Genomic DNA, 288,358 nt, shown 5'->3' on the forward strand with positions numbered 1-288,358 from the left:
TGAGGCTATTCGGATATAATCTGAGATCAAAAACCACAGGTCTATATCTTGTTACGGCGGTAGACCCATCGGCCGTAACTCCCGGGATCTTACAAAAGACCTATCACATCAGCAGACTAGCCCCAGAACCTCCCTGAGGCTATCCGGATATGATCTGAGGTCAAAAACCTCCGACCTCTATCTTGTTACGGTGGTAGACCCAACGGCCGTAGCTCCCGAAATCTTACAAAACACCCAGAACATCACCACATATCGGTAGACTAGCCCCTGAACTCCTTGAGGCTATCTGGATATAATATGAGGTCAAAAACCACCGACCTCTGCCTTGTTACGGCGGTAGACCAATCGGCCGTAACTCCCGGGACTCTACAGAAGACCCAGAATATTACCACACATCGGTAGACTAGTCCCTGAACCTCCCTGAGGCTATCTGGATATTATCTAAGGTCAAAAACCATCGACCTCTGCTTTGTTACGGCGGTAGACCCGTCGGTCGTAACTCCCGGGGCTCTATAGAAGACCCAGAACATCTCCACATATCGGTAGACTAGTCCCTAAACCTCCCTGAGGCTATCTGGATATGATCTGAGGTCAAAAACCACCGACCTCTGCCGTGTTACGTCGGTAGACCCATCGGACGTAGCTCCCGGGACTCTACAGAAGACCCAGAATATCACCACATATTGTTGGACTAGTCCCTGAACCTCCCTGAGGCTATCTGGATATTATCTAAGGTCAAAAACCATCGACCTCTGCTTTGTTACGGCGGTAGACCCGTCGGTCGTAACTCCCGGGGCTCTATAGAAGACCCAGAACATCTCCACATATCGGTAGACTAGTCCCTAAACCTCCCTGAGGCTATCTGGATATGATCTGAGGTCAAAAACCACCGACCTCTGCCGTGTTACGTCGGTAGACCCATCGGACGTACCTCCCGGGACTCTACAGAAGACCCAGAACATCACCCCATATCGGTAGACTAGTCCCTGAACCTCCCTGAGGCTATCCGGATATGATCTGTGGTCAAAAACCACAGTCAAATCGCCTACCTCATACTTGTACGGCGTTGAACACATAGGCCTTAACTTGACGAAGTTTCGGATGATCTAAAACATCGTAAACCATGTAAATTTGGTGTAGCTGTATAGCTGACTTCATAACGATTCCAAAACACTATAAATTTGTATAGTTTAGTTGATTTTTTATAAAAATATAGCCCATGTCTCCCATATAGCCAAAATCCCATAAGCCCTGAAACTCGCATATGCAACTCTTGCGACAAAACCGAATCAGGTGGAATGACTCGTATATGCAAAGTTGCATATGCGAGGCGCTCTTATACGAGGTTTAACTGTACATTTATAATTTGCAATAGGGGTGTTAAACCATTAAAAAAAATCATATTTTAACTGTTTTAGAGTTTTTAAAATACATGCAATATTTCAAAACGTTTGATACCCATATTGCGAATTACAAAACGTTGAGTATTTTCGAGAAAATATGGTATTTTGTGAAAATTTTAGTATTTCATTCAAGAAACTCTAAAACAGTTAAAATACATGCAAAATTTCGAATCGTTCGAAAACCATATTGCGAATTAATAAAATTTGAATATTTAGTGAAAAAATAGTATTTCACTCAAAAAATAAAAAAATAGTGAAAATACATGCAAAATTTCGACTCGTTTGATACCCATCTTGCAAATAATAAAAAATTTAATACTTTCAAAAAATAGTTTATCGTTATCGTCCCGACAATAACTATAGAATTCGATAATTATATCGTTAAAAACCTTGGATTTTACATCGAAAAATGAAGCTAAAAAAATATTGCGATCAGTATTTCGATTTTTTGAACAAAAAAATAGTAGAGCAGTTCTCTCAGATTTCGGTCATTCGTTTTTTTTGTATTTTTAATTCGACTGAAACTTTTTTGGTGTCTTCGGTTTTCCCAAAGAAGCCATTTTGCATCATTATTTTGTCCATATAATTTTCCATACAAATTTAACAGCTGTCCATACAAAACGATGTATGAAAATTCAAAAATCTGTATCTTTTGAAGGAATTTTTTGACCGATTTGGTGTCTTCGGCAAAGTTGTAGGTATGGTTATAGACTACACTGAAAAAAAATTATACACGAAAAAATTTTTTGGGTGATTTTTTATTTAACTTTTTGTCACAAAAACTTGATTTGCAAGAAAACACTATTTTAATTTTTTTATATGTTTTAGGGAACATAAAATGCCAACTTTTAGGAAATTTCCAAGTTGTGTAAAAAACCATTAACCGAGTTATGAATTTTTGAATCAATACTGATTTTTTCAAAAAATCGAAATATTGGTCGCAAGAATTTTTCAACCTCATTTTTCGATGTAAAATCCAATTTTCAATCAAAACGTACTTAAGTGAAATTTTGATAAAGTGCACCGTTTTCAAGTTATGGCCATTTTTATGTAACTTTTTTGAATATAGTCTCACTTTTTATTTTTTCCAAATTAGTGCTCATGTTTGCCCTCTCTTGAAAAAAATATTTTAGGAAAGCTGAGAAAATTCTCTACATTTTGCTTTTCTGAACTTTGTTGATACGACCCTTATTTGCTGAGATATTGCCATGCAAAGATTTCAAAACAGGAAAATTGATGTTTTCTAAGTCTCACCCAAACAACCCACCATTTTTTAACGTCGATATCTCAGCAACTAATGGTCCGCTTTACAATGTTAAAATATGAAACATTCTTAAAATTTTTCGATCTCTTCGAAAAAAATATTTAAAAAATTTAAACCGAGACTTACATTTTAAAATGGCGTAATCTTGAATATTTGGCCCTCTTAAACATATCAAAAAATTAAAAAAATTAAAAATAGTGTTTTTTTGCAAATCATGTTTTAGTGACAAAAAGTTAAATAAAACATCACGAAAAATGTTTTTACCGTGTATCACTTTTTTTCAGTGTAGTCTATAACCATACCTACAACTTTGATCAAAAAATTCCTTCTAAAGATACCGATTTTTGAATTTTTAAAAATCATTTTTGTATGGACCGCTGCCAAATTTGTATGGAAAATTATATGGACAAACTAATGATGCGAAATTGCTTCTTTGGGCATATCGAAGGCACCAAAAAAGTTTTAGCTGAATCAAAAAATACAAAAATTTAAATTAAGAAAAAAGACCGTTTTTATTGAATTGTGGTTGTTATCATGTTGTTTAGTCTTATAGAATTCAAATATTTTTCAAACTTTTATACGTATTTTTAATGTGATCGGTTAACATTCAGAATTAATTCCAGTACAATTTTGATCAATTTAGCATTGAATATTTTTGAATGAAAATATTTGTTTCGTTTAGCAAAATTATGAGCATACAGTCAAACAGGAACAGTTCATTTTATTTTATATTCAATTTATTTCAGATTCTGGCAATTTTTGTTTTTTTTTTAATATTTTTTTTTCTTTTCAATGATAACTTGATCTTATGGTAAACACCGAACCTAAGATTATAATATTTGATTGTTTTATACTCAAGGGGGGGAATGAAGATCTTGTAAATAAGTATGGAATGATAAAGGTCGAGAACCACTGCATTAAATAAACAATTTTGAACACAATTCGTACTGTTAACTTCTCATACTTCAATGAGTCCAACCCTGTCAGGACTTGCCACGGTGTGAAATTATTTATGTCCGTTGATTTACGGCCCAGGGCACATTTGCATAAAGGTGCAACAAATTACGGAGCCCCGGGCTTTAATTGGCCAAACATGGCCATTTTGGGAAATCCTGATTATTCCATCATCAGCGTTCGAGGCGTTCGACATTCCACCGCGAAGAAAATGGCGATGATGATTTGGTGTGGGCGCTGCAACGTTTTGAATGGCAATCCTTTGGCAGTGCGTTGATTTACGAGCCGGCTCCTCCCACCCCCAACCTCAGGTACAAACACAATGCAGTCCTGGGGGCAGAACCTTCGGAAGCTGCTTAGCATGGAGATTTATGGGCCCAAGTGCAAGTGATTTAATGGCAGCTGAATAAAGAACGAAATCGGCCCATTATTCACGCCGGGACACGCTGGGCATGAGTTTGAAGAATTGGCTGCGGGGGGAAAGCCTTTAAACAAGCCCCGTTTGATGGCGTGAAATGTGCGCTGAACGCGTTTCATCAAAGCTGCTGATGCTAATGAAACGATAACAGCGTTACTAATTTAATCAGCACGCTGTAATTATGCTGCGACGGACGAAAAAACGGTGCGGCAACTGTTGCTGAGAATCGGAGCGTTGAAAACTAACTGAAAACTGAAAACTGAAACTTTAAACCAAAAAACTCACACTCACTCGCCATTTTCTTCCTCATTATCCCGCCAACTTTAATCCTAATTAGGCCTTAAAAACGCGACTCAGACACAAAAAAAAGCCCAAGATAATCCCTCATCGGGATTCCTAGCCAGTGGCCACACGATAATCCCCTTGCCCTCGCAGAATCTGCCTTCTTGCGGGCCCGCATCCTTGACCTGCTTTTGCGATATTTTTTGCTATTTATTTTTCCGACTTGCAGCAACAAAACATTAACAACAACAAGAAACAAAAAAAAAACGGGGGCAGGATTTCAGGAAAAATTATAATTAATTCTCGTTTCGCGCGCGGGTAGTTCAAGTCGGGGAGTGTTGGGTTGTCGTCGTTTTGCTTGCTTCTTGTTTTTCTTCCCTTTTTCCCCGGGTGCGATTTCCGCTGGTCGGTGGTTTTTCCGGGTCTCTTCTTGTGTTTTTTTTTTCTTTCGCCAGGGTGGAAAATGGAGTGTTCTGGGAGGGTCGTTAGGCGTTGTTAAATTTATTTCATATTTAATCATTTTGACTCGTTTTTTGTTGTTGTTTACCACGAAGACTTGGTGTTCAGTTTGTGTTTTGTGTTCAAGTTTGTGGTTAACATCGCTTGAAAGTGTTTCTTCCGTTGGGGATCATTTGTCTGTAGAAGGGGTTTCTGTTAAAGTTACAGGCTCGACAGTCAAAAATAAGACATCGAAAAAAGTAGAGCAGTTTTTAGACATAGTCAATAACATGTCCCGGTTTTACACGGGAAAAAAATCGGATTATTTTACATGAGAAACTTGAAATTTGGAAAAAAAACCCTTAAAAAAAGTTGGTACTCGTAAACCGGGTCACATTGATAAAATTTATATTAAATGTTGTTGATGGTAAGGCTTGATGCTAAAGTTAAAAACATGTTCTTGGCTACACCACGCAATGTCCAAGTACGTTTTGACGAATCATCACATAAAATTCCTTTAAAAAATTATGAGTTGAAAATTCGAACTGAAAATGATGTCACTGGGTTTCTTACCAAATTATAGATAAAAATTGTTCAAATTTCATTGATAACGTCAAGAAGAACATAAGCGGGTAATTCTCTACCAACTCACACGAAATCGGGAAAAGTTGCCCAGACCCCTCTTCGATTTGCGTGAAACTATGTCCTAAGGGGTAACTTTTGTCCCTGATCACGATTCCGAGGTCCGTTTTTTGATATCTCGTGACGGAGGGGCGGTACGACCCCTTCCATTTTTGAACATGTGAAAAAATAGGTGTTTTTCAATAATTTGCAGCCTGAAACGGTGATGAGATAGAAATTTGGTGTCAAAGGGACTTTTATGTAAAATTATACGCCCAATTTGATGGCGTACTCAGAATTCTGAAAAAAACGTATTTTTCATCGAAAAAAACACAAAAAACGTTTTAAAAATTCTTCCATTTTCCGTTACTCGACTGTAAAAAATTTTGGAACATGTAATTTTATGAGAAATTTAATGTACTTTTCGAATCAACATTGACCCAAGGGGGTCATTTTTTCATTTAGAACAAAATTTTTCATTTTAAAATTTCGTGTTTTTTCTTTTTTTAGAGTGTAACAATGTTCTACAAAGTTGTACAACAGACAATTACAAAAATTTTGATATAGAGACATAAGGGGTTTGCTTATAAACATCACGAGTTATCGCGATTTTACGAAAAAAAAAGTTTTGAAAAAGTTACTTTATGCGTTTCTCTTTGTTTCGTCGTCCGTGTCTGTCGCGGGTGACCATGAACGGCCATGATCGATGACGACCAACTTTTTCAAAACTTTTTTTCGTAAAATCGCGATAACTCGTGATGTTTATAAGCAAACCCCTTATGTCTATATATCAAATTTTTTGTAATTGTCTGTTCTACAACTTTGTAGAACATTGTTACACTCTAAAAAATAACCCTGCAAAGTTAGAAAAAACACGACATTTTAAAATGAAAAATTTTGTTCTAAATGAAAAAATGACCCTTCTGGGTCAATGTAGATTCGAAAAGTACATTAAATTTCCCATAAAATGACATGTTCCAAAAAATTTTACAGTCAAGTAACGGAAAATGGGAGAATTTTTAAAACTTTTTTAGTGTTTTTTTCGATGAAAAATACGTTTTTTCGGAATTCTGAGTACGCCATCAAATCGGGCGTCTAATTTTACACAAAAGTCCCTTTGACACCAAATTTCTATCTCATCACCGTTTCAGGCTGCAAATTATTGAAAAACACCTCTTTTTTCGCATGTTCAAAAATGGAAGGGGTCGTACCGCCCCTCCGTCACGAGATATCAAAAAATGGACCTCAGATTCGTGATCAGGGACAAAAGTTACCCCTTAGGACAAAGTTTCATGCAAATCGAAGAGGGGTCGGGGCAACTGCTGTGTGAGTTGGCGGAGAATTACCCAAGTAAGAATGCTTTTAATGTTTTATTCGAGATTCGTTCAATATTTTTTTTTAATTAATTTTACATTTTAAAATTTTGTTAAAAGCTGATAAGAAAAAGATATTTCATAAAAAATATCAATTTGAAGACACATTGTTACCAATTTTGAAGCAAGATTTTTTAAAAAGCGTCATTTAAAAAAAATATTTAAATTTTCATTGCAAAAAATTTTTGACTTTCACAGCCCCGTAATTTTTTTGTGTTACACTGGACTTTAAGTTCTAACATATGATCAAAAGTTTTTTTTTTCAGACGAATTGTTGCTATAAATTTTCGAAATTGAGATTATTTAAAACTGCCAAAAATCCAGTAAAGATTTTCAAAATCCTTTTTATATACGACACATTCCGCCGTGACGTTGCAACGCTTTGACTTTTCTTTTTTCAGTATTTTGGCTCTAACTCAAAAATTACAATGAAAAGGTACATATTTTTATACAGATTCGGAAAGTACATTAAATTTCCTATAAGAAACAATGTTGAAACATTATTTTAGCGAATATTCTATTATTGAGAGGGGGATATGTAGCGTGACGTTGCAACGCGTGACTTTTTCTCAATCCTGACCCAATTCATGTTTCGCCATTAACTCTGCTCTGTTAAACGGCAAATTTGGAGTTCTTCTTCCATTTTTAGTGTAAAATTGGCCAACAAATCGAATGCAATCATTAGTTTTTCGAAAAAATTAAACCTCGATTTTTGAAGACCGCTTACATTTCGTGACGTTGCAACGCTCTGTTTTTGAAAACAGGGTTTTTCGTTGCGTTGCAACGTCACGAAATTATAGTTAACTATATTTTTGTGAAAATTTCATGTAATTCTAATTGCAATGGATAACTAACATCATCCTGATTCTAAAACACTATTATTTTGAACATAGTCAAAACACCATAAGATCTGGCATCAGTTATGCACACCTCAGTTTTGCATACCTCTTATTTGATGCTAAACCATGAATTTAGTTTAAAGTACATTATTTTTTTTTTGTTCTTCGCTGTGCTTTAGATTTTAAAAGATCGACAATGTTCGGTAAATTTGATTCAAATTTAATAAGTTTCCTATTAATAAACTTCATTATTTTATATAACATGAATTCAAATCCTTTAAAAATGTCTTTGAAACTGTCTAAAAAACAAGAAACGAAAATCATATAAAATCATACCAGAAAATGTTTTTATTTTAATATGATTTGAAGTTCATGTTTTAAAATAAAACATATTTTACAAATTATCTTTAAGTAACTATCGCCAACTGGAGAAAATCGGGACTACAATCTGAATAGTAGCAGGAGATTTTAGAGCAATATATTTGGAAGTTGCTGTTCTAAATGTTTTGTTCTGTTCCTTTTGTTTCCGAAATCAATCAAAAAACAAAACATGCAAACACATTTGCTTGAACAATTGTCTTAATTTGTTCTTTGATCCTGAATTGCTTCAGGTGTTACAATTACGAATATGATACCAAGTCTCAAAAAATAAAACTTATTAGAATATATTCAAAGCGCTGGGCATTTTGCGGATCTTGAAACAAAATTTTTAACAATTTTCTCCTAATAAGCCTTTAAAATACCTAATTTTAAATTTTAAATTTCGGGAACTCCCGGAACATCGTTTTGAAAAATCCGTAAATAAAAATGGGGAGTGCCTGATTTTGTAAAAATCCCGGGAATGTTGTCACGGGCATTCCTGGGATGAACGCACAACTATTATTTAAGGTTTTGTAAAATTCAGGAATCAAATTGGAAAATGAAATTTCAAAAAAGTGGTTTGTGTGAGTAGAATTTATATTGCTGTCTTTTGGTCCCCTACAAACAAAGTGAACGAATCCAACGTTTTTTCCTCAAATGTTTTTTTTTGTTCTAATAAAGTTGATGCAAATATTTTAACTTTTTATCACGACTTCGAGAACTAGAGGGGGGTCAACAAGAACAGTATCAGTAGTTGTATTTGAATCCTAAGGATGTAAAACTTGAAAAAAAAATTTAGAGAAAAAAAAACTATTTGCGCTAATAAACATTAAATTTCTAAATTTCAAAATATTTTTGATAAATCACATGCTTTAAATGAATCTGAAACAGAGAAATGCATTTCACAAAGATTTCAACTGATTGCAGTTGAATTTCCGCTGAAACTTTGCAGTTTTTTGATAAAAAGAGTGAGTGACAAAAAACATTGCAATGTTTTAGAATACCTAAATAAATAAGAAGTTTATAGAATTTCCGGTTTTTATTCTTAATCTTACCATCAAACATATTTAAATTGACTTGTAAAGTTGGTCCATTTTACCAGTTTTTAAGGTAAGTTTGCACTTTGCTGCACTGTCACGCTCGTTCCAGCAAGGTCACTAGTGGCAGTGTTGCCAGCAAATTTATATGTATTTTGGGAAATTTTGCAACTTTGCACCACACTCGCACCAGCTTCCGGAATTAATTAATTAAACATTTTCACAACGAACGTCGAGGACGACAACCATGCAAAAGCTCCACGTTCTCTACCAAATATTTACTCGCTCTGTGGAGTTTAATGAATCCTAAAATTAGGTTCACGTCCCGTGCGACCAACTGTCACCAAGAGTGAGAGACACTGGCTTTAGATAGCGAGAAGTGTAGACTTCGTTGTAATTTATCCACAAACACACACACACAGCTGCTAATTGAAGCAATTTACAGCAAAATCAGAACTCATTCCGAGCGAAAATGACAGCAATATAAATTCTACTCACATCCGATTCACAATTCCCCCCCCCCCTCTCCCGTTCAACTCCACCAAACTCGCTCCAGTTTCTGGGACAACTCTCCCTCGTTCGGTTTAGCTTTTTCCGGAAGGGAGGGGGCAGTGGGGTGGAAAAGCTTTTCCGTTTCGTTGGAGACACGACGACCATCACGAGCTTTGATTCAAATTTATGCTTGCGTCGTAAAACATTCGCATGCTTCCGGGGTGGTGGTGCGGCCAGGGGGGGGAAGGTTGAGTCTGGTTTTGGTGTCCCATTTCCTCGAAAAACCTCCGATTTTAGCTGGGAATACAGTGTTGGTGGAAATCAGGCTTTAACCTTTAAACTATTTTTTCAATATTTGAAGCAACAAATTTTTAAATTGTATTTTGCCTAGTTTTTTTTTTAAGTTTTCAAATTGTGTACTAATTATGTCTTCAACTTTTTCCCAGCCCTGCTATCCAGAAGAAAGTTCCAACCTAAGCAAAATCATCTAATGAAAAACTCGACTTTATCTGGTTCACCATCACCCTTTCTCCACTCTGTTTTTCAGATCACCCACAATCCCCCCTTCCCTACTCTACCACCACAAACTGATTAACACCCGTTTTTCCCATCGAAACCCCTCATTGTAGCTGGGTAAAACTTTTCCAATCCCTTCACGTTCCAACCTCCAGCCTTCCGACCCCTTCTTCCGGAAACTGGCCATAAGCGATTGTATTTGCTATTCCGGTCCAGCAGCAGCTTCCAGTCAGGAAGGGCGCGGGGGAGAGGGGGTGCCTTGGACGCAAGGACGCGTGTCATTTCGTTTGCAAAAAGGACCCTCACCTCAAACCACCACCCACCCACTTGGCACAGCCGAGATTGTGTGCTGCACTTTTCCCAAGACAGTGCCGCTGTGTATCATTTCCAGTGTTGCCACTGCTTGGGAGTCCGTCCCTTTCAGAATGGCTTGTGGGCAAATTCTGCGATAAAAGTCATCCCTTCTGCTCTCTCTCTTGGGACGCTTATGCGGTGATTGTCGTTGGGAATTTTCTTTCTCTCTCTGTCTGTCTCTCTTGGGAGTAACCAAGGCGAGAGTGGCACTTGAATGTCCGGATAGAGTTGAAAAGTTCAAAAGCAATAAATTTTTAATTAATTAAATTCTACAAATTTTACAAATTTTACAAATTTTACAAATTTAACAAATTTAACAAATTTTAAAAAATTTACAAATTTTACAAACTTTACAAATTTTACATATTTTACATATTTTACAAATTTTACAAATTTTACAAATTTTACAAATTTTACAAATTTTACAAATTTTACAAATTTTACAAATTTTACAAATTTTACAAATTTTACAAATTTTACAAATTTTACAAATTTTACAAATTTTACAAATTTTACAAATTTTACAAATTTTACAAATTTTACAAATTTTACAAATTTTACAAATTTTACAAATTTTACAAATTTTACAAATTTTACAAATTTTACAAATTTTACAAATTTTACAAATTTTACAAATTTTACAAATTTTACAAATTTTACAAATTTTACAAATTTTACAAATTTTACAAATTTTACAAATTTTACAAATTTTACAAATTTTACAAATTTTACAAATTTTACAAATTTTACAAATTTTTCAAATTTTACAAATTTTACAAATTTTACAAATTTTACAAATTTTACAAATTTTACAAATTTTACAAATTTTACAAATTTTACAAATTTTACAAATTTTACAAATTTTACAAATTTTACAAATTTTACAAATTTTACAAATTTTACAAATTTTACAAATTTTACAAATTTTACAAATTTTACAAATTTTACAAATTTTACAAATTTTACAAATTTTACAAATTTTACAAATTTTACAAATTTTACAAATTTTACAAATTTTACAAATTTTACAAATTTTACAAATTTTACAAATTTTACAAATTTTACAAATTTTACAAATTTTACAAATTTTACAAATTTTACAAATTTTACAAATTTTACAAATTTTACAAATTTTACAAATTTTACAAATTTTACAAATTTTACAAATTTTACAAATTTTACAAATTTTACAAATTTTACAAATTTTACAAATTTTACAAATTTTACAAATTTTACAAATTTTACAAATTTTACAAATTTTACAAATTTTACAAATTTTACAAATTTTACAAATTTTACAAATTTTACAAATTTTACAAATTTTGCTTAAGCAAATTCAACAAATTTAACAAATATTACAAATTTAACAAATTAAGCAAATTCAACAAATTTAGCAAATTTGAAATATTTAATGAAATGGATAACTTTAACATACAGTCATGCCTAGGTTTAGCACAGCAACAAAAAATTTTATCCATTGCAATCGTAATAACATGAAAATTTGCACAAAAATACGTATATTTCCTGCATTTTGAAAAAGAAATCGTTTACTTAAAAAAAACTCTAAATAATTGTTTTTTGTATTATGGCTATTAATTGATTGGGTTGTTTTTCATATATTTTGAAAGTAGTATAATTTTTTTGGAAATTCTTAAAGACAACTATAAAACTACGTTTTTTTTTTGAAAAAAAACTCAAAATTTTAGTTTTTAAGAAAATAGTTATCAAACGATCAGGATTTTTCATACTTTCCGAAAGTTATATTATTTTTTGTATGTTCAAAAATTTCCCAAAACTGCTTATTTTTGAAAAAAAAAAAAACTTTTTACAGTATGGGTAATACCATTGGGTATCAAACGATCGGGATTTTTTCAAACATTATAATAAATTATAAACAGTACATACTTTTATAATAAAGTTTTTTGAAAATTCTATTTTTTTTTTTACAAAACTAAGCATTTTCGAAAAAAAACATAAAATTTCAGTTTTTCACTATTTGGGTATCAAAAATTTTTAATTATTGCATACATTTGGAATGTTTCAATTTTTAAATTTTGATTATTTTTTTTGGAAATACATATTTAAGTGAAAATTTTGAGTATTTTCAATAAATGTTGATATTACTTTGGAAATGTATGAAAAAATTACGAGCGTTTGAAACCCATATTATAAAAAAAAAATAATTAAGAATTTATTTTTTCCGAAAATAAGACCGTTGCTAATATTTTTGAAGTTAACGTCGCAACCCTCTTCAAAATTGGTCAGGGGGGCAAAAAAATATTTGTTTTTTCAGAAGACTTCAAAATTTTCATGCGAAATCAAGTCTTGTGATTTGAAAAAAATTTCAAACGCATTTTCCTGCGTCCTCATATTTATCATATCGATCAACAATTTTTTTTGTGAAATTCCGTTATAGTATAATTTTAAAATACTCAAAAAAATCACACAAAGTTTATTGAAAACACTCAATTTTTTTACAAAACTACTAAGGCCGTTGCAAATATTTTTCAAAATTAATGAAAAATCAGGGGGCAGAAAAAAAAATTCCTAAAAAATTCAAAATTTCCATAAAAATAGAAGTCTAATCAACTGAAAACATCCTAAAATGCATTTTTCTGCATTGATTTTCATATTTAGCATGTTTGGGCTTGTTTGAAATTGATTTGAATTTTTATGAAATTCCTATGTACAGCACCGCAAAAAAATGTTTTTTCGCGAAAAATAAAATTTTCGTCAATACTTAGATATTTTGGAAACTAATGATGGCAAATCAACTGGACATGTGTAATAAACATTATGTATAATGCATTTTAAAACACTTTGTTTTTATTAAAATGTTGAAACCATGGCTCGTAATTTCAATTTTTATACTTTTTTATTCCCCCCCCCCCCCTCGACATTGGTCAGAGTCGAGAGACATAAACTTCAAAAAATATTTGCAACGGGCTTATTTTCGGAAAAAATACTCAAAATTTATTTTTTTCACAATATGGGTATCAAATGATTCGATTTTTTCAAACATTTAGAATGTAATACCTTCTGAAATTTGGAGTAGTTTTTCGGAAATACGTAGTTTTGTGAGAATGTTGAGTATTTTCAATAAATATTTTACTGCGTTTAAAATCATATTTATATCAACTATATTTTTTTTGTGAAATTCCGTTGTAGAGTACTACAAAAAGTGTTTTTTTTGACAAAAAAAAATTCGCCAATACTTTGATATTTTGAAAACTAAAGATTGCAAAACATCTGAGCAGGTGTAAAATGCATTTTTAAACCTATTTTCATTCAAATGTAATTATAAGTGCAATGGATAGCTGACATCATCCCGATTCCAAAACACTATAATTTTTGATGGTTTCATGATTTCTGGAAACCCCTTATAAGACCTAAATAGGCCTTATGGCCTTCTTAAAACCTAAAATGTTACTAAGTAGCCGAAATATCATAAGCTCTGTGCTTCAATTCAGAGGCAGCTGAACGAATCAAAAAAGGTAAAAAGTTGAAAAATTGAAAAGAATTTCATCAAAATAACTCATTTCGTCCACTCAAGTGCCACCTCAACAATGCAGTTTCTATCCCGCTGGGGTGGGCGGTTCCCGCACCGAAGGCGACCATAGTGTCCAACACATAAAAATGCACCCAACTTTGGGCCTCAATTTTCCCCTCTCCCCCAGAGGAACGACAGCCCTGGCGACGGCGGGTCTCGCTGGGAAAGCGCGCTGGGAAAATGCGAATAAAATTCCAATCACGTTTTTATTGTCTTTTGCATTTATTTATACATTTTTTCCTCCTCCTCCTCCTTCAGATTTACTTGGACTTGGAAGAAGAAAGTTGGCTGTGTGTGTGTGTGTGGTCCATACTGTGCGAGATTTTCTGCTGGGATAAGGGGCGTAGCAGCCGGACTTCCTGTGGCTTTCGTATTATTGTTGGAATTCGTCCAGTGGGCGCCACCACCCAGGGGACGGATTGGCCGTGCAAAAGCGATGCCCGGAAGCTGTACTTCCGGCGGGCGGGAAGTAATGGTTTAACGACTTCCATGCTGATGCCATGCTGATTTGATGGTTGCGAATAAGGTCATCGATACGGTGGTGGTAACGTTCTTTGTGCGGTAATGATTCGAGATTTTGGTCATGTGAGGTCTTGGAGTTCAAAAAAAGAGAATTGGAACTTCAACTTAAATTCCAAATTTACTTTGTAAAGTAAGACAACTGAGCTTCTTTACTTCTTTTTAAAGCATCTCATTTTCCAATCTTCCTCCGCAACCTCCAAATCCAAACACAACACTCACCACACATAATCTTCAAACCACCAATCACAGCCTACATCGAGGCGCACTCTTTTGAAATTTCTCACAAACTTCACAGCAAGAGTGTGAGCGTACTCTTCCTGCATGCCAAAATTTTCCGCACCTTCACTGCAGAGCTGGCAACACTGCTCTCCCACCCGCCCCCGAGGGAGACCGTATTCAATGAAAGTAAAATTATAAATGACGTTAATTCACTTCATTAAAATTCATTAGAGAGCGGGGGTGGCCGGGGTAGCTGCCGGTCCTCCCGATGTTGTTGCCAAGCACGCCAAGACGACATCCAAGACACGAGGAATGTCGGGCATGCCGCCAGCTTTTTCTTGAAGTGTATTGAATTTCTTGTCTTCTGGCGCTAGAGGAGACTACGTGTCTCTGTGGAGTATATCGGAAGGAAAATATGCCAAATATGTCACTCGAGAGTGCGCCGATGTCACCTCCTGTTGAGCCAGCCACGTGGAAAGTGACGGCAGCGGAGAAGTGGTCCCCTGGTGGGGGGAAAATGTAGAATTTTCCAATTACTGGATCACGTTTTCCTGTTGATGGATTTCCGGTTCGATATCGTGTTTCGAAGCATTTTTTATCTTGTTACGTAGTCAGCCTTTTAAATGTTGGCATATTTCAAATTTGTTCAAACAGTTTGTATATTCAAATAACTCTGGAAAATCAAGAGTTGATTCTCGTTGGTTAAACATAATGATCAAAATTAATTTTTAATCAGAACTCAAGTACATTTTTGAACAGTTCTCCATTTGAAAAAAATATTGTATCTAAAGAGGCAGCTTTTGTAGATTTTGCTCGGTTTGTTATAGAGGTCGTTTTGAAGAGTTCCGATGAATGAAACTGCCATAAACATTCAGGATTGGTTTGACTTTTTCCCATAGCTTTTTGCTACTGCTACTGTTCAAAATTGATATTTTTGAAACCCCAATATATTTTTGCAGCAACCTCAAACACTCATCTGTCAAAGGTTAAAATTTAGGAAATTTTGGTCAACCGCAGTTTTATTTTTCATAGTTTTACGACAACAACATTTGCTCTTTTTTATCTCAATTTTGACGCATTCAAAATCCTCGGGAATTCTCCATAAGATTAATTTATCGGAATTTTAAAATTATTTGAAAAAAAGCCATATAAAAAAATAAAATATTTTTCAACGATTTGTCGGAACTGTTGGAAGTGTGAGTGGCGATAACTTTCAGATTTTGTGTTGAAAACAACACAAAAAAATTAATTAATGCACATTTCTCGGGTGAGTTTTCAAAAAGCCGTAAGAGCCACCGTGACCTCCGACACTAATTTTCGTTTTTCTTCAAAATGAAACAATATTTCATTTGTTTTTAATTTAGGACACTTGAAGGACGTGTAGATGAACAATCTCAAGCATTTTTGTAATTGGTTTATTGTAAGTAGGTCGAATATCGATGCAAAAAGGGCTTTGTTTACCAATGGCTCTTACGTAAGGCTACCAACTCTTGCTGAGCAAAAATCCGTACACTTTGCCGATATGACACCATGGTGTAACAAAAACTGTCAATGAATTATTTAGATAAATTAAATTTAATATATTTGAGAATTAAAAATATAAAACTGTGTCGTTTTTACAGCAAAATGCTATCAGAGTGCTTATGACTTGCACGTTTAAAAGTATTCATAAAATAAACCGTGATTTAAATCAAATCATTATGTTCATCTTTTTTTTTTTTTGTTAAACGTTTAAAAGTTTACGAACTGTCAAGTTTGCTTATCGTTCTTATTTTTTTTTACGAACAATTTTCCATAGTTTTTTTTTATTGAAAAGGTCTTAAAACATGTAAAACACAACATTTTATAGGACCTTTAAAAAAACTCTAGATTTGTTAATTCAAATGTTCAAATGTTTTCACAAGTTTTAGAAAGCCTTTGGAAATGGATAAATATATTTAGTAAGGAATTTCTAAAAGAACAATTCTAGAGTTTTTTTTAAGGTCCTATCAACATATGAAAGACAATAGTTCAAAAACTCTAAAATTATTGATAATCAAGTTTTAATTGAGGAAACCCCAGAAAACTCTCCCTTTTTAAATCAAACTCACTGAAAAATAAAAATTTCTAGTTAACAAAAGCTTCGACCAAATCGAAAAAGCAATTCAATGATTAAAAAGTTGTTAAAATTCCGTAAAAATCCGTATTATGCGTAAAATTCCCTACAAAAATTCCGGCCTGTTCAAAATCCGCGAAAGGTTCGAAAATCCGTATGGTAAGGAAAAAATCCGTACAGTTGGTAGCCTTACTCTTACGGCTTTTTGAAAACTCACCCGAGATTTAAAAAAATCAAATTACTGTTTTTCAAACGTTATGCCTATTTTTTATGATTGTGAAATTTGTTCTCAAACGCTTGAGCTATTTTGCAAGTTTTTTGTTTGCTTTAGGGGGCGAAGCAATTTTTTCATAAAAATTTCAATGTAAATTTAAGTGCAATCAGCTGAAATCAATTCATAATGCATTCCCAAGCGTTTAGAATTTTTTTTCTTCAGGACTGCGGAGACGGGTCATAGTTTTATGTCTCTGACTCCAGCTTTCTGAGTTTAGCCAACTCCGACTCCGACTCCAGTTTTCATCAAACACCGGACTCTAGGCCAAATCACGACAAATGTAACGCATTAAGACAGTAAATTTTTGCATCGTGTTTTGAACAACTTCGGTTTCAACAGGAACAGAACAAAACAATTAGTACCGTCATCTGGGGCAAAGCGGGACACAAGGAGCTAATTGGTACAGCTGTTTTAGCCTTGTTTCTGTACAATATTTGGATATTTTTTTATTCGTTTTGGATAATCTAAAATAGTGCATCGTTTTCCAAATTTCAAGCTTTTAAGTTCTCTGTCCCTATTCAGACTGTAGTCCCGATTTGCCCCAGATGACGGTAAATCGATTTCCAAATTTATTGTTCTGAAATCTCTTGTACCTAATCAGGCTATTTGTAAAATATGTTGAATTTTGGAATGTTGAAAATTTTGTAGGTCAAATATTCACCTTGTTCACATTTTACACATTTTCAATGTAAAATTACTCCAAAAGAGGTAATTTTTTAAGTAATTTTACCTAAAAATGTGTAAAAAAATGTGAACCAGATGAATAATCGTTCGAAATTCATCAATTTCCTGATTTTTTCCTGATAAATATTGCGATAATTTGGCAACGATAATAAGACATTCGCAATCAGGAAAAAAAAAGACTTTTTGTGTCTTTTTTCAGAAAGAACTGGATTGAATTTGATCAAAATTGAACTGAAAGAGTACCTTAATATTGGAAAAAGGAAGCAGTCAAGAACCAATTGAACATCTCTGACTAAAAAACACATGAAGTTTGTTATTTTTTGAGATATGAAGTTATGATACTCATTACAGTGTAACAAAATTGACTTTTTGGCGGGCATTCAAGGGTTTGTTCCGGTGGGCATTCTGAGCCCAAATCCCAAATATGAGCTTGATTGGACGTGACAGGAGCTGGCGCTCCGCCCTTCAATTTTAAATGAGATTTAAGACGTAAAAATACTTTTTTTTTCAAAAATGTCTATTTTTGAGGCACTTTGGCCATTCTATCCATCTAGCCATCTATCATTTTTTGAATACTAATAATTGCAAAACATCTTAACTAGTATGAAATGCATTTTCAATCTATTTTACCAAGCAAATGTTGAAACTATGGCTTGTTATTTCAATTTTTTTTTAATTTAAAGATAGTTCCTGTAGTTTTGAAAAAAGTAAAATATTATTTGCAAAAATTGTATGAAACAAGAATCGTAGTACAAAATCTTATTGTGCACCTTTATATATATTTTATGTGTTCCGGTGGCTCCCCACCGGTGAATTGGCAACCCTGCTCAACTGTCAAATCATGCTTGCGATGACAAGCAGAAGAGGAAACATGCTTTGTTGTCATTCTTCTTTCACCACTCGACGCGATCAGAAGCAAATACACGTTTAGTTTAGTACGCGGTCGTCTTTTATTCTCCTCCGGTCTCGTGTCCCGTCGGCCCAGTCCAAGGTCCACTCAAACATTGGTCCTTCGTCGTCGGATGGTTATCGCGGAATCGGTCACCATGGAGAAACTGGAGCACCTTCGAACGGTGCATTTACTGCGGCAGCCGGGAAACTCGCCGAGCGGAAGGCTTCCCACAGCGAGGCAACAGAAAGGCTCGACCAACTCCACGGACTTGCTGGAGACTTCCGGCGGACACAGCAGCGGATAGAGGAGATTCTGGACGATCCGGAAGCAATCGCCACAGCGCGGTTCAAAGCGGAAGAATTCAAGGCGGCTTACCAAGGAGCCAAGGAACTGCTCGAAAAACACATTTCGAGCACCAAACCGATTCGAGCAGTTCCACGGAACGGTAGCACCGGAAGCCTGCTGGAGGAAATCCGGAAGTTCAGCATCGAGGTGAAGGAATGGAACGCAACGTGCGTCGGCCAGTTCGGAGCCGTTCGTGAAGGCAACGATGATTCGAATGGCAGCAAATCGGTGTCGAATCGTGCACCCTCCTCGGGTCCTTCGACAACAACAAATAACAATGGTGCGAAGAAGATCAACGGCCAGTCTGGAGCTGTGGGATGCGGCGATCCAGATGGCAAACAGCTGCCAAGTTGCGCGCCCGTTTTGGGTCCAACGGCGGCACCGGTGGTGGATTCTACACTGGAAGATGTCAACATCGAACAAACGGAAGGAATCCAGATATCGAACTGGTTACCCCAATCGGAGAAGCTTATTTCCCCAATCGAGGTGTCGACATTCCACCTTGGTTGTACGAGCTGGAATCGGAGCAAGGATGGTCCGGAGACGTTCCCAGGGGACGTAGAGAAGGCATCCGTCAGAGAAAACAACGCGAAGATGGTGGCACGAGATTCAAGGGGAGCACAGCGGAAGGCTCACATTCTGCCAACTGAAGCTGTCAGTGTTCGGGGAATCGACGCGGCTCTTCCCCAAGCATCGCTGGGTTCCAAGGTCCGTGCCAGACTCGGTCTGCCGCATTCGAGCGAGAAGGTGGTGGCCACCGGGCAGCAACTGCAAACAACAAGCGCTCATGTGAGCCAGAGGGAAGCCGGGCGCCTGATCAAGCGGAAACAGGAGGATTATGGTTCAGCGCGACAACGGCCGGAACAGCAGGACCTCTCACGGTCGTTTGGTGTCTTTCTTGCTTCAGGGCAGTCGGAGCAAGTCAAGGACAACGATGGTGTTCCGTCAGCACAGATAGCGTCATCCGCATCAACTGTGCAGAGGAATCAATCCGTCAACTCAACGGGAGAACAAGCAAACTTGGACAAGATCACTTTTACGCAGAACGGAACAGGAAGTCACATCGGACGGACGTCGAGGAAGCTGACTCTCAGCCGAGCGCTGCTGGAGAACACAGATCGGAAATCCACATTACAACAAGGAACAACAACTCGGATCACCTGGTCGAATCATTCTCAGTTCGACGATCAACGCATCATCGTACGACTGCTGCTCTACGATTCGGTGCCACCCCCAGAAAGCGGAAACGTCACGGACAGGAACAACGCAGTACCGTCAAGAGAGATGTCACGTTCGAGAATCGCCGAGGAAACGATTGAGGCTAAGGTGCCTCAAGGCGGGGGAGAATGTTCCGGTGGCTCCCCACCGGTGAATTGGCAACCCTGCTCAACTGTCAAATCATGCTTGCGATGACAAGCAGAAGAGAACACATGCTTTGTTGTCATTCTTCTACCACCACTCGACGCGATCAGAAGCAAATACACCCCAGACGGCAGAACATCTTGCGTCTGGCGGCGGCGGACGTTTGTCGGGGGTAATTCAAGACACTATTTATTTATGTTGGGTTCGTGTCCTTGGTTGGTTTGGGACCTGGGTGTATTTTTGCGGTTTTCTCAGAAAAATATCGGCGAAAATTCGCTTCACACACACTAGTGTATTTCGCAACTGTCATTTGTCATTTTTCATTCTTTCTTTGTGCTCGTCGCGTCCGCGTGGAATTTTCGGTCCGGAAAAGACGGACTTAATTCCGTTCCGTGCGTCGTGTCCGCTTGTTGTTGGTAACCGGTCCGACCGTTCTTGCCCTCCAAACGTGCCCGTGCCCAGTTGAAACGATCCGTACCCCGCATAAGTGTGCCTTGTCCGTGAGTGAACCGTGCCGGAAATCGTACTATTCGTGGCAAGCCACGCATTTTTCTTTTGCTAATGATGGGGCACTTGCCCAGCTTGCATCGCGGGCCGCGGCGGAAAACGGTAAGTGAACCGTAATTCTGCGGAATCCTACATACGGTTTCCGCCGAATCGATTTTTGGGTTAGGTCAGGCTGGTGTTTTTCTTGCGTGCGAAGCGGTCCACCCATAGGCGTGCTCGAGGCGAACGCTGACGGCCCACGGGAGCTGGCCACATTGATCGTGCACCGGAATGCCGCTGGTGTGAGTTTGGATCGAGCTGATTGATCGTTTTCTGCTCTGGCATGTTGTCCTCGCCTTGAGTGCCACACTTTTGTCGGATTGTCCGGAATCTCCAACCGTACGCCATCCGATGCTCAATCTAACCCATCGCTCTTGTTGCTTGGCCACCTCTCCAAGCCCGTCAAGTACCAAATCGTTACCCCGATCACATCCTCCGAGTAGCTCCTCCCCCGCCATCCCGTCGTTATGGCCACATCTTTGTTAACCACGACAGGTTCCTTTCGTCCATTTGGAGGAGCAGCAGATTCCACTACCTCGAACGAAATATAGAATTCATGAAATTTAGAATCAAAGAATTTTGAAATTTTTCCATTAAATTTTTTTAATTTTATTTCAGAATTTTAGAATTTTTATTTTTTTTTAATTCATAATTTTCCTTAACAAAAAATATTTTTTTTATATTTTATAATATTTTGAATTATTATACTCCATTCTTTAAAGATACAAAATCCTAAAAAAATGAAAATTTTCGTTTTTGAATTTTTGTTTTTCTGAATTTTGAAATTTCAGGATTCTGTCAGTTTAGAATTTAAGATATTTTGAATTTATGCATTTGATTATTTTATTTATTTCATCTAAGAATTTTAGAATTAAACAAAAAAATATTTTTTTGTATTTTAAAATTTCAGAACAATAAAATTAAAGTTTATGTATTTTAGATTTTTTATGTTTTTGAATGTCCAAATTTAAGAAAAAAAAATGAATTTTAAATAAACTTTAATTTTACTGTTCTGAAATTATTTTTTAATTCAATTTAAAAAAAATTGACTTCGCGGCTCTTCATGACAGAAAAGGTCCTGCCTGACAGCTCGTTCCATCCAGCTGATCCATCGAAAAAATGTTGTCTTGTCAATTTATTTCAATGCATTTTTAAATGAAAAAAGTATTAAGAATCATATGATTTTTGATTTTTCGTATTTCAGAATTTTAAAATTTCTGAAAATAAAAATAAATAATTTAATAAACTTTAGAAGTTGGACATTTTGTATATTGGAATTTGTGACTTCTGTAATTTTCATTTTTAAATTTTAGGATGCTAGATGAAATTTTAAAATTTCAAATTATAAGATTTAAGAATTTTGGAACTTCAGAATTTTAGATTTCTTAGGATTTAAGAATTTTAGGACATGAGAATGTTAGAATTTAAAAAATCTGGAATTTAAGAGTATTTTGAAAATGTTTTTGACAGATTTTTATTTTATTTTAGAGTTTTTTGTATTTTTATATTTAAGGATTTTTGAATTCCAGAATCAATAAAATAATCTTGTATAAAAGCATTTTTTAATTTTTGTCTTCTACAGTTTTTAAATTTTAGGATTTTAAATTTCAGAATTAAATAATTTTTGAATTTTAGAATTTTTTAAATTTGTATCTCTGATTTTTTTATTTGTTTATGAATGAAGGTTTTTTTATTTTTGTATTTAAGAATTCTGGAATTTTTGGGATTCTGCAATTTTTATTTTCGAATCAGGGATTTTATAATTGAAGAATTGTAAGATTTAAACAAGTTAGAATATTTGAATTTTCGTATTTTGAAATTTTAGAATTTTTGTATTTAAAAAAATTTTTTTAGTTTTTATATTTCAGGATTCTTGAATTCTTTAATTTGAAATTTACATAAATTTTTTTTTGTTTATATTTGAAATTCCACACGAAAACAGCATGATTGAAAAAAAGTTGTCATAAAATTTCAGAATTTTTGTATCCAGATTTTTAAGCGAAGATGGCGTTCGAATGGTGAACGCCCGAAATGTCAAAATCACGCAGTGGTACCAACATTACGAAAAAAGTGTGCCATGGCATGACAGCCATACTTTTTTTTTTCTAATGTTGGTGCTACTGCGCGATTTTGACATTTCGGGCGTTCACAATTCGAACGCCATCTTTGCTTAAAAACCTGGATTAAGTTTTTTTAATTTAAGAATTATATTTGTAAAACTCTAGATTTATTTCCAAATTTAATATTTTAGAATTCAACAATTATAAAATTTTAGATCTTTTTAAATTTCAGAATTTTAAAATGTTTCGAATATTGATATTCTAGAATTTATAGAATTGAACAATGTTTTGAATATTGATATTCTAGAATTTTAAAATTTGAAGAATTTTGATTTTTTAGAATTTCAAAATACTAGAATTCAAGATATTTTAGAGTATTTGTATTAAAAAATATTAGATTTGTAAAGTTTTTGAATAAGAATTCTTTAATGTATATACATTTCTAGAATTTTTAAAGTATAAAAAGTCTTTAAATACTAGAATTTAAGATTTTTGGAACATCAGAATTTTACCGTTTTGGTATAAAAGAATTTAATAATTTAAGAATAATAGAATTCAAGAATTTTTAAATTCTAAAATCTTAGAATTTTTTAAATTTAGAAATAAAGAATTTGAGTATTTTTTAATTTTATTGTTTAAGAATTACAGCATTTTAGAATTTTAGAACCTAATAATTTTAGAATTTTAGAAATTAAGAATAAAAGAATTTGAGTTCTTCTGAATTCAACATTTTTTTAAAAATATTTTAATTTTTAGAATTTTGGGTTTTTTTTAAATATTGTGTTTTAATATCTAAGAATTTAAGATTTTTTTTTTATTTTGATATATTTAAAAATTTGAAAGATTTTAGAGTTTTGGTAATTAAGAATTTAAAAATTGTAGAGTTTAAGAAATACACAATATTTTTTTAGAATTCTTGAATTTGATGTTTGAGTATTTCAGAATTCTCAAATTTTAGAATTATAGTATTTAAGAATGTTAGAAATTTAGAAACATGAAGTTTTATAATATTGCATTTTGGGTTTTTTTGAACTTTTGTTTTAATAAATTCAACATTTAGCAATTTGAATGTTAGAAATTTTTTGTTATTTTGTTTTTTAGAGTTTTATAATTTTTTGAGTTCTATTCGAGCTGTCACCGTCGACGTGTAAACATCGTCGTCAAATTCTAGCTCTCGCGAAAAGTTAATTTATTGGTGCTCCCGGTGTGTCCACCAGCACCCTGGGGAAACGAAAGCAGCCCAAGCCGCCGCCGCTGCCCGGCGAAGGCGATTCCGGCCGGGACAGTGCATCGCAGATCCTGCAGCGGGTGGACTACAAGAAGGCCCGCAAACAGCAGAAGGAAAAGGTGATGACGCCGCCATCTTCGAGACGCCGCCGAAGAAATTCGACCGGCGGTATCTCATCGATTTCGGACCAGCTGAACGATCATCGGCCACTGACCCAACCCGGGGGGTCCTCCGGGGGTTTCCCGACGGCGAATCAGTTCGAGATGCTGGACTTCGACATCTCCGGCGACGAGCAGGAGGATGTCAACAATGGCGGCGGTGGTGATATTTTGCCCGCTGGTGATGGTGCTGCTAGTGGTAATGCCACCGGTAAAGTTGTGAAAAACGTGCCTCCCGCGCCCGCCAAGGTGAGATGTCCGCCAATCTTCGTCCACGGTTCCAGTGTCCCAGCGCTTAACCGACTGATGTCAACAACCCAGCTGGGCGCCGACGATTACCACCTGCGGGTAAACAAAGGGTACATCCAGATCAGGGTGTCGACTAAATCCCACTTTACTTCTGTGGTGAGTACTTTGAAGCAGGGAAATGTCCAGTTTTACACCCACGGGACCAGTGATGAAACCCCGGTGAAAATCGTCCTTTCCGGATTACCAGTGTTTCCGGTAGAAGACGTCAGGCGGGAACTCGAAGATGTGTTTCTTCGTCCCACAAGTGTGCGCCAGTTGGGGAAATCGAAGCACGGCGATTACGCGCTGTACTTGCTGCAGTTTGAGAAGGGAACCGTGAAACTTCAGGAGCTGCAACAAATCAAGGCGCTGTTCAACGTGATCGTCCGTTGGAGGCACTACTCCAAGAAGAAGGCGGACGTCGTCCAATGTTTCCGGTGCCAGCAATACGGCCACGGGATGAGAAACTGCCATCTGGAGGCCAAGTGCGTGAAGTGTGGTGAGCGCCACCAGACGACCGCATGCGCACTCCCCGCGCGTGCCGACGTTGTGGTCAACGACGACCGTTCGCAAATCCGTTGTGCTAACTGCAACCAAAACCACACAGCGAACTACAAGGGTTGCCCCACCCGCCTCAAGTACCTGCAGGACTTGAAGGCCAAGAAGAAGACGAGTCCCGCCGGCAGAAGCAACCTTCCGAAGGTGTCTGCAGTTCCTGCGCCTGTTCCCAGGCCACCGGGTGGTGACTTGAGCCAGCTGCTCGGCAGCATCGCGAATCCTGGGCTCTCGTATTCGCAAGCCGTGCAGGGCCAGCCCGAGTCGTCAACCTTGTTCACCGTCGAGGAGTTCATGTGCCTAGCCAGTGAACTCTTCACTAGGCTTTCGAAGTGCCAATCGAAGGCCATGCAATTCCTCGCCCTCAGCGAGCTCATCATCAAATATGTTTATAATGGCCAACCTTAGCTCGCTGAAGGTGATGAATTGGAACTGCCGTTCCATCCGCAACAAGGTTGTGGAATTTTTCCACTTCCTTGAAACTCACCAGATTGATATCGCTGCAATCACAGAGACCTGGCTGCAGCTCAACAACTCGATGTATCATGAGCACTACACTATCGTGCGTGCGGATCGCGAATCGCCGGAGGCCACCCGGGGGGGAGGAGTGGCACTTCTGGTGCGAAACGGCATCGACTTCTCCAAGCTGGAAACCTCGACCCGTGCAATCGAGTCTGTTGGGATCACAGTCAAGACGGACCCGGCACCAGTTAACATCTTTGCCGTCTACTACCCTGGTTCTCCTCGCAGGGCAACGCTCAGCCAGCTTCGACGCGATATCCGCCAGCTCAGCAGTATCGTTGGGCCATTCTTCCTGGTGGGTGACCTGAACGCGCGACATAGGATGTGGAACTGTGCCAGGGCCAACAAAGCAGGGCAAATCCTGCACCAAGAGTACGAGTCTAAGGACATCTACATACACGCTCCGGATACTCCCACCCGCTGCCCCGCTGGACGAGGGAGGCCTTCCACGTTGGACCTGGTCATCTCAAACAACCAGGTGCAGATGTCGAAGCCGATAACGCACGTTGAACTGTCGTCGGACCATCTGCCGGTCACCTTTACGATCGACGTTGATGTTCCGGGTCGCCCCGGCTGGAAGACTCGTCCGATGCTTCGACAGAGCGAACTGGAGCACTTTTGCTCGCTCGATCGAGCGGGAGGTTGACCTTAACGCTAGCTGGATCAACACTCTAGATCGCTCGGAGAAAATCGACGACGCCATCGACAAGTTCACCGCCATCCTCAAAGCAGCTGTGGAAGCCGCTGTCCCTTCGTGTAGGATCCTGCCTCAGAAGAAGGACATCCCCGACGAGCTGAAGCTGCTAATCCGGCTGAGGAACGTGCGGCGTAGACAGTTCATCCGAAGACGGGACCCGCTCATCGGAGCGGTGGTGACCCACCTGAACAACGTCATCAGCACCAAAAGCGCCGAACACCGCTACAAAAACTTCGGCTCCTTGCTAAGGACGCTGGACAACGGCAGCAACAAGTTCTGGAAGCTTACCCGCAACCTCCGGAACACGGTCAAGTACAGCCCCCCGCTGAACGTCAACGGAGACCTCGTAGTGAGCCCTTCAGCGAAAGCCGAAGCGCTCGCGAGTGCGTTCGCCGCTGCCCACAACAACGAGCAACCAGGTGATCCCGAAACATCGGCCGCTGTGGAGAACGCGCTTGGCCACATCCGAGCGACAACTCCTCCCGTGCCTCCGGCCGCCCTTGTTAAGCCGAAAGAGGTCAAGGCGATCATCCGCACGCTCAAAAACCGGAAGTCTCCTGGGCAAGACGGAATCCGGAATACGTGCCTCAAGCAGCTGCCAAGAAAAGGGTTGGTCGTCCTGACCAAAATCTTCAACGCTTGCCTGGCCTTGGGCTACTTTCCGGCTCGTTGGAAGCACGCAAACGTGATCGCCATCCCAAAGGCGAACAAGGACATAACCAATCCAGGTAACTACCGCCCGATCAGCCTTTTGAGCAGCCTGAGCAAACTCCTGGAACGGGTGATCCTCGCCCGGATAAACCGTCACCTGGAGACGGAGCAACTCATCCCACACGAGCAGTTCGGCTTCAAGCCGGGGCACTCAACGGTGCACCAACTCGCCCGTATCTCGGAGATGGTGAAGCGCGGCTTCCTGGCGGGGAAATCGACCGGCATGATCCTTCTCGACGTCGAAAAGGCCTACGACTCCGTGTGGCAGGACGCCGTGGTCTACAAGCTCTTCCGCTCGAACCTCCAGCCGTTCCTGGTCAAGATCGTCGAGTCGTTCCTGACGAATCGGTCGTTTACGGTGACGGTGAATGGCGAGCGTTCCTCCGTCCACAACATCCCCTTCGGCGTGCCCCAAGGATCAGTGCTGAGCCCGACTCTCTACAACATCCTCACCTCCGACGTGCCGATGATCGATGGAGTGTCGTACGCATTCTTTGCGGATGACACTGCATACTTGGCATCGGATAAGGACCCGAAGATCGTCGTCACCCACCTACAAGCGGCACAGAACAACCTCGAGGAGTTTCAGCGGAAGTGGCGCATCAAGCTGAACGCTGGGAAAACCCAGTCCATCTTCTTCACCAGGAGGCGTGCTGCTCGGCACCTTCCCCGCAGATCGATCAGCGTCAACGGCCAGCCTGCGACGTGGGACGACGAGGTCAGGTACCTGGGTGTGGTGCATGACAAGAAGCTGAAGTACGACAAGCACGTGAACAACATCATCGAGAAGGTGGATCGTTCCACCAAGGCGCTCTACTCCCTGCTGAATCGGCGGTCGAAGCTGAGCATCAAGAACAAGTCGCTCGTGGTCAAGTGCATCATCCGTCCAATGCTGACCTACGCTGCTGCGGTCTGGGGCAACTGCGCCAAATCGCACCGTAAGCGACTCCAGGTGAAGCAGAACAAGCTGCTCAAGATGGTGCACAACCTGGACCCGTGGTACCCGACCGACGATCTACACGAGCTGGCCGGCGTCGACACCATCGACGCAAGCATCGAAAAGGCAACGAGAACCTTCAGGACTTCCTGTGGGATGTCAACGAATCCGCTCATCGAAGCACTCCTCCGTCAACAACTGTGATATTAGTTTTTAAGCCAAACATAGATCTAGGGTTTTTTCTCAAAATTTATTTTCCCTAAAAGAGCACGCAGCTAGCAAAATCTAAACTTAGAAACATGTACCCTCCCTGTAAAGGCTTATGAATTGATCTCAGTTGAAAGGTTCTCCAAATCTCTGAATTGCAAATGTAACATCCTGGAGCAGAACTGTTAAATTCTAATAAACACCAATTGAATTGAATTGAAAAATAATTTTTTGAGTTTGGGTATAAAAATTGAAGATTTTTTGAATTACAGAACTTTATAAATTTATAATTTATATTTTTTTTCAATGTTTGCATTTTTTAAATTTGGATACTTTTAAGTTTTAGAATTGTTGAATATCACAATTTTTAAATTTGATAATGTTAGAATGTTGGGGTTTTATAATTTTAAAATTATAACATTTTAAAAGTTTAGAATGATGAATTAAAAAGAATTAAAAATAAAAAAGAATTTTCAGCTTTTTAATTAGTTTCCTTTTCCAGATCCGGAATTCGGAGGCCGACTTGGAGCTCAACCCGGGATGCTACTGAATCCGTTGAAAAGCGTGACCGATTTCTAGAACATCTCTTTGGCCCCCTTTGAAAAGCTTAAGATTCCGCCGGCGACGGTCGACCACCTCGACCAGCCGGAATAGATGAAGATGGAGATGATCCGCAACGCCGGGACCGTGGCCGTTATTAAGAAAAGCTTATGCAAAATGACGGTGACGGTCAGCCACCTCAGGCTGCGACTGAACCTTCCGGAAGAGGTTACAAAAGAAATGGTCCGCACAGCAGGGATCGTGGCCGAGTTCGAGAAAAGCTGAAGAATCCACCAGCGACGGTCAATCACCTCGGGCTGCTGCTGAACCTGCTAGAAGAGGGGAGGAGGAGGACTGGTCGCTCAGCCGATACCGTGGCCGATTTCAAGAACCTGTGAGTATAATGCATCATTTGTAACTAATCTATACATTTTTATTAATCAGTTCCCTTTTCGCAGATCCAGAAGTAGAAACCGTTTCAAAGCGTGGCCGATTTCAAGAACATGGCTGAACTGAACCTGCTGGAAGAAGATGGTCCACACAGCCGGGACCGAGACCGATTTCAAGAATATGTCTTTTGCCCCTCGAAAAGCTCAAGAATCCGCCGGCAACGGTCGACCACCTCCGGCTGCTGCTGAACCTGCCGGAAGAGGAGATTAAGAAGATGGTCCGCAAAACCGGGACCGTGGCCGCTTTCAAGAACCTGTGAGTACAATGCGTTATTCCAAACTAATCTAACTAAAAGTTTAATTAATCCGTAACCTTTTCGCAGATCCAGAATCCGATTTCAAGAACGTCCTCCTCCCTCGAAAAGCTGAACTTGTCGGAAGAGGCGAGGAGGAGGACGGTCCGCACATCCGGGACCTTGGACGAGTTCGTGAAATGCTAGAGAGTCCACCGGCGACGGTCCCCCACCTCTGACTGCTACTGAACCTGTCGGAAGAGGCAAGGCGGAGGACGGTCCGCACATCCGGGACCTTGGACGAGTTCACGGAATACTGGAGAGTCCACCGGTGACGGACGACCACCTCGGGCTGCTGCTGAACCTGCGGGAAGAGGCGAGGAGGAGGACGGTCCGCACATCCGGGACCTTGGACGAGTTCACGGAATACTGGAGAGTCCACCGGTGACGGACGACCACCTCGGGCTGCTGCTGAACCTGCGGGAAGAGGCATGGAGGAGGACGGTCCGCACATCCGGGACCTTGGACGAGTTCGTGAAATGCTAGAGAGTCCACCGGCGACGGTCCCCCACCTCTGACTGCTACTGAACCTGTCGGAAGAGGCAAGGCGGAGGACGGTCCGCACATCCGGGACCTTGGACGAGTTCACGGAATACTGGAGAGTCCACCGGTGACGGACGACCACCTCGGGCTGCTGCTGAACCTGCGGGAAGAGGCAAGGAGGAGGACGGTCCGCACATCCGGGACCTTGGACGAGTTCGTGAAATGCAAGAGAGTCCACCGGTGACGGACGACCACCTCGGGCTGCTGCTGAACCTGCGGGAAGAGGCATGGAGGAGGACGGTCCGCACATCCGGGACCTTGGACGAGTTCGCGAAATGCTAGAGAGTCCACCGGCGACGGTCCCCCACCTCGGAATGCTACTGAACCTGTCGGAAGAGGCAAGGCGGAGGACGGTCCGCACATCCGGGACCTTGGACGAGTTCACGGAATACTGGAGAGTCCACCGGTGACGGACGACCACCTCGGGCTGCTGCTGAACCTGCGGGAAGAGGCGAGGAGGAAGACGATCCAAAAGCCGTGACCGTGGCCGAGTTCAAGAACCTGTGAGTATAATGCGTCAAAGTAATTGAACTAGAATTTTTATAAATCCGTTCCTTTTTTGCAGATCCTGAATCCGATTTCAAGAACATCTCCTTGCCCCCCTCGGAAAGCTGAACCTGCCGGAAGAGGCGAGGAGAAGGACGGTCCGCACATCCGGGACTTTCGAGCTGGAGTGTCCGCCCACTTAGGAGTGCTGCTGAACCTGCCGGAAGACGCGAGGAGGAGGACGGTCCGCACATCCGGGATTGACAAACTTAAGACTCCGCCTCCGGCTTATTTGTTAACCCTAACGTAATATTTTGAAATTAATAAAGTTTAATTGTTACGCTGAGAGTATCTAAATTTATTTTATTTTGTAGAAACTTGTTTATTACAGAAAATAGTTTTAAAAAGAAGAAAACCAAGAAGAAAATCAATCCACGAAATACGTCCGATTTTTTGCCAGATTTGTGCTGCTCTATTGCCCGCAGTCGTGCGAAAATCTGGCGCAAAATCTGGCGTGTGTCTGGCAAAACCCATCTGTCAAAACGCATAACCGATTGAATCGGTTGAAACGGTTCGTTCGCCTCAATCGTGCACGACCGGTTTGTTGCATATTCGCCAGAATTCTGGCGAAATTCTTGGGCCAGTCGGGGGGAAAATCTGCCAGACGTCTTGCGCAGCGCCCAAGACAAAACGCCCGCCAGGCGCCCCCCGTTTCCGTCTGGGACGTTTAGTTTAGTACGCGGTCGTCTTTAATTCACCTCCGGTCTCGAGTCCCGTCGGCCCAGTCCAAGGTCCACTCAAACATTATGTTTTTTTTCAAATTAAGGTTTTTAGAGTTACTATATATTTGTCAGATTTTTAGTAGAATTTTGAAGTTATTTATAAAATAATATAGCTTTCGCTATTCAGTTGTTTCAAAAATGGAAGAGCTTGATGCATTTTAAACGATATCACATAAGAAATGGCATATCGAGCAAAGAATTGAAGAAATTAGGCATGCTTGCATGCTGCCTTAAAGCTTGTTTTGAGTTTTTATACGTCTGAATTTGTTGTTTTTTTTTCGTTTAGGTACCACCAAAATTGAAATGTTGTTTGTTCCTCGGTTCTGGTTGAACTTGAATGAATGAACGATTACACTTTTTTTTTAAATGCAAACAGTTTTTTTTTTAATATCAATAGACTAAAGTAAAAAGTTTCCAAAAAATCTAAGTTTTAACTACAAAAAATTCAGCAAAACAAACTTCAATTAGTTTCGTTTAGTTCTTCGATTTTCGTGAATCTTTGTCCTAAGGGGTAACTTTTGTCCCTGATCGCGAATTTGAGGTCCGTTTTGTGATATCTCGTGACGGAGGGGCAGTATGTCTGGCCATTTTGAAATGTTAGTCTTGATAAAAAATGAAAAAAATGTTTCCGGTTAGATCGGAAAATTTCTCTACTGTTTCATGTTTTAGCATTGAAAATCGTACCATAAAAAGACAATGTAGAAAATTTTCTCAGGTTTTCAAATCTTTTTTGTTCAAAAGTGAGCAAACATGGGCAGTTATTCTTAAAAAAAATCTGCAACTGCAACTATTTTCGCAAAAGTTACTTAAAAAATGGCAATAACTTGAAAACGGTGCACTTTTTCAAAATTTCACTGAAGTACTTTTTGATTGCAAATTTGATTTTAAATCGAAAAATGAAGTTGAAAAATTTTTGCGTCCTATATTTCAGTTTTTTAAAAAAATCTGTTTTGATTAAGAAATTCATATTTTTTTGCATATTCTGGAAATTTCTGAAAAGTCTTCTTAAACATCTCAAAAATATAAAATTTAGAGTTTTTTTGCTAATAAAGTTTTAGTGACAAAAAATGAAATCAAAATCACCAAAAAAATTTTTACCGTGCATCATTTTTTTAATTGTAGTCCTTATCCATACCTACAACTTTGCCGAAGACTTCAAATCGATCTAAAAATTCCTTCAAAAGATACAATTTTTTTTAATTTTCATGCATATTTTTTGTATGAACAGTTGCCAAATTTGTATGGAAAATTTTATGGACAAACTAATGATGCAAAATGGTCTCCTTGCGCATACCGAAGGTACCAGACAAGTTTCTGTTAAAAAAATACAAAAATTTAAATTAAAAAAAAATACCGCTTCCGTAGAGAATTGCTCACTAGTTTTGATCACGCTGTATCTTTTGATAGAAGCAAGATAGCAATAGGGGCAAGTTTAGAGAACTTTCTTAATGTTTGCGCAATTTTATTCGTTTGAAAAATTTAAATCTAAACAAAAAATCCTCATATAAACGACGACACCATTCAGTTCAACATTTTAATGAGTTTTTTGGAGGCCCAAAAGGCATCAAAAAATAGATTTTCAAATACTCACATGTTCATTTCGTTATGACTAGCTCGGAAAAAAAAATAATTAAAATTCAAATAAATGGTTTAGAACTTCAATGAGGTATTTTTAGACTGTTTCTGGGAGATACATAAAAAGATCGAACCCTCAACTCGTACCATTATAAAGAAAACATCACAAAATAAACAAGCTAACCAAGTCAAACATTTCTAAATAAACTTTTGCCAAACCATCCTTACAAAGTCAAATCATTTCCCGTTTGCAAAAACTCGACAGATAAATACCAGATCGTTCTCGTTTCCCAGATTTGGGGCGGGGCCCCCCCCCCCCCCCCCCTCCTCAAAACACATCATCTCCAGCTCTCTCTCATCATGCACTTTTCCCGGAAAGTGTCTATCAAGTCGTTCCGAAATGCTCGCTCCGCCCAGAGCTAGGAAATTTCCTCCTCAGATGCACCGGAACGATTTCAATTAAAATTAATTAAATCCAAACATCGAGAAACCGACTTTTCCTTTGCCCATTAAACGTTTTCGGCAGAAGTAGTTTGGATTTCCACAAGTTTTCACTCAAAACTATCCGGAACCAATGCCGGAGGAACCTTCCATGACCAAGACAGGACCGGGGAGGTCGGCAAGGGGGAAGGTAAACGTTGTGCACCCTCCCCCTCTCGCGTGGGTATTCCCATCGTAATTCGGTCTTTTCTGAACCGATTCCAAAACGGGACTAGAAAGGGTTCGCTTCCGGTGAAAAGGGTGTTTGCACATTTAAAGTTCGTTATTTTCCCATTACCGGGAGACGGCTTCCAAACTGGGAACGGGGACCATTTCCGGCTGTGTTAATTTGGGTCATCCCACCCGAAATGACTTTCTTCGTGTTGTGTGACTTTGGAGTTTTGGCTCGAAATGATGATTAAATTGCTGCAAGTTGTCCTCTGGTTATTGTCGCCAGTAACACAAAGTATACATCATAGTTAGAACTTGGTGTCGCAACTGTTTGTGTCCGCGAGGTCTAATTAATATTAATACAGCCATCGTCACCGAGGGAAAGCCAAAGTTATAATTAAAATGAATGACTTTGGGAAAAGTCAAAGCTCGCTTGCTCCCTGGCTCATCGTCACTGGTGACAAAAGTGTGTGTGTTCCCATAAGATTGATTAATGACTGAGGGGTGGTGGTCACAAAAAGGACATCTTTTTCGCACACATGTCTAGTTTTGCTGACAAAAGAACCCTCTGCAGCCCAAAACAATTATTTTCTTAGAAATCATCAAAAATACTTTCTGTTGAATTCAGTTTAGAAGTATTCCACAGATGAGTTACAAAAACCTTAAATTTGTTCATAAAATGAATAATCTTGTCAAAAAAGAACAAACGAGTCCAAATTTTCGACTGAAAGCTCATTTTAATTTCTGCAATGTCACACACCGTGGGCTAGGCCAGAAACCACTCTCGTGAATTACGATGCACTCCCACAAAAAAAAGGGACACCAGAACTGAAAGGAAGCCGACATGGTTGCATACATGGCGTTGCATTATCTCTTCGGCACACACAAAAAAAGCTTCCAGGACCGGGCGCTATGGGCGTGAGTGAACTCTCCATTCAACCATTATGAACACATGTGGCCTGTTTGCTCTTCTTTTTTTCCCAAGATTTTTTATTTTATTTTAGAAAAAGATACATTTTGTACATGGTCACATGTAGTTGTGATGAGCACTGTTAAAATTAACAGAAAATTGAACATCCCTCAGAACTTGCTCTATCAGGCATCGTGACTTTTATCATGAAATTATTTTACTTGGTTTATGCATCTAAGAGTTGATATCAATATATACATATTTTTGACATTATTTCAATTTCTATATTTTCATATTTTCAAATAAAAACTAACCTAATCCACCCATGAGGTTGATGCTTTCCTCACTTTTTACCAACAATGTGTTTAAGGTCTTCAGCAATCCAGTGCATGTTTTTATTCAGAATACCTCTAAAATTTTAAAATTTAAGAAGTGAAATTAAAAAAAAAAACGTTGAAATTACCGTTCCATACCAGCTTTTCAATATTTGTGTATTAAGGCTCACATCAAAAGTTTTGTTTTGTATTTTTTTTTAATTCGACCTTTTGTCCTTCGACGTTTTGTCCATTCGACCTTTTGGCACTCGACCTTTTGTCCATTCGACCTTATGTCTTTCGACCTTTTGTGTGGGATTTTGGCTATATGGGAGACATTGGGTCTCGTGGCGCAGGGGTAGCGGCTTCGGCTGCCGATCCCGATGATGCTATGAGACGCGGGTTCGATTCCCGCCTTATCCACTGAGCTTCTATCGGATGGTGAAGTAAAACGTCGGTCCCGGTTTCTCCTGTCTCGTCAGAGGCGCTGGAGCAGAAATCCCACGTTAGAGAAAGGCCATGCCCCGGGGAGCGTAGTGCCAATAGTTTCGTTCGGGAGACATTGGCTATAATCGTTTGAAAAATCATGCAAACATCATTTTTTAGTGTTTTGGAGTTGGGATGATGACTATCCATTACAAAAATTATTGCATGATTTTTTTTTTTTGAAAATACTGAAATAAAAAACAAAACTACGTATTTTTGCAAAAAAAAAACTCATAATTTCATTTAAAACTCATTTAAAACGATTGAGATTTTTCAAACATTTCGAAAGTTTTAAAACTATTTTTTAAATAACACAAAAAATCACAAAACTACGTATTTTCGAAAAAAAAATACTCAAATTTTTAGTTTTTTAGAATATGGGTATCGAAAAATCAGGATTTTTTCATACATTATAATAAATTATAACCAGCACATATTTTTTTTAAATACTCATTTTTTTATAATACTTCGTATTTTCGAAAAAGATACTCCAAATTTAACCTTCTACAACCTGGCGGGGTTAGGTCTGGACGGAATTCGATGTAAAAAATCGCAAAAAATCATGTTTCCACCAATTTTTGATCTTTGAAAAGCATTAGAAAGAAGAACTACTAAAATTAAAAAAAAAAGTTGGAATTTTTGCTTGTTTTATATGACCTTTCCAAAGTTGTTAAAAATGTATTTTTTAAGGGTGTGTATGTTACAATCATTTCTTATATTTTAAGTAAAATAAGTATGCAGTTATTTTTGTAGTGTCCTAGACTATGCCTATTCGCAATTTTTACAATTTAAATGATAATGGTGCCATTCTATAGGAGGAAATGAGAAAAACAAACAAAAAATTTAAAAAGTGACTGTAAAAACGTGAAACAATTACATAGGCAAAATGTTATTATATTAGGTGGTAGAAAAGGCCAGATACTTCCAAAAACAAACATAAACCAAACAAGATAAATGAAAATTTAAAAAAAAATTTAAAAATAAAACAAGAGAAGTAAAGTTTTTGAGAACAAAAGTTGCTCAAAAAACCTCCTTAACACGGGAAAAATAAAATATTTCGAAAAAAAAAAATTGGCAGTAAGGGGTTAAGTTTTTTACAATATGGGTATCAATTTGATACTATCAGATGATTGGATTTTTTTTCGAATATTCAAGATGTAACAAATTTTGAAATCTGGAATATTTTTTTTTCAAAAATACGTAGATTTGTGAAAATTATGAGTATTTGCAAAAAAATGGTTATTACATTCGAAATGATTGAAAAATCCAACCGTTTGATATCCATATTGCAAAATAAATTAAAATTTGATTTTTTTTCCGAAAATACGTTGTTTTGTAAAAAATTTGAGTATTTTCGAAAAAAAAAATTTATGACTTTTGGAATGCATAAAAAATTGGATACTAATATTGTAAAAAACTGCAATTTTGAGTATTTTTTTCGAAAAAAAGTAGCTTTGTGGAAATTTTGAGTATTTTCAAAAATTGTTGTTCTTACCTTCGAAATATATGAAAATATCCTGATCATTTGAAACCCATATTGTACAAAACAGAAATTTTGAGTACTTTTTGAGTGTTTTCAAAAAAAAAATTACATTTGAAATGCATGAAAAATACCCGATCATTGGATACCCATTCTGAAAAAAAACTGACATCATGAGTTTTTTTTTTCAAAAATTCGTAGTTTTGTGAAAATTTTGAGTATTTTCAATAAATATTGGCATAACATTCGAAATGCATGAAAAATTGCGATCATTTGATACCCATATTGTAAAAAACTGAAATTTTGAGTTTTGTTTTTCGAAAATACGTAATTTTGTGAATATTGTGAAAATTTTCAAAAAATGTTGTCATCTCATTCGAAATGTTTGAAAAAATTGCGATCATTTGAAACCCATATTGCAATAATAATAATTTTGTGTTTATTTTTTCGAGAAACATTTCATTTTATAAATACAGGAAAAATACGTTTTTTATAATTTTTTGATGTTTGCATTTTTTTCATACGATTATAGCCAATGCCCTTAAGCTCAATGCTTCAGTTATGCTCTGGGCTGTGCAAAACCGGGGCATGAGTAACATTTTAGGCATTATCAAAGGTGTCACAACGGCTATAAAACCTATCAGCCAAAATCAACATTAAAACCACCTAGTCGTGACAGCCTCCCCAGAACCAGTATATACCTTTCTTAAAACCCAAAAGGACCGCCGCAAAATGTTGTCTCGGCATATTTATAAAACCTACCTAGGAGTTCAAGGCTTTACAACGGAATTCTAACAACCTCCTCAAAGCCTTAATAAAACCTATGTTACTGGGTTAGTCAGGAGTTATGAAAAAATGACATTTCAAACGTCTTCAAACGTCTTATACCGGACAGGTTTTTATTCTGGCACAAAATAAGTCTTCGTCTTAACTAATGAGGTTATTTAAATAATTTGAAAATTTCAAATTTTTTTTTTGCGGTTTTTTGAAAAAAAAAGTTTAACATAAAAATTAGGGGGCAAAACAAACTTTTTTCAAAACAGTTCAAATTTTTAATTGAAGTTTTAGTGAAGTTATCTGAAATTAATTAAAAATGCATTCCGCTGTGTTTAAAGCAGTTTTAGCATGTTTAGCTTAAAATCTTTAGAATGTTAAATAATTTACAATGTACTTAATCGTTAGAAGTTATTTTTTTTTCACAAAAAAAAACGTTTTTGCGTCAGATTATGCCATCTTCATATTTTGTTACCTAAACCAGGATAATGCAATATTCCAAGGACACCCTTTTCCCTTCAAGCTGAGTACACTCCCAGTTTTCCGCCGAGTCATTTAAGAGCAACAATGGCACTTTTGTAGGGCATAGGGTAGGGACGAATCAACCACCCACCCACCACCACCACTACCCTGCTGTCAGGGTCCCAACAACACTATTGCTCCACAATAAAAAGCAACAAAAAAAAACAACAAACACACAATGGAGGGTACTTTTGGAATAATGAAACATTAATGTTTGGTTGATTAATGGTTGTTACAGTTTGCTGCTGGGGCTTTTCCTAGTCAATGTAGCTGCTCCTACTAACTAACTAACTATACAGGCAAGCATGGACTTGCCGCCACAGAGTGCCAGAGATATTAATGGGAGGGCTTTATGCTTGGCCAAGTTCTGCTGCTGCGAGAACGCAGCCTTGCAGAAGGTACTGGCTGTTGAGTTTTGTAATTTGCTTGTGGAAGTATAAATTGCTTTCAGTTTTCCTGGCTTCCAGTGAAAGCACGAGTTTTGGGGGTGGGGATGCTTTATTTATTAATTTGAAGTCTGTCAGGATTCTGTCGGCTTTTGTGGACTTTTCCACTTCCGCTGGTTTGAACTTGAATGCCTATTTTGTGAGCTGAAAGTTGTTTGTGAGGTAGTTTGAAACCAAACCTTTTGCTCTAGCGATGCAAATACTGCTTTTGCTGGTAACAACTGTTGCCTACATTTGGGCGTTTCTACGTTTTTTACCCTTTCCTAGAATCCAATTGATAGAGCAATCTTACAATGTCATCATCCTTCAAAACAGTACATTTGCAGCAGCAGTAGCTGCACTCCCAAAAGTGACGCAAATTTCCCGCTGCCATTTCCTTCCCCCCCCCGCCCCCCAATTCCATCTTGGCGAAAATCGGATCCCATTGTGAAAATGGAACGGCAGCTGCAATGCAATGAAATAATTTTCCATTTTCGACATGTCATCCAGGCGAAGCTGGAGTGCACAAAAGTGTACCATTCGTAAACAAATACAATGGATTGGAACCGGAAATGGGGGGGGGTCTGCACACATACACAGCACACACACACATTCAAACATTGTTTCTTTGGGGCGAATTTTGCACAAGCTTTTGTTTCTGATCGTGTGAGAAGAAGTGGAAGTCATGTTTTATCGTGACACGTACTTTTCGATTCGTTATTCGGCACTGTGAGATACAAATAGGGGAACAGCATCTAATTCCAGCGTGCCTCTAATGTTGGCAGGTCAGAACTTTGACATTCAATTAAAGCTAATTAAAAGCGTTTTCAGCTGAACTCGAGTGATAAATAGCTCAATAAGAAGTGAGCAAGCAAGTTTCTATCAAAAGTTTTGCAAAATTAGTTGTTTAAATAGTGAAAATCTCCAAATTGGATGGAGTTACGAGCGAGGGCTTAACCTGCCAAACATACGAGAATTTCCCCTAGTTTCAAAATTGTCAACTTTTTATTTGTTTCGTTCTTTAGTTCTTTAGTTCTTTAGTTATTTTGTTATTTTGTTATTTTGTTATTTTGTTATTTTGTTATTTTGTTATTTTGTTATTTTGTTATTTTGTTATTTTGTTATTTTGTTATTTTGTTATTTTGTTATTTTGTTATTTTGTTATTTTGTTATTTTGTTATTTTGTTATTTTGTTATTTTGTTATTTTGTTATTTTGTTATTTTGTTATTTTGTTATTTTGTTATTTTGTTATTTTGTTATTTTGTTATTTTGTTATTTTGTTATTTTGTTATTTTGTTATTTTGTTATTTTGTTATTTTGTTATTTTGTTATTTTGTTATTTTGTTATTTTGTTATTTTGTTATTTTGTTATTTTGTTATTTTGTTATTTTGTTTTTTTTTGTTTTGTTATTTTGTTATTTTGTTATTTTGTTATTTTGTTATTTTGTTATTTTGTTATTTTGTTATTTTGTTATTTTGTTATTTTGTTATTTTGTTATTTTGTTATTTTGTTATTTTGTTATTTTGTTATTTTGTTATTTTGTTATTTTGTTATTTTGTTATTTTGTTATTTTGTTATTTTGTTATTTTGTTATTTTGTTATTTTGTTATTTTGTTATTTTATTTTTTTTGTTATTTTGTTATTTTGTTATTTTGTTATTTTATTTTTTTTGTTATTTTGTTATTTTGTTATTTTGTTATTTTGTTATTTTGTTATTTTGTTATTTTGTTATTTTGTTATTTTGTTATTTTGTTATTTTGTTATTTTGTTATTTTGTTATTTTTTTTATTTTGTTATTTTGTTATTTTGTTATTTTGTTATTTTGTTATTTTGTTATTTTGTTATTTTGTTATTTTGTTATTTTGTTATTTTGTTATTTTGTTATTTTGTTATTTTGTTATTTTGTTATTTTGTTATTTTGTTATTTTGTTATTTTGTTATTTTGTTATTTTGTTATTTTGTTATTTTGTTATTTTGTTATTTTGTTATTTTGTTATTTTGTTATTTTGTTATTTTGTTATTTTGTTATTTTGTTATTTTGTTATTTTGTTATTTTGTTATTTTGTTTTTTGTTATTTTGTTATTTTGTTATTTTGTTATTTTGTTATTTTGTTATTTTGTTATTTTGTTATTTTGTTATTTTGTTATTTTGTTATTTTGTTATTTTGTTATTTTGTTATTTTGTTATTTTGTTATTTTGTTATTTTGTTTGTTTTGTTGTTTTGTTGTTTTGTTATTTTGTTATTTTGTTTTTTGTTATTTGTTTTTTGTTATTTTGTTATTTTGTTATTTTGTTATTTTGTTATTTTGTTATTTTGTTATTTTGTTATTTTGTTATTTTGTTATTTTGTTATTTTGTTATTTGTTATTTTGTTATTTTGTTATTTTGTTATTTTGTTATTTTGTTATTTTGTTATTTTGTTATTTTGTTATTTTGTTATTTTGTTATTTTGTTATTTTGTTTTTTTATTTTTTTTGTTATTTTGTTATTTTGTTATTTTGTTATTTTGTTATTTTGTTATTTTGTTATTTTGTTATTTTGTTATTTTGTTATTTTGTTATTTTGTTATTTTGTTATTTTATATTTTGTTATGTTGCTTTTATGTTGTATTTTGTTATTTTGTTATTTTGTTATTTTGTTATTTTGTTATTTTGTTATTTTGTTATTTTGTTATTTTGTTATTTTGTTATTTTGTTATTTTGTTATTTTGTTATTTTGTTATTTTGTTATTTTGTTATTTTGTTATTTTGTTATTTTGTTATTTTGTTATTTTGTTATTTTGTTATTTTGTTATTTTGTTATTTTGTTATTTTGTTATTTTGTTATTTTGTTATTTTGTTATTTTGTTATTTTGTTATTTTGTTATTTTGTTATTTTGTTATTTTGTTATTTTATATTTTGTTATGTTGCTTTTATGTTATTTTGTTATTTGTTATTTTGTTATTTTGTTATTTTTTATTTTGTTTTTTTGTTATTCTGTTATGTTATTATTTTGTTATTTTGTTATTTTTGTTATTTTGTATTTGTTATTTTGTTATTTTGTTATTTTGTTATTTTGTTATTTTGTTATTTTGTTATTTTGTTATTTTGTTATTTTGTTATTTTGTTATTTTGGTATTTTGTTATTTTGTTATTTTGTTATTTTGTTATTTTGTTATTTTGTATTTTTGTTATTTTGTATTTTGTATTTTTGTATTTTTGTATTTTTGTATTTTTGTATTTTTGTATTTTTGTATTTTTGTATTTTTGTATTTTTGTATTTTTGTATTTTTGTATTTTTGTATTTTTGTATTTTTGTATTTTTGTATTTTTGTATTTTTGTATTTTGTTATTTTTGTATTTTTGTATTTTTGTATTTTTGTATTTTTGTATTTTTGTATTTTTGTATTTTTGTATTTTGTATTTTGTATTTTTGTATTTTTGTTTTTTTGATTTTTGTATTTTTGTATTTTGTATTTTGTATTTTGTATTTTGTATTTTGTATTTTGTATTTTGTATTTTTGTATTTTTGTATTTTTGTATTTTTGTATTTTTGTATTTTTGTATTTTTGTATTTTTGTATTTTTGTATTTTTGTATTTTTGTATTTTTGTATTTTTGTATTTTTGTATTTTTGTATTTTTGTATTTTTGTATTTTTGTATTTTGTTTATTTTGTTTATTTTTGTATTTTTGTATTTTTGTATTTTTGTATTTTTGTATTTTTGTATTTTTGTATTTTTGTATTTTTGTATTTTTGTATTTTTGTATTTTGTATTTTTGTATTTTGTATTTTTGTATTTTTGTATTTTTGTATTTTTGTATTTTTGTTATTTGTATTTTGTATTTTTGTATTTTTGTATTTTTGTATTTTTGTATTTTTGTATTTTTGTATTTTTGTTATTTTGTATTTTTGTATTTTTGTTATTTTGTATTTTTGTATTTTTATATTTTTGTATTTTTGTATTTTTGTTATTTTGTATTTTTGTATTTTTGTATTTTTGTATTTTTGTATTTTTGTATTTTTGTATTTTTGTATTTTTGTTATTTTTGTATTTTTGTATTTTTGTATTTTTGTATTTTTGTATTTTTGTATTTTTGTATTTTTGTATTTTTGTATTTTTGTATTTTTGTTGTATTTTTGTATTTTTGTATTTTTGTATTTTTGTATTTTTGTATTTTTGTATTTTGTTATTTTTGTATTTTTGTATTTTTGTATTTTTGTATTTTTGTATTTTTGTATTTTTGTATTTTTGTTATTTTGTATTTTTGTATTTTTGTATTTTTGTATTTTGTTATTTTTGTATTTTTGTATTTTTGTATTTTTGTATTTTTGTATTTTTGTATTTTTGTATTTTTGTATTTTTGTATTTTTGTATTTTTGTATTTTTGTATTTTTGTATTTTTGTATTTTGTTATTTTGTATTTTTGTATTTTTGTATTTTTGTATTTTTGTATTTTTGTATTTTTGTATTTTTGTATTTTTGTATTTTTGTATTTTTGTATTTTTGTATTTTTGTATTTTTGTATTTTTGTATTTTTGTATTTTGTTATTTTGTATTTTTGTATTTTTGTATTTTTGTATTTTTGTATTTTTGTATTTTTGTATTTTTTATTTTTGTATTTTTGTATTTTGTTATTTTTGTATTTTTGTTATTTTGTATTTTTGTATTTTTGTATTTTTGTATTTTTGTATTTTTGTATTTTTGTATTTTTGTATTTTTGTATTTTTGTATTTTTGTATTTTTGTATTTTTGTATTTTTGTATTTTTGTATTTTTGTATTTTTGTATTTTTGTATTTTTGTATTTTGTATTTTGTATTTTTGTTATTTTTGTATTTTTGTATTTTGTATTTTTGTATTTTTGTATTTTTGTATTTTGTATTTTTGTATTTTTGTATTTTTGTATTTTTGTTTTTTTGTATTTTGTTATTTTGTATTTTTGTATTTTTGTATTTTTGTATTTTTGTATTTTTGTATTTTTGTATTTTTGTATTTTTGTATTTTTGTATTTTTGTATTTTTGTATTTTTGTATTTTTGTATTTTTGTATTTTTGTATTTTTGTATTTTTGTATTTTTGTATTTTTGTATTTTTGTATTTTTGTATTTTTGTATTTTTGTATTTTTGTATTTTTGTGATTTTGTATTTTTTATTTTGTATTTTTGTTATTTTGGTATTTTTGTATTTTTGTATTTTTGTATTTTTGTATTTTTGTATTTTTGTTATTTTTGTATTTTTGTATTTTTGTATTTTTGTATTTTTGTATTTTTGTATTTTTGTATTTTTGTATTTTTGTATTTTGGTATTTTTGTATTTTTGTATTTTTGTATTTTGTTATTTTTGTATTTTTGTATTTTTGTATTTTTGTATTTTTTTATTTTTGTATTTTTGTATTTTTGTATTTTTGTATTTTTGTATTTTTGTATTTTTGTATTTTTGTATTTTTGTATTTTTGTATTTTTGTATTTTTGTATTTTTGTATTTTTGTATTTTTGTATTTTTGTATTTTTGTATTTTTGTATTTTTGTATTTTTGTATTTTTGTATTTTTTTATTTTTGTATTTTTGTATTTTTGTATTTTTGTATTTTTGTATTTTTGTTATTTTGTTATTTTGTATTTTGATTATTTTGGCCTAATTATTGTTATTTTGTTTATTATTAGTTATTATTTTTAGTTATTTAATTTTAGGAGGGATTAATTATATGTTATTTGTGTATATTTATGTTCCTTTTGGTAATAAGGGTACATAATAGAAACAAAGGATTATTCATTAATCTAGTGTGTTATAACTAAAGCGTTTAGCGTGGTAGGGCGGATATAATAGTGATGTGGGGAAATTTTGTTACTTTGACATAAAAGTTATTAGGATCTAAATTGCGATAATTTAGTTATTCTTGTTAGATGCTATTTTGTTATTGTACCCATATTGATTAAAATAGAACTTATATGGTTACATTTATGGTATATTTTTGTGAGGGGTGGTTGATTGTTTGTTAGTTTGTATATTTTGTTATAAAATAAACGAAATATTGATCAAAAATGATCAAATGTTGAACAAATGTTATCTATAAGTTACTTTAAGAAATTTAGTGAACTTATATGTTATCAATAGTAATAATAAGTTATTTTGTATAATATGATCTTTGTTGGATTCTGTAAGGTGTTCATATAAGATATAGTTAGAACAAATGATATTCTATAGTAAATTATTATTGTTATTTTTGGTATCCTAATTGGTTTATATTTAGTTCAAACCTAGTGGATACTCATAGAACAGAAATGTATAAAGTGTTAGAATAACATTAGATACTTATGAACAAAAGTTACTTAAGGCACTTATGTACATATAGATCAATTGTTCTAAAGGGATACAAATGTATCGTATATAGAACTGTTGTAATTGAACATAAGGAGTAATCAAATGTAGATATAGTAACTTAAAGGAAATAAAGTGTCGAATGTGTGGATGAGATGGATATATTAGTTGATAGCTTAAGAATCTATAGACAACAGACAACATATTAGAACATAAGTAATCATTGTACTAATGATAAATTAAAGAACATTTGTAACTATATGGCGTGGGTAATAAATACATATTGAGAACAAAAGAATACAAAATACAAAATAAAATTCTGTATCTAAAGATCATATATGAACTATATATCTAAAGTAAGTACTATAATAACAAAATGTATCTAAAGTGTAACTGAAATGTGATCAATAAAGAACCAATTATAGTACACATAAAGTTCTATTGAACTAAAATACAAAATGTAACAAAATGATCACAATATACTAAATGAACAAAAAATAGACGAAAATAGACTAAAGTTCAAAATGTAACAATAAGATCAAGTGAACTAAAGAGTGATCTAAATAACTAGTAAACAAGAACAAAAATGAACAAATTAGGTAACAAAAAGTAACAATACTAACAAAAGAACAAAAATAACATAAGTAGTTTTGTGATACATAAAGTGAACAAAAGAACAAATATAACAAAAGAACAAAATGAACAAAATAGCACTAAAACACTAAATAACACAAAAAGATACAAAATAACATAGAAGAACAAAAATTAACAAAATGTATACAAAATTTTTGTTTTAAATGGGCAAACTAAGATATTCAAAATTAACAAAGATAACAAAACGAACTAACGTGAACAAAACTTAACAAAAAGTAACAAAATAAATACAAACTAAAGAACAAAAAGAAAAAACTATTACAAATACGTAACGAATTATCGAACTAACATACCAAAATTATCGTAAATAACAAAAGAACAAATAAACAAAATAACAAAAATAACAAAATAACAAAATAACAAAATAACAAAATAACAAAATAACAAAATAACAAAATAACAAAATAACAAAATAACATAAAATAACAAAATAACAAAAATAAACAAAAAAACAAAAATTACCAAAATTAACAAAATAACAAAAATAACAAAAAATAACAAAAACAACAAAATAACAAAATAACAAATAACAAAAAAACAAAATAACAAATAACAAAATAAACAAAATAAACAAAATAACAAAATAACAAACAAAAAAACAAAAAAACAAAATCACAAAATAACAAAACAACAAAATAACAAATAACAAACGAACAAACTAACAAACTAGAACACTACACTAACAAACTAGACAACTAACAAACGAACATAACATACTAACAAGATAACAAACTTAATCATAACATAACATGATAAGTAACTGAATTGTAACTGTTTAGATCAGTTAGTTCAGTTAGCTATAGTTCTGTTTGTTCTGTTTGTTCTGTTTGTTCTGTTTGTTCTGTTCGTTCTGTTTGTTCTGTTTGTTCTGTTTATTCTGCTGTTTATTTCCGGTTTTTTTATTTACGTTTTCAGTTTTCATTTCCAATGTGCAACACTTCTGTCGCACTCCCTTCAGAACACTCGATGTCGCTTTTTGATGTCTGTCAAAAGTGGGAAATTGCAACGCAGAGTCAACGTTTTGCAACATACTTGCGTATGCAACTTCCACCATTTGCAAGCATTTGGAAAGAGAGGAACACCCCGAAAGCTTTCAAATAAAAGCTTAAGATTCGTCCAACATTTTTTCTTTTTGTTGCGACCACCGTCGTTGCCGACGATGGAGTGGCTGCGAATGCTTTCAGCGTCATTTGTTGCATTATACATTCATTCATGCAGCCGGGGACTTTTCATTCTTGTGTGGTGCACACTCCCACCGCCATCAATTCTTGAGGGGGGGAAATTCTGGAAATGTGGACTGACGGGGGATGCCTTTTGATGAAAATGCTTTTTGCACAACTTGTCAAAACGTTGTTGATGTTGGCGAACAAGCACTCACGAGAGATTTTGCACACTTTTAGGAGCAACTTTTGCTTTTTAGGGGTTTTTTTTCGTCGTTTCATATTTGAGCTTTGAGTTGGCAGTCACAAATTTGCCGGCTCTATTTGACTTGATTGTTTGTGTCTTTATTAAATTCAGCACTTGAAAAATGACGACTTTTGAGCTCTAATGATGTTTTTTCTTTTCTTTTTTCTTTCAGGTACGTTGCTGAAATTCATCAACTCCTGCTGAAAACCACAATCAACACCATCAACTAGGAAACCTCCTTCAAATTTGAACTGATGACACCCGGAGTGCAACGGTTCAGTGCGCTCCCAAACAGATCTCTAGAAACATGTATCAAAGTTGAACTCTGGACAACCTCAAACCGTAATGAAGGCCCAGTCTGACAAAAGGAACCCTCATTTGGCAGATCGTTTAGGTTACGGGGAGCGGGCAGGGGTAATGAGGGTTGTGTGGGATAAAATGATGGATGTCTTCTGAGATCGGAACTTGGGCCGGAGATTCCAGATCTAGATTCTAGGTTGGTTGGGAAGCCCAGGCACGTAATTGGGGGTTGTCGAAGTGTTTGCGAGTGTTTGTAACTACATTTTATTGTTTTATTAGATTGGTGGAAAGGTTTGAGTAACAGGCTCTCGTATAAATCCAAAAATAATGCTTAACACAAGTTTGCTTCTTCAAAACCTTCTCAACTGTTCATGCTCCAGCTCTGCTCTTCCTCCTTTCCCAAAAAAAAAAAAGAAAAATCAACCCCCTTCGAACCAAAATGGTGTTGATGCGTACATGTGTCTACGCAGCAGACGAGCAAACTTTCAAGACAGAAACTATTTTCTAGGTCAGCTGTCTGTGTCTGTCTGACTGACGGCCACGTCGAGATAAAACCAATCCGAGCTCTTTCCACCAACCAACGTGGCGCTGCTCCTGACGGCGCGCTGCCTTCGAGGGACGTGCTGGAAATTGCTTAAATTGCTTTGTCCTGGCTGGAGCTGACTTTCTCCAGAATCTCCGGAGTAGGGATTGCGTCTTGAAGAGTTGTTCAAAACCAAACTGCGAGATCCTTGTGTAGTTTCAAAACTCGATGCCGTCACTGAACTTGATAGCATTGTTTAGTTTAAGGAAAGTGGGGGAAAACCCGCCACTCTCCAACCCCCTCAGAAAAAGCACCAATCTTCCAACAGGGAAAGGGAGAGCGAGGGGTTGAGAGAAGATTGATGTCGTCATCAGGAAGGGTGTTTTCCGGGAAGGAGCAAAGGATTTGCGGTTTGCTGATAGACGGTGGCGGCTGTCTGACAAATGATTGCGAGACAGCCTTTGAAGTTGGGAAATTGTGCGCGTGGGAAGGTCTGATGTTGATGTGAGTGTAAGAGCAATTAAGATAAAATTTGTTTTACAACGATGTTTAAAAAAAAACAAGAAACAAGAAACAAGAAACAAGAAACAAGAAACAAGAAACAAGAAACAAGAAACAAGAAACAAGAAACAAGAAACAAGAAACAAGAAACAAGAAACAAGAAACAAGAAACAAGAAACAAGAAACAAGAAACAAGAAACAAGAAACAAGAAACAAGAAACAAGAAACAAGAAACAAGAAACAAGAAACAAGAAACAAGAAACAAGAAACAAGAAACAAGAAACAAGAAACAAGAAACAAGAAACAAGAAACAAGAAACAAGAAACAAAAAACAAGAAACAAGATGAGTTTATCCCTTATTTCTCTGAAATTGAATCCATTTCTAGTCCTTTCGTTTGGCATTCTGTTTTTGACCTTTTCCCGGGCGGAAAGTGAGTTGGTTGCGACAACTTCGAACTATCTTGGCTTGTTTATTTGCATCTTGTTGTAAACTCCTCGAGTTATGACGACTTTTGAAACCGACTGCGTATCATGGAAAGTATATTCCATGATCATACTGCATTATCTACAGTTGATATTGAGCTGTTAGTGGTAGTTTTTTTTGACTTAGCAAAAATTTCGAAAATTTTATTTTTTCCAAAATTTTACCCGAACATCATGAAATGATTATTTTGACTTTATTTCAAATTTATGCTGGACTTAGAAAAATTAGCAGTCACTGACAGAATTTTCAATTTCCGACACTTAGAATAATTTTCATGAGCTGATATTTTAAAGTTTGATTTTATTTATGCTGGACTTTGAAATTTTTGCGTATATTTTTTAATTCTTTACTTTTTACAGAAAAAGCATTTTTTTGGGACTTAGAAAATTTTCGGGAGTTTGGAAACATGATAAATTATTTTGATGTTTATTTTTGCTTTGAACCAAAATTTCGGAAAAATCGACGAAATTACAGGAAATTTTTGTCCGATTTTTACAAAAACATCAGTTTGTTCCTAAAATAATGTCCCTAACAAAACGTCTTCATTGAAATTTTGAAATTCGAAAGTTGGTTTTTAATAATTATTGATATACCCCCTACAAAAATCGTTCCGGCACTTAGAAAATTTACGGGATCCGTATCACGATAAGATTTTTGGTAGATTTTTTTAGATTTTCAGGACATTGCGAAATTTTTGCTCACAGCCAGTTGAATATTTTTCAACATTTTGAAAAATTATTTTGATAAGAAACATTACCAGGCTTTTTGGAATTTTACTGTTGATTTTTGGACTTATGCAATTTTAGGAATATTTTCATAAACTGTTATTTTTAATTTAAAAAAAATGAATATAGAGACTTTGGATTTTTTGTGATTTGGAAAATTATTATAACATTTTGGCAATTCAACGCTTTCTCCACAATTTTTTAATGAGTTTTTAAAGTAAAATAATTTTTCAACTTTGAAAAATCTTGTTTTGATGTAAGTGCGTATATTCCTGCAATATTACTCATATTTGTGAAGAGGAAGAAGGGGGGAGGGGGGGGGGTCTGAATTGTGGCGGGGTGCATTAAAAACCAATAAAATTATTTTTGGGATCAAAATCTACTTTATGAACTTGATATGATTTTTGGAAGATTTCAGTTGTTTGCTACTATAAACTCAACTTGATGTGGCATTGTTGGTCAAATAAACTCAACAAGATTTTTCGCAGATACGCCTCGAACAATTTATGTTCGTGGCCATGTTCGGTTATCTCTTAACCATACCCTGGGGTGAACTTGACTTGTTCGTGTTTTTACGAACATGGGTAGATTTTTCCAAGATGCAACTTTCTGCCCGGGTTCTCACACTAAAAATGAATGAAAAATCTAGAGAGCTTTCCAGCTGAGCAGTTCTCTACGGAATCGGTCTTTTTTCTTTAATTTTATTTTTTGTATTTTTTAATCCGGCTGAAACTTTTTTGGTGCCTTCGGTATGCCCAAAAAAGCCATTTTGCATCATTAGTTTGTCCATATAATTTTCCATACAAATTTGGCAGCTGTCCATACAAAAATGATATGTGAAAATGTATCTTTTGGAGAAATTTTTTGATCGATTTGGTGTCTTCGGCAAAGTTGTAGGTATGGATATGGACTACACTGAAAAAAAAATGATAAACGTTAAAAAAAAATGGTAAGTTTTAATTTATCTTTTTGTCACTTAAACTTGATTTGCAAAAAAAACAATATTTTTAATTTTTTTTTTTATATGTTTTAGAGCAAAAAATCTTTGAATTTCAATGAAAATTCAAGTGCAACCAGCTGAAATTAAATTAAAATACATTCTCCTGCGTTTAAAATCATTATTAGAATGTTTGGGTTTATTAAAAAATCTTACGATTTTTTGAAAATTTTCGATGCAAAATCTTTTTTTTCGATACAATTTTTGTTTTTGTCAGATCTTAGATTTTTTGAAAACTAATGATTGCAAAACATCTGAACTAGTGTAAAATGCATTTTAAAACACTTTTTTCATTTAAATGTGAAGATTATGGCTTGTTATTTAAATTTTTATTTTTTTTTATTTTTTTGCCCCCCCCTTGACCTCGGCCAGGGCCGAGGGACAAAAACTTTTTTAAATATTTGCATCGGCCTAACCATATTTGGGTAATTTTTTTGGAAATAATCACAGTTTTTTATTTTTCAAAAATAGTGCCCATGTTTGGCCACTATTAAAAAAAATATTTTTGAAAAGCTTAGAAAATTCTCTATATTTTGCTTTTTCGGACTTTGTTGATACGACCCTTAGTTGCTGAGATATTGCCATGCAAAGGTTAAAAAAACATGAAAATTGATGTTTTTTAAGTCTCACCCGAACAACCCACCATTTTCTAATGTCGATATCTCAGCAACTATAGGTCCGATTTACAATGTTAAAACAAACGTTTGTGAAATTTTCCGATCTTTTCTAAAAAAATATTATCAAAAATTTTAAATCTAGACTAACATTTCAAATGGGCGTAATATTGAATGTTTGGCCCATTTGAAATGTTAGTCTTGATTTTAAATTTTTGATATTTTTTTTCGAAAAGATCGGAAAATTTCACAAATGTTTCATGTGGCAGTGCGTGGCCGAATGGTTACGCTGTCCGCTTTGTAAGCGGATGATTCTGGGTTCGATTCCCATCTGCTGCAACCTTCCATCGGATGAGGAAGTAAAATGTCGGTCCCAACCTTGGTTGTTAGGCCGTTAAGTCATTGCAGGTGTAGGAGTCGTCTCCATGCCATAAGTACAAACAACACACCAAACCAAGCATACTCCGATGGAATCGCTGGCGGCGGTTGGACTCGTAATCCAAAGGTCGTCAGTTCAAACACTGGGGTGGAAGGTTCCTTGGAGTAAAAAGAGGTTTGGGTGCTCTCCCCATTCAAGCCTTCGGACTCCTAGGTTCGAGCAGAAACTTGCAATAGAGACCACAAAAGACCCGGGGGTCGTTAATGTGGATGGTTTGTTTTTTTTTTTGGGTTGTTCGGGTGCATGGCAATATCTCAGCAACTGAGGGTCGTATCAACAAAGTCCGAATAAGCAAAATATAGAGAATTTTCTAAGCTTTTCAAAAATAGTTTTTTTAATAGTGGCCAAATATGGGCACTATTTAAAAAAAAAAAAAAAACTGTGACTATTTCTAAAAAAGTTACCAAAATATGGTTATAACTTGAAAACGGTGCACTTTATCAAAAATTCACTAAAGTACTTTTTGATTGCAAATTCGATTTTACATCGAAAAATGAAGTTGAAAAAATTTTGCGACCAAAATTTCGATTTTTTGAAAAAATCTGTATTGATTCAAAAAATCAAAACTCGTTAAAAGATTTTTTGCCCATTCTGGAAATTTCTGAAAAGTTGGCATTTTGTGTAATCTAAAACATATCAAAAAATAAAAAAAATCAAAGTTTTAGTGACAAAAAGTTAAATTAAAAATTTCCATTTTTTTTTTACCTTGTATCATTTTTTTTCAGTGTAGTCCATATCCATACCTACAACTTTGTCCAAGACACCAAATCGATCAAAAAAATCCTTTAAAAGATACAGATTTTTGAATTTTCACATATCATTTTTGTATGGACAGCTGCCAAATTTGTATGGAAAATTATATGGACAAACTTATGATGCAAAATGGCTTCTTTGGGCATACCGAAGGCACCAAAAAAGCTTGAATTGCTAAAAAGTCGGAATAATTTATGGTTCTTGCCCCTTTTCTCCAACATTAAAATCCTAGAAGTGTACTCGAATCCAACTTCGCCTACTTGTTTACAACTTCCATAAAGCACGTGCAGCTTATCGCCACCGAAAAAAATATTTTTTTATCCCCAAAATACCTTGCCAAAGGGAGATCTAACCTACCCTCAGAATTTAAAATGTAAATTAGCTTAATTCATTTCGGAAGTACTATTCGACACCGCTCTCCCCACCTTCAAAAGTCCAAATCAACGTTGAGAAAATTTCGCTCCCAGAAAGTTCACACCTAAACCTGCGCCAGAAATAGCTCGCGTGAAGAAGCTGCGAAAAAGAAGACAGGCCCCAAATTGGACTGTCACGGTGGAAATTTAGCAACGTCATTAGTGTGGCACTGCTGTACGCGATATGGCATGTGGTTGCCTAACTGCCAGGGGGTTTTGCGGGAGAGGAGGCTCTTCAAAATCTTGACGTGATTGAAATGTGACACTGTCTGGTGGGATGTTTTCAAAAAACATTTTTTGAATGGTTTCAAATTTTGATCGGTCAGCCTGATTCTAATCAGACCTTCTAAGTTAACTTCTAATTGATTTACGGAACAAGTTTGTCGAAGACCGTAAATCGATTGGACTACAATAAAAACCTCTTGGAGAAGGACAATCCATTTAACTCAAATCGCTTTGCAATCTTCGATAAAGTTGTTTCAATGACTTCCTAAATGTTAAAATTAAAGGTGTGGTAATCCGTCTCAAAAGTGACCTCTAGCGGCAAATGTAAAAACCTTTTATCTCCCTTTATGTTTAAAAAAAACCTTGAAGCTCACCCCAGTTCAAAGGCAACATCTGCACTTTCCTGGAATTTTCACTTGGGGAGCATACTAACGACACCCCCCCCCCCCCCCCTTCCTTTCGCATTCACAACGAATCAAGTGTGAAACTTCATTTTGCACACAAGTTTCCCCGGGAGCGCAATCCCTTTCTTTCGTCGACACGTCGGTAAACACCTCCTATAATTGCACCTTCTTTCCTGCTCTGCCCTAGGTCGTCCAGAGCTGTGGGGTCAAATCCCGCCTTTGTACCACGACAATGACGTTCTAAACCCCGCTCGACATAGCTAAGGGGGGGCGGAAGTTATGCTACCCCCGACGACACACTGGCAAGCAAGTAGATGGAAAGAAGAAGAGTGCACACTTCAGTTTGACGATGTGGCACTTCTTTTCGTCATCGTCGTCGTCATCGTGTCACGTGGAAGGGGGAGAATGATAATGATATCGCTTTTAACGTTTGGGTTCCACGGTTAGGACGAGGCCTGGTGACCCCTCGGAGCAAGGTACCCAGGACGTTGAAGGTTGCAAGAGGGAGGGCTTCTACCTGGAAGGGAGGAGGGGTGGTAAACAGTGGAGCAATTTTCTGAAATTTCGGTTGTTCGATTTTTTTGTATTTTTTAATCCGGCTGAAACTTTTTTTGGTCCCTTCGGTATGCCCAAAGAAGCCATTTTGCATCGTTGGTTTGTCCATATGATTTTCCATACAAATTTGGCAGGTCAGTACAAAAATGATATATGAAAATTAAAAAATCTGTATCTTTTGAATTTTGATCGATATGGTTTCTTCGGTAAATTTGTTCGTATGGATAAGGACTACACTGAAAAAAATGATACACGGTAAAGTAATTTTGGTGATTTTTAATTTCACTTTTTGTCACTGAAACTAGATTTGCAAAAAGGCACTACTTTTTATGTTTTTGATATGTTTTAGGGGACATAAAATGTGAACTTTTCGGTAATTTCCAGAATGTACACTTAAAAATAATCATGGTAATATTACATTTGGAAAGGAGTACGCTCTTTATGTCAGAGAAAATTATAATTTTACCACTGAAAATGTGTAATTTTACCACTGAAAATGTGTAATTTTACCACTTTCTGTTATAATGTTGCTTTTTCAGTATAAATTGAGGTAAAATTACATCATATAAGAGGTAATATTCAACCTTAATAAACAACTCCTTCCAAAATAACATATTTTTTAATTATTTATTTTTTGCTGAATTATAAATTTTTGAATCAATACAGATATTTTCAAAAAATCGAAATGTTGTTCGCAATTTTTTTTCAACTTGATTTTTTGATTTAAAATCAAATTTTCAATCAAAAAGAACTTTACAGCAACTCCCCTCGAAAACAGCATGATTAAAAAAAAAAAAGTTCTCCGAGCGGGCTCAAAACTTTTCTGGGGGCTCCTTGACCAAAATAATTTGACCCATATTTTTTTTTTGTTTGGTCATTAGGGTGACCTACGCCGTGTTAGGGTGATCCAAAAAATGGTCATTTTCGTCATTTTTCGCAAAAAATTTTTTTTTCAGAAATTCATATCTCCGCGCCACTTAATCCGATTTTAACTGTCTTAGACGCAAAAAAGGTGATAAGTTTGGCTATTTGGGAAAAATAGAAGGAAGTTTCAAAAATCTAGCTTAACATTTGAAAAGGTCGTATGAAAACTTAAAATGCTGTTATGAAGGTCTCGGGATCAAAGATCTTATGTCTGAAAATATGTTTACCTGATTCCTCGGAAAATTTTACATAACATATCAAAAAATGGTGAAGTTATGTTCAGTTCAAATTTCTGAGATACGATTTGCTTGGGTACCAAAATTTCCGTACTTAAAATACGCAACTTTTGGTACCCTAACATGTATACCTAGGTCATCGCTGAAATTATCAAGTTATCGCAGTTTTAGTGAAAAAAGTCGATTTTTTGCCGTTTTCGTCATTTTCCCATTTTTGCGCGTGGCGCGTCGAAAAACCAAGTTTTTATTTTCAAAAAATCGTATCTCAGAGTATCAAAAACATATCTTAATTTTTTTTTATGTTTTGTAAAATTTTCCGAGAAATCCGATAAAAATATTTTCAGATATAGGCTCTTTGGTCCAGACACCTTTAAAATGGCATTTTAACGTTTTATACGCCCTTTTCATAAGTTAGGCTAGATATTTGAAAATTTTATCACCTTTCTTTTGCGTATAAGACAATTGAAATCGGTTGAAATGGCGAGGATTTCCCCGGGCAGACGGTAATTACAAAATTAATAATATTTCAATAACAAATCCTGTTAAAATAACAAAAAGTGTTATTATTTTATCCTGAAGTTCAACTTCAAGAAGAAAAAATAATAACAGTTTCTGATAAAATAACAAAATTTGGTATTGAAGCGATATTATATTGAAAATATTTAGTAACACGCTAATAAGTGGAAAAGTTATACATTTCAAAAACCCTCCTAATAAAAAAAATTGTTATTCGTTCGGTATACTGACTTAGAAAAAAAATTACCATAAATCGCACAAATGGAAAAGTTTCTAAGTGTCCATAACACATCTGTTATTATTTTTTCTTTTGTTAAATATGTTTAGATCTTTGGGATTATTTTGTCTAATTTCGTTAGGGTCATTATTTTGGCCATGAAATTATTCTAAAAAGTTGAAATTTTGAAAGTTGATTTTTTTCATTTTTTGATATACCCCTTAAGGGACTTTGCTGAAATTGGCTAGAACTATGGGATAATTTTGACCAATTTTGTTGGGGTCATTATTTTGGCCATGAAATGGGGTCCTTAAGCTTAAATTATTCTAAAAAGTTGAAATTTTGAAAGTTGATTTTTTTAATTATTTGATATACCCCCTAAGGGACTTTGCTAAAATTAGCTAGAACTATGGGATAATTTTGACCAATTTCGTCGGGGTCATTATTTTGGCCATGAAATGGGGTCCTTAAGCTAAAATTATTCTGAAAAGTTGAAATTTTGAAAGTTGATTTTTTTAATTATTTGATATACCCCCTAAGGGACTTTGCTAAAATTGGCTAGAACTATGGGATAATTTTGACCAATTTTGTCGGGGTCATTATTTTGGCCATGAAATGGGGTCCTTAAGCTAAAATTATTCTAAAAAGTTGAAATTTTGAAAGTTGATTTTTTAAATTATTTGATATACCCCCTAAAGGACTTTGTTTAAAATTGTTAGAACTATGGGATAATTTTGACCAATTTCGTCGGGGTCATTATTTTGGCCATGAAATGGGGTCCCTAAGCTAAAATTATTCTAAAAAGTTGAAATTTTGAAGGTTGATATTTTAATTATTCGATATACCCCCTAAGGGATTTCACTAAAGTTGGCTAGAACTATGGGATAATTTTGACCAATTTCGTCGGGATCATTATTTTGGCCATGAAATGGGGTCCTTAAGCTAAAATTATTCTAAAAAGTTGAAATTTTGAAAGTTGATTTTTTAATTATTTGATATACCCCCTAAGGGATTTTACTAAAATTGGTTAGAACTATGAAATAATTTTGACCAATTACATCGGGGCCATTTATTTTAGCATGAAACGGGGTTTCAAGCTAAAATTAATCCGATAATATTAACTTTTGAGAGTTAATTTTTTTTTAAATTTTGTTATATTCCCTAACGGAATTGATTTATTTATTGAGAATTTTTGAAGTGTGAATAACAAAAACTGTTATTATTTTCACAGAGCCAGGAAGTCGGAGCTGACGTTGAAGTTCAAGCTGGAGTGAGACCTCGGAGACTGCATCGGATTCAGCTAATTTTCAGCAACTTTCACTTGGAGTCGGAATCTGTGAAGTCGGGTATTTTTGGAGAGCTGAAGTCGTCGTTGACGTCATATCCTGCATCCAGAGTCGGAGTTGTCTTCAAAGTATGGATTCAAAGTCGCTTGGAGGTACCCGACTCTGCAGCCCTGACTAGTACAGAGGAGTTATGGCAACTGCAGGTTTATTTGCAAATTAAAAATAAACCAAAACAATAACTTTTTTTTGTTTTGGAGACATACCAGTTCAATAACATTTTTTGTTATTATGCTGCTCCACCTCTCCGCACAAAATAACAAATCTTGTTATTCCTTCATGATTCATTCTGTGTTATTGGTTTGTTATTGCAATAACAACATAATAACAGTTTAAGTTATTCTTCGAACAAATCTTTGTTATTGATTTTTGTTATTTTAACAACTAATCCGATCATCCCAATAACATATTTCGATCTTCACACAATATCAAAAACAGACCTTCCCAAGTTATTTCCGTCTGCTCGGGTATGATTTTTCAAAAAAAGTGTTTTTTGCGAAAATCATCGAAAATTGCCTTTTTCCGGACCACCCTAACACGGCGTAGATCACCCTTATGGCCAAACAAAAAAATACGGTTTTTATTATTTCGGCCAAGGAACCCCCAGAAAAATTTTGAGCCTGATCGGAATTTTTTTTCGAATCATGCTGTTTTCGTGGGGAAATGCTGTTTTATTCCTGTGAATTAAAAACTAATTAATTCCAAAAAAAAAACAAATAAATTCAGTCTAGCAAAGCAACAATAAAGTTCAATGATTCCAAGACTTTTGGAAATTATCATGCTTTTTGCGACGTTGTGGAACTAATGTCTGTATGAATATCAATCCTTTTATTAAGCTCATTCTTCTTTCCACAATTTTTCGTTCGTTAAAATTTTAAATTTCAGATTCTGAGTTTGAGGCACGAAATATTTACTGAGCAAAATAAGGAACTTTTTACTTTTACAATATTGCATTCAAAATTCCCCTAACATTCTGAAAAAAAAACATAAAAAACACGATTGAGTTGCAAGGGTAAAAACGTTGGAAATCTGGTTAAACAAAATCAAAATTGATTTAAATTGAGTGTTTTAGCTCGTTAGGTTTCAAAAAAACAGAACAAAAACTAGTTATTGTAGTTATTTAGTTAATAAAGCTTGAAAAAAAATCTCGGTGATCACACTGTGCAAAGCCATCGTGGCAAGTGGCAGTCTCACTTGACAATGGAGAGACCCCCGTCTGAATGAAGCTTGACAGGGAGAATTCCTCAAAAAGGGCAGATAAAAAAAATAGAGAAAGACAATTTCCCTCGAAAGACAAGCTGTCCAGTGCCAGCGGGTACGTCGCCTCCCCCCTCTCGAGCCAGCTTGAACAAATTAAGACAAGGAGGGCAAATAAAGGTTGACGGTCGTTTTAACTGTTTGTTTTTTGTGAGTGAAAGGTATTGTATTTTATCAAAAACGATTTGTTTTTCTATGCTTTATTGAAAGATTTTAAAAATTTGCAAAAATATTTTTTTTTGGAAAATAAGAAAATAGAAGAATCCATTTTTCTTTCACAAAAGTGAATGGTTCATTGCAACCAAGGAGCGCGATGCAAACGGTGGCGTTTAATTTAAGCACCAGAATAATGCTTCCTCAGGGAGCACTTTAAGGGTGAGTCATTTTTAAAGTGTCATTTTGAAACAGCAAATTTCTTCATTTTGGAAAACAAATCAGCGTGACAAATCCAATCAAATCCACCCACCTCAATTGTTGTATGCCAATTTCAGGCAATTTTCTTGAGTGACATCGATTGCCTAAGCTGCCAACGTGCATCTCCAGGCAGAGGAAAGCCAATCGAGTTCGGTCAGTTTAGCTCATCATCCGACCACGTGCCCCCTTTCGAAGCCAATTGGCACGGTTGATTCAATTTCAACTGCAGGCGTCCTCGTGATATGATGGTAATCACCGATGAAGATGAGGAGGATTGATGATGCGATGTGCATTGCTCACGTATCGATTGCATCGATCTAACCAGTGTTGTGTCCAGAAATGTAGCAGACTGGGATTTCTGGAACGGTATGAAATCACGTTAGACTGGTTTTGAGGTACAACGGGCTTATATTTAACACTATAAGAGTAATTCTCCGCCAACTCACACAGCAGTTGCCCCGACCCCTCTTCGATTTGCGTGAAACTTTGTCCTAATGGGTAACTGCTGTCCCTGATCACGAATATGAGTTCCATTTTTTGATATCTCGTGACGGAGGGTCGTGACGACCCTTTCTATTTTTGGACAAGCAAAAAAAGAGATGTTTTTTCAATAATTTGTAGTCTGAAATGGAGATGAGATGGAAATTTTGTGTCAAAGAGACTTTTATGTAAAATTGAATGCCGTACTCAGAATTCCGAAAAAAATATATTTTTCTAAAAAGGTTTTGAAAACTTTGCCATATTCCGTTACTCAACTGTTAAAAAATTTAGGACATGCCATTTTTAGGGAAATTTAATGCACTTTTCAAATCTACATTGACCCTGAAGGGGCATTTTTCATTTAGAACAAAATTTGTCATTAAAAAATTTCGTTTTTTCTAACATTGCAGGGATATTTTCAGAGTGTAACAATGTTCTACAAAGTTATATAATAGACAATTACAAAAAAATGTATGTGAACATAAGGGGTTTGCTCTCAAACATCACGAGTTATCTCGATTTTAAGAAAAAAAAAAAAGTTTTTGAAAAAATGTGATAATCATTTTATTAACAAATTTTCAAGTTTTTCAAAAATTCTACCTAAATTTCTTCCAAAATAATTAGTGACTTTGAAACAGCATTTGAAAATGTCTTCAAATTGATGTCATCTTCTGAAAAACTAATTAAAAAAGGCCGGAAATTGTTGCTTTAAAATTGGTTTTAATAGCAGAAAAGTTTAAAAAAAAAACACTTTGATATTTTTAAGTTAATACTTTTACAAGAATGTTTACAGAAATTCAAATTTATACTATTTTTTTATCAAAATTTACTGAATAATTATTTGATCGTTTGATGCAAAAATATTATCTCTAAAATTAACAATTTTCACTGAAGAACGTGTATTTGAACAATCGATTCTAAACTACTAGGAATAAAAAATCAAACGATGATTGTTTTATTATAATTTGAGCGTCAAACGAAATTTGTAAATTTCCCGGGAACTACCGAAATTCAAGAAAAACTATTCATTTTCCTAACTTTTTTTGCTCCAATGTTATTAAAATCTTCAAAAAATATTAAATAGATATCCTTTTTTTTTATTTATTTATTTATTCCGTATCGTAACTTAAGACATTGTCTTTTTTAATGTTACATTGTGTGTTCTGCTTGAATTCAATTAACTTTAATAAACTAAAACTAACTTTGGTTCTCTTAATTAACTAATGGTTTAGATTGAGGTTGATAAGCAGATCACGCTTGAAAATATATTTGGAAGGAGTTTGTTTTAACGTTACAGGTAGACTATTCCAATTTACGATGCCTCTTGCAAAAAACGATTGACTATAATAAAATGAGCTATGATTAGGTATAAGAAAGCTAAATGTTCTGGTGTTTCGAAAAGGTAATAACTTTCCAAATAGGTAAGTGGGTTTCTTGGAGTTGATGATCCTATGCAATACCATACATGAACGAAATTTATAAAAATTAGAAAAATTACATCCAATTAGTCTTTTCTGTAAATGTGAAACATGAGAATATCGATTTAAATTGAAAACATATCTTACGCATGCGTTTAATGCAATACGTAATCTATCCACGTGCATACCAGAAGCATTAGAATATATAAAATCAGTATAAATGAAGTGTGGAAAAATAAGTGATTTAAATAAACTAAGCTTAGTTTCAATATCAAGGTGTTTAGTTGTCAAAGTAAGCTGTTTTAAAGCAATGTAAATTTTCTTGCACTGAGATTTAATTTGAAGATCCCATTCTAAATTATTTTTAAAAATAAGTCCCAGATTATTTGCTTCTGTAACAAAAGAAATTTGTGAACCATTCATATTCAAGTTCGGAAAATCAGGTGGTATTTTTAATTTACTGATTAATAATGCTTTTGTTTTAGTAGGATTTATAGATAATAAATTAGTTTCGGACCAAGAATTAATCTGATTTAAATCAAAATTAATTTTATAGCTTATATCAGGTATGCTGAAGTTTTCACTTGAGCAGAAATATATTTGTACGTCATCAGCAAATAAATGTACTGAACAGTATTTTAAGACACCAGGCAAATCATTGATAAACAAGGAAAACAGTAACGGTCCAAGAATAGATCCTTGTGGAACTCCAGACTCGCATAAAATAAAGGATGACATGATTCCGTTTAAGAAAACTGCTTGATAACGATCAGATAAGTAACTGTTTAATAATTTAGCTGCAGGATTAGAAAAATTGTAAGCAGAAATAAGTTTATTCACAAGTTTTACATGAGAGACCCGGTCGAACGCTTTAGCGAAATCAATAAGTAATAGAATTGCAATTCCCTTTTTGTCAACAGTAAGCGCTATATCATCGTGAACTTTCATAAGTGCGGTTTCAGTGCTGTGATTTTTTCTAAAACCGGATTGAAAAGGGTGTAAAAAGTTCATGTCAGAAATATATTGAGAAATTTGATCTTTGATTATCCTTTCGAAAACTTTAGAAAGCGTACACAAGAGGCTTATTGGTCTAAGATTTGAAATTTCAGATGATCCACTCTTTTTAGTGATTGGAATCACTTTCACACGTTTCCAGTTCATTGGGAACTTAGAAGTTGTTATGATAGTATTGAAAAGATGTACAAAGAATGGCATAAGAAAAGGAAAAATAATTTTAATAAAGGTAATTGGGAGATTGTCAAGTCCAGCAGCGTTAGATTTGATTGAGTTGATAGCAGTGACTATTTCATAAGCATTAATTTGTTGAAATTGAAAGCAATTTGGTAAATGAGAATATTGAATATTACATGGAACACGTTCGCTGTAATTAGAAGCAAAATAATTGTTAACCTCCTCAGCTGAATTAGGACTGCAGATATTATTGTTTTTACTTTTTGAAACACCTAGATTTTTTATATTTTTCCACAGCTGTTTGCCCGGAAGATTTAAGTTAAGGCGTTGTTTATCATATTTACACTTTGCTGTTTTAATTAAGGAATTCACAATGTTTCTTAATCTTTTATAATTACTATGATCAAAAGTATTTTTTGAACTTTTCCAAGTATTGTAAGCCAAATTCCTATTAATAATAGCTCGTTCGATGTCGGAATTGAACCAATTTCGTGCTAATCTCGTTTTTTTAAATTGTAAAGGAAAAACCTGTTCGTGTATTATGAATAAATGATTATCTAAAATATTGAGAAGCATGTCGGAATCATTAATACACAAAAAATCATTGACATTAACACGCGAAATTGCTTCTACGAGTGCATGATTATCATAGTGATTGTAATCACGATACCAATAACCGTCTGGGTCAGTGCACCTCTCGAGGTTTAAAGTAGCAAATAATAAATCATGAGAAGATATTCCAGGCATAGAAACTTGATTACATCTCAATACTAGATCAGGTGAATTAGTTAAAAATAAATCTAAAAGCGAGCAACCATTATTATAGAAAAAAGTTGGCTCAGAATTAATGCAAGTAAAAGACATACTTGAGATTGTATCCATAAATTCAATTGATTTCCTAGATTGTTTTCTTAAGTCGGTATTAAAATCACCAATGAAAAAAGAATGGTCATATTTTAAACAAAATTCTTCGATATGTGTCCGTAACAAGTAGGAACAATCGTTTGGCGGAGGGTTGTAGTAAATAGCCAACAATATACGATTTCCATTACAATGCAATTCTAGTATCAGATAATCGGATTCAAACCGTCCATTTGTGGAAACACCACTAAGAGATTTCTTAAGAATTTTACAGCTAATATTTTGCCTTAGATAAACACAAACGCCCCCACCATGTCTATTACGGTTTTGACGCATTAAGTTATAACCTTGAATAGCGATAGTTGAGTCAGTTACAGAATCATCTAACCAAGTTTCAGTGAAGCAGATAATATCCACTTTACTATTAATGAAATTTTGTTTAAGTTCTTCAAATTTAGATAAACGACGGGCGCAAAGACTTTGAACATTAATATGGCATATATTCAATTTATCATCAATTAAACAGGCATTCATTACAGCTCTAGGTATCAGAAAATTTGCAGAGACATCATTATTATCAGAATCAAACATAGTAAATAAAGTGAGCACTTAGTTTCAAGCGAAATCCGCATACCAAACCATCATTTACTAGACCATTATTAATAAAAGAGAACCATGACTTAAAACTAACCAAAAAATCATTTGAAAAAGATATAGATCGAGGCATATTAATAAAAAATAGATAATAGATTAGATTCCTTGTTTGATTTTATTTATTTCATTAAATACTGTTCATATTGAATCGTCTGTAAATTTCATGCCAAAATTTGCCACTTTTGGAAATCATTCTTGCTTATTTGTTGGGAAACGCTATTATAAAATAATTCAAAACATTGTGTTGGACACTTTTTTAATGTTACTTTTAACCCTTTCCGGCAAAGATCAAGATTGAGATTGAGATTTTTTAACGTTTCTAACGGGCCAAATTGGATAAAAATTGAATTGATATCATTAATATTTCGAACAGGGTTGTGCAAGAAGAATGTTATTTAATAGTATTGTAGATATAACAGAGCAAATATTTAAAAAAAAAATTAGAGCGAAAGAGCTACCAAGGGCGTAACAGATTGTTTTCCATGAAAATTCCTCAAACCTAAGTCATTGAGGTTACAAAAAGAGCACAGTATAAATAAAACTATAAAAAATCTTTAAAAAGAGCAAGTGCCCAAAGAATGCACATATTTCAAAAAATTGCTTCAAATAATCGAAAACTTTGAGTTGTGATTTAATGAAATAGCTATCAGTAAGAAAAGTTTTGAAAAAAGTTAATTGTCATGAAAAACATTATATGTAGCCTTTTTATAGAGTTTTGTTGCAAAATGTTTCTCAGAAGCAGAAATACAATCATTTTAGACATATTTACTATTTCCGGGATTTCCCGAAAAATTTGTGAAAAGTTCCCGTTTCCCGGGAATTTTGCAAACCCGGAAAATTGGACGCTCTAATTGTAATACTACACAAAAAAATCAAGACAACAGTTTGGAAAAAGACGAATTTAGTTGTTTTAATAGTTGTTAGAATCCACTTGAATAAGTTTCGATTATGTTATTGAAACCGAATTCGAAGATTTAAAAAAAATGAAAAGAATTTTCAGTTCAAAAAATTATTTAAAAAAATGTAAAAAGTTCTAGTTTTTATTATCAAAGTTTAAATTTTCAAAATTTTAATAAATTTCATTACAAATGAATAAACGATGCTAAACAAACAATTGATCGATTTTTTCTAAAGAATTATTATGAGTAATCTGGCATTTGATCTAAAATGTTTAGGAAAAAGTAAAAGTAAAAGAGATAATTTCTTATTCATATCAAATTAAGACGCAACTACTTTTGAAGCAATGTCATTTTGCAAATGGGTTATTCTCCGCCAACTCACACAGCAGTTGCCCCGACCCCTTGCGTGAAACTTTGTCCATTTTTGAACATGCGAAAAAAAAGGTGTTTTTCAATAATTTGCAGCCTGAAATGGTGATGAGATAGAAATTTGGTGTCAAAGGGACTTTTATGTAAAATTAGACGCCCGACTTGATGGCGTACTCAGAATTCCGGAAAAAACGTATTTTTCATCGAAAAAAACACTAAAAACGTTTTAAAAATTCTCCAATTTTCCGTTACTCGACTGTAAAAAAATTTGGAGCATGTCATTTTATGGGAAATTTAATGTAATTTTCGAATCTACATTGACCCAGAAGGGAAATTTTTTCATTAAGAACCAAATTTTTCATTTTAAAATTTCGTGTTTTTTCTAACTTTGCAGGGTTATTTTTTAGAGTGTAACAATGTTCTACAAAGTTGTAGAACAAACAATTACAAAAATTTTGATATATAGACATAAGGGGTTTGCTTATAAACATCACGAGTTATCGCGAAAGTTTTGAAAAAGTTACTTTTTGCGTTTCTCTTTGTTTCGTCGTCCGTGTATGTCGCGGGTAACAATGAACGGCCATGATCGATGGCGACCAACTTTTTCAAAACTTTTTCTCGTAAAATCGCGATAACTCGTGATGTTTATAAGCAAACCCCTTATGGCTTTATATCATTTTTTTGTAATTTTCTGCTCTACAACTTTGTAGAACATTGTTACACTCTAAAAAATAACCCTGCAAAGTTAGAAAAAACACGAAATTTTAAAATGAAAAAATTTGTTCTAAATGAAAAAATGACCCTTCTGGGTTAATGTAGATTCGAAAAGAACATTGAATTTCCCATAAAATGACAAGTTCCAAAATTTTTTACAGTCAAGTAACGGAAAATGGGAGAATTTTTAAAACTTTTTTAGTGCTTTTTTCGATGAAAAATACGTTTTTTTCGGAATTCTGGGTATGCCATCAAATTGGGCGTCTAATTTTACATAAATTTCCCTTAGACACCAAATTTCTATCTCATCACCGTTTCAAACTGCAAATTATTGAAAAACACCTCTTTTTTCGCATGTTCAAAAATGGAAGGGGTCGTACCGCCCCTCCGTCACGAGATATCAAAAAACGGACCTCGGATTCGTGATCAGGGACAAAAGTTACCCTTTAGGACAAAGTTTCACGCAAATCGAAGAGGGGTCGGGGCAACTTTTCCCGATTTCGTGTGAGTTGGTAGAGAATTCCCCAAATGTGTGTGAAATTTTGAATAATTTACAAAGAAAGTTAACTATACTTAAGAATTTTTTGATTAATTTTATTATTTACATACTCTCAAGTTGTCGGTTTTTTTTATTAGATTATCGGATTCTTTCGACAATTTTACACCTTAGACCTTCATAACTGTTCTTAAACAGTTAAAACTAGCTACACACACTTAAATCATTGTGTTTTAAACAGAGCTGAAAAGATCATCTGAATTAAAGGCATTTTCATTAGAACAAGATTCTTAGAAAACTTAGAAATTTCACCACAGCTCCAAAGTTTCCCCCCGTTGCACCCAAGCCTTCAGGTATGCATCTTTTTTTTCCAAAAGGGACAACACATTCCTCTTGAAAGGCATTCTTAGGGGGAACCCACAAGAATTTCCACTAAAGACATCGCTTGAAGAACTCCACACACACATACTCAGATACCACAACAGAGCGGGGTAGCTCAAGCACAAAAGTTCCCGTAAATGGCTTTTAAAACGGCAACTTACAAATTGTTGACAAGATGTTATGCCTTTTCAGTAACTCTCTGAAAGTTTCCAGTTTGAAGTGGGTTGCCGAAGGGGTGTGGAGGGAGGTGGAGGGGGAAAATTCTAAGAAAATTCCCCTGAAGGAAGGTGTTTTCAACATGTTAATATCCTTACACACTTGCACCATGTTGTGAAGTTGCTCCTTGCACGGAATGCAGCCAAGTAAAAGAAGGGGGGCCTTTTGAGCGCGTCAAGATTTTGAAAACAACTTCTGCTTGGAAAAAAGGGGTTACATGCAACCCAAGCCACAGTCACTCCCACCAACTGTTCAGCAACTTTGTGGGTGGAAATAGTTTTCCTACTGTTTTTGGGGGGAGGAAAAAAAGGGTTTGCTGAAAATTTTGCCCGCGCTGGAAAAACTTTGCTGACAGAAATTCTGAAAAGAAATGTCAGACTGCGAAACCGAAAAAGAGTGGGCAAATTTCGTGGTTTGTTGTTTTGTTTCAAAGTTGCATGGCAAGTTGAAACTGTGTGTGTGCTTTTGTGCGACCAGCATTTGTGGCAAACAAATTTTAGGGGAAACTTTTCTGGGTTCCCGGAATAGTGGAAATTTTTAAAACAGACGAAACTATTGAGGAATGCTGTGGACATTTTACGGTTGAAGTTGTGAGGTTGATTTTTGAAGAGTAATATAGTCTAAAAGTTTACTTTTGACTCTAGTTGCGTGTGTCGAACCAACCTCCAGGCATCTGTCCTTACCTAAGAGACATAATCGCAAAGCGTAATCAGTGTGCACCAGGATAATTACCGATCATCAGCAGAACTGGTTTCTGAGGGAACGTGCCATGACTGGTATCAGGTGTGATTACTCAAAGCGATTGCATAAGTGGATCAATTTGTAACAGTCATGTCGCAGTTGATAACTAGGAGAGAAATTGCATATGTGCAACCAGTTTTGTGAATTGAAGTCCAAACAGCAAAATGCTGAGTTTCACAGTAAAAAAAATCATGGTAATATTACATCTGGGATGGAGTACATTATCAATATCAGAAAAAAATGAGTAATTTTTCCACTTTTCACTGTTACTTTTTCATCCTAAATTGAGGTAAAATTAAAACTTTTTTTTAAATAGGATGATTTGAGCATACAAATTATCCTTTAAAAAATCCTATCAGGTTATCAAAGGCAAACTTATAGGAAATCGGATGAGATTTCTGGTATAAATATTTTCGAGACTGAAAAATCAAGTCTGTCATATTGAAATTTCCAAAAACCTCCAAAAAAAACCCTTTTTTTTCAACATTTTTATTTTTAAAGCCGCTGTATCGTCACAAGGATTGGACTTAGGACAGTGGTCAATATGAAGACATTTATGTAAATTTGTCTGGGAAATCGATTCCCATTATCGATTTTTGAAAATTTTGACGTTTAGACCCCTTTTCAAAAAACAGTTTTAGAAAGAGATTTTTGTATTTTTTTTAGGAGAGACATACCATCCTGCTTTTTTGTGTATTTTTATAACATCTTAGGCTATTACCACAAAAAAAATTAACGTAAGAGAAATTCGTTACATTGAAAAAAAAATAGCTTGAAAACTTAAAAATTTGAAAATCTAATAGAAGTGACGTGTATTTTTATTTCAGTATATTTTTTTTAAAAAGCCCGTCCAATTTCTTACAAGTTTGTCATTGACCACTTTTTGATACGATGCAACGGCTTTGAGTTACAGTAATTTTCTCAAATGTCATTTTTGAATGCAATTGGCACCATATACACAAAAATGACTTATATAGGCCTATGATAACATGTCTCAAAAGTTTCATTGAAATCGGAGAAGGTCGGGTACAAAATACCAGAAAACGGCCAAACCAAACCAAGCCTACTCCGGTGGAATCGCTGGCGGCGGTTGGACTCGCAATCCAAAGGTCGTCAGTTCAAATACTGGGGTGGAAGGTTCCTTGGAGTAGAAAGAGGTTTGGGTGCTCTCCCCATTCAAGCCTTCGGACTCCTAGGTTCGAGCAGAAACTTGCAAAAGACCCGGGGGTCGTTAATGTGGATGGTTTGATTTTTTTGAGAGTTTTAATTTGTATAATACTCAAATTTGCATAAAATACGCAATTTTTTTCAAAAATTCTAAAAGTTTCAAAAAAGACCGTATTTTAAATGATTTAGAAATTTGAAAAACAACTTTAAAAAAAGTTATTTGGCGAAAAATTATATTTTTTTCATAATTTTCACTTTAGGCACAGAGAACAAATGTACACCTAGGCTCAAACTTGTGTGTAAACATTGTTGCACTAAAAAATACAATCTTGCATCAAAGAATCTTGCACCACTTCAGTATAATTCCTGATGACTAAAAATAATGCAAAAATGCATTGACATTAACTAAAAGAGAACAGAAAATTCATTCAAAACATATTTCAAAGCGGCAACTTAAAATAGTCCCTTTACACATGTTATCTCCGATTTCGTTTTGTATACATTTTTTCGCGCGTAAAATTGCAACCCTTTGATGAAGGATAGTCAGACATTGGTCTGATGTCGTGCATACGGTATGTTTTGTGAAGTGATTGGATGGTTCGTCATGATTTTGCAAGTGGCGCTATTTAGACGGATGCTGCGCATCCTAGCTCTTTTCAACGTATTTTGGCTTGAATTTTTACACACGTTTTTTAATGCTGTTTGTTCAATGATGTTCTCTGTGCTATAGGTATCAAACGTAATGAATTTTACAGTGCTTTTTCACTTTTATTTGAGTACTACAATTTCACAAAAAAAACTGTAATTTTTTTAATACTCAAATATTCATAATTTGATATATGAGTACTGAACGATTTAAAATTTCGTATGCATTTTCACTATCTAAGAAATTTTGGAATTAAATACTAAAATTTTCATCGCATTTTTTTAAATACTCAAATTATAGAAAATAATAAAAAAATTAGTGATTTCAACCAAAAACCCTATTTGGTTCAAAATGTAGTTAATTTTATGAAAGTTTTAGTTTGTTTTAACAAAAAATACAGTTTTTTGTGAAAATTTTATATTCTGCAAAATAAAACTCAAATAAAAGGTTATTGAACAACAACTTTTCGCTTTGATTACTTTACACAGGAAAAAAAAATGAAATTTTGAATGTTGAAAATTTAGTTAAGTGAATATTACCTACTTTTTGAGTAATATTACTCAAAAAATGTGTAAAAATGTGAACCTGTTGAATATTTATCAGAAACTGGCGAAAATTAATCAATTCCTGATGTAATATTACATTTTTTTGCCGCAAAATCTGTCACCATTTCCTGATAAATATTAACATAATTTTTATTCTGTGTTTAGCAATATGGTATTTTGTGAAAATTTGAGTAACTCAATGAAATCCATAGATAAAAATATTGCAAATATATACACTTGAGTATTTTCGAAAAATGCGGTGTTTAAAAATTTTGACGATAATCACACGTTATCGTTACCGAACCTCGATAATTTTATCGTTAACAAACTTGATTTGTTTCTCCAAAGACTCGATCTTAAGGTCTTGGCAAAAATTTCACTTCGAATTATCAAAGCTTCGGGTAATCGAAAAAAATGCGACACATTTTCGGAAGTTTGACACACTACATAACAACAACAAAATAAAATTGAAAAACTTAGCCTTTGATACCACATTGATCAGATAATCCAGAGGTGTCCAACCTTTTGGCCCTGCGGGCCAAATCTGTTATTTCTAAAACATTTTTAAAATAAACTTATTATATTAGGTTGTTTCAAGTAAAAAAATAAATCAACAAGTGTTGCAAATATGATTTAAATTGATTTTAAGAAAGAAAAAAACCAAAAATTACTTTCATAGATGTGTTTGCTGGATTTATTTTGATTGAATTTTGGGTAAAATTATATTGTCATTTTTATTGTTGACTGAAGTTAAATACCCTGATATCATTCACAAACAAATCATTCCAATTGAAAAAAAAAATAAGTTTAAAAAATGAATAAGACAAGATAAAATTTAATTAAACGAAACTTGGATTCAAATCTTCTTTACAAAAAAAATATTTTTACGTTGTAGTGCACCTTTATTGAAATATTTTACAAAATTGAAATGTTTTACGATTGATGATTTTGAAGAGACGTTTTTTCTTTGGTTTGAGAAAAGTATATTTTTGATTGTTTTTAATTCGTCAGTGTCCATATTTTTTCATTCTTAGAATTTTTGAAGTTTATGATTTTTTTTGCTCTTTGATTTTTTGACTCATTTTGAGACGTTTTGTTATTTTTTTTAATATTTGCTGTGGTTTTTAATTTTAATATGATTAAATTGCTTTTCCATGCTTTTTTCACCAAAACTTTAACACTGAAAAGTTGTTCTGAAAAAATAAATTATTTTTGCTTATCCATTTATGAAAAATAAATTTTAATCAGAAATGAGAATTTAAGTTAATTAGAAGTAAAATCAGCCAAAACATAAGGGTTACCAGGTCAAAACTTGAAAAATCTGGCAAGGCATCGATTAAAAATCTGGAAAAATCTGGCGGACAAAAATCTAACAGTTTTGAATAGCGAAGGGGTTGGAGGAAATAAATTAATCCAAAAGATTATATAATTAAGGTAAATTGACTGATTTTATGGCATTTTCTTTAAGAAAGACACAATCTATTTTTTTTATTTTCAATTAAATTCGTTCATTTTAATCAAAAAGTTGTTCAAAATGGGCATAAATTGAAAAATCTGGCAAAATCTGTCAATATCTGGCACAGGAAAGGGTGAATCTTTATTCTGGCAGACACTTGAAAAATCTGGCATTCCCAGATTTATCTGGCAACCTGGCAACCCTGCAAAACTTTAAGAAATTTTAATTCAGTATCTTTTTGCAATCCTTTTGCAAGTATTACAAGGATAAAATTCAAAGAAAGTTTAAATGTGAAATAAAATAATTTTAAAAAAATACAAAGGCGAAATTCTAACAAAACTTTGAATTGGCAACATTTTATGTTTTGTTATAATATCGTCATCAGGGTAACATTGGGCCTGGGGGGTTAGATTGGGTCATACAAATTTCAGCATTTTTGTATTACCCAATGTCACCCCTGATGACGGTATCTTAAAGTTTGATCTCAAGATTATTTTTCAAATGTTGACTCTCAATTTATTTATTGAGTATTTCAAGAACAGCCCAAAAAGCCGGCCGAAGGACTGCCCAACGACAGCCCAAAGGGCTGGACGTTGGGCAGTCCTTCGATAATCTAAAAGAAACAGATTTTCGATTATTTACGTATCATTTTTGTTTGGACAGCTGAAAAAGTTGTATGAAGTCTTGTTTGGGCGAACCAATGACACGAAACATTTTTTTTGTCAATTAAATATTTATAATAATCGATACTTCAAATATAATCCAAAACATGCCATGCTTGGGAAAGTTTTCATCACATCGCAAATTAACAAACGCATTCCAGTTTCCAACAAGGTTCATTATAATTTTAATTAATTCCGCTCAAATTACGCGCAGTTCCGCATGTGTAGTTTGTTTACCCAAACGAAAAAGCAATTGGGTAATTCTCTACCAACTCACACGAAATCGGGAAAAGTTGCCCCGACCCCTCTTCGATTTGCGTGAAACTTTGTCCTAAGGGGTAACTTTTGTCCCTGATCACGAATCCGAGGTCCGTTTTTTGATATCTCGTGACGGAGGGGCGGTACGACCCCTTCCATTTTTGAACATGCGAAAAAAGAGGTGTTTTTCAACAATTTGCAGCCTGAAACGGTGATGAGATAGAAATTTGGTGTCAAAGGGACTTTTATGTAAAATTAGACGCCCGATTTGATGGCGTACTCAGAATTCCGAAAAAACGTATTTTTCATCGAAAAAAACACTAAAAAAGTTTTAAAAATTCTCCCATTTTCCGTTACTCGACTGTAAAAAATTTTGGAACATGCCATTTTATGGGAAATTTAATGTACTTTTCGAATCTACATTGTCCCAGAAGGGTCATTTTTTCATTTAGAACAAAATTTTTCATTTTAAAATTTCGTGTTTTTTCTAACTTTGCAGGGTTATTTTTTAGAGTGTAACAATGTTCTACAAAGTTGTAGAGCAGACAATTACAAAAATTTTGATGTATAGACATAAGGGGTTTGCTTATAAACATCACGAGTTATCGCGATTTTACGAAAAAAAGTTTTGAAAAAGTTAATTTTTGCGTTTCTCTTTGTTTCGTCGTCCGTGTCTGTCGCGGGTGACCATGAATGGCCATGATCGATGACGACCAACTTTTTCAAAACTTTTTTTCGTAAAATCGCGATAACTCGTGATGGTTATAAGCAAACCCCTTATGTCTATATATCAAAATTTTTGCAATTGTCTGCTCTACAACTTTGTGGAACATTGTTACACTCTAAAAAATAACCCTGCAAAGTTAGAAAAAACACGAAATTTTAAAATGAAAAATTTTGTTCTAAATGAAAAAATGACCCTTCTGGGACAATGTAGATTCGAAAAGTACATTAAATTTCCCATAAAATGACATGTTCCAAAATTTTTTACAGTCGAGTAACGGAAAATGGGAGAATTTTTAAAACTTTTTTAGTGTTTTTTTCGATAAAAAATACGTTTATTCGGAATTCTGAGTACGCCATCAAATCGGGCGTCTAATTTTACACAAAAGTCCCTTTGACACCAAATTTCTATCTCATCACCGTTTCAGGCTGCAAATTATTGAAAAACACCTCTTTTTTCACATGTTCAAAAATGGAAGGGGTCGTACCGCCCCTCCGTCACGAGATATCAAAAAACGGACCTCGGATTCGTGATCAGGGACAAAAGTTACCCCTTAGGACAAAGTTTCACGCAAATCGAAGAGGGGTCGGGGCAACTGCTGTGTGAGTTGGCGGAGAATTACCCAATTCCAAAAATCGTCCCAAATGTACTCCGTATTGTGCCTTCACCCATCACTCGAATATGTGCTCCATCCGTCAAAAATTGCCTACCTTGCAGTTTCAATTTCATTAGTTCGAATTGCGATCGATTCCGAGAATAAATAAATAACCCGAGCCTAACCTTCGTGCGGCTCTCAATATCGCCCCGGAAATGTCAACCCGTTGACGTGGATTGATCCACGTGTGACACACGGGGGGAATCGATGCTTTTTTTCTGGTTCACTACCACTCCGGTTGTCCCAGCAGCACAGCGCAGTCAATCTACCTGGGTAGTTATAACTGTGGAGTATGGTTTTGAAACGTCGTATCGGAAATGTGTATGACATTCGACAATTGTCACCCCTTTGAAACACGAGTCTCGATGTGGGTGATGATCGTCCCGGAGAGGTTGGCACACAAAAAATATTTGAACTTCATTGGAAATTCATAGCCTAATGAAAAGTCAGTGGCATATTCATGAGTTTACATTTCATCGGCGTGCATATAAATGATTTTATTACATTCGAACCAATATTCACCCCCAACCCCCCACCGTCGGGGAAAAACAACCATTTTGCAGTGACAATAATGAATGTTGGGTGTCCTGAATCAACTCCACGTGGTGGTTGTCGCAACAAACCCGTAATAATAAAAGTCATTTCAATTTAATTATGAGGGAGTGTGTGACAGACACATCTGCAATATTCACGACGCGGGAACTCCGCGTGAAAACGCCAATCCTGGATCACGTAACGCATTCGACAAGAGTACCTACACGGTTGCACAGATGTACCTGATGATGCAGCAGCAGCAGCAGCAGCTGCACTGAATGAAGTCAAATTACTCAACGTGAGCCCTGACTGAGCGCTGGAACTACTACACGGGTACAGAAGGTTTACATTGCGAGTTCAACGGAACTGCTGATTACGGCGAACGGAGCGTGGAACGTGATGTTACCGCGAGTGAGTTGACTCTTGTTACATGATATGTGCAATCGAGGAAAGGAATCTGCTTATTTTACATTGCATGTTTAAAAGTTGAGTTTGAAAACATTTTGGGATGAAATTTTAGATTAACAAATTTAACAGTTTTGCTTCTTCATAGAATGCTCGTAGACCCACCTTCGTGTATACTAGTGTGTCCCAAAAAAGGCGACACTCGGATTTCGATAGGTTTTTGCCTCAGAAAAAAATGTTTTTATACAACAAAAATTTCCAAAAAACGCTTAAAACTTACATTTTGCGATTTACTGAAAAATTGTCTGTTTTCATAGAAAATATAATATTTTTCTCTAAAACATTGAAAAATGCGTTCCACTTGCTCCACATTTCACTTCAAAGCATAGTTAGGGGTCCAACCAAAAATGTTTTGTATTCATATTGATCCTGTAAATCGTCATTTTTGATTGGCAGCATGTTAAAGTTAGACAAATGAAATTGCTTGAATGGAATTTTTACGCATTTCTTTCAAAAAACCATTTTATACATTTCTGCAACCATAACCAATACCATTATCTTGAGCGCAACTTCTTTCTGAACAATTTTGATCTTTGAACAAATAGTTTTTTTGTCACTTCAGTCATTCAGTAAAATAAAATGGCGAATTTTCAAAATTCTCTTAGAAAAATCATTTTTTTTTTCGTTTGCATTACTGTTTCAGCGGAGGGCCTCGTGGCGTAGTGGTTAGCGGCTTCGGCTGCCGATCCCTAAGTTGCTTTGGGGCGCGGGTTCGATTCCCGCCTTATCCTCCTGTCTTTCTATTGGATGGGGAAGTAAAACGTCGGTCCATTTGCGTAAAAGAGGTTTTGGGTGACTCACCACACATAATCTTCGGACGCCTAGAAATGAGCAGAAACTTACAACAGAGCCCACATAAGACCCGGGGGTCGTTAAAGTGGATTGCTTTGCTTTTTTTTACTGTTTCAGCAACTGCCTCCATTTTTAATGTTTCCAACTCTTTTGCATCGTTTTGTTACAGAAATTTATATCAATAATAAATACGAATACATTACGATATCGTTATCGTCATTTCAATATTTCTATCGGCGATAATCTTTTTGCCGATAATGGACGATTATTCCTTTTTTTAATTTCAGAAATCGACTTAATTCAACCATATCATGTTAAATTTTCAATGATTTCACTAAGAATATATATTTTGAAAATGCAGTAAGTTACAAATCATGTAGTATTAAATACTCAAAGTTGTTCACAAAATACCGTTTTTTCGAAATTATTTCATAATGTTCAATATGGGTATTAAACTAAAGGAAAAAATTAAATGATTTTTTTTTCACAAGATACTGTATTTGTGAAAATTTTAGTATTTTTTTCAAAAAGAAGCTAAAAAAAGTGAAAACATGCAAAATTTTGCTTAGTTTGATACCCATATTTCAATTTATAAAAATTTGAGTACAGCCCAGACTCGATTATCCGAAGTTTCGATTATCTGAAATTCGATTAGCCGAAGGTTTATATGGGACATCGGATGATCGAATCATGAACAACAAAAAATGTTTTCGTATTTTTTTATTTTTTTCTTTACTTTTAAAATCCAATTTGAGCTCTGCGAACCCTTTTTAGTAAAATTTGAATGGTTGATTGCCTATTAAATAAAAAAAATGCAACTTTTCAATATTTCATCACCACCATTTTGGCTGCCATCTTGGATTCAAAAATCCTTAGTCTCTCTAGTGTAGTTTAGGGGTCACACTAAAGCTCAACAATCTAAAATAAGACATCGAAAAAAAAATTTTTTTTTCGTGATTCGATTATCCGAAGAGATACTTTGCCAAGGATGTCAGATAATCGAGTCTGGACTGTACTTTCGATTACATACGGTATTTTGCCAATTCTAGTTTTTTTTTCCAAAAAGACTAAAATCATTTGAAAGCTCATAACAAATTTTGCTTAGTTTATCCATATTATGAAAAAATTAACATGATTTCGCTTCCTTTGTTACCGATATTGCAAATTATGAAAATTTAAGTACTTTAAAAAAAACGGTATTTTGCGATTGTTTATACTTTGAAACATACTACATTTTCAAAAATTATATTCTTAGTCAGAGCATTAAAATTTTAACATGATATTGTTGAACTAAGTCAATTTTACAAAGAATTTTAAATTGAGTTATCGTCCATTATTGGCGATAAGATTATCGCTGACAAAATAAGATATAAAAATAGAATTAGAACGATAAAATCACCGTCATCTTATCGAGCCTCGATAATTTCATCGTTAACAACCTTGATTACATTATCACGAAAATGAACATAGTTGTTTAAATAAATGAGCTGACTTTGACAGGTATTAGCTTTTTTGTTCTTGCAAAATGAAAAACATGAATTTAATTTATAGGGAATGGTATGAAACTATAGTGAACTTGAAAAAGAAGTATTGAATGTACCACAAGAAGCAGCTTTTAACATTATTTTCAAGCTTTAGAAGTTAGCTAATTATAATTAAGTTAACATTGATAAATAGGATCTATTTTCAATAATCTCAAAGCGTCATGCTTTTCTCAATGAAAATGAGTTCTAATTGGAAAACTGTTTGCATTTCACTCTTAGAACAGTTAAAATATGTTTCAAGGTTCCAAGTTTTATGTTAAACATTAATCAAAAATATCCACTGATTTATAGGCATTTTTAATAGAAGAAGTTATATAGCAAATTTGAAAAACTTTTGATTATTGCAAAAAATGGTTTTGATGACAAGAAATGTTTAATGAAATATAAATTTCTTAAAATTTATGGTAAAATTTTAACATTTTAATTTACTTAATCTAGAATTTACATCATTTTATGAAAATTTAACAAACCTAGTTATACTTAAACAAATAAAAAAAACTTGGTAATGGTGAAAACACAGTTTTAGGGTGTAAACACATTTTTAGACAAGTATTACCGGTAGAATATTATTTGGAAAATAAATTGGAATCCCATCAATGGCAAACAGTAGACACCAAATCGAAGTGAAAATCCCTTCTCAAGATACTGAATTTCATATGAACATTTACATACCCAATTTGTACGACCAGCCCCCAAAATTGTATGAAGACTTGTATGGCAAACTAATGATGCAAAATTGCTTCTTTTAACATAGGGAATTCCTGGTTTCGTACAAAAAAGAAAATCGATTTGCGAAATTGTAGACATTAACATTATTAACATTTAAAATTGGACATTAAGTTGCCGAGATATTGGCAGTAGGTATGAAATGACTAATTGTTTAGGTGAGACCTAGAAAAACCAAAAGTCCAATCTTCAATGTTTTTTGACAAATTTTTAGGAATGGTTTTCGAACTTTTCGAAGAATTAAAAATATTGTGTTCGAAAAAGATCAGATGTTTCATGTTTTAACATAGAAACAGACCATTAGTTACTGAGATATCGACATTAGAAAATAATGGGTTGTTTGGGTGAGACTAAGAAAACTTCAATTTACATGTTTCATTTTCTTTAAGCAGCTGTATCTTAGCAACCAGAGGTCCAATCTTCAATTTCTCTTAGACAATTCCATTGCACATTTCGTTTTCTGAACTCCACAAAAAAAATAGAAATGGTCACTCATGGTCCCTATTTTTTAAATCGAAAAACTGCAAATATTTCGTTAAAATCAAACTTTCGGTGGCTATATCTTGAAAATGGAGCCCTTTATCATAAATTATATAGAGTACTTTTCGATTGAAAATACAATTTTTCATAAAAGATTGAGGTAATTTTTCTCGGCATAAAATTTATTTTTTCCCAAAAATCACTATTTTTTCAAAAATTCATAACTCGGCGGCAGATTTTTTACCATACTATTTTATAACTCAAAAGTTGCGGGTTTTTTCCCCTTAAACATATCAAAAAATCTCGAAAACAAAAAAAAATACGTATTTTGGGAAACTGAGTTTTTGTAAAAAAAAATGATAATTAAAAATCGGCAAACAAAAATTCCGTGTACCTACTTTTTTCAATAGTCCTCAACACCAAAGACATCATATATTTACTAAATATTTAAAGTACCATTTTTGTATAAACAGCTGCCAAAATTGTATGGAGGCTTGTATGGGTTACCCAATGACACAAAATAGCTTCTTTGGTCAAAGGGAAGACCCCTACAAAGTTTGAGCCAAACCAAAAAACACAAACAAAATCCATTTCCGGTTTTAGTAGAGAGTTGCTCGAATGGCTAAATGATTACTGAGATTACCAAATAAGTGTCCAATTAGTTTATGGATGGTCCCTTACAATAATTATGAGCATATTTGTCGGCGAGACTATCACTACAGTGGTCTTAAATCCAAGGTGATATCAGATAGATCCTAGTTCAAACGCTTGTAAATTTCATCACCCAGCTCTCTAAAATCCTCTCCCCTGAAGCTTCCTTTCATTGCAAATGACTCAATCCAGCCATGACATCTCAATCGCCCTCGCAAGCATTATTAATGTCACTCGTCATTATCCTCGCAATGCAATCATAATGCCCTCAAGGCTGTAGCTTTAGTCTCCCATCAACCCCCCTACCCCCCGCCTCTCACCGTGCTCAACCGTGACGTCCCGTGACAGAAATCTGTCATATCATTGACCGCACATTAATTTATCGGCCCCGTCACCCGAAGCTTTTGCGCCTAAAGGGCTGCAATAAATCAGAAAACGGTTTCGCTGCTTGCTCTGGTTATTGGTTTGCTGTTGCTGCGACGTTTGTTTGTCTGCAGCTGTGAAAGCAGTGTTGCCGGTAGAGGGAGAGAGAAAAAACGTTCCCAAAATTGGTTTCCAACAGATAACCTGAAAAATGAGTGTGGGCCCTGGCAGGCAGGCAACCTCCCTCAATAAATCTCTCCTCGAGACAAATTTTTACCCACGTGCCAGTTTTTATTGCTGCGGTAACCCTCGGGTGGATTTTATTAATGTTTTCATTTTAAAAATTTCAATCCGAAATCCAAAGTTTCAAAAATTAAATTAAATTAAGTTTTTCTAATATTTTTTTATTTTTTTAATTTATTAAATATCAATTCAAAGTCTTATGCTACATAAAATTAAGATCAATTCACCATTAAATTGCTTGTTCAAAAGAATATATCTCTAATAGCAATGTTGCCAGATCATTGAGTTAAACTAGAGTCATTTGGTGTTCAGGCGGGGAGTTCCTTAAAAATATATTGTCCGTTTCTCTCGAAGGTACACGCCGCGCGGCATTTCAGAATGTGCCGCAGACACTGTTGGCAGCAATTTTCTGCACTTTTGGTGCAATAAAAAACTTTCCCGGCAACAATGCCATGCAATTCAAAGAAGAAGATCAACAAAAACAAAACGCACAGTATGGGATTTGACAGCGCGCATTTGCCGAAAGTGCGGCGCGTCGTTTCGAGGCTGGTATGCCACGTGTCTTTTTCGGGAATACGCGCAATACTATTTCCAGCATCGGGAAACTTTCAAAATTCGACACAAATATCGATATTTTTGTCAGTGTTGCCAGACCACCAAACTTTTTTTTCATCTGTAGATAGTTCAAACCTATCCAATGTACAGAAATTTCCTTCATGTGCATCGTCAGATTTTGAAAACGTTATGGCAAATTTTACACAAGCGCTCACAAGTTTAGGCAGAGTTGCCAGATCTTCAGATTTTTTATCTAGAAAAAAATATTTTCTGTGTGCTTCTAGCAAAACCTGTGATATCAACACTTAAAAAAACAGACTTTAAGTTGTTGAGGGTTGAAAGAAATGTCCGGAACATGTACGACTGTCTGTAACACACGCATTGCGCATCCTGCCGCGACACAACTCCCTCCTCCAAAATATCCTCCCACCTGGTGGTGAAGTCGGCGGGGCTGGTTGGGGCCCATAAATTGTGGATTTAAATTAATGATGGATATGTTTTCGAAAGTTCGCACCCAACCGGGGCCTATTTTTGGGCTCAAAACTGTGAAAAAATTGCTGTTTTTGTCGTTGTTGCTGCTGGCAGGTCGGAGAGATATGGACGGATTTTTGTTTGTTAATGCTTTAAATCGATCATACTGCGTCTGGGCCGATAAGGCGAAAGTATGAAAAATGACAGGCCCTCCAAACAGGGTGGTGGAAATGTGGAAATTCATTTTGTAGTCCTGGTGAAAACTGGTGTAAGTCAATTTGTTTTTACTTTTTAAGGATGCTGAACAAGGTTTAAGCTTTAGGAAAATTTGAATTATTTTAGAAAAAAATCCAGGTAAACATTATATTAACAATCGATCAACAACAGAAAAATCCAGGTAAACATTATATTTACAGTCGATCAACAACAGAAACCCGCTAACTTTAAAATCTTAAAAAAAAAACACTGAGACTGTATCTAATCCAGCAAAAAAAAAGACGGATACAGGCAAAAAAAGGAGCCAAAAGTCGGTTGCACGAACGAGCATTTTTCACATGATAAAACCACCACTTGAGATGATTGTTTTGTTATTTCACCTCTCTAGCCTCTCTAACCTCTGTTCGGTCGACGTGAGATGTGTTGTGCTTCCCCCTTGCTTGATCGTGCGAGTGCATCGGCAGGTGCTGTGCTGTGCTGCTCCCGAAATTGAGAAGGTTTGAAGGCAGTGGTTTTGCAAACTGGGGGACAATATTTATTGTCATTGACTTTACATCAAATTTAAGTAAATTTCAAGCCGTAATCAAATGAAATTGTTGTTTTCTTCATAACATTTCAATAAATACTTACTTAAAAAATTAAGCAGTGTTCCCAGATTTCCAAATTGCTTTCCAAATGTCCATCGTGAGATATTGGCTAAAATCACTTTCATGAATAATATATAAAACTTGAATATTTGGAAATAAAGGAAAGGGCTACGATATATCAAGACAGGATAGCCAGATCTTGCTGACCTGAGCCGTGAATAATTCAATAATTGATCAATTATTGATCACTTCTAATAGGAGATTATTTTGCACAGGGTTGACAGGTCACACAGTAAACATAATATAAATTTGGAACGTGCAAAATTGCTACATATCTTCAACAGAACCTCGCCTCTAAGTGGGCTTCGATCTAAAATTCATCAAAAAATATTTTTTTCAACCAATTTTGGAACTTTTTAAATTTTTGGAAAATTTATGTTATGGAAGTGTGACTTGTTCAATGTGACTTTTCCAATGCTTTTAAAAATGATTTTTTGATAAGTTCAACTTTGCCTGTGTTTATACGTATGCATTAATTTTTGTACTGTCCCAGGCGCATTTTTTTTTGTAATGATAGGAGGTGGTAGCAGAGGCGATATAATATTAAAAATAATCATAATCTAAACATGACAAATGCCAATAATAAAATGGAACAAGAAAAACAAAGAAAAAAACAAAAGTGGCACAGTTTTTCGTTGAACAAACGATGCTTTAAATTACCTCAAGAACAAAACAAAAATAAAAATTAAATTAATCCACATATGACTCGTTGAAACGGTCTATCAATTATCTAACCAACTATGGGTTGGGTGACCGTTCTGGACATAGTTAACATACAAATAAGTGAGATCCGGCTTCAAAAAAGAACACAAATATCACTGAAGTGGCGATCACTTGAAACAGGGTTGCCAGATCTTCAATGTTTTGGACACATTGGAAAGGTCTTTCAATTACCTATCCAACGATATATAACATGGTGATATTTGGTACGATTTCAGGTCATTTATCTAACATCCGGATATATGTGAAAACACATTTTTATACATAACTTTTGAACTACTTATCGAAACTTAAATTTTGTTGAAACTCAAACTATGGGACTCTAAACAGACTCAGTTGCAACCGGTTTGGTCAAAATCGGTTCAGCCAGTGCTCAGAAAACTGATTCTTGTGAACGTCGGGAGGTCAGGGCGCACACCGGTTTCGAGAGCGGACAAGTCAGTAAAAATACCAAATTTTCCATCTCTACAAAACTGTTATTTTATTGCAGTCGTTAATCAACATATAGTTTACAATAACACAAATTACTTACGACTTTGGTGTCCGCACGACCGCTCGTTGCAAACTGTCGTCTTCTTCTGATTGTTCTTGAGCAGTAGCGCGATAGGTTTACAGTTCTGAGTCGATAGGTATTAGGGTGTTTCATCCAAACAAAAAAGTTCTCAGAATCAGGCAAACCGAGGTTCCCCTAGTAGAGGATACCCATAGGGACTCTCATGCCAAATATCAGCCCATTTGGTTGAGAATTGGCCTGTCCCCAGCGGTTCAAAGTTTACATGTAAATTACTATGGGATTTTTATGCTTTTTGTTCAATCGTTCCTACAGGTCTGGGGACAACATGGATTCACTCGGAATAAAGACAGGTGTGTAGGGGATGGTCCAAGGAACAAATTCCAGAAGGAATTAGGGTTGTCCATTCTGTCCCCAAGGTGCGCATTGGATCGACGTCCGGTGTCTCCAGAATCAACGATTCACCCTTCAAATGTACGCATTGTCCTTAGTATGCTATGACGGCTAGGAGAAAATTACGACGCCCCATGTCAGACGGTGAACACGTGGCAGAGCATCTACTCGAGTTTTGGCTCAGAAACATTCTTTAAAGCACTAAAATTGTAATTATTGATGTTCCTGGAAGAATTTCAACTATTCTAAATAAAGTAAAATGATGATTTTGTGTTAATAATGCAATCGATGCCTCTCCACGTGTTCACCGTCTCATATGGGGCGTCGTGGTTTCCACCTAGCCGTCATAGCATACTAAGGAAATGCGATGCTTTTGAAGGATGAATCGTTGGTTTTGGAGACACCGGACGTCGATCCAATGCGCACCTTGGGGACAGAATGGACAAGCCTAATTCCTTCTGGAATTTGTTCATTGGACCATCCCCTACACACCTGTCTTTATTCCGAGTGAATCCATGTTGTCCCCAGACCTGTAGGAACGATTGAACGAAAAGCACAAAAATCCCATAGTAATTTCCATGTAAACTTTAAACCACTGGGGACAGGCCAATTCTCAACCAAATGGGCTGATATTTGGCATGAGAGTCCCTATGGGTATCCTCTACTAGGGGAACCTCGGTTTGCCTGATTCTGAGAACTTTTTTGTTTGGATGAAACACCCTAATAGGTATGCATGAAAGTGGGTCTACGAGCATTATGTGAAAAGTTCATTTTTAGATCAGGATTATAGCCTTCCCTTAGTAAGGAAGGCAAACATTTCTAAAAAAATGGGCAGTAGAGAATTAAAAAGTTTCTCTTCTATGATGTAATATCATTCCCATTTGAACTGAAAATGTAACTTTACTACAGAAAAGTGGAAAGTTTACATATTTGAAGAGGTGAAATTACACATTTTTCTCAAGTGTAATATTCTTTTCAGGATTGATAGGTTCTGCAAAAAAGAATGTTCAAATTTACACAAATACAAAAAAATACATTTTCTGGTCTGGAGTCCTTTAAAAAACTTTAAAATTAAGGTAATTAAAACATTTCAAAATCTTAGTCACCAAAAAAGTTTCAGTCGGATTAAAAAAAAAATTAAAATTTAAGAAAAAATACCGATTTCGTAGAGAGTTGGCAAAAAAAATTCAGAAAACTTTAAAATTATTATGAACGCAGACTTGCAATCAGCTGAAAACAATTAAAAATTTAAACTCACTTTTTTCTTTCAAATATTGAAAATATGGTTTGTGATATTAAAAATATTGAATTTGAATTTTGTTTTTTTTTGTGCATTTGATAATACCCTAAAAAAGTTATTTTTAACTATACATTGTAAGAATGCTTGTATGGACAAACTAATGATGCAAAATGCATTCTTTACAATGATTATTTTTCACTGTTCTTTCTATTCAGTAAATTAAAAAAGAATCAATCCTGCAACTAAGCATTTAGTTTCGTGTTCATTTTAAATTTTGAGCTAGTTTACGAGTTTTGAAATAAAATAAAAATCGAGTGCTACAAAAAATACTAAAAACAGCAGAGCTGGGACTTTGGATATCCGGATAACTTACAGTATTGATAATTCTATTAGAAAATGAAATAACTCATACATGCCACCCAAGTAACATTTTTAAACCAACTAGCCACCACCAAGTTTTATTGAGGTTTTATGGTAGAATCTTGATTGCTTTATCTTTATAGTTTTATTTGGGCATCCACCACAACCAATAATCATGAGCTAATAAGTAGTTACTAACATCGTTTTATGCCTCTGATTTGAAACCTTGTGACAATTAAAGCTAAATGGCTTTCAATAAGCTTTTATGAAAGTTTTAAGAGAGTCTTGAAAACCCAATGGCAATGTCATGCCAAAAGGTTTTATCTCATGCTTTTTTAAAACCAATGGTGTTTTAGCTGTCAAATGCCATTCGAAAAAAGCTTACTTAAATCCATAAGCTCCTTAAAGAGCATTTAACGCGGCCAATTAGCAGTGCACAAATATGGCGCTATAAACGCGTGTTCTGATTGAATTTGATTGATCGCCATTTTGATTGAAAAAATAGAAAACTGAAAAACTTGATTTGAATTTGACGAAAACACACATTTTTTGCTGAATTTCTGGTATGATTAATAAAGCGATAGATGTTTAAAAATATTTGGAACAAAGAATTGCAATGAAATATTTTTTAACGTTAAAAACTATGATCACAAAATAATTTTCTGATGAAAAGTTGATTTTTTGGCATTATCTCCCCTACATTTATCAATAACATTTCAACCGCAGCTGAATTTAAGCCACCTATTGCGAGAAATAAGCTTTCAAATTATTTGGATTACCTCTAATATCTATTATTTATCATCGCCATTTTTGACAACCATCTCCATAATTTCATTTGGCAAGACGAAGACTTATTTTTGCCAAAATAAAACCTATTTGGCATAAGACGTTTGAAGACGTATGAAATGTCATTTTTCATTAACTCCTGACTAGGTTTAATCAAAGGTTTTATCAAGGCTTTGAGGATGTTGTTAGGATTCAGTTGTAAAGCCTTGAACTCCTATATAGGTTTTATAAAAAGGCCGTAAGGTTCAAGTTGGGATTATCAAGGTTCTGGAGAGTTTGTTACAACTAAGTGGTTTTAATGTTGGTTTTGGCTGATGGGTTTTATAGCGGTTTTGACAATTTTGATAAAGCCTAAAATGTTACTTGGGCATCTTTGTCTCACGACTGTGGGGCGACATTAAGACGAAACAAAATAATTTTATAGGTTTTTTTTAAAGACCTTTAATTTTTATAACATGATTTATAGACGAGTACTATAATCAGAAAAGCTATCCGATCCGTTACATTTTTATTCGTAAATTTTGGGTTCCTTAAATATGTTTATCCAAATAATGTTCAGTTCTGATACGATTTTCGTATATCTTTTTTGATTTGGTATATAGAAAAAAATCTAAACTATACGGATATCCGAAGTCCCAGCTCTAAAAAACAGTTTATGTGTAGAATCAATAGTTTACTATAATGAAGTTTTATCTTTTGGTTGATAGTTTGTTAAGATGTGAAACCTTCTTTTTGTGTATAAATTCCGAACCCCTGCACTGCCATTCACGCTACAAGCAAGAGCTGCAAGCCAGCAAGCACCCCTTTCCGACTCTCGGCAGCATAACTACAATTTTGTCGAAACTGCTAGTTTCTGTCGAATCCCCCCGAGGCAATCCAAATCCCCCAAACTACAAGGCTCCATCACCGAAGGGAGGACGTGATCCCACTCTGGGGAATTTCGCACGGGCGAGCTCCTGCATGCTGCTGTTGCTGTTGAGGCAGCAAGATACGTATCTCTCTGGATCGCTTTTCACGCCCGGAAGCCACCAGAGCACAGCCAAATCGGCCAGCGGAAACCGAAAGCGAGAAAAAGCCCCCACCCGTCTGACCTTCCTCCCGGAAGATTGACCCCTCTTGCCGTTGGGAGTGCATTTCCGGGCAGCTTTCAAAACAAACCCTGCTTTACTTTATATCGGGGAAGGGAAAATCTGCGAACGATATGCGCCGGGGAAAATCCCAAACTATTTGATTTATTTTCCAATATATCAAGTAATTTAAACGATGCACGTCCTGCATAAACCAATATTTATGGCAAGTCCAGAGTCTGGCAAGATTGCACACACACACACTCACAAATACAGTAAGCTTTTGAAGCGAAGCTTCCTCCTGCTGGATCTCATGTCAAAGTGGCGTAAGCAAAAGTTGAACAAGAAGCACCATTCCCCTTCCCTTCCTCATCTTGGTGTGAAAATCTGCCACCCGTTCGATGTAAGGTGAAGATAAGAAGTTTTCGATGATGATATATCGAGCAACATCGTAGCACAAACATGTGCACACACACACACAAACGTTTAAAGATAGTGCTGATGTGGTTATTTCGTCGTACAGTAAGAGGAAAATAAAAGATTGCAGTAGAGGAGCTTTTCAATTTTTATTTTTGAAGGGAGATGCTTTAAAAAATTAAGTTAACTCAACTGATTTTCAATGATGTTCAGGTCACTGCCATATTGTTGCAATATTACGCCCAATTGAAACAAAAGTCTTGATTCCTAAAATTCCAAAATATTTTTTTTCGAAAAAATTGTTGTCAACAATGGGGATTGTTTGGATGAGACTTAGAAAACTTCAATTTTCGTGTTTCTTTTCCTTTAAGCCGCCGTATATCAGCAACCAGGTCCAATCTTCAATGTCTCTTAGACATATAACATTAACAAACTGTTGGAAACGGCCTACTCACGCCCTCATTTTACTCAAATATGAGTAAATTTACTCAGCCCTCACACTCACGGTGAGTAACGAGAGTGTTTGCTGTGAGGAAGCCTACTCGATTTGTGAGTGTGAGTGGTTTTCCGAACTCTGATTTTATAGCAAATTTTATGAACTTTTCAAAAAAAATATTTCTAGAAATGGTCACTATTTTTAAAAATCGAAAAACTGCAAATATTTCGCTAAAATCATACTTTCGGTGGCTATATCTTGAAAACGGAGCTCTTTTTCAAAAATCTGTAACCCGAGCAGACGGAAATAACGTGGGAATAACATTTTTTGTTATTTAAAAATACTAGGCCAATAACATGTTATGTTATTTATTACAACATTTGTTATTCGCAGTTATGATTTTTTTGTTATTGGATTGTTATTGTAATAACAGACTAATAACATTTTGAGTTATTCTTCGAACAAATTTTTGTTATTCTTTTTTGTTATTTTAACAACTAATCCGATCATCCCAATAACAGTTGGAGTTATTCTTCCATAACAAAAAATGTTATTCCCAAGTTGTTTTGACTTTCAACCAATATCTGACCAATAACAAATTTGGTTATGATAGCATAAACGGTTATTAGACTCTTATGCAAAAATGGATTTTGCAGGAATATTCCATAACATTTTTTGTTATTTTAACAGTATTTGTTATTGAAATGGCATGCATTTTGTTATTACCGTCTGCCCGGGAAAGTAGTTTTCTATTGCAAATTCATTTTGCATTAAAAAATATCGTCAAATTTGTTTTAGCATGAAATTCCGATTTTTTCCAAAAATCATTATTTTCCAAAATTCATAACTCGGCGGCATATTTTTTGACCATGTTTCTCTATGGCTCAAAAGTTGCGAATTTTTGTCCCCTAAAACTGCGATTCTCAACCTTCTTCTAGGCTGGTACCCCCTACCATGCAAATCAAGTAGGCCCGGTACCCCCGTTGAGAATCGTTGCCCTAAAACATATCAAAAAATCTCTAAAATCAAAAAATACAAATTTTGGGAAATTGAGTTTTGTGAAAAAAAAGTTGATTAAAAAATCTGCAAATTTTTTTTCCGTGTACCTATTTTTTCTCAATAGTCCTCAACAATACCTACAACTTTGCCGAAGACACCAAATTGATCAGAAAATTCACTCAAAAGTTACAGCTGTTTTAATATTTACATACCATTTTGTATGGAGACTTGTATGGGTGCACCAATGATGCAAAATAGCACATTTGGTCGTAGGGAAGGCCCCCACAAAGTTGAAGCCAAATCAAAAAATACAAATAAAATCCATTTCCGGTTTTGGTAGAGAATTGCTCAGGTGGCTTTAATTTGATTTTACATTACAAACTGAAAACAACAAAAGTGTTGACTAGAGTTAATTTTTTTTCCAAAAAACACATTTGTTCAAACAATTCGAATTTTGGTCCATACTTCTTAATGGCTCAAAAGTTGCGATTTATTGTACTCTTAAACAATAAAAAAAAATCATGAAAAAATCATTTAAAAATCGGCAAAAAAACGAGTACTTATTTTTTTCTGATAAGTACAAATTGATTATAAAATTCCTAGAAAAGTTACAGATTTTCGAATATTTACGTATCATTTTTGTATTGACAGTTCCCAAAATTGTATGAAGACTTTTATGGGCTAACCAATGAAATGGCTTCTTTGGTCATAGGGAAGGCCCACACAAAGTTTGAGCCAAATGAAAAAATCAAAAAATATAAAAATTGTTTAAATCTACTGATTCCGTAGAGAATTGTCATTTGAGATATATTTTGCTTATTTTATATTTTATTTAAAAAAATAAGCCATAATTTATTTTTCTTATGATCACCCGGTAAATATGAGCTTTTGAAAATTGTTAATTTTTAAATATCTTCAAATTTTGTTTTTCAATGTAATTTTACATAATTTTTAAAAAAGTGTTTTATTTCATGTTGATGACAATGCAATGATAAAATAAATTATTAATTAAATCTTTATACAAACAACCCCCGGTGGTTGGTCACTTTTTCGTTTGACACTTTTTTAGTTTGTACCCCGTTGGTTGGTCAAAGTCAAACTAATAAGTGACGAACTGTCACCTTTTATACGGCGCTCATGCAAAACTCAAAACAAACGTTTGGTAGTGTGTGTGAACTCCGTGTAAAAGGGGTGTCAAACTAAACAGTTGGTGTCAAACCATCGGGGTTTTAGTGTACATTTTTTTCCGAAATTCAAAAATCAAGCCCAACATTTGAAAAAATCCAGAATGAGTGTTTGAAGCACCCCACAAAATCACTCTTTATTCTAAAATTTCTAAATTATTTTTAATAAAAAATGCATGAAATTACACAACATATCGCATGCTAAAAAATGAGAGTTGATAGGATGACACTGAGAAAATCTATTTGTTTCACAAAATTTAAGCTAAAGATCGTAGATTGTGTCATTCACTCTTGGGGCAATTACTGTCAATAATGGCTCTGAAGTCAGGCTCCAGAAATAGTAAATTGAAATGAGAAATAAATCATGAAATGAGAAATTTTACTGCAAACAACACAAAGAAACCATTTTTTAATTGGTGCATTCTAAATCAAATTTTGTATGTTTTTTTTTTCTGAAACAAATATGGCCGCAAATGGCCTATTGGGGATGATGCATTTTAACGCCAATCAACAAAGTCAAAATATAAATATAATAATGTTGTATGGAGCCTTGTAGGGCAAAAACTAATGATGCAAAATTGCTTTCTTTAATTACACAAAAATATGGTAATATTCATCAGGAAATGGTGACAGATTTTGTGTGAAAAAATGTGTAATCTTACATCATTTTTTTCTGTGTAGGGAATGCATAGACAAAGTTCCACTGAAATGAATAAAAAACCAAAATTAAAAATGTCGAAAAAAAATCCGACTTCTGGAGAATGAGGACCTAATAGGATTGACTGATGAAATGACAAAATCCATAAAATTTCAAATTATGTAGCGTTCCAATCAAACCCAATTATTTGTAAAAAAAAATCACCCAAAATCCCGCAAAGGCAAGCAAGCTTATAAAAATTGGAACGATGTATTTGACCGCAAAAATAGCAGATTTGATCAAAACAAGTTCTGCATAGTTCTAGGATCATCTAGAAATCACTGGTAAAAGGAATCGTCCCGTTTGGTTGAGTTTGCTCGAGAACCATTCCGTGTAAGTTTGAGATGCGCTGGGCATTCCAGTGTTGAATAAAATTTCAATTTTAAAATTACTCATACACACAATTTTCTAATCTTTCCCGTCCAATGGTTACAATTTTGTCACAAACTGTAACCCACAACAAAAAAGAGGGAACAAATTTCGACATGTTGGTGGTGTATGGTTTCCAGCAGCAGCAGTTCGAAGCTCTTTCTCTCGCTTGTCAATGTTTGAGCAAGTGGGTGGGGGCTGGTTTGGAGTGGCATGGGAAGTCTGGTCCAAGAAAAACAAACATGGTGAAAGATTTATTTGGTGTTGTCAGCAAAGCGAAGGAACTGGGTGCCAATGACAGCAACGTGTGAATGAGTGGAAAATGACTTCCCGTGCGGGTTTTTTTTTGGGGGGAAAGCCAACGAAGTTTGGGGTGACACCATTTTTTCTAAGGAAGTTGCTATGTAGCAATTTGGATTGGGTCAGATAAAATTGAAACTGGATCCCTTGAAATAATCACCAACTCAAACAAAAAAAACTATAGTAATTTGTCAATTCCAACAAATTTTACTGCAATTGTTATTTCCTAGATTTGAGTAATTGATGCTGTACACCCCGGCGTGAACCATTCCTCGTAATCCCGCGAAATTATTCCTCCCGGCACTGATCCAATTTGAAGCGCGGGTTCGATTCTCAATTTCCAATTTACATAGAGATTAAAAGTTCTCCCTCGAGCAGTGTTTTTCAACTTTACCCTCCTTTCCTATTTCCCTGAACCAATATCAACCCAGCCAGATTCTTCGCCGCTGCTGTTTTTCCCCCGATCAGGAAATTACGAATAATGAATAAAAACATCAGCTTTTTCCTGTAGCAGGCACCACCCACGCTGATTTCGATTTCTAATGGATTTTTTTCTTCTTCTTCCTGCTTTTGCTATCTCTTTTTCCAGATCGGTCCCCTCAAAGGATATTATTTATTTCACCACAGCCACGTCAGGAAGCGGTCGCTCGACAGAAGCGAAGTTCACCACAACGCACTCAACACCGAGCCGGAGGTAAGTTGGGGTTTGGGGTTTGTTTTTAAACTGATTAAAGTGGCGAGGCGAATGGTATAAAATCACCGGTAAATTGAAGGAAATTTATACTTAGAGATCAATACTTGAAAATTTGGAGCAAATTGTTAGAATAAAATGAAAAATCAAATACAAATGGATATGTTATGGTTAAGGCTACCAACTGTTCGGATTTTTTCCTTACCATACGGGTTTTCGAACCTCTTCGCGGATTTTTAACAGATGTTAAAATCTGGAGTTTTTTTAAACTCTGGAAAAGTGTTCGTGAAAACACTAAGAACAATATTATTCGTAAAAGCAAACTTGACATTTCGTAAACTTTTAATAGTTTAACAAAAAAAATTAAAAACATAACATAACATCACGGTTTATTTTATGAATACTTTTAAACGTGCAAGTCATACGCACTCTGATAGCATTTTGTGAAAATTGTTAGCTGTTAAAACGACACAGTTTTATATTTTTAATTCTCAAATATATTAAATTTAATTTATCTAAATCATTTATTGACAGTTTTTGTTATACCATGGTGTCATATCGGCAAAGTGTACGGATTTTTGCATGAGCATGCATGAGCATGAGCATGAGCATGAGAGATCACCCATGGTTGCCCCTCCGTTGCTGAACAGAACCGTAATATCCTTTCAGCACTACTGATCATAGGCTTCGACGATCTAGTGGTGTTTCCCTTATCAACAGCATGTATGAATGCGCTGAAAAGATAAAACACCATGATTGCCAAAGCTAGATCAGTTGCGAATAGGTAACAGTCATTGGCCACCAACGGCGCCCGCCATGTCAGTTTGTAGACCTCGAGTTTAAGGGACGGGAATGTTAGTTAGCGCAGGTTGCTACTAGGGCAGCTGATTTACTCTGTGCTTACACCCCACCAGCGCCAGGAACCTGAAAATTTGTTAGTAGGATAGGGTGTTTGGTCAGGATTCATCATAGAAGATGATGATGCGACCCAAAATCGAATGTTTTGTTTGGAGGGATGATGTATTATTCTCAAGGCAAGCAATCGGATGCTGCTGTTGAGACAGTTCCCGTTTATATGTTGAATTTTATATCAACGGTTTGATCTTAGACAGCCGGCTGTGGAAAGATAAAACCAAAGCGATATGTAAAAAGAGGGTAAAATATTAATCTCAGTGAGTGATTTGGAGCGATCTACATACTTGATTATTTAATTAAACGTAAAGCGTACGATCGTGACAATCTGCGATGCGACATAAATGCTACATAACGGAAGGGAATCTATTGAAATCGCGAAATCGTGAAGAGATAATTGAAAACAAAGGCTATAATACCAAAAATAGCTTTTATTTAACGATCGATCTTTAATCAAAAACGCGGCGATGACGAGATGTCTGTATTTAACGAATTTCATCTGTAATAAACTTAAAATTCTACAAACCCGACGGTCACGGCAAATCCGGCAGAATGCACAAAATCAATTGTCAAATCACGCAAACCGCCCGGAAGGAACACTCATAAAATGAAAATAAGAATGCACGCACATATAAGGGGAGACAACAAACAAGTCGACGACGACGAAAATTAAGCGCGACGGACGCGACGCGAACCGGCAGTAGGCAAAGGTAAAGATTTGATAGAGAAAGAAAATTAAGAAAATAAAAGAGCATTAAAGACTCGATTCTACACGAGATAGTTTCTTTAAAAAACAACTTTGTGAAAAATTATAATCAAAAGAAAAGAAGAATTTTTTTAGCGGAGAAATTATTGTTAAATAGAAATTAAAGAGTGATGTAATAAATTGGGATGATTAGGGAGCGTTCTTTTATTACGTAACGCAAAACATCGTTTTTTTTAGACTCCCCCCTCGTAACAAAATTTCCATACAAATTTTAAAAATTTTGTATTGAGCGTAACACGACCTCCGACCCCCCTCTCCCCCAACTGCGTTACGTAATAAAAGAACGCTCCCTTAGCCAAGTATGAGCAAGCATGACCGGAGTTCTTTTATTGCGTAGCGCAAAATTTAGTATTTTTGACCCCCCCTCCCCCCCTTCGTAACAAATCGTAACAGATGAGCGATCCCCCCTACCCCCCCTGTAACGCGTAACGAAAGGTCTTTTTGCAAATTTTTATGAGTACTTATATGAAAATTTTGCGTTACGTAACAGCATTTTTCGTCACTCTCCCCTACCCAATTTTCGTAACATTTCGTAGCAGACACTGATACCCCACTACCCCCGTTATTGCGTTACGTAATAAAAGAACACCCCCTAACTTCGTATTAGTATAGAATACAATTAAAAGTTTATAGTAATAAGAAAAGAAGAAAATGATGAAGAAGAACATTAGCATTAGGATTTAGATAACCACAACAGTTCCATTTTGCTCTCTTTTCTCACACTTCCATACACACATACAGTCATTCACATCCACACACACTGAGCTTTAAATGGAACAAACTCACCAGGAATAATGTTAATACAGCTGAGTCTGCAAAGACGGCTTCCAAGGCATTTGCAGACTTTTTCCTCATTGATGCAGATTTCCACATCAATGATTTGGCATCCACGAACACGCTGCAAAGCTCGCTCGAGAGAGCAAAAACTTCTCTCTCCAACCTCAGCAAGTCATGCTCCCGTCGACCGGAACCGCGCCAGCACCGCCGCTTACAGCTCTCGGGTGCTCCTCCTTGCACCAATGCGAAAGCACTGATGCACCGTAGCATCAAACTTGAACCAACGTATACCAAAAAAGCTTCACCTATTTTCATTACCCCTGGCAGTGCGAAACTTTCTTTTCTTCTTCTTTATCACTATATTTTTCCAAACTGCATCGGTTCTTCCTTAATATAATTTTTAATACACTCAAAAAGCCTGAATGGAGCATGTCGCACATTCATCAAACTTCACTCTGTAGGACTGCTAACTCACCGATTTCACCTTTTCAAGCAAAATGAACTCACTAAATCAATCTGACACCACTGCACAAAAGCTCACTCTCAGCAAACAGAGCAGAAGCTTTCATTGACTTGTTGTCAAATTGCCAACTCGAAGGAACGGTGGAAATGAAACGTAGCGAAAAAGCTACGTGTAAATAAAAACAAACAACACATGCTGCAAAAACAAAAATGCATGGAATGCCTTTTAAAACAGCAAAACATATCTGGAAAACACTTCTATCGGGGAATGCGCGTCACTAACTATATCTTCACAACATCTACAGCACTACAGAATGGCAAAATACACGAAAATTTTTGTACGGATTTTTGCTCAGCAAAAGTTGGTAGCCTTAGTTATGGTTATAGAAATTTAGTACCGTCAGTGGGGGTGACATTGAGTCTGGGGTGAGATTGGGTCAAAGTGATTTTTGACGGATTTTCCCATTTCTCAGATTCTTCTCAATGAAACTGAATTCTGTTAAAAGGGGTTGTGTAAGGGACATCTTAAGATGACTTCGCTGAAAAAAATCCCATTCCTAGAACAAATCCTGTTATTTTGGCAGCTGTCTAAATTTGAGGTACGTTTTTGGCCAAAAATTTCTTCTCGAAAAATATTTTTCTAATTTTTCTGTTGGAATTGCTCGAAAACTACCCAAATGTTTGAAAATCTCCACTTCAAACATTGTAGCATGTCAATACGATTCCTTCACACAAGAAACACTGTTGGATGACCTGTTTTTACCATATCGTTGTATTTGAGCATCATTTTAGATTCATTTGGCCCAATCTAAGGGGTGAGATTGGGTCAATTTTCAAACTATTGGCATTTAAGGTAGTGTTCATCAAAATCCATCATATTTTGGGAAAATGTTAGTAAAATATCTAAAAACGCATCTACGTTGAAAGATTTTCGTTGTTATTTAAATTGTTTTTGTTATTAAGAAATTACAAGAGGTGTATCGTTTTTTGACCCAAAGTCACCCCCAATGACGGTACTGAGATTTAAGTTAAATAATCCAATTATTATATTATTAAATAAATATAAAATTGATTTATATTTTTTATCCAACTTTAGCAGCAATTTTCATCAAAATCCTTGTCGTTTATACCCAAAAGAAAAATTCATTGTTTTTTTTTCCGTAGCCCGAAATAAGAATGTCGGAACTTGTTGAAACTTTAAAGCAAGTTCACTTGCTATTTATTTTCAAGAGATAATTTTTAAAAATTGTTTTTTAAAAATATTATTCTCTCGTTTTATGTTTCCTTCAAAAATGTTTAATACATTTTTAAGCAGATGTTTTTTTTGTAAGTTTTATGACTTTTCAACAACCTTTTGCCTATTTACTGCTCTTTTTTTTGTATTCACACTTAGATTTTTTTTACCGAATTCAGTAGTTGAAAAATCGGTAAAATTTAAATCGGTAAAATTGATATCGATAAACCATCTGTCAAAATTAGCAACGATTTACCGAATTTCGATTGTAGGTTGGACAATAATGAGTTTATTACCGAAATTCGTTAAGTTTTTACCGATTTCGGTAATTTTCAGTTTATCGAACTATTCATTTTTTATTATTTTTTTTTATTTTGATGCAACTTTGTCAAAAAAAGAAGCCATTTGCAATTTTGCGGGCTGCTCATAAAAAAATCGTCGTAATAATATTCGAATATTTGTATCTTGAGAAGAGATTTTTTCATCGGCTTGGGGTCTTCGGCAAAATTTGAATTTATGATTAAGACTTTTAAGAAAGAAAAAAACGTACATGGAAAATCATCTTCGATTTTTTTATGACTTTAAGGCCGTTGCAAATATTTTTGAAAGTTTATGTCGCTACGAATTGGCGGAAAAAACCCAAAATTTAAGTTTTTCACGATATGCTTAAGAAATATTTGGATTTTTTTCAAAAATTTCGAATGTGAAAATTTTGAGTATTTTCAAAAAAGTTTCTTTTTACATTTGAAATGTATGAAAAAATCTCGATCGTTTGATACCCATTTAAAAAAAAACTGAAATTTTGCGTATTTTTTCGAAAATACGTAGTTTTGTGAAAATTTTGAATATTTTCAAAAAATGTTGTTATTACATTCGAAATGTATGACAAAATCCGATCGTTTGAAAACCATATTGTGAAAAACTGAAATTTTGAGTATTTTTTCGAAAATACGTAGTTTTGTGAAAGTTTTGTCATATTTTCGAAAAAAAATATTCAAAATTTCCGTTTTTCCGTGCGTGCGTATCACAAATGATCGACATTTCTTTCATATATTTCGAATGTTAAGACAACATATTTTTTAAATACTCAAAATTTTAGTTTTTCACGATATGGGTAGCAATAACTGAAAATTTGTGCATTTCTTCAAAATCACGTAGTTTTGTGAAAATTTTGAGTATTTTCAAAAAAGTATGTATGTACATTTGAAGTGTATGAAAAAATCCCATTTTAAGAAAAACTAAAATTTTGCGTATTTTTTCGAAAATACGTAGTTTTGTGAAAATATTGAGTATTTTCAAAAAATGTTGTTATTACATTCGAAATGTATGACAAAATCCGATCGTTTGAAAACCACCACCAATAGTGAAAAACTGAAATTTCGTGTATTTTTTCGAAAATACGTAGTTTTGTGAATTTTTTTTGTATTTTCAATAAAAAAATCATTACCTTCGAAATGTATGACAAAATTTCGATCGTTTGGTAACGGGTAAAATACTGATATTTTGCGATTTTTTTCAAAAATTCGTAGTTTTTTTTTTCAAATTTTGTAGTTTTGTGAAAATTTTAAGTGTTTCCAAAACTGTTGTTTAACATTCGAAGTTTATAAAAAAAATCCCGGACATTTGATATTGCAAAAAACAATTATTTTGAGGTCTTTGAAGAGAAAAAAGTGGCATTTTAAAAATACAGGAAAAAACGTACTTTTGTGAAAATTTTCATGTAATTATAATTGCAATGGATAGCTGCCATCATCCGATTTCCAAAGTTCTATAATTTGGTGATTATAGACTATGTTTCCCATGTAGCCAAAATCCCATAAGCTCTGTGCTTCAGTTAAGCAGTGGACTGTGCTTAACCGAGGCAGCTGAACGAATCAAAACCGGGTAAGTGCAAAACCGAGGCGTGCAAAACTGGGGCATGACTGTATGCTTAGAATTTAGTTTACTTTACTTTTTGATCGGACTGGTGGTTGCTGAGAAGTAATTTTTTTAAAGTATGCAATGTCCACTTTTTGCAAATCGCGGTAATTTTGAAATTGTTGATTATATTTTAAGTTTTGAATAAAAGTTTTGTAAAATTTTGTGCCTTTATCTATGAAAATATCTTTAAATTTAAAAAAATCAGCTTTTTCTGAACAATTCTGATAAAAAATCCAGAAAGCATTGATCATAACCTACAATTTTACAAAGACACCACATCGATATTGAAAATAAAAAAAAACATTAAAAATTGTGAAATTCCAAATGTATGGTTAATTTTATAAAAGGAAAGAAGTTGAATTAAATACAAAATCTGCCCGAAAAATCACAGAACGATTTTTTTTCAAAAAGCTACAAAGCAAGGCAATCCTTTTTAACGACCCCGGGTCTTTTGTGGTCTCTGTTGCAAGTTTCTGCTCATTCCTAGGCGTCCGAAGATGCATTACCTTCCGTTCAGATTTTTTTAAAGCGTCTTTGGTTTTATTAAAAAATCTTAAGATTTTTTTAGAAATAATGATGGCTTTCATTTTTATTTTTTGCTTTTGGTGGCTGTAAAGTGTTTCTTGGATGATGTTGATTCTGAGATAAAGCTACATTCGAATGCTATGTTTGTTTTTTTAGGAAGATAAATTATACCTGTAACATTTTAATTTTTGAAGACTGGGCACTACAAGATTAGGATTCCCTAAAAATAATAAATTTTTGAATATTTTATATTTATATTATTTGATTTGGAAAAACATTGTGTGTACTTTTCCAATGACTCTGAGTCTCTAAAATGTGCTTCGAAAACATTAAAGATTGGACCAATGCATAGTAGCTCAGAATTTTACAAAAAATGCTGAAGATTTTGAGTTTTTTGTCTAGTAAACAGTTGTTGCAAATTGCAAAAGGCAAGTTTTGGCTTGGTTTGAAATAAGGGGAGCTTACGATTAGGGTGCTTTTGAAATTTAACTTTCCAGGAATATATTTGGGATTTTTTCGTCTTTCTGAAAGTCGTTGGACTTATGAGTTAAAGCAACCTTGTCTAAGACACTAAAATTTTATTTTGTAATCTAAGCCAAATTTAGGACAAGTTTTTAGAACTTAGCAATTCAAAGTTAAGTTTTAGAGAAAACAAATGTTGTTCGGGGACTTTTAGAGCCCAAAAAATTAGCTCTATTTTTGGATACTTGAGTACAAATTGACTTTTCAAATAGGATTTTTTTTTGTTTTTAGAGCTCTAAATGTCTTTTCCACAAAAATTAACCTTGAATTGCTACGGCACCTATGCTTATGCTTATGCTTATGCTTATGCTTAAAATTAACCTTGAATTGCTACGTTAAAAAACTGATAGTTGAAGCTTTGCACAAATGCATTTTTCTAAATTGAGTGTCTTGTACAAAGTTGTTTGAATTAAATATCACTTCTAAGTGATTCACTTAAAAAAAAAATCCAACCCCCATCTCGCAATTTCCCACTCATTTTCCGGAAGGTGTTTTTCATCAAAACCGTTCCGCGTGGGAGACGGGGTCGGGGTTGCGCGAGATTTTTATCGAAAAGGCTCTCATCATCATGGTTTCATCCCGCCACCCCCCGTAGCTGGTGGGGAAAAAACAGTTTTTTTTGTTTGTCCATCACTTGTGGTTTGAAAAGCGCGCGACGACGACGGCTGCCACTTTTCCCATTGAAGTGGAATTAAATTATCTTATCTGAATGGTTTGGTCCGACGAATTGGCGAGGGGGGTTCCTTTTGATTCCTTTATTGGGAAGATATACTTATTTTGGTTTGGCAAATGCTATTGAAAGTGTCGAAGAGGGGGGAGGGGTTCTTTTCTTGGGAAATGTTTATGCCCAAAATGGGAAAACATTGAACGTGGTGAAGCATTTCTTTTGTGCAAATTACTTTTGATCGTTATCGGGAAAGATCTGCGAGTTTTCGAAAAGGTTCAAAAGAAAATCTGTTTTTCGCGCAAACAAAAAGCTTTTCGGAGTAAAGTAAAACACAAACATTTAGATAACAAATTTTCCTCCTTCGTTTTCCCCCCTCTCCTCCAGGTGCGATGGATGCAGCAGCAGCACGAAAAGATTCGTAAAAAGCGCGACTACTCCACCTTCGACCAGGACTTTGTCCGGTTTCCGGACCCACGTTCGATCGCCCCCGGCAGCCAGCGGGTCAACTATCGGGACACGGGCTCGCACAACATCTTCCCCGATCCGCTCTTCAAGGAGCAGTGGTACCTGGTGAGTAGAGTATGTGTTGTATCGTCCTTTTACCCTTTCGCACCTGCTCATGGATATTGGTGATTCACAGCTCGCCAGTTTGCGAGGGAGTTCTGCTTTTGGTGGGCGCTGGTAAGAAAAGCTTGTGGCTTGCAGTGTGGGGAGCTTTCGGGGCTGGTTTTTCAACAAACGAACTACACACATGTTATGATAGATTACTGAATTAATTACAAAGACCAACAACATTTCGGCTATCAGAAATACATAAGGGTGACAAGATAAATTTTAAATATTGAAAAATCTTAAAAGCTACCCCTTGCCTCGATTTTTTAGGGAAAAAAAGTAACTGCGCCAATTTTGAGCCAAATCGGTTAAGAGGGGTAGCTTCTTATCGTTGCAGTTTATATGGGAAAATTCGTAAAGAGAAAAATCATAATTCTGCCGAAAAGTGGCGTTAAATGTGTCGATTCATTGTCAACTATGAGATTCTTATGTAAAATTTTATGACAATCAACTTTGTTGAAGAGTGCAAAACGATTCGATCACCAACTTTAACGATGTATAGCAACCCTTTAACCTTGAACGATTTGGCTCAAAAAAGACACAGTTACATATGGGAAGGTGGGGCAAGACGTCCATATGGGGCAAGAGGAACAATCGCTCGTACGGCAGTAATTTTTACAATTTTGATTATTTCCAGTATGAGGAATTGTTGCTAGCAATGCAATTAGCTGGTTCTACTGCCACATAACCGCCAAATTGACGTAAACGCCACTGGGCATAAGATTGAATGAAGTTTTTTTCAATACCTTTGTTTTCTTATAATATTTGGAAAGTACAAAATCAGGCTTGGGGTTTAATTTAAGGTTCATTTTATCAAAATGATATTTTTCCTAGATCAAAGTGTCCCTACTAATGTCTTGCTTCTATTATAAAGTTTGATTTAACTTTTGGTTATTTTTGTTGAGAGCTTTTGAAAAATCATGTTCAGGTGGGGCAAGTGTACCACATGGATTTTTAGTATGGAAAAAAATACGAATTGCTGCATAACATATTGTATTGTGAAATTTATACATAAAAGTACTTAAAAACTGATAAACAATTGTTAAAAAAAATCCATACAAAATATAGTGATATCATGAAAATTTACTTTTTATCTTCTTAGTAATAATTTTTTCTCAAAACGATGAAATTTTTAGTAAAATATTATTTTTTATCTAAAAATGAAAGAAACGTTTCAAATAAATTTTTATCTCATGTATCTAAATAATAACAATTCAATTGTTAGCAAATTAACATGTTGTTTCATGCATTGTTCCTCTTGCCCCAACGGGTTGTTTGTCTTGCCCCACTAGTTGAGTAGAACTTACTGAAAATCAAAAATTTTGAAATCATTTTTTTACATTAAAAAACAGGATATTTTTAAAAACTTGTTCTATCAAAGTCTCAGTCAAGACCTGGAATAAGATGATTATAAAAAATCCGACAAATTTTGTAACGTTTTTAACACTGGAACGCCCAACGCATGTCCAACTTACACGGACGCCCAAGCCTCTCAAAAAAGGTGGAACGGCAACTTCAACTCGCTGGTTCTAGGGCATTACTCAATAGGGTGTAATATCAAAATCGATTTTCCAGCACAGCACTTTTTCAGTTCCTTTTGGGGTCCTATACAACTCCTCCAAGTTTGGGATCGATTGGTTTAGTCCTCACTTTGCGCAAAGCGATTCAATTTTCTATATAAATTTGTATGGAGAAAACTATTTTTTTTTGATTTTGATATTTATTAAATCCACGTTTCATGCCATATCAAAACCGGACTCATATTCGGATGCTCTGGAAGGTGCTCTACAACTTTTCCGAAAAGAGTATGGTGCTAACTTGCTCCTGAAAGAAGATATAGCGCCCTCAAAACTCGTCTAAAACGTGATTTTCGAGCAAAAAACACGTTTTAGACGAGTTTTGAACACGCTGTATCTTTTTTTAGGGGAAAGCTAGCACGGGTGTACCCCATTTGGCATAATGGACATTTGGCATAACGGATTTTCAAGATGGACGTTTGGCATAATGGACGTTTGGCATAATTGGTCCAAGACATCAGGGACGTTTGGCATAATGGACATTTGGCATAATGGACGTTTGGCATAATTCGTTCAAAAACCATCAAGGACGTTTGGCATAATGGACGTTTGGCATAATTATTACTAGCTTTTTTTTTTATTAAGTATTTGTCATTTTCACGAACGAAAATGTATATTTTTTACCTTTTTTATATTACTTTAAGAGATAATCTCTTTTTTCTATAAAAAAATAGGTATCTCTATATTTTTTCCCCAATAGTCAATTCTTTCCTTTTTGAATAATTCACAATAAATCTTTTCAATGAAATTTTGATATTTTTATTAAATAATTAGTATAAAGAAGAAAATATCTCTTGTTAGCTTAAGATTTTTCCCCTTTCAATATAATTAGCAGTAATTTTTTAAATGAAATTTTCCCTTTTATATGAAATTCATGATGAGAAAAACCACTTCAAATTTTCGACAATTGAGCTTTTATAATGCAATTTTCCCTTCTTTTGATCAAAATTTTACTTGAAGAAGGAAATCTCTAAATAAATTCACATTTTTCCCTTCTTTTTCGAATTTAATCTAAAGAAACCCCAGAACTGGGCAGCACTCATCCGACACGAGACTAGCGGAATGATTCACAGACATAGAGAACACAGTTCTAGATGACCGAGAGAATTATGCCCTCGAGTCCATTTTCAAGAAAAAGTTCATCCTTCAAAACAAAAAGTGTTCTCTACGGGAACTGAACCAGAGACCTTTAATAGACTAACTCAATGACTAAACTGCCTTGGCCACAGCAGCTTGGTGACACAAGAGTTGTCAGATTTCGATGTATGACTCTTGTTGCAGATTTACTGTTTCAATTAATTAATTAAATTAATTGTTTTGCAGGTGTGAGTTGGTACCATTATTCTATCGAGTTTAGCATTGAGCTCTCTATAAATTTTGATGGAATTATACTCTCGATCCTGTATTTTGGGTGAATGGATGTCGATGTTGCTTTTCTTTAAATATTTTGCAATTAAGTTTTTTTATTCAATTTTCCCATCATTTTTTATATTTAACTTGAAGAAGGGAAATTCTCTTATAGATGTTGTCTTTAAACATTTATATAATTTCTGCACATTTTTTCTCTGTTGGTTAAATTTTTGCAATAAAGTTGTTTATGGAATTTTCCCTTCTTTTATTTATTCAATACTAATCTTAAAGAAGGGACAACTGCCCAAAAAAAATAAATGCTGATTAAATGTTATTTTTAAGAGAGGTAGGTGAAAAACATAAAAATTTTGCGATAGTCAAACATTTAAAGAGTGTCAAAAAGTGAATCTTTAAGTTTACTTTTCCTTCCATAAGTTAAATTTTATATAAATAAATATAAATGTTATAAAAAATTTCATAACCGAAGTTAATTGTCAAATATTAAAAAAGTATTGTTTTTAGAGATTTTCCCTTCTAAAAGTTGAATTTAAAATAAAAGAAGGAAAAATTTCATAACTCATTTGTCAAATATTTAAAGAAAGAAAAAATGTACATCCCTTATTAAGGATGAATATTAAAGAAGAAAAAATTGCATAACTGCACATTTTTTGAGAGATTTTACCTTATTTTAGCTTTGAAATAAAAGAAGAGCAAATTGCTTTAAAAAATTTAAGTGCATTTCGTTAAAGAAGAGCAAAATGTACATACATTCTTTAGGTTGAATTTGAAAAAGGAGGGAAAAGGGTAAACAGTATAAAATCTTTATTGCTAAATTTCAAAGACTGGCAAAACTTACATCACTTTGTTAGGTTGAATTTAAAATAAAAGAAGGAATAATTGAATACAAAAAATTAGCTGCAAAATATTTCAAAAGAAGACAAATCTCAATATTATATATTTATGAAAAAATGCATTTTATATTTATGAAAAATTGCATTTTCAAGCTTTATTAAGAAAAAAAAGGAAAAAAAATACATCTATTGGGAGAAAATGACAAAGATACTAGATTTCTTGAAAACAAAAATCATTTTTAAAGTAAAGTTATCTGCTTAGAAAAAAGGAAAAAAATAGCTAGCAAAAATTATGCCAAACGTCCATTATGCCAAACGTCCATTATGCCAAACGTCCTTGATGGGTTTTGAACGAATTATGCCAAACGTCCATTATGCCAAATGTCCATTATGCCAAACGTCCCTGATGTCTTGGACCAATTATGCCAAACGTCCATTATGCCAAACGTCCATCTTGAAAACCCGTTATGCCAAATGTCCATTATGCCAAATGGGGTACACCCAGCTAGCACCATGCTCTCTTCTGAAAAGTTGTAGAGCAGATTCCAGAGCATCCGAATATGAGTCCGGTTTTGATATAGCATGAAACGTGGATTTAATAAATATCAAAATCCAAAAAAATGGTTTTCTCCATACAAATTTATATGGAAAATTGAATCGCTTTGCGCAAAGTGAGGACTAAACCAATCGGTCCCAAACTTTGAGGAGTTATTGAGGACCCTAATAGGAACTGAAAAAGTGATGTGCTCACTAAATTTGGACAACTCTAATTTTTTCCATACAACCATATTACACCCTTTACTTATTAATTGGGACGATTCTTGTTTCCAGTGATTTGTAAGAATGTCTAGATGATCCTAATTTTATTTATCCATATTTTATTCCAAAATTATTTTTTTTAAGTATTTTGTTGTTTACAATCTAAATCTATACAAATTATGATCAGCTAATCCTGAACTACGATAAATTCATTTCAAGATTATAAAAACAACCTGTGGACCATTCATAAACCACGTGGACACTTTCCATACAAAAAAGAACAAATCAAATGTTGATCAGAGGAATTTTTATCATTTGTCCTGAAGATTCCCGAAATTGAAAAAAAAAATCATATTTTGGTCTCGAAAGATTTAAATGTGGAAATTGATGATCACTTGAATACTTTGTAATCGATAAGAATTTTAAAGCATTCAAATTTTTATCAGCATTAAATAATTGTTGAAATTTTAGTTTAAAGATCTACCAGTTGCCTAGCTTGTCCATATAATTTCCATACAAATTTGGCAGCTGTCCATACAAAAATGATAAATGGAAATTCAAAAATTTGTATCTTTTGAAGAATTTTTTTGATTGATTTGATGTCTTGTGCAATGTTGAACACGGTAATTTTTTTTTGGTGGTATTACATTTAACTTTTTTGATTTGCAAAAAAAATACAATTTAATTTTTTTTCTATACATGTAATGTCCCTTAACATTAAAAGCCAACTATTTAGAAATTTCCAGAATGTTAAAAAAATCTTTGACCGAGTTATTTATTTTTGAATCAGTTCTGATTTTTTTTCAAAAGATCAAAAAAAATTGGTCGCAAACATTTTTGAGCTTCACTTTTCGGTGTAAAATCGAATTTGCAACCAAAAGTACTTCAGTGAAAAATGGATAAAGTGCACCGTTTCAAGGTAAAGCTATTTTTAGGTAACTTTTTTGAGAATAGTCGTATTTATTTATTTTTTAAAATTTAGTACTCATGTGTGGAACTTAAAAAAAAATACTTGTCAAAAGCTGAGCAAATTCTCAATATTTTGCTTTTTTGAATAATGTTGATACGACCCCAAGCTGCTTAGATATTGCCATTTATGTAAAGAATTTTCTCAGCTTTTCAAAAATACTATTTTCAAAATTGCATTTAGGGGCACTAATTAAAAAAAATACCACGACTATTCTCAAAAAAGTTACCAACAAATGGCTATAACTTGAAAGCGGTGCACTTTAAACAAATTTCATTGAAGTATTTTTTGATTGCAAATTCGATTTCACATCGAGAAACAAAGTTAAAAAATGTTCAAAAATCATAACTCGGTCAAAGATTTTTTGCAAATTCTGTAAATTTCAGAAAAGTTTGCATTAAATGTCCCCTAAACCATACCAAAAAATAAAAAAATAAAGAAAAAGCGATTTTTCTACTGACCAAAAGTTAAATTAAAAATCACTAATTTTTTTTTACAGTGTTCAACTTTGCTCAAGACACCAAATAAGTCAAAAAAGTTCTTCAAAACATATAAATTTTTGAATTTTAATGTATATTTTTTTGTATGGACAGCTGCCAAATTTGTATGGAAAATTATATGGACAAACTCATGATGCAAAATGGCTTCTTTGGGCTAAAAAAACTAAAATAGTCGAATGACCGAAATCTCAGAGAATTGCTCCAACTACGAAATTTGATCGATTTGAGTGAATTCTTTAAGTAAATGTTTTTGCTGTGTCAAATACAAGTACCTTAAGCTAGGTTGTGATAATTTTGAACTTCCCATATCTTTTTCTAGTATGTTTAACATTATCTTTAAAATAAAAAAAAAAATATTGTTGGTTCATAAAATGTATATATAACTATTTCTTTTTTAAGGAACTCAGGTAAATTTACATTTGAAAGTTTGAATGCATTTTTTTCGATGAAAAATTTGATTTGACGATCATTTTTGTAGATTATAAATTGAGCTTTTATAGAATATTATTAAAATCATAATTTTCAAAGAGCAATTATTATTTGTTTTAATTTACTGAATGAAGGTTAATGTTAACTTCCTATCTCAATCCTCTCTAATCCTTCATTTCTGCGTCATTTTTCTAACGAATGAAAAACTTTCCAGTGAAACAACAAAAAAATCGCCTTCCTCGGTGAGCTTCTTTATGCGCGCAAATATTGACCTTATCTCTTTTTTCGGGGGGGGGGGGGGGGCGGGGAGGAGGTCACAACAAACAGAACTTTGTTGGCACAAGCAGCAGCGTCAGTGGCATTTGCACAAAAGAAAAAGGGCGGCTTCTATTTGGTGAAAATTGTCGGAATTTTATGATTATTTTGGCATGTGCAAACACCCGGTCGGAAGGTTTTTCCCGGGCAGCATCCTTTGACGTGGGTGGTGGAGGTGGAAGAGTGGGCTCTTAGATGATGGGTGGTGCGTGGGTGGGTTGGAAATAAAGAGTGATGAGTATTTTTGCGCGGTGGGAGGTGGAATTTGGTGCAGAATGCTGCAGTAGTATAATGTTGCATAAAACTTTCCGGTGTAATGCTGCTTTAATTCTACGTGAATCTGATTTCGACATTGAAAATGACAAAAAGTGGAAAAAATATTAAATTTAACATGAAAACACAAAAGTGAAAGCGAGTATTTCCTCAAAAAAGATACTTTATTTCAGCATCAAAATAAACGTCCAAAAGTGAACATTCAACTTCAATCATAAAGTTTCCAGTAAACTTTCATCTTTCAAAAGCTAAAAATACAACACGACAACCTCTCAATACAGTTGTATTACCAAATATTTACCGAATAAATCATACTTTGGCGATCGATATCAAACGATTTTCGGCACCTCCTACGCTTGATTCGAAGAGTTTTTCGTTCCTTACAGACAGAAAAAAAAATACTCAACTCACTTCACCGTCCCAGACCAAATATCTTCTTCGAGCCAGCACCGATATGGTTTGCCCTAAAATTTATGATTTCTACATGTTTTCCACTTTTCACCACACAAACACACACGTGAGTGTGTGTGTTTCCAAGAAAAATGGAATAATAAAAATAAATAAAATCGAAAAAAAGGGGGAGGAAAAGTGATCTCCACCCAAGGCTTCCGGTCGCCAACGATTTTTTTCTCCGTTCTCTGGTGAGAATGAGAAAAGAAAATATTTCGATTCTTCCACCATCGTCGGGTTGGTGGAAAGCCTGGGAAAATCGGGGTGTGTTTTCCCCTCCCAACGTAGATGATTTACGCCCGATAATGGGTGGCGCTGATCGGGAACGGATATTCCCGGGAATTACGGGAGGGGGGGAGGGGGATATCATTCGAAAGTAATGGCCGATTATCGGTGAACAATGAGCTGGGCAGGAGGTTGGATTCTTGTGGAAAACAGCCCTTTTTGGCAGCTATAAAGAGAGTCAGATTCAGACGAGTTCAAGCTCTCAAAAGACAAACACTAATTAGATATGAAATTTAATTTCAAACTGGTGATGCGCAAGCAAGGTTGACGAATGCGAATGTCGGGCTGTGTTTGCTTGAAAATTTGAGCAAATACGAGTAGACAAATTTCTGCGAATGAAAATTTTCCTTTGCCAAACATGACATGAGTTTGCAGGGTTAAATGGAATTGAACAGAAATAAATCGTAAATACAAAAGGTAATGATTCAAAATTTCAACTTCAATTGTTTTAAATTTTGTTAATTCAAATCGCTTTGAACAACGTTCATTTTCGCAATTTTTATTCAAATTAACAAAAGTTTGTCGGCTTCAAAATCTTCAAAATCAATTATACTTTCAGATGTAAACTTTAGGAAAGTATGCTTAGCACATTTTTCACTTCCTTTTTAATGCAACATTTGAAAATTATTTGGCACAGTTATTCAACAGGTGAACAGGTGAAACAACTTCTTAAAATCTTTTTTTGATATTTGAAGACATATTTTTTTGCGAAAGAAAAACTACTTGTGGCACTGTACATGAATATTTCTGGAAAAATCTAAATACATCTGTTTCTTATGTTTTATTTTTCTCATAATTTATATATATTTTTAAAATTAATGTTTTTAAAACAACTGGGCAAGTGTAATATGCATTTAAAAAAAACTTTTTTCATCCAAGTGTATACTACGGCTTGTTTCCCAAAACTCAAGAGAATATTTTAATTTTCTTTACTTCATGGATCAATGTTTTAAAAATGTACTAAAAATTAAAAACGAGAGATTTTTACTTTATTTATTTTGAATCTAATCAATAATTATTAAAATATTATTATAATTGGTCATTTGAAAAACAGGTATTATTCTCATTCCATAAAAAGTAAAATTGACTTTTTTTCGTTTTTTAATCATGAAGTATCACTAAAAAAAATGAAGGCAAGTGCAATCATGGGTGACAAATGGAAGACTAGTTGAAGAATGATGCTGATTTATCGTTTAATTTTAAACAACTTTTTGACCTTTTCGAATTTCGATTGAAGTCATAACTAGGCTGGAATTCATGTAACAAAATTGTTGAAAATCATAAGCTAGGGGAACTTAACCTTTTTAAAGCCTTAAAGTCGTTCAGATTCTCTAAAACTGGCTGCAGAAGCAAGTTTAAAAGCTGTTCTGCAGAATTTTGTTGCAACATGTTAATCAGAACCAACATTTGTCGAATAAAAATCAATAAATTAAAAATTTCATGAAATTCCCAGGAAACTAGTTTAAAATGTCTCGTTTACCAGGATTTTCTTAACTCCGGGAAATTAGAGGCTCTACTACAGAGAAAAAAAAGTTGAATTTTGGAAGGTTGAATATTCCCGAGCAGATGAAAATAACTTGGGAATAACTTTTTTTGTTATTTGAAAATACTAGGCCAATAACATGGTTTGCTATTTATAACAAGATTTGTTATTCGTCGTTATGATTTTTTTGTTATTGGATTGTTATTGTAATAACAGACTAATAACGTTTTCAGTTATTCTTCGAACAAATCTTTGTTATTATTTTTTGTTATTTGAACAACTAATCCGATCATCCTAATAACATTTCGAGATATTCTTCCATAACAAGAAATGTTATTCCAAAGTTGTTTAGGATTTCAACCAATATCAGACCAATAACAAATTTTGTTATGATAACATAAACTGTTATTATACCCTTATGCAAAAATGGATTTTTCAGGAAAATTCCATAACATATTCTGTTATTTCAACAGTATTTGTTATTGAAATGTCATGAATTTTGTTATTACCGTCTGCCTGGGTTCACTCTTTTTTTTAGTAATATTAAATAAAAATGTGTAAAAATGTGAACCTGATGAATATTCATCAAAAACTGATGGATAATCACCATTTCCTGATGTAATATTACGCATTCTTTTTTCGGCACAAAATCTGTCACCATTTCTTGATGAATATTACTATAATTTTTTATCTGTGTAGTTTTAATCAGTTTCAAAAGCTGATTTTTGTTTAATAAATTTTCAGGTTTTGAAAGAATATTTAAAAGTTAACCAAGCCAAACTTTTCTTCGAAGCTTTATTGAATTTTATTTAAAAAAAATGCAACTTCCAAACTGCTAAATCATTAAGAAGCCAACAATGGAAATAAAATGGTACTTTTCAAAATAAGAGTAAAATAAACTGTTTTTTTTTTAATTAAATTTTTTAATGTCTTCGATAATTTTTTCCTCATTTGTTTAAATCAAGACTTTCATTTCAAAAGGGCATAATATTGAATATTTAGCCCTTTGGAAGTGTTAGTCTTGATTTAAAAAAAATAAATATTCTTTTCGATAAGATCGGAAAATTTCACGAATGTTTCATATTTAAGCATTGTTAATTGGACCATTAATTGCTGGGATATCGACGTTTGAAAATGGTGGGTTGTTTGGGTGAGACTTAGAAAACATCAATTTTCCTGTTTTTTAACTAAAGGCCGTATCAACGATATTCAAAAAAGCAAAATATAGAGATTTTTTTCAGCGTTTCAAAAATATTTTTTTCAAAATTGGGCAAACATGGGCACTAATTTAAAAAAAATAAAAACTGCGATTATTTTCAAAAAAGATATCTAAAAATGGCTAAAACTTGAAATCGGCGCACTTTATGATAATTTCACTGGAGTACTTTTTAATTCCAAATTCGTTTTAACTTCAAAAAATGAAGTTGAAAAATGTTTGCGACCAATATTTCGATCTCTTGAAAAAATCAGTATTGATTCCAAACTTTATGACTCGATCAAAGATGTTTTGCCCGTTCTGGAAATTTCTGAAAAGTTGGCATTTGATGTTGCCTATAACATAACAAAAATTAAAATAGTGTTTTTTTTTGCAAATCAAGTTTTAGTGACAAAAAGTGAAATTAAAAGTCACCCAATTTTTTTTTACCGTGAATCATGTTTATTCAGTGTAGTCCTTATCCATGGCGTGTTTTATAGAACAACCTTATCAGGAAAAATAGTCATCGCCACTTTCAAATGTGTCTTACAGGAAATTCTCGCAGCTTTCTAATGCTTCTAAGAGCGAAATGTTTCATCGGTGAATTTCTGAGATATCTCTATTTTAAGTTTTTTGGTTTTAAATTCCTTTATTATTTATTGGAAACTTTATACTAACAGTTCAGAAAACTTATCAAATGATGTGTTTCATGAGTCATTTACTCATCAAAATGTTTGCACATTTTGATGAGTAAGACAAGAAACAACTTTGTAGAAGGTTGCAAACCGCTAAACAATTTGAAAATTGTGTTTGTCTAAATTTTTGAATATATAGGATTTATTCAGAAATTAAAATCAAAAAAACAGTGTAAAAATGTATTTTTACAAGAATTATTTGAAAATTACATATTTTTTGTGTACAAATATCACGTGTCTACTCTGATTTAGCTTGTTCAACCGAAACTTTGGCAGGTTTGTGATTGTTCATGGTATTATTGAATTTTAATGAATAAATTTGATATTTTCTTAAGCAAACATTAACCAGGAACATAAATACAAATATGATTTGAAATCGAAAATGTACTACATATTACTGTGGCAAGCTTCAAAAGTCATATTTTCATGAGTATAAATAAAGATAAAATTTTATAAAATGTTTTCTGTAGAAAATGCACTTAAAAGTAGCAATAAAACTCGAGTCTTCCAATTCAGAATTCTGAAAACACCGTCACAAACATTTATTTTTGATTGAACAAAAATTAAATAGTATTTTAACTAAAAAAAATCTAATAGGAACTTTCTTTCCAAACTATTTTAACAAAAATCAAGACATATATATTTTTTTATGATGAGATTGAAGATGAGAGTCTGATAAACTTTTAAAATATTGCTAATTCCTTGATCATTTAATACAAAAAAAAACTGAAAAATCATTTCATACTAATGAAAAGTATTTCTCCTAAAGCTAGCAACGGTAATTTGCGGTATAATTTCGAGTATAAAACATGTTTTGTATCCATGCAACTAGTTAGTGTTTGATTAAGGAAATATGATATTTATTCATAAAAATCTCGTAATACCCTATCAATCTCAAACCTGTAGAAATTTCGGTTGTATCAGCTAATTTCAAGCTGAATCAGAGCAGACCGGTGTTATTTGTATACAACAATTATGTAATAACCTATTTGTTCTTGTAAAAATAATATTTCAATTCGGTTTTATTATTTTATTATTTGAATAAATCCCACATATTCAAAAATTCGGTTAAAACTAAATCTCCAAAATGTTTACCGGTTTGCAACCTTCTACAAAGTTGTTTCTTGTCTTATTTTGCACATTTTGGTCAGTAAAATACACATGAAACACATCATTTGACAAGTTTCCTGGACTGTTATTTAAAAGTTTCCAATAAATGATCAAGGATTTTAAAAGAAAAAAAATCAAATAGAGATATCTCAGAAATTTCCCGATGAAACATTTCGCTCTTAGAAGCATTGGAAAGCTGAGAAAATTTCCTGTAAGACACTTTTGAAAGTAGTGATGACTATTTTTTCTCCTTAAGGTTGCCCAGAAAACACGCCGTGTATCCTTACCTACAACTTTGCTGAAAACACCGAATTGATCAAAAAAATCCTCCAAAAGATATGGGTTTTTGAATTATCATGTATCATTTTTGTATGGACAAACTAATTATATGGACCAACTAATGATGCGAAATGGCTTCTTTGGGCATACCAAAGGCACCGAACAAGTTTTAGGCGGATTAAAAAAATACAAAGATAGAAATTGATAAAAAAGAGCGATTAACGTAGAGAATTGCTATTAATACAATTAAAACAAAAATCTTATCGGAAAATTGTTCTAATTTTTATTTGTGAGTTTCAAGGTAGTAAAATATTAATCAAATGTCATATTTCAAAATCAAAGACACTGAGTAAAATCAAAATCTGGTCCACTTTGCTCCATTTTCCTTTCTTTATCATATTAAGTACACAACACACACCCTCTTTTAAAAACACTTGCAAGTCGCACGCGCGTGCAAGTTACACATGAACACAAAACTACAAACACAGCGTGGATTCGACGTGGAAAACTCGAGGAAACTTGAGCTGCTGTGCCAAATAGAAAGGTGGTGACGAAATGCGATCTCACCCGCCGGAAAACATGGCGCAAAAGTCAACAAATCTTCAAAAACTCTTCTGGCCCCCTCTACACGGTACATGAGAAGTCGGTGTTGATGAAACCCTCTGTGGGAGGGTTGCTGTTTGTTTTTTTTTTTTTTGGTAAATCCAGGAAAAATATGAAAAAGCTTTAAGTTGACATCTAAATTAAGTTTGTTAACTATTTACTCTTTTTCTCAATTTTCCTAAATTCTTGTAAGCGATGGAAGTTCTAAAAAAACTCAAGCAAAGATATAAACAATTGACTTTACCGAAGAGGACAACACTTGAAGTTAAAGTGGGTGCTTTATTGCGAGCTGCTCGCAAGGATAGGGTTGAAGTCTGATATGATTATTTATGCTCTGCCGGATGGTGCTGCTGTCACTGTAACAGCACACCCAGTGTCAAGTTTTTCCGAGATTTTAAGACTTGAAGCTTTACCTTACGGCTTAAAGGTGCTTGAAGATGAGTATTTCTGCGCAATGTTTTATTTGGAACTTAACAAATGAAAAATCCAGCCTCACAATGACTCTCATTGGACAACCCTACACCCACTTTCAACAAATTAGCACACTTGGTTTGTCACCACGTGTCCGTGTTCGTAGTCCTCCTGCGCAGATCGGACCCGTTATCGAGGGCATAAATTTTGTATGATAATTATGTAGCAACCCTCTCCCGGCAGAACATCCCACACACACATGGCTCACTGGAGAAGGACGACGCAGGGGGCTTTCGGGCGAGGTCTGGGGGAACATGCGAAAGGGTCACGGAAAATTATTCAACAATTATTCGGGATAAAATTGATTGCATTTGTGGCAAACAACCACATAACCGGGTTCTGGTTTCGCTGTTTCCGGTCAATTGAACAACGACGGCGCTGGGAACTTTCCCGACCCTTCCCGTTACCACCCACAACAAACGTCATAAATTGTGGCCGTGCTACTTCTTGCCATTGTCGCTGGTGGATCCCCTCCCCCCCCTTTTCCCCCAAAGCGGCAGAAGCTTGATGGCTTAATTCCAAGTCATCGGTTACAACACGCCGTAGATTTAGGATCGTGGAGAAACCCTCGTCCCTTGGGGACATGTCGAAGATTAATTCGTTGGGATTAATAATCCTGTAGCGAATATTAGCTAACTGGTCAGCACGGAAATCCCGCGAAAGGCTCGCCGGGGATTCATGTCCACTGACGGGCAATTAATTACACGCGCGAAACTTCCGCCTTCGGTTAGGGCGGCTTAGTGGCCGTCCTTTGGTTGCACCGTGGATGCAGAGCGTGTGGTTAAGGTGGGAAAACGCAGCGACCGAAACCGCAGTCAGTACCGGGAGGGTGGTCAGGATACTTGGTGGGTGCAGGTGGGAACATTGAATAAAGCTTAAAATTGAGTACACCAACATATATTTTTTCTGATCATTCTAAATTAATGTGGATGCATAAACTAGAAGGTTCCAAGAATGCAAGAATTTTTGCGGTTCGTTTCTGGGCAATTTTCGAGAATTTTCCATACCAACTTTTCATTGTATTTTTAATTGATATTAAACATTGTCCATCGATTTCCTTTTTCCAAATTAACCATTTTGCATCGTTAGTTTCTTCCATACAAATTTGAAAGCTATCCATTAAAAAGTGCTATGAAAACATTCGAAATTCTGTATCTTGAGAAGGGACTTTATGATCGATTTGCAATTTTCTGAAAAAAATGTACAGTCATCCCACTTAGTTGGAACGGTTTACAGATCGGCCGATGGTAAAAAAAATCATAGAAAATCGATAGTTGAACATAATGATTTGCCTTTACCTTCATGTGAAAGCTTTTTTTGGTATCTTTCGATTGATGTATAGACCGGCTGTAAATTTTTACGTTTTATGTAATATTTTGGATGAAAAACATTTAATATTTTAGTAAGTTTTTTTTTATTTTTATCTTACTCTTGGTGACACCGTTATTTATAAGCAATAACTGTTCCGACATAGGTTATGATGTAACACACAGCTGTAAGGAACTCCAAAACTCTGTTATGTACCTCAAAAGAACTTATGAGCAACTCTCTACGAAATCGGCCGATTTCGACCATTTTTATTTTTTGTGTTTTTTTTTATTTGACTCAAACTTTGTGGGGGCCTTCCCTATGACCAAATAAGCTATTTTACGTCATTGGTTCACCCATACAAGTCTCCATACAATTTTGGCAACTGTCCATACAAAAATGGTATGTAAATATTCAAACAGCTGTAACTTTTGAGTGAATTTTCTGATCAATTTGGTGTCTTCGGCAAAGTTGTAGGTATTGTTGAGGACTTTTGAGAAAAAAAAGGTACACGGAAAAAAAAATTTTTATCAACTTTTTTTCACTAAAACTCAATTTCCCAAAATACGTATTTTTTGATTTTCGAGATTTTTTGATATGTTTTAGGGGACAAAAATCTGCAACTTTTGAGCCATAGAGAAACATGGGCGTAATATTCAATATTTGGCCCTTTTCAAATGTTAGTCTTTTTTTAAAAAAAATCAAAATATTTTTTTCGAAGAGATCGAAAAATTTCACGAATGTTTCATGCATTAACATTGAAAATCGGACCATTAATTGCTGAGATATCGTCATTAGAAAATGGTGGGCTGTTTGGGTGAGACTTCAATTTTCGTGTTTCTTTTTCTTTAAGCCGCTGTATCTCAGCAACCAAAGGTCCAATCTTCAATGTCTCTTAGACAATTTTATAGCAAATTTTCTGAACTTTTCAAAAAAAATATTTTTAGAAATGGTCACTCATGGTCACTATTTTTAAAAATTGAAAAACTGCAAATATTTCGCTAAAATCAAACTTTCGGTGGCTATATCTTGTAAACGGAGCCCTTAATTAAAAAATCTGTAAAGTACTTTTCGATTGCAAATTCAATTTTGCATTAAAAAATAATGTCAAATTTGTTTTTGCATGAAACTTCGATTTTTTCCAAAAATCACTATTTTTTCAAAAATTCATAACTCGGCGGCAGATTTTTTGACCATGTTTCTCTATGGCTCAAAAGTTGCGGATTTTTGTCCCCTAAAACATATCAAAAAATCTCGAAAATCAAAAAAATACGTATTTTGGGAAATTGAGTTTTAGTGAAAAAAAAAGTTGATAAAAAAATCTGCAAATTTTTTTTCCGTGTACCTATTTTTTCTCAAAAGTCCTCAACAATACCTACAACTTTGCCGAAGACACCAAATTGATCAGAAAATTCACTCAAAAGTTACAGCTGTTTGAATATTTACATACCATTTTTTGTATGGACAGCTGCCAAAATTGTATGGAGACTTGTATGGGTGAACCAATGACACAAAATAGCATATTTGGTCATAGGGAAGGCCCCCACAAAGTTTGAGCCAAATAAAAAAATACAAATAAAATCCATTTCCGGTTTTGGTAGAGAATTGCTCTTATTGTATCTTAATAATTAACTAATAAAACCGAATTTAAATTGAAAAAAACATTGAACCATGAAAACCATGAATTCGGAACACTTTTTTTCGTACCGATGTAAACAAACCTTGGTTTTCTTCACACACTGAAATCAATAAAACTCAAGCTAAGTTATGTTTTATGAATGGTCTGATAACTTTTTTTGTGAAAATAACAGTTAAATTTAGGATAATGGACACAATTTTGGAACAGGCAATTAGGAGACAGTGTTTTGCTGCTCTGGATAAAATAGTCTTGAAATGAAGTTTTTTTTTGTCTAAAAAGTACTACTTTTACTAGTAGAATGTCCAGATAATGTCCAAATGAATGTCCTAAAAATAGTAGGGTCGACAGAAACGCTGCATTTGGCATGCTATTGACAAATTATCACAAAAGTGTAAGTCACGATTAGATCTAATCAGAAAAAAAATAAACTCTTTAAAATTCAATAATTTTTTGTCACAAAAACTCAATTTTTAAATCTTCATTCACTCCGATTTATTTTTCATTTTTTTTTAATGTTTAGTAAACAAAAAGTGCCAACTTTTGAACGTTTTGTTTTTGGCCAAGTTATGATACTTTGAGAAAAATATTATTTAAATAGGAGTAATAATATACCCATTTGCATCACACTAAGTTTCTGGACATATTATTGTAACTTTCTGACATTCTAAACATTCTACCCAATCGACCCGCATTTTTATATCGAAGATAACTTGGAAGCCATTGGCCAGATTTTCAATGTTAAATAAAATGAAATATTTAAAATCCAAAATTCATTACAGTTACAGTCCAGACTCGATTGTCCGAAGGGCCTGGAAAAATTTCACTTCGGATAATCGAAACTTCGGACAATCGAATGAAGTAAAAAAAAATGTTTCGTTGTCTAATTTTTGATTGTCGAGCTCAAGTTTTACCATTTAACTACGCTAAAATGATTTTGAGTTTTCAAACCTAAGATGGCGGCCAAAATGGCGGTGATCTTATATAGAAAAAATGCATTTTATTTTTTAAATAGCCAATCAACAACTGAAATTTAACTAAAATGATGTCACAGAACTCGAATTTTATGTTTAAAATTAGAAAATCAAAAAACGCAAAAAAATTGATTCGATTATCCAAAGTCACATACAAACCTTCGGATAATCGAAACTTCGGAAAATCGAGGCTTCGGATTATCAAGTCTGAACTGTACTTCAAAAGTCAAATTTCATGACTTACACCATTTTCATGTTAAAGCATTTTTAAACATGTTCAGCTTTTTGCAATTAAAAAAAAATCGGCTGAGAAAATTTCCAATGTTTTTCATTTATTGATGGTGAGCCTTTATTTTCAAACTCGCGATAGCTTTGAAACTATTGTTTCGATGTTCAATGTTGTTCACAAATGTTTTTTGTGCCATTGTCTGCTATATTTTAAAAATGAAATAAAAATTCAGCCTAACATTTAAAATTGTTAGTGCACGGAGAAAAAAGAGTTCTTAAAATCGTGAACAAGCGTTCATGAAAATGGGAACCTCGAACAAAGTGTTCAAATTCCATGGTACGATTTTGAAAAACGTACCATGAAATTTGAACACTTTGTTCGTGGTTCTCATTTTCATGAACGCTTGTTCACGATTTTGGGAACTCTTTTTTCTCCGTGTGTTTGTAAAGATTACTTTTGATTCTAAAACTTCTAAATTATGTATTGAGAAGGAAGCAGAAATGTTCATTAAATTCATTTTGCAAAATTGTGTGGCACCTAGCATGAAAAATCTAATCATGGAATATGACCTTGACCTGATCAAAACTATAAACTATCAACTTATCGTGTTAAAAAGGAATGCATTGCCAAAGTTGCATCAGCAAAAAATTACGAAAATAAAAATCGAATCGATTCCGATTGAGTTTAATTTTCTCTTTATTAACTTTTTGTCAGTGAGCTAGATAATATGTTTAAGAATAACATTGACAGATTAAGTTGACATGAAAAAATAATCATGCCAAAATTCTGTTTTTCATGGCAAATAACTTTTTTCTTGCTTCTTTATTTGATGCTCTATTTCATGAAATCACTACTCAAAATTTTCAAATATTTTAAGCGAGATGTATCAAACTACTACTCAAACTACTAACTCAAATGTATCAAACTATCAAGTGCAAATCGTCATTCTAATGTTAAATTGTCTGGTCGTTACGATAAAAATATTTTCAGATTTTTAAAATCTGACCTAACATTTGAAAATGGCTAAAAATGTTTTTATAGCGGAATTGGGGTTAAATGGACCCTAGATGATATTTGCGGTGCAAGTGGTTATTTTTACTGGATTTCTGGGACATTTTCACATAAGTAAAGTGCATTTTGGATGGCCGCATGAAGCCTCCACACTAAATACAGACTGATTTTTAAGAAAAAAATTTGGTCATGGTAAATGAAAACGTAAAAAACATCTCCATTTTGGTCTTGGCCGGAAGGAATGTCTCGCTTTCAAACGATAAGAATAGACTTCGTTAAAAAAATACCAAACATAAAATTGTTTATTTTAATCCCATCATATCCCACAAATATGCAAATTCTTTTCCAAGTTATGACATAAATATTTTCTTAAACAAACCATGACATGAAATTAAAGGGCGAGCTGATTTGTTCAATATAAACAGTAACTTAAAATGAATAAATTCAAATTAGGTTGTCTTATTTATTTATAATTTTGATAATTTCCCAAACATTTGGGAAAAAAGTTAGGCAAATGTTTACTTTTGCTTGAATTTCGAGAAACCCCGAAAAAATATTTTTTTCGGGAAATCCCGGAAATAATAGTTATTCAATAAGGGTAATAGTTATTCAATAAGGGTACTCAGTCTTCAATGTAGTCTATGTTTAACTTAAAAAATGATGCATTGATAGTGCACCGTGTCGAACAATGAGATCTAGCCAGCATATATATTTGTTGTAATTGTCTAATTCTGTATGTCAAGTGTCAACATAAGTACGTAAAGCAATTAATGGCTTAGTTACTAGTTAAGATCATTTAACTTGAAGCAAATATGCAAGCTTTGAAATGTTTTTTACAGTTCCATGAATGAAAGTAGAATTTGGAGAATGATTTTATATTTTTTTTTTTTTATATATTTTAAGGCGGGCATTTGACCACTTTGAATTGAATTTGAGTTTCAAGCGTTTTTATTTTGACTCAAATTCCCGAGCAGACGGAAATAACTTGGGAAGGTCAGTTTTTGATATTGTGAGAAGATCGAAATATGTTATTGGGATGATCGGATTAGTTGTTAAAATAACAAAAATCAATAACAAAGATTTGTTCGAAGAATAACTTAAACTGTTATTATTTTGTTATTGCAATAACAAACCAATAACACAGAAGGAATCATGAAGGAATAACAAGATTTGTTATTTTGTGCGGAGAGGTGGAGCAGCATAATAACAAAAAATGTTATTGAACTGGTATGTCTCCATAACGAAAAAAGTTATTGTTTTGGTTTATTTGTAATTTGCAAATAAACCTGCAGTTGCCATAACTCCTCTGTACTAGTCAGGGCTGCAGAGCCGGGTACCTCCAAGCGACTTTGAATCCATACTTTGAAGACAACTCCGACTCTGGATGCAGGATATGACGACAACGACGACTTCAGCTCTCCAAAAATTCCCGACTTCACAGATTCCGACTCCAAGTAAAAGTTGCTGAAAATTAGATGAATCCGATGCAGTCTCCGAGGTCTCACTCCAGCTCGAACTTCAACGTCAGCTCCGACTTCCTGGCTCTGTGAAAATAATAACAGTTTTTGTTATTCACACTTCAAAAATTCTCAATAAATAAATCAATTCCATTAGGGAATATAACAAAATAAAAAAAAGAACTCTCAAAAGTTAATTTTATCGGATTAATTTTAGCTTGAAACTCCATTTATTGGTGAAATAAATGACCCCGATGAAATTGGTCAAAATTATTTCATAGTTCTAGCCAATTTTAGCAAAGTCCCTAAGTCCCCCTATCAAATAATTAAAAAAATCAACTTTCAAAATTTCAACTTTTTATTATAATTTTAGCTTAAGGACCCCATTTCATGGCAAAAATAATGACCCCAACGAAATTGGTAAAAATTAACCCATAGTTCTAACCAATTTTAGCAAAGTCCCTTAGGGGGTATATCAAATAATTAAAAAAAATCAACTTTCAAAATTTCAACTTTTTAGATCAATTTTAGCTTAAGGACCCCATTTCATGGCCAAAATAATGACCCCGACGAAATTGGTCAAAATTTTCGCATATTTCTAGCCAATTTTAGCAAAGTCCCTTAGGGGGTATATCAAATAATTAAAAAAATCAACTTTCAAAATTTCAACTTTTTAGAATAATTTTAGCTTAAGGACCCCATTTCATGGCCAAAATAATGACCCTGACGAAATTGGTCAAAATTATCCCATAGTTCTAACCAATTTTAGCAAAGTCCCTTAGGGGGTATATCAAATAATTAAAAAAAATCAACTTTCAAAATTTCAACTTTTTAGATCAATTTTAGCTTAAGGACCCCATTTCATGGCCAAAATAATGACCCCGACGAAATTGGTCAAAATTTTCGCATATTTCTAGCCAATTTTAGCAAAGTCCCTTAGGGGGTATATCAAATAATTAAAAAAATCAACTTTCAAAATTTCAACTTTTTAGAATAATTTTAGCTTAAGGACCCCATTTCATGGCCAAAATAATGACCCTGACGAAATTGGTCAAAATTATCCCATAGTTCTAACCAATTTTAGCAAAGTCCCTTAGGGGGTATATCAAATAATTAAAAAAAATCAACTTTCAAAATTTCAACTTTTTAGAATAATTTTAGCTTAAGGACCCCATTTCATGGCCAAAATAATGACCCCGACGAAATTGGTCAAAATTTTCGCATATTTCTAGCCAATTTTAGCAAAGTCCCTTAGGGGGTATATCAAATAATTAAAAAAATCAACTTTCAAAATTTCAAATTTTTAGAATAATTTTAGCTTAAGGACCCCATTTCATGGCCAAAATAATGACCCCGACGAAATTAGACAAAATTATCCCAAAGATCTAAACATATTTAACAAAAGAAAAAATAATAACAGATTGTGTTATGGACACTTAGAAACTTTTCCATTTGTGCGATTTATGGTAATTTTCCCGGGCAGACGGTAATAACAAAATTAATAATATTTCAATAACAAATCCTGTTAAAATAACAAAAAATGTTATTATTTTATCCTGAAGTTCAACTTCAAGAAGAAAAAATAATAACAGTTTCTGATAAAATAACAAATTTTTTTATTGAAGTGATATTATATTGAAAATGTTTAATAACACGCTAATAAGAGGAAATGTTATACATTTCAAAAACTCTCCTAATAACAAAATTTGTTATTCGTTCGTTATACTGACTTGGAAATAAAATTACCATAAATCGCACAAATGGAAAAGTTTCTAAGTGTCCATAACAAAATCTGTTATTATTTTTTCTTTTGTTAAATATGTTTAGATCTTTGGGATAATTTTGACCAATTTCGTCGGGGTCATTATTTTGGCCATGAAATGGGGTCCTTAAGCTAAAATTATTCTAAAAAGTTGAAATTTTGAAATTTGATTTTTTTAATTATTTGATATACATTCTAAAGGACTGTTTAAAATGGTTAGAACTATAGGATAATTTTGACCAATTTCGTCGGGTCATTATTTTGGCCATGAAACGGGGTCCTCAAGCTAAAATTATTCTAAAAAGTTGAAATTTTGAAATTTGATTTTTTTAATTATTTGATATACTTTCTAAAGGACTTTGTTTAAAATGGTTAGAACTATGGGATAATTTTGACCAATTTCGTCAGAGTCATTATTTTGGCCATGAAATGGGGTCCTTAAGCTAAAACTATTCTAAAAAGTTGAAATGTTGAAAGTTGATTTTTTTAATTATTTGATGTACCCCCTAAGAGACCTTGCTAAAAATGGCTAGAACTATGGGATAATTTTGATCAATTTCGTCGGGGTCATTTATTTCACCATGAAATGGGGTTTCAAGCTAAAATTAATCCGATAAAATTAACTTTTGAGAGTTCTTTTTTTTAATTATGTTATTTTCCCTAACGGAATTGATTTATTTATTGAGAATTTTTGAAGCGTGAATAACAAAAACTGTTATTATTTTCACAGAGCCAGGAAGTCGGAGCTGACGTTGAAGTTCGAGCTGGAGTGAGACCTCGGAGACTGCATCGGATTCATCTAATTTTCAGCAACTTTTACTTGGAGTCAAAATCTGTGAAGTCGGATATTTTTGGAGATCTGCAGTCGTCGTTGATGTCATATCCTGCATCAAGAGTCGGAGTTGTCTTCAAAGTATGGATTCAAAGTCGCTTGGAGGTACCCGACTCTGCAGCCCTGACTAGTACAGAGGAGTTATGGCAACTGCAGGTTTATTTGCAAATTACAAATAAACCAAAACAATAACTTTTTTTGTTATGGAGACATACCAGTTCAATAACATTTTTTGTTATTATGCTGCTCCACCTCTCCGCACAAAATAACAAATCTTGTTATTCCTTCATGATTCCTTCTGTGTTATTGGTTTGTTATTGCAATAACAACATAATAACAGTTTAAGTTATTCTTCGAACAAATCTTTGTTATTGATTTTTGTTATTTTAACAACTAATCCGATCATCCCAATAACATATTTCGATCTTCTCACAATATCAAAAACTGACCTTCCCAAGTTATTTCCGTCTGCTCGGGTTATTTCTAAGTCAGTATACCGAACGAATAACAAATTTTGTTATTAGGAGAGTTTTTGAAATGTATAACATTTCCTCTTATTAGCGTGTTATTAAACATTTTCAATATAATATCACTTCAATACCAAATTTTGTTATTTTATCAGAAACTGTTATTATTTTTTCTTCTTGAAGTTGAACTTCAGGATAAAATAATAACACTTTTTGTTATTTTAACAGGATTTGTTATTGAAATATTATTAATTTTGTTATTACCGTCTGCCCGGGTTGTTATTTTAACAACTAATCCGATCATCCCAATAACAGTTTAAGGTATTCTTCCATAACAAAAAATATTATTCTCAAGTTGTTCTGGCTTTCAATCAATATCAGAGCGATAACAAATTTTGTTATGATAACATAAACTGTTATTGAACTCTTATGCAAAAATGGATTTTGCAAGAATATTCCATAACATTTTCTAATATTTTAACAGTATTTGTTATTGAAATGGCATGAATTTAGTTATTAACGTCTGATCGGGTTCAGACGATCTAATTTTATTTAATAGCACAAATAGCCATGTGCTCAGAGAAACCTTTTTGAAAAATATGTTTTCACTATTTAAATGAAGGCAAAGGCTGTCAGCGATATTATGGTATAATATAATATCAATTACCGGGGACCAGCCGGGATTTTATCCTTTCACCTTCTGTTGAGAGACAGAATCCGCAGCCATCAGTGATGCACCATGTCATCTCTGATGTGAGTGAATGTCTGGTGACTATGTTAGGGCGGGTCAAGGTTCTGGCCAGGTAGAAATATAAAAAAAGATTGATGATTGTAGTCATGTCTAAATGACCCTAGTCAATATAGTTTCTATTGTATGAATTGAATGACGTTATATACACTCGTTTTCGGTACATTTTACTTGCATCATTCCATCCCTTTCCTGTCAGTTTGTGGTTTTCATAAAATTATAAAACATGCATTCCCCCAACCAAGAAACGCTCAATTAGCCAGCCACTGCAAAAAGGGGAAAAGAGTGAGTGGAAAGCGGTGAATTTTCCATCCCCTCCTCTTTCATCGCCTTATTGGTCGATTGTGGTCCCCATCAAACCATCATCAGGGCTTTGACGGCTGGAGTAAAGCAAAAAAAAAACCTCTTTTTTCCAGCCCGGCAATTTTCTTGTCTCTTGTCTTCCCCCGTCCTGTTCTGCACGCGATGGCAAACGTGACGACGGTAATGGAATGTCTGTCAAGAGGGTAATTGAAGATGCATTTGAGAAAGAAGGAGCTCTGGGTGGGGAAAAACCTCCCGTAAAGAGTTGAATTGCGTAATCTGCGGCTTGTTTCAACTTGCTGAAGCTTTTAGCCGCTAATTGCCGATTCATGTGCAGACGGTAATTGCGTTGAATGTGGTGTGGCTGGTCTTGCGGTTTAATTTAAATCCTGTTCAAGGGAATGAGTTGAAGCTGCCTCCCTATTTGCTAAAAAATCTTCGTAGATATAAAAATAAAATAGAAAATAAATTGCTTCTTTCAAACATTAAAAAAGCAAGGACACAACTCATCAAAAACAGCAATCTTCATAATCGCATTGATTAGAACAAGAACGCTGTAAACAATGCTCGTTAATTTGCATTCCTCAAAATTTTTCATGCAAAGCTTGTCGTCTCAAGACCCGGGTTTTCTCAACCAACCAAAATATAACTCATATGGGAAATCCTGATTCATGTCGTTTCCCTCCCCCTCACAATCTGTCCTTCCTTCAAAATGTTTTCTCTTCAGAGCCCTCCTTCTTTTCCGCGCAGCCACGAATCCATGAAGAGCGTGTGCATGATTTTCAACTAAATGGAAATGAAGAGGCGAATTGTTTCTGTATAAAATATAAATAAACTTTAGAAAATTACGAGCGCGTCTTGTTTGGAGCTTTTGTTAACCCCTCCTTCTCACAAAATAAGGAGGAAAAAAGCTCTCGTTGTTGTCATCACGTCTTCATATTCCCTTTAGAGGCCACCCTTTATGAGCTTGTGTTTGAAGGCGGGGTTGGTTTCCACTTGCAGCCACGCGACCAGCAAAGTCAAGTCAAAGTTCGCTCCTCCACCCACCGCCAGTTTTGTCCTTTTCATTGTTCTGTTGCCTTGGGTTGATTTTAGGAGAGGTTGTGGAACCTTTGTTAATTTTTATGTATTAAAGTCTTCTTGTCTTCTTGTCTTCTTGTCTTCTTGTCTTCTTGTCTTCTTGTCTTCTTGGCTTCTTGTCTTCTTGTCTTCTTGTCTTCTTGTCTTCTTGTCTTCTTGTCTTCTTGTCTTCTTGTCTTCTTGTCTTCTTGTCTTCTTGTCTTCTTGTCTTCTTGTCTTCTTGTCTTCTTGTCTTCTTGTCTTCTTGTCTTCTTGTCTTCTTGTCTTCTTGTCTTCTTGTCTTCTTGTCTTCTTGTCTTCTTGTCCCTGTCTTCTTTTCTTCTTGACTTCTTGTCTTCTTGTCTCCTTGTATCGTTTTCTCGTTGTCTAATTGTCTCGTTGTCTCGTTGTCTCGTTGTCTCGTTGTCTCGTTGTCTCGTTGTCTCGTTGTCTCGTTGTCTCGTTGTCTCGTTGTCTCGTTGTCTCGTTGTCTCGTTGTCTCGTTGTCTCGTTGTCTCGTTGTCTCGTTGTCTCGTTGTCTCGTTGTCTCGTTGTCTCGTTGTCTCCCTGACTCATTGTCTCCTTGTCTTCTTGTCTCTTTGTTACCTAGTCACCTTTTCTTTTTTCCCCATTTCTTATTTTTCTCTTTTGTTCTTTTTATACTATTTTTATTTTTTTCTCTCTCTTTGGCAAATATTTTTTTGTAAAATTTCTGCAATTTTCTACCCCAAACTCTCCTGCAAAACTTGCTGTCTCGTGCTTTATTGCACGGAGTGTGGGACAGCCAAGGAAGATAAATAAATTTTCCTCCGAGGACCAACACAACCAACTGGCGGCAGCGAAAAGCTCATATGAGTGAGTGCTCGGAAGATAACCGGCGGCGGGGAGCGGTCCCTCGACGATAGATGGCGGAGAGGCCGCTGATTGTGACTTTTTGACATCGCTTGCACCATTTTATTCGTTTACTGCTGATGACAACCAACGGATTGGTGGGGTCAAGTAAGGGGGGAAGAAAATTAATTGAGAAAGAGAACTTTGACCAACATTATTTAGAATTACGAAAGAACGCATAAAATTTTATTTTTTATGAGATTTTTTAAACAAATACCACAATCTAAAAATAAATGTTTTACTATTTGATAATCATCAAAGTAAACATTAAATACAGAATTAAGTTTAAAAAAACAGAGCTCATTTTAGAGCCACTCAAAAGACGATCCCCAGCAAGAGCAAGATGTCGTTTCAGATTTTGCTTGAGCGCTTTCTCAGGACAATCTAAATTCATAGCAAAATTATGATTCTATCTGTCGACGTTTGCCCTCCCACTGCCGTTGGTGACACAGTCGAATTTCGAGAACAATCCATTTGCTTCATTTGATTCATTCGATTCATTTGTTTCATTTGATTAATTTGATTAATTTGATTAATTTGATTAATTTGATTAATTTGATTAATTTGATTAATTTGATTAATTTGATTAATTTGATTAATTTGATTAATTTGATTAATTTGATTAATTTGATTAATTTGATTAATTTGATTCATTTGATTCATTTGATTCATTTGATTCATTTGATTCATTTGATTCATTTGATTCATTTGATTCATTTGATTCATTTGATTCATTTGATTCATTTGATTCATTTGATTCATTTGATTCATTTGATTCATTTGATTCATTTGATTCATTTGATTCATTTGATTCATTTGATTCATTTGATTCATTTGATTCATTTGATTCATTTGATTCATTTGATTCATTTGATTCATTTGATTCATTTGATTCATTTGATTCATTTGATTCATTTGATTCATTTGATTCATTTGATTCATTTGATTCATTTGATTCATTTGATTCATTTGATTCATTTGATTCATTTGATTCATTTGATTCATTTGATTCATTTGATTCATTTGATTCATTTGATTCATTTGATTCATTTGATTCATTTGATTCATTTGATTCATTTGATTCATTTGATTCATTTGATTCATTTGATTCATTTGATTCATTTGATTCATTTGATTCATTTGATTCATTTGATTCATTTGATTCATTTGATTCATTTGATTCATTTAATTCATTTGATTCATTTGATTCATTTGATTCATTTGATTCATTTGATTCATTTGATTCATTTGATTCATTTGATTCATTTGATTCATTTGATTCATTTGATTCATTTGATTCATTTGATTCATTTAATTCATTTGATTCATTTGATTCATTTGATTCATTTGATTCATTTGATTCATTTGATTCATTTGATTCATTTGATTCATTTGATTCATTTGATTTATTTGATTAATTTGATTTATTTATTCATTTGATTCATTTGATCAATTTTATTCATTTGATCAATTTGATTCATTTGATTTATTTGATTTATTTTATTCATTTGATTCGTTTGATTTATCTTTTATGGATTTATGTCCAAATTTTCAACCTCATTTTCCAACTGTTCCTTGTTTTTCCTTTCTGCAAACGAAAATGTAACGCGATCTCTGCTCGAGATTTGTACTCAACATGAGTGTTGTTTTCCCGGAGGCATCCTTCGCAACCCCAGCCAGTTCGAAATGAAAATTAGCATGCCACTTTTAACCCTGTGCGTGCACGTGTGTTGTTGCTCTGAACGAACTCAAACTAGGTCGTACGAGAATTGCGTACTTTGTCTTCTTCTTTCGAGAGCGTTGATGTAATCGCTGCAGGAATTTCAATAAACCCGTTTCGTTTTTTTTTTTTTTCGATGACAATTGCTGGGAATGAGAATTTGCGCCTCGAGAAGGGGATTTATTTCAGAAATTAAAATTCCACCAAAGAGGAAGTCGCTTTCAGCATTCCTAACCAACGCGCTTTAAGCAGCAGCAGCACTAACCGGCCCTTAATCATGCATCACAATCTGAAAATTAAATTGAAAAATGAAATCTCTGCTTTCCAATTTGCGTATCATCCCCAAAACGAAATCAACATTGAGTTTTTCAACATTTTTTTTTTTTGCTTATTTTTTCACAGAACGGTGGCGCCAAGGACGGTCTCGACATGAACGTGGGCCCCGCCTGGCAGAAGGGCTACACCGGCAAGGGCGTCGTCGTGTCCATCCTCGACGACGGCATCCAGCGGAACCACCCGGACCTGCAGCAGAACTACGTAAGTGTGGACGAAACTTTGTTTTTTTTTTTGGGTTTCATTAAAACTGGAGCAGTTTATTTTTTTAAATTTGATTCCTGTGAAAATACGAGTACCAGTACAATTGAAACATAATACCACCCCTTTTTATTTTCACCGCAACCCAACCTATGATTATTTTCTAGTTCAAAATAATGTATTGATTTCACCTGTGTGTGTTTGAAAAATAGCAGGATTTTTTAAGGTTTCTCAAATTGAATAATTTTTTTCATTAGAATGGAACTGACCAACACTTTCGAGGAAAATTGGTTATCGCTCCTAAAAATACTTGTAGGAAATTCAATATCTAAATTTCCATTTCAAAAGGGAAAAGCATTAAATTACATGTTTTATCGTTGCAATTCATGCTACCTCAAAACAAAAATTAATAAAACTTCTGTAGATAATTAGAAAACTTGTTTTCAAACTTTTCCATAATTTCTGCAACGAGAAATACCCAATAAAGCTACGAATTGATTAAATTGATTGAGTTCTGTCAGTTTGATTAGTGTGTGTGATGCCTACAGCGAAAACTTCAAAAGCACTTTCCCCGCTGGCAGTCACCCTTTTCTCAAAGGAAGCTGAGTGAATTTCCTGTTCCGGAGCTGCAGCACCGACACTGTGCTTTAATCTGTACGGCCAGACTGCCGATCTGCGCTTCAATCTTCAGTCCATGGAATGTCCCTGCAAAAGGGCAAACCTGCGGAGACGGAGAGGAGTTTTCCGGAGTGCTATAATTAAATTTTCATCCTCCGAAGTGGCAGTGGCATCATGAAGACCATGCTAGGAAGTAGGAGTGGGGGGTTGAGGTGAAAAAGCTCAATAACTGGGAGCTTCCGGACGAGTAAATCCCGCTGATGGGCGAAGGAAATTCATCTCCCCCCTTTGAACGGGAAACTCTCGCCGTGGACTCAGTCTCAACTCAACTCAGTCTGTGATGGTTGGCAGGTTGCCAATGGTGGCCCGCCACGCCGCACTGGGTGGAAAACCTGGTAAGCCGTTGGCCAGCGGTGTTGAAATACAAAAATACAAAAATACAAAAATACAAAAATACAAAAATACAAAAATACAAAAATACAAAAATACAAAAATACAAAAATACAAAAATACAAAAATACAAAAATACAAAAATACAAAAATACAAAAATACAAAAATACAAAAATACAAAAATACAAAAATACAAAAATACAAAAATACAAAAATACAAAAATACAAAAATACAAAAATACAAAAATACAAAAATACAAAAATACAAAAATACAAAAATACAAAAATACAAAAATACAAAAATACAAAAATACAAAAATACAAAAATACAAAAATACAAAAATACAAAAATACAAAAATACAAAAATACAAAAATACAAAAATACAAAAATACAAAAATACAAAAATACAAAAATACAAAAATACAAAAATACAAAAATACAAAAATACAAAAATACAAAAATACAAAAATACAAAAATACAAAAATACAAAAATACAAAAATACAAAAATACAAAAATACAAAAATACAAAAATACAAAAATACAAAAATACAAAAATACAAAAATACAAAAATACAAAAATACAAAAATACAAAAATACAAAAATACAAAAATACAAAAATACAAAAATACAAAAATACAAAAATACAAAAATACAAAAATACAAAAATACAAAAATACAAAAATACAAAAATACAAAAATACAAAAATACAAAAATACAAAAATACAAAAATACAAAAATACAAAAATACAAAAATACAAAAATACAAAAATACAAAAATACAAAAATACAAAAATACAAAAATACAAAAATACAAAAATACAAAAATACAAAAATACAAAAATACAAAAATACAAAAATACAAAAATACAAAAATACAAAAATACAAAAATACAAAAATACAAAAATACAAAAATACAAAAATACAAAAATACAAAAATACAAAAATACAAAAATACAAAAATACAAAAATACAAAAATACAAAAATACAAAAATACAAAAATACAAAAATACAAAAATACAAAAATACAAAAATACAAAAATACAAAAATACAAAAATACAAAAATACAAAAATACAAAAATATAAAAATACAAAAATACAAAAATACAAAAATACAAAAATACAAAAATACAAAAATACAAAAATACAAAAATACAAAAATACAAAAATACAAAAATACAAAAATACAAAAATACAAAAATACAAAAATACAAAAATACAAAAATACAAAAATACAAAAATACAAAAATGCAAAACCAAATAAATTGAATCCATCCCACATTCATAAAGTTCAACCCTTTTAAGGGTGGGCAGCACCACCCAAAGTTGCGTCGCGACGCGCGTCATTATCGTTTCTCATTAGTGACGCGCCGCTCTGTTTTGATGTCGCAAATCAAAGAAAATATTTTATTACCCGGGCAACTCACTCCCTTGCTTTATGTCGTTCTGCGCAGTAACAGAAGGGTTGGGGATGAAGTTTTTTCCGGGAAAAAACTTGCCCGATAGCATCACCATCATCATCATTGCGTCGTCGTTGGACAGGATAGTATCCAATATCATAAAATTTTCGCTTCGATGTCGCCAGTCATAATCATCATCACCATCACACGGTATCTCTTCGTCGCATCTTCTTGGAAGAGGCGATGTCGACTGGTGTCTTTGGCGTTGAGTCTTACGTATTGCGTCTTTGAGGAAAATTACCGTGAAAAGGTTTAAGAGTTTTGAAAATTAATTCAACTTTTTTTTGTACTGCTACTGTTAAAATACTAAAAATGTATAACGTAATACAATTTGCACAAGACTCAAAACAAACCCACTCCACGGTATCGGCAAGGCAGCACAAAGTTCGCAGACGGGGTGTTGATCGAATTTCGTTTACAAGCAAGTTTAGCGCGAGACGAGCTCGGAAGTTGATTACAGCTTCTGGTGCAACTGCACTTCCCTTCAGGGTGAAAATAATTGAAATATGACCCGCAACCGGTGGCGAGGTCGTCATCGTCGATGCACCATCGTTGTCACAAACAATGCTCTTTCAAAGGAAAACGCTTTTTTTTTTGCTGCTTCTTTGAAGAAAACTATAATCAACTTTTGAAATTGAACTCGATGCAATTTCCTTTGTGATTGAGTTACCTCTTTGTTATCTTTTATGTTGAATGTCACTGACTTTTATTAAAATAAAAATCAGCTTCAAATGACCTTATGTCAAAAATCACAATCAGATTTCATCATCTTAAATCGCTCGATTAAACTCCCCAGAATGCCACAACACCAGCGTTAACTGAAGTGTGTGAAAACAACGCCGAAAAAGTGTAATTAAACGAAAACGACTCGAAAACAACCATCCGCCACATCATCAACTTTGGCAACAACGTCGCGTGCCTAATTTAAACTTGACTCAATTCCAGCGAAGATCCTCTGCCACACATGCGACTGCGAAAGCACTTTTTTACGAGCTTTCCTCCGCAGCGTCAAAGCTCAAACCACACGCACACTCACTCAATTTAAATCGGCAGGTGCTAAATTAACGTTAATCCCCTCGCCTTTCCACGCACCCTTTCACTTACCTACTCGGAAATCAGAAACGCTTCTTTTGAGCGCAGAATTTTTAATTACTCCTGGGAAATGTGCTCCTCAACCACATTTTCCGCGGAATGACACTTGTGGAAAGGGGGTGGAGTTGAGGCGGGGAAGGTTTACTACAGGTTCACTTGAGATAATTTGAAATGGGACAAATTTACGGTGGAGTTGAAATGATTTTGTTTGTGTTTAAAAAATTAAAAATGCATATCTTTGTAGAAAAATATTTTTTGAAAGTTTATCTCGCCCCTTTGGCTTCATCCATAAAGTACGTCACGCTAAAATCAGCTAAAATTTACCCCCCTCCTCCCCTTAGTCACGCTTTTCCTATACTTATAACACGCTTGTTCAGACCCCCCCTCCCCCCCTAGAGCGTGACATACTTTATGGATGACGCCTTTCTGCAAAACCGGTAAGAAAAATTTAAAGGAATTTTATTTATTTTTTTTCGATAAAATATAATCAATTTTTTAAATTATAAATATAAAATTTTTAAAAGACTTATCAATACTTATTTTGAAAGTTTTCAAATGAGCGATTTTTTGTCAATTGGCTGATTTCTTGCATTTTTTTTTTTGCTTTTTTTACGCCCGCGCAAGGCTCCATAAAATTTTGACAGCTGTTCATTCAATATTCGAATATTTGAAAATCTGTATCTTTTGACGGAATGTTCTGATCGGTTTGGTGTCTTTGGCAAAGTTGTAGGCATTGATGTTACAGAATATATTTGATACATAAAAAATAATTGTCGATTTTTTGTTAACATGTTTTTTTTAACAAATATTCAATTTTCCAAAATCCATTTTTTATATGATTTGGTATGATAATATTTCTAATGAAATGGTGAAAAAAATCCAATAAAATTGCCGAAGGGACATTCAAGATTGAACCTCAATTTGCTGAAATACAGCGAAAAAACGAAGTAAAATAATACAATAATTGAAGTTTTCTGAGTCTCATCGAAACAGCCTTTTATTTGTTAGAATCAATATTTCTGAAACTAATGTTCCCATTGGAAATAATGAAAATATATAAAAAATTTGTGATCTTTACAAAAAACTTTTTTTTGTGCAGTTTTGGAATTACAATTTAAACATGTTATATTTTTATTGGAATATTCAAAGTTGTTAATTGATAGAATTATCGTCGATAATATTATCGTCTGACGATAACGTTAATCTATCGTTATCGATATCGTTATTCGGTTATTATATCGGCGATAATTTTATCGCCGATAATGGAAGATAACTCATTTTTAAAATCTTTCTAAAATCTTTTGATTCTGCTTTATCATGTTAAATTTCCATTGCTTTCAGTTTCACTAACATTTTTTTTTAAATCTGGTAAGTTTCAAAGTAAACTTATTAACAAAATACTGTTTTTTTCGAAAATACTCAAATTTTCATAATTTGCAATATGGGTATCAAACGAAGCTTTTTCACTGATTAGAGTTTTTTTTTAAATACTCAAACTTTCACAAAATACCGAAGTTTTTCGGAAATACTAAAAAATTAAAAATATTCAATATAAGTATCAAACGAAGCGATATTTGGTATACTTTTTCACTATATTAGAGTTTTTTTGAAATTACTATTTTTTTTACAAATTACCGTATTATTCCGAAAATACTCAAAATTTCATAATTTGCAATAAGGATATCAAACAAAGCCAAATTTGGTATGGCTTTTCAATTTTTAGAATACTGAAATTTTCACTTGTTACCGTATTTATTCTAAAATACTCAAATTTTCAAAATTTGCAATATGGCAATATTCCAATGTTTTCACCAAATACCGTTTTTTCGGTAATTGGGAACTGTTACAAAATTTGCCACATGGATATCAAAAAAATTGAAAATTCGTCTGCTCTTTTCATTTTTTTGATTTTATTTTTAAATACGGAAATTTTCACAAATTACCGTATTTTTCGAAAATACTCATATTTTCTGATAATGCGATATGGGTATCAAACGAAGCGAAATTTTGCATGCTTTATACATACATTTCAATTGTGAATGCTTCATGTACAATTTTGCGTTGTTTGATTACCGCAAATTGCATATTGAAAAACAGTTGATTTTTTTTTCGAAAAATATGGTATTTTGCGAAAAAATATATTTTCCAAAAAGAGCTTAAAAATGTAAAAAAAACATACCGAATTTCGCTTCGTTTCATACTCATATTGCAAATTGTGAAAATTTGAGTACTTTCGAAAAATAATATATTCTTAGTGAAAGCAATGAAAATTTAACAATATATGGTTGAATTAATTGATCTAAGATTGCATTTAAAAATGAGTATTCGTCCAATATCTACGAAAAGATAATCACCGATAGAATTACCAATGGAATAGAACAATCGTTATCGTTATCGAGCCTCGATGTTTTTATCGTTAACAAACTTGGTAATAGTATTTGATTTTTTTCTGAAATAAAGACTAACTTATTTAAAAACCTGCAAGAAAATTTTTGAAGACTGGTACAAATATTGTTGATTGAATTGTTTGAAGTTTCGATAACTAGATCAAAAGTTATGTATAAAAATGTGTTTCCACATATATCCGGATCTCATTTATATGCATGTGAACGATGTCCGGATCCATCATTCGATCCATTGTTGGTTAGGTAATCGAGAGATCTTTCCAATGTGTCATTAACATAGAAGATCTGGCAACCCTGTCTCGAGTTATGACCACTTAAGTGATATTTATGTACTTTTTTGAAGCTGGATCTCAATTAAATGTATGCAAACGATGTCCGGATCCATCAACCGACCCATTGTTGATAAGGTAATCGAGAGACCTTTAAAACGAGCTTATAACATTGAAGATCTGGCAACTCTGTCTCGAGTTATGACCACTTAAGTTATATTTATGTACTTTTTTGAAGCTGGATCTCAATTAAATGTATGCAAATAATGTCCGGATCCATCATCCAACCCATTGTTGATAAGGTAATCGGGAGACCTTTCCAATACGTCCACTACATTGAAGATCTGGCAACCCTGTCTCGAGTTATGACCACTTAAGTGATATTTATGTATTTTTTTGAAGCCGGATCTCAATTAAATCAAGTTATATCTGTGTACTTATTTTTCTGGATCTAAAAAAATAGCTAAAATATGTATTCAAACCCTTCATATTACCTTTTGTTGGTAAAAAGTGAGGAAGGCATCAGCCACATAGGTGGATTAAGTTATTTTTCTCACAAGAATTAATAAGGCGCAGTCAATCTTGTTTATAATCAGGATACTTTTGGGATTGATTTATTGGAGAAGCCATCGAATATTGAGGAAATTTTAGAAACTTGTAAACATTGGAAATTTGAAACAATTTAGGCTTGTAAAGATTTTTTGAGATCCTCACTGAGGAATAGGTGAAAAATCACCCTGAAAATTGTGTGTGTGAAAATTTTCGTGAAAAAATGCGCCAATTTCGGTCGGTTTGTTGTCATTCGAACCGTTTTAGAGTCCCATAATTCCCTGAAGAAAATCATACCAGTAAGAAAAGAACTTCAAAAGTTATGCCTTAAAAACAATTTGACCAAGGGTTGTAACATGAGTGGTCAGACAAAATCAACATCGTCGCGTAAATTATAGAAAAGGTATTTTGAAGACCTTTTCGATGAGCCCGAAAGATTGAAAATATATTAAAAAAAAACTTATCTTGGAATTTTGTTAAAACTCCACATTTTTGTTATGTTAAATTTTCCAAGGAATTCTATTATAATAACTTCATACATAGGCTTTTTGGTCCCAAGACCTTAAAGCTGTTTTGAAGGTGTTTGAAAAAGACATTTTCAAACGTTAAGCTAGATTTTCAAACTACAAACTACTTTTCTTAAAAATCCAGCTAATCACAATGATGGCAAGGAAATATGATTTATAGAAAAAACAGGATCTTGAGAAAATCTATGAAAGTTGAAATTTTTTGGAGCACCAAATCAATGCGTAAGTCACTCAAATGGCTAAACAAAATATAGGGTGCATCGCCCAAGGAGCCCCCACACGTTTTTTTAATCGTGTTGTTTTCGTGGAGAATTGCTGTAAAGATAGAACTTTGGGATTCATCCTAAAGTATGCCATATAAAAATCGGCCAAAATTCGTTGACTCCAAAGAGTTTTATTGAATTTATAAATTTGTGACCTTTTCCTCATTATGCCAATGGTGTAAATTTGTAGCTTTTGGTATGAAATCTTCAAATACACATTCCCACTCCCGCACAACATTATTCCACTCTTTCGTCCCCACAAACGCTGAATACTGATTAAGAACCGGGATTAAACGGCCTTGCTCGCTCGAAGTTTCATCTTCACAGAACGTGGCACACACAGGCATCTTTTTTACACCCCCATATTCCACGTGGAGATTGCGCTGCGCGCCAAAATCCCGGCAGGTTCCAGCCAATCCTGGCAACACTGCTGGCTGTATCTTACACATCGATTTTCATTAAATTAATGATGATAACACGGCGACAGCGACGAGAATACAAGAAAGTGACTGCCAAGACGACGACGACGACGAGGACGACGATGTCGTTGATGATGATGGCATAGATCAAAAGGTGTTTACAACGTTTTTACGCGAGCTCACACTTTTCCTGCGGCAAAAGAGGTGGGGAGGTTCTGGCACTATGTGCGTGATATGGGACGTGGGTTTTGGTGCAGATTTAACGGATGTGAAGGTAGCTGGTAAATATCTGCAGGGCTTTCGAGCAAGGATTATTTGTCTTTGCTAGGATGTAGGGATTTTCTCAAAGAGATCGATTCGGATTATGAATTTGATAGATCTTGGAAATCTAAAATTAACGACTTTCAACGATTTCACAGATTACCTCAATATCCACGAATAAATATTAACCTTCCAAAGAGTAGGTTAATCCGAAGTTGATCTCATCCATAAACCAACCGTTCCCAAGAATTCACCCCCTCCAAAGAATGACTCAAGTCTTCAACGGCGGTGCAATCACAAGACAGATTTTGAATCAAGACTATGATTAACACCATCTTCAGCGCCCGAGCTCGAGCTCCGGCCATCCGAAAACGATGCTAATCAAATATTTGCCCAACAATTCCTTCAATCAGCCGTCGGAGCTCGTGCTGCTGCAGTGATTGATTTCATTGCTTTCTAATCGGATCAGGATATCGAAGGAAGCTGCCCCGAGGAGGAGGTGGATGATGATGATGATGATTCCCTTCCTGGGAAAGCGGAAATCCTCGGCGCTCCGGACGACTTCAGGATATTCGTTTTGTTTTTCCTCGAAAATCAACTCCACGGCACGTTAAATGAGCTGGCAAGGGCACTGGTCATTAATATTTTATGATGCTCTGACCGGGGAATTCATAACTTGCTCAGCTTCCCGTTTGAAGGAGTCCGGGAATCACTCCAACTCGGCTCCGCTGAACAGGAACGTTATTAGAGTCTGGATGGTGGATATCGATTTTGACCTTCACGGATATTGGTCATGTTTATTACACGATAAACAAGCCATATACTGTCAGATTTTGAGTTGAATTTAAGATTGAATTATCAATTTAATCTTTGGTTCTTTTGGCTAAGTTCTTTAATTCTTTAGTTCTTTAGTTCTTTAGTTCTTTAGTTCTTTAGTTCTTTAGTTCTTTAGTTCTTTAGTTCTTTAGTTCTTTAGTTCTTTAGTTCTTTAGTTCTTTAGTTCTTTAGTTCTTTAGTTCTTTAGTTCTTTAGTTCTTTAGTTCTTTAGTTCTTTAGTTCTTTAGTTCTTTAGTTCTTTAGTTCTTTAGTTCTTTAGTTCTTTAGTTCTTTAGTTCTTTAATTCTTTAGTTCTTTAGTTCTTTAGTTCTTTAGTTCTTTAGTTCTTTAGTTCTTTAGTTCTTTAGTTCTTTAGTTCTTTAGTTCTTTAGTTCTTTAGTTCTTTAGTTCTTTAGTTCTTTAGTTCTTTAGTTCTTTAGTTCTTTAGTTCTTTAGTTCTTTAGTTCTTTAGTTCTTTAGTTCTTTAGTTCTTTAGTTCTTTAGTTCTTTAGTTCTTTAGTTCTTTAGTTCTTTAGTTCTTTAGTTCTTTAGTTCTTTAATTCTTTAGTTCTTTAGTTCTTTAGTTCTTTAGTTCTTTAGTTCTTTAGTTCTTTAGTTCTTTAGTTCTTTAGTTCTTTAGTTCTTTAGTTCTTTAGTTCTTTAGTTCTTTAGTTCTTTAGTTCTTTAGTTCTTTAGTTCTTTAGTTCTTTAGTTCTTTAGTTCTTTAGTTCTTTAGTTCTTTAGTTCTTTAGTTCTTTAGTTCTTTAGTTCTTTAGTTCTTTAGTTCTTTAGTTCTTTAGTTCTTTAGTTCTTTAGTTCTTTAGTTCTTTAGTTCTTTAGTTCTTTAGTTCTGTTTGTTCTGTTTGTTCTGTTTGTTCTGTTTGTTCTGTTTGTTCTGTTTGTTCTGTTTGTTCTGTTTGTTCTGTTTGTTCTGTTTGTTCTGTTTGTTCTGTTTGTTCTGTTTGTTCTGTTTGTTCTGTTTGTTCTGTTTGTTCTGTTTGTTCTGTTTGTTCTGTTTGTTCTGTTTGTTCTGTTTGTTCTGTTTGTTCTGTTTGTTCTGTTTGTTCTGTTTGTTCTGTTTGTTCTGTTTGTTCTGTTTGTTCTGTTTGTTCTGTTTGTTCTGTTTGTTCTGTTTGTTCTGTTTGTTCTGTTTGTTCTGTTTGTTCTGTTTGTTCTGTTTGTTCTGTTTGTTCTGTTTGTTCTGTTTGTTCTGTTTGTTCTGTTTGTTCTGTTTGTTCTGTTTGTTCTGTGTGTACTGTACAAACTTGACCAGTTATGTGTATCAAAGGATGTGTATCTTATCAAATCAACTGCTAATCCAGCAATCTAAACAACAAATCCAATGAATGACCTCCTAACGAGCGTCGAATGTTTTCCACCATGAATATCTAATTTTGCCCTTTTCCCTCTTCGGCGAGGAAAAATCATCCTTTCCAAGTTCTGTGCATGATTGATGGCAGGATAATGCGATGGCCATGCTGCGTGTATCCTTGTTATATCCTGTTGAGCCTGTTGCCCTCTTGACCAACAAGCCCTTCTTCTGGTTTGTTCGTTCATCCTCCTGGAACGAGAGTAGCCAACAGAATAGTGCGGGGGTGCGCTCCTACTAATGAATTCAACATGATTTTCCCGGAGCTGCCATTCGTGGCGTGGAAATCAAAACCAATTTACCTTGGCTCGTTACTACGCGTTTGCAGGGTTTCATCATTTGAGTCAGAATCAGCGCGCGAACCAATTGATTGATGGAAAAGTACGGCTTTGAATGGGGTGGGCTTATTGACTTTTGTGAATGCAGTCCAACATGGTGGTCCCACTAGATTAAAATCGAACGCAGCTCAATGGGGCACTTGTTTGAATTCAAATGGGCGATGCCACAGATTGGGGCTTTTGGCACATTGCTGAACGGATTTGTTCCATTTTTGGACGCTCAAGTATTCAACGGATGAAATGTGTGGTGTAATGCGTCAAGGGTGTGAGTTGGTGAAAAGCCTTTTGTAAAATTTTGAAGAGTGCTTGACAAGCATTGAATTAACAAATTCAAAAACAGTACTGTGTAAATTGAAACGTTGAAGTGATGAGCAAGACTAAAAAAAACAATTTTAAATCTGAATGGCTAATCATAAGAACAACAAAACAACAGAACAAAGAACTTATTGAACAACTGATCAACTGACAGCTACAGTTATGCTTGATTTTTTTTCATTCCCATAAATTTCCAATCTGTGAACGATAAAGTTCCAAAAACAAAACAGACAAAAAATCAAAACCAGTGCTGCCAGTTTGTCTCCGCGGTCGTCATTCAACCGGGCCAGTATCATCCGTTTTTCCGAGAGGCCATTATGAGCCGGAGTCCTTATTTATTCCCATGGCAGTGGCTGCTGGATCGGTTCCAGTTCCAGGCGCTCGCGCATTCACTCAGTATTGCAAGAACCCATTCACATAAACAACGGTACGGAACCTATCTGCTTGCCAAACGATTTGACCTCACTTTTTATTTGCAAGTGGGGAACATAACTTTGGGGCCAGGTCAGTTGGTTTTCGATGATGACTCTCTCTCTCTCTCACTCTGACCAAGGTTTATGATGTTGGTGGAGGAAATTGAGTGTGGTTTATTAGAATTAGTTTGACATATTGCTCAAAATGCTGCTCCAGTTTCAGCTTAAAATATTAATTTGCAAAACTAATAATTGAATTTTCTCATTTCTATCTATTTCAGGTAAGTGTCACCAAACAGCACCTCATCGAAAGGTATTCTTCCAGATTTCAACAGAATAGAAAATTGATCGAATCGAATCAATTCAATCGAGCTTACCGTAAATAAATAAACTCTCTCTAATCTTCACAAGAAATCGCCCGAGAAAAGGCCAACTGAACAATAACATAAACTGACAGTCGAAGCAGCTTACAGCCGATAATCGGTTCTTGCTGTTTGCCATAAATTGGACAAATTTCCCCCCTTCCCAACCACCCCCACAAATCGTTCGAAACTCAATTGTTCATGACTTGCCACAGTTAGCTCTCAAAACGAAAGCCATCTCGGTTTGTTTTTCTTTCAATGAAGAGCAGACAATCACCTCCTCCTGGGGGGAGGGGGGGGGGAGGAGCTCAAATAGACACTCTGCAATGTTTATTTACTTTTTTGGTTAACGTAATTTTTCGCAGAAAGCTTACAAATCGGTTTGCTTTTTGAAGCCTGGAATCAAGTAAAAGACACAATATTTTCATTCATTTAAGTTTTCTGGTTTAAAAAAAAACAATGCATGGCAAAAATTGACTAAATAATATCATAATATTTTGGATTTTTTTAGCATGAAAATGTCCGGGACCGTGGTGTAGGGGTAAGCGTGATTGCCGACTGGGTGGCTTGGGTTCGATCCCAGACGGTCCCGGTGGCATTTTTTGAGACGAGATTTGTCTGACCACGCCTTCCGTCGGATGGGGAAGTAAATGTTGGCCCCGGTCTAACCTAGAGGGTTAGGTCGTTAGCTCAATCCAGGTGTAGGAGTCGTCTCCCTGGGTCCTGCCTCGGTGGAGTCGCTGGTAGGCAGTTGGACTAACAATCCAAAGGTCGTCAGTTCGAATCCCGGGGTGGATGGAAACTGAGATGAAAAAGAGGCCTCATCAATCAAGCCTTCGGACATTTAGTTTCGAGTAGGAATCTCGCAATCGAGAACGCAAAGGCAATGCTGTAGAGCGAATAACTTGATTTGATTTTGTATGACAAAAGGTCGAATGAACAAAAGGACGAATAAATAAACAGTTTCAAAACAAAACTTTTGATGTGGGCCTAAATACACAAATATTAAAAAGCAGGTATGGAAAGGTGATTTCAACGATTTTCTTTTATATCACTTCTATATTCTTAAAAATGTACAGGTCTTCTGAATAAAAACTTATCCCCGGATTGTTGGAGACTATTTGAAAGGGGGAGCGGGGGATCGGTTAGAGGGGGTTTATTTTTTTTAAATATAAGTAAATCCGATCGATTTTTTTAATACAACTATGTTTTTGAAGTCAGATATTTCAAAAGATCCATTGCAACCATGAAAGATTGATTGAAATAAGATAGAGAACTTTCAAGACTTTGCATTTTTCGAAACTATTTATATTTGAAAGTATGTAAAAGTATCTGAAATATTCTAACGATTTTCATTAATCAAATAAAAACTTACAAATCCTTTGAAAAGTTAGTAGTATTTTAAAAAAGACCCGATAATATTTGAAAGAATGGAAAAAATCAAGAAAAAATCACAAAATCATTACGACAATCAATTATAGGTTATTTTCAAAAATAAAAATAAACTTCCAAAATATTTTGGAAAGTCGAACTTTTCTTATAAAGAACTGCTTATGTTTGAGCAGTTCCAATTTGACAAAGAAAAGGTTGCTTAAAAAAATAAGAACAAAATTCGAAGTCGAACTTATTTTCGAAGGAACTGCTCATTTTTGAAAGAATGGATAAACTCACAAAATTATGTGGACAGTCAAGAATAACTTGTATATTAAATAAAAATAAACTTCCAAAATATTTTAGAAGCCGAGCTTTTTTTCAAAGAATGGAAACATTCACAAAAATATTACGACAAACAAAAAAAAAGGTTGTTCTTGAAAATAAAATAAAATTTGAAAAATATGTTGGAAGTCGAATTTATTATTGAAAAACTGATCATGTTTGAAAGAATGGAAATATTTTCAATAAATCGGGTGGAAGTTATTCTATAACTTACAAGAAAATCAGATTTGTTTGTCATTTTTTTCCCATTTTTTAACATTCTTTTTTTTTCCTTTCGACGTTTTGTCCATTCGACCTTTTGTCGCACATCCATTTGATTGTGTTTAATAAAAATGGCTATTCATTATCTGGCATCTCGGTTCATACTCATGAGTACCTATGTAAATTTTCCATTTTTTCAATGAAAGCATTTTTTTAAGACATTGTTATGCAAAATATTGTTTGGGCAAAAAAAGCTCAAAAATATGAATAATAAGTAATTGTTTCAAAAAAATAGAAATGCCTTAAATTTTTGGTGCGAAGTAAATTAAAATTGGCTAAATTAGGAAATAGTAGTTTATGCAACAAGTTGCAAAAAGAGGATTTTTTCAGCACGAGTCATACATTTATCCAACGAGGTTCACCGAGTTGGATAAATACGAAGAGTGCTGAAACACACACTAAGTGAAATTTTATGTCAAATTTTCATGTATTTTGTCAATAAATTGTTTGAATCAAAAAAATGTTGAAAAGTGTTACTTTTCGAAACAAGTGCTGAAAATTTCACCTTTAAGCACCTATTTGATTGCTGAAAAGTAGAACTTTTCAGCATTTATTTTGAAAAGTGTTGCTATTCGATTCTGTTATTTTTGGTACATAAAAGTAGGCTATTTCGTCGTTCAAGAATGACAGAAAAAATAAGTAGTTTCACGACGGAATTGCAAAATATTTTTTTATGTTTATTTTTGTAGTGAATTCAATTCCTAACGAGTTTTTTTTATTTAAGTTACTTTCTTGACCTTAAGAATTTGTAAATTAAAAAGGACTTTTTTTAAATTGTTAAGATTGGATGCTCCTGTCTATCTATAAATGCTGATTTCTGTAATAAGTCTTTTGGGGTGATTTTAAGGTTTATTGATTTTTCGATTTTTCGATTTCGCGGACGGCTTGAAATTCTTCAAAGTTTGATTTTCAAGGTAATTTAACATTTTTCACGTTCCGGGATTTTTTTTATTTTGAGCAAATCCAGCTCTAATCCGGAATTTTTCTGGTACTTTTGTACTTGACCCTCTCCGATTTCAATGAAACTTTGCAGACATGCTATCCTAGGCCTATATAGGCCATTTTTGTGTATATGGAGCCAATAGTACTCGAAAATTACATTTGAGATGGGCGTAAGGTATTAAAATATTGTTGTATTTTGTAATTTAAAAATTACTGTATCTCGAAGCCGTTGCGTCGTATCAAAAAGTGATCAAAGACATACTTGTAGGAAATTGGACGGGCTTTCTGAAAAAAATACACTGAAACAACGCCACATCTTTGAGATTTTTAAGTTTAAAACTTAAATGTAAAGGTGATGTCACGATTTTTTTTCGTTAATTTTTTTTAAGGAAGTAGCCTAAAATATAACCAAAAGACTGACGAAAAATGCAGGATGGTATGTCTCTCCTAAAAAAATACAAAAATCATTTACTAAAACTTTTTTTTTTTTTGAAAAGTGGTCTAAACGTCAAAATTTTTGAAAACCGGTAGTGGGAATCGATTTTCCAGACAATTTTACATAAAAGTCTTGATATTGACGATTGTCCTTTGTCCAATTCTTGGGGAGATACAGCGGTTTTAAAAATGAAAATGTTGAAAAACCGGGGTTTTTGGTAATTTCTATATGACAGACTTGGTTTTTCAGTCTCTTAAATATTTAACCAGAAAGTTCGTCCAATTTCCCATAAGTTTGCCATTGACAGCTTTTTGAATACATAGTTTTTATATTTACGTAATCAAATTTACTATCCTGGTTTCTACCACACTGAAAAAAAAAATCTATTTTCAGTTATAAGAAATGTAATTAAGCTTATATCTGTTAGCCCTTACATCCAATTGAAATGCTGTCAAATACAAACATATGGGAAATTGGACGAGCTTTCCGGTAAAAATATTTACGAGACTGAAAAACCAAGTCTGTCATATAGAAATTGCCAAAAACCACCAAAAAAACCCGTTTTTTCAACATTTTCATTTTTAAAACCGCTGTATCTTCCCAAGGATTGGACATAGGACAATGATCAATATGGAGGCTTTTAGGTAAAATTGTCTGGAAAATCGATTCCCACTACCGGTTTTTAAAAATTTTGACGTTTAGACCACTTTTCAAAAAAACAGTTTTAGTAAATGATTTGAAAAATTTGAACGAAAAAAAATCGTGACATCACCTTTAAATTTAAGTTTTAGACTTAAAAATCAAAAAATCTCATAGATGTGGCGTGTATTTTTGTTTCAGAAAGCCCGTCCAATTTCCTACAAGTTTGTCTTTGACCACTTTTTGATACGATGCAACGGCTTCCAGATACAGTAATTTATAAATTACAAAATACAAAAATATTTAAATACCTTACGCCCATCTCAAATGTAATTTTCGAGTACTATTGGCTCCATATACACAAAAATGGCTTATATAGGCCTAGGATAGCATGTCTACAAAGTTTCATTGAAATCGGAGAGGGTCGGGTACAAAAGTACCAGAAAAATCCCTGATTTGAGCTGGAATTGCTCTTTTGCAATTTTGGTCCTCTTGAAACTTCTAATTGTGCGTGAAAAATCACTAACCCTAGTTGTTTTCAATACTTTTCAATATCAAATTATGATAAAAATTCTTTGAATTGAACATTATTTAATAACTTCTGGCCACTCTATCTACAATTATGTGGAAATGTATGGTGTTGAAAACTGTATTTTTTTTTTGTTTGGAAATAATTCGATAAGCGTTCAAGCAACGAAGATGATCAATTTGATCGCATCAGAAAATCTTGTAAGACTTTTTAGTGACGATTTAAATTAATAATAATTATAATGCAGTCCAGACTCGATAATTCAAAGGTTTCGGAGTAAAATTACTTCGGATTATCGAATCGTAAGATTATTTGGTTGCGTTGTCTTTTTTCTATTTTTTTTATTTTTTAGTTTGCACTGAAAAATTCAAATTAGTTTAACATGGTGTCGCAGAATTCAAATTTGATGTTAATAGTTAAAAATCAGAAAAATACGAAAACAAAACAACTTGTATTGTTTATGATCCGATTTTTCAAAGTCCAAAACAAATCGGATAATCGAGTCTGGACTGTAATAAAATCAAATAGTCACCCACCAGGGATGCCAGATACACAGATTTGTCTGTGTTTCACAGACATTTGAGCTCGTGTCAGACATTTTTTGAGGTACACAGATTTTTTAAAAATCTCATTAAATTGTTATTTTGTTAAAATATCAATCGAAACTTATTTCGTTAGTCTTCAAATGCTTAAAAACACAATTTTTGATAGATTTCTATGACTGTAAATTGATTTATTTGAATTTTAGACAAAGACACAGACATACACAGACTTTTTCACAGACATTTTAAAAAATCATGTGGCATCCCTGTCACCCACTTCGACGAACTTTTTTTCAACTCATATTGTGAGGTTAGTTTTCATTAATATTTCAAATACTCTATTCAAAAAATCCTTTAAAACAACACGATACCGTAATAGGCAATCAAAGCAGTTCATCAAATGGGTACAACACACAACGTTCAGCAAAAATAGCCTTTGAACTTATTTATTACATGAACTCCATCGACTGAGTCCAGATCATAAAATTTCAACAATAATAAAACAATAGAGCAAATCACTTTCCACATTGATCCCAGGAAACGCATTTTTTAGGGCTATGCTGTAGTCCAATTGAATTTCTAATATTGCAAATTTCCATTGTTTGACCGGTTTTTCCTAAGCCTAAGCATTGGAAACTAAAACCCAACACGAGGTTTGTTATTCCCGGTAGATTTTAATTGGAATTCCATAAAAAGTGAATTACTGGCATCGTGTTCAAGCTACTATCAAATGAAATAAAAGAGTGCACTATGATAGCAACTAATATCAAACTTTTTTTTCCAGTTCAAATTTTTGCATGGAATTTGTCAATACCAATTGTGCAAAATGACTCAGCTTGATAGGTTTGTTAGCTTTCTGACTTGATCAGAATTTTCGGAATAACAAATATTTTCTGCAACATATTAGTTGATAAAATAACGCTGCAGTCAAGCCTCAATCAATCCCCCCCCCCTGTCTACGACTACCCTTAAGTGTTGACCTCACAGTTTCCCGGGCAGAGATTGATTACCATGCTCGTTTGTTAAACTTTCCTAGCCTAGTAATTGATTTTGATTCGTTGATTGGGCTGCACAAGCTGCTGCTCCTTGTGTACGCATGTTGAAATCGGTGATTTGTTTGTTTCTCGCAGAAATGAAATGCCAATATGTTCCAATTAGAGTTTATTTGCTGTTTGGGGAACACGAACCTGGGTACCACATTAGTTTGGCGAAAAACGAGTGGAAAACATTTGATTGGCAGTGATTGAGTTGCTCACCAATTGGGTGGAAAACAAGTGGATGCTTTCTGTTAGTTTTTTATTTCAAAAGTGAAAAAGGTTTTATTGTGATAAAATCACAAATTATGGTATTATTTAGATGGATTATTTATTTAAGCTATTTGGAGTACAATTTAAACAAGTAAACAGATATTGTAATTAAAAAAAAACTGAATAGTTAAACTTTATCTTAAATTTTCTCACCAACATTCAATTCATACCCTGGGGAGCTTCATTCTTAACGTTGGTGAAAGTTTTTTTCCCATCACGAAAAATAACGAAGGATGTGGGCAAAATAGTTCAAACTGAAGCTTGACTTAAGTTGGAAATTCTTTCCACCCAACTGCAAACAAAACACTGAAATCCCCCACATCTACGAGGAAGCCACGCCGGAACAAAGTTTGCATATAGGGTTGGTGGATGCAAATTTGGATTGGGACCATCCATAAACCACGTGGACACTTTTTTGGTAATCTCGAACCCCCCCCCCCCCCCCCCCCCTAAAGTGTCCACGTGGTTTATGGATAGTCCCATTTAAAACTTTTTTAATAACAAAAGCTTATTCATTTTTTACTAGACTATTATTTTTGAATCTTATTTTTAGATAATTTGAATGTTCACAATTAGGTCCAAAATAGATACCACTCTTTAGCCAGAATCCCGGATTACTATCCCGTTGCACCGCACCAATCACTTCCCCTCGTGGTGTTATTTTTTACGAATCTCCTCACCACTGGGGAACCGACGCCGGATATAAGTTAAAATTTTCCACGCTCGGCAAAGAAAAATAAAGAAATAATAGAAAGTTTCCGCGCGTAGTGAATTTATAATTAAATCTAGCAGAAAACGTGGGACGTGAAAAAGTGATCGCGCTTTTTTTGTTTGCTCTATTTATTTTTTTTTTTTTCTTGATGAACAGACGTTTCTGGCTTTTCGCCCGCCCGCGTAAAACTTCTTGCTGCAATGTAGTTCCAGAACACAACTTCCAGCTTCCACGAGTTGCGTTATTTTGCCAAGTAATTTGAAACTAGTTGGGTAGGGAAATTTTTCCTGAAGGTTTTTCTTTTTGTTAAGACTTTTTGTAAACTATGCTAGTCTTGAAGGAACGGAATTTCTTTGCAGTCATTAAGCATTGTATGAAACTCAGTATTAAATATTGATGGAATCAATTGACACCCTCCCCCCCCCCCCTCCCCCTATCTCACATGGACCACAGCCAAATTGTATGGAGCGTGGGCAAATACCAGATCCCACCGTTTTCCCCTAACCACTTGACTTATCGATGGTCCCCACTCGTTCTTTTAGCTTTTAAATATAATTCATATTTTTAAGAAATTGAATATTTCTGAGTTATTTTACTGTTACAAAATTGATTCTGAAATGTTTTAATTTGAGGAATTAACCAAACCGGAACAAAAGAATAACTTAAATTATTTCAAATATTAATGTTCAAAAAAACAATATCAAAATCTAAATAATGTAATTTATCACATTATTAAGATTCTGCATTTTTTTTGATTACTAAGAAAAAAAAAACAATATGAGCAACTCTCTACGAAATCGGCCGATTTTGACCATTTTTATTTTTTGTAATTTTTGATTTGACTTAAACTTTGTGGGGGCCTTCCCTATGACCAAATAAGCTATTTTGCGTCATTGGTTCACCCATGCAGGTCTCCATACAATTTTGGCTGCTGTCCATACAAAAATGGTATGTAAATATTCAAACAGCTGTAACTTTTGAGTGAATTTTCTGATCAATTTGGTGTCTTCGGCTAACTTATAACTTGAAGGTATTGTTGAGGACTATTGAGAAAAAAATAGGTACACGGATAAAAAATTGCAGATTTTTTTTTATCAACTTTTTTTTTATTAAAACTCAATTTCCCAGAATACGTATTTTTTGATTTTCGAGATTTTTTGATATGTTTTAGGGGACAAAAATCCGCAACTTTTGAGCCATAGAGAAACATAGTCAAAAAATCTGCCGCCAAGCTATGAATTTTTGAAAAAACTGTGATTTTTGGAAAAAATCGAAGTTCCATGCAAAAACAAGTTTGACATTATTTTTAATGCAAAATTGAATTTGCAATCGAAAAGTACTCTACAGATTTTTTGATAAAGGGCTCCGTTTTCAAGATATAGCCACCGAAAGTTTGATTTTAGCGAAATATTTGCAGTTTTTCAATTTTTAAAAATAGTGACCATAAGTGACCATTTCTAAAAATATTTTTTTGAAAAGTTCAGAAAATTTGCTATAAAATTGTCTAAGAGACATTGAAGATTGGACCTCGGGTTGCTGAGATAGAGCCGCTTTAAGAAAAAGAAACACGAAAATTGAAGTTTTCTTAATCTCACCAAAAAAACCCACCATTTTCTAATGACGATATCTCAGCAACTAATGGTCCGATTATCAATAATAATATATGAAACATTCGTGAAATTTTCCGATCTTTTCGAAAAAAATATTTTGAAATTTTTTAAATCAAGACTAACATTTTAAAAGGGCCAAACATTGAATATTACGCCCATTTAAAATGCTAGTCTTGATTTAAAAAAATTCAAAATATTTTTTTCGAAAAGATCGGAAAATTTCACGAATTTTTCATGTATTAAAATTGAAAATCGGATCATTATTTGCTGGGATAAGGTCATGAGAAAATGGTGGGTTATTTTGGTGAGATTAAGAAAACTTCAATTTTCGTGTTTCTTTTTCTTAAAGCGACTCCAATCTTCAATGTCTCTTAGACAATTTTACAGCAAATTTGCTGAACTTCAAAAAAAAAAAATTTTAGAAGCGGTCACTCATGGTCACTATTTTTAATAATTGAAAAACTGCAAAAATTTTGCTAAAATCAAACTTTCGGTGGCTATATCTTGAAAACGGAGCCCTTAATCAAAAAATCTGTAGAGTACTTTTCGATTGCAAATTCAATTTTGCATTAAAAATAATGTCCAACTTGTTTTTGCTTGAAACTTCAATTTTCAAAAATCACAGTTTTTTCAAAAATTCATAACTCGGCGGCAGTTTTTTTGACTATGTTTCTCTATGGCTCAAAAGTTGCGGATTTCCCCTAAAACATATCAAAAAATCTCGAAAATAAAAAAATACTTATTCTGGGAAATTGAGTTTAAGTGAAAATAAAGTTGATAAAAAAATCTGCAATTTTTTTTTCCGTGTACCTATTTTTTTCTCAAAAGTCCTCAACAATACCTACAACTCTTCCGAAGACACCAAATTGATCAGAAAATCAGAACTTTGACCCAGAAGGGTCATTTTTTTCATTTTTAACTAAATTTTTCATTTTAAAATTTCGTGTTTTTTTCTAACTTTGCAGGGTTGTTTTTTAGAGTGTGACAATCTTCTACAAAGTTAAAGAGCAAAAATTTTGATTTGTAAACATAAGGGGTTTGCTTATAAACATCACGAGTTATCGCGATTTTACGAAAAAAAAAGTTTTGAAAGGACAAGGTTTCACTGCTGTGTGAGTTGGTGGAGAATTACCTTTTTTATATTTCCTAGTCCTCACATAAAATCTACCATTTTTTATTTCTTCGAATCTTAAAATTTTATAAGGGTTAATGACTATGAGTTTTCCTTTTTTTTCTTTATAAAACACCAAAAACAAACTTTTTGGTGAAATCGTTCATTATGGGGAATGGTTAATTCTGGGACATTGAATTTTCTAGGCATTGGGTTTCTGGGAAATGGTTTGTGCTAGTAAATTTCTGTGGCTTGTGACTTAGATGAATGGAATTTTGTAGAACCGTAAGTTTTTTTTTTCAATAAAGACCATAAAAACCATTTTCAATAAAGACCAGAAATAACTCACACTCTCACCGGATCCCTGCAACGAATAAAATTTAGGAAATGCAGAAAAAAAATAAAGCTATTTCCACTTGAGCTGCACCGTAACACCGAGTTGTACCTTTACACGCTCGTTTTACCGATGTACTTATTTCCCTTTTAAACCGAATTAAAAGTTCTTTCTTTCCTGCAGCCGGAATGCAAGCCTCGGCAAGAGTTACGAGTTTTTTCGTTTCTCTTTTTTTGCTCACCGAAATTTTGGAGCATTTGGGAACACTTCTAGTCAAAACCCGTTTTTGAGAGCTGCTGGAGCAACACTGTTGAAATTTGCACAGTGCTCTCGGCAAACTCACACAGTCCTGTAAATTTCATGCTCCGCCAGCGTCGAAGATTCCACAAATCCAGACTTCCCTAAAGTGGAAAAATGTTTCCACTCTCGGCCATCTTGGAAAAGCTTTCCCCTCCAGAAGTACGTTTGCATTTTCTTGCAACATCACTTGAATGTGGCAAACTCGAGCAAAACCGCTTATGCTGTGGCTTGATAAACTGTAAAAAGGAAACAACTTTGTTACTGACCACTGGCCACTAGTGAGAGAGCGTCCAGAAGTAGCTGGTCCCTTGGTGCAAAGCCTCGTTAAGGTGCCACTGCAGTGTACCGACACTCTTCCCATGAGGAGCCCCCCCCCCCCCCCCCCCCCCCCCTCCTGTTGAGAGTCCTTTCTTGGAAGATTGTAGTCTCGGTCGAGTTGTTACAGGATTGGAGGTAGAGAAAGGTTCTTGGGTAATGGTCACTTTGAAGGAGCTGTCATGAAGGAGGTGAAATCTAAATAAATTTCAGATTGATCTGTTTTCTCAATTTTGAGTTTAATAATTTTTTAACAATCGTAAATTTTACAGATTTCAATTGAATTGAGAACGACCAAGTTTCACCTCCTCTCTACACACTTCCTTGTCAGTGGGGTTCCTGCTGACTTGTGAACCAGTAACTCTCTCTCTATCCTTCTTACTTCGGGCAGATCGTAACTTAAGTCGAACCAAGGTGGATGCATTTTTCCACAGAAGGAAGGCATGAGAAGAGGGTCCTTTTTATTCACTCTTGTGAACGATTTGTGGGTTTTAAAAAGGAAAGTAAGTGTCATCACTCCTGCTCTTTCAGATGGTAAACGAGCCGGCAAGGAGGGATAATGAAGTAGTTGAATTGTTTTGGAATGGTCTTTTCTTACACCTTTCAATGGATTTTTTAAATTTGTTTTGTATTTATTTCGTAGCTTCAGTAGTGTGCAATTTAAACCATTGGAAACAAGTGCTTACAATTCCCAAATTCAAGTAACAATATTAACGATATTCAGTAATTAAATGTTTCCCTATTTTAATTATCAAGATTAATTGGAATTACTTTCATACTATCAAACAGACAGCATCAAAAAATCACAAGGCCTTTTGAGCAAACTTTGTGCATAAAAATGTAACGTTTTTCATCCAGCTAAAACAAAATAATTAAATCGTCAAACAGTTTTCGGTTATGATTGGTACAAGTTGTATCAATTAGCTGCTTTTGTCCAAGTTTGCCTCATTCATGGCTGTTGCTTTTGTTTTCATTTAACCATTGTTATTTTAATTAAATTTGCTCAAGTAACAAAGACTTTTCATAACCATGACTTGAGTCCAATCGAACACTTCCATTCAAGCAGTTTTTACTTTTTGCTACAATGTAATCCTTATGAGAGTATTTTCATTTCTACCTCTCAGTAACAGAATCCACATTACTTCCACCTCACCCGCTTCTACCCTTAAAGTCAAAATCGTTCCAAATTTATAGCATTTTGGTAAACCTCGCCAAATCCCGCAACCGTAGCAATTACCCTCACTCTAACCGAAAATCCCTCTCCATTCAGTGCGGGAAACGATCCCTCGTTCATAAACGCCCCCTGTCTCATTCGGTAAACCCCTTGTTCGTACATACCAGCAGCACCTAATAAAGTTCAATTTTAATCGAATGCAAATTACACCCATCCAAAATGTTGCGAAAACTTCGAGGTTCCTCTGCCTGATACAAGAAGCAACAACAGTGGAAACGGATCGCAATGCTGGAAAATACAAAAAAAAAAAGAAATTTTGATAAAAGGATTAATTTAACCTCATGTAAAATGATTATTTTTTTCCATGTATCTTTTGAAGGTATTTTTTGATCGATTTGGTGTCTTCGGCAAAGTTGTAGGTATACACGGAGAAACCGGCAGGGGCAAATCTAAGAAAATCTTGGTTAATTTAACTGAAAGTATGGGTTAACTTTTTAAACAGCTTTATTCAACAATCGATTGTTGATTTTGTTAACCCGAAATTGCTGTCCACCAGTAACTAGAATTTACTAAAAAAATTGTTGAAATTACCATTTTTGTTGGTTAAATGGCCGAAAAAATTCTAGCAATTGACTGCTAGAATATTTTTTCAGAAAATTAACTATTTTTTTTTCAGCTGAAATATTGTGGAATATTCCCGGTCCAGCCATATTTTTCAACTATTTTTCATCAATTTTTTCGTTGTATCAACCGCAGCAAATTATTAGTGTTTTAAAACAAAACATTTCTTAGTTAGACATAATTTATATATGTAAGTGTTGATAAATATTTTCTTTAATTATCTAACTAAATAGGCTGGTCCGAATTTCTAGCTATATTTTAACTAATGTAACAAAAAAATATTCGTCCATGTAGTCAATAATTAGCTATTGTTATCAATATTTTTATTAAATTTGCAGTTAATTTTGTAATAATGCCTCACAAATTGATGCTGAGTGTTTTTGTTTTCGCATTTATTCTGCCTAAAAATTTAACGATTTGTACTAATTTGATTTTTTTTTTGATTAAGTTGATAAATTACTATTAAAAAGCATCAAAACAAAACTTTTTTTAATTGTTGTTACAAAACATGTAAAGTTTGACTAATGTTTTAAAAAATAACGTTGCATTAATTTAAAAAAAAAAATAAAAAAGCATATTACAAATATCTCGTGAATTCCTTAAAAAAAGAAACCAGCAAAATTATCACCAAGTTTTAAGCTTATATTTTTACTATGTTGTATAAAATTAAGTGTTGTATTCACCATACCATCACTGTGAAATCATCCGATAAGTCATCATCATCTACAACGGTCTAAGGTTTTGTTATTTTTCTTGTGGTGAGACACACAATTTTCACCAAAGTGAACCTTTTGCTGCAAATAGACATGAGAAATTTATTAGTAATTTAATAAAAAATTCTTAATTTCGGCTAGAAACTGGAAAAAGGAACGTAAATAAATGTAATTATAATGAGGAAAGAAGAAATATCAATAATGCTACTTATCAAGCTTGCTCTTATTTAACAACTACTTTTGGCAACACACTTTCACTGCATTTGTTTCAATTTATTCAACGTACTCCGATTCCTGAAAAAAAATATTTTTAGTTTAACTTACCAGTTTATTGAGCAGTCGTATTGCAACAAAACTTTCAAGATAACAATTATCTTCTTTTGTATATATTTTATATGTTTTTATTTTTTGATATTTTACTTCGTCTCTATTTTTTATGTTGTCATGTGTACGCATTTGTATGTTTTTTTTTTTCAATTGATGATTCTGAAAAAAAACGGTTCATTAAGATTCAGTTTTCTAATAAGAATCTTACTTACTTTACTTTTACTGCTCGTACAACCTCCGGGTCATGAGCTGTCTCCAGATGCGCTGCCACTGAACTCGGTCTTGGGCTGCTACTCTCCAATTCCGACTCGGAACTCCCACACTTCATACAAGATCATATAAGATAAATTATTGTGCAAAAATAAACCCATACTTACTTGGATTAACCAACATTTTGTTAAATTTACCCGGGTTGCTCTATCCGTTAAGAGTTGGCCCGCATCTCCCTACTACTGCCCTCTCTTTCTATCAAACATTATTATAACGTGTTCAACTCACTCGCATTAGAAGTCCTCATGGTGAAGGTCGTCCTCTTGCTCTTCATAGATTATCACCTGCAAAGAAATCATCAACAAACCTACTCACCAATTCCACCTCCTCAGTTGCAACACTTTGATTTGCCACTTCAACATTAGCCAAATAGTGTAATTTTCACCTTTCACATCCTCTCACTTCATAATTAACAACACAAACTCAACAAATCGACCGCTCTCGTTCGAATCCTGACTTCAAATGACAGACGTAAACAAACCCAAGTTTTCCTAAAACCAAAGCTAACAGTCAAGCACGTTCATTCGAGTTCGGGAAATCTGTTAGCTTTTTGCCTTAAGCATTTTCAACAAACAGGTTATTAAAATAATACTGAATTTTGGTTAATTTAACTGAAAATTGGCAGTGACAAGTACGTTTTTGTTAAAATTTACCAAAGTAAAATCAACAATTTTAATTGTTAAAATTACTGGACACAGTCTCTCCGTGTGGATAAGAACTACACTGAAAAAATTATACAATGTATTTAAAAAAATATATTTTTAATTGAACTTTTTGTCATAAAAAAACACTATTTTTATTTATGTTTTAGGGGACATCAAATGCCAATTTTTCTGAAATTTTCAGGTTGTGCAAAAAATCTTTGACCGAGTTATGAATTTATAAATCAGTACAATTTTTTTCAAAAAATCGGAATATTAGTCGCAACATTTTTCAACTTCAATTTTCGATGTAAATCGAATTTGCAATCAAAAAGTACTTTAATGAAATTTTGATAAAGTGCACCGTTTTCAAGTCATAGCCATTTTTAGGTAACTTTTTTGAAAATAGTCGCAGTTTTTTTTATAATTAGTGCACATTTTCGGCCACCTAAAAAAATTTTTTTGGAAAGCTCTATATTTTGCTCTTTTGAACTTTGTTGATATGACCCTTAGTTGCTAGATATTGCCATTCAAAGCTTTAAAATTAGGAAAATTGATGTTTTCTAAGTCTCACTAAAAACCCACCATTTTCTAATGTCAATATCTTAGCAACTAATGGTCTGATTTTCAATGTTAAAATATTAAACATTCGTAAAATTTTCTGATCTTTTCGAATTTTTTTTTAAATCAAGACAAACATCACAAAAAGGCTAAACATTCAATATTACGCCCTCTTGAAATTTTAGTATTGATTAAAGAAAATGTTCAGGATTCAGGGCATCTCATCATGTGCAGTGTTTCTTAAAGTGGAAAGGCCGTGGCCCCCAATGGGCCCACCGCTGAAGTAAGGAAGGTAAGGCCTAGTCTAAAATCGTTTGGTAATCATTGGCTTAAAGCTTCCCAACGTAACTTAGGTTTTCTGACCACCTACGGATTTTAGTGTTCATAATCCCGGTGAAAATAAATTCACCCCAAAGTGCTGCAATTACCTAAGAAAATACGACTTCATTTCACCCCCACAAAATGCTAATCACCACCTCAATCCACCGTCAAACGACCGCTCATTAATCTTTCTTCTAACCCGAAAAACCTCAAACCCAGGCGGGCGGTTGTGGTTTTCATAAACCAAACCACAGGCCGGTTCCCACTGATTGGCCAGGTTGCTGCTGCTGCACTCGGCCATATCATAATCCAGGGGGCCACTCCCAAGTGCCATGTTGCTGCGGTCAATCCTCACCATCAGCACTCGAAAAATCCCATCGAAACTAATTGCGCAAATTAGCAGCCACTTGTACGAGACTCGGTACGTGTGGCACCGCCCCGTCTAAATATCCCGGAAATCCTTAAATCCACTTAAACGTGTGGGTTTTGCTCACACACACACACACACACACACATTCCTACGGAAGCTTTCATCTTTCGGCCCCACAAGTCGAGTCGAGTCCGACCCGTTGATCAATAATTAAGCAAATATTATCCACCAAAGAGCTATTAATTTTCATAATTATGGGGTCGGTCGGGTTTTGTCGAAAGGTCTCCCCACTACTTGGAGTGTGGGGGGGTGGCCAAATGTGCCAGCTGGTGCACGGTCCCAGAACGACCGACCTCCGACGTTGGCATTGGTCGATGGAGGAAGCCAAACGGTTGTTCTCTGATGGGACTGGCAGAAGGATCCCTGGACGGGACAGCCGTGTATCGGAAGTTTACCAGACGAAGAAGACCGGATCCAGTTTTGAGGTGAGTATGTTGGAAGGCCACCTTCAAGCCTTGGTGAAAATGTCAAATTTGTTAGCAATGTTTATGGTTCAACAAGTTTACGTAGAAGTTTTTTTTTGCATTTTTGAGAGTGTCTTGTTGATATTTTTGAAACACCCTATAACAAGCTTTGAAGAGCGTGTCTCAGTCGGATTACTCTCCGGGGACATAACCCCGACAAACAGGCCCCGAGTATACGAAATCCACCCAAATGGCGACGACACGTCTTCGTCTTGAAGCCCTGTACTCGTGCGCCTCACCAGCCGGAAGTATCCGATGCTGCAAGTCGCCAATTTTCCACCGATAACCCCACCAATTTGTGTTGACGACCTCCTCCGCCATACAAAGCCCCGTTGCTTGGCTGCTGTTATCCAACCCGGGGTTTAACTCCAGAACATGCGGAGACCAGCAGGGACGATGAACGATGGGATCAACCACATGACGGAGCGAAGGCAATTTTCCGGCCTTGTACACATTATATGCAAATTTTTCGGTGGTACCGAGCGTCTAAATTTATTCCGGACAACGACGACGACGACGTCATACCCCAGCGGAATGATGATGATGGCCTGGATTTGGAACCCGGAATAGGGCTGAGCGAAGTCCTTCAGCTTTAGAATATTTCAAACCGAACGATGGCCACCCTACCTGAAGAAGATCGCAACCACTATTCGGCATTCTTCCCCAAGTAAAGCCCCTCCTTTTTCCCCTCAAGATGGTAATGGTAATGAAGTAAATCTGACGATGCGGCGGCGTGTTGTTTGGGAGATTTCCCCCTTTTCACGTTCTGGCAAGGTTTCAAGCAAAAAGCCAACAGCGGAAAACGTTCCCACGTGTTCCCCGCGCGGTCTATTGAATTAATTGCGAGTTCCGGAAAATAGCTTTGAGAAGAATATCGTTAATAACTTGTGGGAGATTCGGCGGTTTTCAAAATTTCCTTTATTGCATGCAGTGTTTCAGAAGCCAAAGTTAGAGTCAGATTTGGTGGAGTCAGTTGTTTTCAAATTAAAAATACGTTTATTAAAAAAACGAAAAATCAAATCAAATTATTCACTCTACAGCATTGCCTTCGCGTTCTCAATTGCAAGATTCCTACTCAAAACTAGGTGTCCGACGGCATGATTCTTGAAGCAATTGCAAACCTCTTTTTACACCTAAGCTTCCATCCACCCCGGGATTTGAACTGACGACCTTTGGATTGTGAGTCCAACTGCCTACCAGCGACTTTACCGAGGCAGACCCAGGAAGACGACTCCTACACCTGGACTGAGACCTAACGACGGTTAGACCAGGGCCAACATTTACTTCCCCGTCCGACCACGGTTCCTGGTTCTATTTAATCGATCAGTATGAAAAAATAACTATTTAATCATTTCATCTTTGTAACATACCATCATAAAAAAAACTGTGTATAAAAGAATTAATATTTATGAAATATTTCTTTCATTCAAAAAGACTTCCATGGTACCACTTTTGAAGAAAAAAAGTACCTAAGATAAGACCAAATATTATACTCTCAAATACTACAAAAAATGATGCAGTTTTGAATGATATCATTTAAGACCATTTTTTTGTAGAGAAGAGTTTATTTTTATTTTTTTAACACTCTACAACTCAATCTCGCCAGCTGGCTTCTAAAAATTCGTCAAAAAAAATTACAACCAATCATGCGAAAAATTGAAAAAGTGGCTGTGAATACATGTGCAAATTAAATAGACAAAAGATATTGTATAAGCCACATAACTTCATAAACAAAGGTAAACTTAACAAAAAATGAATGAATAAATAAATAATTAATAAATGAATATCAATACTAAATATCTGGATATTTTTTAAAAGGGCCAAAAAAACAAAATTACAGTGTTTGCTTTTTGGGTATTTTTGGAATCACCTTGAATCAGGGGTATTAAATAAAACACACAAAAAGAAAAACTGAATATAAGGTTAATTCGACCTTTTAAAAAAAAACAAAACTCCAGAAATGAAACTAGAAAAACAAAAAAAAAGTGAAGTTTTTCATTGAGCAAAAGTTGCTCAAAATGACCTCCTGAATACGGGAAAAATATAAACTTTCTAGAAAAAAATAAGACGGTAAAGGATTAACAGGAATAATCATCATTTTTTTTTTAAATTTCAATTCTATTCTTTCATTTCATTTCATTTTGATGTATTTGGATATTCTAACAATGGATTTTGCATGAAAAGGAAAATTACAAAAAAAAAACTTTCGAGAAAAATCTATTGTTAAAAAAATAAATACCATAATCTTGTAGTGCATAAAACTCTCAAACTTTTGACTCGTAGGAGAGTAGGAAATGTTGGTGGCAGAAAGATGTTCGGTTTTTACTGTAAGGCCGTTGCAATTTTTTTTTACAAATTTATTTCCCTCGACTCTGACTAAAGTCGAGGAGGGGGGGCAAAAAAATTAAAAAGTATAAAAATTTAAATAACGTCACGGTTTCAACATTTCAATCAAAAAAGTGTTTTAAAATGCATTATATATCTATACCTGCCCAGTTGTTTTGCCATCATTAGTTCTCAAAATTTCTAAGTATTGAGGAAAATTTTATTTTTTTTGCGAAAAATATTTTTTTGCATTGGAATTTTATAAAAGTTCTAAACATTTTTAAACAAGCCCAAACATGCTAGACAAGATTATCAATGTAGAAAAATGCATTTAAGATTGTTTTCAGTTCATTAGACTTACATTTTCATGGAAATTTTGAAGTTTGTTGGAAAAAAATTCTGCAATTCGTCGTCATCGTGCTATCTTGTCGCACCTGCAATTTCGACGTTCCGAGAAAAATGTGTTTAACATTGAATAAACAAAATTAGAGCACGCAATGTAAACAATAACAAACACGTTTTGTTTAACTAACCATTCTGTGCATTGTCCCGAAGTTTGGTTGAAGTTGGTTGCTGGAATCCCGAGTTATAATTACAAATGTTTACGGTAGTCTAATTTGTACGTGCGTCAAACGCACTCTAACCTGAAATCCCTTTGGCCAATTGTCGCACTTACATCAATTTTCAAAAAAAAAATGGCTATAAATATGCGTAGAAACAATCAAATTTTAAAAACCAGGGGTGTTTCAGAAAGAGGAGAACGTGAACTTTAAGATACATGTATTGGTTTATTTGTTTATTCAATAGTTCTTTTGTAAAATAGTCAACAAAGTTGCTAATTTTGGCCTAAACTAACATTTCAAACGGGTGTATCTCAAAATTGGGACCATTTGGAGCAATTCTGGACCCGGATTCGGATTCAGCAGGCAAAAATCTACTAGGTTCACATATTCTCGTCTCAGAGACAATAAACATTTGATTTTTTGTTGAACTGTGTAATCGTTGTTCACTATGCAATTTGAATTAGCAAAAAATTAATAGTGATTTGAATATCACAAAAATTTCAAGTGCTAAATGTGCTATTTAGCACTCAAATAGCACTTCATCACTAAAACTAGCGAATAAGTGAAGAAAAAGGTTTCGGTCGTTCAGAACCTCACAGTGCACTGACAAAAACATACTTTAGGCACAAAACAAATTGATATGGTGCCTTTTCCAAGCCATGGCCTTAGAAAAACTGTCAAGTGCTATTGAGTGCCGATGCACGTCTGGTGACAAGATAGCACGACAAGATTGAAACTACTTTCATATGTAAAGTGACAACAATAATTTAGGATTGAAATCGACTTTTGAAGATCTGTGAAGGTAAAAAGAATGTACGTACGACAAGTTAGCACGAATTGCTGTCAAAGATTTTAGTCAACGGTCACATAAAATAGATAGATGACGGTTATGTCTGTGTCAACGCACTTTTTTATGCAATTCGTGACGGTTTGCTTTTATTTTGAAATTAAAAATTATCATTCGGATTCATCAAATTACAAAAATAACAAATACCATAGCAACAAAAATAAAAAAATAAAAATAAATAATTTCCACCAAACCCTTTTTTTCTCCTCCCGCAGGACCCCGACGCGTCCTACGACATCAACGGCAACGACTCGGACCCGATGCCGCGGGACAACGGCGACAACAAGCACGGGACGCGCTGCGCCGGCGAGGTGGCCGCGGTGGCCTTCAACAATTACTGCGGCGTCGGGGTGGCGTACAACGCCAGCATCGGAGGTAAGAAGACCGCGGATTCTGCGGATTGCAACGGGCTTTTCTTTTTTCGCTAATGATTAATTGATTCCGCGGACGATGGCGATGCCCATAAATGACAAATCGATTCAGTGAGCCGCGGGATTGGATGTGATGGGCCGTGGAATTATGGCCAGTGAGAGCCTTTCTGAATGGCTTCCCATTTGGGTGGAAATGTCCGCGGTTGAAAAGCCATCAGCCGTCAGTGAGTCCCAGTCAGGGTTGCGGGGGATTATCTCTTTGCAGTGTGTGGGCGGGTATTTACAATGGTGCGCTCTATCGGGGCTTATCGTGTGTGAAATAATTTAAGTTGAATTCAAATGAAAATATAAACTGTCCTCAGCAGGATAAAAATCGCGTTCGATTGATTGGGTTTTCCATGGCGCATGATTAATTGGTAATTTTCATATTGTCCGTACATGTCAATTATTTCCAAAAGATTTTCTGAAATTATTTTTGTCTGATCCATGAGAAATGAACCAAATTGAATTCGCAAATAAAAACAGGAAGCTCTACCAAATCACGCCACCTACAGTTCGCTAACGAGCTCACACCCGCCAGCGATCCGAATCCTTTCAATCAGGCTCATTACTCTGGATTCACCTGATTTGCAAACCGTCAAAATTTCGCCCATTGATCCCGGCACTATGAATAGCAGCAGCTCAACCGGGAGAAGTCCCTTATCAAATCATGCCCTGCCTTCTTCCCCTCCCTCAAAATCTGTTTTCATCCCACGCCGGTCATCGATACCTTCGCCGCCCCGTCATCATCCGGTTCATCAGCCCTAGTTTCCCAGAAACAGAACTGAAAAGGGATATTTTCGTCCTACAATAGCGCGAGAAAATGGCGAGTTGGAGTTGAAGGTTGGGGGAAACCCACCCCAAATCCCATCACATCCATCATTGATCCGCATGTTTCCATCATTGTGTGTATATTGCAAAGTCGGAGATTTTTTTTTCCCCTGGTGTGATGCTTCAACGGTTCATGGAAGTCTGTGTCCAGGATTACATCGGATTTTTCCCTCCGTTCTACAGGGTTAACTCGTTATCTGAGCACCATTTCTGCTATCTTATGTAATATTTTACAACCGAAACCCGCTTTGTCAAACTTGCAGGGTTTCACTGTAATCCAAAAGATAAGTGTGTCTGCGTGTGACGACATCCAGCTTGATGCGTTGTCGACTAACAGAATTTGGGGCTTGAATATGATGGGGTAGCGTGGCAGTTTGATGACTTTGAGCTTTTTTTTCCTCTCTCTCTCTCTTGCATTGTTGAAAATTGTTCGATCCCTCCTCACACACAATGGACGGCAAGCTACGCACACGACGCTTGTTGAGAGATGGTCCGTAACGGATGATGACTTGCGAAAACATGTGAAAGCACCTTCCTCACGTTGATCGATTAAGGATGATCTGGTATCATCTGGTTCTAATGATTTTCGGAATCAAACTCTCGACTTACGAATCTCTTCCCAACTACAATGTCCATACAGAGTTGTTTAAATAATCCGAAGCAGCTTTTGAGGATTTTTCTGAAACTCTACCAATTGAATTTTGATGATTTCAATACAGATGAGAGATTTGCCGAATCCAACTCCAACGCCGACTGCTGACTCTAAACATAAAAGTTTCAACTCTGATTCCACCAAACTGCAAGTAACATTCGAAAATTTAACTAAATTATTTCACACTATCAATGAAAACTGAAATCTAAAGTTTTGCAGAATCCGACTCCGGAATGACTCGAATCTACAAACGTCAACCTTCAAACGTCTTTCCATTACCGACGTTCATACAAAACTGTTTTCAAGAATCCAACTCTAGCTCTGGCTTTAAAGCATTTGTCCGGGATCTCAATGGGTTCCAACTCTGATGCTTCAACGCTGTCGATCATTACAGCAGAGTAGTATAACATACTCACTGAAGCTATGCAAGTATGATCCGTGGTCAAAAATCAAAACATTTTGCTTGTTACGGTGGTAGACTCAAAGATCTTAACCCCAGGGAGTCCAGAAAATCCCAAGAAGTTGTTACTCACTGAAGCCGTCTGGGTATCTTGATCTCTTCATGTGTCTTCTTGCTTCGTTGGAAAGCCTCTTGCACAAGATAACCGGAATTTCCGGATGACCTAGAACATCTCAGGTGTTCAAAAACCATGCTTACATGTTTATGTAACATAACCTTGATTTGACTTGCCATTACGGAAAGGACACACTACAAGTTGTCGTATCCAATAAAGCAATACATTATAAAATTACAAACAAAATAATATACAGTTTGAAAACATTCCAAAATTATGAAAACCCACAAAATATAATTTCCAGAATCCAACTCCAACTACATATCCAGCTCCTCTTAGAATCAATCTCAGAATGTTTTATTCCTACTCTCAAAGTGGCTCGACTCCAACCTCGACTACCAACTTCGAATGTGATTCCAACACCGAATTTCATACAAAAGTTGTTTAAAAACCAACTTCAGCTCTTGCTTTTAAACACCTGTCCGGGATCTCAGAGGGTTCAAACTGTGACTCCTCAAAGCTGAGCAATTCTCTACGAAATCGGTCTTTTTTCTTCAATTTTAATTTTTGTATTTTTTAATCCGGCTGAAACTTTTTTGGTGCCTTCGGTATGCCCAAAGAAGCCATTTTGCATCATTAGTTTGTCCATATAATTTTCCATACAAATTCGGCAGCTGTCCATACAAAAATGATGTATGAAAATTCAAAAATCTGTATCTTTTGAAGGAATTTTTTGATCGATTTGGTGTCTTCGGCAAAGTTGTAGGTATGGATACGGACTACACTGGAAAAAATAATACACGGTAAAAAAAAATTTGGTGATTTTTTTTATTTAACTTTTTATCACTAAAACTTGATTTACAAAAAAACACTATTTTTAATTTTTTTTATTTTTTGATATGTTTTAGAAGACATAAAATGCCAACTTTTCAGAAATTTCCAGGTTGTGCAAAAAATCACTGACCGAGTTATGAATTTTTTAATCAATACTGATTTTTTCAAAAAATCGAAATTTTGGTCGTAAAAATTTTTCAACTTCATTTTTCGATGTAAAATCAAATTTGCAATCAAAAAGTACTTTACTAAAATTTTGATAAAGTGCACCGTTTTCAAGTTATAGCCATATTTAAGTGACTTTTTTGAAAATAGTCGCAGTTTTTCATTTTTTTAAATTAGTGCACATGTTTGCCCAGTTTTGAAAAAAATATTTTTGAAAAGCTGAGAAAATTCTCTATATTTTGCTTATTCGGACTATGTTGATACGACCTTTAGTTGCTGAGATATTGCAATGCAAAGGTTTAAAAACAGGAAAATTGATGTTTTCTAAGTTTCACCCAAACAACCCACCATTTTCTATCGTCAATATCTCAGCAACTAATGGTCCGATTTTCAATGTTAATATATGAAACAATTGTGAAATTTTCCGATCTTTTCGAAAAAAATATTTTTGGAATTTTCAAAGCAAGACAAACATTTTAAAAGGGCGTAATATTGAATGTTTGGCCTTTGTGAAATGTTAGTCTTGATTTGAAAATTCCAAAAATATTTTTTTCGAAGAGATCGGAAAATTTCACAAATGTTTCATATATTAACATTGAAAATCGGACCATTAGTTGCTGAGATATTGACGATAGAAAATGGTGGGTTGTTTGGGTGAAACTTAGAAAACATCAATTTTCCTGTTTTTAAACCTTTGCATTGCAATATCTCAGCAACTAAAGGTCGTATCAACATAGTCCGAATAAGCAAAATATAGAGAATTTTCTCAGCTTTTCAAAAATATTTTTTTCAAAACTGGGCAAACATGTGCACTAATTTTAAAAAATGAAAAACTGCGACTATTTTCAAAAAAGTCACTTAAATATGGCTATAACTTGAAAACGGTGCACTTTATCAAAATTTCAGTAAAGTACTTTTTGATTGCAAATTTGATTTTACATCGAAAAATGAAGTTGAAAAATTTTTACGACCAAAATTTCGATTTTTTGAAAAAATCAGTATTGATTAAAAAATTCATAACTCGGTCAGTGATTTTTTGCACAACCTGGAAATTTCTGAAAAGTTGGCATTTTATGTCTTCTAAAACATATCAAAAAATAAAAAAAATTAAAAATAGTGTTTTTTTGTAAATCAAGTTTTAGTGATAAAAAGTTAAATAAAAAAATCACCAAATTTTTTTTACCATGTATTATTTTTTTCCAGTGTAGTCCGTATCCATACCTACAACTTTGCCGAAGACACCAAATCGATCAAAAAATTCCTTCAAAAGATACAGATTTTTGAATTTTCATACATCATTTTTGTATGGACAGCTGCCGAATTTGTATGGAAAATTATATGGACAAACTAATGATGCAAAATGGCTTCTTTGGGCATACCGAAGGCACCAAAAAAGTTTCAGTCGGATTAAAAAATACAAAAAAAATCGAATGACCGAAATCCTAGAGAACTGCTCAGCTGTCAACCATTTCTCAAATAATATTTAATTCTTGATGATTTACGGACAGAATTATCAAGATTTGCAGAATCCAACTCCAACATTGGCTCTCAAAATAATTTGACTTCACAAACGAAGAATGACATTTTAACTCCGATCTCCATACAAAACTGTTTCAAAAAATCCGATTCAAACTCCAGTTTTAAAAGATTTGTCCGGGATCCTAGTGGGTTCAAACTTTGACTCCCCCCACCCCCCCTTGGGTGAACAATTTCCATACATAACAAATATTTTTTGTATGGAGCGTGAACAATCGCTGACCCCGCCCCTAGGTGTCCCCGTGGTTTATGGATGGTCTCTTCACAAGTTTTGCAAAATCTTGATGACTTTCACTCTCAATGTTTAAGATTTGTAGAGTACAACTCCGATTTTAGTTGTCAAAATAACTCGACTAGACAAATTTCAAATGTCAATCCGACTCCGACATCCATACAAAGCTGTTTTATAGAAACCAAATCCAACTCTAGCTTTAAGGTGAAGCCGTTGATCATTTTCGAAGAAAATTGATCATCACTATAAAATATTCTGTATAAAATTCAATTTAACGAATTTCAGCACCAAAAGGAATCAGCGTGTGCCGGTTGTTGCCTTCTTGAAGCCACTGAAGGAATTTTTGATCTAAATCAATTGTGCTTCAAAATTTATATAATTTTGTGGCACAGTCATTGACGTCCTAGTTGGCAATCATTGATTAATGACGATTTCCATAACTTTACAAGGAATAGGATAATCGTTACCAAAAGGAATCAGCATGTTTAGAGCACTATTCTAAACAACTTGTTGAAGGAATTTTGTCCAAATATTGAAAGCGACGCAAAATTTATATCTTTGAACGAAAAATCATGACAATGATGGAAGTCTTCACGTTAACCCTTTCGGGTCTGATGGGTCATATATGATCCAAATATCGAAAATACCAAAATTAGTCTGTAATTTGCGTATGGTCAAAAGAATTATTTTCCCATCATTAACTAAAAAACATATTTTTAAAAAATTCAGGTCTGAAAGGGTTAAAGTATTTGTCCGGGATCTCAAAACGTTCAAACTCTGACTCCTTAAAGTTGTCAACCATTCAACAAATTTTGCTAAATCTTGATTATTTTCACTCCAAAATCTCAAGATTTGCAGAATTCCACTTCGATTGCAGCTCACAAAATGAATCGTTTTCATAAACTAAGAATGTATGGACTTGGCTTCAAAGGGTTTGTACGGAATCTGAAAGGGTTCTTCAACCCTTCAACCATTTTACAAATACAATCTTGAAAATTTTCACACTGAATTCTCAAGATTTGCAGAATCCAACTCCGATATTGGCACTCAAAATTAATCGTCTTTATAAACTAAGAATGTTATTCCAACTCCAACTCTAACTCCTATCGATCATTTAACATCAATTTTGCCAAATCTTGATGACTTCCACATTAAATTCTCAAGATTTGCAGAGTTCATCTCCGCTTCCAGCTCTCAAAATGACTCGACTCTACAAGCTCTAACAAAGTCAGTCATTTGTACACATTTTGCTAAATCTTGATGACTTTCGCACTAAATTCTCAAGATTTTCAAAATCCAACTCCGGTGACCCAAATGGCTCAATCCTACCAACTTTAATTCCCACTCTACTACAGCTTCCTGGAAAGTTGTTGAGAAATAAGTTGAATTCTTAGTAAGTGACTTAAACTCCTTAACATGACTTTACTCACCAACAGCTGTGAAGTCGGAGTCGGTGCCGGAGTTGGAGTCGGTGGAGTTGGGTCTTTTCGAGGACCCGGAGTCAGAGTTGAGGTCGGAGTTAGCAAATTCTGAGAAGCTGGAGCCGGAGTCGAAGTCAGCTCGTTTTGAGTCAGTTCTTTTTGGAGAGCTAGAAAGCCGACATTGGAGTTGGGCTAGAAAAGAAATCCGACTCCAATTTGAACCCTGACTTTTAAAAAGTTGACTTATTTCAGGAAAACGGAGTCATTTTTGGAGAACTCTGACTCTAACTCTGAAAATTGACAAATCCATGAAAGCTGAAGTCGGTGTGCCGTCACAATCTTTGGGTGGGTTTGTTGACTACGATTGTGGTTCTTTAAAAAGAATTAATTTGACTCTAAACATATAATTCTTATTTAATCCGGGGCCTAAAGTGGGAGTCTCTTTACGTTAAGTTCTGAAAAAAGACTGAACATTTCATCGCCGTCGTGTTAATTGGATTTCAGGTCAGAACGCGTTTGACGCGCGTACAAGTTAGACCACCGTAAACATTTGTAATTATTACTCGGGACTCCAGCAACCAACTTCAATCAAACTTTGGTACAATGCACATAATAGCTAGCCAAACGAAACGTGTTTGTTATTGTTTACATTGCGTGCTTTCGTTTTTGTTTATTCAAGGTCAAACATTAAAACGCGTTTTTCTTGGAACGTCAAAATGGCGGGTGCGACAAGATAGCACGACGACGACAATTTTTTGACACCCTCTGTAGTCACGTTTAACAGCCCATCAAACTCAACTTTCCCCCCTCTCTCCCCCCGCAGGAGTCCGCATGCTGGACGGCACGGTGAACGACGCCGTCGAAGCGAAAGCCCTCGGCTTGAACCCGGACCACATCCACATCTACAGCGCATCGTGGGGTCCCGAGGACGACGGTTCCACGGTGGACGGACCGGGCCCGTTGGCGCGGCGCGCCTTCATCTTCGGCGTAACGAGCGGCCGCCAGGGCAAGGGATCGATCTTCATCTGGGCGTCCGGCAACGGGGGCCGGTACACGGACAGCTGCAACTGCGACGGCTACACCAACTCGATCTTTACGCTGTCGATCTCGAGCGCGACCCAGGGCGGCTACAAACCGTGGTACCTGGAGGAGTGCTCGTCGACGCTCGCCACAACGTACAGCTCGGGAACGCCCGGTCACGACAAGAGCGTGGCGACCGTCGATATGGACGGGTCGCTGCGACCGGATCGGATCTGTACGGTTGAGCATACCGGGACGTCTGCGTCAGCTCCGCTGGCGGCCGGAATCTCTGCGCTAGCGCTGGAGGCGAATCCGTCGCTGACGTGGCGTGACATGCAGTACCTGGTGGTGCTGACCTCGCGGCCGGAGCCACTCGAGAAGGAATCTGGCTGGATTCTGAACGGTGTCAAGAGGAAAGTGAGCCACAAGTTCGGGTACGGATTGATGGACGCTGGATCGATGGTGAGTTTGGCTGAACAGTGGACTAGTGTGCCTCCGCAGCACATCTGCAAGTCTCGCGAGATCAACGAAGATCGACCGATCGAGGGGTCGGTTGGGTACACGCTGCAGACGCACATGGACGTCAACGGGTGCGCTGGAACGGTGAACGAAGTCCGCTTTTTGGAGCACGTTCAGTGTAAGATAACGCTGAGGTTCTTCCCGCGAGGTAACCTCCGGATCCTGCTGACTTCCCCCATGGGAACCACCAGTACGTTGCTCTTCGAGCGACCTCGTGACGTAACCAAGTCCAACTTTGACGATTGGCCCTTCCTGAGCGTCCACTTCTGGGGTGAGAAGGCCGAGGGCCGCTGGACGCTGCAGATCCTCAACGGAGGTCACCGTCGGGTCAGCCAGCCCGGCATCCTGTCCAAGTGGCAGCTCATCTTCTACGGAACCGACCAGAACCCGATCCGGCTGAAGAGCGACGGCCAGCGCAGCTCCGGTGCGTACTCCAACCTGAACCCGTTCGTTTTTCCCACCGAAACCGACATCAACCAGCCGTCGCTGAACGGCGGCAACTACTACCAGTCCCAGGATCTGTACTCCAACTCGATGAACTACCCGTACGTGTTCGCCGGGGCCGGCAGCAGCATCGACAAAAGCGTAACCACCCTGAACGGGCACAACATCCCGACGGCACAGCGCGAGAACGTGATGGCCGACTCCAACAACAAGCTGGTGGTCCTGCACGACTGTGACCCCGAGTGTGACCAGCAGGGCTGCTACGGCAAGGGACCGACGCAGTGTGTCGCCTGCAAGCACTACCGGTTAGACAAGTGAGTACCGTTTTTTTTTTTGTTTACAGCGGCACCACTAAAGCTAACTTTCTGCCATTGCAGCACCTGCGTGAGCCGCTGTCCGCCCCGCAGCTTCCCCAACCAGGGTGGCGTCTGCTGGCCCTGCCACGAGTCGTGCGAAACCTGTGCCGGCGCCGGCCAGGACAGCTGCCTGACCTGTGCCCCGGCGCACCTGTACGTGACCGACCTGGCCGTCTGCCTGCAGATCTGCCCGGACGGGTACTTTGAGAGTGAGTAGTTCTTTTTTTTATGTGACGACGTAAATTGCAATTTGCATATTTTTGGACTCCCTTTGTTGTGTGTGTGCGCGCTGTACGTGTGTGTTTGTGATTTATATTAATTAATCGAAAGAGCCAAACCCGACGGTGGCACTGTTGCACTAAATGAGTGCTGCCATAATTAAGCGATCCAATTGGGTGAAAAAATCCTGGAGGCCCCCCCTTCCGGGTGTGTGGTGAACCGATTTCGTGTAGTATTGTACGGTTTGGACCATGTCCGGTGGTTTTTCGGGTTTGGTGGTCAGTGCGACTTGGTGGTGTGTGGCACGTTGCGTTGTGTCTGTGTCACGTTTCGAGTGCAATTCGGGGAATCGTTTCAACAGGATGAAGTTAATTATTTTTCAACCCGGAATTGTTGCAATTATTGGGAGTTAAAATGGTGAGTTTTTTTTACCATTGATGTTGGCAGATTTTGGTTACGGTTTGTTTTATCATATGTTTTAACTGAAAATCAATCAAAAATTTCCCTTGAAAGCTGCAAAGCCAAAATTGATCGTTGCTCAGAGAAACTCCAACTATCAATACTGCACGTAATTTATTACCATTATTGTTTTTAAAAATGAGATTATCAAAAAGGCAAAATGTTATTGAATAGAATAAAGGTTGCTTTGACTGTAAAGCCATTTTTAAGAAAATTGATTATCACTGAAGCCAGATTGGCCCCAGGTACCTAGGCTATCAAGTGCTATTTTCTATTTTTTTTTTCACAAAATGTATCCTCAACTGCACAGTAGTCAAGATCGCAAAATTAAGTGGAAAACGGATTTTCCGAAAAATTGTGATGTTTTGGAGTGTTGGTGTCTTGAGAAGAGTTGTTGCAAATGAAAAGGAGCAACTTTTAAAAGTTGGTTTGATTGAAAATTAGGATGATTAGGGTGATTTCGAAAATTTAACTTTTCAGGAAGGCGTCATCCATAAAGTATGTCACGCTAAAATCGGCCAAAATTAACCCCCCCTCCCCCCTATGTCACACTTTATCACGCTGGCTCTGACCCCCCCTCAGAAAGTACGTCACGTTTTGTCGGACCCCCCCCCCCCCCTCCGCACTATCTTGTTTTTTGTACAATTTAACACAGTAAAAAAATCATGGTAATATTACATCTGGGAAGGGGTACATCTGGGAAGGGGTACATCTTTTATGTCAGAAAAAGGATGTAATTTTACCTCTGAAAATGAGTAATTTTACCACTTTTCTGGTGTAATGACACTAAATGAGTCTGAATTGAGGTAAATTTACATCAATAAATCTGTAAAATTCAACTTTCAGAAATCACAGATTCGAAATTTACACATTTTTTTACTGTGTGGCATGATTTATAAAAAGGATGATTTTAAAATTCGGAATTCATTCGAAAATGTTTTTAATTTTTACAGGTTGCGTTTGGATTTTTTAAATTTTATTCAATGTTGTAGTGATGAAAATCACCATCACAGTTTTTTGAAGCATAGTAATCTATCATCAAAAACTCTGTTTCATAAAGCCTTGAATCGTGTTTTATTTATGAGTAAAAGTTATCAAACATTACATTTTTAAAGCTATATTTAAAAAAAAAGTTCAATATTAAATAAATAGTCTAGCGTGACGTCACAGTCTCACGTACCCCCCCTCTCCCCCTTGTCACACTTTGTCACACTTGCGACAACCCCCCCTCCCCCCCTAGAGCGTGACGTACTTTATGGATGACGCCGAATATTTTTAGGATTTTTTTTTGTCTTCTAGAAAGTTGTTGGGCTTGCCAGTCTAAGCAACTTTGTCGAAGACACCAAAATTTTATCTCGTAATTTACGCCTTCTACGGCCACATTTATCAAAAGCATCTGAGCAAACCTTCAATAATCAGTTTTTTGAACGTAGTAATTCAGGGTTAAGTTTTAGAGAAAAGCGATATTTGCAGCACTAAAAAACTCTAAAAAACAGACATTTTAATTTTTTGACAGGTCAATTTGGACTTAAGGGTGAAATGTTACAGGCATTTTATGGTAAAAAAGATGCAAATTTGAAACTTAAATATCTCGAAAAGGCGCGCAAAATAACATGTAAAAAACATATATTGGAAATGAATCGAATTTCGTTAGGGTGGCCCCGTATGGTTTTCCCTTGAAAATTAGACATTATAAAATGAAGATATATCAAGTTTAAAGAAAAACACCCCAGAGATTTTTTCAGCGTTTGTAGTTCTGGATCTCCACTTTCAAATGCAACCTGGTGCTTAAAATTTGGCTTGCGCCTTTTTGAGATATTTAAGTTTCAAATATGCATCTTTTTTACCTTAAAATGCCTGTAACTTTTGACCCTTAAGTCCAAATTGACCTGTCAAAAAATAAAAATGTTTTTTAAGAGCTCTTAAAGTGCTCCGAATATCACTTTTCTCTAAAACTTGACCCTAAATTACCACGTTCAAAAAAACTGATTTTTGAAGGTTTGCTCAGATGCTTTCTATAAATTTGGTCGTAGAAGGCGTAGATTACGAGATAAAATTTTGATGTCTTCAACAAAGTTGCTAAGATAAGCAAGCCCAACAACTTTCTAGAAGACAAAAAAAAATCTCTGGAATATTTCTGAAAAGTTAGAATTTCAAAACCACCAAAATCGTGAACCACCCTAGCTTTCAACCAAACTAAATGCTACCCCTTTTCATTTGCAACAACTTTTCTGAAGACACCACCAGCTCCAAAACATCATCATTTTTCGGAGCATCCGTTTTCCACTTAAATTTGCGATCTGGACCACTGTGAACTGGAGTGAATCAAAACAACAGCCTGAATTATTTTTAAGAGTTTAAAAGTGTAAGTACCGTAAACCGGGGAGACAATGTTTGGATTTCGATTTATTTTTCAAATATCATTCGGACGATAAGACTTGTCTAAAGATTTTATAATTTTTAAATAAGTACTGGGGAAGGCCACACCAAGTCCAGGCTAATTTGCACATAAAGCCCCAAGTAACATTTGTTTCCAGGAGTTCTACAAGAGCTATTCAAGATAGCTACAGCATAGCAGTTTGGACCGCGGTAGGATAAAATTCTCTTCAAAACTTCTTCAGGAGTTTGGAAGAGTACTTGAAGAGAGTTTTATCCTACCGCGGTCCAAACTGCTATGCTGTAGCTATCTTGAAGAGCTCTTGTAGAAATCCTGGAAAAAAATGTTACTTGGGAGGTTTTGTCTAAATTGCTTTAAAAATAGTTTTGTTGAAAATTGTAATTTTGAAAACCGGGGTGACTTTGAAAGTCATCGTGTGTCTTACCAATTTCACTTTACAAGTGTACACATTGAAATTATAATATTATATTGACCATTAGTAAGGTCACTAAAAATGTTTTATTTGAAAAATTGCTATTAAATGTTTGTTTAACTCAGTTCATGAAATTTAAATAAAATTTTTAGAAATATTAGCCAAAGTGAAAAATCTCCCAAGTTTGATCAATATTCATTGGAATTTTTTTTTAATCCGAATTATTGTTAGAAAATGATTCTACTGAAATTGCCTACATATCGGAATATATTTTTGATTTCTTTTGATTTGAATTCAATAACACTTAAAATTCGTAATGTTGGATCTATTTTTTGCTGTTCTTATTGTAAAATTGTCCAAGGAACCCGATAAAGCAGTTTGTTTTCCGTTTAGAACTCTTGTTCATTCAAGAAAAACATGTCATCTTGAGAGTATTTAAATAATCCTATTTAGGGGAAATATACCCATTTTAATCACACTAAGCCGTTCGACCAATTCTCATCACTTTTGCCGTTTCTGCTATTAAATCAACATTTTCAGATGTTTCAACAATGGAGAGTTGCTAGCTCACTTTTATTTGAGCTATTTATTACTTTGGAACAGTCAAAAACATTTTATATAAGCTGTAATTCATGATCAAAGTGCTGATAGGCCGATAATAGAAATAGGCTGAGAAAGGGTATAGTTCCCCTATCAGTGTTTTATAGTTATAATTAACAACATTTTTGAAACTTTTGAAAATTTGTTGAACACAACTTTTTAGGTACCGTAAAATGGGGTAACTTTGATAGGTTGATGATTGCAAAACAACTGAACGAGTGTAAAATGCACTTTTTGCATTCAAATGTTGAGACTATGGCTTGTTATTTCATTTTTTAGTTTTTGGAAATTTGAAACAAAGGACATTCAAACAATCGTTTTGCTTGTATAGAGTATCAAACTGAAGCTCTTAGGATGAGAGTACACCTTTACCACTGCGTCACAGGATTTTGTTGGAGGAGAAGCACAACTGCAGGATACATAAGCAGCAATGTTTTTATTCAACACGCAGAACTAAACTCACTCATGGAATCGTTCCATCAAATACCTGTTCATCAGTGAAAGGGAAGTTCCGGGTCGTCAACGAAAACAGTTCTCCAGATACTCCACTGCAAACAAAAAAAAGGCAATTCCTTAGCACAAAGTTTCACAAAAAAAAAGAAGTTTCAACCCCCCAACCAACCTGTCCATATCGCAGTGGTACCCCATCCTCAGCTCCCGCGGCCACCCGTGCGCCAATCGCTGGGACACGCACTGCCTCGGCTTGGCCACCGGATGGAACCGATGCACGAACGCACTGTTGTAAAAGTACGGACACAGCCCGTGCGACCCCTTGGGAAACGGCCGGGCCGCCACCTGGTCCCGGCCGCAGTTGCCCATGTTCCAGCTGATGTGACAGTCGCGCCTTCTCGTCCCAAAGTTGGCACTCGTGTGGATGCACTGGACCTGCCGGGCGGCCTGCTTCGGATCCAGCAGCATGTGCTCCGGCACGTTGTCGAAGCCGGGCCCTGCCGGATCACACGCTGCAAGGGTTTTTGGGTTTGGAATAGGCTAATTTGTATTCAGGTTGCCGCGACCCGACTTACCGTCGATTCTGTTGATTTTCTGAAGTCCGAACCTGCGGGAACCTTCCAGCGCGAGATGGGCGCCCATGCTGAACCCAAAGATGTGACCCTTGGCCGGATCAAAGCCGATCGACTCCATCCTTCGCAGGTGAGCGGCCAACACGTTGGCTAATTTGTCAAAATGAGGCAGCAACTCGTTGAAGTAATCGATCGTGTGGCTGTTGTTGGCGTAATGCATCACCATCACACATCCCGTCCGGTGCACGGTAAAGTTGGACACCATGTCGCCGACCCACTCCGAGTCGGTTCCTTCGCGCCACCCGTGCACGATGATCGCAAACTGTTCACTAGGCTTGCAACTGCTTTTGGCGAAGTCTGCATTGCTGTCCGGAACGTTGACCAGCTGGTTCGAACCTCTGGAATCCAAAGTAGTCCGTAAAACATCACACAATACCCAGAACAAGTCTCACACTCAGCACCTGTCGAACATCAGAAACCTGATCGTGCCAGTGACTCGATCAGCTGCTTTCACACCGCCGTAGATCACACAAATCACCGCGCAGATCGCCCATAGCTGAGCACCGTTCATCAACCTTTGCGCCATGACGGTTCGGAACTGACTGCGAGACGCCTAATTTACACATTTGGGGCGAGCCCGCCTCTCGTCAGATACCGGTTTTTACCAGACGGTCCCACCCCGAGTTTGGGGCGCCCGAAAAGAACAGAAAGTGTAATTGTTTGCCTCCCCTCCCAGCACTGACGTAGATAACAACGTCTTCGACCGAGCCGCTCCGCGAGGGAGAACTTGGTTGGATTGAACCTTTAAAAAGGTGCGTCTCATGGTTTGACGGGAGAATCTGGAAACAGCTGAGCAAAAAGTTTGATCACACTTGTCGACAAAATTACTTTTCTTCTGGAAGGTGGAGCAGTTTTCGCCAAAAATGTGATAGCGATCTGAGGAGATCCTAATGTTTGACAATAAGTATTTTTTCATACAGCTATTCCATATGAAAGTGTAAACTCAAATTTTTATATTGCCCATTACCCAAGGAGAGATTCCTTGGCCCAAATAAATAGATACGTATATTTTTATTTGGTTATTACGGCGTTTCAAACCTAGTTAGGGTGGTTCCATAACTGTCAAAAAAAACTTTATTTTGACTGCAATTTCTCGTCATTTTACCTGATTTAGCTCTTTTGTCGTACGTCACTTTTTGACGTTCCGAGAAAAACGCGTTTTAATGTTTGACCTTGAATAAACAAAAACGAGAGCACGCAATGTTAACAATAACAAACACGTTTTGTTTGGTTGACTATTCTGAGCATTGCCCCGAAGTTTGGTTGAATTTGGTTGCCGGAGTCCCGAGTTATGATTGAAAATGTTTGTCTCTGTGTCAAACGCGTTCTGACCTGAAATCCCTTTGGCCAGTTCATTCATATGAACAGTGACCAAAAATGCACGGAGTCTTGCCTTCCTCACTGAGGTAAGGCTATAATCCTGCTCTAAAAATGAACTTTGTTTAAAAACGTCGTAAACACAGCTTCATGTATACATATCGACTCAGAATCGAAAACTGAACAAATGTCTGTGTGTATGTGTGTGTGTATTAGGATGGGTACGGATTTTGAAAAGTTCTCAGATCATGTTCTGGTGTGGTTCCCCTTGTAGGGCATACCCATAGGGACTCTCACGCCAAATTTCAGCTCATTTGGTTGAAAACTGGCTTGTCTCAAGCGAGTTCAAGTTTACATGGAATTTACTATGGGAAATTTTGAATTTTCGATCATTCGCTCCTACAGGCCTGTGGGAAACATGTAGAAACTTCTAGGATGGCCAGAAATGAGCGGAATTGCCTGGAGAACAACTTTCCCTAAGAGACCAGGTCGATTCGTTCAACCCCCATCGAGCTCAACGGCAATACATCCGGGGTTTTCGGAACCAACGGTTTTCCCCAGAAAAGCATCAAATTTTCCTTAGCATGCTATGAATGCTTGATGAACACCGCGACGCCACATGTCAAACAGCTACCACGTGGACTAGCATCGCCTATAAAAAATTACTTTTTATTACTTTTTGAAAAATAGAATTATCATTTATGGTGATCAGGATACTATTTAGCTGTATTGTAAACCTCCAAATAAGACAAAAACATGTTATAGTGCAAATTTTACAATCACGTGGTAGCTGTTTGACATGTGGCGTCGCGGTGTTCATCAAGCATTCATAGCATGCTAAGGAAAATTTGATGCTTTTCTGGGGAAAACCGTTGGTTCCGAAAACCCCGGATGTATTGCCGTTGAGCTCGATGGGGGTTGAACGAATCGACCTGGTCTCTTAGGGAAAGTTGTTCTCCAGGCAATTCCGCTCATTTCTGGCCATCCTAGAAGTTTCTACATGTTTCACCCAGGCCTGTAGGAGCGAATGATCGAAAATTCAAAATTTCTCATAGTAAATTCCATGTAAATTTGAACTCGCTTGAGACAAGCCAGTTTTCAACCAAATGAGCTGAAATTTTGCGTGAGAGTCCCTATGGGTATGACCTACAAGGGGAACCACACCAGAACTTGATCTGAGAACTTTTCAAAATCCGTACCCACCCTAGTGTGTATGTATGTGTGACTCACCAACTAGCTCTTGTTTCTCGGCACTGGCTGAACCGATTTGACACGAATCTGTTGCATTTGACTTGGTTTAGGATCCCATAGATCGAGTTTTACACAGAATAAAGTTTCGATAAGTAGTTCAAAAGTTAGGTATAAAAATGTGTTTTCACATAAATCCGGATCTCACTTAAATGTACGTAAACGATGCCCAAGTCCATCATCCCATCATCCGACCCATCGTTGGTTAGGTTATTAAAAGACCTTTCCAACGAGTCTAAAACATTGAAGATCTGGCAACCCTGTCTCGAGATATGGCCCCTTAAGTCATATTGATGTACTTTTTGGAAGCCGGATCTCACTTAATTGTATGTAAACTATGTCCGGATCCATCATCCGACCCATCGTTGGTTAGAATATTGAACATTGAAGATCTGGCAACCCTGTCTCAAGATATTGATTTTTATGTACTTTTTCATTACGCATCTAAAAAATAGATGAAATTTGCGTACAACCCCATCATATCAGACATTGAGTGAGGGAGGCTCCAACCACATAGGTGTATTAAGTTAGTTTTTTTATTTTTATTTCCGTGATTCTCGAACGCAAATCCATTTTCGTTCATATTCTTAGAACAGTGTACCACGACGTCGTTTGTTTTTGTAGGTCTAGACGATGAAAAACAAAATCGACCCAAACTGTGTAAATGAAAACAGTGAAAAACAGACTTTAGTAGATAATATTTTTACAATGAGCGGTAATAAGGCGAATGCAATTTTTAAGGCGAAGTTATAGGGTTACAAAAACTACGCAGTTTTAAATCATTCTGTTGAACAGTTTGAAATTAAAAGTATTTTATTTTAAAATGATTAGGATGGCACAAAATTGTAATTCACTTCGTTAACCTTTTTCATTATTTCAAATAAATACATATGACAAATAATATGGTGAACATTTATTGATCATTTAAACAAAACATTATAAGTGAATATTGATCACCCTAATACGAGCACTCAAATGTTGTTGTTTATCCAGGGCTGTCGGATTACCATAGTTACATACCTAAGACACCTTGAATATGAAGATATGCTCAAGGTTTTCTGGAGATCAAATAAGATAACACTGCAGCTGCTCTTGTAGTGTGTTGTAGAGCTTAATTAGCCCATCAGTTATCTTACAAATTTGAAGCTGGTAGGAACTGGCATAACGTACAATCACCACATGTTTCAAACCAGCAAGCTTTTAAAATAAAATTGAAATTTCAATCAAATTTGCCTAAAATTGATAAATATTCTCAAATTTTCCTACCGCTGGAATTTTGGAAAGCGGACAATTTTCCTTACACTTTTTTACTGACATTTTATAAATATGATGGTTGGAATCTGTTTCATTTTTTGAGATAAAAAAATTCAATTTCTGAAATCTCAATGAAATAAAAAAGCTGATTTATAGTTTCAACTGACGGATTTTTTTTTTTGATTTCCCAAAATTATTCAAGTGCGTTTTTTTTAAATAAAAAAAAGTGTCAGAAGGATTTCTTTGATATTTGAATTACTGCAATCTTTGTAGAAACTTTTCTGATTTGAGAAGTTTTCAGAGTACCGTTACAATGCCTTGAAATTTTTATGTTTTGCAATTGGCATGTCGCAGAATTTCGATTTTTTTTGCGTTATCAACCTTTTACCGAAGAAATCATGTTTTAGGGGACAACAAACTACAACTATTGAGCCAAGGAAAAGTATGCAGAAAAAATTTGCCGCAGTGTTATGATTTTTTTTCAAATTAAATGTTTTTTCTGAGAAAATAGAAATGACATTGAAAATATTTTGTTGACTTCAATTTTAGCTTGAATTAAAAATTAAGTTTGCAACCGAAAGTGATCGAAAGTTTATTTTTAACTGAAATTCCAAGTCAAGTTTTACGATTTTCGGTTGCAAATTGATATTATGCCCTGTTGAAATGTTTGTCTTGATTTGAAAAAAAAAGAAAATATTGTTTTCTAGAAATCGGAAAATTCAAGAATGTTTCATATTTTAACATTAAAAATCGAACATATCGATATCGACATTGGAAAATGGTAGGTTGTTTGAGTGAGACTAATAAAACGTAAATTTTCTTGTTTTCAAATCATTCCGTGGCAATATCTCAGCAACTTAAGGTCGTATAAACAAAGTACAAAAAAAGCAGAATATAGAGAATTTTCTCAGCAATTAAAAAATATTTTTTTCAAAAATGGACAAACATGGGCCCTAGCTTAAAAAAATGGATAACTGCGACTATTTTCAAAAAGTTTCCTAAAAATGGCTATAACTTTTTGATTCCAAATTCAATTTTACATCGAAGTTGAAAAATTTTGGGACTCATATTTCGAATTTTCGAAAAAATCCGTATTGATTCAAAAAATCAAAGCCATAAGTTTGCATTAGATGTCCTCCAAAACATAATTCTCCGCCAACTCACACAGCAGTTGCCCCGACCCCCCTTCGATTTGCGTGAAACTTTGTCCTAAGGGGTAACTTTTGTCCCTGATCACGAATCCGAGGTCCGTTTTTTGATATCTCGTGACGGAGGGGCGGTACGACCCCTTCCATTTTTGAACATGCAAAAAAAGAGGTGTTTTTCAATAATGTGCAGCATGAAACGGTGATGAGATATAAATTTGGTGTTAAAGGGACTTTTATGTAAAATTAGACGCCCGATTTGATGGCGTACTCAGAATTCCGCAAAAACGTATTTTTCATCGAAAAAAAAACACTAAAAAAGTTTTAAAAATTCTCCCATTTTCCGTTACTCGACTGTAAAAAATTTTGGAACATGTCATTTTATGGGAAATTTAATGTACTTTTCGAATCTACATTGACCCAGAAGGGTCATTTTTTTATTTAGAACAAAATCTTTCATTTTAAAATTTCGTGTTTTTTCGAACTTTTCAGGGTTATTTTTTAGAGTGTAACAATGTTCTACAAAGTTGTAGAACAGACAATTACAAAAATTTTGATATATAGACATAAGGGGTTTGCTTACAAACATCACAAGTTATCGCGATTTTACCAAAAAAAAGTTTTGAAAAAGTTGGTCGTCATCGATCATGGCCATTCATGGTCACCCGCGACAGACACGGACGACGAAACAAAGAGAAACGCAAAAAGTAACTTTTTCAAAACTTTTTTTCGTAAAATCGCGATAACTCGTGATGTTTATAAGCAAACCCCTTATGTCTACATATTTTAATTTTTGTAATTGTCTGTTCTACAACTTTGTAGAACATTGTTGCACTCTAAAAAATAACCCTGCAAAGTTAGAAAAAACACGAAAATTTAAAATTGAAATTTTTGTTCTAAATGAAAAAATGACCCTTCTGGGTCAATGTAGATTCCAAAAGTACATTAAATTTCCCATAAAATGACATGTTCCAATTTTTTTACAGTCGAGTAACGGAAAATGCCAGAATTTTTAAAACTTTTTTTGTGTTTTTTTCGATGGAAAATACGTTTTTTCGGAATTCTGAGTACGCCATCAAATCGGGCGTCTAATTTTACACAAAAGTCCCTTTTACACCAAATTGCTATCTCATCACCGTTTTTGGCTGCAAATTATTGAAAAACACCTCTTTTTTCGCATGTTCAAAAATGGAAGGGGTCGTACCGCCCCTCCGTCACGAGATATCAAAAAACGGACCTCGGATTCGTGATCAGGGACAAAAGTTACCTCTTAGGACAAAGTTTCACGCAAATCGAAGAGGGGTTGGGGCAACTGCTGTGTGAGTTGGCGGAGAATTACCCTTTTGCAAAACCGCATATTTTTTAACGAAAGTGCCAAAAATATTCGTAATTTGCCATTTGCCTCTTGGTGGTGCTTTGTGTTAGTATGTGTGCGGTCGATGTTTGCGGACGTGCACGCAGAACGGCAGAACGCAGAACAGTGAGAACTAGCAAAAATGCCTCACTTTCTTCTGATTAAAGTCGCTATATTGAAATTACTTGAAGATTCATACCCGTGCGTAAACCCTAACAATGGAGACAGTGTTTGGATATGGCCAAGTCATATTTGCGTAGGTCAGGCCATTAAATGCTTAGTAATTGTCACGTTTACCTAAAGTTTTTTTGTTGAATTTTTTTAGGACTAAGCTAATGATTCAAGGTTATATATGTTTTGCAGACAAGTTACAACTGATTGCAGTTGGGTTATCATTTGATAAACATTGTTTTTCATTGTGATTTCTGCATAAAATCTTAACGCATCCTCATTTAAATTGTTTGTTGTATCACACAAATCAAAGTCAGGTTTGATTTACAGTTATTAAATCAACAGTTTCCCTTCAACTCAACAAAACACTTCTTTCTAACAAAGTGTACTCAACTATTTATCTAAGAGAATGGTGCTGAAAACTCAATAAAGCACATAATTGAAGCGAACGATGCTCCAGTCACAGCTTGGAAAACGTAATAACCTGTTCGTATTAACACAGAAGAGAAAAGGATTCCCTCTTCCCCTTCCGGATGATCATGCTTTGATGTCAGAGTGGTGTCTTCTGCAATCGACTTCCTTTAAATGTAACTTCATCCATTCAATCACATTGCGCAACTTCTCTATTGCATATGTTTCTGAGGTAAAAAAAAAGTTTATCTGTGTGTATGTCTGAGTTTGTGCGCACTTCCCGTATGTGTGAAGTCTGTAATTGAACCTGCAAATTTATGAAAATTAATTCCTTCTTTCCCTCCTTTGCATTTGCCATCATCGATCTAATCGACACACTTCTTTGATGTAAACTTGCCTTCAACTTGTTTTTGCTCTTATTCCCCTTCTTCTCTCGCCACAAACCCAGATTACGACAACCGGACGTGCGTGCCCTGCGAGGCCAATTGTGCCTCCTGTCAGGACCGGCCCGACTACTGCACCAGCTGTGATCACCATTTAGTTATGCATGAGCACAAGTGCTACTCGGCCTGCCCCAAGAACACCTACGAGACGGAGGACTACAAGTGAGTACCGACTGTGGTGAAAGGGGGAGGGGTATTTAGAATATTGAGATGAGCAGGTGAATTTTGTTGGAGGTTTTTTGAGTATTTTTAGCAATTTTTTTAGCCATGAAATTTACAAGAATATATCACAAAATCCGTTTCCAAAAGGAAAAAATTGTAGAAAATCAACAAAATTACTTATAAATGAATGTTGAAAATAATTTTTCGTATCATGTTAAAACTAGTAATTTAAATTTTTTTTTTGCTAAACAAATTTAACCGATGAAATTGTAATTTTCACAACAATTTAAAATAATAAAGAATTCCGAAGTTGATTTTAAATAGCTTCACATAGTTACATGTGAACAATTTTCTCTTTCTTGTCAGGACGATAACGATAATCTATCGTTATTCTGATAATTCTATCGGCGATAATTTTATCGACGGTAACGGACGATAACTCATATTAAATGTATTTCTAAAATTGATTAAAACCAACCAAATTATGTTGAATTTTTAAGCTTCCTCTTAATAAATATTTTTTGTTGATATGGTAAGTTTTGAAGTATAAATACGAACATTTTCACAATATACCGTATTTTTTTGAAAGTACTCAAATTTTTATAATTCGCAAAATGGGTATAAAGCGATTTGAAATTTTGCATGTATTTTAACTGTTTTATGAATGAAATACTCAAATGTTCACGAAATTCCGAGTTTCCTCAAAAATACTCAATTTTTTTATAATTCGCAAACGGTATCAACGCATATATTGCAAATTATAAAAATTGAGTATTTTAATGAAAAAAATGTATTTTGTAAAAAATTAAGTATTTCATTCAAAAAACTCTAAAATGGTCAAATTTTTGCAAAATTTCGAATCGTTTGATACTCATATTGCGAATCATAAAAATATTAGAATTTGCGAGAAAACACGGTATTTTGTGAAAATTTTAGTATTTCATTAAAACAACTCTAAAACAGTGAAAATGTATGAAAAATTTCGAATCGTTTGATACCCAGACGGCAAATTTCAAAATTTGAGTGCTGAGCAGTTTTCCATACAAATTTGGCAGCTGTCCAAAAATGATGTACGAATATTTAAAAATCTGTATCTTTGGAAGGTATTTTTTGATCAATTTGGTGTCTTCGGCAAAGTTGTAGGTATGGATACGGACTTTACTGGAAAAAAATGATACATGGTTAAAAAAAATTGGTGTTTTTTTTATTTAACCGAGTTAGGAATTCTTAAATCAATACTGATTTTTTCAAAAAAAATCGAAATATCGGTCGCAAATTTTTTTCAAAATCATTTTTCGATGTATAATAAAATTGGCAATCAAAAAGTATTTTATTGAAATTTTGATAAATTGCACCGTTTTCAAGTTAAAGCCATTTTCAGGTAACTTTTTTTGAAAATAGTCGCAGTTTTTCATTTTTTTTAATCAGTGCACATGTTTGCTCACTTTCGAAAAAAAAATTTTTGAGCAGCTGAGAAAATTCTCTATATTTTACTTTTGTAAACCTTGTTGATACGATCCTTAGTTGCCGAGATATTGTCATGCAAAGGTTTAAAAACATGAAAATTGATGTTTTCCAAGTCTCACCCAAACAACCCACTATTTTCTAACGTCGATATCTCAGCAACTAATGGTTCGATTTACAATGTTAAAATATGAACCATTCGTGAAGTTTTCCGGTATTTTTTATAAACAATATTTAAAAAAATTAAAAATCAAGACTAACATTTCAAAAGGGCCACATAATCAATATTACGCACTTTTTAAATGTTAGTCTTGGTTTAAAATTTTGAAAAAAATTGTTTTCGAAAAGATCGGAAAATTTCACGAATGTTTCATACTTTAACATTGTAAATCGGACCATTAGTTGCTGGGATATCGACATAAGAAAATGGTGGGTTGTTTCGGTGAGACTTAGAAATCATCAAATTTCATGTTTTTAAACCTTTGCATGGCAATATCTCAGCAACTCTAAGGGTCGTTTCAACAAAGTTCCATAAAGCAAAGTTTAAAGAGTTTTCTCAGCATTTCAAAAGTGGGCAAACATCTGCAAAAATTAAAAAAAAACTGCGGCTATATTCAAAAAAGTCACCTAAAAATGTATTTAACTTGAAAACGGTGCACTTTATCAAAATTTCACTAAAGTACTTTTTGATTGAAATTTTCATTTTACATCAAAAAATGAAGTGGACAAATTTTTGCGACCAATGCTTCGATTTTTTGAAAAAATCAGTATTGATTCAAAAACTTATAACTCGGTCAATGATTTTTTGCACTACCTGGAAATATCTGAAAAGTTGGCATTTGATATCCTCTAAAACATATCAAAAAATAAAACAAAATTAAAAATAGTGTGTTTTTGCAAATCAAGTTAAAGTGACAAAAAGAGAAATTTAAAATCACCCATTTTTTACCGTGTATCATATTTTTTCAGTGTAGTCCATATCCATACCAACAACTTTGCCGAAGACACCAGATCGATCAAAAAATTCTTTCAAAGATACAGATTTTTTGATTTTCATACATCATTTTTGACTAATGATACAAAATTTCTTCTTTGGGCATACCGAAGGTACCAAAAATGTTTCTGCGGGATTTAAAAATATAAAAATTAAAATAGAAGAAAAAACTCGATTTAATATCACCAGAGGTGAAATAGAGCCTTTCTTACAAAATGATGAAACTCCGAGAAATATATTGGTGCAATTATTTTTTCAAAAACATAATCATACCATCCAGTGAGAATTTTACCTAAAGCTTCGAATCTTTTAAGGCTAAACCTCAAATGCCATTTTTTTGTCGCAAGACATTTGAATTTAATTAAGAAAAACATATTGGATTGACATTATTAGAAAAAAAATAACGGTTACTCAGACTATAATGTTAGTCTATGATTAACTTAAAAAAAATATGTATCGCTATTGCACTTTGTCGATCAGTTATGAGAAGCCAGAAAGAACACTTTCACGCGCAGCGTAAAACGCGCAAGCGTAAAAGCGCTGGCGATGAAGCTTCGACTTGACGACTTGTCGAGCGAGAACGAGCCGGGACTTGAATTTGATCTTCAGTATATGATTTTGTATAAATCCAAAAATTTAATAGGAATAAATAGGGTAAAAATAAGACGAAAAACACTAAAATCGCTATATCTCTGGAAATACATTTTGGAAAAGCTTCAAATTTTGGGCCCAAACAGTTTATGGCGCATGTTTTCGAATGGCTTTTTGTTTGAAACTGAATTCTTTAAATTTGATAGTGTTATCTGTAAAATAGTCCAAAAAATACCTCTAAAAATGGCTTTGACCACATTTACTGGTCGAAAATTGTGAATCGAAAAATAAAATGTTCGTCTCCGACCCCACGGCTACAGATCTGGCTTTTAAAAATTGTGGGTTTTACGAGCGGTTTTCCAGTGATGGAAGACACAAATTTTTAAGAGCGGATACAGACATCGGCCATGTATTTCAGAAAAAGAGCTCTCAAAAATCAGATTTTGAGTTCCGGGTTTCGGGCGAAAATTCAATCGAAAGAGCGCATCTAAACCTTCAATTTAGTAATAGGATTTTTTCCTGGGACGAATCCTCGCCGTGCACGATTTTTTTTAGATTTCTGAAAAAAGCGTTTTTCCAAAAGCAAACCTTAAACCTTTCTTTTGTAAGAAAGGCAAAAAGACCGTTTTCGTAGAGAATTGCTGTATTTAAAAAAAAACGGTATTTTTTTTAAATTTTAGTATGTATGCTTTGAAACTTACTACATAATCAAAACATATATTCTAAGCGAATACATTAAAAATTTAACATGATATTGATGAATTAAGGCAATTTAAAAAAAAGATTATAAAAATGAGTTATCGTTCGTTATCGGCGAAAAGATTATCGCTGATACAATTATCGAAATAACGACAGATTATCGTTATCGTCCCGACGATAACGATAACGATTATTGTTATCGTTAGACGATAATATTATCGACGATAATTCTATCGATCAACAATGTTGGTATTAATTAAACAATTCAATCAAATTCGTTTTTTTTTTTGTTATTTTTACATTAGAACTATTTACTATTTATCATTTTCTCGCTAGATTTATCAACATCACCCTCACCCAACAACAGAAGACTTCAATTCAAACAGAAAACAGGTTTTTGTGCATACATTTTCATTCTATTTATTAAATTCATCCCAAAATCGAAGCTTTAAATTAATTTTAAAATTAAATCTCAAAATGATACGTTCCATGTTGGCATTTGTTTCAACATTCTCCTAATCTTTCTCAGAAATATTTCTCCCCAAAGAAAGTGCACTCTTAGCATAACTCACTTGTTGATGAAGCAAACCAAAAAAAAAACGTCCTAATGGTACCACATCGCACAAAGAAAGCCAACCCATTATGTTTGTGGGGATAATGTTTTTTGTTTGCTCAGATCAAGTGACCATCCCTAATCCCTTACGTCTTCTTCTTCACAGTACACACGTTCGCATTGCCAAGTCATGTCCAAGTATCTCGTAAAAAGTACAACAAAGGTACCTCTTCTGTCAGGCGCACTTTCCCTCTCGTAACAATAACAAGAGGGAAAATTCCTCCTTTTATTCACATCAATACTGGACTTGGTCTTTCCTTGATGAAGCAGCTTGTGGTTCTTTTCTTTTTCTTTTTTTTTTTTGCTCTCTGAACCATTACCAAAAACCCCGTACGACCACACTGGAACACACTGGCAGAAGTACTTAATCCTCACTCACCATACCTCTTGAAGCATCCTGGGTATTAGCAAGTTTGCCCTCCTCGACCGTCCACCTTCCTGACTTGCCTTCGATGTCTTCAGGTGGGGTGTTGTTTTTATCTCCAAAGTTAAGGAGTACACGTTGTGACTTATGTTGATTTTTGAAAACTCCTTGGAAAAATCTAAAAATTTACCTCAAAACTATTAAAATTGTTTTAAGTTTGCTTTGGGATTTACGAACTTCACAAATGTCTTCAGCGAGTTAGCGAGAATGTTTTTGAACGATTTCAGGTGAAACTGGGTACTCAATTTGATAAACTTCTTTGCAACCAAGTGTATTGTAGTAGTCAAACGTTCCAGTAACCCCCTTCCCCCTCATTTTACTTGGAACAAACCAAGCCAACAGGAAAACGATGCTGCTCGACGATGTACGACAAGTTCGTTAGAAGTTCAGGATAATGTTTTTTTGGCTTTCTTCGAGCAGTCGAACAAGCACTTTTTCCCTTGAAGAACTCGAACAAAACTCAAAGAGACCATATTAACATGCACGTAAGTGTGTCCAAAACACAAAGACGGTACAGTTTCATGCCTGATAAGAAGCAATCGCATTCAATATTCATTAAGTAACAGGTAAACGAGAATGGTTCGAATGGTTGAAGCGTCACACACTCACAAGCAAGCAAATACACCCACGTGGCATTGTCATTGAGATGTCTCTCGTTTGAAGGTTTTCCCAGCAGAGCAACTGTCTGTTGGAAATGGGTTTTTACGATTAGAATCGGTGGGGAAGAGGGGGGTGGGGGGAGATGTGAAGAGAAGGAAGTCACATTATCAAACATTGGATGCTGCAAACGGTTTGGTTTGGAAATAATGTCAACAGCTTGAGATGTCAGTGCAGTTGAGCAAATATGGTTATGGGGAGAACGTTTCGGGAAAGACAGGGTGACTGTATTTGGCAGAATTTAACTTTACATTATCATTTAGTATCATTGCTTCAAAATCAGAAAGAGGATATGACAAATGAGCTGATACTTGTGTTTAATTTATTTATTTTTTTAAATTAAGTCTTATAAATTTCGTACAAACACAAACCCAAACTCCAATCTCCTGACCCAATCTCACCCCTGATGACGTTAATTTGTAATAAGGCCGATGCAAATATTTTTCAAAGTTTTTGTCCCTCAGCTCTGGTCGGGGTCAAGGAAGGTGGCAAAAAAATAAAAAAAATATATAAATATGGAAATAACAAGCCATTGTTTAGCCATTTGCATGGAAAAAGTGTTTTAAAATGCACTATGCACTAGTTCAATAATCATATTTTTTTAAAAAATTATAGATTTGACGCAAACAAAAAAATCTAGCGTGAAATAAACTTAAACATTGGAAGTTTTCAAAAATTTAAAAGATTTTTAGATCAACTAAAACATGCTAAAAATGATTCTTAACGCAGGGAAACGGAATTTAAATTGATTTCAGTTGATTGTACTTAAATTTCCATTAAAATTTTGAAGTTTTTTTGAAAAAAAATTTTGCTCTCTGATTTTTCGGGCCACTTTGAAGAGAGTGGGGGTAGACAACAAATTTAAATCAAATTTTTAACAGCCGAATTCTTTACATAAAAATTGAGGCACTCAAAACAAAATATTTGAATTTTTAACTTTTTATTAAGTTGTACAAACATTGTTCTACTTTAGCTATCTGTAATAAAATCATTAAAAATCATAATAAATAAAAATAAAATCAATTTTGCAGAAAAGTACTTAAAATTGGTAAAAATATAGTCATCGTAGCATCTATGAGGACCCTAGAAAAGGCGTCATCCATAAAGTATGTCACGCTAAAATCGGCCAAAATTAACCCCCCCTCCCCCCTATGTCACACTTTATCACGCTGGCTCTGACCCCCCCTCAGAAAGTACGTCACGTTTTGTCGGACCCCCCCCCCCCCCTCCGCACTATCTTGTTTTTTGTACAATTTAACACAGTAAAAAAATCATGGTAATATTACATCTGGGAAGGGGTACATCTGGGAAGGGGTACATCTTTTATGTCAGAAAAAGGATGTAATTTTACCTCTGAAAATGAGTAATTTTACCACTTTTCTGGTGTAATGACACTAAATGAGTCTGAATTGAGGTAAATTTACATCAATAAATCTGTAAAATTCAACTTTCAGAAATCACAGATTCGAAATTTACACATTTTTTTACTGTGTGGCATGATTTATAAAAAGGATGATTTTAAAATTCGGAATTCATTCGAAAATGTTTTTAATTTTTACAGGTTGCGTTTGGATTTTTTAAATTTTATTCAATGTTGTAGTGATGAAAATCACCATCACAGTTTTTTGAAGCATAGTAATCTATCATCAAAAACTCTGTTTCATAAAGCCTTGAATCGTGTTTTATTTATGAGTAAAAGTTATCAAACATTACATTTTTAAAGCTATATTTAAAAAAAAAGTTCAATATTAAATAAATAGTCTAGCGTGACGTCACAGTCTCACGTACCCCCCCTCTCCCCCTTGTCACACTTTGTCACACTTGCGACAACCCCCCCTCCCCCCCTAGAGCGTGACGTACTTTATGGATGACGCCAAAATAAGTTGAGAATAAAAAAAGTGTCCTATATGTTTCATTGAAAATATTTTGGATCGGGAAAACGTACTGCAATAATTTTCTAGTACATTGCTAGATAACATCTGTTATCTGAAGTTATCTTGCCGGAAATTATTTTTAAGAACGGAGTTTGAATTTATTCAATTTAAATGATTATTGTAAGTAAAGATTTTCAGAACGAAATTGATGTAGTTTAATTTATTCATAAAAATATTCGCTCAAGTATTTTGAATATAATATAAATTATCCTGCAGCCAGATTTTTTGGCACTAGCTGAAGATATCTTGCTTGTAATGGTTTTTAGAATGGAATTTGTTTTGGTTAATTGATTCATGAAAATATTCAATCAATTATTTTTCCCACAACCGAAATTGTCATGCATCCTATAAAACCAACTGAAGTTATCATGCAGAAAGTTATCTTGCAGATTCGATGATTTTAGAAAAAAAAACATCGCTGCAAGATAACTTCTGAGCAGTTCTCTACGGAATCGGTTTTTTTTCTTTAATTTTAATTTTTGTATTTTTTAATCCGGCTGAAACTTTTTTGGTGCCTTCGGTATGCCCAAAGAAGCCATTTTGCATCATTAGTTTGTCCATATAATTTTCCATACAAATTTGGCAGCTGTTCATACAAAAATGATATGTGAAAATTCAAAAATCTGTATCTTTTGAAGGAATTTTTTGATCGAGTTGGTGTCTTCGGCAAAGTTGTAGGTATGGATATGGACTACACTGAAAAAAAATGATACACTGTAAAAAAATTTTTGGTGATTTTTTATTTAACTTTTTGTCACTAAAACTTGATTTGCAAAAAAACACTATTTTTATTTTTTTTTATTTTTTGATATGCTTTAGAGGACATAAAATGCCAACTTTTCAGAAATTTCCAGAATGGGCCAAAAATCTTTGACCGAGTTATGATTTTTTGAATCAATACTGATTTTTAAAAAAAATCGAAATATCGGTCGCAAAAATTTTTCAACTTCATTTTTTGATGTAAAATCGAATTTGCAATCAAAAAGTACTTTAGTGAAATTTTGATAAAGTGCACCGTTTTCAAGTTAAAGCCATTTTTAGGTAACTTTTTTGAAAATAGTCGCAGTTTTTCATTTTTTAAAATTAGTGCCCATGTTTGCCCACTTTTGAAAAAAATATTTTTGAAAAGCTGAGAAAATTCTCTATATTTTGCTTTATTGAACTTTGTTGATACGACCCATAGTTGCTGAGATATTGCTATGCAAAGGCTAAAAAACAGGAAAATTGATGTTTTCTAAGTCTCACCCAAACAACCCAACATTTTCTAATGTCGATATCTCAGCAACTATAGGTCTGATTTACAATGTCAAAACATGAAACATTCGTGAAATTTTTCGATCTTTTCGAAAAAAATATTTTCAAAAATTTAAAATCAAGACTAACATTTCAAATGGGCGTAAAATTGAATGTTTGGCCCGTTTAAAATGTAAGTCTTGATTTAAAATTTTTGAAAATATTTTTTTCGAAAAGATTGGAAAATTTCACGAATGTTTCATGTTTTAACATTGTAAATCGGACCTATAGTTGCTGAGATATCGACATTAGAAAATGGTGGGTTGTTTGGGTGAGACTTAGCAAACATCAATTTTCCTGTTTTTTAGCCTTTGCATAGCAATATCTCAGCAACTATGGGTCGCATCAACAAAGTTCAATAAAGCAAAATATAGAGAATTTTCTCAGCTTTTCAAAAATATTTTTTTCAAAGGTGGGCAAACATGGGCACTAATTTAAAAAAATGAAAAACTGCGACTATTATCAAAAAAGTTACCTAAAAATGGCTATAACTTGAAAACGGTGCACTTTATCAAAAACTCACTAAGGTACTTTTTGATTGCAAATTCGATTTTACATCGAAAAATGAAGTTGAAAAAATTTTGCGACCGATATTTAGATTTTTTGAAAAAATCAGTATTGATTCAAAAAATCATAACTCTGTCAAAGATTTTTTGCCCATTCTGGAAATTTTTGAAAAGTTGGCATTTTATGTCCTCTAAAACATATCAAAAAATAAAAAAAATTAAAAATAGTGTTTTTTTGCAAATCAAGTTTTAGTGACAAAAAGACAAAATTTTTTTTACCGTGTATCATTTTTTTTCAGTGTAGTCCATATCCATACCTACAACTTTGTCGAAGACACCAACTCGATCACAAAATTCCTTCAAAAGATACAGATTTTTGAATTTTCACTTATCATTTTTGTATGGACAGCTGCCAAATTTGTATGGAAAATTATATGGACAAACTAATGATGCAAAATGGCTTCTTTGGGCATACCGAAGGCACCGAAAAAGTTTCAGCCGGATTAAAAAATACAAAAAAAAATCGAATGACTGAAAACTCAGAGAATTGCTCTTCTGTACTAAAAAGTTATCTTGCTGCGATGTTTTGGAAGTTTTAGTACTTGCAAGATTACTTTTTTAGTACATTGCAAGATAAGTGCATTATCGGATTCTTTCGACAATTTTACACTAACCACAAATAAAATAAGTTTCTAGGTTCCAAGTTTTAATTGTCATTCAAGCAAAAGCAATAATTATGACCATTTTTTTTTTCATTTTCAATAAAAAAATTTCATAGCAAATCTGGTGAATTTATAAACCGGTCTCAATGGTTAAAAAAAAAATCAAGAAAACAGTTTCAAAAGCTTTTTATAAATCAAAATCGAAAAAGGACATTGTGTGACCCAGGCCATTACATGTATAAAAAATATAAATCATGGAAATAGTCGAACCGGTTGAATATTTTTTGAAAAATAAATTGATATCCTATGAATGTCACCTCAGATCACGGTATCTTGTTAATTTAAGTTAAGTTAAGTTAAGTTAAGTTAAGTTAAGTTAAGTTAAGTTAAGTTAAGTTAAGTTAAGTTAAGTTAAGTTAAGTTAAGTTAAGTTAAGTTAAGTTAAGTTAAGTTAAGTTAAGTTAAGTTAAGTTAAGTTAAGTTAAGTTAAGTTAAGTTAAGTTAAGTTAAGTTAAGTTAAGTTAAGTTAAGTTAAGTTAAGTTAAGTTAAGTTAAGTTAAGTTAAGTTAAGTTAAGTTAAGTTAAGTTAAGTTAAGTTAAGTTAAGTTAAGTTAAGTTAAGTTAAGTTAAGTTAAGTTAAGTTAAGTTAAGTTAAGTTAAGTTAAGTTAAGTTAAGTTAAGTTAAGTTAAGTTAAGTTAAGTTAAGTTAAGTTAAGTTAAGTTAAGTTAAGTTAAGTTAAGTTAAGTTAAGTTAAGTTAAGTTAAGTTAAGTTAAGTTAAATTAAGTTAAGTTAAGTTATATTGCAAAAAACTCAGTTAATCGAGTGTGTTTTAAAACATTACAATGAAATCATAGTTTGCTGTAATAGCTTATTACAAGTCTCAATTTGTAATTCAAAGTTACATAAAGATGTAATTGAGGATTATGTAATCTTTAATTACAAATATTTGTAACACTTAAATACAAAACAGCACTAACAATAATGTTTCAAACATCACCAAAAAAAGCTTGTGATATTTCAATCTCGCTAAACGGCCTGTTTGGTAGTTTTTTTCCGATGGAAATTTTCTGTGCAGTCGATACGGATCGGGAAGGTCCATTCTTGGTGAGGGAGCAGTTACGGAAATTGCTTTTCGCAAAATTGATCGACGCCACCAACATCGTCAGCACAGCCGACAACAGTTGGCCAAACTGCGAACAAAACTAAACTTCTTTTTCTTTATAATGTTAAATATTTTTTATTCATTTATAATTATTGTTTAACTGATTGAAAATATGAATATAATACATTTTATCGATAATTTTGCCATACTTCTTGGCTCAATATTTTTTAAATTTGGATTGAAAAATGAATTTCTGGATGAAATTTTTTATTGACAAACGAGAATTATTCAAGTGAAATTTTAATAACGTGCATTGCTTTCTTCTCAAACTAGTTTTTATTGAGGTCCATTCTTGTCTATCTCTTTAGACATATTTTTAAATAGCTGAGATTTCTTACCAATGGTTTTTTTCTGTAATATCAAATAGTTTTCAGTGTATTTCACTTCAATTTTTACTAAAGAATAAAAAAGTTTCTGTCTATGAAAAAAAAATAACATAAAAATATTGAATTTGAAGCACTTTTTATTTTATATCAAGCACAAAGTGAAAACTATTGTTTATAAAATACAAAATAACAATAAAGCCTTTTAAAAAACCCTGAATTGCTACTGGCATTTTCAAACTATGGTTACAAATCTCTAAATTTGAGAAAAGCTTTTTGCAATGGATTGTGCGCATCTCTACTTCAATGAAAATTTTTATTTTCAGCATATTTTTTTAATCCCCATTTTTTTCCATTTTTCTGGACAATTTTGCTGGGGGAAATCAAAAACATTAGATAAATTTGTTTAAGCCGATTCCTAAAATAAAGTATGTTTTATATTAAAATTAAGTTATAGCTTAAATAGGTATTCAAAGCATTCATTTCTTATTAAATGTTTAAAAAACTCTATTTCAATAATTCAGTTCCTTTCAATTATACGAGTTGAAAGAGAAAATAACGCATTTTCAATTGAAAACTTCTCAAATTCACAGTTAAAACTGTTGTGGTTAAACTAGGGGAAATCTACCCATTTTAATCCTAATAAGCGGTCGTGTTTGAATGATGCTGGATAATCTAGAGTCTCCCTTGAATTTTACTAAAACCAAGTACACCAACGAGTAGAGCAAGTTTTTGTGAACATTTCTGTTTATTTTCACTTTCACTAAAAGTTATTCTATTTCTTTACCAAGCATTTAACAAAAAAAAAAATCCCAAGGGTATTCTAATCGAGGCGAATGCATTGGGCCACGCCCATTTTTCTTAGTTCTTTTTTCTTCCAACACTCTGTCGAGTGTTGCCATTTGCGCTGACAGTTCAAACGAACACTCACGAAAAGTGGCATTTATAGGGAAAGTTTCCTGGCATCGCTGGCTGTGCTGCTGGTGGTGTTGACGGCCAGCCTTTGTTCTTTTTTGCCTTCGTCTCTCGCTCGGTTTTCTTCAGCCTTCGATTGGAATGCAAGGTGAAAATTGAAACGTCAAACGACTTGGCGCGTTTGTTTTTTTGATGGCGCTTGCTAATTTATTACATTTTTCGGGATTATTCTTCAAGTGAGTGCCTTACTAATGATCAAAAGAACATGTTGCCGGTAGTTGGAAGCAATTTCATATCTTAAGCGCCGTGAAAAAGTAAGCGAAAGTGAAAAGTTAATTTTGGCTATATTCATTAAGCGTTTGAGGGATTCTCGTGTGTGTCACTGTGTGTGCCAACAAAATGATGAGAAGTGGTCTCGCAAAATACAAATTATGATCAAAAGTGCATTAAATGTGATCTTTTTGGCCAGTAAGTGGCATACATTTGCGTGCTTACTCGAGGTGGTGCTGTAGCTGGTAAGTTTATAGCCCAAATAGTATTTTTGGAGCTTTAATCGAGCATCAAACTCTCCATATGACGAAGATAGGTGTTTGATTGGAAAGGGTAGATTTCCCCTATTAGGTATTTTTGTGCATTTTATTTACAAAAATGCCTGAATTTCATGGAAATTCGCGGAAATTGAGGAATTTCACGAATTTCACGCTGTACTCACTAACCCAAGAAATACCATTGTTGAGTTACTTTTGAAAAGTCGCCACCCTGATTCCAAACGTCCCACTTCCTGACACGGAAACATCACTGAGGCATTTCCCATTCCCCTTCCACTTTTCATCGGCACTGCCAATTGTCGAGTGTTTCAATTTTGTACCCCGAGCAATCTAATGAAATGGGAGCAAACTGAATCGAACATGTGTGTGTGTCGTCCACCAGAGCACCAACAACCATTACAGTCTCAGTCTCGAAGAGGTCCAATAATCGAATTCCGTCTTGTCATTTAGAATGAGTGGAAACTCTGTGGCTTACATTGTTGAAACTGTGTGCTTTTTCCTGTCGTCGCCGGTTCGGTTCTTACTCGAGGGAAATTGATATTTTTTTTCTTCGTTTTGACCGACTTCCAGCAGAAGTATCTAATCTTGGCGGGGACGGGAGATCTGAATTTCCATTCAAGCATTCAATTTTCAATTCAGGTCAATTAGATTGAAAAGCAGCGTCTTACTTTCAGGGCGAAGATCTTGGGAAAATTTGCGAGGGCCAAAAAGTGGGCAGTCTTGAGTGTCTTGACTAATTTTGCTTTTTTTTGTTGAATTGGGAAGAGCTTCTTTTCTGGAAATGAAAACAATTTCCCAAATTGCCTCGGCCTGATACTCTTGTTAAGGCGAGGTTAATTATGCATTCAATGTTACACTGGTTTACATATTTGTTGAAATTATTCTTAAGTTGCTTCTTGGATTATTGGCTGTTGTCTTTTATCAGTACTTGAATGAAATTAATTTTCAAATCAGGACGTTTGGAAGTTTCATACGGAATCTTGTTACTCTGTATCAATTTCACTACTGATTAAAGATTTAGTGAATTTTTGGACAGTTGGAAATCTGGGAACACTGCCTAAAGATATCGGTATATTTTCAAATGAAAAAGTAGAGAGGTTTAATAAAGTTTTTTTCAAAATTTTGTCATCTAGTGTGAAACAGAGCCCCGCGAGATTAGCCCGTCCATTGTCTGTACCTCCACGCCATAGAATTTGGTAATTTTATTACTTCAACCACATGTAGGCACTTTAGAAAATAACCCTCTCCACACCCCTCCTTCCCGGAAAAAAATGGAAATTGAGCACACTCAAAAAAAGAAGCTCCAAAACGACCACAGCAGCAATATCTCCATTAAAATAACGCCATCAGCGCGGCAAATTTCAAGCACCACAAACCATTTGAGGTTCCCAGTGTCTGTGGTGTTCTGGACCGGGAGGGCCATAAAAATTCGTAAAATATAGAATAAAATTAAATATTCGTCAGTTGGTGCTCTCAAGTGCCACCCACCCACCAAAACGCGAAGTCATAAACGAACGGGCACACTAAATTTAACGCCCTTTTTCCCAAATATCAACAATTTGAGCACACACAAACGCTCACATGTCATAGAGGAAAAAGCAAACACACACTAATACTCAGTTGCTTGAAAAAGTCAACTTTCAATTGTTGAAATTTTAAAATTCTATAAATTCAGTTTAAATTTAAAAAATTTCAAATAATTTTTTATAATTTCCCAAATGCAACTGAGTGTTCCCTTGGGAGGACCCTGCGAAGCTTCCGAAATTACCTGTCACCTGGAATTTTTATGACAATTTATCACACTTGGTGCCGCGAGCAGCAGTAAGCCATTTTCCAGGTGCAACTTGTGGCGGTCTGGAAGTTTTCCTAAGCGATGGAAAATTGTGTGTGCTTTTTTTGAGTGCGGGGGGAGTGGGAAGGCATTAACACACATACACCGCGTGGTGCAAACTGCGAAGATTTGCTCGAACTTTATCGCCGTTACTCTTGTGGGGTAACATGCTGGTGCCTGGACTGTTCGTAAAAGTAAAGTGTGGGTAATTGGATAATTTAACTATGGCAATGTTAGATCAGCACGTTAAAAAACCTTACGTTTAAAACATAAAAAAAAATCTACATAATATTTCCAAGAACTGAAACTTAAGGTATTCTTTGTTTTGAATGTGGACAAAAGGAGCAATTCACTATGAAATCGATTTTTTTTCTTCTAAATTTAATTACACATTTGTTATTTTCCATTCACATTTGGCAGCTGTCCAGTGTCCATACAACAATGATAGGGTATGTTATCCATTAGTGGACCCCTTTCCTACAGTGGAGTTCAATAAAATCACAGTTTCAAGCGTGTTGTTGCCTACAAATCTTTTATTTGGCATGTTCGGCATCATTTAAATCAATGTTGACTGATATTCCCTAGAAACATTTTTAAACTTACAGGTTTTATCATGGTTCTGAAAACCCTGATACGGCCAAAATAGGCTTTTATGGCCTACTTAAAACCTAAAATGTTACTTGGGATTGAATTGTCCTTTGTGCCAAAATAAGTGTTTTGAGTTCGACATCTGAAATCAGCCATGGCCACTAACATTTTCACAACAAAACTGCATTTATATTTTATGATTGAATTAACTATTAAATCACTTTTTGGCTGATTATTTAACTTGAGCAAGTCGAAATAATGTAATTTTAAGGAACTTTACTAAAATAAAGCGAAGAACTGCTCATTTTCGAGCAAAAATTAGGGGGGTCCAATATAGGGCAACGAAAATCCAAACTTTTCCAAAAGTGGACCCCTGTTAATTTAACCTTCAAAAATGTAGAAAACTGTGTATTTAAGCAAGAGCTTCTCCTAAACATACAATAAATGCTTGTTGTTATCAACCTAAACGCATACTTTTTTCAATTATGAGTATACATATAGCTGTTTCATGTTAAAAGTACCAAAATGCTAAAGCCGTAAAAATATATAATTAATCAAAACTATAGTCAATTGTACTTAACTTAAGCATCATAATTGTAGTTTGAAATGATATTTTATAATAATAAATCAAGAACAAGACATTTTTTTCAAATAAACATGCGTGGTTTTATGAGCAACTGTAAACAAATCTATTGTTTAGTTTCGGTCAACCATTTATGTAATTAATATGAAAAAATGTGCATCAAAATTACTTTTTTTTTATTATTTTATGTTTACAGTGATTTTTGAAACGTTTTCTCTGATCTTTTTCGGAAATAAATGTTTTTAAATGTCTGTTAGGTTTTTTTGTTGCTTAAAGCCAAATTTGTTAACAAAACATATTTGTTTATGATGAAAAGTGAGCAAAATCCATCTTTTATTCATTATATCTATCATTAGACCTACACCATGCATCAAAACATCAAATATCGGTTAAATTTGGTATAAAAATAACAGTTTGCCTATAGTGGACCCAGGTCCACAATCGGATTATGGACCCGGGTCCACTATAGGAAAAGGGGGTCCATAACAGGCAAAAAAAACTTTTTTTCAAATTGCTATTTTTCTGCTCAAAAACAAATAAACTGATAAAACAAATAGTCAAAATTGTTCAAAAGACTTCAATTTTCATTGTATTGTACAAAGGGTTATGAAAAAGTGCTTAAAATATTGAAAATTTGTGAAAAATGTGCTTCGGCTCTACTAGGGGGTCCACTAATGGTTAAAATACCATATATGAGAATTCAAAAATCGGATTTTTTGATTGATTTGGTATCTTCGGCTAAGTTGTAGGTGTGGATGAGGACTAAACTGAAAAAAAATTTGCGCTTTAATTTTTTTGTGATTTTTAATTTCACTTTTTGTCTTTAAAATTTGATTTTCAAAAACATACTATTTAAATATTTTTTTATGCTTTAGGAGACATTTCCATCAGCTCCAACCTTCCATCGGATGGGGAAGTAAAACGTTGGTCCCGGCTTCAGTCGTTGTTAGGCCGTTAAGTCATTCCAGGGTGTCGTCTCCCTGCTCAAAAGGGCCAAACATTCAATACTACGCCTTTTTGAAATGTTAGTCTTGATTTGTTTCATATTTTAACATTGAAAATCGGACCATTAGTTGCTGAGAAAATGGTGGGTTGTTTAGGTGAGACCTACACACAAAAAAATATTTCCGAACGTTACATCATTTATGATGTAACAATTTTGCACGTCATTAAACATTTAAATTTAAATGCAACTTGATGTAAATTTGCAACAAATTATGCGTAAAAACCTGATTTTACGTGTGATTTAACTGTTTACGTCAAATTTCAAGTTTACATCAACTGAGTATACATGTGATTCATTTTTTCCGTGTCGAGTAAATTCACATATTTTTTTCTGTGTAGAAAACATCAATTTTCCTGTTTATAAATCTTTGCACGGTAATATCTCAGCAACTGAAGGTCGACATAGTTAAAAAAGCAAAATGTAGAAAATTTTCTCAGCTTCTCAGAAATATATTTATTTAAATGGGCAAACATGGGACCTCATTTTAAAAATGAATAACTGAGACTATTTTCAAAAAAGTTACCTAACAATGGCTGTAACTTGAAACCGGCGCACTTTCTCAAAGTTTCATTGAAGTTATTTATGATTGCAAATTCGATTTTAAATCGAAAAATGAAGTTAAAAAACTGTTGCGACTAATATTTCGATTTTTTTTTAAAATCGGTAGTGATTCGAAAATTCAAAATTTCTGAAAAGTAATCATTTGATGTTCCTTGAACGAAAAATAATGGCAATGATGGAACTCTTCACGTTAAAACATTGATTTTAAATAAAAAAATAGTGTTTTTTTCAAATCATGTTTTAATGACAAAAATTTAAATTGAAAATCACCAAATTTGTTTTTACCGTATATCATTTTTTTTTCAGTTTATTCCTTATCCATACCTACAACATCGCCAAAGGCTAACAAAATTTCAGCTTTATTAAAAAATACAAAAATTAAAAGAAAAAGTCGATTTCGGAGAGAATCAAAAGAGACTTCTAAAAATATTTCGATTCATTCTCCATTCTAAGAAATAACCTATTCTTGATTTTCCTCAAAAGTTTGTGAGTTTTTTTCATTCTTTCAATCATGACCAGATCTTTTTCCAATCTTAAAAAACAAACTATTCCACGGTCATCACTACTTTCAAAAGTGTCTTATAGGAAATTTTCTCAGCTTTCCAATGCTTCTAAGAGCGAAATGTTTCATCGGGAAATTTCTGAGATATCTCTATTTGAATTTTTTTCTTTTAAAATCCTTGATCATTTATTGGAAACTTTTAAATAACAGTCCAGGAAACTTGTCAAATGATGTGTTTCATGTGTATTTTACTGACCAAAATGTGCAAAATAAGACAAGAAACAACTTTGTAGAATGTTGCAAACCGGTAAACATTTTGGAAATTTAGTTTTAACCGAATTTTTGAATATGTGGGATTTATTCAAACAATAAAATAATAAAACCGAATTGAAATATTATTTTAACAAGAACAAATAGGTAATTACATAATTGTTGTATACAAATAACACCGGTCTGCTCTGATTCAGCTTGGAATTAGCTGATACAACCGAAATTTCTACAGGTTTGAGATTGATAGGGTATTACGAGATTTTTATGAATAAATATCATATTTCCTTAATCAAACATTAACTAGTTGCATGGATACAAAACATTTTTTATACTCGAAATTATACAGCAAATTACTGTTGCTAGATTTGGGAGAAATACTTTTCATTAGTATGAAATGATTTTTCAGTTTTTTTTTTGTATTAAATGATCAAGGAATTAGCAATATTTTAAAAGTTTATCAGACTCTCATCTTCAATCTCATCATAAAAAAATATATATGTCTTGATTTTTGTTAAAATAGTTTGGAAAGATAGTTCCTATTAGATTTTTTTTTAGTTAACATACTATTTAATTTTTGTTCAATCAAAAATAAATGTTTGTGACGGTGTTTTCAGAATTCTGAATTGGAAGACTCGAGTTTTATTGCTACTTTTAAGTGCATTTTCCACAGAAAACATTTTATAAAATTTTATCTTTATTTATACTCATGAAAATATGACTTTTAAAGCTTGCCACAGTAATATGTAGTACATTTTCGATTTCAAATCATATTTGTATTTATGTTCCTGGTTAATGTTTGCTTAAGAAAATATCAAATTTATTCATTAAAATTCAATAATACCATTAACAATCACAAACCTGCCAAAGTTTCGGTTGAACAAGCTAAATCAGAGTAGACACGTGATATTTGTACACAAAAAATATGTAATTTTCAAATAATTCTTGTAAAAAATACATTTTTACACTGTTTTATGATTTTAATTTCTGAATAAATCCCATATATTCAAAAATTTAGACAAACACAATTTTCAAATTGTTTAGCGGTTTGCAACCTTCTACAAAGTTGTTTCTTGTCTTACTCATCAAAATGTGCAAACATTTTGATGAGTAAATGACTCATGGAACACATCATTTGATAAGTTTTCTGAACTGTTAGTATAAAGTTTCCAATAAATAATAAAGGAATTTAAAACCAAAAAACTTAAAATAGAGATATCTCAGAAATTTCCCGATGAAACATTTCGCTCTTAGAAGCATTAGAAAGCTGCGAGAATTTCCTGTAAGACACATTTGAAAGTGGCGATGACTATTTTTTCCTGATAAGGTTGTTCTATAAAACACGCCGTGATTTTAAGGGGTTTCATACATAAAAATCAACAAAAAAAAAGTCAGAGGCTGGTGTGAGCACACACTTATTTTTATTTAAAATCTGTTTGCAGAGCCATTGCCGAGGTATAGCTATTTGAAGTTAGCAGTTTCAAAAAACGGGTGCCACGATATCTTAACGCAAAAAATCGGGCTACGTCATGCACACGGAATATGTCTTGGGAGTCTTCACCTCAATTTTCAGCCAATTTGGTCCATCCCATCTCGAGATATCGTGGCACCCGTAATTTAACTCAGTGTTCAGAGAAAAACGCTCACAAAGTTTGACAGTTCGCTTTGCGCGTGGCATTTTTTTAGCTTAAATCGTCTCTAACTCAATTTGATCATGAAATATCTTCATGAATCTTTCAGGATTGATAGAAAGTCATCTTTTTAGTGAATTCAATAAATTTTCCATAATATGAAATTTTGTGATTTCTTACATGTTTGTAACCCCTTAATTTAAACAACCGGTTTTTGATTGTCCTTATATATTTATATAAAAAACTCCCATTCTTTTAAACATAAGCAGATCTCTTAAAAAATTCTGCCTTCTAAAATATGTTTTTTCCATTCTTTAGAAAGAAACTTTTTTTTTATGGTTATATTGCTCAATTCCCACTAACTCGGACTTCGCACTAAATTATTGCTACTGATCGCACTATTGCGACTTGTCAGACTGGCTTGAGAAGTTTTGAATTTCCTCAAAAATGATCAAAGCGAGCCGAGGTTAATCGCTTGTTTTCCAGCTGTCACTCGCAGTTTTGAAGTGCGAAAGTCCAGTTTGGTGGAAACTGCGACTGGAAATGTAAATAAACAACGAGCGGTTGCCTAGTTTTGTGAATTCTTGTTGTAAAAAGTGCGAGAGAAAACTGCGGACAAAATCCAAGTTACAGTGAAAAAATCAATAATATTTTTGGAAATTTTTCCATTCTTTCAAACATGAGCACTGCCCCATGGTCGCATAATGGTCCCATTTGCAGTTTCATCGCTTTTGAGCTATTGATGCTGTTTGGTTCAAAATCGTCTGCCCTTTCAGAAAAGCCTTCAACATCCAGTTTTTTTCTCTGTCTGAGTAATCTACCCCTTAACCCTTTAGTACCCAACCCCGGCTTTAGACGGGCTTCGATTTAAAAAAATCGCCAAAAATCCATTTTTCAACCAATTTTTGATCTTAAAAAACCATTGGAATAAAGAACTATTAAAATTTTAGAAAAAATATGGGTTAGAAGTTTTACTTGTTTTATGTGACTTTGCCAATGGTTTTAAAAATCAACTTCAGCTGTGTTTTGCCTTCCTCACTGAGGTAAGGCTATAGTCCTGCTCTGAAAATGAACTTTTTATTAAAAGCTCCTAGACCCACCTTCATGTATATATATCGACTCAGAATCGAAAACTGAACAAATGTCTCTGTGTGTGTATGTGTGTGTGTATGTGTGTGTGTATGTATGTATGTGACCAAAATTCTCACTGAGTTTTCTCAGCTCTGGCTGAACCGATTTTGATCGAACCAGTTGCATTCGACTTGGTTTAAGGTCCCATACATCGCTATTGAATTGTTTGAAGTTTCGATTAGTAGTTCAAAAGTTATGTATAAAAACGTGTTTTCGCAAATATCCGGATCTCAATTATATGCACGTAAATGATGTCCGGATCCATCATCCGACCCATCGTTGGTTAGGTAATTGAAAGGCCTTTCCAATGAGTCCAGAACACTGAATATCTGGCAACCCTGTCTCGAGTTATGACCACTTAAGTGATATTTATGTACTTTTTTGAAGCCGGATCTCACCTAAATGTATGTAAACTATGTCCGGATCCATCATCCGACCCATCGTTGGTTAGGTAATTAAAAGGCCTTTCCAATGAGTCCAAAACATTGAAGATCTGGCAACCCTGTCTCGAGTTATTACCACATTAGTTATATCTGTGTTTTTTTCTTGAACTAAAAAAGCTTAAATGTGTGTCCAAACCACTCATATTACCCATTTTTGATAAAAAGTGAGGAAGGCATCAACCACATAGGTGGATTAGGTTAGTTTTTTTATTGATATTTCCTATATTTTAAGTAAAAAGAAGTATGCAGTAATTTTTCTTGTGTTCTAGACTATGCCTCTACGAATTTTTGTTATAATTTAAATGATAATGATGCCATGTTAGAGCAGAAATTGTGAATAACAAGCAACAAATTAAAAAAGTGACTTTAAAAATATGAAAAATTAGATAGGCAAAATGTGATGATAGGAGGTGGTAGAGTAGGCCAGTCATTATAAACAAAAAACATAAACTAAACAAGATAAATGCGAATGAAAAGCAAATACAAAAAATGAAACAAGAAAAACATAAAACAAGAGAAGTAAATTTTTCGTAGAACAAAAGTTGCTCCTGAACACGGAAAAAATAAAAAAAATCGAAAACCAATTGGGCAGTAGAGGGTTAACCCCCGTCAGTGGGGGTGGCTATGGGTCCTTAAACAATAAACCTATCGCAATTTCTTATTAACAAAAACAATTCAAATAACATGAAAAATCTATTAACGTTGACCTTTCAAAAAAAAAACAGTAAGAAGTTTCAAAAACCCAGCCTAACATTTGAAAAGGTCGTATGAAATTTTAAAATGCCGTTTTCACGGTGTCGGGACATATTTTTATCGGATTCCTCGGAAAATTTTACATAACATTCTGAAAAATGGGAGGAGTTTATTAACAGGAATTTGAGATATGATTTTGTGAAAATAAAAACCGTGTTCTTCGACACGCCACGCCACACACGCCACACACGCCATAAATGGGAAAATGGCGAAAACGGGACAAAATCACTTTTTTCACTAAAGCTGTTCCAATTTTTTGGAACACCCTAACTCGGCGTAGGTCACCCTAATAGCCGGACAAAAAGGTACGGGTCTAACTATTTCGGCCTGGGAATTCCCAGAAAATTTTGAGCCCGATCACTTTTGTTTTTTTTTCATGCTGTTTTCGTAGGGAATTGCTGCATTGATATCACTGACCTACAAGAATTGACAAAAATAACATCTGGAGTTTTTTTTGAAAAGGACCAATAAACCAAATTTTCAGTTTTTGCTTTTTGGGTGTTTTTTTTATACCTTTGACTCAAGGCGGTTCTAAAAACACCCAAAAAGCAAAAACTGGAAATTTGGTTTATTGGACCTTTTCAAAAAAAAACTCCAGACATGAACTTTGGGATCCCCGGAAACACGTGCAGAAAAAAATCAATTTGTTACAAAAAAAAACCAAAATCTGAATGATTACAATTTGTTTAGCAGTCAGGGGATCATCCATAAACCACGTGGACACTGGGGGTATGGTGATTGTTCACGATACATGCAAAAAAGTTTTTTTGTATAGACAATTGTTCACGAGGGGGGAGGTCCCAGATTCTAAAAAAAGTGGCCACGTGGTTTATGGATGGTCCCCAGTTCGTTTTTTGAAATATCAAATGCAATGATTTCCGAAATAAGACACACAGACTTTTCTTGAATTTGCACAAGGGGTCTAAATTTTCGAAAAATAATGGGTTATATGTGGTGTATGGTCCTTACTTAAAATCACCCATACGACACATTTGTTCACAATAAAACTCCGGAAATGTCCTTATCTCGGTCACAATGCAACAACCAAATTATACAAATATAAAACCAGCCCTCTTTACTATCCTATCAGACAAACTCCGTCCGGGATGCTGCAGCGAACCTGTTTGTTTTGCTATTAAAACTTTACGATCCCATCATCTGCTTCGGGGGGGAGGAAAAAACTGCAAGCTCCGAGCATCGGTGGCAGGAAATCCATCCCTCAGTTTGCAGTCAGGAACGTCGTAAAAACGATCCACACTACTGTTACTGTTACTGCTGAAACTGCCAACTTTTCCCCCCCTCCCTTTTACTCTTAACTAAAATGAGTACTTTGAATCCTGGGAAATGAGGGGGGATTTGCTCAACCTGTTTTTCCACACTTTTATGGTGGCGGTCGTGAAAACGAACCAACGGTTCACAATGTGTACTTTTCAATCTTGCGGAAGCAAGCGGGTTGAGCTGTTGAGTTCCTTTTTTATGTCATGAACTTGCTATTGATTAGTTCTTAAGGTTAAGGTACAATGTTCAGTTGATTTGCTAACTTTTCTTTCCTTTCCTCCCTCAACTTTTCAGCTGCGCCGACTGCCACTCGTCCTGCATGACCTGCAACGGGTCGTCCGAGTCGCAGTGCATCCTGTGCCGGGCGGGCCGGTTCGCGCACGAGGGCCGCTGCCTGAACGCCTGCCCGGACGGGTTCTTCGGCGACAAGAAGCGCCACGAGTGTATGGCGTGTCCGATCGGCTGTGCGACCTGCAGCAGCGGCTCGATCTGCACCGGCTGCCACTCCAACTGGACGCTGAACAAGAAGGCCCGCTGCATCGCCAACGGCAGCAACAACTGCGATGAATGTGAGTAGCACTGTATCGATCTTTGGGGCAGATATGCTGCTTGTTCTCGATTATTCGCCGTGCAATCCCCTTAATTTGACTTAAATCACTCGACTGAAGCATATCGTGCCAACCGTAACTGTAGCTAAATTTAAGCTTGACAAACTTCTACGGTTCCAGCAAGTCGGGAATCCGGAAGGCTACCGCAGCCACAAAATCGGAAAATGAAGATTTATGCTCGTTGGGCACCAATTAGAGAGATCCAAAATAACAAAACAGGGAGAAATTTCAGCCAGGTCAGGGGATGCATCCTGGCAAACCTGTGTCCCATTAGTGCAGCCGAGCAGCACTGGCAGTATAGAGTGCAAATGCTTTTCACGGAATTGCTCATTGTAGCGAAAAAGTGCGCTCGAGGTCCTTCCCTAGCGACAGTTTTCACAATGTTGCCATTGGAGCGGTTTTTTGTGGTTGGCTTGCTAAGGTACTTTAGATTAGCTAGATGAAACCATTTTTCCGTGACTTTTTGTTGGGGCATTTGGATTTGTTTTTTTGCGTCTTGGTAACAATTCCATGCTTATGAACAAAAAGTCTATGACATATTTTTATTGAAATAGAGTTATATATATATAAAACTGAAAAACTATAATTTAGAACAATCATTAAAGTCAAACTGGCTTCAACGAACAAAAAATCTATTGATTTTGTTGAGAATCCGCGAAAACAATATGAGAATTAATAAAGGAGGTGTTAGACTACGGCAAACAAGCATACAAACTCGCACATTTTGACAGTTTGCAAATTGTCTGCGTTGTTTGTTCGCTTATCTTTGTTTGCAGAAACGTCAGCTTGCGTACATTTTGTCTTGTTTGCGAGTTTCACAAACTGTCAAACGCGAAAAAGTGCGAGATTGTTTGTTTGTTTGCCATTGTGTAATAGCTCCTTTAGTGAATAGATCATTGGATAATGTATTTTCATTAAATTAGTTTCCGTTATCCTTTTTTTTTCAAACAAATATTATATTTTTCCAAAATTATGTTTATGGATTTGTTCATATTTATTTGAACCCAATACCCAAAGGAAAAATAAAAGAATCTAAATGAGCATGAGCATGAGCATTTAAAACCAAATCCGTGGTATTTGAAAATAATTCTATCAACTCTCACCATCATTTTTCAATAATATTGTTGGTTGCTATTTGGTTCAAGTTATTTTGAATTAATTTTCAATATTTTAAATATATGAGTAATTACATTGCAAAAACATCTAATTTCAAATTCTTTTCTTTTGCTCTGGAACTTACTTTTTTCCGGAAGAGCAATTCCAGCTTGTCTGGGGAGCAGAAACGCACATTAGCGTTGATTAAAATTTATCCTCCAGATCACCAGGCTCCAGCGAGGCGCATTTTTCACGTTCCAGCGACGTATTTTTTTTTTTTGTTTTTGCTCATTGACTAATTTTTCCTTTCCTTTATTTTTTTTTCCCTTCTTTCCAGCGGAGTACTACGAAAACGGCCACTGCCACACGTGCCACTCCACGTGCGAGACGTGCACCGGTCCAACCGAGCACGAGTGCCTCAAGTGTGCGTCGCCGCTGCTGCTGCAGAACCAGCGCTGCGTCAACGAGTGCGACGAGGGCTACTACATGGAGGTGGGCGCCTGTGCCAAGTGTCTGCACACGTGCACCCAGTGCGTGTCCCGGATGAACTGCACCGCCTGCCAGAAGGGCCTGCAGCTGCAGAGTGGCGAGTGCCGGACGACCTGCGCCGATGGGTGCGTGCCCTGATAGAGTGAAGTTACTTCCACAAGTTACTAAACAAATCTTGAATTCCCTCTTGCAGCTACTACAGCGACCGGGGCACCTGCGCCAAGTGCTACCTGAGCTGCAACACTTGCAGCGGACCGCGCCGAGACCAGTGCGTCAAGTGTCCGGAGGGTTGGCAGCTGGCCGGTGGCGAGTGCCACCCGGAGTGCCCGGAGGGCTTCTTCAAGACCAAGTTCGGGTGCCAAAAGTGCCACCACTACTGCAAGACCTGTAATGGTGAGTATAGTCTAGTCAGTTCGAACCAGTTGTTCCGGATCTTAAGGAGAACTCTTCTACTCCCTTTTCCTTCTACAGCTGCCGGTCCGCTGGCCTGCACCTCGTGCCCGTCGCACTTTATGCTGGACGGGGGTCTCTGCATGGAGTGTCTAGGGTCGCAGTTTTACGACCCGCCCACGCAGACCTGCAAGACGTGCCACGAGAGCTGCCGGTCGTGCAGCGGCCCCGGCCAGTACTCGTGCGTGACCTGTGCGTTCCCGCTGCACCTGGACCGGCTGAACAACCAGTGTGTGCCTTGCTGCGCCAGCGATGCCTCGCCCGAGGACCAGAGCTGCTGCCACTGCGACAAGGGAACCGGTGAGTTATTTAGAATTTAATTTATAAGCTGTTAGGAATTCACTGAAATTGCATTCTGTCAATTGGAGCTAATTCAGGGAGCTCAAATCTACCGAACCTTGACGAAATTGAAACGTGTACTGCGTGTACATGATTTTATTTTATTAAGGTGCTAGATGGTGTCTTTCACTTATGGGGCAATGACTGTCAATGATGGTTCTAAATTCAGGGTTCAGATTAAGTAAATTGAAATGCAAAAAATAATCACCATTTGTAAAATGCTTCTACAAACATAAAAAAAAAAACATTATATTATTGAAACATTCTGATTCAAGATTTCATGATGATTATCTAAAATATTTATGGCCGCCAAATGACCGATTGGGAATGATAAATTCCAGAGCCTTCAGACACGTTCTTCAGTTATTTGTAGCTCAAAACCTTTTTAAATCTAAAATCTAAAATTCAAAATCTAAAATCTAAAATCTAAAATCTAAAATCTAAAATCTAAAATGGGTAATTCTCCGCCAACTCACACAGCAGTTGCCCCGACCCCTCTTCGATTTGCGTGAAACTTTGTCCTAAGGGGTAACTTTTGTCCCTGATCACGAATCCGAGGTCCGTTTTTTGATATCTCGTGACGGAGGGGCGGTACGACCCCTTCCATTTTTGAACATGCGAAAAAAGAGGTGTTTTTCAATAATTTGCAGCCTGAAACGGTGATGAGATAGAAATTTGGTGTCAAAGGGACTTTTATGTAAAATTAGACGCCCGATTTGATGGCGTACTCAGAATTCCGAAAAAACGTATTTTTCATCGAAAAAAACACTAAAAAAGTTTTAAAAATTCTCCCATTTTTCGTTACTCGACTGTAAAAAATTTTGGAACATGTCATTTTATGGGAAATTTAATGTACTTTTCGAATCTACATTGTCCCAGAAGGGTCATTTTTTCATTTAGAACAAAAATTTTCATTTTAAAATTTCGTGTTTTTTCTAACTTTGCAGGGTTATTTTTTAGAGTGTAACAATGTTCTACAAAGTTGTAGAACAGACAATTACAAAAATTTTGATACATAGACATAAGGGGTTTGCTTATAAACATCACGAGTTATCGCGATTTTACGAAAAAAAGTTTTGAAAAAGTTGGTCGTCATCGATCATGGCCGTTCATGGTCACCCGCGACAGACACGGACGACGAAACAAAGAGAAACGCAAAAAGTAACTTTTTCAAAACTTTTTTTCGTAAAATCGCGATAACTCGTGATGTTTATAAGCAAACCCCTTATGTCTATATATCAAAATTTTTGTAACTGTCTGTTCTACAACTTTGTAGAACATTGTTACACTCTAAAAAATAACCCTGCAAAGTTAGAAAAAACACGAAATTTTAAAATGAAAAATTTTGTTCTAAATGAAAAAATGACCCTTCTGGGACAATGTAGATTCGAAAAGTACATTAAATTTCCCATAAAATGACATGTTCCAAAATTTTTTACAGTCGAGTAACGGAAAATGGGAGAATTTTTTAAACTTTTTTAGTGTTTTTTTCGATGAAAAATACGTTTTTTCGGAATTCTGAGTACGCCATCAAATCGGGCGTCTAATTTTACATAAAAGTCCCTTTGACACCAAATTTCTATCTCATCACCGTTTCAGGCTGCAAATTATTGAAAAACACCTCTTTTTTCGCATGTTCAAAAATGGAAGGGGTCGTACCGCCCCTCCGTCACGAGATATCAAAAAACGGACCTCGGATTCGTGATCAGGGACAAAAGTTACCCTTTAGGACAAAGTTTCACGCAAATCGAAGAGGGGTCGGGGCAACTTTTCCCGATTTCGTGTGAGTTGGTAGAGAATTACCCAAATCTAAAATCTAAAATCTAAAATCTAAAATCTAAAATCTAAAATCTAAAATCTAAAATCTAAAATCTAAAATCTAAAATCTAAAATCTAAAATCTAAAATCTAAAATCTAAAATCTAAAATCTAAAATCTAAAATCTAAAATCTAAAATCTAAAATCTAAAATCTAAAATCTAAAATCTAAAATCTAAAATCTAAAATCTAAAATCTAAAATCTAAAATCTAAAATCTAAAATCTAAAATCTAAAATCTAAAATCTAAAATCTAAAATCTAAAATCTAAAATCTAAAATCTAAAATCTAAAATCTAAAATCTAAAATCTAAAATCTAAAATCTAAAATCTAAAATCTAAAATCTAAAATCTAAAATCTAAAATCTAAAATCTAAAATCTAAAATCTAAAATCTAAAATCTAAAATCTAAAATCTAAAATCTAAAATCTAAAATCTAAAATCTAAAATCTAAAATCTAAAATCTAAAATGGGTAATTCTCTACCAATTCATAAGAAATCGGGAAAAGTGAAAATTTGTCCTAAGGGGTAACTTTTGTCCGTGATCACTTATCTGAAGTCCGTTTTTTGATATCTCGTGACAGAGAGACAGTGCGATCCCTTTCATTTTTAAACATGTGAAAAAAGAGGTTCTTTTTCAATAATTTGCAGCCTGAAATGGTGATGAGATAGAATTTTGGTGTCAAAGGGACTTCTATGTTAAATTGGACGATTGAGTACACCACTCAAAATTCGGAAAAAAACGTATTTTTCATCGAAAAATACTCTAAACAATATATAAAACCTCTGCCATTTTATATTACTCAGCTTCAAAACAAAATTAGAACATGTTATTTTAAATGAATTTTTATGTAATTTCCGAATTCCAAAGGGGTTTTTTTTCATTTAGAACAAAATTTTTCATTTTGAAATTTTGTGGTTTTGTGGCAAAGTTAGAATTGCAGGGTTAATTTTTAATGTAACAATATTCTACAAAGTTGTAGAGCTTACAATTACAAACATGATATGTAAACATAAGGGGTTTGCTCGAAACCATCACGAGTTATCGCGATTTTACGGAAAAATGTTTAGAAAAAGTTACTTGTTGCGTTTCTCTTTATTTCGTCTTCCGTGTCTGTCGCGGATGACCATGAATGGTCATGATTGACGACGACCAACTTTTTCAAAACTTTTTTTTTCGTAAAATCGCGATAACTCGTGATGGTTTCGAGCAAAGCCCTTATATTTACATATCAAAATTTTGTAATTGTCTGCTCTACAACTTTGTGGAACATTGTTACATTCTAAAAAATAACCCTGCACAGCAGATCACTTATCTTAAATAGAATAAATTAAAAAAAAAACATATCTAAAATCTACAGTTATTGCTTTGAAAACAGATCAATTCACACTAAAAAATATTTAAAAAGTTTAAATTTTTTGATGCATAAAATAAAATATAAAAAATATCGCTAATTTCCCTTCCACTCATTCCCTTCCAGGAGGCTGCATCAACTCGTCGCCGGCCGGCAAGCGCCGCGTTGGCGCCGAACAGCAGCTGCTCCAGTTCGGGGACGAAGCGGCAGCGGCCGCCGCAGCATCCGGCACCAACGCCGGCGATCTCGGGTCCGGCCAGCTGGCCTCGCTCCGGCAGGTTCTGCTGGGTGCTTCGCCGACCGCCATCACCGTGATGGCCATCTCGGGCTGTCTGCTCGTGGTGACCGTGTTCGTCGTGATCTTCAGCGTGCTGCAGGTGGGTGGTGCCTTTGTATAACTTTAGGGGGTTTTGAACGGGTGGTGGGTGCGTTGCAGACGTTGGGGCGTAATGGGTTCAAGCATCGGCTCGTTATTGGAAAAGCATCGGCTCGTTATTGGAAAATTGGCTTTCCACCGAACCAACAAACGACCAAGCCATCGAGCCGTCAACGCGGGGTCGCTCAATGATTAAAACACCTCCAAGGCAGCCATCGGGTCGAGGTTTGTCCGTTTGGGGAATGGATTTGTGGTCTCGTGGTCCTTCCTCTTCCCGTCATCGGCTCAGCTTGGCGACGATGGCGACGAATGGGTTTTGTGGTGTACCAATCGCGACGACCGCAAATCAATTCCTTGCTCCAGGTCCCATCGGTGGGAGTTTGTTGGGAAAATGGGACTGTTGGTGGGGTGGTCCTTAAAAAAAATTTTTCGTCGTTCATTGTATTGGAATATCAGAAAATTTTATCAACAAAAGTAAATAACCCAAAAAAAATGAAATTATTTATTATTTAATTTGTTACAAAACCCACCCCAAATACGTCGTCCAAAGGCCGTAATTCCCTTTCAAACAACGCAACGCAACGGAATCGCGCAGTGCTCTTTTTCCCTGCGGGAGTTTTGGCATTTTCATTTTGATTAACCTGCCGCCGTTGCCATATTGCCGGCGGAAGAACGAGAACGGGACTCAACTCAACGGCGGATGTTCAACTCGTTGCTCGTCGTCGGCGTCAATCTGTGGAGGCACAAAGGCACCATCCGGGGCCGAAGGTTCGAGGACAGAGCCACATCACACACAAATCAACCTCCGGATACGATGGAACGCGAGAAAATGCGCTGCAATTGATGAGTTTTCGATGCGATGGGAGCTCTTAATTAGGTTCAGGACGATTGATTCAGAAGGGGAGTGATGTAAAGATGGTACACTTCCTGTAAAAAAATACTTTTCAATTGTATTTCCTTCTTCACTGAGAAAAGTCTTTAAAACCTCTCGAAAAATTAACGTTTAAACTAAACCTCCTAGACCCACCTTCACTTGTACATATCAACTCAGAATCATATTCTGAGTAAATGTCTGTGCGAATATGCACTTGATTTTCTCGGTTATTACTGATCAAATTTCTCCCGGATTTGTTCCATTAGGTCCAGTTTCAGGTCCTATTTATGGGTTATGAATATTATAATATTTAATTAAGCATCCTGTCAAGGTGACGACATCATTGCAATGAACGAGAATATACATTTTGCTTTGTTTACAATATTTTATGAAACTCTCTTCTACAAGTTATTTAGAATAGTACCCCACACGTGTTGATACATTTTGATAATGTTCCTTGTTCAGTTATGAAAATCATAATCAAGCAATGATTGTCAACCAGCAGGTCAATGATTGGTTCACAAAATTATACGAATTTAGAGACACATTTGATTTAGATAAAAAAAATCCTTCAGTGCCTTCAAGAAGGATACCACCGGAATATGCTGATTTATTTTGGTGCAGAAAATCGTAAAATTGAACAGTGTAAGCTAGTGGAAAGGTTGGTTTTCTTTGCAAACGGTTTCACCTTAATGAATATTCGCCAGTTTTGGATATTTTTTGGGTCGCAAAACATTGTGAAAAATCATTGAAAAGTTTCAGCTTGTTGGTCCCGACATTTTCGAATTAGCAAATAAAGTTTGCATTTGATGTGTGGATGTAAAACAAAATTTTATCACAAAGTTATCTCTAGGTTGGTTGAACGGATTTTGATCATTTTGAACGGCAACAGTCTGGAAGATTGTTAATGGGGTACTTTTGTAAGAAAACCCATCTTGTTTTATACTTTTAGAAAAGTATTTAAAAGATCACCTGTTTTAATAAATGACTTCCAAAAAACATGTTAAAATTCTTGAGGATTGTTTGAATTAATGAGCAATTTGACACTTAAAAGTTTCGAATTTCACGGTATTTACCAAATTTCACGGCCGATCGCCAATTTCACGGATTAAGTGGCTTCCGTGAAATCGCGAAAAATCACTAACCCTAATAATTACATATTTTGATCTTAGAAAGAATAATTAAAGCACATTATATAATAATGTGCTATAATTAAAATAAATTTTTACCTTTTGATCATTACACCAATAATTCAATGTTCAAAAAAAAATTAATGTAGATTTCTTGAACTTTTACAACACCTTGGATTCGATGATTTTACTTGATTCATGTTATTTTTCCAATATTTGAAAGAAAAATCGGGGTTTGGCATTGACCGTATTTTTAACTTATATTTTCTCAAAGTAAGTATTAGATAATTGTTGATCTTTCTTAGATTCTGCTCCGACAAAGTTTATTCCGACTTAAAAACTTATGTTGTTCTTTATTTCTGGCAGCATTAGCCTGTGGCAGCTTTAAACTTTCAATAAGCAACAAAAACTCAGCGTTAAAAAAATGCAAATAAAAATACTAAAAATAAATGAAGAAAATCATCAAACAAGAACCACGGCTACGTCACGACTGTCATCCACATACAAGGCGAGTAAAGTCAAAATCGAACCAAGATCGTACCAAGTTTTAGCGCGTAGCGTTTGAAATGGTCGTATGCACATCTGTTATAATTTATAAAAATTAAAACTTTTTTTCGTTACTTTTTTAAGATTTACAATTAATCTCGGACTTGAAGTTGCATTTAATTCCATCGAGCACCTAATGTTGGCATATCACCTTTTTGGTGATCAATTGAAACTAGTTTAAAACATTTTCGAAGAAAATTTAGAGAGTATTTTCAAAGCGCAATTTATTTTAAACCAACAGTCAGGAAGAATCAAACGTAATTTATGTTGTTTCAAGAAAATTGAATCTATTTCCTTTTAAGTTTAGCGTATTGTGATATATTTACGTAATACTTGTGATCTCAAATATTTATGCAATAGATAGTGAAAACTGACAAAAAAAATAATTTGAGCAAATATTTATAAATGTTTTTTATACGACCTTTTCAAAACCACACGTAACAATATTGGCACCACCAGAGGCGCTTGAATTACACTTTTTGTCACTAAAACTTAATTTGCAAATAGTAGTTTATGCAACAAGTTGCGAAAAGAGGATTTTTTCAGCACGAGTCGTACATTTATCCAACGAGGTTCACCGAGTTGGATAAATACGACGAGTGCTGAAAAAATCAAGTTTTGCAACGAGTTCCATACAACATTTTTTGCAATTTCGAAAAACACCCATTGAGTGAAATTATAAGTCGAATTTTCATGTATTTTGACAATAAATCGTTTAAATCAAAAAAATGTTGAAAAGTGTTACGTTTCAAAACAAGTGCTAAAAAGTTCAACTTTTCAGCACCCATTTCAGTGCTGAAAAGTAGAACTTTTCAGCATTTATTTTGAAAACTGTCGCTATTCGATTCTGATATTTTTGGTACAGAAAAGTAGGCTATTTCATCTTTCAAGAATGACAGGAAAAGTAAGTAGTTTCACGACGGAATTGCAAAAAAATACTTTTTTTTATTTTTTTTTATTTTCTGATACGTTTTTTTTTTCTTTTTTTTTATTTAGATTTTCTCTTCCATGTACTTTCATTCAGTTAAAATATTATTGAGTGTCCAATCACAAACGATGACTTTTCACCTCAATTTTAAATACTAGCAAATTTCATTTATTCATGAAATATCGTAGCTTTCGCTATTCAGTGATTTCAAATGTAGGAGGTCCTACATGTACAAAAGGGAAAAGGGATACCTAAAACTAACTTATAATTTTCTGATATGTTTTAGGGGACATAAGAATGCCAACTTTCAGAAATTTCCAGAATTTGCAAAAAAAAAACTTTAACCGAGTTATGATTTTTTGAATCAATACTGATTATTTCAGAAATCAAAATACTGGCCGCAACATTTTTTAATTTAATTTTTCGATGTAAAATTGAATTTGCTATCAAACTTAGGTGAAATTTTGAGAATGTAGGTCGGTTTTAAGTTATAGCCAGTTTTCGGTAACTTTTTTGAAAATAGTCGCAGCTTTTCTTCTTCAATATTAATGCCCATGTTTGCCTAGTTTCAAAAAACATAGTTTTGAAAAATTCTCTAAATTTTGCTTTTTTGAAGTATGTTGAAATAAGGGTGCTGAGATATTGAATGCAAAGATTTCTAATCAGGAAAATTGAGGTTTTCTAAGTCTAACCCAAACAACCTACCATTTTCAGTGGATTTTATTTTTTTTAAATCAAGACAAACATTTCAATAAGGCGTAATTATTGAATGTTTGGCCGTTTTAAAATGTTAGTCTTGATTTAAATTTTTTGAAAATATGGTTTTCGAAAAGATCGAAAAATTTCACGAATATTTTAACATTGCAAATCGGACCAATAGCTGCTGAGATATCGACAATAGAAAATGGTGGGTTGTTTGGGTGAGACTTAGAAAACATTAATTTTCCTGTTTTTAAACCTATGAATGGCAATATCTCAGCAACTAAGGATCGTATCAACAAGGTTCACAAAAGCAAAATATAGAGAATTTGCTCAGCTTTTCAAAAATATTTTCTTCAATGGTGGGCAAACATGGGCACTATTTAAAAAAAATGAAAAACTGCGACTATTTTCAAAAAAGTTACCTAAAAATTGCTAAAATTTAGCCATCCCTCATATTCGGAACAGTTTACAGATCGGCCAAAGTTCAACAAATCATGGAAAATCGATAATTGAACATAATGATTTGCTTTTACCTTCATGTGAAAGCTTTTCTTGCGATCTTTCGATTGATGCATAGACTAGCTGTATATTCAGCAGTTCCATATGAAAGTTTAAGAAAAAAAAATAAAAGTGCTTCGATTTTTCTGGAGGTTCCTTGGCCAAAATAATTAGACCCGTATTTTTTTGTTTGGCCATTAGGGTGGCCTACGTCGTGTTAGGGTGGTCCGAAAAATGGCCATTTTCGTCGATTTTCACAAAAACCACTTTTTTCAAAAAATCATAACTTCGCTCCATTCCAACCGATTTTAGCTGTCTAGGGTGCAAATGAAAGATGATAAGTTGGACTTCCAAGAAAAAATAATGTGGAGTTTCAAAAATCTAGCCTAACATTTGAAAAAGTCTAATGAAAACATCAAATGCCGTTTTGACGGTGTCTGGACCAAAGAGCCTATATCTGAAAATATTTTTAACGGATTCCTCGGGCAGTTGCGTATTTCAACTACGAAAATTTTGGTACCCTAACATCTATAGGTCATCGCTGAAATTTTCTAGTTATCGCAGTTTTAGTGAAAAAAGTTGATTTTTTGCCGATTTCGTCAATTTCTCGTTTTCGCGCGCGGCGCGTCGAAAAACCCGGATTTTATTTTCAAAAAATCATATCTCTGAATCCTGTTAATGAACCTCACCCAATTTTTGATATATTATGTAAAATTGTTCGAGGAATCCGTTAAAAATATTTTCAGATATAGGCTCTTTGGTCCAGACACCGTCAAAACGGCATTTGATGTTTTCATAAGACTTTTTCAAATGTTAGGCTAGATTTTTGAAACTCCACATTATTTTTTCTTGAAAGTCCAACTTATCATCTTTCATTTGCGCCCTAGACAGCTAAAATCGGTTGAAATGGAGCGAAGTTATGATTTTTTGAAAAAAGTGGTTTTTGTGAAAATCGACGAAAATGGCCATTTTTCGGACCACCCTAACACGGCGTAGGCCACCCTAATGGCCAAACAAAAAAATACGGGTCTAATTATTTTGGCCAAGGAACCCCCAGAAAAATTTTGAGCCAAATCGAAGCACTTTTATTTTTTTTCTTTAACTTTCATATGGAACTGCTGTATTTTTACATTTTAAACAAACAAACTTTTTTTTCTCCCCAGGAGTACTTATTTTTTACAAAATAATGACTTCACACTCTAAAATCAATAAAACTCATGCTTAGTAATGTTTTATTAATGGTCTGATATTTTGTGTGAAAATATCAGTTAAATTCAGGTGTTCCACAATTGTGGGAGGCACAATAACATCCCACAATCATGGAACAGGCAATTTGGATGCAGTGTTTTGCTGCTCTGGTTAAAATAGTCTTGAGATGCAGGTTTTTGTTTAAAAAGTACTACTTTTACTAGTGAAATAGCAAGAGAATGTCCAAATAAAGGTTCTAAAAATAGCAGGGTCGACAGAAAAGTTGCATTTTGCATCCTATTGACAAATTACCACAAAAGTGTTCCGAATTTGTGGGTGTTCCGAATATGTGGGATGACTGTACTTTTTGATTGCAAATTCGATTTTTCATCGAAAAATTAAGTTGAAAAACTTTTGAGACAATATTTCGATTTTTGAAAAAATCTGTATTGATTAAAAAAAATCATAACTCAGTCAAAGATTTTTTGCACATTCCGAGAATTTCTGAAACATTGGCATCAAGTCTCCTATGACATATAAAAAAATAAAAATAGTGTTTTTTTGCAAATCAAATTGTAATGAAAAAAATAAATTATAAATCACTAATTTGTTTTAACCTTATATCATTTTTTTTCTTCAGTATAGTCCTTAGCTTTGCCGAAGACACCAAATCGATCAAAAAATTCCTTCTAAAGATACCGATTTTTGAATTTTCATATATCGTTTTTGTATGGACAGCTGCCAAATTGGTATGGAAAATTATATGGACAAACAAATGATGCCAAATGGCTTCTTTAGGCATACCGAAGGCAACAAAAAAGTTTTAGCCGGATTGAAAAATAAAAAAAAATCGAATGACCGAAATCTCAGAGAATTTCGTACCACAAATTGAAAAGCAATCCCACAATGATATCACATCAATTCCCAATAAAAAATCCTTTTTTCCCGAAAAACGTCTGCAACGAATGGCACACCGATCTGGTCCAACTCACAGAAAACCCCGTCGTATTTCCATCAAAACCCACAAAACCACTGACATTTTTTCTTTCTCTCCCTCTTTTTTTTGCTCGCTCACCCTTTTTCAGAAACGTACCCGGACCGTGTTCACCGGCGTCAAGTACAACAAGCTGGCCACCGGTGGCACCTCCCGGACCACCCGGATATCGATGGCCAACGGTGAGGATGATTCATTGCAACCAATTGTAAATAATTCCGACGAAGAGGAGGATGATGAGGAGGAAGAAGACCCGGATGATGGACCGGACCGGAACCAGGAGGATGACCACGAAATCCTCGACGGTGGCAGCAGCAGCAGCCGGAGACAGCAGCGATCCGGTCACGGGCGAGGGAAGCAGCCGTCGACGAGGTTCGCCAGGACCTGAAGTGCAACTACACCCAAAAAAAAAAGCGGAAAGAGAGAGAAAACAGGAAAAATAGGGGAAAAGGGGAAGGGGTGTGGTAAATGTGTGCTATAATAGGCGATAACAAATTATTATAAATATTTACTTAAGTGCGAACGAAGGACGACGGCGACGAGGGCAAAAGTTTGAGGAAGGTGAAGGGATGTTTTTAAAATGAACAAAAAATGATGAAATGATGGCGATTCTACTAAAAGTGGAATCGATCGTTTTCCCTTTCAACAAAAAAAAAAATACGAAATAGGATGAAAAAAGGACGAAACTAGGCAGCAAACATATTCTCTGCTTGGTTGAGTGGGATAGCTTGAATATGAGAGTGAACGAGGACGTGTAAAGAGGTTGGTGTGATATGAACAATCTTTTCGGTTTTTAAATAAACAAAAACAACAACGTTCTGTTATTTTTATACACTATTACAATTATACACATAACTATATGAAAAGAAGAAAGATTAAGGATGAATGTAAGAGAACAAACCATTTAGCAAAAATTCAAACACTTTAACATGAAATTGTCAAATTTACCGAAATTCATTGTGTTGATATGAAAAGAAAACAGTTTTTTTTGTAATTCACAGCAACGCATTTGGAGAATATGAAAATAAATATTTGATTTTGAATACCTTAGCTGGTTGTTTTTGTTTTGATTGTTGTTAATAACCCCTTCCCGACTAGAGCGTAACGAAGATTTTTTACGTTCTTCCTTGCATTTGAAAGAACCTTTTGCTTGTCTAATTTTGATTAGGTAACACTTTAATGCAAGCAATTCAAATGAATGAAATTGATTTAAAAGCTAAAATTTCAATTTTTACGGTGCAAATCAACCAGTGCTTTTTACACCTATATTTTTGTTACACAGTGACACAGTATTTTGGAAGACCGTGTTGTTTAAATATCAAGCTTTTAGCTCTCAGCAACTACAATTATCACGCCTGAATATTCATGCCCCAAATACTACTGCTCTTGTCTCTTTATTGATACTCTCAGCGCCGAACATAGCCGAACACGTTTTGTGTTTACACACTCGCGTTTGACATTTTCCTTTTCTCTCTCATTCCCGCTTTCACGATCATCCCACCTCGACAACGTTCAACCACAAAAGCCATCACAAAAACCAATTTCGCAAGTGCAGTTTACAGGGACGTCAGCTCAACGATGAGAGAGCACAGTCGAGGAGAAGGGGAAGAGTGATAGAGAGAGAATGCCTTCGCTGAGAATTACGAGACACAAGAAGAGATCTCACATGCAATAGCGACGGTCGCTATACTCTCAGAAGTTGTTGGTGCAAAGATAATCAAATGATAGCTTTTCTATCACTCGTTTGCAACACTGGCCAATGGCAGAATATGATGAAGTCTACCTTAATTTCGAATCGTTTGAAAATTGACCCAATCGAGGGTGACGGGGTGACATTTAGTCAAATAAAACTATAAAAAAATTACAAAAAAATTAAACTACAATTTTGTCTAACATAAAAGGTGCACCCATTCCCAAATGAATAATTCTCTATGAAATCGGCCAATTTCGACAATTTTCATTATTTGTATTTTTTTTTATTTGGCTCAAAATTTGTGGAGGCCTTCCCTATGACCAAAAAAGCTATTTTGTGTCATTGGTTCAACCATACAAGTCTACATACAATTTTGGCTGCTGTCCATACAAAAATGGTACGTAAATATTCAAACAGCTGTAACTTTTGAGTGATTTTTCTGATCAATTTGGGGAATTCGGCAAAGTTGTAGGTGATGAGGATTATTGACAAAAAATAGATTCACGGAAAAAAATGGCCGACTTAATATTTTTTGAAAAAAAATTAGTAATATTTGAAAAATCTAAATTTCATGCAATAAAAAATTTACTTTAATTTTATTATGTAAAATTTAATTTGCAATCGAAAAGCACTTTACGGATTGTTTGATAAAGGGCTCCCTTTTCGAGATATAGCCACCGAAAGTTTGATTTTAGCGAAATATTTACAGTTTTTTGATTTTTAAAAATAGTGACCATGAGTGTCCATTTCTAAAAATATGATTTTTTAAAGCTCAGAAAATTTGCTTTAAAATTGTCTAAGAGACGTTGAAGATTGGACCTCTGGTTGCTGAGATACAGCGGCTTAAAGAAAAAGAAATAGAATTTTCTAGCTCTCACCCAAACAACCCACCATTTTCAAATATCGATATCTCAGCAACTAATGGTCCGATTTTCAATGTAAAAACATGAAGCATTCGTGGAATTTTTCGATCTTTTCGAAAACAATACTTATAGAAAATTTGAATCATGACTAACATCCCAAAAGGACCATACATTCAATATCACGCCCTTTTGACATGTTAGTCTTGATTCAAAAAAATATAAGTATTGTTTTCGAAAAGATCGAAGTACAGAAATAATCAGACTTCTATAATATTGTTGTAACATTTATTTTCTTGCAAACAGAATCTTTTCTTTTTTTGTGAATTTTTCCACTCTTCCAATTAATAAGCAATTCTTCAAATAGGTAGCATAACTACCAAACTAATTTTTTGTATGTGACCATTGATTTTTTTATGAGCAGATTTTTTACTACACCCACAGTTAAAGAACGAGGGGATAGTCCTCACGAATAGAAACGTGAGGAAAGTGCTATTTTGCGAGAGTACAGTCCTCTCGCGTGTTTATTCGTTCATTGGAACAGTTCATCCTATTGAGTGGCTTGTATGGACAATTGACCGCCTCTTAGTCACCGAACCGTGGTGGCCCATACGGCAAAGGCACGGTTCAATATGCCGAAGGTCTTGAGTTCGAGTCTGGGTACTGGTACTTTTTTTTTTTGATAGATGAATTTTTTTGAAGATGAACCCATGAGTAAAGTACTCTCGGTAGTTTTGGGATTTATCCTCTCAGTCCGCACACAGTACCATTTTACTACCGAATCGCGCTCTTTATCCTCTCGTATGCCGATGTCAAGTTCTGGGTGTATAAACAAGAAAAAGAATGACTATTGAAATATTTGAGATATTTTTTGTTCTTTTAAAAACAACCTTGTATTTTTTGAGTTTTTGCATTCTTTTTAACATTACCAGTTCTTTCAAAAAAAAAAAGTTCGACTTCCAAAACAAATCATATGAATAATTTTTTTTTCTAACGACTTACCCTCGATCATCGTTTTATTTTTTTGAGTTTTTCCATTTTTTCAAAGACAACATTGGAATGAAAAAAGTGTTTTAAAGTGCACTTAAACCTGCCCAGTTATTTTGCAATCATTAGTTTTCATAATATCAAAGTATTGAAAAGACTTTTTTTTCGCCGAAAAAATTGCCGTGCTGTACATCGGAATTCTACAAAAATTAAAAATATTTTTGATCGATCACAGACATACTAAAGATGATTTAAAACGCATGAATATGCATTTCTAATTGTTTCAGGCAAAAACTTCGATTTAAAATTATTTTTTGAAGTCTAGTTTTTTGCTCAAAGTGTAAGGATTTATACTTTAAAAAAAGGTCCAAATCATTCATAGGGTTGCAATTTACATCAGATAAACAAAACTATAAAAAAAATCCTTGATAATGTGGAAAATTGAGATACTTGTTCAAACATATGTTACGATGGTAATATTTTTTTTAAAGATTAAACAATTGTTTACAAATATCAGCCAAGTTTGCACTTTTTGATCAATTTACTTCTGCGAGATCTTGGTGCTGCAGGCTCTGCCTGATTTGCACCGAGTTTATTTAATTTTCTATCAAAACTGCTGTGAATTACAAAACACTGAACAATATGGTACTGGAAGCTCACATTTTTAAAACTAACTAACCAAAAACAAACAGATAAACACAAAACTGTAAAAATATCTGTACAGAGCTTGCGTGCGCAAGCTCAGAGAATTCAACAAATTGCGGCGCGTAATTTTCCCCTTATTCCTGTGTAAACTTCAAATCCAGCTGGCATCTCTCGATCCGTTTTTGCTTTTGACTTCAAGCTTCTCGAGTACCACAATTATCGGAAACGCTTAACTTTCGCAGTTATCGTTAATCCATTACGTAAGTTGTTAGGTTTAATCTAGTTTAAAAATACAGGGCAGAGGCATATACTACTTGTAAATACAAAGATAAGTAATCAAGCGGTTAGCAAGAGTGAAAGGAAGGAATCAGATCGAGCTTGCAGAGAGAAATCCAAAAAAATGTCTAGCTTCAGTTTTAAGTTTGTTTTCAATTTGAGATCGAGAGAGCCACGTTAAAATAATCTGACGTCACAAGACAACATCCTCTGCGTGTAGCTGCGCTGCGTCGTGAGAGTGTCCGAGAGAAACGCGAAAGAGAGTGGGAGAGTGAAGGAGAGAAAGAGTGCGCGCGCGTTATTGTTACTGAGAGAAACTTAACAAAATTTGGCAGCTCTGTCGACGGCGCCACACGAAACGATCAAACTCGAATACAACTAGCGAATTGCTGAAACAAAAGAGGAGGAGATAGTACATTATAACAAACAATCGAGGTGATACGGTGTTAAATAGGTAATTGTTTATATAATTTATGGAAAATAAGAGAAGTCGAGAAAAACAGCACGCGAGAGAGATTTCAAAGCGCGATAAGAAAAAAGCGATGAAACAAGCGTGAAAAAGTCGTTTAAAATAATGAGAAAAGTATAAAAAACACGAAAATTTAAATCGTGCTTTACGTGTTTAGGTAATTGACAAACTATTAACTAAACTGAGCGGGAGAAAGAGAGTCTGCCAGGAACAAAAAATCTCGTCGCAAAAATGAGAGCGATCAAAAAAATTGAAAAATGTAAGCAAAAAAAACTATTTTGTAAAAAAAAGATCAATAAAAATGGAATTCAATACAAATTGTTTGCGGTGAATTTTTAAATTTCTCCCTCCACAAAAAGAACAATTCCTCCAAAACAGACACTTAAACCCGGGGGCGGCAGCGGAAACGATTTAAATTGGGTATTAAGTGGAACACAACCGAGCTTCTAATAAATTGCTTTGCCTCGAAAACCAGATTAGCTACTAAATCTGCACCACCCCCACTACCTGGTCCTCGTCGTGAAGGGGCTCAAACGGGAACGATTTTCGACGTGGTTTTGTGTGGGAACAGGAAGAGGGTTTGAAGGGGTAGAGGGAGGAGGCAGCAAATGGTTTGTCTTACCCGGCAAATTAATGTGCTTAACGCGGTTGGAGTGAAGATTATAAATTTCGTACTAAAGTGCCCACGTACGGGAGTTGGCTTCTGGCCTGAGCCCCGGTGTATGTGTTGTTTTGGGAGTGTTTCTGGGGGTATGAAAGAACAAGGTTTCAATAAGTTTTTTTGAAAATTTGTATGTTTATCCCTTCCTTACCTTACTGAGGAAAGGCTATAAAATCACTCGTTTTGGTCTCATTTGATCCATCTTCGGGTCCCATAAGACCCTAGATAATATTATAAAGTTTAGAAAAGTACTTAAAAAGTTATGCTAAAAACCATTTTGGCTAACGTCCGGAAGATTGTAAAAAATATGTTTTTTGTAAGAAAACCCGTCTTGTTACACATTTTTAGAAAGGAGTCCTTTCAAATAGCTTGGAACATCGAAGATCTAACTACCTTATCAAAAGTTATGAGCACTGAAATGTTAATTAAACAATTTTGAAGGCCAGATTTCAGATATTTGCATGAAAATGATATCTGAGTCCATCCTGTAATCCCTCGTTAGTTAAATAATTGTAAGACCTTAGCAATTCTCTACCAAAACCGGAAATTGATTTTATTTGTATTTTTTGATTTGGCTCAAACTTTGTGGGGGCCTTCCCTATGACCAAATAAACTATTTTGTGTGATTGGTTCACCCATACAAGTCTCCATAGAATTTTGGCTGCTGTCCATACAAAAATGGTATGTAAATATTCAAATAGCTGTAACTTTTGAGTGAATTTTCTGATCAATTTGAAGTCTTCGGCAAAGTTGTAGGTATTGTTGAGGATTTTTGAGAAAAAATAGGTACACGGAAAAAAATTGCATATTTTTTAATCAACATTTTTTTCACTAAAACTCAATTTCTCAAAATACGTATTTTTTCATTTCCGAGATTTTTTGATATGTTTTAGGGGACAAAAATCCGCAACTTTTGAGCCATAGAGATACATGGCCAATAAATCTGCCGCCGAGTTATGAATTTTTGAAAAAATAGTGATTTTTGGAAAAAAAAATCGAAGTTTCATGCAAAAACAAGTTTGACATTATTTTTTAATGCAACATTGAATTTGCAATCGAAAAGTACTCAACAGATTTTTTGATAAAGTGCTTCGTTTTCAAGATTTAGCCACCAAAAGTTTGATTTTAGCGAACTATTTGCAGTTTTTCAATTTTTAAATATAGTGACCATGAGTGACCATTTCTGAAAATATTTTTTTTTAAAAGTTCAGAAAATTTGCTATAAAATTGTCACAGAGACATTGAAGATTGGACCTCGGGTTGCTGAGATAGAGCCGCTTTAAGAAAAAGAAACACGAAAATTGGAGTTTTCTAAGTCTCACCAAAATAACCCACCATTTTCCAATGACCATATCTCAGCAAATGATGGTTCGATTTTCAATTTTAATACATGAAAAATTCGTGAAATTCTCCGATCTTTTCGAAAAAAAAAAACCTTAAAATTTTTTAAATCAAGAGTAGCATTTTAAATGGGCGTTATATTCAATGTTTGGCCCTTTTAAAATGTTAGTCTTGATTTAAAAAAATTCTAATTATTTTTTCCGAAAGGATCGGAAAATTTCACGAATGTTTCATGTTTTAACATTCATAATCGGACCATTAGTTGCTGAGATAACGTCATTAGAAAATGGTGGGTTATTTTGGTGAGACTTAGAAAACTCCAATTTTCGTGTTTCTTTTTCTTAAAGCGGCTCTATCTCAGCAACCCGAGGTCCAATCTTCAATGTCTCTGTGACAATTTTATAGCAAATTTTCTGAACTTTTCAAAAAAAATATTTTCAGAAATGGTCACTCATGGTCACTATTTTTAAAAATCGAAAAACTGCAAATATTTCGCTAAAATCAAACTTTCGGTGGCTATATCTTGAAAACGGAGCCCTTTATCTAAAAATCTGTAAAGTGGTTTTCGATTGCAAACTAAACTTTGCATTGAAAAATAATGCCAAACTTCTTTTTGCATGAAACTTTGATTTTTTTCCAAAAATCACTATTTATTTCAAAAAATCATAAATCGGCGGCAAATTTTTTGACCATGTTTCTCTATGGCTCAAAAGTTGCGGATTTTTGTCCCCTAAAACATATCAAAAAATCTCGAAAATCAAAAAAAAAAAATAAGTATTTTGGGAAATTGGGTTTTAGTGAAAAAGTTGATAAAAAAATCTGCATTTTTTTTCCGTGTACCTATTTTTTCTCAAATGTCCTCAACAATACCTACAACTTTGCCGAAGACACCAAATTGATCAGAAAATTCACTCAAAAGTTGCAGCTGTTTGAATATTTACATACCATTTTTGTATGGACAGCAGCCAAAATTGTATGGAGACTTGTATGGGTGAACCAATGACGCAAAATAGCTTATTTGGTCATAGGGAAGGCCCCCTCAAAGTTTAAGTCAAATAAAAAAATACAAAAAATAAAAATGGTCGAAACCGGCCGATTTCGTAGAGAGTTGCTCACCTTTCAAGTGAGCGTGGAACATTGAAGATTTGACAACCTTATCAAAAGTTATGAGCAAATAAGTGTTATTTATACACTTTTTGGAGGTCGGATCTCAGATATTTCTATGGAAATTTTGTCTAAATAGTGAATTCTAATAAATCAGTGATTTTTTTATTTTTCAAGAAAGGTATTTGAAAGATCTATCTGACGGTTCCAAAAGATTGAAGTTCTGACAATCCAATCAAAAGAAATGAGGAATGAGTAATGAAGCTTAAATAATTTTAAATTTATCGTGCGAATGGTCGTTTTGGCCAAATGTTATCGCAAGTGTGCAATTATGTAACAAGTCTGATGTAAAAAGGAGCAATTCTAGCCCAAAACAGGATTTTTTAGGTACTTTTTTCTCGACCCTCTCCGATTTCAATGAAACTTTGTTGACATATTATCTTACGCTTATATTAGCCATTTTTGTGTATATGGAGCCAGTTACACTCGGTAATGACATTTGAGAAGGACGTAAGTGTTCAAAATATTTTTGTATTTCGTAATTTAAATATTGCTGTATCTCGAAGCCGTTGCATCGTATCAAAAAGTGGTCAAAGACAAACTTGTAGGAAATTTGACAGGCTTTTCGAAAAAATACACTGAAACAAAAAAACAATTCACCTTTTTGAGATTTTTAAGTTTAAAAGTCAAATTTGTGAAATTGTCCGAGGATTCCGAATATGACAAAATTGAGACCAAAAAGTGCCGCTATGGCGGCCTACTAATCTAATCTAATCTAATCTAATCAGACCCTAGCGCAGCCAATCTTTCGAAGGGATCCTGGAGAGTGCCTTAGGTTAGATGACGCCTAGCACTCTTCTTGTCATTTATTAACATTTGTAGTGCGCCATTGCATTGAAATGCATTGAAACATCACAAGCGTTAAAGCGGCCAGGCCTACTGCGTAAAGCCGTATCGCAGAGATGACTCGTAATTGGGTTGAGTTTGAGCACTGAGTGTTCGAACAACAACACAATTCAGAATCGACAGGGGAGGAAGAAGCGTGGGGACACACCACCATACGCTCCGAGATTTGGTTGTATTCGTTGGGAGCACCATGCTAAGAAGGTTTGGTACTCCGGGACCATCTGGGATGGAACATTGTATTTCCACGAATGCCCTGGACACTATTTGCCGTGGTTATAGCGCCACAACTCGCTCTGTGCCGCTATGGCGGCCTACAGGGCAAAAACTAACGTTGTAAAATGTTTGTTCCAGAAAAATCGAAAAACTATGAGAAAAACTGCGATTGGCCAAAAAGTTAACACCGTAGGCTTATAGTCCATGTTATTACCTATCTTTTGACCTATGGGAGTATGGGTGTTGGAGGCTGTTGCAAAAAGATATTAAGGTTTTAAAAAATCCATTTTTGACAGTAATTTGCAAAAGCTAAGAGAAAAAGTCGAACCAATCCTGGATGTCTATGGCACATTTTGAAGTGCTTCAAAAGACCTTTCGAATGCATCAAAGAGAGTTGGAATTGATTAAGTTTTACGGAAATGTGAGCAATTTTAAGATTTTTTAGGTTTTTTGGACCTCAAACTTCAAAGCCCGTTTTACCCCACTTCCCTTTGTCGTAGAGGGCTCATATTTGGCATGAGTTCATCTCATGTATAGATAAACAAACGCGGAAAGTTTCATCCAAATCGGAGCACCTCGATACGACCTCTAGAACTAACCGAGCAATATTTACAAATACTGCCTCTTAAGGTGCAAGTAAATGTGGGGGATTTTCGAACATGGTATGGTTTTTTCTCAAATCTTATTACATGCAAAATTCAAGTACTCTTTGCTGAACATTTTGCACTAAAAAAGTTTTTGAAATTTTTTTGTAATGCCGGGAAACTCTCTTTGACAACTTTGACTCAAAATATCTCCTAATAGTTGTTAGAAAAGGTACCTTTTTTACGACATACGAAATTCGAGCAACTCATCCTCTACATTTTGTTCTTTGGGACCAAATCTCTAGGATGAATAGGTTTTGAGAAACTCTCCTAGACAAATGCAAACTTTTGAAAATTTGCATCATTTTTGGTGTTTGTTTGTTTGTGTGTGCGCGCATCTCATGGCCTGCCTCCAACGCGCGTTCACAGCCGCCCGCCGGCAGCGCACCTCGCTGGTCAGCAGGAGTGTTGTTGTTCAAGCCATGCGTGACTTTACTGATGTTGCGCGGTGGGAGAAGTTTGATGATAAATTAATAAAAATTTTTTTTTCGTTTTTGTTTCTTTTGATAGATTATGATGTAGTATATTGTATAGTATATTTTTTTAAATGTTTTGCGCATGTGGTGCGGCCAGCCAAACAAATGGTTATGATTTTTCTAAGCGCTTTGGATGAAAAAGCATGGGATAAGAAGCTTGTAATCATTTTCAAAAGGTTGGTCATCCATGAACCCCAAAACCTTTTTTGGACCGATCTGGCCACTTTGGAACCGGTTCCCGGTACTCCGGTAAAACCCGCAATATGGCAAATCATGTGATTATTATGGACCCAGCCATTTGGGAGTCAAAGTTCATCATTTTCAAAAGACAGGACATCCATGAACCCCAAAACCTCTTTTGGACCGATCTGGCCACTTTGGAACCGGTTCCCGGTACTCCGGTGAAACCCGGAATATGGCAAATTACGGGGTTATTTTTGAACAATTTTGGATCCAGCAATTTGGGTGTCAAAGTTCATCATTTGCAAAATCTAGTTAATCCATGAACCCTAAAACCACTTTGTACCGGTCTGGCCACTTTAGGACCGATTCCGTTAATCCAAACCATATTCCAGGGACAAATTACGGAATTATTTCTGAAAATTTTTGCACCCAGCAATTTGGGAGTCAAAGTTCATTATTTTCAAAATGTAGGTCATCTATGAACCCCAAAACCACTTTTGGACCTATCTGGCTACTTTAGGACCGGTTCTCGGTACTCCGGTGAAACCCGGAATATTACAAATAATGAGCATATTATGGACCCAGCCATTTCGGGGTCAAAGTTCATCATTTTCAAAATGTCGGGCATTCAAAAACTCCAAAATTACTTTTGGATCGATCTGGTCACTTGGTAACTCCGGTGCAGATCTGGAAACTATTGAATCGGTTCCGGGGCTCCTTCATAAAAAAGTAACTAGCCAATGTAGATGTGAAATTATATATGATGAATTTTTACACCCAAATTGCCTGATCAAAAATTGCGTTGAAAAAGGGACCAGATTGGTAAAAAAAATGATTGTGGGGATCATCAATGAGCTTGATTTTAAAAATAATCAACTTAGGCACCTATATTGCCTTGTCGAAAATTAATATAAAATTAACGCGTCATTAGTTATATTTCGAATTGCATAAAAGTTTCAAGAACCCAAAGTGGCCAGATCGGTCAAAAATGATTTTGGGGTTCCTGGATGAGCTAGATTTTGAAAATTATGAACTTTGACACCCAAATTGCTGGGTCCAGAATTGTTCTGAAATAATCCCGTTATTTGCCATATCCCGGGTTTCACCGGAGAACCAGGAACCGGTCCCAAAGTAGCCAGATCGTAAAGTGGGGTTCATGGATGACCTACCATTTGAAAATGATGAACTTTGACACCCAAATGACTGGGTCCATAATATGCCCATAATTTGTCATATTTCGGGTTTCACAGGAGTACCGGGAACCGGTCCCAAAGTGGCCAGATCGGTCCAAAAGTGGTTCTGGGGTTCATGGATGACCGGTTTCCCCGGGGTTGGAGACCTACCCGCCCAATCCGGAAGATCTTCGGTGGTCCAGAATGCATGGCCAGCACTGTCTGGTGGAACAACGATCATAACTTGAAAAATTGTATTTTTTTCAAAGATTGCTGTTTAAAATTTTTGCGGGACCCCTAAATCGCCATTTTTTACCCAGTTGACCCACCAGAAAATGTTTGGGGTTTCCGGCTTATTTTCGAAAAATAGACATTCTAACGAGTCCAATTAAAAAAGAAGTATGCAAATTGGATGAGTTATGGTCATTTCAATGATTTCAGTTTCACCCAGGCCTATACGGGTTAACCAACAAAAATAAATCCAGTTAAAAACTGTCCAAAAAATAAATTATTGATAAAAAAAATCCCTCTGGGATGGGAGTCTGATTCAAATCCAGTTCAAGTTAGTAATATGAATTTTTTATTCTATATACAAGAAGTATAAATTTATACATCGGCATTAGGCCATGTCAAATATCTTATTATCAAAATTTCTTGAAACTCAGTTTTTTCTTAAATAAATAATAAAATAAAATAAAAACTTTTTAAAGGGGCGGAATCAAGGAAATTTAGTTCTTTTGAAATAAATAATGAAATAATTTAAAAACTCTTCTGGGATGGAAGACTAATTCAGTTCCTGCTTATCAGAATTTTTAGTTCTATAGCCCTGAAATATACCTTTACAACTTGACATAAGGAAGAAATTCAAAAGAAATTAATTATAAAAATATATATAAAATTATCTAAATTATTATTAATTATTTATAATAAATTAAATAATAATTCAGAAATCCTACCTGGATACAAGCCAGATTCAGTTCCTGCACATGAAAGCGATAAGATTTGTAGTTCTATATCCCGTAAAACGGGGTGACTTTGATAGGTATGCGATTTTTTCGCAAAATGAAGAGTACAATTAAAATACGTAAGGAATGGTCTAGAAACACACTGACTGTGGTAGAGAAGTGTTCAAAGTACCGTCAGTGGGGTGACTATGGGTCAAAAAACGATACAACTCTCGTATTTTTTTAATAGCAAAAACAATTTAAATAACATTGAAAATCTTTCAACGTAGATTTGTTCTTAGATAGTTTACTAACATTTTCCCAAAATATGGTGGATTTTGATGAACACTATGTTGCCAATGCCAATTGTTTGAAAATTGACCCAATCTCACCCCTTAGAGGGGGTGTCATTGGGTCAAATGAAACTAATATGATGCTCAAATACAATGATATGGTAAAAACAAGTCATCCAACAGTGTTTCTTGTTCGAGGGAATCGTATTGACACACTACAATGTTTGAAGTGGAGATTTTCAAACATTTAGGTAGTTTTCGAGCAATTCTAACAAAAATATTAGAAAAATGATTTTTCGAAAGGTCACCCAACTTTAGACAGCTGCCAAAATAACAGGATTTGTTCTAGAAACGAGATTTTTTCAGCGAAGTCATCTTAAGATGTCCCCTACACAACCCTTTCAACAGAATTCATTTTCATTGAGAAGAACCTGAGAAATGGTAAAATCCGTAAAAAACCACTTTGACCCAATCTCACCCCCCAGACCCAATGTCATCCCCACTGACGGTACCTCAAGAAGAACTTTTCATAAAATTTGGACAAGTTTAAACAGTTAGTTAACTATAATTAAGAAAATGTTGATGAAAGTCATAATTTTAAACTTCTCAAAGTGTCTTGATTTTCTCAATGAACATGATTTTTAATCTGAAAACGGAATGCATTTTCGGATTCTTTGGACAATTTTCCACTAGTAGAAGGTTAAAAAAGTTTGTAAATAATAAATAATATGTGTTTTTGAAACACAATTAAAAAAAATCTCCAAATTAGAAGGCAATTTCAGTTAAACAAATTTCATGTAAAATGTGAAAACTTGTGATTCGTGCTTCGAATTCAGTATAAAATGCAATATAAATCGATAATTTTACAAACAAAACTAGTTTTAACAAATTTCAGGCAAAATTCCGACTTTTTAACAATTTTACCTGAAATGTATATGTATTTTGCTAAAAAGCTTATACACTTTATTAACTAAATATAAACATTGATTTTTTTTTCTTAAAAACTAAATCAGCTACTTTAGTGATGGTACATTTAGCGTACAAATAAAGTTTGAAAATCTTAAATATGATTTTAACAAGAAAAACTATGACTATCAAAGTCACCCCGGAATTAAAACTAAGAATTTTTAACTTTTTTTTCTAAACATTATTGAAAAAAAACTTTCTTTCCGAAATAAAGCATGGACTTTGTGTGGTCTACCCCAGAACATGTTTTAAAAATAATAATCTTGAGAAAAACCTTACCTGTCGGAAAATATTCTAAAAACAAATCAAAATCCTATCAAAGTCACCCCGGTTTACGGTCCCTAGAATATAAATTCACAATATGGCGTAAGGCAACGTGAAATAAAAAAATAGAGTAAAATTAAATATATGAAATAATTTATTAAAAAAAATCATAAATCCTTCTGAGGTACGAATCTAAGTCAGTTCCTGCACATGAAAGCCATGATTACTTTTTCAAAACAACCAATGCGTTGTGGGTTTCAAATGTGCATAGGACCTTTTGAAAAAGTAAGCAAGAAATATTCTAGAAACATTTTCAATTACTTCCCCGTCCGACGAAAGGCGAGTCGTGGGACCTTCTGGGATCGTTGATTTTATTGTTTCAGGTATTTGAAAAAAAGTTTTTAGCTGAATGTACTTGTGTTAAAAAAACAAAGTTTTGTTTTGAAAAATTTGAAAAATGGTGACATTACATATTGAACAATTCATCTGAAGGCGTAATTTTATGTATAAATTAAGTGTGGCTAATGAAAAATCGTTGAGATCCAGAATTTCAACAATTCAATGAATTTTTTTTAGAGAATGTTTTAAGCTTCCGTATAGTTAAACTGCAATCATTTTTCTCAAAAAAAAAATTAAACAAAAGAAAAATTTAAGCAAAAAAAACATTTATTAATTTCATCGAAAATTAACTAAAATTCATTTTTTTCAATAAACCCAAACATGCTCAAATGATTCTAAATGCAAAGGAATGCATATTTAATAAATTTCAGCTACTTAAATTTTAATTTTTTTTGAAGTTTTGAAGTTTTTTGAAAATATATTTTTGCTCCTGGTTTTTGAGCCATTTTTTTAATAATGGTGGAGGGGTGGGTTGATCGACGAAAGCTTTGTAAAATATTTGCAAAAAACTTGATCCTCCGATTTCCACATTTTGTCTGCCTAAATCAATTGGTAGTCAATCAGATTCGTTATCTAACTGTAATGAGTTCGAATCACGAAGGAAGTGCAATGTATGTTTCAGGGTCAGTTCATAAAAGTGTCATTAAGACTTTGGAATTAATAAAGAATATATAATTAATAAAGAAAACTTACATTTTTGCAACTATTACAGTAAAACTTGAACGTTTTTTTAATATTTCTTAAAAAAAATTGCTGAAAATTTTAACGATATTTACTAGTTTCCCTCACATTGGAACGTGTAAAATTGTTTTAATTATAAAATATTTTGAAAAAATTATTTGTATCCTAAAGTGGGGATCAAAATATTGATAAATCATAAGTTTTTTTATTAACAAAAAATTAAAAAAGATTAGCTTACAAAAGTTTAAAATAAACCTTAATTTTGAAAAAGTATTAAATCACTTTACAAGTGGCCAACGCACTATGGGGTATTTCCATATAAGCGAGCGGCCAAAAATATTTTTTTGCTTTTTTGTGACTTTTTTGTGTTGTTTGTACTTAGTATAATGAAAACAAATGAATTTTGATATTTTTCCAGAAAATAAGTTTAATTTTCGTTTTTTTCATATATTTGAGGCCACATGCATTAATGTGGTGAATTTTAATATTCTTGCTCTGTCTATTTGATGCACGGAATGGCGGTTTATGCTATGTTAAAGTTTCTGATTTACGTTCAATCTCCCTCCCCTTCTTCTTGAGTTAAAATCCACCTCTCTTTGAAGACCCCCCCCCCCCTCCCCCTCCAATCAAAATTTGATTTTTGCGGTGTTTTAGAATTTTAGACGGTTTATTTTATGGAACATTGTATGGATTCTCGTCCACGTATTTTGTTGATCCACTTGCAAATTCACGTTTTCCACGATAAATTCTTCTAAATCAAAATCACTATGTAACCGATTGTCGTTAGATTACTTAAAATATGAACTTCTTCTATGGGCTTTTGTATACCGCGTTTTGAAGCTACAGAACAACATGCGTAGTTTTTCCTCGGTGGTTTTTCCCTGAGTTGATCATGTGATGGTTCTGCAATGTTGTAATTCTTACAAATATACTCGAAAGTAGTTCTCACGTTTTCAAAATAGTGCTTCGTTATATCGTACAGGGACACTACGGTATTATTATCCATACTTTCAAAAGAACACAACAACGAACTGATATGAATATTCGACGAATCGTTTCTGTAAAATACTTAGAATAGGAATTTCTAATTTTATTAAACGTACCTAAGTACCAACAAAGTCATGAATATCAAACCATTTTCAAAACATACATAGCAGGTACGTCATTTCTGCTTCCGCAGGTAAATAATGTGATTTTAACCAAGCGTATACGCGAAATCATTAATTTTCATGTATGAATCAAAATGTTCAAAATGGCATAACTCAAAAAGTGCACATAAGTGCACTTTGAAATTTGGAGACAAGTTAGGACATGGTTCAAATTTTAAGCTGCAAATTTCAGCAATTTCAGACCGCACAAATGCACACAAAAAAAGTACTCCATTAGCAAAGTTGAAAAAAACTAAATTTTGAATAAAAATCCATCTTTTTTGATTTTTATTATTTTTTTTAGCCTGTAAAAGTGTGTTTTGTAAAATGTTATTAAAAAGTTGAATCAATTACCTTTCTGAATATATATAATGATGCAGGAAAAAATACATAAACAGCTACACAATACAACTATGAAAAATAATCATTTTTTTGTCAAAAAACATGTTTTTTCTTACCATTTTCGCCTTTGAAGGTCTGCAATTCAGTGAATTTTGAACCTACAACTTTCAAACTCTGGATTTTTCTTAGTTAGAATGTTTATTTTCGAAAAAAAATACCAAAAAAATAATTAGAGTATGTCGGTTTTTCGATTTATGGCCGCCTGAAACCCCATAGTGCAACGGGCCATTTTACATGATCATTCAAAATGGGTCCGCGGGCCACAAAATATCACCTCGCGGGCCATACTTTGGTCACCCCTGGTTTAAAATTAAAATTAAATTTAAAAAAATCCTTCTGAGATGGAAGACTGATTCAGCTCCTGGTTGATGTTACTAATCAAAATTCGTCTATTGTGTGCTATCTTGTGACAACGACCAAGTGGGCCTTGAAAGTAAAAAGGAACTACGTGTCACATGTGTGCACAGATTTCCCAAACAAACTAAAATAAGCTTAAATCAAGAGTTTAACCGACTTTATCAGTATATTTTCAATAACAAACGATTGCATTGCATTTAAAAATGTGTTTAATGTAAATTTGTGAAAAACAAGAAATAATTTCTACATTTTCCAACAATTTTTATGACGTGTTTCAAGATAGCAAGACGGAAGCGAATATCCTAAATCGGGTTATAGCATCTTGTAGAGTTTGTTAATTATAACAAAACGTTATCAATAACTAATTTTTGACCAAAATGGTCTATGTCCCAAGGTAGCACACATCCGACAATTTGTTATTATCATATTGTCTCAGAAGTATAAATTTATAAACTGGTAAGACCGGGATGGGAGATTGATACAGTTACTTGTTATGTTAGTAATCGATATTTGTATTTCTACAGCCCAGAAGTAATAATTAACAAATCGGCATACGGCCATGTCAAATTTATTAATATCTATAATCTTAGAAACTCTTTTATTTATAATTTATTATTGATTGATTTAAAGAAACGTCTGGCATGAGATTCTGATTCAGTTTTTGTCATGTAGGTGATCAGAATTTCTAGGTTTTTTTTTGATTAGGTCCTATAAACCCGGGCTGCGGAGTCGGGTCATATTTCAAACGACTCCGACTCCGGCTCCAACTCCGGCTTTCTCAGATTAGCTGACTCCGACTCTGACTCCAGCTCCGGCTTTGAACAAATGGTTGGCTCCGACTCCGACTCCGACTCCGGCCTACCAACTCTAGTAGACTCCGACTCCGACTCCGGCTCCAGCTTTCAACAAATGGTTGGCTCCGACTCCGACTACGACTTTACATATTTTTAAATGTTTCAAAAGTTAGTTAACTATTATTAGTTTATTATTTTTTATGACATTGATAAATAGGATTATTTAAATACTCTTTAAGCGTCATGTTTTTCTCAAGAAAAATAAGTTAAGTAAAAGTAAAGTAGAGTAAATAAACGGAAAAAAAGTTTCTAGGTTACAAGTTTTATACGTTATGGAAACAGAAATCTAAAAATATCTTCAGTTTTAGAGGCATTTTGAGAAGAACAGTTTTGTAAGTAATTTTGGATTTATTTGCTTAACCTCAAATTTGATTTTTTTTTTCAAAATGTCCTTTTCAAATATCTGTGACATGGAAAATATTTAAACCTGGATTTAATTTTAATTTATTTTAATTTTAAAATTTTATATACTTTAAAAAAGAGGCGCACGATACTTCGTGAATCTTCACCTAAAACGAAGCTTTATGGATGATCTTGCACGTCTATCAAAATATATGAAAAAACTTAAAATATAATAAAAAGCAAATATCCACAAGTAAAATATTTTCTAGGTCACAAATATTTCATTTTTTTAAGGTACATTGATTTGCAATGATTATCACCTTCCGTCATATTGGCGTGGGACATACAGTATGAGAAAATTCGTACCAGTTGATAATATTTTGATTCTGTTTTTTTATCTATAATATTTGAAAAATAAATTAAAATCCTATATTTTGTTCTATAAATCTTTTTATTAGTTCATTTTTGTACTGAATTCATGAGATTTTTTCAACGATAATTTGCAACGATATCAAAATAGTTTACCTAAAATCAACATCAACAATGAATGATTATTTTAAATTTGTTGCAACTTCTTTTGACATTTTTTGTTAGTTTAAATTATTTAAAATGCAACACTTTGATTTTCTTGTACTCAGTTATAAACAAAATGCGCATGTTGAGTTCCAAGTAAGAGATTGTTATTATCGTTGATTATTTGTTACAAAAATTAAACTGTCAGTGACTCTTTTTCAATCTGCAAAAACGTGATTACTATTTATAATCTTTTTATGTACCTCGTATTTTTTTCCTAAAAAATGATTTAACTGAAAACCTCTAAGACATTCGCTTTCGGGGTAAAAGATGACTTTGTGTGTACTTTTTTCAGAAATAGCTGGATGAAATTTGGTCAAATTTGAATTGAAAGGGCACGTAAATATAGTCTGAATACATAACCAATATTTTTTAATTATTTTTTGAATTATGATACTACATACTTGGGTAAGAGGTTATCATTCAGTGATTATAGTGTAATAATAAAATTAGAGCTTTTCACTCACAATAAAAAGCTTCAAAAACACAATGGCATCTGATAAATCAATTAAAAATATAAGTGGTTTTGTAAATTAAGCTGTTATATAGGAAAAACAGAACAATAAAAACATCATATTTTTTGTTGAATTTATGATAACTCCGGCTCCGACTCCGACTCCGGGTTATCAAAAATCTTCGGCTCCGACTCCGACTCCGACTCCAGCTCTAAAATTTTAGCCGACTCCGGCTCCGACTCCAGCTGTTCAAGTTTTGACGACTCCGACTCCGACTCCGACTCCAGGTCCCCAAAAAGACCCGATTCCACCGACTCCGGCTCCGACTCCGACTCCGACTCCACAGCCCTGCTATAAACATATGAAACACAATAGCTAACAATGACCTACAAAAATTGAAAAAAATAATCATGCACAGTCTCATCAAGAAGGAAGCATAAACTTTGAATTGATTTTTCGAAAATATTCAGACAGAACTGATTAGATTTTCTCTAAAGTTTGTATGGAGAAATAGGGTGTTCGTCGGTGTTGCATAATCCAAAAATATTATGCTTGAATTGGAATTGAAACTTTCGAAGTGGAATTTGGTAAAATGGTTTTCTTAGTCGGGAGGCCAATTTTTTGTGTGTTTTTTTTAGTTTTTTACCATTTTTTCTAAAACTTTAGGAAACTTTTGACAAATTTTGACACGGTCATAAATTTTTCATCAAAATGACAATTCAAATTTAATGTTTTATAGGAGTTGGAAAATTTTGAATTTGTTTTTTTTTTTCAAGACAGACCACCCGATCTGTTCGGCTCAATTCTCACATTAATGATCATTAGAATAACAGTTCTACATTTTTTCATGGTTTATTTGGTGGAATCAGTTTTTAGATGACCAGTGAACATAACTTTGGCAAAAGATCGGAAATTTTTTTTGTGTAAGTTTTAAGTAAAAAAGTGATCCAGATGCAGATAACATGACTTGTGAAAATTGAGCCAAAAAGGTTGGGCAAGCGTTGAAAATGTTTTTTTTTTTTCGGGATACCAAAAGTTAATAATTTTTGTAGCTTTTAATTTTATTTTTTATTAAATTTATAAACAAAACATACAAAATAACTTTTTTCTAATGGTACGTATTTAGATTGACGAATCATTTGATAGTTTTGATGAATCTTTTGGTGCAACTTTTATGCAGTTTCGTATTAATATCTTTTTTTCAATCTTTGTTATTTCATATCCTTGGCACAGAAAGAACTTCAAACATATGCCGTTCATCAAAGTACTGAAGTTGTGAAGAATATCACTGTTCACAAAACTACCAAATGTTGTTATTCTTGTGCAAATAACAGCGACCGAAATGTTCCGCTGGTTGCCCAGTAATAGATGATAAAATACAAACAACATGGTCAAAACAAACCAAAATCATGTATGTGGAAGACCACACAAAATCCGCCGGCATTCACAGATCAACCTATGTGTCATCGGAAAGGCTTCATCCATAAAGTACGTCACTCAAAAATCAGCCAAAATTTACCCTCCTCCCCCCTTTGTCACGCTTTTCCTATACTTATAACATGCAATTTCACACTTGCTCAGAACCCCCCTTCCCCCAGAGTAGAGCGTCCAATTTCCCGGGGTTACAAAATTCCCGGGAAACGGGAAATTTTCAACAAATTTCCCGGGAAATCCCGGGAATTCCCGGGAAATTCAAAATTTAACAAAAATTAATCTAATCCTTTTTCTGATTAATCTTTTGCAACGAAATTGTATAGAACAGCAACTTTAATGGTCAAAATGAGTGTGAGGATCAATTAATGGCTTGACTGCTTGTAAAAAATCATGCAACTTTGAGAAAATATATAAACTTTCTAATTTTTAAATCTTTCAAATCGTCCCAAATGAAAGAAAATATTATTAGTATTTTTGTTGAGAAGGATTTTTTTTAAATCAAAGTGTTTGGACAGTGAAAATCTATGTTAAACAACCATAAAATTGCTTTTAAATTTTTACTTTAAATTTATACGAAGTTTTTTTTAAATGGTTTTTCATGGTTTTATGATATGATTTTAGTTATATGTTATTCAGCCTAATAAATCAATTACGTGCTTCACGTGCTTCATACATTTATAACTTCAATCTGTAATTTCTCGAATACTTAGAAACAAATTCTTTTCACACAAACCTTTTTTTTTTAATTTAATTATATCAGTTCAATTTCCATCCAACATGTTCAAGGTAAAAAAAAAAGTTAAACAAATCTCAATGTTGATCTTGGCCGGAAGATGTAAATATCTTATTTTCAAATGATATTACAGAAAAAAAAAATCTTAAAAAAGGTTGTCAAAAATAAAATAGTTTATATTCATTCCATAACAGCGTAAGTTTTGTTGTCCAACATATAAGCAAACAATATTCCTAGTGGTGAATGCTTCAGAAATAAATATTATCTGAATTAAACCTTGACATGAAATTTACAGACAAGCTGATTAGTCAATATGCACAGTAGATGGAAATAAATAAAATCAAATCAGGTTCTCCAATTATTATTTTTTGTATAATTTCAAAACATTGGTGCCAAAAAGGTAGGAAAATGTATACTTCTGCTTGTATTTCGGGAATTCCCGGGAAATTTACAAATTTCCCGGGAAACGGGAAATATTTTTTTCCGGGAAATCCCGGGAATTCCCGGGAAATTTTTTCCCGGGACGGGAAATTGGACGCTCTACCCCAGAGCGTTACATACTTTATGGATGACGCCAAATGGCATAAAATTTCAGATCTTTTGATACCCAAACATATAGGTTTTCTATGAAACCCACGTTTTACAATTTTAAACAAACTTTCTGTGATGGCAGTTTGAGTTAGTTCCTGGTCAAACTAGTGATCAGAAATAATTGTTTTATATCCCTGAAGTATTTATAAATTAAAAACTTGCCAAATTGCCAAGTGAAATTTAAAATTGTTTAATATTCTTGGAACGTCAGTTATTCAAATAATTAAATAATTTAAAAAAAACTTTCAGTGATGGCAGTTTAGGTAAGTTCCCGGTCAAACTAGTAATAAGAAATTATTGTATTATATCCAGATAAAACAATAAACAATGCGAATGCATAAATATAAAAAATATATGAAAAAATAATTAAATAAATAATTATTTTCAAAAAAAATTGTTGATTTGGCATGGTAATATACTAATTTGTGAATGTATACTACAAGGTTTAAAAAAATCTGATCGCTTACATTTTCAGGAACTGAATTAGACTCCCATTCCAGAAGGATATTAAAACAAGATTTATAATTTATTTAAATTTACTAGTTTTATCAGATTTATAGATTTATGAAATTCAACACGGCCTTATGCTAAGTTGTGATTTTATACTCCAGGAACAACCAGTTTTTATCACTAACCTGACTTGAAACTGATTTGGATTCCAATCTCAGAAAGTTTATTTTTATTTTAAAAAACTTAATTCAAACAACTGAGTTTCCAAGCTTTTTGCTACTTTTGTAATTTTACACTGCAAGAATAAAAAAGATCAAATTATATTTCCAAGAACTGACTATCATACTCCCTTCCCATTTTTTTTTACAAATGTCTGACGTTCCAAGCTATTTTAATAATTTTAAATTTCACATCCGTTATATTATTTTACTTCAGTGATCTAAAACAATAAATTTTGATCACTAGTTTGACCAGGAATAAACTCAAACTGCCATCGCAGAGAGTTTTTTAAATTATTTAATAATTTACTAGAAATGACTGACCTTCTAAGATTTTTTTAAATCAATTTTAAATTTCACTTGGCAATTTGGCAAAATTCTAATTTATGCTGCAGAGTTATAAAACAATAAATTTTGAATACTCGTTTGACCAAGAACTGACTCGCTTTCGCAGAGAGTTTTTTTATCAATTATTTAATAATTTACTAGAAATGACATTCTTAGACTTTTTTCATTAATTTTAGATTTTGCTTGGTAGTTTGGCAAAATTTCAATTAATATTTCAAAGATATAAAACAATAATTTCTGATCACGAGTTTGACCAGGAACAAATTCAGACTTCCATCGCAGAGAGTTTTAAAAATTATTTAATAATTTACTAGAAATGACTAACATTATAAGACTTTTTTTTATCAATTTTAAAATTTGCTTGGTAATTTGGCAAAATTTAAATAATTTTTCAGAGATATAAAACAATAATTTCTGATCACTGATATACCAGGAACTGACTCAGACTGCCATCGCAGAGAGTTTTTAAAATTATTTAATAATTTACTAGAAGTGACTAACCTTCTTAGATTTTTTTTTATTAACTTTAAGTTTCATTTCTCAATTTGGCAAATTTTAATATATGCTTCAGGGATATAAAACAATAATTTCTGATCACTAGTTTGACCAGGAACTGACTCAGACTGCCATCGCAGAGAGTTTTTGAAATTATTTGAAAAATATATTAGGTTAGTCAATTCGAGTAAATTATTAAATAATTTTAAAAACTCTCTGCGATGGCAGTCTGAGTCAGTTCCTGGAAAAACTAGTGATCAGAAATTTTTGTTTTATATCCCTGAAGCATAATTTAAAATTTGCCAAACTACCAGGCAAAATTTAAAATTGATAAAAAAAGTCTTATAATGTTAGTCATTTCTAGTAAATTATTAAATAATTTTAAAAACTCTCTGCGATGGCAGTCTGAGTCAGTTCCTGGTATAACTAGTGATCAGAATTTATTGTTTTATATCTCTGAAATATTAACTAAAATTTTGCCAAATTACCAAGCAAAATTTAAAATTGATAAAAAAAGTCTTACAATGTTAGTCATTTCGAGTAAATTATTAAATAATTTTTAAAACTCTCTGCGATGGCAGTCTGAGTCAGTTCCTGGTATAACTAGTGATCAGAATTCATTGTTTAATATCTCTGAAATATTAACAAAAATTTTGCCAAATTACCAAGCAAAATTTAAAATTGATAAAAAAAGTCTTATAATGTTAGTCATTTCTAGTAAATTATTAAATAATTTCAAAAACTCTCTGCGATGGAAGTCTGAGTTTGTTCCTGGTATAACAAGTGATCAGAATTTATTGTTTTATATCTCTGAAATATTAATTAAAATTTTGCCAAATTACCAAGCAAAATTTAAAATTGATAAAAAAAAGTCTAAGAATGTTAGTCATTTCTAGTAAATTATTAAATAATTTCAAAAACTCTCTGCGATGGCAGTCTGAGTCAGTTCCTGGTCAAACTAGTGATCAGAATTTATTGTTTTATATCTCTGAAATTTTTACTAAAATTTTGCCAAATTACCAAGCAAAATTTAAAATTGATAAAAAAAGTCTTATAATGTTAGTCATTTCTAGTAAATTATTAAATAATTTTAAAAACTCTCTGCGATGGCAGTCTGAGTCAGTACCTGGTCAAACTAGTGATCAGAAATTATTGTTTTATATCCCTGAAGCATAAATTAAAATTTGCTAAATTACCAGGCAAAATTTAAAATTGATAAAAAAAGTCTTATAATGTTAGTCATTTCTAGTAAAATATTAAATAATTTTAAAAACTCTCTGCGATGGCAATCTGAGTCAGTTCCTGGTATAACTAGTGATCAGAATTGATTGTTTAATATCCCTGAAGCATAAATTAAAATTTGCCAAACTACCAGGCAAAATTTAAAATTGATAAAAAAAAGTCTTATAATGTTAGTCATTTCTAGTAAATTATTAAATAATTTTAAAAACTCTCTGCGATGGCAGTCTGAGTCAGTTCCTGGTATAACTAGTGATCAGAATTGATTGTTTAATATCTCTAAAATATTAACAAAAATTTTGCCAAATTACCAAGCAAAATTTAAAATTGATAAAAAAAGTCTTACAATGTTAGTCATTTCGAGTAAATTATTAAATAATTTTCAAAACTCTCTGCGATGGCAGTCTGAGTCAGTTCCTGGTATAACTAGTGATCAGAATTTATTGTTTTATATCTCTGAAAAATTAACTAAAATTTTGCCAAATTACCAAGCAAAATTTAAAATTGATAAAAAAAGTCTAGGAATGTTAGGCATTTCTAGTAAATTATTAAATAATTTTAAAAACTCTCTGCGATGGCAGTCTGTGTCAGTTCCGTTATATCTAGTGATCAGAATTTATTGTTTTATATATCTGGAATTTTAATTAAAATTTTGCCAAACTACCAAGCAAAATTTAAAATTGATAAAAAAAAGTCTTATAATGTTAGTCATTTCTAGTAAATTATTAAATAATTTTAAAAACTCTCTGCGATGGAAGTCTGAGTTTGTTCCTGGTCAAACTAGTATTCAAAATTTATTGTTTTATAACTCTGCAGCATAAATTAAAATTTGCCAAATTGAGAAATGAAACTTAAAGTTAATAAAAAAAATCTTAGAAGGTTAGTCATTTCGAGTAAATTATTAAATAATTTTAAAAACTCTCTGCGATGGCAGTCTGAGTTTGTTCCTGGTTAAACTAGTGATCAGAAATTATTGTTTTATATCCCTGAAGCATAAATTAAAATTTTCCAAATTGAGAAATGAAACTTAAAGCTAATAAAAAAAATCTTAGAAGGTTAATCATTTCGAGTAAATTATTAAATAATTATCAAAACTCTCTGCGATGGCAGTCTGAGTCAGTTCTTGGTATAACTAGTGATCAGAATTTATTGTTTTATATCTATATTGTATATATTCAAATTTTGCTAAATTACATAGTGAAATTTTAAAATTGATAAATTGGTCTTAGAAGGTTAGTCAATTCGAGTAAATTATTAAATAATTTTAAAAACTCTCTGCGATGGAAGTCTGAGTTTGTTCCTGGTATAACTAGTGATCAGAATTTATTGTTTTATATCTATAAAGTATAAATTCAAATTTTGCTAAATAACATAGTGAAATTTAAAATTGATAAAACAAAATCTCAGAAGGTTAGTCATTTCGAGTAAATTATTAATCAATTTTAAATTTCTCTAGGTTATTTGACAAAATTATAATTTATGCTGCAGAGATATAAAACAATAAATTTTGAATACTAGTTTGACCAGGAACTGACTCGCCTTCGCAGAGAGTTTTTTTTTATAAATTATTAAATAATGTGACTAACCTTCAAAGATTTTTTTTATTAATTTTAAGTTTCATTTCTCAATTTGGCAAATTTTAATTTATTTTTCAGGGATATAAAACAATAATTTCTGATCACTAGTTTGACCAGGAACAATAATTTTAATAATTTACTAGAAATATCTGACCTCCCAAGATTTTTTATCAATTTTAAATTTCACTATGTAATTTAGCAAAATTTGAATTTATACTTTACATATATAAAACAATAAATTCTGATCACGAGTTTTACCAGGAACTGACTTAGACTGTCATCGTTTTCAGAGTTTTTAAAATTATTTAATAATTTACTAGAAATGACTAACATTCTAAGACTTTTTTTTATCAATTTTAAATTTTGCTTAGTAATTTGGCACAATTTTAAATAAAATTTCAGAGATATAAAAAAAAAATTTGAATACTAGTTTGACCAGTAGCTGACTCATACTGCCAGCGCAGAGCGTTTTTGATATTATTTAATAATTTACTAGAAATGACTAACCTTCTAAGATTTTTTAAATCAATTTTAACTTTTTTTTTTTGTAAAAACGTTTATTTGGAACTTCGAGAAGGTTACATAGGTTTTAAGTAAATTAAAAATATAATAAAGTTATTGAACAGCAATTTCAAAAACACATTTATCATTTGAATAAACATCATTATAATCCTGTTCGTTTTCACTTGTCCAGCTTGGGCTTTTTGGATCTACCAGGTTTGCGCTTTTTAGATTCGGAGCTTCCAGAGTGATCACTATCACTACCAGAGCTAGCGTCCATTGGTTGATGAGGCTTCGGCTCAAGGAAGGGGTGTGGAACCTTGAAAGTGCCGTCCACGGATGAAGTAGCAGTGAACATAGCGATGGGCATCTCGTCGTCGTCAGTTCTACCGATCAGCGCCGATGAACCTGCAGCGTCCGCGTCCTTACGTAGAGCTTGGACTGTGGCGCCCTCTGTTCCAGCAGGAGGCGATATGTTTAAAATACTGGATGAAGTGCCGAGTTCACTGGGCACGACCGTTGTCTGGGCTGAGTTACCGATCACGATCGCCTTCGCGACGCTCTCCGAGTTACTCAAGCTCTCGATCTTGGGATTGTGTGGAACAACCTTGATTTGCAATGTGTTGGTAGATGATCCACTGTTGACCACACTTGCATAGCTAGTAGATGGTGTTGGTTGAGTATTACTCATCCTTTGGTTGAGAGCGGTCTTTTGGCCGACAAGTTTTTTATTGTCCACACACGACATCCCGATGTGCTGGATCAGTGTGCAATGCCTACACGTTTCAGGTTGGTTTTTGTAGGAGATGAGAGTAGATTCGTTTTGAATAGTCACGAACGATTTGATGTGGCGACGAAGTATCATTTTCGCCACCCGATTTCCAGACGAAACACCATGGAAAGTGTAATTGCTTCCCCAGCTTGTCTCTTTGATGCTGAGGACGTCTCCGTAATGCTGAAGAAAGGCCACGATCTCTTCGTTGGTGACGTTCTCCGAGAGATCGTGGAGCTTCACCTCCACTCCCCCGTCCACCATTACCAAACGAACTTTAACCTTGGCGTTGTTCGACTCGATGACATGTTGCCCATTGTGCTTAGCAACAGTTTCTTGCGCTATTTTCAGCTCACTGCACTTCACGTACGCGCAATTTTCAGCATGGCTGAATTGCAGACGCTTCACTTGGTCTGGAGTCAGAGCAAGGTTTGCGTGGATGAATTTATGTATTTCCTCAAACTTAGGACGTTTTGGAAAATTTGATAGAATCACCTTGAAGGTGTTCTCCCTTGTTCTCACGTGAGACATTGTTGCGTTTCCACCAAGAAAACACCGAGTCGTCAATCGAGCTGACGAGAAATCTTAGCTCCTACACCCGGTGGTGTGGAACAAAGACGAAACAAAACACGCGTACCGAGGAGCTCAAGATATACGACCGGTCGCTTCACGAGCACAAAGCGAATTGACTAGGTAATTTAGCAAAATTTGAATTTATACTTTAGAGATATAAAACAATACATTTCTGATCACCAGGAACTTACCCAAACTGCCATCACCGAAAGTTTTCAAAATTATTTAATAATTTATAGGAAGAACTGACGTTCCAAGATTTTTTAACATTTTTAAATTTCGCTTTGTAATTTGGCAAAATTTGAATTTATATTTCAGAGATATAAAACACTCAATTCTGATCACTGGTTTTATCAGGAGCTAACCCAAACTGCCATCGCAGAGAGTTTTTTTTATCAATTTCAAGTTTTACTTGATATTTCGAATTTATACTTCAGGGATATGAAACAATAAATTCTGATTACAAGTTTGATCAGGAACAGACTCAAAATGCCATTATCGATATAACGCACCCTACCGTTTACGTTGCGTTCGTTTAGATGAATGCAATATTTTGCATGCAATTATTTTTGTAACCCATATTTTTGTTAAAGGAAAAATAAAATTATTTAATTTTTTTCATAAACCAGATTACGAATTCAATTAAATTATTTTACTATGAAAAAAGGAGGAATGAATAATGAAACCCGCCATTTCAAATTATTGGAAAGTTATCTTGACATAAGCATTTTTTTTTTTAAATTTAGTTGACTTTGTCGATCCTTAGTCGCCCCCACGGTTAAGCTTCTTTTTATAATAAATTTCTAGCAATTTGATGAACTTACATTGATTTTGTAATACAAATTGAATCAATTGATGTTATTCATTTCATTTGCCATTTGAAAATATATAGGTTTCCTGTTTTTATCAGAACATTTTTCTTGACTTTGAAGTTGATATTGCCCCAACGGGCGTCTAATAAAAAAAATATAGAAAATTATGTTTGCTTATTCCAAACAACAAAATTGACTTTGAAATTCATTTAATTCATCATTTTGATGATATTGAAAGCGTACATTGTATTTTATTAGAGATAATAGAAAAATGTTTATGTCAGGGATTGATGTTTTTGTATAACATTCCTCATTTTTTTAATTATTTGACTCGTCTTCATCACTCGGTAAGGCACTGTTCAAAATATATTTTGATGTTTATGTCGCTCAACACATACACAATTTCAAATTACTACATTTGAATGAAAAAAGTGTTTTAAAATGTATTTTACACTACGTCAGTTGATTAGCAATTAGCATTCGAAGTATTGACATGTTTCGTGAGGCTGAGTGTGTGTTTGTTTTGAGTTACTGTAAATCGAAATAACGATATGCAGTCATTTTACTTACATTCGAATCATGCTTATCAATGTTTTTGTAAATCAAACCTTACTAAAATATTTGCCAAAACAATATTTTTACAACAAATAAAAATAAATAAAATACTGGCAGTTCGATATAGTTCACAAAAACTATCAATTCAAAATGATTATTTTTTCATATTTCGAAAAACCCGTTTACGCTTTACTAACACCAACCACACTGCTTGAAATTATTTAAAAAATATTTGTTTTGAAAAAATATTTATTTCTTTATTTTCATGCTGATTACAATACTTTCCACTGCACGCAGTTCGTGCGAACAGTAACTGAGCCACGCCAGCATTCAAAACGAGAGCACGTGGCGCGCGCGCATCGCAGTAACCTATGAGATTTTTCGCGCCAACTAGCCGGTCCCGCGGCTTTGCCTTTCGCCTTAACATGATATGGTTGAATTTAATCGATTTTTAAGATTTTAAGAATTGGTCTGACAGAGGGATTGGCAACCACACCTCTTTGGTCTGACAGTTTTGGTCTGACAGCTTAATTTTATAATTTCGGCTGGACCAATCAAGGGATGGGATACAGCTTCCTTTTCGAAAAATCTCATAACTCAACCTTAATATACTATTTTCAAGTTTTTTTTTTTTTGGTTTTTATCTGGTAAACAGTTTTATCTTAATATTGAGTGTGAGATGATTTGTTTATGATCCGTATTTTTATTTTTTTAAATTTGTTAAAAAATATATAATTTTGCAACTGAATTCAAATCTGTGAAAACCACTAAAATGTTTTGATCCTTTAACCTCAACCTTGGTATTTAAATGAGAAAAGAATATAGAACAGGATAACACATCCGTATTTAACAGGATGATATCTTTAAAATTATTCCAAAACTCAAGCAACAACATAAAACTGTTATTCCCCCGACCATTTCTTGAAGCAAACACTGCTCCTCTCGTTAAATTCTTGACATATTCATGAATTACCACTGCCGCTACGGAGGAGCGAACCCAGAAAGGAGTTTGCGCTCCCATCTCTCTCCTGTCCTGTCTCGGGGGGCTGGTTTATGATTTTATTATTTATTCATGCTCACTTTTCAGCTCTGCTAATAATTCAGTTCCTTGTGGGAATCGTGCGCTCGCGTCTGTACTTTCTTGTTTCTCTTGCAACGCAACTTCCGTACACCTGGCCGAGTTCTGGCAATTTGTCGTCACCGTCCACCACCACCAGGGAGCCATTTCCGGGCTCGTCACAACTTTTCGGCGGGCTTGAGCAGAGGGAAAGGTGCGATGTTTGGAAAGGTGAGGAAATGGTTTGTCGATGAGGTTGATCTGTTGGAATTGAGTTTTATTTTCTTCAAAATCGTAGAATTGTGGATATTCCGGAACCATTATACTTGAGCACTAGGGTGCCAAGAAAAATTGAAAAATCTGAAAAATCTGAAGAAATACCCCCTGGCTTGATTCTTTAGGCAATAATAAGTAACTGTGCCAATTTGGAGCCAAATCGGTTCAGGTTAAGGGAACGCTTTTTATCGTTTAGGTTTATATGGGGAAAATCGCGAAAATGTATGGGGAAAAACATCGCTTCAGGATTTTGGCAGCAGGTGGCACAGGTCTCGCCCTAAATTTTCCAATTGTGAGATTTTTGTCGGAAGTTCAATTTCCTACATAAATCTATGAAATTATAATTTTCAATTAACTTTTCAACTTAAATAAAAAATTTCAACAAAAAATTTGCGTTATATAGCCGGGATCAAAGCAAAGATGAACTATTTCTATAACACTCAAACGATCGATTAGTCATTTGACCCCTGTATTTTTTTCTTTAAATCTCATAACTTTTGGTAGAATTTACCAATTTGGATGCTTCCGGTTGCAAAAGATCCAGATTTGTCTATATTTTGAACTGTCAATTATACCAGAACTTATGAGATTTTTAAGAATAAAAATAGGTACTTTTGTACCCGACCCTCTCCGATTTCAATGAAACTTTGTAGACATTTAAGAAGGGCGTGAGTTATTTAAATATTTTTGTATTTTGCAATTTAAAAATTACTGTATCTCGAAGCCGTTGCATCGTATCAAAAAGTGGTCAAAGACAAACTTGTAGGAAATTGGACGGGCTTTCTGAAAAAATACACTGAAACAAAAATACACGCCACATCTTTGAGATTTTTTGATTTTTAAGTATAAAACTTAAATTCAAAGGTGATGTTACGATTTTTGTTAAATTTTTTTGAAGAAATAGCCTAAAATGTTACCAAAAGACTGACGAAAAATGCAGGATGGTATGTCTTTCCTAAAAAAATACAAAAATCATTTACTAAAACTGTTTTTTTGAAAAGTGGTCTAAACGACAAAATTTTTAAAAACCAGTAGTGAGATCGAGTTCAGACAATTTATTTTGACGAAGGTGATGTGCATGCTTTTGCATGCGATTTTACCATCGCATTTTTTGCTGTGTAACAGACTTGGTTTTTCAGTCTCGTAAATATTTTTACCGGAAAGCTCGTCTAATTTCCCATAAGTTTGCCTTTGACAGCTTTTTGATTTATATCGTTTTTATATTTACTTAAGCAAATTTACTATCCAGGTTTCTACCACACTGAAACAAAATTCTATTTTCAGTTATTAGCAATGCAATGAAGCTTATATCTGTAACCCCTTACATCAAATTAAAATGCTGTCAAAGGCAAACTTATGGGAAATTGGACGAGCTTTCCGGTAAAAATATTTACGAAACTGAAAAACCAAGTCTGTCATTTAGAAATTGCCAAAAACCACCAAAAACCCGTTTTTCAACATTTTTATTTTTAAAACCGCTGTATCTTCCCAAGGATTGGACATAGGTCAATGGTCAATATGGAGACTTTTATGTAAAATTGTCTGAACTCGATCCCCACTACTGGGTTTTAAAAATTTTGACAAAAAACAGTTTAGTAAATGATTTTTGTATTTTTTTAGGAGAGACATAACATCCTGCATTTTTCGTCAGTCTTTTGGTAACATCTGAGGCTATTTTCACAAAAAATTTTAACGAAAAAAAATCGTGACATCACCTTTAAATTTAAGTTTTATACTTAAAAATCATTAAATCTCATAGATGTGGCGTGTATTTTTGTTTCAGTGTATTTTTTCAGAAAGCCCGTCCAATTTCCTACAAGTTTGTCTTTGACCACTTTTTGATACGATGCAACGGCTTCGAGATACAGTAATTTTTAAATTGCAAAATACAAAAATATTTAAATAACTTACGCCCTTCTCAAATGTTATTTTCGAGTACAATTGGCTCCATATACACAAAAATGGCTTATATAGGCCTAGGATAACATGTCTACAAAGTTTCATTGAAATCGGAGAGGGTCGGGTACAAAAGTAAGCATAAGCATAAGCATAAGCATAGGTGCCCACCCGCAGTTGCTACTCCGTTATTGACCAGGACCTCCAGAAGTTACATCCACGAGCCGTGGAAGATAAGTGGGTGCTATCTTTCCTCGCTTCGCAACTTCTCAAAGGCCCCTATCATGCTGATCAATACCGGCGCCGGCCACGACCAGTGGTAGGGTCACGGGGAAGTGGATGGGAATGTTAGTCCGATACTTGAGTGATAGAGACCGCCCAATCGACTGCTTCTCCGACAAAGTATCACATGAGTTTTGAGGGGGTTAGTAGATGGGTATGAGGTCAGGATTCACGAGTGGCAGTGATGTGACCATGAGCATTTTGTTTATCGGTTGAAATTTTAAATCTTAGGCAGCCGGCTGCGGAAAGATAAATAATTGATTATTTAAAAAGTTTGTTTTAATCGAGCGCGTGCCAACCGAGCGGTAGTGCTATGGGCTGGACTTATCAGTATATTTTTACTGTTGGTACAATTAAGATAACGCGAGCAAATGTCAAAAATAGTAGATGAGTTAATACTAAAACTGTCAGTTGGAATAAATTATTACGATCAACGAATATAAACGAAAAGAAAACAGGACACCACGTAACCGATTGTAATGAAATTAAAACAATAACTTAAACGAACTTAACCGGCGGCGTGCCTTCCTATCAACGATGATAAAAGAAGGACTTATAAATTTAAAATATAAAAAGACTCCAAAAAACACGTTGCATAGTAACCGCGAAGTCCCGCTACTCACAATCGAATCCGAAAGATAGCTATCTAGAATTTTAAATATAGTATTAATTCGACCGCGATCCTCCAGAAATTCTTCGTCGGCGTGCCTTCCGATCAACGATGATGTAAGAAGGGCTTTATTCATTAAAATGATTTTATATCATAAGCCTTAAAACATATTCGTCGGCGTGCCTTCCGATCATCGATGATATAGAAAGGACTTAATCCAGCAATACGACTTGCTTGTCTCGAAAAAAAAAGAATTCGGATCGTTTCTATCGAAAACTATGTAAAGAGAACAAAAATAAACTCATTGGCCAACGAACGCGCGAACTAAAAATAAAGAAAAAAGAAGAAGAAGAAGACCAATCACCCCATGCACACAAAAAGCGACACAAAAGAGATGGAAAATAACACGAAAAAACAGGACTGCGCGTCCACACAGCCACCGCACTACTGATGCCATTATTTATTTATAATGACCAATCACCCCATGCACTCGAACAGCGACACAAAAGAGACGGAAAATAACACGAAAAAAACAGGACACACAGGCACCGCACTACTCCACTTATGATGCCATTATTTAATTATAATAACCACTCACCCAAGCACACAATCAGCGACACAAAAGAAATGAAAATGAGCATGTAAAAACAAGACAACGCGTCCCCGTGGTCAGCGTACAAATCGGAGAGGGTCGGGTACAAAAGTACCTGAAAAATACCTGATTTGAGCTGGAATTACTCAGAGGTCAAATTACTACCCGTGCGTTTGAGTGTTAATATGAATAAAAAAGCTTTTTAAGAACTAAAAAATCATTTTACAGAAGGGTCAAAGGGCCATTTTACATGATCTTCCAAAATTTGTCCGCGGGCCACAAATTCGCTACGTTTGGCCCGTGGGCCATGCTTTGGTCACCCCTAGCCGATGTTTTAAGGCAGCAATTTAAGTAACGCTTTTAACATACGATTTGCAGGTATTCATGCGCAATTGAATACAAACCAAAAGCTTTTTCAAGTGATTTAAGGAGGAAGGCAGCATCCACTGAGGTGGTTAAAGTAAAGTATCTTTAAATTTGTGCCATTATCACTCAAATTGTTGGTATAGAGCCTGTCTTTCAAGATGTCAAGTACACCTTTTGATTCTAAGAACTGTGATATCAAAATAAACCACACCTCGTACGACAGTTAAAACATTGCAACATTTTATTATTTCACCACAAACCACCCGAACCCCGTCACCACACTGGGGACACACAACACAGAACATACTCGGTATGATTTCGTCAAAGTCAAACTCCCAAGTCCTACTAAGTGCACAACAAATACGGGTACGATATAATTGAGCCAACAACGAGTGTGTTGGCGACACGATTTCTCAAGTCCGAATAATAACACAAATAACACTTCAACAATTCATGGAACTGTTCCCCGCATATGGTTGGGATTTCCCGAGGAACAGGTATGATTGTATGATTGATTGAGCCAAATGAACTACAGCTAAACCTGTATGCCTATTATATAGGCATACAGTTTGTATGGAAAGCTCCATTTGTTTTTTTTTTTTTTTTTTTGTGATAATTGGGTACTAAAGCCCTATGTCAATTTTTATGCACAACGGTAAAAAACACGATTAAAAACCATTTCTGATCACTTTTTTTCATTTTAATGCAAAACAAAATTTTGACAAGACAACATTTTTTCGATGGATCAACTATGGTCCCCTTGGAACGAGCTGTCAAGTAGGAACTTTTCTGTCAAGAAGGACCGCGAGGTTAATTTTTCAAAATTGATTTAAAAATCCATTTTGAACTCTTTGTGGTCGTACAAAGGGTCATTGTACTTAGAATAATAAGCTTTATCGCTGTAAACAATAATATCAACAATCTAAGCTTTATTTTAGGACCCAAATTGGGTCCAACAAGTCCAACCAAATGAAACGAACTTTATGAAACATGGTAGGGTACCATTTCCGGATTCTATGACAATTTCCGGAATTCCATTTCCCGGAATGGACGTTATCCGGAATGGACGTTTCCCGGAATGGAACAACGGAAAAAGTACATCAGAAATAAAAAAAAAACTATAGAATCAGTATGTCAATATAAAATAACAATTACAATTTACGAATACATATTTTGTTGGGTTACATCACCTCATTTATTTGCCGTTTTATTTTCTATTGCGACTGCCAGCATTAACTCATTTGTTTACAATTCTTTTTTGCCCATTCAAGTATTCATATTGTCCGTGGCATACACAGTAGGAAAAATACTTAAATTGTATTTCATCCTGGTTGAAAAAATGTAGCAAATCCTCGAGCTCCCTGCGGTATTTGTTAAAGCCATTGCCTGTTGCTTGCACTACAAATTTGAGCCAACTATTTGCATCACGGTAGCCATTAACGTAAAAGAAGGTGCACAGTTTCACCCGCTCCTTATAATTAAACGTTCTAGAGTTAATAATGCTTTTAATATAAAGTGGCCACATTTCGACAGGTCCTATGGAATTTTGAAATTCAAAAAATACATTTCCAGGCAAATTTGAATGGTTCCTGTAAACGACTTCCATTACCCGTGTGATCCTATTCATTTTAAACACTGCAAAATATAGATCTTAACACATCAAACACTTGGTGTAAACTGGACTTTTTCTATTGGAAACACATGTGATATGAATTTCGGTAGTTTCTATAACATCCCTCGTTCTTTTGAATACTGTATTGTTTTCTTTGAACAAAGATTCTATCAGGAAAACCCAAATCGACGCAGTCGTGCTATCTTGTCGCACCCGCCATTTCGACGTTCCGAGAAAAACGCGTTTAAAATTTGTCACAATGGTGTGTTTCGAAAGTAAAATTGTACTACGTGTCACAAGTGTGCACACAATTCCCATCCAAACTAAAATAGGTTTAAATAAATAGTTTAACCGATTTAATCAGTATATTTTCAAAAACATAAGATTGCATTGCCTTAATAAAGTGTGTGTCAACATGAATTTGTGAAAAACAAGAAAATTTTTTCAAATTTTCCAACAACATGTATGACGTGTCACAAGTGTGCACGATCATTTTGATAATAAATTGGTCTATGTCACAAGCTAGCACACAGCAGACGAAATGTTTATGGTCTAACTTGTACGTGAGTCAAATACGTTCTGATCTGAAATCCCTTTGGCCATTTGTCGCACTTATATCAATTTTCAGGGAGTGACAAGATAGCACGACATGATTAAAACTTCTTTTATATGTAGAGTGACAACAATGCACGGAGTTTTTTTTTCGGTTTTTATTGAATATCTCAGGATTGGAATCGAACCTGGGGGATTTGTTAAGGTCAAAAGGTGAGGCATTGTTAGCTGCAAAATGCACGTGTGACAAGTTAGCACGACAGCGACGAAATGGTAGTGGTAACAAAACAACGGATAACACTAAGTTTATCAATTTTGGATCTCAGAGAACAGTTCCAGTAGAATAGTGGATAGACAATAGATTCTAATACTATTGTTTGATGCTCTCAGTGCAGGGACTTAAGACTTAGATCCGCAGTAGTTACGATGCTGTCCGTCGAGGAAGATTCTAAGTGTAAATATAAGTATTCGGTGCCCTCTCCCCGTGCCCATACCTTCACACTTAGGAGACCCGGGAGGCGGAGTCTTGTCGCAAAAAGAACGATACACGCCTGTGGATCCGTTGACGAAACCGCAAGGTTTAAGAGGGCCACATTATAAGGTGTTACGTCGATTCCGTTTTTTTCCGTCGAGGAAGACGATGAGTTCTGCGAGGCTGAGTGTGATGTCCTGCTAATATCCTGTTAATATTATGTATTCAATAATACAAACACTGTTTATCTAACCGGGAGCTGAGCTCCATCTTTATTGTTCGGCTTCATCTACCATACTGCCCCCGATCCACGCTCGCTTTTCACTCTCACATACATCGCTCTACACGCTTATCGCTGACTGCCTAATTTAGGATAATGTTCAGGATGCCACACTGAGTACCTCGAGGAACTTAACGACCAAGACGGACGTTTCGAAGGCGATGGGTTTACTAATTTTATAGAAGAAAGTAGTTCCCGAGTAATTCTAACCATCGAGGCCGTTAACAACGCCGACCCAGCAGTGTGACCATGGATGCGAGGAGTCCGAAGACGCCGGTTCCAATAACTTCGATCTCAACGATGGCGAATTGAGCGCAGCGGATGACATGAATCAAGATGGCGGCTTAAGCGAGGACGGTTTAGATTTGCAGAATCCAGAAATTACGCAATGTGGCACGGATAACGATCTCCTCGAGGGCGAAATAACCGACGGAAACCCCAGCCGCAGTCCCGACCCGTCCCGTTGTCCCGTAGAATCACCCGCCATTGGGCTCCCTACAACAACGCCTCCCTTTGAACATCAAATAATTCTAAATCAACGTGGCAGGCAGCAACTTTGCAGATTTGCGTAAAACATTTAATAATAACCTTTCATACATATTTTAGATCGAAAAAGGTTTTTTATTGGGAGTGTGTCAAAAGAAAAGGCCCACCGGAAACCAAGTGTAGAGGGCGTCTTATCACGAATATTTCACACGGCGGCCATTGCTTGCAAAAGAGTCCCACAGAGCACTTCGTGTACGTACTGCTGTATACAGGGGTGCACTAAAACGGAAAACAGCCGAAACAACGGATAAACCGGAAAAAATCGTCCGAATATGTTCAACAGAACATCCGCTTGAGGTAAATCTATTTATTTTTTTTTTTTTAATTTCAAATAATAATATCTTTACGTGCTATTTTTGCACAGGTGCAAACTGTATTGTCCAAACAAGCACGGAAAAAGATTTGTCAACGATATCGACGCCAACCAAATATCCCAGATGATCCGGACGATTATGCGGAACTAGATCAGAACTTCACGCAGACGGTAGATCCAAAGTGGGCGTTTCCATCATCTTTGGCACGGTAGAGCATTTGCGGCGACTAGAAGCATCGATGGTACATTCAAAAAAAAACCCCACAGGGTTTTAAGCAAATCTATACCATTCATGGTTCATGTGGCACGGGCATTGAGAGAGCGTTCATGCCATTTGTTCACATGCTTCTACCAAACAAGCAAGAGACAACCTACCGTCGTAAAGCTTTCAAAGCTCTCATGCGTGTGGCCAAGCGTAATAACGTAAACCTGAACCCAAAGATCATTTTAACGGATTTCGATTCTTCCCAAACGCATCACTCCATGGATGTTTCTTTCACTGGTGCCAAAATCTCTACAAGCGTACTCAGAAGTACAAATTATCAGCGCTTTACGCAAGCGATTTGAGCGTTCATAAATCGTTTCGACAAACCACAGCATTAGCCTTCTTGCCACCCTCAAGAGGTGCCTAATGGCTTTGCAGCGGTACGTGCCCAGGCACCCGTTAGCATGAAGCGCTTCTTTGATTACGTGCAATCGACCTGTGTTCTGGGCAAGATGGAAGAGCATGGAACGGCGAGATTCGAAATATATCTAAACCACGCTACGAACCGTCGTTTTGGGCTTCAGAGAATCACACCATGAATGATATTCCTAGGACATCTAATTGGGTTAACTGCTACCAGACGCTGGCCCACAAAAATTCTACAAAGTAGTCGAGTGCCTGATCCATGAAGAACGATCCACGTCTGCAGATTACTTGCGTGTTTACTACAGGGCGAAGTTTTGAAGAAGAGAAACAAAAAGACGATCAAGAAGGAAGAGTCATTGAAGAAAGCCATCCGCAAAAAGCACACAGTTTCATTCATGGATCATATTGTCGCAATCTCAATGGTTCTGCAAAATAAGTGACCGGAGTTTTGTATCACATTTTGGTTCATGTTATAACCAATCTGTATTATTTGTTGTACAATTTATTGTTATCATTTTAAAAATAAAATGACGAGAAAATACTAGTTTCTTACTCTTTTTTTTGTTAATCTTTCAAAAATAACCAAAAAAGAGATAGTATTTAGTTTTACAATTCTCACACAAAATCCTATCTTTTTGGTGAAAGATCGTGTATTTGAAAAGAAGGGAGAACCCTAAAGAAGTACACATTATATATTGATTTTCTGAAAAGCTGTATATTTTCATGAGATTTTCCCTTCTATGAAAATACACCATCTTTTATCAAAGGAATGGAATTTTATATCAGAATTTTCCTTTTTTTTGTGTTAATTCTACTAAATTTTACCTAGTTTTTCGTTAAATAACTCTGAACTATACAAAAGAATGTTTATTTGCTAAGAAGGTAAAACCTCTAGAACATAAAAAGCTTTCAGAAGATCAAAGTATAATGTGTATTTTCTTGAGGTTTTCCCTTCTTTGAAAATAATCATTCTGTTTAAAAAAATAACAACACAAGAAGGGAAATATCTTACGCGAAATCCCATCACATTGATGAACGATCGTGTATTTTTAAAGAAGGGAAAACCTCTAGAAAATACACATTATTCATTGATTTTCCCTTCTTTGAAGATAACCATTCTGCTTTATAGTGCAGAGTTCTGAGTACCAGGTAAAATTTAGTAGAATTAACAAAAAAAGAGAAAGTTCTTATACAAAATCCCATCACATTGATGAAAGATCGTGTATTTTTAAAAAAGGGAAAACCTCAAGAAAATACACATTATTCATTGATTTTCCCTTCTTTGAAAATAATCGTTCTGCTTTATGATAAAATTTGATGGAATTTAGTCACAAAAGTCAACTGATTAGCAAAAGAAGGGAAAATTCTTACATAACATCACATTGAAAGAATGTTAGAAACATCTAGTGTTTGTCTAATATCTATCGATCTACATTGTTACATCTCGTGGTGGTTAAATACAGTATTGGTTCAATAGTCAACGCTTGCTTCTATTGTTCGTGTCCGAACATTTCACTTTCTTTCTTATCATTCATGTATTTATCATTCATATTGTTGTCAAAATATCGAGTTCCTTAAATGAGACTAGGTCAAACCAATGGGGTACAAACTAAATAATTCTTGACCACAAGTAAGCGAGTAGGCAAGATTCCATTAGGCCGATGCAAATATTTAAAAAAGTTTTTGTCCCTCGGCCCTGGCCGAGGTCAAGGGGGGGGGGGGGCAAAAAAATTAAAAAATATAAAAATTTAAATAACAAGCCATAGTCTTCACATTTAAATGAAAAAAGTGTTTTAAAATGCATTTTACACTAGTTCAGTTGTTTTGCAATCATTAGTTTTCAAAAAATCTAAGATCTGACAAAAACAAAAATTGTATCGAAAAAAAAGATTTTGCATCGAAAATTTTCAAAAAATCTTAAGATTTTTTAATAAACCCAAACATGCTAAAAATGATTTAAAACGCAGAAGAATGTATTTTAATTTAATTTCAGCTGGTTGCACTTGAATTTTCATTGAAATTTTGAAGTTTATTGTAAATTTTTTTTTTTGCTCCCTGATTTTTCGGGCCAATTTTGAAGGGGGGGGGGGTGACAAAAACTTTTAAAAATATTTGTACCAGCCTTAATTGTCAAATTCAGGTAATATAAAAAAAAACTCATTTTTCCGGGAAACGTCCATTCCGGGAAATGGAATTCCGGAATTTGTCATAGAATCCATTTCCGATATGGTATTTTTAAAGTTTTCCTACCATTTTTCAAATAGTGGTTACGAACTCTGAAATGGTGACTAATGGTGACTGCGTGTGGTTGCTGGCTGGCTATGCGGGATAAAGGCATCGTGTGAGCAATAAAAAAAAAGAAAAAAAAAGTCAGGCTTGTGCTTGAACAGCCTCCAACTAGAGTAGAGGTAAACGATTGTGGGATTACTCTCATTTCAAACAAAACCATTTGATTGGTTGAGAGCCAACCAACGGAGATACTCGAACGTCCTACACGCAAAACGGACATTAGGTATAAATTCCTAATTTTTAGGTATAATCGAACCTGACTGCAATAAGTTATTTTATTACTAATCGGCTATTAGTAATAAAATTACTAATAGCGTTTTAGTACGAGAATTCCTATATTTTAGGTATAATTGTAGAACCAAAATACCTTAATTTTAGGTATTTTCTGGAAAAGTTTGGGATCCAAAATAACTAATATTTAGGTAGAATCCAAGATGGCGGACCACAATTATTCCTGATTTCTAGGCATAAATACCTAAATTTGAGGTATTTTCTGGAAAAGTGAGGGGACCAAAATTACTTATATTTAGGTATAATCCAAGATGGCGGACCATGGTTATTCCTTATTTCTAGGTATAAATACCTAAATTTGAGGTATTTTCTGGAAAAGTGAGGGATCCCAAATTACTGATATTCAGGTATAATCCAAGATGGCGGACCATTATTATTCCTAATTTTTAGGAATAAATACCTAAATTTGAGGTATTTTCAGAAAAAGTGAGGGATCCAAAATTACTAATATTTAGGTATAATCCAAGATGGCGGACCATGATTATTCCTTATTTCTAGGTATAAATACATAAATTTGAGGTATTTTCTGGAAAAGTGAGAAATCCAAAATTACTGATATTCAGGTATAATCCAAGATGGCGGACCATTATTATTCCTAATTTTTAGGAATAAATACCTAAATTTGAGGTATTTTCAGAAAAAGTGAGGGATCCAAAATTACTAATATTTAGGTATAATCCAAGATGGCGGACCATGGTTAGTCCTTATTGCTAGGTATAAATACCTAAATTTGAGGTATTTTATTTAAAAGTGAGGGATCCAAAATTACTGATATTCAGGTATAATCCAAGATGGCGGACCATTATTATTCCTAATTTTTAAGAATAAATACCTAAATTTGAGGTATTTTCAGAAAAAGTGAGGGATCCAAAATTACTAATATTAAGGTATAATCCAAGATGGCGGACCATGGTTAGTCCTTATTGCTAGGTATTTTATGGAAAAGTGAGGGATCCAAAATTACTGACATTCAGGTGTAATCCAAGATGGCGGACCATGATTATTTCTTATTTCTAGGTATAAATACATAAATATCTCAATATTTGCTGGAAAAGTGAGGGATCCAAAATTACTGATATTCAGGTATAATCAAAGATGGCGGACCATTATTATTCCTAATTTTTAGGAATAAATACCTAAATTTGAGGTATTTTCAGAAAAAAATGAGGGATCCAAAATTACTGATATTCAGGTATAATCAAAGATGGCGGACCATGATTATTCCAAATTTTTAGGTATAAAAATCTAAATTTGAGGTATTTTCTGGAAAAGTGAGGGATCCAAAATTACTGATAATCAGGTATAATCAAAGATGGCGGACCATTTATTCCTTATTTCTAGGCATAAATACCTAAATTTGAGGTTTTTTCTATAAACGTGAGGGATCGAAAATTACTTATACTTAAGAATAATCAAAGATCAAATTAGGTATTATCCAAGAGATATGCAGGCAGAAGAAAACAATGGTTTATATGATATTAATATTTTTATTTATATCAAACACAACTATTTCATAAATGTTCTCACCTAAAAATGAATATTAAAATTTAAATTATATTTTATTTTTTCAATGCATCTATATTTTTAATATTGAATTTATCTTTTTCATAAATATTTTGGTTTTTTTATGCTTTATTTTTTTAATTGTTAAATATTTCAGTATTTTAATATTTCAATATTTTAATATTTTAATATTTTAATATTTTAATATTTTAATATTTTAATATTTAAATATTTTAATATTTTAATATTTTAATATTTTAATATTTTAATATTTTAATATTTTAATATTTTAATATTTTAATATTTTAATATTTTAATATTTTAATATTTTAATATTTTAATATTTTAATATTTTAATATTTTAATATTTTAATATTTTAATATTTTAATATTTTAATATTTTAATATTTTAAAATTTAAATATTTTAATATTTTAATATTTTAATATTTTAATATTTTAATATTTTAATATTTTAATATTTTAATATTTTAATATTTTAATATTTTAATATTTTAATATTTTAATATTTTAATATTTTAATATTTAAATATTTTAATATTTTAATATTTTAATATTTTAATATTTTAATATTTTAATATTTTAATATTTTAATATTTTAATATTTTAATATTTTAATATTTTAATATTTTAATATTTTAATATTTTAATATTTTAATATTTTAATATTTTAATATTTTAATATTTTAATATTTTAATATTTTAATATTTTAATATTTTAATATTTTAATATTTTAATATTTTAATATTTTAATATTTTAATATTTTAATATTTTAATATTTTAATATTTTAATATTTTAATATTTTGATATTTTAATATTTTAATATTTTAATATTTTAATATTTTAATATTTTAATATTTTAATATTTTAATATTTTAATATTTTAATATTTTAATATTTTAATATTTTAATATTTTAATATTTTAATATTTTAATATTTTAATATATTAATATTTTAATATTTTAATATTTTAATATTTTAATATTTTAATATTTTAATATTTTAATATTTTAATATTTTAATATTTTAATATTTTAATATTTTAATATTTTAATATTTTAATATTTTAATATTTTAATATTTTAATATTTTAATATTTTAATATTTTAATATTTTAATATTTTAATATTTTAATATTTTAATATTTTAATAATTTAATATTTTAATATTTTAATATTTTAATATTTTAATATTTTAATATTTTAATATTTTAATATTTTAATATTTTAATATTTTAATATTTTAATATTTTAATATTTTAATATTTTAATATTTTAATATTTTAATATTTTAATATTTTAATATTTTAATATTTAAGTATTTTAATATTTTAATATTTTAATATTTTAATATTTTAATATTTTAATATTTTAATATTTTAATATTTTAATATTTTAATATTTTAATATTTTAATATTTTAATATTTTAATATTTTAATATTTTAATATTTTAATATTTTAATATTTTAATATTTTAATATTTTAATATTTTAATATTTAAATATTTAAATATTTAAATATTTAAATATTTTAATATTTTAATATTTTAATATTTTAATATTTTAATATTTTAATATTTTAATATTTTAATATTTTAATATTTTAATATTTTAATATTTTAATATTTTAATATTTTAATATTTTAATATTTTAATATTTTAATATTTTAATATTTTAATATTTAAATATTTTAATATTTCAAAATTTTAAAATTATAATATTTTAATATTTAATATTTTAATATTTTAATATTTTAATATTTTAATATTTTAATATTTTAATTTTTTAATATTTTAATATTTTAATATTTTACCTATTTTAATATTGTACTATTTTAATATTTTACTATTTTTATATTGTACTATTTTAATATTTTAATATTTTAATATTTTAATATTTTAATATTTTAATATTTTAATATTTTAATATTTTAATATTTTAATATTTTAATATTTTAATATTTTAATATTTTAATATTTTAATATTTTAATATTTTAATATTTTAATATTTTAATATTTTAATATTTTAATATTTTAATATTTTAATATTTTAATATTTTAATATTTTAATATTTTAATATTTTAATATTTTAATATTTTAATATTTTAATATTTTAATATTTTAATATTTTAATATTTTAATATTTTAATATTTTAATATTTTAATATTTTAATATTTTAATATTTTAATATTTTAATATTTTAATATTTTAATATTTTAATATTTAAATATTTAAATATTTAAATATTTTAATATTTTAATATTTAAATATTTTAATATTTTAATATTTTAATATTTTAATATTTTAATATTTTAATATTTTAATATTTTAATATTTTAATATTTTAATATTTTAATATTTTAATATTTTAATATTTTAATATTTTAATATTTTAATATTTAAATATTTAAATATTTAAATATTTTAATATTTTAATATTTTAATATTTTAATATTTTAATATTTTAATATTTTAATATTTTAATATTTTAATATTATAAAATTTTAATATTTTAATATTTTAATATTTTAATATTTTAATATTTTAATATTTTAATATTTTAATATTTTAATATTTTAATATTTTAATATTTAAATATTTTAATATTTTAATATTTTAATATTTAAATATTTTAATATTTTAATATTTTAATATTTTAATATTTTAATATTTTAATATTTTAATATTTTAATATTTTAATATTTTAATATTTTAATATTTTAATATTTTAATATTTTAATATTTTAATATTTTAATATTTTAATATTTTAATATTTTAATATTTTAATATTTTAATATTTTAATATTTTAATATTTTAATATTTTAATATTTTAATATTTTAATATTTTAATATTTTAATATTTTAATATTTTAATATTTTAATATTTTAATATTTTAATATTTTAATATTTTAATATTTTAATATTTTAATATTTTAATATTTTAATATTTTAATATTTTAATATTTTAATATTTTAATATTTTAATATTTTAATATTTTAATATTTTAATATTTTAATATTTTAATATTTTAATATTTTAATATTTTAATATTTTAATATTTTAATATTTTAATATTTTAATATTTTAATATTTTAATATTTTAATATTTTAATATTTTAATATTTTAATATTTTAATATTTTAATATTTTAATATTTTAATATTTTAATATTTTAATATTTTAATATTTTAATATTTTAATATTTTAATATTTTAATATTTTAATATTTTAATATTTTAATATTTTAATATTTTAATATTTTAATATTTTGATATTTTAATATTTTAATATTTTAATATTTTAATATTTTAATATTTTAATATTTTAATATTTTAATATTTTAATATTTTAATATTTTAATATTTTAATATTTTAATATTTTAATATTTTAATATTTTAATATTTTAATATTTTAATATTTTAATATTTTAATATTTTAATATTTTAATATTTTAATATTTTAATATTTTAATATTTTAATATTTTAATATTTTAATATTTTAATATTTTAATATTTTAATATTTTAATATTTTAATATTTTAATATTTTAATATTTTAATATTTTAATATTTTAATATTTTAATATTTTAATATTTTAATATTTTAATATTTTTATATTTCAATATTTTAATTTTTAAATTAGGTATTTTCCAAGAGTTATGCAGGCAGAAGAAAAACAAAATTTTAAATGATATTAATATTTTTATTTACATAAAACACAACTTTTGCATAAATGTACGTACCTAAAATAAATATTTAATGATTTGAATATTTTAACATTATAATTTTGTATAATATTATATAATATATCTTTAATATTTCAATATTTATTTATTTTAAATATCTTTTATTATTTTAATATTTTAATATTTTTACAACTTCAACATTTTAATCTTTATATATTTGGAATTGTAGAATATAAGATTTTTTGGAGTTTTAAAATGTTTGGAATTAGAGATTTTTAAAATTTTCTCTCTCTCTCCTCTCTTTCTATTTTCTCGCTCTTCCTGTTCCCTGCTATCTCTCTCTTCCCTTCCTCTCAATTCAACTTTTTCTCTTTCTCTCCTAGCATCTCTCCCTTTCTTTCTCTCCCATATTTTCTCACCTCTCTCTTTCCCACCTTCTCTCTACCTCTCCTACTATCTCTCCCTCTCCTACTATCTCTCCCTCTCCTACTATCTCTCCCTCTCCTACTATCTCTCCCTCTCCTACTATCTCTCCCTCTCCTACTATCTCTCCCTCTCCTACTATCTCTCCCTCTCCTACTATCTCTCCATCTCCTACTCTCTCTCCAACTATATCTCTTATCCCTCTCTTTCTTCATCTTTGCCCCTCTCACTCCCACTTTCTCTCTCTCTTACTTTCTATCTCTCTCTTCCTCTACCCTCACCCTATCTCTTTCCCACATTTTCTTTCGCTCTTCCCCTCCAGCCTTCTCTCACAAACTCCCCATTTCTCTCCCTTTTCTACTTCCTCTCTCCCTTTCCCATTTTCGCTCTCTTTCATTCCCTCTTCGCTCCCACTTTTTCTCTCCCCCTCCTCTTCTCTCTCCCACTTTCTCACACACACACACACACACACACACACACACACACACACACACACACACACACACACACACACACACACACACACACACACACACACACACACACACACACACACACACACACACACACACACACACACACACACACGCGAACACTTCCACAAACGCATACATACACACACCCGCAACGTCCAACCAAATCACAAAAAGATAAAAATTGGTTCGTCAAACTCAAACTCGATACAACTTTTCATTCACACAATCTCCACGGTTGGGGTCCGTTTAAACTTCCCCTTTCCAGCTCTTCCGCAAATATCCGTCCCGAGATCCGTCCTCCAGAGCACGAGAGGGAAGTGGCGGCTTTTTTAATTCCGCCGGGAGTTGAAGGTTTCGTCCTCCTCCTCCTCCTCTTCCACAAGTACGCGAGCCACACTTCCTCTAACAAGGATGCTCCGGGTTCCGTTCTCCGTGCAGAACCGGAGAGCCACTTTTCTTCCTGCACAAAACTTACCTTGCCAAAGTTCCTTAGTTTTCAGCAGCACTGCGGAACACCAACTCACAGCCACGAAATTATTTTGTTTTGACTTGTCAAAACGTGAATCGCAATTTTAGAACTAAAAAAAATACTAAAATTTAGGAATTTTTAAGAAGTACTTCAGTGTTCTAAAAAAATCCTAAATTTTAGGAAGAAAAAAATACTAATTTTTAGGTATAATTTGACAAGCTAGAACATAAGTTCAAAAAATACTAAAAATTAGGAATTTATACCTAATGTCCGTTTTGCGTGTATATGAGCAATTTTCATGTACAACGGTAAAAAAAAACCATTTCATCTTAACGATCACACGCACACAAATATTTTTTGTACGATGTGCAGCCTGCAGCCTGTACGAAGTGTTGAACACTCAAACTTGATTCATCTCAACTCCACACAAATATTTATTTCCTGCTGTGAAACAATGCTTTGTCGTTTCCCAGTGGTTCAACGTGTGTTTTCATTTGTTATTTGTAAACCCAAGTTTACGCTAAAAATGGGATTATGTGTAAAATTTACCCTTTTTCAATCGAAAAATAGTTCAGAGTGTATTGGCTTTGTTTACTAGTCGGCCACACTGTTTTTGTTCACAGTGTTTCTCTTTCATCTTCCGCGTCGGCGTTTCACGTTTTGGTCTTGCTTTCCGGGAGTTCGCCATCAACATCGGTTCCGCGATGGTCAACGGATTGACGTCCGGCAAGCAGCGTGTGTGCCGATTGTGCGCGACCGCCCAGTTCGAGCTGGGTCCGATCTTCGGCGATCTAGCCGAAAAGATCTACGACTGCACAACGGTAGAGGTCGGTTCGGTTTGCTGTGATCTGCCGGGGGCTGGTTCTAGTTAATTTGTTTCTTTTTGCAGATCAGCAACGCGGACGCCCTGATTTGCCAACAATGCCGGGCCACGATTGTTGTGAATCATCATTTCGTCGAGAGTTGCCGGAACGCGAACCGAAAGTTCCACCGGATGTTTGGCCCGCTGGTCCGGCAGCACATCCGCACGAGCGTTGCTGGTTTCAGCGCTAGATCTGCGACGCGGGACGCCAGGCGGGTCGAAAGTGGTGGCAAGCGGTTGGCTTTACCGAAGGCGGTCCCCACCAAGAGTGTGGTCAACGGAGCCGTTCCGGCGAAGCACTACCTTTTGCAGCATTTGACCAATGATGATGACCCAGCACGGCGGCGGCGGCGCCAATCGATCGACGAGGACCGCAAAGTTAAGCCGAAACGAGAGGTCGAGGGGCGCCTTTCGGAGGAATCGCACAATTCGATGGCCTCGATTGAGCTTGCGGCGGCCAAAATTGAGGCAGCGCTGTTGGCCGGCATTGTCCCGAAGACCGAGCCGGGCCGCCAAAAGTGCCCCAAGTGTGGCCAGTTGGTGCTGAATCTGCGGAAGCACATGGATCTACACTCGACCATCGCAAAGTTTCTTTGCGAAATCTGCGACAAGGCGTTCACCAAACGCTGCAACCTTAAGTACCACATGAACTTGCACACGGGCGAGAAGCCATACGAGTGCGGTGCGTGTGGCCTAAGGTTTGCCTGTCCGTCCACACTCTGCACCCACCGGGTCGGTGTTACTGGTACATACTCGGAGAGGTGGAAGTTTAATTTATATATTTCCCTGAATTTCAGAAACACAACCGCGAATGTGGCAACAGCTATCAACCGGGGGTGCGCGCCAGCGTGTTCAAGCACCGGTAGTTAGTTGATCGAGGAGCCCATGCGCGCACCAACCATCCCGATCGGAAGCATCCGTGCGAAACGTCACCCGGTAAGTGGAATGGATCGAGAGTCGGTACGACGCGTTGATCTGATTCGATTCTTCTCTCAATGACAGGAAGCAGTTGAGCCGCGGCGGCGCCTGGCAAATAATAAATTATACCTGAAACGGTGCTAACAATTTGAGTTAATGTTGTCGAACGAAGGGGTCAACAAGAAGATATTAGACTATACCAAACAAATAATAAATATAACTGATTATATAATTGATGAACATAACATTTTTGCTACAACAAAACATACGTTGTTGACGCATCATTGTTTAAAATTATTTAAAATTGTTTTAAATACATTTTATTAAAAATCCAAACTTTCGGTATACTCTGCACCACATTTCTCCGTTGAAAAATTGTTCTTAAATTCTCATTTTTTTTTGTTTAATTCTTTAATTTTTTAATTCCTAAATTCTTAAATGCCGCCATCATGAATCATTAAAGAAAAAAACTACACATTGGAGTAATAATTTAGGTTAGAAACTCAAATTTAGAGGATTTAAAGATTTGAAATTTTGGATTTACTGCGTTTTCAAATTTTACTTATTTTTGAAACTATGCTTTATGCTTGTCATTTTCAGACTATATTAGTTGAACGTACCTGCAACTCTTTGTTCCTAAAGCGGTACACGCACTTCGGAAGGAACCGGTCAAGAAAAAAATCAAATGGGCAGCAGCGGCAGCTCTCTCTCTCCTTTGTTCTGCTGTTCGTAAAGCTGTTTCTTGACCCCTTTCCTTCCGATCAGCATACTAGCCTTAAAACTGTTGTCAAACCTAATGTCAAAGTTTTGAACTGTTTCTACCTAAGCATAATTAATTGCTAGTTACTTAAAAAATTGTACATGCTTGATTTTTTTTAAAATAAAATGATGAGTTGCAGCGAACAATAAGTTCTATGCAATAGTAGTTTATGCAACAAGTTGCAAAAAGAGCTACGACTACGACGAGTGCTGAAAAAAACCTCTTTTTGCAACGAGCAACCATCCAACATTTTTTGCAATTTCGAAAAACACCCATTGAGTGCAATTTTAAGTCGAATTTTCATGTATTCTGTCATAAATCGTTTAAATCAAAAAAATAAAATGTTGAAAAGTGTTGCTATTCGATTCTGTTATTTCTGGTACAGAAAAGTAGGCTTTTTCGTCGTTCAAGAATGACAGGAAAAGTAAGTAGTTTCACGACGGAATTGCACAAATAAACTTTTTAATACTAAAAACAAAACTTCAATACCCAATTCGAATCTTTTGAAATATTTCGGATTTTATTTACGAACGAGGCAGAACATTCAATTCACTGTTCAATTTTCATTTCGCGTCTTAAAGCACATTTCTTCTAGTCATTTAAACTCAAACAAATCTTAAAAAAAAAAAAAAACTTAACGATCACAAAATCAAAACATCTTCAAACCAAGCCAGCGTTAACGCATAGATGATCTATCCCGAACCCGACTTCTCCAATCCTCGAGCGCGTTTCCGATGGGACTTGACGAGGTTCTGGATCTTGGTTGCAATAAACCCTCGAATTAGTGTCTCGTTCGACGCCGCACGGATTAAAGCGACATTTTCCGCACCATTAATGATGGCGGCTCGCTCAGCGACTTTGTCTGAAAATGTTGAAAAGCATGAAATAAATAAACCGTTTTCCCCATTGTCCTTTCTCAACTCACCGCAGATGAAGTTAAAAACCTCAGGGTCCAGTCCCTCCTTTGGCGGATGCGTGCACGTGCCATCCGCGTTGCGCTTATTACGGAAGCGTTGGCATGGTTTGCCAGTAACGCTCATGTTGATTAGGCGGTTTTCCCCAACCAACTCCGTAACGAGCAGCCCAACAAAAAGGGACACTTTGGTCTCTTGTTTGGCCATCTGCTCCAGCTGTTCGACGGTGAGGTAAAAGCCGGGTGTAAACAAGGGGTTTCCAGCATCAAGGATTACTGACCAGTCTGAATGGAATTACCAGGATTACTGGCAATATGTCACGGATTACTTTGAGTTCCCAGAATTACTTGGATTACCAGAAACCACACAAATTTGCTCTAAATAAAAAAAATACTTGGAATTACTGCCTATAGCTTCCAGCATATTGAAAAACGTCTTTTGAATTGATTCGACTGACAGCTGTCAAACACACAAAACCACGTGCTTGGAAAAAAATGCGTCCATCCCGGGAAATCCAGGGAAAAAATTCACGGGATTTAAAAAAACCGGGAATTTTTATATTTTGTATCGGGAATTCCCGGAAGCCCGGTCCTCCTTGGCCCTTTACTGTCATGAAAGGCCGCGAAATTAATTTTTCAAAATTTATTTAAAAATCCATTGTAAACCCTTTGTAGTCGAACAAAGGGTTATTTTGGTCAGAAAAGTAAACTTAATCGTTGTGAACAATAATACTAGAAATCTAAGCTTAATTTAAGGACCCAATTTTATATCAGCATATATATCAGAACTCATTTGACTTATAAACGAAAATTGTTAAAAATTTTGTTTTAGGATTCGCAAAATGGCTAGCGCTTCAAATATATAGTCTATTTAATTCTATAAATATTTGAAAAGACTGTATTAACGTAAATTTATGGTTTTAAATTTGAAAAAAAATCATATTATTTATTTTTCATCATACACCGGCATCTGGGGCAATTCTTCCTCCCCTGTAGATTCAGAACTGTATTGTATTGTTGTCGTGCTCAAACTCAATCCACTTCGACGAATCATCTTTGCGGTTAACTTTATGGAGTTGGCCTGGCCGTTTTAATGTTTGTGATTTTTCAGTGCAATCTAATGCATTGGGGCACTGCAATTGTTAGTAATGACAAGAGGATGCTAGGCGTTAATCAACCTCAGGCATTTTCCAGGATGCCCTCGAAAGACTGGCAGTGCTAGGTTTAGATTAGATTTGATACACCAGCACCTGTGGCAAATCAAGACATCGAACTAAGACAACTGTTTGCATAATATTTTGATTTATTTGATGGATTTCGGTTAAAACATGAACAGAACAGTACAATTTATACACCGATTTGTAAATTAATTGCTCTCAAATCTCCTGTACCTTTTCATACTGCAGTCCAGATTTTCCCCAGTTAGTGGTTTGAACACCCAAAACTGGACATCGGCATACGAGAGGATAAAGAGATTCGGTAGTAAAATGGTACTGTGTGCGGACGGAGAGGATAAATCCCGAAATTACTGAGAGTACTTTACTCATGGGTTCATCTTCAAAAAAAGTTCATCTATCAAAAAAAAAGTACCGACACCGAGACTCGAACCCAAGACCTTCGGCATATTGAACCGTGCCTTTGCCGTATGGGTCATGGTGTGGCGGTAACTAAGTGGTGTTCATTTGTCCATATAAGCCACTCAATACGATGAACTGTTCCAATGAACGAATGAACACGCGAGATGATTATACTCTCGCAAAATAGCACTTTCCTCACGTTTCTTTTCGTGAGGACTATCCCTCGTTCTTTAACTTTGGGTGAAGTAATGTTTAAAATATTTTCTTATGGAAAACATGCAGGTCTAAACTTATCTAAAGTTTTACATAAATTGGTATAATTTTATTTGATTTCGTTTTTGTTTATAAGTCATCTTTAATGAAATTTTATAAGCTGTTTTAGTCATGTCAATTTATAAGCTGTTTTAGTCATGTCAAATTGCCAATTTCCGTTAAATAATTCCCAGTTGTTGTTGTTGATTTTATTAGGGGAACTTAAACCTTATAGGGTCATTCGCTCCCGTAGGATTACCAGTAGTTACTTGATTTAATGAGAAAACACGTTACTCAGTAGAGTAACTATGGAATTACACGAATTACTGTGGAATTACTAGGTAATTCCGGAATTACAAGAATTACTGAAGAATTGCGGAGTAATTCTGGAATTACTGAATTACTTGCTCAAAATCAGAATTATTCCTTATTAGCTACAACTTTAGTTCCTCACTTGAAAATTAATCAGCAAATAAAAGATTCATAAAAGGTTTATCGAGATTTATTTTTAAACAGTTATTTTTATTGTTTTATTATTTTCTGAGGTATGTTTTCACAAAAAAAATATTCATGGAATTATCAGGATTATAGGAATTATCAGGAATTACCAGGATTACTCTGGAATTACTGCGTAAATCCGGAATTACCGAATTACTTGCTTAAACTCCAAGTAATTCCGGATTAGTGACCAGTCTGACACGATGTTGGAAACCCCTTGGGTGTAAATATCGCCTGTAGAAAAACAATCATTAATTATGTAATGAATGAAAATTTAAATCTAAGTACTAACCCGCGGTATGTTGCGCCCATCCCGAAGGTCAATGTTCTCCTGCGTAAGGCGAAGCGTAAGATTCGTGAGGGCTGCTTTCTCCTCCTCCAGCGTCAGCGGGGACAACGCAGAACAAACCAAGCCGCGCGTAAAGTGCGCGAACTGTAACGGCAACCATACCGGCAATTACCGCGGATGCGTCGCGCGCAAGGCCTACCTCGAGGAGCAGGAAAAGAGGAAGAAGAAAGCGTCCCACCCTCCTCAGCGAAGTACGAGCGCAGCCGTTCCTGCAGCTGGACAGCGTACGGTTCCAGCGGACAACTCAGCGTTCCCTCCTGGATGGGGGCGATCGTTCGCCAGCGTGGTCGCTGCCGGTAGCGGCAGTACGGCCCAGCAAGAAGTCACCGGGGAAGATCTCTTCACCCTGCCGGAGTTCTTTGCTCTCGCGGGGGAGATGATGACGCGGTTTCGGAGCTGCCGGAACAAGGCAGAACAATTCCTGGCCCTTGGGGAACTGATGATCAAACACATCTACAAAGGATAAATTACCTGTGATCTGGATATAAGCTTTCTCTTCCTCTATCCCCTTTCCTTTGCAATTTCTGTAAGTTTTTTTTATAGTTTTTTCTTACTCTTGCTAGTGCCTTAGTTAAAGAAATAATTGTTCCTAAATGGATTATGATGCAACACACAGCTGTAAGGAACTCCAAAACTCTGTTATGCACTTCAAAATAACTCATTGTATCTTGATTATTCACCAATAAAACCGAATTGAATTGAAAAAAATTGAGCCTGTCTTTCAAGATGTCAAGTACACCTTTTGATTCTAAGAACTGTGATATCAAAATAAACCACACCTCGTACGACAGTTAAAACATTGCAACATTTTATTATTTCACCACAAACCACCCGAACCCCGTCACCACACTGCCCATTCGCTTCCCCCACTAGTACGCCCTCAGGTTGATGACCCGCGCCCCCTCGGCCGGTTCCGCCAGGAAGAACCGCGCCTTAAACTTTCCGCCCACCTTGCGCGAGTAGATCGTATCGATGGTCTTGACGGCGTCCTCCACCAACTCCTTCTGGACCAGCGTGACGGTGCAGCCGCCGAAGCCACCCCCGGTCATGCGAGTGCCCAGCACGCCGGGCGCCCCCAGGGTGGCCTCGACTAGGATGTCCACCTCGTGGCACGACACCTCAAAGTCATCCCGCAGCGAGTTGTGCGACGCGGCCATCAGCTTGCCCATCTGATTCCGGGGTCCGGTTACAAATGGGGCGTCATTTGTTTGTTTGGTAGGTTCCATTTGTCCGCCGGGGGTGGTTCACGAACCAGGGTGGCGGCGATGACAGCGTGAAATGAGAAGAAATGAACGAGATAAAGTTAATAAATTTGGCTGGGCCGTGCCATCGCTCTGCTTCGTAATGGCGCTTAAATGGAATGGAAATTTTAATATTTATTCTCATCATAATTGAGGTGAGTGCACTGCACTCGTCGCGCAGGTTTGGCTAGAGCTTTTCGGGGGAAAACAAATTATGTGGCTGGAATTTGGAATGAGACCATCATCAGCTGTAACTGGCGGTGAATGCCAATTACTCAGTTGATTCACGATTATGGGAAAGGGATTTTTCATGCTTAAAAAGTCATTCTGGGAAACAAATGAGTCTTTTGAACCGAACGTAATTTTTTTTTTTTCAAATTAATAAATAGTAAATTGTGTGCCTGTAAGTAAGGCTCCGGAGCAATCCACTTCCAAAACCGGAAATGGATTTTATATGTATTTTTTTTAGTTGGCTTAAGCTTTGTCGGGGCCTTCCCTATGACCAAACAAGCCATTCTGTGTCATTGGGTCACCCGTACAAGTCTCCATATAATTATGGCAGCTGTCCATACAAAAATGGTACGTAAATATTCGAAAAACAGTGACTTTTGAATGAATTTTCTGATCAATTTGGTGTCTTCGGCAAAGTTGAAGGTATTGTTGAGGACAATTCAGGTACACGGAAAATTTTGTTTGCCGATTTTTTAATTCACTTTTTCACAAAAACTCAATTTCCCAAAATTTGTTTGTTTTGCTATTTGGAGGTTTTTTGATATGTTTTAGGGGATCAAAACCCGCAACTTTTGAGCCATAAAGAAGTATGGTCAAAAATTCTGCCGCCGAGTGATGCATTTTTGAAAAAAATAGTGATTATTGGGAAAAATAAAATACAAAAAATTTAACGTATTCAGCTTGTTTGCTTATTCAGCCTCCTCTAATCAAAATTAGATTTCACGTGATTTTTGCCATGCAATCTGCAGATTTTCGGGAGTCGCTTCCAGAGTGGCCAAAGTTGTAAATTTTTGGCGTAAGAACCTTCCTTGGATTCATACAAACCCAACGCAACAAAGAGCACCTCAATCCGACGCTTGGTATTGAACTGATTCGCGTTCGAACAAAACCGTCGAAATTTTGATACATCAATCACAAAGTACTTCACAGATTTTTTTATGGAGGGCCATTAGCCTGTCCCATCTTGAGGTCATTTTGAAATTTAGCACTTTTTTATCACTAAAACTTAAATATCTCGGCACTGGCGTATCAAAATTGCATTTTCTTCGAAGGAAAAATGTTCGCCTTGAAATTTCCTACAAGCTGCATATATTGGTTTTACTGAGAAAATTAGTCTAAATAAATAGAAAAAATGCGTTTTTTCGACAGAAATCCACCTGGAAGAGACCAAAAACATCAATTTTAGTCCAATATTTATATTGCATCTTAATTAGAGCGTCCAATTTCCTGGGGTTACAAATTTCCCGGGAAATTTAAAATTTATTTAAAATTGTTATGATCTTAGTTTTAATTAATATTATGCAACAAAATTGTTTAGGACATCAACATCAATGGTTTAAATAAGTGATCAGCTTGACTGAATGTAAAAAATCATTCAACTACAAGAAAATGTATTTTGGTGTTTTTGATGAGAAATTTTAAACTTGCCTCTGTAACCAGTTTATTGAAATGAGAAAAAAACATGCAGAAATTATGTATTTCATGACAAATACTGGTTTCAGCTTTTTAGTGTTGGTTTTACTCCAAACAACCCAATGTTTTCAAATATTTGAAGCATGCTTTGAATATATTTTTGCATTTTTTGAGAACAAACAAAAGAAAGTTATTTTTCAATGATTTTTTTTTTGTTTTATTATGCAACATGATTTGAATTATACGATAAATTAACATCATTCCACAAAAAGTCTTCTATTTTTTCACATTTAACCCTCTAACCTGCAGTTGCACCAGTGCTCATAATTCTTTTAATTCAAATTGTAATTTCTTTAGTACTAGGTATTCAATCAATCGAATTAATTCTTTTTTCACAAATTCTTTTTTCATCTCATTTGATCATGGTAAACAAAAACGTAAAAAAATCTCAATATTAATTTGGAGGTAAGGAGTTAAAATTGTGTGGCAGTGCGTGGCCGAATGGTTACGCTGTCCGCTTTGTAAGCGGATGATTCTGGGTTTGATTCCCATCTGCTCCAACCTTCCATCGGATGAGGAAGTAAAATGTCGGTCCCGGCCTTGGTTGTTAAGCCGTTAAGTCATTCCAGGTGTAGGAGTCGTCTCCATGCCATAAGTACAAACAACACACCAAACCAAGCCTACTCCGGTGGAATCGCTGGCGGCGGTTGGACTCGCAATCCAAAGGTCGTCAGTTCAAACACTGGGGTGGAAGGTTCCTTGGAGTAAAAAGAGGTTTGGGTGCTCTCCCCATTCAAGCCTTCGGACTCCTAGGTTCGAGCAGAAACTTGCAATAGAGACCACAAAAGACCCGGGGGTCGTTAATGAGGATGGTTTGTTTTTGTTTGTTTTTGAGTTAAAATTGTTTTGATGAAATAACATCAACCTGTTAAAAGCTTACCTAATTATAATAATTTAATACTCATTAAGCAAGATCTATTCCCAGTTGCTTCAAAAATTAACATTATCAGAAAAAATTCTGTGATCATAATTTGTGATAGTCTGATTAATTAAATATACCAAACAATACAATTAATTGAACAAAATCATGTAGAGTTTGTTCATTTATTATTTTCCAGAAGATGTTTCAAAAAGTAATTCCTAAAACTTACGAAAATGTATTCTTCCGCTTGAATTTCGCGAATTCCCGGAAAATATAGAAAGATTGGACCACTGGGTGCTGAGATACAGCGGCCTTAAGAAAAAGAAACAGGAAAATTGAAGTTTTTTTGAGTCTCACCGAAACAACCCTCAATTTTCTAACGTCGATATTTCAGCAACTAATGATCCGAATTTCAATGTTAAAATATGAAACAATTGTAAAAATTTTCTTTTCGAAAACAATACTTTGAAAAAAAATCAAAACTTAAATTTTATAAGGGCGTAATATTGAATGTTTGGCCTTTTTGAAATGTTAGTCTTAATTTAAAAAAAATATTTGTTTGGTGACTCTGTGGTTAAGCTAAGGGTAAAAATGTCACGTTATTATTAACAAGAAATGAATTTTAAATGAGTACAACTTGACAACCCTGCACGATATCAATTTAATGTAGGTACTTTTCGATTGCAAATTTAATATTACATCTTAAAATAATATTTAACAAAGTTTAGTTATTCGAACCAAGTTCAAAAGTTGGCAACACTGCTGAATTAATTTCGATCAACTTATGCTCAAAAGCTGGCTTTTTGTCATATTAAACTTTTCTAGCAAAGATATTTTCCAAAACTAGTTGATTTATTTTCTAGGTGTGTGACATTTTTTTGCACGTTTTTCTTAAGCAATACATATCAAAAACTTTGCTGAATACACCAAATTGAACAGAAATCTGTTCTAATGATACCAACAAACTGTCAAAATTGTATGAAGATTTCTAGGGATGAACTGGTGATGCAAATGTCTTCGTTGATTGCATCCAAATGAAAAATACAAAAAATGATCTTTTTTCCAAAAAGTTGAAAAATTTCTTAGGGGTAAATAATATTTGACAGAGTTACCATTTTTTGTTAGCATCATTTTATTAGCAAACTTTAAACAAACGGTTGAAAAGGATTCACTTCAATCACAAGGCCCTTTTTTAAAATCAGTTCTTCATGATTTGAAATCTTATTTTGCATCTTAATATGAAGTGAGATTGTATCGTCCCTTTTTCAAAGATTGAAAATAAATTACAACACTGTCAACTATTTTTGCCCTTATTGAGTCATAGCTCAAAAGTTGACTTTTTTGCTCCTCTAAAATAGATTAAAAATCAAAATTTCCAAAAAGAATGTTTTTGCTTGAATCGATTTTGTTAGCTGTCCAGATTTTTAAGCGAAGAAGCGAATGTTGCACGCCCGAAATGTCAAAATCACGCAGTGATACCAACATGACAAAAAAAATGTTTGCCAATCCCAAAAATCTCAAAAACCTGTATGTACAGATTTTTTTTAAATGATTTTATTTCAAAATTTCAACAATTTAGAAATTGAATTATATGCTTTAATATGATTCAAAAGCTTAAATCTGCTGTTGAAAATTCAAAAAAATGTTCTGTGGCTTCAAATTTGACATGATACAGATAAAATACAGATTTATTTTTAAGAAAATACAGATCTCCCATAAAATAATCTGGCATCGTTGCATGGCATGACAGCCACGCTTTCATTCTAATGTTGGTGCCACTGCGTGATTTTGACATTTCGGGCGTGCAACATTCGAAACACCATCTTTGCTAAAAAATCTGGATAATGCGACACAGCCCGGGAGCATGTAGACAGCTCCCATACAAACTGAGCGTACCTCTTTTTGTGGGCCCAGTTGGCCTAAGATGGCGGCCTTTGATATTATCTAGACAAACTTTTGTAAATGGCGAATAGTTTGAATTAATATAGTTTTGACTTGTTTCGGTTTAAAACGACAAAATAAGCAGTCTGGAATCATTTTCTTGAAAAACTTGTTTAGAGATACGCCACGTTCAAATATTAATTTAAAACAGGTCAAGTGAGCGTGCCGCGAAAGCCGTCACGAAAACAAAGATTCCCATGCAAATTTTGAGTTGTGTTTTTAATGGGCGGACTATGACGAGGCCCACTGGCCATCTGTCGGTGAATACGCGCAACTCATGAAAACTGTCATCTCAGGGTCCGGCTGATGCAACATTTTTTTTCTTGAATGTATCTCTTTTTTATTGCCACTTTTCAGAGGACATCAAATTCATCAGAAAGTCCATTCTCAATTCTTGAATATTTAAATTTGTTTGGACAACAGTAAAATTTGTGTGCAAAAATGTATGCTCAACAAACGACGAAAAATTGCTTCTTTGAGAATAGGGAAGGAATCAACAAAGTTTAATAAATCGTAAAGTTTAAAAAAATACAAAAAATGCGTATTTCAGAGCTGTTAAGGGATATTTTTTTATGAAATATTACCATGTAATTTTTTTCCAAGTTCTTGGATCCCAATTTAGTTAAAATTGAAAAGAAAAAAATAAAAAAAATAATTGTAACGATAAGTAATTGTCTGATAAATTACAAATTTCCTCGCTGCATTAAAAATTAAAAATCATTTAAGCGTAGTTTAGGGTTCGGCTAGGCAATCAAAAATATGCCTCCATTTGTTTATTTTTAGTTCGATCAGCAAGTCTGGACTGTTTATAAATTCCTTATTTTGAAAAAGTACTCCAGAATTTATGATCGCATAATAACCACTCACCTCTTCAAAGTCGCCCGCCCTGAGCGCGTCGGCTGCCTCGGTCGTGCGTTTAATCTCGGTGATGACGTGACGGGCCCGTTTCAGCAGCACCTCGTCAGCTCCCTTCAGTGCTGGGGGGGAGTGGAATTGGGTGTGAAAAATCCACCACGCATCATCAAGACGACATCGTTAAACGCGATGGTGGGTGATGGTTACACGCCGTCGTCGTTGTTGAGTTAATGAGAAGTGTTGAGATTTTCCGACCAACAGGTGAGTGAGTGCGTGGGTGTGTGTGAAAATCCGGTAAAATGTAAACCAGGGTATCATTAGGACATGGATGAAGAACTTTTCACCGGTTGATGGAGAACACTTGACAGAGTTGGTTCAAGGAGTTTGGGAAAGGTGTACATTTACAGAGAGATAAGGAAACAGAGTTATAAAGTTGTTTCTAAAGGCTAAGTGATAGGAGAAAAATGAAATGAATTCAATTTCGCAGACAGCACTTTATTTCAACCATTATTTTAGTTTTCTACAGGAAACATAATACTTTGAAAATAATGAAAATGAGAAAATGTTAACCAAACCGAACAAAAGTTTTATAAGCTAATAACATAAAATACAAACTACACAGTAAAAAATGGTTTAATTTTAGGAACAGATGTAAAATCATCATTTTTTACTGTAGATAAAAGACAAACTACACAAAACACCTTAAGTGTCATCGAAAACAAATAGTTAAAAGCCATCATAATAGACAATCTCAAAACCATAAATCGCAACTATAAATGTACTAAGTTAAATAAAGAATTTATTTAATCAGACTCTCAACAAAGACAAAGAAACTGGTAAGACATAATATTTAAAGTAACGCTAACGTTAACGATTTTCTTAGAACTCTACAAATCATTCGAAAGTATTTAATACAATACATACAACTCAACAACAAGCTTTACATGAGACAGAACATAAAATACCTCTATACGATGCAGGAAAAAATGAGAAAGGTTGGAGACAAGATCAAAAGACTCATAAAAAAAATATTCTGATTGGAATAAAAATTACACCGATTGGATTGGAAGACAAGACACTTGAGTGAGTTTCTTATAATGTTGTAATGACTGTACAACCCCTCAGGAACCAATGGTCCGATTTCAATGTTAAATATGAAATATTCGTGATTTTTTTCGAGCTTTTCGAAAACAATATTTTCATTTTATTTAATCAAGACTAAAATTTCAAAAATGCGTAATATTGGATGTTTGGCCCTTTTGAAATGTTAGCCTTGCTCAATAGTTGCGTTGCATATAAAAAAATCTCGAAAATAAAAAATAGCAATTTCTGGAAATTTAGTCTTTGTGAATAAATAAATAATTTCAAAAATCGGCAAGATTTTTTTTCCGTGTAACTTTGAGCAATTCCATGCCAAAAAGGGAATCGGTTGTACCCGACCCTCTCCGATTTCAATGAAACTTTGTAGACATGTTGTCCTTCGCTTATATAAGCCATTTTTGTGTATATGGAGCCAGTTCCACTCGATAATGACATTTGAGAAGGGCGTAAGTGTTTTAAATATTTTTGTAATTCGGAATTTAAATATTTCTGTATCTCGATGCCGTTGCATCGTATCAAAAAGTGGTCAAAGACAAACTTGTAGGAAATTTGACGGGCTTTTCGATAAAAATACACTGAAAGAAAAAAACACCCAACTTTTATGAGATTTTTTGATTTTTAAGTTTAAAAGTCAAATTTGAGGGGGAGCCCACGATTTTTTTTCGTTCAAAATTTTTGTGAAGATAGCCTAAGATGTTACAAAAAGACTCACGAAAAATGCAGGATGGAGCAACTCACCTAAAAAAATACAAAAATTATTTACTTAAACTGTTTTTTTGAAAAGTGCTCTAAACGTCAAAATTTTCAAAAACCGAATACGGGAATCGATTTTCCAGACACTTACTTACTTTACTTTTACTGCTCGTACAACCTCCGGGTCATGAGCTGTCTCCAGATGCGTTGCCATCTAACTCGGTCCTGGGCTGCTTCTCTCCAATTCCGCTGCGGAACTCCCACACTTTCCAGATCTTCCTCCACTTGGTTCAACCACCTTGCTCGTTGCGCCCCCCTCCGCCGCGTTCCAACCGGCTCCGAATTGAACACCAACTTCACCGGATTGAGAGTCTGGTTCGGTTGGCGCGCATCCAGCGCGTCCGGCATTCTCGCGACGTGTCCGGCCCACCTGATCCGGCCAGCCTTGGCGACCTTCCGAATACTTGGCTTGCCGTAGAGTTGCGCCAGCTCGTGGTTCATCCTTCTCCTCCATACAGTGTTCTCACGCACGCCGCCAAAGATCCAGATTTTCCAGACAATTTTACATAAAAGTCTCCATATTGACCATTGTCCTAAGTCCAATCCTTGTAAAGTTACAGCGGTTTTAAAAATAAAAATGTTGAAAAAATAGGTTTTTTGATGGTTTTTGGCAATTTCTATATGACAGACTTGATTTTTCAGTCTCGTAAATATTTTTACCGGAAAGCTCGTCAAATTTCCCATAAGTTTGTCTTTGACAACATTTAAATTGGATGTATGAGCTTGCTGATATAAGCTAATTACATTGCTCATAATTGAAAACATCATATTTTTTCAGTGTAGTATAGTAACCTGGATAGTAAATTAGCTTATAAATGTAAGCCCATATATCCAATTGAAATGTGGTCAAAGACAAACTTATGGGAAATTGGACGAGCTTTCTATTAAAAATATCTTCAAGACTGAAAAATCGAGTCTGCCATATAGAAATTGCCAAAAACCATCAAAAAACCTATTTTTTCTACATTTTTATTTTTAAAACCGCTGTAACTTCACAAGGATTGGACTTAGGACAATGGTCAATATGGAGACTTTTATGTAAAATTGTCTGGAAAATCGATTCTCGTATTCGGTTTTTGAAAATTTTGACGTTTAGAGCACTTTTCAAAAAAACAGTTTAAGTAAATGATTTTTTTATTTTTTTAGGTGAGTTGCTCCATCCTGCATTTTTCGTGAGTCTTTTTGTAACATCTTAGGCTATCTTCACAAAAATTTTGAACGAAAAAAAATCGTGAGCTCCCCCTCAAATTTGACTTTTAAACTTAAAAATCAAAAAATCTCATAAAAGTTGGGTGTTTTTTTCTTTCAGTGTATTTTTATCGAAAAGCCCGTCAAATTTCCTACAAGTTTGTCTTTGACCACTTTTTGATACGATGCAACGGCTTCGAGATACAGAAATATTTAAATTCCGAATTACAAAAATATTTAAAACACTTACGCCCTTCTCAAATGTCATTATCGAGTGTAACTTGCTACATATTCATAAAAATGGCTTATATAAGCGAAGTATAACATGTCTACAAAGTTTCATTGAAATTGGAGAGGGTCGAGAAAAAAGTACCTGAAAAATTCCTGTTTTGGGCCGGAATTGCTCTATTTGTTTTTTTACAGTCCTCATAAATACCTACAATTTTGCCCAAGACATGGATGTATGGATGTATTAATAACACAAAATGGCTTCTTTGGTCACAAGAAAGTTGTTAGTGCAACAATCACCTTTCTAACTAAAAACTACTTAATTATAAAATGATCCAACTGACTCTGAAATACACATTTTTTTTTGCACCCTTAACCGAAATTCCTGAAATTTCCCACCACCAATGTGTGCGTATGCGTGATTGACCCATTTTTTCCAGTGGATGCCTGATGACCTACCGTCCAGACTCCGCTCGGTGGCCTCGCGGTAACTCTTGAGCCCCATCAGCTGCAGGGCCTGCTGGCACTGCTTGCGCCGCAGCGGGTACTCGCTCGAGGACAGCTCGTGCTTGACGTTCGAGTTGCAGATCAGCACGGCCAGCCCCTCGGCCTCGAACGGGATCTGCTGCACGGAGAGGTTCCTGGGGAGAGAAACGAAATTGACAAAAAAATTAAAAAACGAAACTATTGGCACTACGCCCCCCGGGGCATGGCCTTCCTCTAACGTGGGATTTCTGCTCCAGCGCCTCTGACGAGACAGGAGAAACCGGGACCGACGTTTTACTTCACCATCCGATAGAAGCTTAAATTAATAAAAATTAAATTGTTGTGAATTGCATTTTAAAATCTTCGAAAGACCAGCTGCAATCGTTTCATAAGTTTCCCATTTCTCAAAGCCAATTCTGCTAAATTCAAATGGAAAGGAAACGCATTATCATCGTCAAAGCTTTACGTGTCCGATGATGAAACCTATCTCTTACGAAACAGTTGTTTGGACAACTGCTGCTGGTGCTGGTGCAAGCAGGGAAGGGGTATCGCACACAATGTCCTGGTAGACAAGTTCTGCCCGAGAGGCAGGAACGGTCATCCATGACAACCGGAAAGAGATTATCCTATTTAGCACAACAACTTCAACTCCGGAAAGCACCGGGGACAAAATCGAAGGTGGGGTGAGGAATTGCAGCGTGCACGTGTGCTACCAATTTGAGAAAGTAACCGGTGGCATATTTTGTTGTTTTTTGTTTTTTGTTTTTTGTTTTTTGTTTTTTGTTTTTTGTTTTTTGTTTTTTGTTTTTTGTTTTTTGTTTTTTGTTTTTTGTTTTTTGTTTTTTGTTTTTTGTTTTTTGTTTTTTGTTTTTTGTTTTTTGTTTTTTGTTTTTTGTTTTTTGTTTTTTGTTTTTTGTTTTTTGTTTTTTGTTTTTTGTTTTTTGTTTTTTGTTTTTTGTTTTTTGTTTTTTGTTTTTTGTTTTTTGTTTTTTGTTTTTTGTTTTTTGTTTTTTGTTTTTTGTTTTTTGTTTTTTTGTTTTTGTTTTTTGTTTTTTTTTGTTTTGTTTTTTGTTTTTTGTTTTTTTTTTGATTTTTGGTTTTTTGTTTTTTGTTTTTTGTTTTTTGTTTTTTGTTTTTTGTTTTTTGTTTTTTGTTTTTTGTTTTTTGTTTTTTGTTTTTTGTTTTTTGTTTTTTGTTTTTTGTTTTTTGTTTTTTGTTTTTTGTTTTTTGTTTTTTGTTTTTTGTTTTTTGTTTTTTGTTTTTTGTTTTTTGTTTTTTGTTTTTTGTTTTTTGTTTTTTGTTTTTTGTTTTTTGTTTTTTGTTTTTTGTTTTTTGTTTTTTGTTTTTTGTTTTTTGTTTTTTGTTTTTTGTTTTTTGTTTTTTGTTTTTTGTTTTTTGTTTTTTGTTTTTTGTTTTTTGTTTTTTGTTTTTTGTTTTTTGTTTTTTGTTTTTTGTTTTTTGTTTTTTGTTTTTTGTTTTTTGTTTTTTGTTTTTTGTTTTTTGTTTTTTGTTTTTTGTTTTTTGTTTTTTGTTTTTTGTTTTTTGTATTTTTTGTGATCATCGATAGATTTTTGACAATTTTCCAATTTCATTCAGGAAAACAGTTCACTTCTAATTTTGCCTTTTGTTTGTTACATTGACATTGAGTTGTTTGTTTGCTGCGGCCACTAAATACAACGCTCAAGTGGCCGCTCTCTTCCGTACAAACTCCGATGATTAAGATCCGTCGCCCGATGTTCACGAACAACCGGCACAAGATCTGTCGGTGCCCAACCCCGAAAGCAATTTGTCACATGTCTTCGCCCGTTGGTAACCAACTCTCTCTCTCACTTGGTCACAAAGAATCCTTTCTTGCAGGAAAATTAACATCAATCCGGGTGGCCTCCCCACTCACACCTCCGTCCCTTAACCGAAGCAGATGAGGAGGAACTATAAGGAAGCTGATACAGTCAGTTGAGTTAAAGTTAAAGTTAAAGTTAAAGTTAAAGTTAAAGTTAAAGTTAAAGTTAAAGTTAAAGTTAAAGTTAAAGTTAAAGTTAAAGTTAAAGTTAAAGTTAAAGTTAAAGTTAAAGTTAAAGTTAAAGTTAAAGTTAAAGTTAAAGTTAAAGTTAAAGTTAAAGTTAAAGTTAAAGTTAAAGTTAAAGTTAAAGTTAAAGTTAAAGTTAAAGTTAAAGTTAAAGTTAAAGTTAAAGTTAAAGTTAAAGTTAAAGTTAAAGTTAAAGTTAAAGTTAAAGTTAAAGTTAAAGTTAAAGTTAAAGTTAAAGTTAAAGTTAAAGTTAAAGTTAAAGTTAAAGTTAAAGTTAAAGTTAAAGTTAAAGTTAAAGTTAAAGTTAAAGTTAAAGTTAAAGTTAAAGTTAAAGTTAAAGTTAAAGTTAAAGTTAAAGTTAAAGTTAAAGTTAAAGTTAAAGTTAAAGTTAAAGTTAAAGTTAAAGTTAAAGTTAAAGTTAAAGTTAAACTGAGTGCACATCAGTGCTGCTACTGATGATGAAACACAAAAGCTAACGACAACACTAGCAGCAGCAACATCTTCCTCAGATGCAACAAATTATTCATGTGGCTTTCTTTGTTTGGAACCCTCCTTGTGCGTGCGTGTATGTGAGTCGTGTTTCGTGTATTATCCTTCAGAACCAGTTTCAGGGCAACGTCTTGTCGTGCTGAGCTTTCGGCTTTCCTTGAGCTTTGCCAATCTTTGGAGATTAGCACCAGAAGAGCCCCTGAGCCGTGTGTGCGAGCGTTATATCGCTTGAGTTATACCCTCTTCATTCTAGGACGAGCTGCACAAGCCACAGAAGCTCGTGTTGTGCAGGGTTCTAGGGTGTTTGAAGGTCTAGCTGTCCTTTTGTGAGCAACACTAACATGACCGAGAATCGAGACCGAACGTCCTGATTGGTGTTCACGGTCTTTATCACTATGCCACGTTGGGTTGCACTTTTGTTCAGATAAAACAGAATCGATTCTAAATCCCAACAATGCAATCAAGTCCCTACCACTCTGATAGCTGATGCTATACCTCTTGCTGCTGGTCCCACGGTGATTCTGACGACCCCATGGTTTTGCTCTCGAGAGGTACCCCGAGGTTCAAGTCCTCCTTCCTCGGTAAACTACAACTTCGACGACAACACTATCTTTCCCGACTGTGACACGTGTGTACGAAACGCATGCACGCACGGAACGGTAATGCTGAACGTTAATCGGGGCATGTTAGATTTAAAGTTAGGGCACCGCACCGGGGACACTGCCTTCATTTTTGAGTTGAATTTATCAATTAAAATGAACATTTTTAGATGTGTTTTCATAAAATGGAATTCAAACCCAGCACTAACCATTAGGACTGGCTCCTCAGCCCGCTCGCTTAACAATTCGGTCAAGTAAATTTCCCATACTGAACGGCTACATATTTCTTGCTGTAATATTACATTAAATTTCATACGCAGCTGGATTACTAATTTTTTGCTGTAATACCTTCCGGTTCACCCAGATTTTGATAGGTTTTTGGCCCAGCAGCTATATTTCTAAACATCTAACAAAAAAACACTTGAAAGGTGTTTAGAACTCGAAATTTGCGAGTGACTGAAAAACGAATAATGAATTGAGAATTCGTTGAAATTTTCCAATTTTGTACAATAAAAATGGCTGTATATTAGCACTAAAGTGACAATAATTAATTTTTAAAACTTTTTAGTGTTTTTTTCGAAATTCTGAGTACGCCATCAAATCGGGCGTCCAATTTACATAAAGGTCCTTTTGATACCAAATTTCTATCTCATCACCGTTTCAGGCTGCAAATTATTGAAAAACACCTCTTTTTCGCATGTTCAAAAATTGAAAGGGTCTTACCGTCCCTCCGTCACAAGATACCAAAAATCGGACTTCGGATTCGTGATCAGTGTCAAAAGTTACCCCTTAGGACAAAGTTTCACCCAAATCGAGGAGGGGTCAGGACAATTGCTGTGTAAGTTGGCCGAGAATATAATTTTCCATACAAATTTGGAAGCTGCCCATGCAAAAATGATATGTCAAAATTCAAAAATCTGTATCTTTGGAAGGAATTTTTTGATCAATTTGGTGTCTTCGGCAAAGTTGTAGGTATGGATAAGAATTACACTGAAAAAACGATATACGTTAAAAAAATTTGTGATCTTTAATTTATGTTTTTGTCATTTAAACTTGTTTTGCAAAAAAAAGATTTTAATTTCTGATATGTTTTATGGATGATTATATGTTTTATTTCGAAAACAATATTTTTTATATCAAGACTACAATTTCAAAAGGGCTCAAAATCCCGCGGCGAGCGCTTTAAAATTTTTTGTGGGTATTCGGTGCCGTCGCCGGATCCGTGCCATACTTAAATACACTTAGGAGCCCGGGGCGGCGAAGTCCTTGTAGATAAAAAGGAAGACACAAGTGGTTGGTACTAGCGATGGTGGCTGACAGCTATAAAGTCAACTTCGATTTTTAAATATTGAATGTTTGGCCCTATTGAAATTTTTGTCTTGATTTAAAAAACTAACTTAATCCACCTATGTGGTTGATGCCTTCCTCACTTTTTACCAACAATGGGTAATATGAGTGGTTTGGACACATATTTCAGCTATTTTTTTTAGGTCCAGAAAAATAAGTACACAGATATAACTTAAGTTGTCATAACTCGAGACAGGGTTGCCAGATCTTCAATTATGTGGACTCGTTGGAAAGGTCTCTCGATTACCTAACCAACGATGGGTCGGATGATGGATCCGGACATCGTTTACATACATTTAAATGAGATCCGGCTTCAAAAAAGTACATAAATATCACTTAAGTGGTCATAACTCGAGACAGGGTTGCCAGATTTTCAATAATGTGGACTCGTTGGAAAGGTCTCTTGATTACCTAACCAACGATGGATCGGATGATGGTTCCGAATATCGTTTACATACATTTAAGTGAGATCCGGCTTCAAAAAAGTACATAAATATCACTTAAGTGGTCATAACTCGAGACAGGGTTGCCAGATCTTCAATGTTGTGGACTCGTTGGAAAGGTCTCTTGATTACCTAACCAACGATGGGTTGGATGATGGATCCGGACATCGTTTACATGCATATAATTGAGATCCGGATATATGTGAAAACACATTTTTATACATAACTTTTGAACTACTTATCGAAACTTCAAACAATTCAATAGCGATGTATGGGACCCTAAACCAAGTCGAATGCAACTGGTTCGATCAAAATCGGTTCAGCCAGTGCTGAGAAAACTTGGCAAGATTTTTGAACACATACATACATACACACACACACACATACACACACACACACACAGACATTTGTTCAGTTTTCGATTCTGAGTCGATATGTATATATGAAGGTGGGTCTTCGAGCTTTTAATAAAAAGTTCATTTTTAGAGCAGGATTATAGCCTTACCTCAGCGAGGAAGGCAAAA

At 34.3% G+C, this 288,358-nt stretch overlaps 6 protein-coding genes across 10 annotated transcripts in view; 2 read left to right on the forward strand and 4 right to left on the reverse strand.

Moving 5' to 3' along the window:
• Positions 1-29,202: 29,202 nt before the first annotated feature.
• Positions 29,203-30,528, reverse strand: LOC128093689 (uncharacterized). Its single transcript, XM_052711346.1, has 2 exons — positions 29,506-30,528; positions 29,203-29,446 (listed from the first exon to the last, which is right to left on the reverse strand). Exon 1 carries the CDS (start codon positions 30,050-30,052, stop codon positions 29,732-29,734), a length of 321 nt encoding a protein of 106 aa, XP_052567306.1. The 5' UTR covers positions 30,053-30,528; the 3' UTR covers positions 29,203-29,446; positions 29,506-29,731.
• Positions 30,529-90,857: 60,329 nt separating this feature from the next.
• Positions 90,858-219,232, forward strand: LOC120417435 (furin-like protease 2). Of its 2 annotated transcripts, none has more exons than XM_052711337.1 (13): positions 90,858-91,026; positions 99,193-99,387; positions 127,812-127,946; positions 160,043-160,202; positions 167,247-168,720; positions 168,784-168,971; positions 181,281-181,437; positions 205,093-205,367; positions 206,839-207,115; positions 207,184-207,383; positions 207,462-207,740; positions 211,075-211,325; positions 218,276-219,232. In XM_052711337.1, exons 2-13 carry the CDS (start codon positions 99,202-99,204, stop codon positions 218,570-218,572), a joined length of 3,879 nt encoding a protein of 1,292 aa, XP_052567297.1. In that variant the 5' UTR covers positions 90,858-91,026; positions 99,193-99,201; the 3' UTR covers positions 218,573-219,232. The 2 variants fall into 2 exon arrangements, with proteins under 2 accessions (XP_052567297.1, XP_039435410.2); XM_039579476.2 differs by having other exon boundaries at positions 90,903-91,026; positions 99,193-99,378.
• Positions 173,290-174,635, reverse strand: LOC128093687 (pancreatic lipase-related protein 2-like). The gene is made up of 4 exons (XM_052711338.1): positions 174,334-174,635; positions 173,876-174,270; positions 173,473-173,812; positions 173,290-173,398 (listed from the first exon to the last, which is right to left on the reverse strand). Exons 1-4 carry the CDS (start codon positions 174,456-174,458, stop codon positions 173,314-173,316), a joined length of 945 nt encoding a protein of 314 aa, XP_052567298.1. The 5' UTR covers positions 174,459-174,635; the 3' UTR covers positions 173,290-173,313.
• Positions 219,233-267,094: 47,862 nt separating the features above from the next.
• On the forward strand, positions 267,095-268,226 carry LOC120417434 (zinc finger protein 574-like). Its single transcript, XM_052711349.1, has 3 exons — positions 267,095-267,269; positions 267,332-268,036; positions 268,102-268,226. The coding sequence occupies exons 1-3, from the start codon at positions 267,147-267,149 to the stop codon at positions 268,168-268,170; spliced, it is 897 nt and encodes a 298-aa protein (XP_052567309.1). The 5' UTR covers positions 267,095-267,146; the 3' UTR covers positions 268,171-268,226.
• A 1,223-nt stretch (positions 268,227-269,449) lies between these two features.
• Positions 269,450-270,381, reverse strand: LOC128093686 (uncharacterized). Its single transcript, XM_052711336.1, has 2 exons — positions 269,908-270,381; positions 269,450-269,844 (listed from the first exon to the last, which is right to left on the reverse strand). The coding sequence occupies exons 1-2, from the start codon at positions 270,101-270,103 to the stop codon at positions 269,675-269,677; spliced, it is 366 nt and encodes a 121-aa protein (XP_052567296.1). The 5' UTR covers positions 270,104-270,381; the 3' UTR covers positions 269,450-269,674.
• Positions 270,382-273,354: 2,973 nt separating this feature from the next.
• LOC120417442 (galactokinase-like) overlaps positions 273,355-288,358 on the reverse strand; it is a 104,414-nt gene continuing 89,410 nt past the window's right edge. For all 4 annotated transcript variants that reach the window (XM_039579486.1, XM_052711341.1, XM_052711340.1 and 1 more), the window contains 3 exons: positions 282,904-283,085; positions 279,187-279,296; positions 273,355-273,740 (listed from right to left, as the gene is read on the reverse strand). In XM_039579486.1, the coding sequence (XP_039435420.1) occupies positions 273,441-273,740; positions 279,187-279,296; positions 282,904-283,085 (592 nt within the window). In that variant the 3' untranslated portion in view covers positions 273,355-273,440. The remainder of the gene's footprint in view (positions 273,741-279,186; positions 279,297-282,903; positions 283,086-288,358) is intronic.

Source organism: Culex pipiens, unplaced genomic scaffold (genome assembly GCF_016801865.2).
Source record: "Culex pipiens pallens isolate TS unplaced genomic scaffold, TS_CPP_V2 Cpp_Un0002, whole genome shotgun sequence".
Taxonomy (NCBI): Eukaryota; Metazoa; Arthropoda; class Insecta; order Diptera; family Culicidae; genus Culex; species Culex pipiens.

Bases quoted from the DNA above. Each gene is read 5' to 3' on its own strand.
- LOC128093689 (XM_052711346.1), bottom strand. From the start codon at position 30,052: ATGTGCGGACCGTCCTCCGCCTTGCCTCTTCCGACAGGTTCAGTAGCA.
- LOC120417435 (XM_052711337.1), top strand. From the start codon at position 99,202: ATGCAGCAGCAGCACGAAAAGATTCGTAAAAAGCGCGACTACTCCACC. The intron at 168,721-168,783 runs GTGAGTACCGTT...CTGCCATTGCAG, and splicing joins AAGCACTACCGGTTAGACAA to CACCTGCGTGAGCCGCTGTC. The intron at 207,384-207,461 runs GTGAGTATAGTC...TTCCTTCTACAG, and splicing joins CTACTGCAAGACCTGTAATG to CTGCCGGTCCGCTGGCCTGC.
- LOC128093687 (XM_052711338.1), bottom strand. From the start codon at position 174,458: ATGGCGCAAAGGTTGATGAACGGTGCTCAGCTATGGGCGATCTGCGCG. The intron at 174,271-174,333 runs GTGCTGAGTGTG...TTTGGATTCCAG, and splicing joins AGGTTTCTGATGTTCGACAG to AGGTTCGAACCAGCTGGTCA. The intron at 173,813-173,875 runs GTAAGTCGGGTC...AAACCCTTGCAG, and splicing joins GAAAATCAACAGAATCGACG to CGTGTGATCCGGCAGGGCCC.
- LOC120417434 (XM_052711349.1), top strand. From the start codon at position 267,147: ATGGTCAACGGATTGACGTCCGGCAAGCAGCGTGTGTGCCGATTGTGC. The intron at 267,270-267,331 runs GTCGGTTCGGTT...TTCTTTTTGCAG, and splicing joins ACGACTGCACAACGGTAGAG to ATCAGCAACGCGGACGCCCT. The intron at 268,037-268,101 runs GTCGGTGTTACT...CCTGAATTTCAG, and splicing joins CCACACTCTGCACCCACCGG to AAACACAACCGCGAATGTGG.
- LOC128093686 (XM_052711336.1), bottom strand. From the start codon at position 270,103: ATGGCCAAACAAGAGACCAAAGTGTCCCTTTTTGTTGGGCTGCTCGTT. The intron at 269,845-269,907 runs GTGAGTTGAGAA...CAACATTTTCAG, and splicing joins GGTTTTTAACTTCATCTGCG to ACAAAGTCGCTGAGCGAGCC.